Source organism: Panulirus ornatus, chromosome 24 (genome assembly GCF_036320965.1).
Source record: "Panulirus ornatus isolate Po-2019 chromosome 24, ASM3632096v1, whole genome shotgun sequence".
NCBI lineage: Eukaryota > Metazoa > Arthropoda > Malacostraca > Decapoda > Palinuridae > Panulirus > Panulirus ornatus.
Window position 1 is genome coordinate 6,036,619 of NC_092247.1, and position 288,358 is coordinate 6,324,976.

The 288,358-nt window shown below is 38.7% G+C and overlaps 8 protein-coding genes and 1 long non-coding RNA gene across 23 annotated transcripts in view; 4 read left to right on the top strand and 5 right to left on the bottom strand.

The window, feature by feature from the left end:
• LOC139757037 (synaptic vesicle glycoprotein 2C-like) overlaps positions 1 to 42,253 on the top strand; it is a 73,371-nt gene extending 31,118 nt beyond the window's left edge. For 4 of the 5 annotated variants that reach the window (XM_071677040.1, XM_071677043.1, XM_071677042.1 and 1 more), the window contains 12 exons: positions 4,743 to 4,998; positions 7,499 to 7,646; positions 8,020 to 8,200; positions 11,697 to 11,848; positions 13,203 to 13,372; positions 13,891 to 14,046; positions 15,055 to 15,143; positions 17,125 to 17,210; positions 24,159 to 24,336; positions 26,609 to 26,850; positions 29,612 to 29,771; positions 31,372 to 42,253. In XM_071677040.1, the coding sequence (XP_071533141.1) occupies positions 4,743 to 4,998; positions 7,499 to 7,646; positions 8,020 to 8,200; positions 11,697 to 11,848; positions 13,203 to 13,372; positions 13,891 to 14,046; positions 15,055 to 15,143; positions 17,125 to 17,210; positions 24,159 to 24,336; positions 26,609 to 26,850; positions 29,612 to 29,771; positions 31,372 to 31,552 (1,999 nt within the window). In that variant the 3' untranslated portion in view covers positions 31,553 to 42,253. Of the gene's footprint in view, positions 1 to 2,382; positions 3,816 to 4,742; positions 4,999 to 7,498; positions 7,647 to 8,019; positions 8,201 to 11,696; positions 11,849 to 13,202; positions 13,373 to 13,890; positions 14,047 to 15,054; positions 15,144 to 17,124; positions 17,211 to 24,158; positions 24,337 to 26,608; positions 26,851 to 29,611; positions 29,772 to 31,371 lie in introns of those variants that run through there. The other variant, XM_071677039.1, reaches the window with a different exon arrangement.
• On the bottom strand, positions 4,983 to 24,269 carry LOC139757039 (uncharacterized). Its single transcript, XR_011714490.1, has 3 exons — positions 23,878 to 24,269; positions 7,423 to 7,628; positions 4,983 to 5,332 (listed from the first exon to the last, which is right to left on the bottom strand). It is a non-coding gene; the product is annotated as an uncharacterized lncRNA (long non-coding RNA).
• A 2,790-nt stretch (positions 42,254 to 45,043) lies between the features above and the next one.
• Positions 45,044 to 89,590, bottom strand: TP53INP (Tumor protein p53 inducible nuclear protein). Of its 3 annotated transcripts, XM_071677051.1 has the most exons (5): positions 89,432 to 89,590; positions 88,983 to 89,126; positions 49,792 to 49,986; positions 47,216 to 47,742; positions 45,044 to 47,080 (listed from the first exon to the last, which is right to left on the bottom strand). In XM_071677051.1, the coding sequence occupies exons 2-5, from the start codon at positions 89,008 to 89,010 to the stop codon at positions 46,922 to 46,924; spliced, it is 909 nt and encodes a 302-aa protein (XP_071533152.1). In that variant the 5' UTR covers positions 89,011 to 89,126; positions 89,432 to 89,590; the 3' UTR covers positions 45,044 to 46,921. The 3 variants fall into 3 exon arrangements, with proteins under 3 accessions (XP_071533152.1, XP_071533154.1, XP_071533153.1); XM_071677053.1 differs by lacking the exons at positions 88,983 to 89,126; positions 89,432 to 89,590 and adding an exon at positions 79,360 to 79,603; XM_071677052.1 differs by lacking the exons at positions 88,983 to 89,126; positions 89,432 to 89,590 and adding an exon at positions 76,029 to 76,178.
• Positions 89,591 to 101,925: 12,335 nt separating this feature from the next.
• Positions 101,926 to 174,340, top strand: ssp3 (short spindle 3). 3 transcript variants are annotated; one of them, XM_071677055.1, is made up of 28 exons: positions 101,926 to 102,052; positions 105,211 to 105,275; positions 108,441 to 108,549; positions 109,024 to 109,131; positions 109,488 to 109,591; positions 111,758 to 111,904; positions 112,092 to 113,036; positions 114,958 to 115,089; positions 116,599 to 116,766; positions 118,014 to 118,094; positions 119,307 to 119,442; positions 121,562 to 121,702; positions 123,041 to 123,782; positions 124,413 to 124,542; positions 138,234 to 138,356; positions 138,644 to 138,844; positions 139,947 to 140,159; positions 140,336 to 140,452; positions 143,141 to 143,284; positions 144,746 to 144,909; positions 146,531 to 146,729; positions 147,774 to 148,370; positions 148,831 to 148,941; positions 150,943 to 151,100; positions 154,886 to 155,102; positions 157,365 to 157,514; positions 160,427 to 160,597; positions 161,895 to 174,340. In XM_071677055.1, exons 2-28 carry the CDS (start codon positions 105,234 to 105,236, stop codon positions 161,976 to 161,978), a joined length of 5,634 nt encoding a protein of 1,877 aa, XP_071533156.1. In that variant the 5' UTR covers positions 101,926 to 102,052; positions 105,211 to 105,233; the 3' UTR covers positions 161,979 to 174,340. The 3 variants fall into 3 exon arrangements, with proteins under 3 accessions (XP_071533156.1, XP_071533158.1, XP_071533157.1); XM_071677056.1 differs by having other exon boundaries at positions 101,966 to 102,257; XM_071677057.1 differs by lacking the exon at positions 118,014 to 118,094 and having other exon boundaries at positions 101,938 to 102,052.
• Positions 128,702 to 132,317, bottom strand: LOC139757042 (uncharacterized). The gene is made up of 2 exons (XM_071677058.1): positions 132,119 to 132,317; positions 128,702 to 130,273 (listed from the first exon to the last, which is right to left on the bottom strand). The coding sequence occupies exon 2, from the start codon at positions 129,901 to 129,903 to the stop codon at positions 128,962 to 128,964; it is 942 nt and encodes a 313-aa protein (XP_071533159.1). The 5' UTR covers positions 129,904 to 130,273; positions 132,119 to 132,317; the 3' UTR covers positions 128,702 to 128,961.
• A 7,573-nt stretch (positions 174,341 to 181,913) lies between the features above and the next one.
• On the top strand, positions 181,914 to 192,365 carry eIF2Bbeta (eukaryotic translation initiation factor 2B subunit beta). The gene is made up of 8 exons (XM_071677059.1): positions 181,914 to 182,185; positions 183,827 to 183,913; positions 184,989 to 185,085; positions 185,312 to 185,496; positions 187,153 to 187,309; positions 188,204 to 188,398; positions 188,754 to 188,932; positions 191,774 to 192,365. Exons 1-8 carry the CDS (start codon positions 182,046 to 182,048, stop codon positions 191,844 to 191,846), a joined length of 1,113 nt encoding a protein of 370 aa, XP_071533160.1. The 5' UTR covers positions 181,914 to 182,045; the 3' UTR covers positions 191,847 to 192,365.
• A 3,273-nt stretch (positions 192,366 to 195,638) lies between these two features.
• On the bottom strand, positions 195,639 to 203,568 carry LOC139757044 (GEL complex subunit OPTI). The gene is made up of 4 exons (XM_071677060.1): positions 203,342 to 203,568; positions 200,354 to 200,457; positions 198,450 to 198,579; positions 195,639 to 197,175 (listed from the first exon to the last, which is right to left on the bottom strand). Exons 1-4 carry the CDS (start codon positions 203,450 to 203,452, stop codon positions 197,134 to 197,136), a joined length of 387 nt encoding a protein of 128 aa, XP_071533161.1. The 5' UTR covers positions 203,453 to 203,568; the 3' UTR covers positions 195,639 to 197,133.
• A 2,415-nt stretch (positions 203,569 to 205,983) lies between these two features.
• Positions 205,984 to 236,635, top strand: LOC139757045 (WD and tetratricopeptide repeats protein 1-like). Of its 7 annotated transcripts, XM_071677068.1 has the most exons (15): positions 208,340 to 208,677; positions 210,514 to 210,690; positions 213,851 to 214,035; positions 216,056 to 216,186; positions 216,443 to 216,554; positions 217,980 to 218,167; positions 220,179 to 220,380; positions 221,234 to 221,348; positions 223,194 to 223,394; positions 225,577 to 225,859; positions 227,611 to 227,691; positions 229,841 to 229,995; positions 230,154 to 230,319; positions 230,938 to 231,130; positions 232,184 to 235,289. In XM_071677068.1, the coding sequence occupies exons 4-15, from the start codon at positions 216,092 to 216,094 to the stop codon at positions 232,448 to 232,450; spliced, it is 2,058 nt and encodes a 685-aa protein (XP_071533169.1). In that variant the 5' UTR covers positions 208,340 to 208,677; positions 210,514 to 210,690; positions 213,851 to 214,035; positions 216,056 to 216,091; the 3' UTR covers positions 232,451 to 235,289. The 7 variants fall into 7 exon arrangements, with proteins under 7 accessions (XP_071533167.1, XP_071533165.1, XP_071533169.1 ...); XM_071677066.1 differs by lacking the exons at positions 208,340 to 208,677; positions 213,851 to 214,035 and adding an exon at positions 205,984 to 206,024 and having other exon boundaries at positions 232,184 to 236,635; XM_071677064.1 differs by lacking the exons at positions 208,340 to 208,677; positions 213,851 to 214,035 and adding an exon at positions 206,004 to 206,024 and having other exon boundaries at positions 229,841 to 230,016.
• Positions 236,636 to 252,923: 16,288 nt separating this feature from the next.
• On the bottom strand, positions 252,924 to 275,803 carry LOC139757046 (SID1 transmembrane family member 1-like). Its single transcript, XM_071677069.1, is given in 16 exon segments — positions 252,924 to 253,138; positions 255,467 to 255,625; positions 255,627 to 255,692; positions 256,952 to 257,187; positions 258,670 to 258,909; positions 259,964 to 260,081; positions 262,120 to 262,317; positions 264,533 to 264,680; positions 267,370 to 267,484; positions 267,680 to 267,798; positions 268,613 to 268,842; positions 270,422 to 270,505; positions 270,774 to 270,918; positions 271,221 to 271,391; positions 272,770 to 272,903; positions 275,117 to 275,803. Coding segments are annotated over 16 exon segments (2,622 nt in total). The 5' UTR covers positions 275,513 to 275,803; the 3' UTR covers positions 252,924 to 253,075.
• Between the last annotated feature and the right edge of the window lie 12,555 nt (positions 275,804 to 288,358).

The window sequence follows — 288,358 nt, forward strand, 5'->3', positions numbered from 1 at the left end:
TGAAGTCGGATGCACCACGAGAGGCTATCACACACCTTTACCATTATCGTACCCAGGCAGGAGCCGCCTCGTGTCCAGGATGACGTGCGCGGGAAACACGGCCTTCTGCCTAACCCATTACCGACACGCAACGCTCACTCTTAAAGATGCCCTGCCATACTACCTCTGACGCCCTCGTCTATTTGACCTTATATCAATAAACATTTCGCAGACAAATCACACTGATTATTCAGGAAAAAAAATCGTGAGGTCACAACAACGAAAATGCCTTTACTACAGATTTGCTAACTATTCCTCCAAACACGTTGCAGCTGTAAATATTCATATTTTTCAACCTCGAAGAAAGAATTGCGGTTCTCACAGAGAATGTTGCAGGAAACACAACACTAATATATGTATATATATATATATATATATATATATATATTTATATATATATATATATATATATATATATGATCGCCGTTTCCCGCGTCAGAGAAGTTGCGCCAGGAAACAGACGAAGGACGACCTATCCACTCATACAAACACACATTATATATATATATATATATATATATATATATATATATATATATATATATATATATATATATATATATATATATAATCGCCGTTTATCGCGTTAGCGCCAGGAACAATCGAAGAAAGGCCCCACAAACATGTCCATGGTTTACCCCAGACGTGCCCTGGTTCACTCCAGAGAGAGAGAGAGGGAGAGAGAGTTGGTGAGGAAATGCCTCAGGACATATAGTACGTTGGAGGGGGGGTAATCATGTAAAGAAACAGAGTAAAAGACGTGTCGTAGTGAGTTCAGCTTGAGAAAGCTGACCAAAGTGCTAGTTTGGATTGCACAAGTACAGAGGATGAGCGATGAGAGACAGTGTAAGAGGACCTATACTTCAGAGTGCTGATATGGATTACACATGTAGAGAGGATGAGCGATGAGAGATAGACTAAGAGGACCTATACCTCAGAATTGGAGGGAAGGAGGAGGGGAAGATGAAAAACGAGATGGAAGTATAAAGTGACAGAGGACTTGGGTACTGGTTGAACTGTCTAGAGGGTGAAACGCAAGCAACTCCATGCATACAACTCCACAAGCTGTTCACGATTTCCATTCATGACAATGGATACCCCATGCGTCCCATTTATACCCTCAACTTCCACATCATTCATCCTCGCATCTTGATTTAAATCAACCATCACTAATGCCTAGTCTCTTACATCAAAACTACTGACACTCGCTCAGCTGCTCCCAAAACACTTGCCTCTCAAGCTCTTTCTTCTTGTGGTCAAGTGCATAAGCACTAATAATGACCCATCTCTCGCCTCACCAATCTAAAATTTACTTCCTTAGTTCATCACACACACTCCCACAACTCCTGCTTCAGGAGTAGTGCTATCCTTCCTTAGCTCTTGTCCTCTCACCAACCCCTGATTTTACTCATACGACAATTCCAAACCATTCTTCCCCTTTACCCTTAAGCTTGATTTTGCTCAGTGCCGGAGCATCCAGGTTTCTTTCCTCATACATACTACCTATCTCTTCTGTCTTCTCATCTTGGTTACATCCACACACATTCAGCCACCACAGCTTAGCCTTCGAGGAGGATGAGCACTCCCTGTTTGGCTCCTTCTTTCCCCTCTTTTAAAAAAAATGAAATATGAGAAGGGGTTGTTTCTAGCCCCTAACTCCTGCCTGCTTTAGTCACCTTCTACTACACAGAAACTATAGAAGTAGAATTCCTTCACCTCATATATATATGTGTGTGTGTGTGTGTGTGTGTGGACGTGTATGTATATACAGGTGTATGTGGGTGGGTTGGGCCATTCTTTCGTCTGTATCCTTGCGCTACCTCACTAACGCGGGAGACAGCCACAAAGTATAATAAAAAATGAATAAAAAAACAATACATATATATATATATATATATATATATATATATATATATATATATATATATATATATATATATATATATATATATATATTTTTTTTTTTTTTTTTCTTTTCTTTCAAACTATTTGCCATTTCCCGCATTAGCGAGGTAGCGTTAAGAACAGAGGACTGGGCCTTTGAGGGAATACCCTCACCTGGCCCAATTCTCTGTTCCTTCTTTTGGAAAATTAAAAAAAAACGAGAGGGGAGGATTTCCAGCCCCCCGCTCCCTCCCCTTTTAGTCGCCTTCTACGACACGCAGGGAATACGTGGGAAGTATTCTTTCTCCCCTATATATGCATATATATATATATATATATATATATATATATATATATATATATATATATATATATATATATATATATAAGATAATTGATGGCTCCTTTGGAGTGAGGTCTCTGACTAAACTGCGTTTTTCCATCCGCTCTTGATGAAACAGCCTTGCTAAAGTTAACTTCTTGCTTGTAACCAATTGTAGGTAGACATGTAATACCTGTATATACTAACACTACTTTGAGGATATCTGTGGAACCTCTGCTCACTGCAGTTGTTCCTATCCTTTCTCATGAAGCCCTTGAGCATGATAGTAAAATCCAAGTGTTTGATGGTTTGACCCTTGACTTGATCCTTCAGGGTGAGACCAAAGGCCATGCCATCATATCCAAGTGTCATATAATCATGCTGAAGGGATTCATGGTACTCGTTCATTTTCACTCATATAAAACATCACTTCCAACATTTGATAACTCTAACTTGACCTATAAGTGGAGTGTAGTTAATGGTGATACAATCATCTGAATGATTTGTTGAGGAACAGCTTACAAAACATCAGTTCTACTGTAATATTCTCAACACATGCATTTGCACTTATTATACGTATTCTAATCACAATATTGTACTAGACAAGAGAAATAATTGTATGTAATGTAACATAGAGTGCAGGTATAGGATCTGACACATTGGTGACCTTAGACCTCAAGCCAGTGAATTTAGTAATGGCTCAAGACAACCGGAGTTGTAAGCCTGACCTGGTGGCATGTACCTCGCTGGACCTTTCTGGCTGGGGCAATGGAGCCCACAGCCTGGAAGGACACAACCATGCTCACCAGCCACCCACACATCTCATCAGGTCTTCACCTCTTGTAAGACTGGAGCACTGTATGGAAGGCTGTGGGGTGTCTACTAGTGGTGGAACAGTGAGGAGCATGGCTGTGGGGACTTATGATGCAAGATCTGTGGACCGGGCAGTCATGGAGCAGCTCCACAGGAACCATCCCATGTGTGGTGACAATCGAGCAAGAAGGTATTCTCGTGCACAACCTTGTGAACTGTCCACAGTCAGTCAAATGTTTCTTCCATATAGCATGGAGACCTGTGACAATATCCATACCATGAATACTGCATCTCCAAGACAATCCCAGACAAACAGAAACCAAAGCATGACTAGCAGTCAGGCTGCAGGGGATGAAGAGATACTTGCACCACAAGTTGGAGGCTCCAGGTATTCTCTTGCCTTACATCATCTTACAGAGGCTCAGTACTTGAACCTGCTCCACACACTTTCGGAGGAAGACATATTGGCACACAGACTTCCTCCTTGGTACAGCCTACCACCCAGTGCCAGCAACCATGAGAACAGATGCTCATGTGGGGCAGGTTCAAGACTGGCAGGTGTGCCTGCCCTACCTGCCCCCACCACCAGGCCTGATCTGGTCTTGAACACCCCCTTGACAACAGCTCTGGTGCACAGTGACTTGCCAGAGGTGCTCCAGTGCTGCCATGGATACAGGCAAAGGGAAACGCATCAGCTCTTTTCAAGAAATACTCCAAGGTACTTGGTACAAAACTCACCAGACTCCATCAGTGTATGGTGAGCATCTACACAGGCAATGTTTAAACTAAACTTAAATCAGCACAAGAATCGTAGTTAATACATGTGCATCATTCTTTTCTAATACTGTAGTCAAAACCATTCTGAGAGGCTTCAGCTAATTTGTGGTCATAGTAACAACCAGAGGACAGTAGTCCACATGAATTTGAGTCTAGTAGTAAATATATTCACTTGCTCTCACTTGACACTGTCTACTTGGGCAGAGTGGAAAGATGAGAGGCACTTAAACTGGTGTGGAAACCTGTGTTCATTTTAGCTCATTGGATATGGTACGAGAATGTTAATGGCAAATGGAGTTAAAAACAATATGGACATGAAGTATGTAGTGGATATTAGTTTTCTATAAATCAAATTTATTCACATTTGCCAGGAATGGAGTCAAATGAAAATATATCAGAACTGTATTAGGCTCCAATAAGGCAATTTTATCAGCAAACCATTATCTTTTTACATTTCATACAAATAAAAGGCTAAATTTATATGTATATCTGACTGGTAATGAGAGGCATTCTAAACAGTCTCATGCATTTAAAATCACAGACAAGTCCTTGGACAAGTCTGGTTGAAGCTGTACCTAGCCTTATGTCTCAACAGATACACACATAGGTTCTTGGAACACCTTTGACTAGGAGTCAAAGCACACTTAGGGACTTTGGGCTTCATTACTGCCCCAAGACTTTTGTTCATGACTTTACACATACAAAATAAGCTTTCACACTCCTCATGTCCTCATCTACTGATGATGATATCACAAACCATGACACATCAGTTATGTTTGGACCATAGCAGCTTACATCATCATACTCTTAAGCAACTGTTTTGTAAACATTTAAATAACAATACTTTTCCTCTCTGTGAATCTTTCATAAAAAGATGATAGTTTTGACAGAGGGATTTGCTTGCCAGGGTTATCATGAGCGGAGGACGGGACGGGCTGGAGTCGGCGTCCCTGATGCGACACAGCGGCAGCGGTGGTCGGAGCTACACTTCTGAAGGAGGCATGCTCAAGGAGGGGGAAGCAGGCCATAACACTGCTGGAGGAGGAGTGGGAGGCGGCAGCCGCCCAGGGCAGACCAACCTGGATGGACCAGCTGATGAGCTGGACTATGTGGAGAGCGATGCACCACTCCTCTCACAGTTCCATGAGGATGCCATCCAGCAGGTGTGCCATCAGCTTCCCAACCTGTGTGAGAGTTGTCTCCAGAGTGCCTGTGTTTCAAATGTTGTCATCATTGTAAAAGGTGTCTCCTGAGTGCCTGAGTTCCAGATGCTATCATCATTGTAAGAGTTATTTCCTGAGAGCCTGTGTTCCAGATGCTGTCATCACTGAAAGAGTTGTCTCCATATTGCCTGTGTTTTAGATGATGTCATCATTGTAAGAGATATCTCCTGACTGCCTGTATTCCAGATGCTGTCATCAGTGTAAGAGTTGTCTCCTGAGTGTCTGTGTTCCAGATGCTGTCATCACTGCAAGAGTTGTGTCTTGAATCACTGTGCTGCAGAAGACACTTATTATAGTTTTCACAAATCATATCAACAGCAGGTGTTTCTAACCCCAGCAGACAGCTGCCTGGAGACTCAGGTTTTGAGATAACAAAAGTACATTATCAGTTCCTCAGTATCTAAGAGGTCATCTTTTAGCCTTCTACTCCTTTAGAGGCAACTGTACTCTCTATCAGATAAAAAGAACCAGCCAGTGATCAGTGAAATAACAAAAGCTCTCTTTTCAAGGAACTTCTCAACTCAAACTTCATGTTTTTCCTACTCCTAATTGGAGTACAGGTTTGAAGCTGGAGGAGCACCATAAAGGGGCCCTACTGTCGGATAACTTACCAAATCATATATGCTTTTCCTTTACCTTCAATAATCTGATGGTTATCCATACTGTATTCAAAAGAAAGTTCAAAGTTCCTTAAGATTTTAGATCAAGAATGTACAGGTCCCCATGAGTCATGTGACCCAGTAAGAATCTTACAAATAACTGAGAAGTGAACTAAAAAGTGTTACTGATATCCAAAGGTTTACCTTCCCAAAGAAACCACCAAAAGGCTTATTCATTACAGTGTTGAGAGAATCTGGGTTCAGAGGGAAAGGGTTATAATTTCAAAATCCTCTGGAATTCCATGTAAGAGTTAACATTGGCCAAAACAAAAGAAATGTGGGGTTGGATTATGGAAAGTTTTCAACACTGTCCCTCACATGAGGCTGATTAAAAAGTTAAAGCTGCTAGCAGCAATATGAGGGGGATTTCTTTAGTGGATACAAAATTATGCAAGCTGAAGACAATAAATGAAAAATTTCAGAGGTCCTTATTCATATTGGGAAGGAGTAACTAATGGGGTCAAGGTCTCATTCCAAGACCAATGCTATTCCTGGTCTATGTAAATGACTTGCCATGACTGGAGTCACATCCGCACATTTTGAGAATGAGGCTAATATCATGGGAGAAATCAGATTCATATGAATTGCAAAAGATACTTAACCAGGCTCCAGCTGCGGTCAGCCATGTGACATGAAACTGCAAGAGTTTAATACATGAACGAGACAAGTTCCCCTGCTGATCCCCAGAACATAAAATCAGAAGTGTTAAGGACATAAATCATTTACCAGTACACATCAAACATCCCTGCAAATTAATGGCAACGGAGATGTTCAGTAAAGAATTTACAACACATAATTGACCCAACTAGAGTATGCAGCACCAGTTTGGTTACCCCGGTCAAGGAGGATACAGTGATCTGCTAAGGAAAATCAGAGGTAAGAGAAGCAAGCTACCGACATAGGAAAGCAGCCAAATAATTACCTATTCTGGAGGAGTGCAGAAAATATGGAAGACACAATAGTGCACAAAACTTTTAACAGATTTGATGAGGTAAATACTGAATAGCTCCTCAAATCTAAAAATACCAGGTCAATGAAAGGACAAAACAGGAAATCAAATAAGAAGTAACCTATGTATTATTTGAAGAATTGTGGGAACAGTTGTGGATACATTAAGAAAACTTATAGAGGAAACTTTAAATTCAAACACTATGAATAAGCTGAAAAGATCCTATGATTCAGTAGACAGCATAAAGATGGGGCCTCATGAATGCAAAACTCCCTACCTGTGTTGCAGATACAGGTGATGAAATCAGGTGGGTCCAGTAACTTTTGCAAGAGCATCTAACTCAAATTTTTATCCTCTCTATATCACGAAATTCCCATCTGGTTCTGTTAGACACCAGCCTTATCTCATTTAACAATAGTGTATAGATAATGATCCAATAGTCAATCCAACTGGTCAGATGATACACTGTTGTACTTGGTGACATCCCCTTATCATAAGTTAACCCTTTAGTCATGACCTTTGAGTATGATGGCATAACCTTCAACCTGAACCCACAACAAAGATAAATATATGGATGAATATCATTTTAACAGAGTGACAGAGTAATGAAGGAAGTGGCTGATGGATGATACAGTAATGGGTGAGTGACATGACACAGTTGACCTCCTAATACGCTCAGGTCAAAGGGTCATGCAGTCATGCTCAAGAAGTTAGACTAATCCTACAGTAAAAAGTCAAACCAATTGTATACAGTACCTGGGTTACTTCTTTTCCACCCTGTGACTGTTTAGTACTAAACAGAACAGTTTTGTAATGCAAGCCCCTTCTCCAGGCTGGCACAGGACCATTCCAGCGCCTGCTATTGCTGGTTGTGGGTCTGGGCCTGGCAGCTGACACCATTGAGTTATTCGTTGTGGCCTATGTTATCCCATCAGCAGAGGTGGAACTCTGCATGTCTGGCCCTGAAAAAGGCTGGCTTGGTAAGTTTTGTACCTTACTTTACACTGAATGTTTAATAAATGATATTTTGAATTATTCTGTTATGAAACAAGTGCAGCATAACCAACACTTAATGAATAGTTTAGAATAATGATGGTAAGGCAGTTTTTGCAAAGAACATATATACTATGCTGTGCAACTCTTGTTATGAATGTATCCTCCTAAGAGTGATTGCACTACTCTTTTAAGCATGTCATTACAACTCTTTGGTACTGTATGATGAACTGACCTTTGAGCTGATCAATGAGAGCCAGGTCATAGGCCAGGACATCATTCCTATGGACCATACTTGTCATGCTGAAGGGTCAAACCATAAATGTCAAAGGGTTAAAAAACAAATGTTTTTCTCTTCAGCTGCGATCACTTTCATCGGTATGATGATTGGGGCAATGATCTGGGGCAGCCTTAGTGATAACGTGGGCCGGCGTCGGGCGCTCCTCTCAGCACTGTTTGTCAATGCTATCTTTGGCATTATGACAGCCTTTATGCCCACTTATGGCACATTCATGACAACTAGGCTTTGTTCCGGAATAGGGTAAGATTTACTTTACATATTAAATTTTGTAATACATTATAGATGAGAATGGGATCATAAACCCTGAAAGAAGTTTGAGCATGAAAATGATGGGCAGCCACTTCTTGTTGATGAGCTGGTGAAGAACAGCATCAGTGGCAGTGAAAGGGGTATCCATCCACAGCTAGAAGAGCATCAGAAGTAGGTCAAGTAAGTAAGGTAAGTTTTGCAATAGCCTGCCTGACAGCAGTGGGGTATAACCTGCAGCTAGGGTCCATTTGGGAGAGATACAGGCATTCCTCACTCAAGGAGGTCATGGAAAGGGTGGAGGATAACCACTCTGTGAGACATGAAGTGGTGATAAAAGCTGATGACCCAAAAGTATTTTCTTAGCTTCAGCGGTCATGAGGGACAAGGACATTTTATAATGGCTTTAACCTCCTACAACAGTTGTATGCCACCTTCCAAAATCCAATGATGGAGGGGAGTAAGAGCAGGGACACCAAAAACCTTGCTGAGGTTTCTATAGATGCTGTAGTCCCAGACACCTGTGAAGAGTCTGCTGCAGCTGTTCATCTTGTGAGTGACTAGCTGCCAGGATATATTCCATGTAAGCATTAAAGGAGAGAAGGCCTCTGAAACCTTGGTCAGTGAACCACTGGAATGGCCCAACTGCATTATCCACGTCTAAGGAGGATGCAGACAAACATGAACAAGGCATAGGATGCAGTGACTGAGGTCTTGTGAATATCAGCATGCTCCAAAAGAATCTGGCTGAATATACAAAGAGTGGGACCACTGTGATGTTTTTTCCCTACCTACACCACTAAATAAATGGTTAATGGTTACAGTCTCATATCTTTCCTAACAGTTAAAACCTGTCTCTTTCAAAAGGCAAGTTTTCCTCTTCCTCAAAACCTTTCATTCTTCTGTTCTTCTGTGTTTAAGAGAGTGTGAGAAAGGAGGAAGTTGAGAGGGAATGTGGATGGAAACAGGGTTATTGGGTTTAGTATGGAAGAGGAACAAGTTAGTAGGGGTGTGGAAGTGAACGGAAAAAAATTTGTAAGAAGTGAAATGTTCTAGATGCCTGGGAGTGGACATGGCAGTTAGTGAAACCATGGAAGCAGAAGTAAGTCATACGGTGGACAAGAGGCAAAGGTTCTGGAAGCATTGAGGAATGTGTTGAAAGAGGTCATTATCTGTGCGGGCAAAAATGTGTATGTTTGAAGGTATAGTAATCCTAACAATATATGGATGCAAGGCATGGTCTATAAATGAAGATGTGTGAAGGTATGGTGAATACATGAAAAAAAATTTATATGTATTTGCATTTTCCACATTAGCGAGGTAGCATTCATTTCATCTCCCCCAGCAGTTTCCTTTCAAGCTTTACAAATTTAACATCACTGTCCTCAAGAGTTTTCCTTCACTTCCTCATATAACACATATATCTACTCCTCTTTTGGATTCAACAGTCTTTCCACATCTAAAAATTCTGTGTTCTTATCTAATGTATTCTTCTGTTCATCTGCACTTTGGACTCCTTAAAAAAAATCCTTTGACATCTTGCTTCAAATGTTCTTAAGTATCTGTGGCTTGAAATTTATGATTCCCAAAATCAAAATAATTTCCAGTGTCTATGACAATATTTCCACTAACACAGTCTTCCTGACGATTTCTGTTGTAAACTGTTTTTTCTTTTTATCTTCACTAACACAGTCTTCCTCACAATTTCTGTTGTACGCCACTTTTTCTTTTTTATCTTCAATTTATGTGAAGACTATAGATTTTCCCTAACATATTACTGATCTCCCACTTTAATACATCCCAACACAAGTAACTTACACCTTCACAATGCTTTCTTTGTAATCATAATCATATTTAGGCATTGCGTAATCTCATAAAAGGGGAAGAATCATTCCTGAATGGAATCAAAGAAACCACTGCACAAGGCATTGCAGTTACTTAATCACACAAAATAGAAATGTCTTTTCTACTTCCTAAATCTCTCAACAGCATCATATTCATATCTTGATATTTGAAACTTCTATGATTATTCTGTGAAAAGACTTGTTTTCTCAGGTGGCCATTTGGGCATATGTATATACCTCAATCTTCATGATAAATAACTGCATAGGATCTATTTGCCTGAAAAAATTTTCATTCCTTTTGCCTTCATTATATGTTCCATTGATCAAACCCCTAAATGCTGTGGCAAAAAATACAAGGCTTCACTGATGTCACTAATGCTGTACCATCTCAAACATTAGACATGAGTTGAGTATATGTGTATGGGAATGAACTGAAAAGCTGTATGCACTTGATCCACCTCATGTAGGGGAACATAGAAAGAGTGAATAAGCATAAGCAGTCAACAGAACTGTTTTAAATGAAGTCTGTAAAAAGTATACAACTGTATTTTTTCTAATCTCTCACAACTAGTACAAGGGGACACAGAACATCATACAAATTTTGTTCCTTATCCTAATCTGTTGCAAATGTGAAATTTCACTTTGTGAGTTGTCACTATACAGGGGATGGCTGTATGAATATTGATATGTAAATTCCAGTTGTTGCTGGACTCTGTCTGTTTGTGGTTACACCTGGAGCAAAAAGTCACCTTCAGCGATGTTGCATCATCATCAGTGGACAAAAAGAGAACAATCTTGTTGAAGAACTTCTTGTTCCAAAGGAGTCCATCCTTTACCTGCTACTGATTGTAGCACAGCCTTGAAGCTGCAGGAACTCAATAAAAAGGGTCCTGGGGTTATGTAATAAAATCTTGTAAATTCCTTGTATATATTGAAAGAAATTTCTTTACTTGACTTGTGAGGGCTATTGATGGGATAACATATTGGTGTGTTTTATTGTATTCAAAAGGAAACCATTCTAGATATTGTAAAACAAGCTGAATCTGAGTCATACTGGTGAAAAAAAACAGACATGAAAGTCAAGAGATCATAATGCTTAACTTGCTAAAACAATGGCATTTGTTTGACATTTCATCAACTAATATGCCATTCTCTACACTAGAGAAAAATGAAAGCTTTTCATTGTTACTAGTTAGTGTTCACTTCCTGAGAAACTTAACTGTTTCTGATAATACTAATCAAATTTGTAAATCTGCAAAGAAAACAATAGGTATCAGATGATAATTATGCATTTTGCACACTCTTCTGTGATACTTTTCTGCACATGTCAAGTCTTTGTCAATTATATTGCATACTGTACATACTTGAAGTTCTTCAAACAATATACTCGAGAAAACACTCAATCTGACAATATTCCTCATGAATAATGGCTTGTTTTCTTGTAATATACCTTAGGCTTTTTACTTACCAGTGTGAGGACTGTTTCCCTAAAATTAGCCACGTAACTTTTTGTTCTGCAATATGATCTAAAACTCACACAACTAGATATTCACTACTCATTTTCTACCATATATTCAAACAGCATAAATATCCCTGTTCTTAGTTATAAGTATTTTATCTAATTCAGCCTCCTTCTTAAATCCTAGAATTGGTGGTGGGATCCCAATCGTGTTTGCCTATTACTGTGAGTTTGTAACTCAGGCTGAGCGGGGACGCCATCTTTCTTGGTTGTTAGTGTTCTGGGCAGTGGGTGGAGTGTTCACAGCTCTTATGGCCTGGATCATTATACCAAGAACAGGTGAGTTTTCTTAATACTCTATGTACATACACTGTTCTAAGATGGAACATGAAACAGAATTATGTTGTTTACTCTTACTGCGATAAAAACTTATCCTACTCTCAACTTTCTCTTTTTCTTTATAGTTCACAATTTATTTGGCATTATAGATCAGTAAAACATGCAGAATATCTTGAGACTGAAACCTTTTAGTCATTTTACATCACCTTACATTTGATGATTCTTCATATGGGATGGGAGGCTCAAGTCACAGGCAAAAGCCCACATGAAACAGTAGAGTACTTATGCTTCAAGGTGTACTGAAAGAAAAAGTTAACAAAACGGCCTACCCTTCTGTTGAGAAACACCACACAATAATCTTGTGATGCAGCGGCTTGCCAAGTTGGAACAGTCCACTGTTAGGCCAAGGTACTTTTAATAGCAAGAGACCAATCTTCATTCTCTGAAGTGTCAGACACCCATGCATTGGATAGGTATATATTGCTAGAAGCACTGGTAAGGAATTTTCTCAATTCATCCACTCAAGATTGTTTTGGGCAATGATCATGATGCATTTATTCTGTCTGGTATCCTAAGGGAAACGAAAGCACCATAGTTGAATCTCCATTATGGAATGAGGATTTTACCATATCCTAAGAGTTAGTGTCTTGCTATACCCTTTACTATCCTGATAGTTACTTCACTGTTATCACAGCACGATTGTTCTGGGTTACTGCAGTTTCTTGGAAGGCTGTAAAATGTTACCACCACAATGTACTTCTTTCCTACAGTAATCATATCCATTATATACAGCTTGAATGACTTCCTCCTTTTAAGCGCTCTGGCTTACCTAGAGCCTCCTTCATTCCTGTTAACTTCTTTTCTGTGTTCCATGTATGACTGACTATGGCAAATTTATTTAAGGCTCTAGCCTTTTCCTATAGCTGAGCTTTCTAAATTCTGGTACTATCTTTGTAGCTCTTCTCTGGGCTTTAACTATTTATCAGCCCTTTGTGCTTTGGGTGTGGAGACCAAAACTGAGAAGGATATTTTAGTTCTGACCTTAAATATGATGTGAACAGAGTGCTGAATATTTCCTTATCATTGAGTGGGAATGCAATTCTACTATTTTCAAGCAGACAGTTAGTCTCCTAAACTAGTCACCTAAGGTGGGACTCTGGCCATTATTTAGGGACTGTTGACTCATAAGTCTTTTTCACACAAATTTCTGCTACTTACTGCCTGCTACATGATAATCTTATCTTGCATTTCTTCGTTGTCATTCTGATTTTTTTTTAGAATTCAAGATACAATATTGTAACAAAATGCAACTGACTTCGTATCATGGGCCTAATCTCTTAATTCTGTCCATCAGGTATCACAGTAGTGCTAGATGAGGAGCACCACTTCAGCTCATGGCGAGTGTTCCTTGTAATATGTTCCTTGCCATCTTTTGGAGCAGTTATTGGTCTGTATTTCATGCCTGAGTCGCCTCGATTTCTTTTAGAAAAAGGCCGAGAAGTAGAGGCCATCATGGTGTACAAGGTATGTTCACAATTTAATATTGTACTCAATGACTCATCTGTTTCAAAACTTTTCAAAACACTTTGATCTTCTTCAACCACCATGGTTATATGACAAGTTCTTCCATACAAACTCCCTTCCTGTCTTTACACTTTTAGTGTATGGCTGTGTCATAACTTATCAAGGTACATGAATGTGTAAAATGACTGTAGAAATTTATCAGGGGTTATGAATAAGTAATATGATAAACCTGACGACCAGATGAACAAACTATTGTGATTATGAATGAATGGATGTGAAAGGATGATACACTATCTAAGGAAAAGTTTCATTTATGGATAAATGCAGATTAGTATATGACAATGACAGATAAACTTTAAGTAATTCTGCAGAGATAAACCAGCTTTAAGTATAATAATGGCATTAACTAAATGCATATAGGCTAAATGATATGATGATCAACAAAATATTCAGTACAAAGTTTTTGAATTAAGTTTATGGTATCTTACAAAATAAGAAAATTCTAAACTTTTTTTCAGAAAATTTTCAAATGGAACAATGCCCATAACCCAGGTGCAGAATATCAGTTAACAGAGTTAGAGTTGCCATCTGGGACCCAAAGACCTCTCCGACATAGCCCACCACAAGGAGTTGGCAAGAACTTTGTCACTGATATATCATATGGTTTGGAACAAGTATGTATCCTTCTGCCTGGCTCATAGAAATATCTCTAATATTCTTTTTGATTTGAAACTTCTGTCCATCAATTTAGCACACTAAAGTCACTGAATGCATAAATATCACAATTCTTTATTAATACTGCATTTTCTGCTTAACACTAACTTCATAGATATTTCTCTGAAATACCTTTACTTCTCTAGACATTCCACTTCATATGGATACTTCTGCATCTTATCTTTCACTACATATGTACTGTAATCAGATGCTTGGTGTTTTAAGAGTCTACAACACTCTAAAGAATCTAATCCATTCAAGTGCAAGAAGTAGGTATTGAAATAGAATCTGCATTTTGCTTTAGAAAATGACACTCTTTTTTGAGCTAAAATAATTAAATCATCCTATTTTACCTGCATAAATTCTTTATAAATCAAGCGCCTAAAAGAATTCCAATTAATTTCCTGTATATCACTTTGTTCGAAATATCTCTGTTAAGAGATATTTGAAAGCATTGATGTGTACATCACTGCACCCTTGCAGACATTTTATATCCAAGTTCACTTCTCTTGATCTTAACCAACAAACACACTATAACTGGCTGTTTATACTTTCTTATCATTCTATCCTTATGTAGTGGCTTTTCTTTGAACTCATCATCATACACACTGGTAAAGTAAACGTACTGCACCTGTAAATAGATCTTATAGAGCACTTTATGACTGCAGAACATAAATTTTTCAGTATGCTTTGGCTAACTTTCACTCTTAAAAAAAAAAGTGTCACACACTTAACTATAAACATTACAAAATTGTACCTTACACTTGTAAAAACTGATTCCTCTGTAAACTCATTGTGAAAACTACCTTTACTTGAAAAGCTTGATGCATATAATGCACCAGGCAGTTACATTCTGATGTCCATTGTAAAAAAAAAATGTACATTCTTACTGTGAATAAATCTTTTCACTTAAATGAGAACCAACTGGAACTGGTTGAATAACTTCAATTATGTCATGGTCTTTTCAGTTTCGGGGTCTCTTCCTGCAGTTGTTTCTACCACCTTACCTCAAGCCCACTGTGTTACTACTAATTGTATGGCTGACATGCTCATTTGGGTGAGTTTTATCTTCTATTTGAAACACCTCTTTACTGTCTGATTCGTTCTTTTAATATAGTTATCAAAATTAGTGTGATACTCCCATACATATGATCAATGTCATGTTCCCAATATAAGACAAAAACTGCAGCAAATTTAAACCAGCTTCTGTAAACACAACAAAAATACTGAAAAGCTATTATATACCACAACCATATCAATCTGTCCAGCATAATCAACAGCCACTGTGTTATGTAACTACTTCACATAACCTTTCTCACTTTCCACACATTCTACGTAAGTGTTAAGGAGAAACAAGAAAATGAGTAACTCGAAGGATGTCAGCTTTCATTAGTGCCATCTTGCACAGTGGAGAAATAAGTATGATAAAGCTAACTGCTGAGGAAGAACCACCTCACTGAAAGGGAAAATAGGCTAAAAGAAAAGAAGATCCTGTGTAACAAATCTATTAGAGTTGTGAATAAGAGATGGATGGCCAAACTGTTTCTGGACTGCACAAAGCATCTGACAATGTACTACAGAGGACTTTCCTAAGAATTTCGATTTCTAAACATACATAAAGGGAGGACTACTAGACATAAGATTACCTGATTGGAAGGGAACAAAAGAAACAAGTCAGAGAAGCATTCCTAAAATGGGAGGTGGTCATGAAATGGAGTGTCACAGAGACCAGGGTCTTAAACACCACCACTCTTGTTGGTCAATATAAATGACATGCCAGAGGGACTGAATTCATACCTAAATAAGTTTGTGGATGAATCATTTCACAACAAAAGTAAAGAATTATGATTTCATCAGATTATAAGGGGACCAAGACAGATTCCTAGGTTGGTCTAATAAATGCCTGATGAAAGTCAACTGGCATAAGTGCAAAGTAATGAAGATAGGACACACTGAAAGAAGGCCTCAGTATATATATTATCAAGCAGGAAACAAGCTACGGGAGTCTGTACAAGAGGAAGGCTTGTGAATTAGACCTTATGCCGATCCTGTTACCAGAGCAGCACATAAGGAAAACTATAGGAGTCAAGCTGTCTTCTGGCAAATACCTGAATGGCATTCAAGTACTTTACTTAAACAGGAATTAGATGAGGAAATGTTTGGCAAATTATGCACAATTTACATCAGACCAAAACTAGTAAATGTTTATATGTTTGGTCACTCAATGAAGCACAAAGGTCTAACCAAGGAGGTCAAGAGAAGAGCAACAAAGAAGGTACATGGGCACCCTGATTAACATCAGGGTTGTGTTTCTGTAGAGTGCAACTCTAAGTGCATCCACTTTTCTCATAGAAATTCAGTAATATAGGCTAGCCGTATTCCTTGAAACCTAATTTGAGAAAAATCTCTATAAAGAATTTTCAAAATGATAAACAAAATAAAGTTATGTACAGTACAGTACCAATTAATGACAACCACAGGACCCTTTTCCAAGAAAGGGTCATGGTGTTACCCAGGACCTCCCTTTAAGAGGCTCCTGCAGCCCAAGGCTGTGCTACTTCCTCTAGCAGGGAAAAGACAGACTCACCGGGAGTGAAAAATTCTTATATGAGACTGTACTCCCAGTGATACAGCCTCATTTCAGGTGACTTTTCAAATGTGAAGTCCAGTAATACCTATGCACATAAATATATATTCATCTATAATTACTCCAAGACTGATATCTACGAAAGAGTACTGGTGTTGCCCTCACCCTTTCTAAAGGCTTCTGAAGCCCATGGCTCCACAATAATTTACTGGGAATTGTAGACTTCTTTGGAGTGAAGAGTTCTTTGACAACACTTTATTTTCAGTATCCAGCCCCTTGAAAGTTGACTTTTCACTTGCAATGTACTTTCAAGCTAGTGAAGTCAGGTAACACTTCAGTAACCCCTATTCACAGATCGCCCAAGCCCAAACAAACATAACACTGACAAAATGCATGCACACTGAGATGACCCCAACAAGCACTATATATTTACATTTTCTCTTTCTGACAGATTCTATGGTCTCTCAGTATGGTTTCCAGAGTACATCAAACTGCTGAAGAGTGAAGAGTACAATCGACATGCAAATATTAGTATAGGTAAGTATCAAATCTGTAATAACAAACATTTAATATTAAATTGTTTCTTAAAATTTGCATTTCATTTTTTTACCAACCAATGTACATCATTGTTTTTATATGTATCCCTGCAGTTGTTTGTTGAACAAATTATACCATAAGCCCCAAATGAAAATTTGAGTTCTACTGGGATAGGAGGTTCACAATTGCTGCTAGAAAGCTCAATGAATTTTGGATGCCCCCTAACCCAGGAACACCCTCTATAATAACGGATTTAAAATCTCATCACAAATGATAGTTTCCATGTTTTGCAACTATGGATGTCAGGCTGATTAGGCAGCAATGAATGGGTAGGGACCTACTGACCTTTTGTATAACAGTGTTACACTGGCAAACTTCCTGTCCTGTGAAACTTTCCTTGTGGTAAATAACTTACTAAAGAGTAGTCAAAGGCTTAACTATCTCATGTTTGGTTTCTCCCAATTTTCTCAGATATATCTTATCAGGAGCTGCCATTTTACTTTCACTGCCATTTACTTTTATTCAGTTTAATGCTGACTTTATATTTTGATCTTGTATGTCAATATGTTGCAAAATATTCTCTTCTGCTGTCAGCGGAACTGGATGGAACACAAGATATGTCTTCAATGGTAAATACATATAAAAAAAAAAACTAATTTAAGATCTTTGCCATGGCTTCATTGCCTTGATCTAAGTTACTGTTTTCTGAGAGTAACAGACCAACTGACTGGGTAATGACTCTCCTGCTTCTAACATGACTATTGTATTTCTTAGGGTTTCTTTTTTCAGTAAATTACACTTCATACTGTACTATTGTTAGCTAAGACTTATTTTTCTCTATGCTTATTTTCACCAGCTTCTCCATCATGTTGCATATTTTCTCGAGCTTCTTGTGTGCCATTTTCTTGGATAGTAGGCAATCCTTTATTATAGTGTCTACCCTTTTGGCCAATTCTTGAAAATGGCCATCTGCTACAAATTGGCTCCTATGTTTCCCCTATTATTCTGAATGTCAAACTGAAAGTTTTCCAAGCTGCATCTCTATCATTTTCATTTACTCCCTCATCCCAGCTTATCCTGTTAAAAGCAATGCAGAGATCATTATAATTTGTAAGTATGATAATTTGAATTTTTTAATGATGGTTTTGACAAAGATTTAATGATTATTATTCGGATGGCACCAATACCTGTTTCCTTGAATAATTTCTTTGACATACACAGTAGTTGCTAAGACAACCAATGAATTCCAGGTCAAATTTTCTAACCAATCACTCTACAGAAACGTAACACTTGCACATTCGAAAATTCATATAGGTCTCCAATGAATGTCCTAGGCCTGTTTGTACATGCCACACAGCAGTGTGTCCAGGATGCATCTGAGAGAAATATCTAAACAAGCTTCAGAAAGATCTAGTTTGAAATCTCTTGTAAAAATACAAATCAAAGTACTTTCTGTGCATCAAAATGTCTAGACCTTATTTATCTTGATCTTTTCCAATTTCTTTAATCATGTGTTCCAGACAGGTTTCTTTATCAGCAAAACACCAAACACCTTGCAGGATAAGCATATATTGTATCATATGTATTTATCTTAAGAGTTCTCTCAGAGGATCAGGTATCACAGTTTAATACCTGACGCCACTTGACCAATCATTAGCAAAATGGGATAATAGTGATGTACCATTAGTATGGTTTAGTTTGCCTGTAACAAGTATTTTCATAAAGCATCCAAATTTCCATCACTGAATGATAGAATGTAAGCCATAATTACGAACACTTTATATGTATTGAGGGAGTGCACTAGCATGACAGATTTCACTTGGTGACAAATACCTCTAAAGAAGAATTTCCCCAAAATACAAATGCCAAATGAACATAACTTAATAAGACACTTGCAAATTTATAAAGCATTCTGAAAAACATTTTAAACAATTTACATGATCAAATACCATTGCATTCAAAAACTAACATTGACTTGGAAAACTTTTGTTGTAAAATCTAGTTATCTTCTCCAAAACTAAAGAGGGATTATGATCACATCCATCAAATTGCTTGGTATAAACTGATGAATTTCATGTAACCCTACAGGTGGCTTTAACATAACTGTATGCCTCTTCAGGTACTCTAAACTACAGCTTTACTTTTCTACAGGCTTTTTGATATATCCTTCAATTTCACGGAAAACTTGCAACTCTAATCTCTAAGATCCAAATTTCTTGATATCAGTCTTTAGACATAATGACCCATGACTTGGGTTCCAGGAAATTATATCCTTCCACAGTTGATACAAGTTACCGTTGGCTACTTGAAAAACCAATGAATGTGCCCTTAGTTGCTGATTATGGGCTTTACACCTTCAAAGAGTTTATCAAATCATTACCTTTGTCTACTGCATGTAATCATGCTAAAGTCCTGTATGTGGGGCAACCATTTTAGTAGCACATAAACAGAACTCTACATGGTACCTTGTAAGTCTCACGAGTGTTTATTCCTTCTTACCTGGAATTGGCAGCTGCTCCTATTCACTGTCAATGCTTCACATTCCCTGTCATAATCATTCTGCTCATAACATCTTAGTACAGTTGCATGATAAAACTCTCATTTCAAAGGGGATTATTGTCTCAAAGAATGCTGAAATTTGTTAAGAGCAACCTACAGTGCACTCCTCTCTTTTCAGAATTACAAAAGTTCTATCTAACTCTACCATAGTTTGGTACCCATTTACCTCTTATTTTAGTACTCATAATTTGATGTAATCAAAAAGAGAAAATGGTCTGTCAATATATCTTCATATGTAATGTGATAGTGTGAAATTCCTCGATGAAATTAGATTAACAGTGACATGAAGGCATGTTCTAAGCACAATCTTGGTAAAGCACCCTAGCTGATGTGCATGTAGCTAGATTACTTTACCAGAAAACCCCTTGCACAATATTAGCACTCTGCATTTATTTCCAGTAGGATATTACAACTTCAGCAGGATTAAATCAATTTAAGGAAGAAATACCGAGATCAAAGTTATCATCACCTAAGGCAGTATTCCCAAAGTACAATTACATACTTTTTTCCTGAGCTTACCTAACAAAAAGTACATAATTATATACATAATACCAATTCACTCTCTTCAAAAAGACAACCATAGTAAACAATATTTCTGATTCTTAAGACACAAAAAAGTGAGATCTCCATGATCCTTAATTCTAGTAGAAGTCAGATTCACAGTACAGAGTATTTATACCATGGGTTTTATCTTTTATCTGTCTTCAGCCTGGTTTTCTATAGTTTAGCATAATCTTCATAAAAAAAGATGTTTATGTAAGGCTTGGCTGAAATCAAAGTCTATTACAACCATGAGGAACACAAAACCATCAGCCATAGTAGTCACCAGATTTCTAGAAGACTGATGTCTACATAGGCAGTGGAATGATGAGTGGAAGGACTGTGAGGTGCAGGGATAAAAATGTGATGCTGCTGGTGAGGAGTTGTACTTTCGAACACATACATGATTTTCTGACTCTAATAACAAATATTCATGATTTTCAGGATCAAAGTGAAGTTGTATTCAAACTGTACTTGCAGCCACATTTACCCCTGCAACATGGCTGCTTTAAATCATATACTGTATTCAGTTGCTTGCATCAAACAATACTCTTTTTCCAGAGTTACTGAAAATATAACATGACAGTACCTGGTTTACATCTTGTTCTAACCTCTTAGCATCATTCTCCTGGTAGGAGTTTAAAAAAATTTGAATTCTTTCCTATGCATGTTCCTTGCATGAGTTTCACTGATAAGACACTTACTATGAAAGTCCCATTTCTTGTCCTTATTACAACGGAAGGTAACTATTTTGCAAGTCAACTAGTTGCTATATCCAACAGTTACTACTACTGTTTTAGCCAGTTATTTTTTCAGTAACCAAAATAGCACAGGCAAAAACAAGCCCCAGTCAAGGCCATCTCAGATGAAAGGAAAGATAATAGATATAAGAAAAATAAAAGCAGGAAGGATGAATTTCATCTTGTCAGGTATTTGTAGACTCAACTCTTAAAGCTAGTAAGGTTACAGGAAAAATCCAACAGCTTTGCTACATGAGTAAAGGTGTTTTCGTAACATTCAATCCTCTTGTTGCTCTTCTCCATTCCAAAGTTATGTAAAGCAGCAGCCAGATGCATGCCATGGGTCCAGTTCATGGGAAAGAGGACACACGCTGACAGCTCACACAGGCAGTGGTCTAAATATTATCAACAGAACAGAGAAAAGGAAGTAGCATCATGGTGGATTGAAGATGGCTGAAGAAAAGCAATAACAAAAGAGTTGATAGGACAGAGGGCTTTTGATTCAATGCAGCTTCAAAGAAAGAAACAGGAAGAGCCATCACAGATATGTGAGAAGTACCCAAACTAAGGCAAGAATGGGATTTTGAAGACTATAAATCATCTCAAGAATTCATTTTCTGTAACCTTATTTCCAGCTAGATACTATTCATTTTTTGCAAGACGTTTGCCTCAATGTCTTCAAATCTTGTGGACCCACAATATTTGTGAGCATTTATGGGTGAAGTATTAGCATCAAAAGCCATATATATATATATATATATATATATATATATATATATATATATATATATATATATATATATATATATATGCGCTAACTCGCAAACGCGGGAGACAGCGACAAAAAAGAAAGAAAAAAAAATATATATATATATATATATATATATACCTTTAAGAAACACATGCATCTATGGAAATGTCTTGATACATCAATCTACAGAACTGCTCTCATTCTCAGGTACAAGTCAGACACTTGCCAGTTCAACAAGAATTCAGTCTACTGTCTGCTCAATCCCCCAACAAATCCTTGTGAAAAATCAATCAAAAAAACTATTTAGGATACTGTATGGGCAAATATTCTTTGTGAACTCTAAGGCACAAGTTCAACCCACGTTCATGGAATTTCAGAAAAATGAAAGCTTTCTAATTCTGGTCTGTTGCAGCAAGTTTTTGGCATGAACTTTATATTCTACTCTCCTTTAAGGAGATGGAAGATAATGTACCTTAGCAGATCACAAGGATTTTATGTTGACATGTCCTGCTGCTTTTTCAACATTCTCTTAGTTGGAATGCAGGTCTTAATATCAGGGTCTCTCACAATATAAGAATGCTTAGACTCAGACCAGAGCTGGAAAACACATTTCAAAACATCACATAGGTAAATTTCTGTTACTTCAAATGAACTGCATTTAAGGAAAAGTACTAGCAACTTTCTTAACTATCAGCCTCTACAATAAAATATGAATCAACATGCATCAAAATTATGGCAAATAGCAGCACGTAATATGTTCAGAAAAAAGTAACAAAGTAAGCATACATTTTTTCTGAAAATGTAATTAGAGTGAAAGCAAAAGTGATAAAGTCTCAAAACCTAATCGTACATCTCAACACAATCTTCAGTAAAACCTCAGTCAATTTGTAATTCGAGACATCAAAACGTTTAAAACTATTTTCCTTTTATTTCTGTTGGCAACCCCTGATTATCTGAAAAAAAAAAATCAAAGGTATGTAAAAATATTTCAAATCAAACACACACCAGTGGTGTTTTGAGATGCTGATGATTGTTTATAGTCTCTCATAAGCTTTCTGGAATGCTGGTCTTGCACATTTGAGTATTTTGTGCACCCTGGATTACTGCTCATACAATAGCCCCTTTCAAGCATCACCAGAGATCGCTTAATGGCTCCTTAAAACTGTCTATGTCACACAAAGCAAAAGAGGAATGTTATATTGCTCAAAAAGATGGAATTTTGGAAGAGGCTGGCTAGGGGAAAGTTCAAGGTAGCACTTATGAAGGACTTTAACAACCTTTGCTTATATTCCCTTTTAATATTCCCTCTGTGTAAAATATTTTGAAAAATTAGTTTCTGAATCATTCAATTTATCAAAGGAACTCGAATACCAGGAATTTTGTTATCCTAAACAGTTTATTCCCCAGTCCATTTCAGATAAAGATTTTATAATAAATAACATAATATTACTGTTTTGTCACTTTTCACCATTGACTCCAATAAGATACTTTTACAATTTATAAGGAAATCTATATATTGTTCAGCCTTGTTATGAAAATAGTGTTTTTTTTCCCCCAGTTTCAGATATTTTGCTTTCCTTCCCTCTGTCTCTCTGCATGTGATACATGTCTGTTAAGGTGGATATTTCTTATATTCTTTCTGACTGATTACTAGTCATGTATCATTTTCATTTACTTCTAAATCACAGACTGCTGCTTCACATTCCATCATCAGGAAACCCAACAAGAGTGTGACTAATGTTAAGACAACTGGTTCCTTTTCCAAGGCAATATTCTTTCAAACTAGGTTTTTCTTGTTTCATCTTTGTTTGTTACTTCCATTCTTGTCCCTTTTAGGATGTCTTTCCATAGTCCCCAAAAGACTAATCATAGGTACTGTTATGAAAGAGTAGCTGACCAGTGCAACATACATTTTCATGTATCCTATTACCTACTTTTAATGGGATACTGCCTTGTACGTGAGTGTATTTATCCTGTTTTTTCCCCTCTTTCCATTTCAGTTTTCACAAATCAAAGCAATGACACTAATGGCAAACTGAAACATAATAAACTCCAAAGAAAGAAAGCAGCTACTCACAATTTTAAAGTGGGTTCTCTTGCCTAAATTCAGTGAGGTTCTTGAAGATGCTTCCACACTATCAATATGTTGGTGAACTGAAAATAATGAGAGGGTAAAAAATAGGACATACATAAACATAAGAATGATATGGGATAGTGATTTAACATTTAAATATGGAAGAATGATATAGGATAGTGATTTAACTTTAAAACACCGGTGTATGCTGTGTTAGTATATACTTTGTCAGGATTGTTTAGATTCACCATTCCTCACATTACTGACTCTAATGATGTTCACAGATGCGGTGTTTGAGAATTATGCATTCAACAACACTCATCTGGACAACATCCATTATGAGAAAGCCATCTTCAACAATGTGACTTTCAGCAATACCCTCATCAATCACGTCCTCTTCATCAACTGTTCATTTTTGGACTGCCTCTTCTCTGATGTTAGGACCAGCAAGACATTTTTTAAGTAAGTATAATAAATGTAGTATCTCCCTGTGGGGTGGGACACAGACATTTGTCCATGTCTGAAGCAGACAGTAATTAATGGTGAACATTTTTGTTACAAAGCTTTCAGATTATAGATCATATATTACTTGGACTTTATCATCCATGATACTTGTAATGTGAGAAACACAGGTTTTTCAAAACATTTTCTTTCCTGTGGCCTCATACAATCCAATAGTGGTATACTGGCAAAAACTTTAACTACCTTCTAGCATTCCATCACATAATCCAAATTAAATTCATAATACCACTGCCACTGTCTATGATGGGGCTTCTGAAAAATTTTTGTGCAGATACTCCTGTCTCTCTGTCTAACTCAACCCTCAGTGTCTTTTTATTTTGTACAACTGACTTAAGCAATACCTCCATAAACAGTGGTCCCTAAAGGTTGCTATGGATTTTCCAATTAACACAACTTTTTGACACAGCTATTCCCTTTGTTTGTCCTTTCACTTTGGAAACACTTTTCCTTCATATTTGTTCCAGTTCACATGACTAAAGGAACTCATTCATCCATCCTTTTTACATTCACTCTAATGATGCATTCATCTAACCTCAAAATTTCCATTATTCCATATTAATCATTCCTTTATAACAGCACCTCTTTTCCTCATTCTACTTAATATTTTAGTATATGTCCACTTCATTAAGAATTTGGCTGTTATTCAATGTACTCTACAAGCCATTTGGCTAGCCAGTTACAGACCCATATTTCACTATCATACAGTGGTGAAGGTTGCACAGCCTCTTATAAAGTTTATTACTCTTCATATCTATTTTTTGTTTTCTTTCACAGATTCAAAATTTCTGCTAACAGTAACATCCCAACACATAAATGTATTTACATCAGCTTTATATCATCCTTATTGAAAGTACTATCCAATTGTCTGAATCTTTTTTCTAAAGCAGCCAACATTGCAGTCAATAAAAATCTCATATTATCACTGAAAATTCCAAGTATAAATTTCCTGAAAAAGATGAGTGAAAATGTGGAGTAGAAAATGAAATTTCTTTGCACTTTTACAGCTGAGGACTGAAAACTCATCAATGATAGGTGGAATGGCAGAGATAATGGAAAGTGCTGACATAAAATAACAGGACATAAGAAAGCTAACAAAGGAGCTCAACCTGAGGGATACTGTCCAGGATCTGGCTCAAAGAGGATCGTCCACCTAGAGAATTAAGGAAAGTGAATGTAGTACCCACTATCATTTAAGATGATAAGGAAGTAACACGAGTCTGTATCTCTTCCAAGTTTGCTTCACAAGCCCTTGTAATCAGGAAGCAGACAGACTTTTGGTTTGTATGAACAGCTCACATGAAAAACATCATGCACATAAAACTTTGAACTATTAAAAGACAGTAAGCAACATCTTGGAAAAAAAATTGGTTTGCAAACTGAGAACTGTTGGGTTGCCAGAGGGCCATTGAATGTCAAACAGACCTTTATAAAAGGAGTAAAGGTCTCTTCCTTGACTATTAGAAGGCTTCTAATATTATCCCTACCGTGAAATAGTAAAAGAAATTGGAATTCAAGGTTGGAGCTGGGGGGGGGGAAGACTTCCTAAATGGAAAAGTGCATTCTCGGACAGCATGAAAACTTCTAAAATTGTTCCTCTGAAGAAAATGGGAATACAGTTGGAATGTGGTATCAGGAACTTTATAAATGGACAGAAAGTTACCTTACTGGGAGGTAATGGAGAATACATTTATGGGTAGATTTTCATACAAGATAAAAGTAAAGCTCAGTTTACTGTATACAAATTATGAAATCTTTAAAAAACAATCTATGATCAGATTCTTTGACTATATGCTTTTACCTATCAGCTCATTCTGTATGGTTTCCATTTCTATTTTTTTTCTGCTTTCTTACATGGAAGATTGATGACTATCTGTCTTATAACAACATTTAGATTACTATAATTTCAGACAGATCTGAGCACTACAAATTTCCATGCATTTATACAAAAGAGTATGGAAAGTTATCATGAATGTTAAACAAAAGAATTACAGAACTGTTATGCTTAAATGAAAAAAAAAAATCAGTTACTGCAAATGACAACTTAAATGGTACTGGTCAAAGATAGTAAGTATATAATTCTTATCCACATCTGCCAACTGCACCTGCTTAGTTGCAATTTTGCCATAACTTTTTATTCTGTTCTTTATATCATCTTTTTACTGTATCCTCTTCTGCAAGACTGCATTTTTACGCAGCTCACTCTTCCCTACAGGTATTGCTACATCGCACGCAACACCTTCATTGATACTGACATGTATGACTACCGCTTCCAGCAGTGTGAGAGTATAAACAATGATTTCCGTGCCCTTGCACCTGGCTGTACCCTAGATTTTGACTACAACATTCACTACAAGGAGGTGTTTCAAGAGAATTTGATTGGTCAGCTGACAATGATTCCTGGCACATTGATAACATCCTTACTCATGGATAAACTTGGCAGAGTGAGGATTATGAGTGAGTACACATAGTTATTTTTGTTTTTCTATCGTACTAATTCTAAGTATACTATGCAAGTTATCAATCTCGACAGTTTTATTTCATGACTATCCGTAAGAAATCTTAACAAATCTTTCAAATCTCTTACACTCTTCCCACATTTTCAATTTTCAGTTTATCTAAACTACTAATTCCAACTATGATATACATGCTATCTACGCAAGGATATTCCTCACCAAAGATTATTCATCTGTTTTTGATGCTCCCTGCTCCCACAAGAAATAAACACATGAAAAATGGAGTATATGGAAAGGGGAGAAATAATACTGCCTACACATTTCCTGTGTATCGTAGAAGGCGACTAAAATGGGTGGGATTTTGGGGCTGGAAAACCTCCCCTTCTGTTTTACTTTTCCTAAAGAAAGATAAAGATGAGGGCGAAGTGAGAAATTTTCCCTCTTAAGGCACAGTCATCTGGGGATTGGGGAGAACGAACACTTCCCACATATTCCCTGCATGACATAGAAGGTGATTAAAAGGGGAGGGAGCAGGAGGCTGGAAATCCTCCCCTCCCACTTTTAATTTTCCAAAAGAAGGAACAGAGAAGGGGGCCAAGCAAGGATATTCTCTCTAAGGTTCAGTCCTCTGTTCTTAATGCTACCTCACTAATGTGGGAAATGGCAAATATGTATGAAAAGAAAATTTCATACATATTTGCTATTTCTTCTCTTGGACACTTTCTTAAAAACTGGAGGGGAGGATTTCCAGCCCCACACTCCCTACCCTTTTAGTTGCCATTTACGAGAAGCAGGGAATACGTAGGAAGTATTCTTTCTCCACCATCCCCAGGGATATATATATATATATATATATATATATATATATATATATATATATATATATATATATATATATATATATATATATATATCTGTATGTAGCATTTATGGATCTGGAGAAGGCATATGATGGAGTTGATAGAGATGCTCTGTGGAAGGTATTAAGAATATATGGTGTGGGAGGCAAGTTGTTAGAAGCAGTGAAAAGTTTTTATCGAGGATGTAAGGTATGTGTACGAGTAGGAAGAGAGGAAAGTGATTGGTTCTCACTGAATGTTGGTTTGCATCAGAGGTGTGTATGTCTCCATGGTTGTTTAATTTATTTATGGATGGGGTTGTTAGGGAGGTGAATGCAAGAGTTTTGGAAAGAGGGGCAAATATGCAGTCTGTTGTGGATGAGAGAGCTTGGGAAGTGAATCAGTTGTTGTTCGCTGATGATACAGTGCTGGTGGCTGATTCATGTGAGAAACTGCAGAAGCTGGTGACTGAGTTTGGTAAAGTGTGTGAAAGAAGAAAGCTGAGAGTAAATGTGAATAAGAGCAAGGTTATTAGGTACAGCAGGGTTGAGGGACAAGTCAATTGGGAGGTAAGTTTGAATGGAGAAAAACTGAAGGAAGTTAAGTGTTTTAGATATCTGGGAAAGGATTTGGCAGCGGATGGAACCATGAAAGCAGAAGTGAATCATAGGGTGGGGGAGGGGGCGAAAGTTCTGGGAGCATTGAAAAATGTGTGGAAGTCGAGATCATTATCTTGGAAAGCAAAAATGGTTATGTCTGAAAGAATAGTGGTTCCAGCAATGTTATATGGTTGCGGGGCGTGGGCTATAGATAGAGTTGTGCGGAGAAGGGTGGACCAGGGCATGTGAAGTGTCTGGAAAGTTTTGTGGGGCCTGGATGTGGAAAGGGAGCTTTGGTTTTGTGCATTGTATATGACAGCTAGAGACTGAGTGTGAACGGATGGGGCCTTTGTTGTCTTTTCCTACCGCTACCTCGCACACATGAGGGGGGAGGGGGATGGTATTCCATGTGTGGCGAGGTGGCGATGGGAATGAATAAAGGCAGACAGTGTGAATTGTGTGCATGGGTATATATGTATGTGTCTGTGTGTGTATATATATGTGTACATTGAGATGTATAGGTATGTACATTTGCGTGTGTGGACGTGTATGTATATACATGTGTATGGGGGTGGGTTGGGCCATTTCTTTTGTCTGTGTCCTTGCGCTACCTCGCAAACGCGGGAGACAGCGACAAAGCAAAATAATAATAATAATAATTAAAAAAATATATATATATATATATATATATATATATATATATATATATATATATATATATATATATATGCTTTCCTGGCACTACCTCGCTGAAGCAGAGGGTAGCAATACTATTTCCTGTGGGATAGGGTAGCATCAGGAATGGATGAAGGCAAGCAAGCCAGGAAAACACAAAAAAAAAGGCCACATTCATTCATACTCAGTCTCTACCTGTCATGTGTACTGCACCAAAACCACAGCTTCCTATCCACATCCAGGCCCCACAGACCTTTCCATGGTGTTCCTGTACCTAATTTGCAAGTGGTAACACAGCACACTAGAAGTCAGTTTCAATTAAGTTATATTACTGCCAATGGAAGGAAAGTAGTACACCATCACCAAGACTTTCATTCCCCATGGGAGCCCATTTTACCTTGTTTTCACAAGGAGTGTTTCCTCAAAGCTGCAGGAGCCCAATAAAAGAAGCCCTGATAATACGTAACTGACTATAGAAGAGCATAATTTGGGTGTGGATGTAAATTTGACTTTCATTCAAGCAAAAATATTAATAGTGTTGATTAAAGTACATGTAAGTGTGGTTGTGCTGCTGGCTTCACATATAATAACATAAGTGATGGGAAAAATAGTGATGAAGGGATTAATTTATGATGTGCACTTTTTCCAGGTGTATCTATGGCAATGTCAGCACTATCAGCGTTCTTCATCTGGTTTCTGAGTAGCAAAATTGGTGTCATTGTATTTGAAGCTGTGTTCAACTTCATCTTTATATCTGGTTGGAATGCACTGGATATAGCATCAACTGAGACCTTTCCCACTCATATCAGGTAATAAGCTATTATTATTATCTTTTGCTTATGGAATGGGTTATCTATTTCATTAACATATTCCTCTGTATCTATAAATTACTGGAAATCCACCAGCACAAGGTTACATAGTGAGTGAAGACATCCTCTGTAAGGATGTATCATCAGGAAAACTTCAAAAATCTTTTCACTCCAAATGAGTCCATAATTACCCTCCTACCCGTAGCAGCACAGCTTTGGAGATATAGAAGCTACTGGAAAGGGGGTCCTGGAGTAACTTTAGGACCATTTCAAGAATGGATTCCTGGTGCAATTATGAATAATATATGTATGTATATTTACATATTCATTCATTTATTTATTATACATAATCGACGATTCCTGTGTCTGCGAGGCAGTGCCAGGAAACAGGCGAAGAATGGCCCATCCACTCATGTACACATATATATACATAAACGCTTATATACGCACATATATATACATATACATATCAACATATATTGACATACATACACATACACAGACATATACATATATACACATTGGAAAGGATCACAATTTTGCGCATGATCAAGATATTCCTATAAGTCCACAGGGAAAATGAAACACAATAAGTTCCCAAGTGCACTTTCATGTAATAATCACATCATCAGGGGAGACACAAGAGAGAAGTATAGGTCAGTTGACATACATCGAAGAGATGAATCTAGGACGCCATTTGGTAAACACAATCGCATGTTTACATCCTACTCTTAAAATATACAAGTTGCCAGAGATAAGAAGAAAGAACTGAATGAAGGTAATAAGAAAAAATGTGCGTAGATGTAATGAGTATGTTGTAAGAAAGCATAAGAAGACTGAAGTGCTCTGGGGGATGATTCTGTATTAAGAGTTTAATTTGCTGCATGCAGAGAATAGTGTATCCCAGCCAGAAAAAAATATCCAATACTCATTGTCCTTTTAATTGTGAAAGACATGGCATGGCCAGATAACATACCCCAAACAGGCCACCTTGGGTGAAAGGAAAAAGCTGAAGGGAAAGAAAGTAGAAGTTAAGCAAGGCCCCAGTTTGAATACCTGACTCTTTAGGGAACAAAGATTATGAAGACGGAAAGATGAAAGAAGGAAGAAAATTCTATAGCTTAGATGATCAAGGGAAGGAGGAGGTATCATAACAGCCATTCCTAAAGTGGTTGGTCTCCAAGCAGTTGTTGGAAGCAGCAGCCAAAATTGTACCATGGGCTGGGGACACATGCGGACAGTTCAAGTGAACAGTGACCAAAATAATATCTATATGTTAACATACAGAGAGAGCAGCAACATTATGGCATACAGATGGGGGAGGTTGGAAAGAAATGACGCTAGGAGAATTGAAGAGACGAAAGACTTTTCATTCCACTTTACTTACTACAGAACCCATAATAAGTATGATCAAATAATTGAATAGTTAGGTGTTACATCTTCATGCATTAAGTGTTACATCTTTATGCTCAAGGTTATCATCTACAGTTTTCTCTTCATTCCAGGGATAACCCATGATTTTCTTTTCACTAAAATGACCTCTCTCTTAAATGTTTTAATCCTAGATTCTATTTCTAATATAATAATCTCTCTCTTACAGGACAACTGCGTATGGATTCCTCAGTGCTTCATCTCGCATTGCTGGAGTTTTGGGATCACTATGTTTTGGTCAGTTTATTTACTCAAGTCGAGCAATCCCTATGCTTACTACTTCTGCTGTTCTCCTTCTTGGGTCTCTAGTCTCATTGAAGCTCCAAGAGACCAAAGATAACCTCTTATAGATTATAACATTCATATGATAAACAAGCTTGCAAAAAGATATGAAGGAAAAAAAAGTCATATTTCTGAACTGTATAGTGAGAAAATATGGAATGACGACAATTATGGAAATGGTAGAGAGGAGTCTAACTGAATGAAAATAAAACAATCCAATGTTTTTCAGCAAAAAATTGTGGTTTTGCTCATCAAGTTGTCTGAATTTTGTCATATGTAATATTTACATCGATTACATATTTAGTTATTCTATTTTTATCAATTTATCATTATACTATTGATTTCCTTGCCATATTTAGTTCAAAAAGAAAAATCACATTATACTAATTACAAATAAATACACAAATCAATGTTGGAAAAACATATGTTAAGAAATAGTACAAAAGACTTCTTATTAATACATTTGTGATAATGCTTTAATTCAAACAAAAAAATATCAAATATAAATGACGATACTTTTCCAAGCCAATCTTATTAAAATGACTACTTAATTTACTTGGTATACATACTGGGATCCAGATTCATAACAGACATCACTTCTGATTGGAAGTCAAGCAAACAAAATCTAGACCAAGTTGCAAATTCTGGAATTACGTTTTGGTCATGTCAGGCCTTCACATGTTACGCAGAAAGTTGTTACATAATAACAATTTTCAGTTCAAATCTGTGGTTTTCATTCTGCATTGGAAAAAATCTTATTGATTTACTTCAGGCAGTGTTGTGCAGATCATTATGGCTGTGGTAAAGTTGTGTGTATTTAGAACTAAATGAAGTGATATTTAATTATGGAATGAATCAGTATGCAGATAAAGATGCATTTTAGTGGAACACACCGAGTTAATCACAATACAAACATAACAATATGCCAGTAAATATGTTATTCTGCTCATTTTTTGTTAAACTGGCCAAATGTTCTGGGGTTATAAATAAAAAGGAATTTCTCATACTAAATGGACTCACAAAACTGTTGATACTTTGAACGATGGGAAGCATACTGAACTCATTAGCAATAAGAGTAAACTCACAAGAGGAAAATTACCACATTAACCTGACATTCTTATACAGATATGAAATATTTACATCCCTTTTATCGGTTCTTAGTTCTGTTTCATTTCATGACTTTCAAGAAATGTTTATAAATATGCAATTTTATGAGTGCCTGAGGTGTGGCAGTTACATTGCAGTTTAGCTGGAATTTAGATTTTTTTAATATACTGTATACTGTACAATCACCACTATTTAAATCGTCCTGGGTTTCTAGTAATAGATCATCGATGTAGTATTTGATTAGCAGCCTCTATTTATATCTTACTTTTATTTTTCCCATCAAAGCCTCAAGTGTTAGTAAGTTACCATCAACTTTTACTTACATATGAATATTTTGATATAATATTATCACATATTAGACATATGAATATACAGTTTTATGCAATATGAAGGTCTTCAGTCCAGCCACTTCTTTCATTTCGAAATGAGCAGAGAGGGGAAAAAGTCTGTTATAATTATGGTACTTGGAAGGATATTGTTATACAGCAGACTAACTAATGTTCATGATTCAAAAGTTGCAATGACTCTCACTTCTAAATGTGCAATATCTGTTTTATGCATATCTTCTTTATCAGATTATCTGATTATTACCCTTACTGCTCGGTAGTTTACCTCTTCATTATCATACCACAGTAGTGAAGGGTGGTACTTAATTACCAAATTACTTATGTTGTCCATGATACATTCCATTATAAAAGCTGCTGCTGCTACAAGAAAAGCCCTTGAAAAATTACCCTTCATGCACAATTTCATAATAAACCTACATTAGAGTTTATCCTGCTACAAGGTACATGTGAAGCATTTCTAAGACTAAAGAGATTCAATGGGCACCTGTGTATGGAGGGAAACAATATTAATGCAAAAGTAAGCATATCTGTTTCCTTCTGACCAAGTGGGGCTTAACCAAAGTAAAACCTAAGATGGATTATTCATCCCTGACTTTAGCATGATGAGTAACATTATGCAAGAATCAAATCAAGACACTAAGTTTGTGGAATGACTATTGTGTTAGGCTGCACTATAATCACTGGACACTAGTATGGACTATCCATCCAATCTGAAACAGCAATAACATCTTCATCCTGACTCTAAGTAGTCAGAATTTTGCATATCAAAGCTCACTTGACATTAATATTACCTACTTTGTTTGTTCATTATGAACATCATCATACTCCATTAAAAAATGGAAACACTAAATGAACAAAAAAAATTTTCCTACTTTCCTATATTTCCAATCTTTGTGACTTCCTCATGCACAATGACACCAATCAGTGTTTATTTAGGCACCAATGCATATTCAACAACGCACATGTTCTTTTGGTCAAACAAGAAAGTAACTTCAATTCAAGGGAGACAAAATAATGGGTTTTCTTAGCTTAATGCATGGGACATATTACAAACTTTAACATCAAAAGTACTTTTTTCTTATTTAGATCTGTCAGTTCTAGAACTATGGAGAAGGTAAAACAATGAAATAACAGCAATAACAATATACCTGTGCAGAGAGTGTCTAGCAATGCATATAACCTAACCAATGAGATTCTTTCAGAACTACACTCCCCGCATGCTATATATATCCCAGTTACTTACTTTATGTGTCTAATTGGCAACTAAGTAGTGTTAATCTCAGTGCAGTATCAATCACAGATGTGATGTCAAAAGTTTTGCTTAACAAGTCATAATGACAATAGGTTTACTGTACTTATATTGTTCACCCATAAAACCACAAAAATACTTAACACACACCGTAATTAATACTTATACAGCTTAGTTGTCAGACACAAGTAGTAAGTAACTAGGATATACAAAAGTTACTGGACTCCACCCACTTCAGGTGACACTGCAAACTAAATACCTCAGAACCTTACCTAGTGCCACATTTGGAGAAGAAAGAAAAATCCTCAACATCATCTACAAACAATTCATCCACTTCACTTAAAATTGTGCCCTTGCCTGCCTGGTCTTCCATTATAACAAAGTTGCAAACTGCACAAAATTGTGCACTTAGAACATTCATTGGCTGTCTAGCAACCAGAAACAATCAACACCAACACAATGATACAAAATTCTCCCAACACAGTCCCACTTCAACATGTTTGGCACTCTGTCCTATGTAACAACATTGGACCCCTCCTATCCAAACCACGTCACAGCTAACTATCAAACTCCAAGCAGAATTTAAAAGCTTACCCCTGCCTTGCACTTCAGTAACAAAGCTTTACTCACAAGTTCCCCCCCCCCCCCCCACACACACACACACACACATCCAACAAATATAACAATGATACACACACACACACATATGCACACACTGAAACAACCCAACAATCACTAAAACTTACCTTTCCAACTCAGTCTTAAACTCCAATCCACCAATATACACCTATCATTGGCTAAACTTTCCAGACAAACAAGCCACCTTTCCATCTATGCTCTAGATATTAACCATCCCTACAATACTACAAATGCCCATCTCAACATATATCAAGACCCTTCATGCCCAAAATGCAACTACCATAATAAAGACACACAGCACTAACTACTTAATTACCTCACAGTCTCTGCACATAGATGCACACACACCATTGCATTTTAAGCCCAACAATTCCAACCAGTAAATGTGGCCAGCCTCATAGGGATAAAAAGGACTCCCGGGGCAGGGAGTACATATGTATGTATGTAGGTATATATATAAATGTATAAATATATATATATATATATATATATATATATATATATATATATATAGAGAGAGAGAGAGAGAGAGAGAGAGAGAGAGAGAGAGAGAGAGAGAGAGAGAGAGAGAGAGAGAGAGAGAGAGAGAGATAGATAGATAGATATCAGTACTACCAGTCTAAATGTAGAACCTATTCATCAACCAGCCCTGAGGGAAGGATGAAGCTGGGTTGGCTGAGCCAAATGCTCAGCCAAGGACTCAAACCCAAGTGGGCCCATATATGATTCACAGACAGCAACACTAACCACTGCATCACAAAAGCCTTTAAACTCTTTTGACAGGGTGTTCTTCACCCATTCAAAGAAGCAACACTACACTACATTTTCCTGCTTCTCATTTTACTCTTTTCTTTAACCAAGGGTTTCCCTGGCGGTGGAAAAAGATAGTCCCATATATAGAAAAAGGGCCAAGAGACACCGTCTTAAGAAAAAACTTGGTCACCCCACCCCTCCCTAAAAAAAAGACTGTCCCTCCAAACAAGGTCTCAAGGAGGGACATTTTTTAATTAGTCTGGGATTAGGATTTTACATATCTCTACTGTCTGTGTAGACAAATTTCAGTAAATTGTGATTCATATACAAAATCCATGAATTAAGTGATCACTTGCTGAACTCACAGTACATACAGGATGATAAAGCATTCATACGTTGAGAAAGGAAATCTGTAATACATTAATTAAAGCTGATTTAACAAGGCTATTTTGACCTTGTGTAAAAATCAGCTTAGTTTTGAATCATTAAATCTCAGTGATTTTAAGTACCTGTATGAAGTTACTGTACATATTTGGAAGTAACACTCCTTGTTATATATTGTTTAAAAGAATCAACTACATAACGTATTCTTTTGTTTTAGTTACAAATCATAATTAGACTGAGAAATGACATCAAGGAGCATCTCTGTCTCACCTCAGTTGCCACACAAATTCCCTACCTTAAAATTCCTTGGAAGAAACCTAGCTTATGTTGATTTAACCCATAAGCTGGCTGATTCTCTGAACTAATATTGATCCATCTCTATATTTCTATATTTTTCTGATAATATATTTAACTTAAAATTTCTGCAGAGAACTAATAGTTTTCCCATAGATTTCGCTATATTTTATTTTCTTCTACCTCAAAAACATTGCTCAAGCAATAACTCCAGTATTTCCACTAGGTCTCTGTCTCTTAGGCCAGCAGTTACTTATGTTTTATGATGTGAAAATACAGAAAGAACTTCTTCACGCATAGGGCCTATCCCTTAATCTTTCTTTAATATCATACAAGTTATCAGTCAGCCCATCTGCAGGAAATATCCTGCCTTCTTGTAACATAATTTATACAGTAAAATCTATACAACAAATTCAATCTTTATTTAGATTCTGTTAATTTCTATTAGGAGTCTAGGTTCTGTTAATGTCTATGAAGAGTCTGTAATGCTAGAAAAAGACAGTTAAGCCCTTAAAAGTTACAAATAGCTTTATGTGATGGTTAAAATTTTTGATGGAAGGCAGTGATCCAGTAATCAAGATAATACCTCTTCTGTAACAACTATTAAAATAGAGACAAAAGTAAGAAAGGTTCCTTCATGTTGCAGCTTCAGTGAATGTATTACATAACATTCATGTTTGGTGTAGATTTTTAAGATAGAGGGCTATTGATATTTGTAGGAAAGATCATACATATATCATTCCAGTTGTACATGCATAAAGAGAGTAAACATTCATAATTCTAACTGCAAACTGAATATTTTGTCTCCTATTATCCTTGGTCCCCTTTATGCATGTCAGCAGAAGGGTTAATGTACAAGCATTCTACATATGTTTATCATGTATAAAATGTCCATTGTTTTCTGTCACTGATGTAAGATAACCAGTGCAGGGATGTTATATGTTGTGTAACTTAAAGAGGGTATGAAAGACTGGAAGCTTCATTTATCAAATGGTTACTAAGGAATTTAGAGCTAATTGTGTACTGCTAACAAGTACGATGGTAGTAAAGAGTATCAAATTCTAGTGGTAGTGTCTGTTTGAGGTGATAGGATTAATGATATCTAAGTCTTAACAGATTTTCCTTGAGCGCTAGCAAATAATTTCCTCAAAACATGTACACTGCTTCGTAAGAAATCCTGTTAACTTAAAGCCTTGATGCTGTGCATCAACTCCCTTCTCTGTGTTTGCAAACTATTGCCATCCTTCTAATGTTAACAAATGTGTCACTGGTGGACCATTATCATATGCACTGTGTTAAACTTATCATTCATATCAGCTGTCTATGTGCTTCATAACTACATACTTTGTTGCTTATGTTATTTGTTCCTCCAAACATTACTGAATAAAGTCAGTCTTCTGTTGTACATATTCATATATATGGTCAATTAGAAAACTATTTTGCCATGGGCTATATGACTGGGTGCTGTCACATGGTTTTGTTGTACAAGACTCATTGGTGGTTGCATGCTGCCATCTTGCATAACTATCAGTCTAGTGAGGTTGTTTAAAATTTGTGGATATCAAAATAACACAAGATAAATATGCTTCAAATTCTAATACAAAACTGTGGCAATGAAACCAACAAATGGTCAACTTACTTCAAATCTCAATTAAATGGCAATAATCACATAGAACTTGCATTAAATTTCAACTAAAAGGCAATAATTACATAGAAACTAAAATCAAATTTGCATTTGCTACTTAGACTGATACCTGAACTTTGTACAGTATAAGTAGAGCACTGTGACACAATGAGATTGCAACTTAGAACCCTCAGAAAACAAGGCTCTACCAAAGAGTGAATGAGACACTTCATATCAAAACAATGAAGTCCTAAACAACATGGAGAACAATCAAAAACAATAGGAAGGGAGTGTTAACTAATTGAGAATGTTATCAGTGATAGTATACTAAACAGTCTGTCTCATTTACAAACTCATTCTGATTCACTTTTGCATCTTGTGTATCAAGTCTCTTTGGTTCTAAGCATTAATTTAACCTGTTACTATGCAACTCTACATACTATATTCACCATTTTGTGTATTGTTTTTTCTTCAAGCCAACATTTACCCCAGCTCTAGGCTCAATACCTGTACACATTTAGGATATAAGATCCACTAGCCACTCTTCTGTATGTCACAGCCCTATTTACTCTACCTCAGTCTCAAGAGTAACTACACCTCCAACTGCTGCTATATTCATCCACCCAGTTACCACATGCTGATCATAAAAATCTTAAATGATGTCCAAGTTATTGCATATCTTCCCTAGCAAGGACTGCCCACTGAGCATAGAATGTAAGATCAAACCTCATCGTATGAGGACAGAGAACCCCATCTGTCATCCCCAAACTGCTAAACCTTTATGTGTAATGACAGGCTTCTATTCTAAGCCCATCATACAGTGATACCATAATGTTTTATCTGGCTATAACCCTAACAAAGACTCAACCCCACCAGAACAACAGAGACCCAGTCCTAGCTCAAGTGTACGACAAATGTCGTGCATATATTCAAGTGGTTTTCCATTTTTTCCAACAATATGGAATCTATCCCTGTACTTACAAAGGCGATTATGTCATCATGGTTATAAATTTAAAGCTTATGATGTGAAAAATGTAGCATCCATTTTGGCCTATCAAAATTACCATTCCTAAGACAGTCTTGAACTCAACCTACTCCTTTATCTCATAAGGGTTGAAGCTAAAATTTCTCAAACACCCAGGAGGTGCAAGATCTATGATCTTATGCATAACATCCTCAGATAAGTTACATATAAAATAATGTACAGGAATAATCATCCTTCTTTTGTGAGACCCTACTCCCATTATCTAAGCTTACCGTGCAATTACAGCTAGGTAAGAAACTGGGATCTGAAAATTTAAAAACCTCTTCCTGTGAGCAATTATTTCATTTCATTACCCACCTTCACCTTTACTTTTCTCATGACACACTCCTATTTCAGTTTTCAGTGATGGAGTGAAATTAGGTGTCCATGATATGGTAGGGTTGATCATGTGAAGGGGGGAGGATGCCATGGGATAGCCCTTGGTGTTACCTTATGACACAAGTATACAAGTCTATCTATGGGTATAAAGAGGGCTCAACCCTACGGGAAGGACGGATGGGTTCGCCTTGTGTCATGCTGTGTGTATCAGTCTTTCATATTCTATGCTCACAATCTTTTTTTTATATTTTCAAAGCCCAATTTCTTGTTCTTACTCTTAACCATCACAACTCTGCACTTGTCCCATGTGGCTTTCAATTCCTCCAACACCTGACTTGATGAGCATTATTGCTGTTATACATATATAATTGGAGGAAGTGAAGTGTTTTAGCAACTTAGGAGTGAACATGGTAGCAAAAGTGAGTCAATGGGCAGGTACGGGGTGAAGGTTCAGGGAACACTGAACATGTGTGGAAAGAGAGATCATTATCTGGGAGGGCAAAATGAGTATGCTTGAAGGTACAGTAGTCCTTGTTGCCTCCACATATATCCTCTCTGTCAACTTCTCACTCATTCTCTCCATATGTCCAAACCATTTCAGGACATCCTCTTCAGCTCTCTCAACCACACTTTTTATTACCAAACCTCTTTCTTATTAACTTGATTAAACTACCTCACACCACATATTGTTCTCAAACATTTCATTTCCAACGCATCCACCCTCCTCATTCCATACCTTGCATCCATATAATATTGCTGAGACTTCTATACCTTCAAATACACCCATTTTTGCTCTCCCATATAATGATCTCTCCTTCCACATATTATTCAGTGGCCCCTGAACCTTTGCCTAGTAAGTGAGTCAGTCATTGTTTGCCGATGATATAGCTATAGTGGCTGCTTTAAGTGAGAAACTGCAGAAGTTGGTGACCAAGTTTGGAAAAGTATGCGAAAGGAGAAAGTTGAGAGTAAATGTGAATAAGAGCTGCTTCCAACGCTTGGTGAATTCTAAGGTTATTAGGTTCAGTTGGGTTGAGGGTCAAGTAAATTGGGATGTAAATTTGAATGGAGAAAAATTGGAGGAAGTGAAGTGTTTTAGATATCTGGAAGTGGACTTAGCAGTGGATGGAACCATGGAAGTGGAAGCAAGTCACAGTGTGTGGGAGGGGGTGAAGGTTCTGGGAGCAATGAAGCATGTGTGGGAAGAGAGACCATTATCTTGGAAAGCAAAAATGGGTATGTTTGAAGGAAAAGTAGTTCCAACAATGTCATATGGTTGCAAGGCATGGGCTATAAATAGGGCTGTATGGAGGAGGGTGGATATGTTGGAAATGAAATATTTCAGGACAATATGCGGTGTGAAGTGGTTTGATTGAATAAGTAATGAAAGGGTAGGAGAGATATGTGGAAATAAAAAGAGTGTGGTTGTGAGAACACATGAGGGTGTGTTGAAATGGTATGGACATATGAAGAGAATGAGTGAGGAAAGACTGACAAAGAGGATATATGTGTCAGAGGTGGAGGGAACAAGGAGAAGCAGATCAAATTGGAGGTGGAAGGATGGAGTGAAAAAACTTTTCAGTGATTGGGGCCTGAACATACAGGAGGGTAAGAGGTGTGCAAGGAATACAGTAAATTGGAACGATGTGGTATACCGGGGTTGACATGCTGTCAATGGACTGGACCAGGGCATGTGAAGTGTTTGGGGTAAACCCTGGAAAGGTCTATGGGGCCTGGATGTGGATAGGGAGCTGTGGTTTCGGTGCATTACACATGACAGCTAAAGACTGAGTGTGAACAAATGAGGCCTTTATTGTCTGTTTTCCTAGCACTATCTCGCTGAAGCGGGGGGTAGCAATGCTGTTTCCTGTGGGGCGGGGTAGGGCCGGAAATGGATGAAGGGAAGCAAGTATGAATATGTACATGTGTGTATATGAATATGTCTGTGTATGTATATGTATGTATATGTTGATATGTATATGTATGTACATGTACACGTATGGGTGTTTATGTATATATGTGTACATGAGTGGATGGGCCATTCTTTGTCAGTTTCCTGGCACTACCTTGCTGATGTAGGAAACCAATTAAGTATGTATAAAAACAAATAAATATATGTATAAAGTATGAATGAAAACATATATATATATATATATATATATATATATATATATATATATATATATATATATATATATATATATATATATATACTGATAGGAAATTACTGTAAACCAAATTTAACAACTGACAAAAGCCACTTTCCTAATCGACATTACAAATATGAACCAATAAACTGCATGGTTATGATGTTCCCCAAAGCACATCATCTTGTACCATTTCTTCAGATATTTCACTGAATCTTCTTCTTTGGTTTAAACAGCAACTCTGTTGATCAGTAGTTTTTGCCATCTACTTAATTCAAACTTTTGCATTTATATAAGTGTGCTCATGATGATGCTGGCTGGTGATGAGATATGCTAACTGAGTGTTTAAATTTTATGTTCATGCATATGCTGATTCTGTAAACTTTTGTTTGAAATTGACTGATTCCCCATGGTATCAGAAGACTAAGTACAGTATCCAATACACCTGTGGCTCAGTCATTTCCACAAGACAAATACTGTTTCTTGCATATACTGTTATGATCCGAGTGTTTCATCTAAGCAATATCATGTACTCCACCCTGCCAAAGTTTACCTAGTGTCAGCTTCATGTACCAAAGAGGATGTTAAATGTATTTGGATGATGTTGTCTTTCATGGTGTGTGTGTATGAAGTGTCAGGTCTTAAGCAGACTTGACTGTGTTTTACTTACTGTCTGTCTGAGAAACATGTTGTCACCATTTTCATTTCTAGATATCCTTAGCATAAGCATGTGCTAATGGAAATGCTGTGTGAGTATTTCATTAGATATGAGTCAGTGTATTATTTTTTAATCAAATAAATTATCATAAGTATAATACCCATAACTGATAAACTTTATTTTGACATTAAATTCTGTGATACTTGCATTAGTGTTCTGTATCCTTTCCTAACAAAAGGTCAAAATTTCAATGCATATGACTTTTTGTGCTCAAATGATTCACTTCGCACATTTCAGATTTAAATGAGGTTTCTCATTATGTGTTTTGTCAAGACGAGAAAGAGTCCAATGTCAGGCTACCACGATGGCTCCCAGGCTGAGAAACAAATCCGATGTGAACCAACTAAAAAAAAAAATGGATCTAGCTTAGAAAAGAGGTTAAGTAAACTGATTCAAGTATTCAAACTTATCAAAGGCTTCAATCATTTTGATTTATCAAACTATTCAATACTTGTTTCATTTGATTTCACTCAAAGTAATAGATACAGACTTGCGAACAAGCATATACCTCGAATCAGGCAAATTACATATTTCGCTTTCAGCCCAGGTCATTTATTATTTCTGCCTCCTTTGTCACAGTAACGGTTTGTATATCATTCTCTATGAATGTGTGTATGTCTTCTAACTTCTACCACATTAATCTGGGTTTCTGGTATCTTCCACTTTAACAAACTCAAAAGAACCCAGAAATCTGTTTGTTTGAATTCCTAAGTATTCCTTGGTATACACCGGCCTTTTGGGAGATGCTATGAATATTCGAGGTAACAAATTAAACAACTCTCGATGCTATGAATATACGGGGGGAAACAAAGTCAACAACTCTAGATGCTATGAATATACGGGGGTAAACAGAAAGTCACCAAAATACCAAAGATATACATTAAGAAAGGAAAATAAATGGAGAAAAATCAGTTCAGAGAATGCAATGTCCATCCCGCTTAAATTTCTTGTCTTAACCTGTATTCACTAAAGACCTTGAGGTCACATGATCAACTAGAGCCATGTTATACTAGACCGGTTTCAATACATTTCTCAATTATATATTTGATATACGAAAGGGGAAAGGAGAACTATATAGTTTCAATACCCCATGTCGTATGCTTTCCCAAAACTACAAAATCCGAGTATTGTTGTAAGGTCAGTGAAATATACTTATATTGCTGTTGGAGACACAGTCGACTACTGAATTCTATATTTGTTTATGAGTTAATTTTTGTTTGGAGATCTGCATTTCAGTAACGCTGATATAATTTCTGGTTTCTGTTGTTCAATGAAACAATTTCTTAGATAACATGAGAGAATATCATAGAACTTTACAACAATAAATAAACATATGATACAGGCCTAAACTTATCCAGAGGGGATAAAATCATACTTTCAGTGCGACCTTACCTGCTGACTTCCAAGTACTTTGAAGGTCTCGTAACGAAGCACTTGGTTCTTTTCACATATGCACAAACCATATCTCCTACTTATGATTCATATATATATATATATATATATATATATATATATATATATATATATATATATATATATATATATATAAAATATATAGTTCCACAACTCAACTGCTCCTGAGGATATACGTATGTAGTTTCGTTATGACATTCATTGTAGTATTACTATAAGTGTATGTTAATCAATTTGTTGGATTTTGCTGTTCTAGAAGACACATTTCAGATACTATAAGAAAAAAAAAATATCCAATATTTACTCAGCTTTTATGGATCGTAACGACGCACTGTACAAATACTCATCAGTAGCTGGAGTTGCCAAAGGCCACATGGTGATATGATGGAGCAGGTATTCGAGCAAAAAACCAATGTAATTCAAGCAAAAGAATTTTAGTGATCCTATATCGCGGCGCGGGGAAAGCAGTTCAAGTTTTAAGGTCAATCTAGAAGAATTTTTAAGTAGAACTATTTGTAAGATGCAAAGCGAGAACCACCAAAGATGTGAGCAGTGCTTCACAGAAAGACGGATAATTTTTTTTATATAGTTGACAGATGTGTTACTGATTAAGCACATACAAATCAAAATATCCCTAGGACAATTTGAAACCAATAAGTTTATTGTAAATCGATGGCGGCGCTTTACCAAAACCATGATGATTTGCTGCAGCAGTACCAATTTTACATTGGCAGACGTTCCAGCAGAGCTGATAATTGAATAATGATGATAGAACCGAGAAAACTCCCTGGAAAAGTTAACACAAAAGCTCCAAGCTTTCGACTGAATTTCAAGCCATTGCCAATGGTGAAGAGTCAAGATGAACAAGAAATATAAGTGTAATATATAAATACAAAACATGGAATTATTTACCTGAGGAACATACGGATGACCAAAATGCTTTACGTTACACGGTGTATGCCAACTATTCTACCTGCCTAAGGACGTCAAGTCTATCATTGCACGGTTGACAAGTGACATCCTTAGCCAGGTAGAGGAATATGTTATATGCATCTTAATCAGTTTTATTCAGCCATATTATGTTCTTCAATTGAGTAAAATTAATTTTTCTTAAGATTCTCCTATTCATCATTCTGTAACCTTAATATTGAGTTATTTAAATATTAGAACCTGTGCGTGCAAGTGAATTCCAGATAAAAGTGTTTTCCGTATTACTCTGGGAATAGCAAATGAAGTCACCCAAAAGAAATTTGGTTTTCCTTTCCCTTCCCCAACCGTGCTACTGGGGACAGAACACTGCTACAGTCCCTCAAAAGGTACATCAATGTGTGCTCCTCATGCATCGCCTGTATATAAAACAAAATTAGAAGTACTTGAAAAATCTAATATCAGTGCATTCTAATATCTAATGCACTGTCCCGTAAGACCTGTAAAGAAGCTATAATCAGAATAAGGGGGGTCCCTCCTTGCTGTGTGATATAGTATAATTTGCTTATGATATGAAGGTAAATTAAAACAACCTTCAAAAAATCCACATTTTATATGAATCAAACTGCATACTCTTAACCTTTGATGACAAAGGATGTAGAAGATGGAACTGTGTTTTGGCCTTAAACACAAAAATAAATAAAAGAATTTACAATGATGGGAAAATACTATACAGTATTTACACTATCTAAGCTTATCCATACATGCAAAGTACAGATTAAATTACAATGTTACATACAAGTGAAAAAAATTATAAACTTTGTGCCTTCATGAAAAAAGTTTGTCTTATTTTTTTAGGGAGCCATGTGGTTAACTTATCACAACACAGCAACGCAAGACAATTCAAATTCTTCAATGGGAGACAAATTTGCAATCTAAATATCTGCTTTCTTAATCTGATGCCTTCATGTCAAAAGATGTAGGTGTCTCAACACCTTGCCAGGTCACATACTTCTTGAATAACATTGGAATGATGGAGACATGAGTGGCACCATATTCTCTGAACATAAGAGAGCTGCAATGTGACACAAGATAACACTACAGATTCCCTGAGCTGTGTGTGTCTTTCTGAGTACAGCTAGTCGACCTCTTCCTGTGAGTACAGCTAGTCAGACCCTAAAATACAGCTTCAAACAAGATTACTTTGTACAGATTTTCCTCTCAAAAGGTCAGTAATTAATATACACCAAGATTATACAAACATTAATATATAATGCATTACAGTATATGGCCTTTGTAAAATATATTGGAAGGTGTGGCCGCTGAGAATAAATATGAATCCTCAAGTATCCTCTATTTGACATTTCACATACATCAGAGCACCTACAGACTAGGTCAATATATTATCATACTCATGAGATCTTTAACTTCATAAACCAGCAGGCTCATTTTATGTACATCAAATATTGCCATAACTAAAGCTAAAAAGAAGTAATGCCATTCTCATTAACTAAATATACAGTAATCCTACTTTTTGGGTACCCTTACACATCCAGTAGTGGCAGTGCGAGTGGTTCTCAGGACTTAATAGACTGGCAACAGCGCTCTCGTGCACACAAGTAACAACTAGACTGTATGGGCCTTAGTTTTCTACCAAAAACATTTATCATTTATACAGACATGCATACTAAAGCAATTGTGCTACATTCACACAATTATGAAAGACTTTTTATATATACATTTTTCATTTTATCATTTTTAATATATTTTTCCTTAATCCTAAGCTTCTCACTTCAGTATCTGGTAAAGCAAATTTTCTACACATGAAAACAAAGACCTGAAATAACTGTTTAACTTAACATGATTACAATCAATAACTATTAGCCAATACAAATAGGTTAATGTAAGCATTCAAAGCATATCAAAGTTAACCAAAATAACATCAAGTTTTAAAAGAAAGTTTTTCAAAAGAAACTTTATAAGGGCAAAACCCTCTTCTTCAAATTACTTTGCAAAAGGAAAATTTATCCATTTAAACCAAGTACACCTATACTTCATTTTCAAAAACTAATGCAATGAGATTCTTGACTGAAATGGAAAGGGATGCTTGAAGACATTTGAGAAGGTTGCTTGAAGAAAGATGAATTTTTCAAAAATAAATCAGAGAAATGAAATTTCTTCCATAAAATCAAGGAAGGGTTTACTTGAGAAGGGGTAACAGTTGTTCAGTTTTGGCAATTTATGCCATTCATTATTTCAATCAATGATGACTATATTTTCTGAAAAGTTAATGGCTTCATTACTAAAATAAATATCCTATCCAGTCAAAATTTCTGAATTTTAATGCACCAGAAATCTAGATGCAATACTCATTTCTTTTTCTGGTATCCACTATGATGTTCATCATGGTAAACTCACTCTTAAGTGTGCTACAGTGAACATCTTTTTACCCCTTTTCACAGCCTCTTGGATTTAGCACTTGCGGTTGTTTACTGCACGTGAGAATTTTGCTGGCAGCATCATGTCACATCGCTTAGCAGGTTTCCTGCTTGCTGATGCTACTTCTCGTGCTTTGTTTCCATGTTCCAGGGCTTTACGCTTCAAGCGTCGCTCCTCCCGGCGACGCTGGGCCTGAAAGAGAGAAATGAATATACTAAGTGAAGCATGTGAATTTAACAATAAAAATACTCCCAAGTTTTAGCAGTGAGGGTGTTATTTCAACAAAACATAAAGCATCATAATAAATAATTCACATACAATCCTCACCTTCTGTGCTGGCCTGAGCACATCAATGGCCTTGAGGAGGCTGGGTGCTCGCTGGGTTACACCTGTGCGGGCAGTATGGGCCTCCACTACCTGATCGCCACCCTCACCACCAACATCTTCTCTCATGGTAGAATCCTCAGTCTCACCAGTGGTGGGTTGGGAGGAGGGAGAAGCTGAAGGAGAATGGGAAGATGGGGAGGAGTGAGACATGATGCGTTGAGGAAATATTCTTGCGATGGAGGCGCTGGTGTAGGTGGGGCGTGGCAGGTAGACAGACATGCTGGGGTGTTCTATAAGCAGATTTTCTAAAGGAGAGGTGGCTAGGGGGGCCGCCTGAGATCGTGTGAAACATGGTGGAGGGGTCACAAGCCACTCTTGTGTTCCCACCTCACTAATCTCTCCTCCAATGCTTATGGGTGATGCTGAAACTGATGCTGCTGATGCTGATGTTGATGCTGATGCTGTTGTTGTTTCTGCTGGTATCAACTGCAAAGCCTGGCCTTCATCATAGCTCACATCACCAACCTCTGCCGAACACCACCACCACCATTAGTGCCTCGCCACACCTCACCTACACTGTACCAACACCATCTTCTTAAAACTACTACTTTCATAATGTTTTACTAGTCAATTGTACACCTACAGCATTAAACCAACTACAAGCAATAACTATTGTCTTCAACTGTGGAAAAATTCATGTAAGCATGCAACAGTATGTACCAATTCTGAAGAAAGTATTTTGACATACTTTATCTTGAAAATTTAAATGATATTACGTAAGTCCGGTAACAAGATAATCCTGTGACATAATCTTGGATCTAAATACAATGAAAATATTGCTGAATTAACTTAAAAGTGATGATCTGAAAAAGTGCATAAAATACAAAAAGCATTTGAAGCCCATGCTAAAAAATTTTGGAGAAAAATAATTTTACCATGACAGGAAAAATTTACAAACAATCTTTAAGAAACATCTAATGAAAGGTTTCACTTAGCTTTTATGATTAAAGGACCAAGGATTATAGAGTAATATGCACCTACTACAAAAACACTACATTTCATCCCCATTAATGAGTCGGCAATCATTTAAGAACAATAATAATGGTTATGTAATTACATACAGCATGTTAGAGTATGTAGTTACTGTGCAGGGTTTCCCCACAGGCACTGTAATAAAACCTGTCTCTGTACCTAAAAACTTTGCTTTCATTCATATTTACTCTCAAATTCTTTTTTTTTTGACACTCCCAGTCACCAACTTCTGCAGATTATCACATGACTCTGCCACCAGAGCTGAGTCATCAGTAAACATTAACTTATTCACTTCCCAGGCCCCCTGATCCCCTACACACAGCACATTCCCCCCTTTCTCCAAGACTCCTGCATTTACCTGTTCATATTCTCATTTCATAAAAATTATCTTTTTTTCACACATTTTAAGTACTATTAGTGCTCTCTGTCCATTATTTAGTACTAATTATATAAAATCTGTTCCTCCATTTTCAGTGCTCTATCAATATATTCTAACAGACATTTACCCAACACCATGCGATGTGAAGCATGGGCTATGGATAAGGATGTGCAGAGGAGGGTAGATGTGTTGAAAATGAAATGAATGAGAACAATATGTGGTGTGATCCAGTAAGTAATAAAAGAGAAAGAGAGAGGTATGGCTATAAGAACAGTGTGCTTGAGAGATCGGAGAAGGGGGTGCAGAAATGGTTTGGACACGTGGACAGCATAAGAGAGGAAATATGTCAAGTGTGGAGGGAAAACAGTAAGAGGAGACCAATCAGGAAATGGAATGATAGAGTGAAAAATATTTTGAGTGGTTAAAACCTGAACATGGAGGAGGCTGAGAGGTTTGCATGGGATAGAGTACATTGGAATAATGAGGTATACATGGGGTGACATGCTGTCAATGAACTGAATAAGCATAACCAAGACAAGAAACTGTCATTGTAAACTATGGAATGATCTGCTGGGCTTGGCTGTGGATAGAAAGCTCTGGTTTCAAAACACTGAACAAAATAAGAGGAGAGTGGACATGTTAAAATTATGCAATTGTTATTTGCTCCCAAAATCAACTTATAAAAACTACAAAAGTAATTATGTAAGTGACAAAATCACTTATGTGCCTGAAACAAGAATAACTAGAAGAAATAAGGAAGTAAAGAACTAAGACAATTCCAAAAATGAGATAAGGGGGCAAGATAACAAGATAAAAGGGACACAGAAAAAGCAATACACAGAAAAAAAAAGGGGGGGGGGGGGCACTAGGAGATGAAAAAAAGCATACAAAAATCATTGCAAGAATTCTATTACATTAAATCCACTGAAAACAGTAAGATCTATAGAAACCTAGGCTCATAACTATATACATTCATAATCAAGGGAAATATTGTAAATGGAATTCCTAGAACCTACAATAAACAGATAAAGATATGTAAGAAAAATATCTATGCATGTGTATTCCTTATTTTCTTATCACTCCTCAGAAGGATAAAACATTAAAAAAAAGCACACAAAAATCAGAGGGTAAGATATACAAGAGTTAATGAATACTAGGAACTTACCAGCTCTATCAACCAAGACCCAGTCAGACTCCTCTTCATCTGAAGGTGTTGTGGCTCTGATGCTGGCTAATGACTGGGTTTCCGACACATCTTCCCAGGCTGGGTCAGAGGTCTTCGTAACAGCCGTGGTAGGGGTGGTTGTTGGTTCATTCTGGCTGCCCCAGATCAGTGATGTCAGATTAGCCAGCATCTTCTCTGCAAAATTAAGGTTTATATATCAATTAGGTGTACAAAATTTCAAGTAAAATATATCAAGCTTATGAGAGTAAAATAACCCTAAAGTATTCAAATAAATTTTACAACATGGGGTAATTGACGTACAAATGAAAATTTTCGTCAAACGTTTTTAAAGTTATCTTGCTATGTAAAAAAAAGTTGATGCAAACACCAAAAATTATCATAATACTGACAATCTAAGAGAAGAAGCCACGAGAGTGATCTTCCATGAAATGCCCAAAAAGGTAATCACAAAAGGCATTTGATTACATTTCCAACAAGATGTTGTTGAAAAAATTCTAACACCAAGAATATGAATGGAACTCCTTCACAGGAATTTTTTTTTACATAAGTGGAAGAGAACAAAGGAAACGCAACAGAAGTTCCACTTCAAACTTTGGAGGGGGCAACCTCTGACATAACACAGGCCTTAGTTTCAGGCCGCTGATCTATAAAAATTATTTGCCAGGAGGACTTTAATCATACATGAATATGCCTACTCATGACAATAACTTATAAATAACGAGTCTATAGAATCACGACAGCCTACAAATATACAAGGCTCTACCACTGATCAGATGCAAGGCTGATAAAATTCAACCTCATCAATTGCAAGGCAATGAGGAATGGACACTGAAATGAAACATATCCAATGATATGTTACTGTAATATTCTGCAGGCAAATAATTACAGAATCCTTCCTATTTCTCATCCGAATATCATAGGAAAATTATACATACCAATCCATGTTATTTCTATCTCCCTATTTATCTGTCTATTACTCTATATTTTAGTATATCATTACTCCATTCCCAATTCAGAGCGCTCGGACAGGTACAGAAAACCTACACAACTTCACTTCCATACATCGTCAACCAATGTCGTGTTTAACATGACTATGAAATGTTGACTTCAACACTTATATAGGTGCTTATTACTTTTTTCTTCTCACATAACGTAGATTTCTTATCTTAAGTCAAATGTCACCAATCACACCACCAAAGTACATAAAATACTTCCAATCCTCAATCATTCCTTAACATCATCTAAAAATTCCATTTCCTAACAGCATGGGTCTCTTCTGCAGTCTATTTTCCCTCCTTGTACTTATTGTAATGCTATATATCTTCCGTCATCACACCATCTTAAAAGACTTTCATCCATGCCCATTTGTAATGACCTTACACCACATAAGCCTCTTATTACTCTTCTTTCTCAATTCACTAAATTCCTTCTCTATTCACATAATAATTCCAACTATGTTATGCATATCCTTTTCTACTGCTCTTATTTCTGAACTGCTGATTCATGTACACTTGGGTTGTACAGCCATCCATCAGCCTGAGAAAAGTACTTAATAGCTCCTAAGTCATATCTACTAAAACAAACGGCTTTACCATCAATACAAGGGACATTACCTTTCCTTTTCTATTTTTCACATTTTCATCCCATTTTATCTTCCCGCAGAAGTACAGAACTTTTTTATGCTCTCATATGTCCTCCTTGTCATCATATCATAGGACTGGTAGGGGTTTCATTATAAGAATGGATTTTGTGAGGTCAAAAAAATCCAACTAATGTCAATAATTGAGCACAATCCTGTTTCGATTTTTCCTTTATGATTTTTATGTGCGTACTGTAAAAGTTACTGAAGAACTGGTAGATTAAGAAGGAACCTGGGAGCTTAATATATATATATATATATATATATATATATATATATATATATATATATATATATATATATATATATATATATAAAGACAACCCACGCTCTCTACCCCGACCCCGAGTCCAGTTAGGTAGAACTGGTGGGGAGCGACTGACCTTGGGGAGTCTTCACGGTGGTAACAATTACTGTGCTGGCGATCTTTGATATCCTAAAATGATATCACGAGCACATATTGTTTATTGATATTGTTCCTGTGTTCCTTAGGAATGTCATTATGTATGGTGAGGAGTTTGAATCCATGCTGTTTGGGGATTACAAGAAAAGGCATATATATATATATATATATATATATATATATATATATATATATATATATATATATATATATATATATATATATATATATATTATCCCTGGGGGATAGGGGATTAAGAATACTTCCCACGTATTCCCTGCGTGTCGTAGAAGGCGACTAAAAGGGGAGGGAGCGGGCGGCTGGAAATCCTCCCCTCTCGTTTTTTTTTAATTTTCCAAAAGAAGGAACAGAGAATTGGGCCAGGTGAGGGTATTCCCTCAAAGGCCCAGTCCTCTGTTCTTAATGCTACCTCGCTAACGCGGGAAATGGCGAATAGTTTAAAAGAAAGAAAAGAAAGAAATATATATATATATATATATATATATATATATATATATATATATATATATATATATATATATATATATATATATTATATATATATACACACACACATACATACATACATATATATACTATTACAAATCTCCCACGTTACCGAGGTAGCGTTAAGAATAGAGGACTGAGCCTATGAGGGAAATCCTCTCTTAGACCCCTTCTCTATTCCTTCTTTTGGAAGATTAAAAGCGAGAGGGGAGAATTTTTAGCATATATAGCGCTCGGGACTTACCGTGTTCATTTCTCTTCGTGTTATCAGGTAACATTAGCCACATGTAAATTAAGCACGATAATGTGAACGCTTTCGTTACTAATTACCTCATCAGGGATACAAAAATTATGAACAAAGGTAGGCTTTACAGCCATAAATGACAGATAAAGCGCATGACTCGTCAGGCGAGTGTCAAGCTAAGGATAAGTAAGAAATATGACCGACTATGGCAGGGGTGAGGTAATAGTTAAGCTCTTAAACTTGTACATGCTCACAATTCTTTTGATTACGAAAGTGTTTTCCGTATAAAGTGATGTTGAGATTATTATGAAAGGTGTGCAATGATAATAATATTTATGGGGCACCGCCTACAAGTTGTTACATGGCGAAAGAGAAGTCAACTTTGGCGAGGTTGTATAATTGGGAGTAAATTCTTCTTGAACTTACTTTCCAAAGTAGTCTACATTTCCCTGCTTTTGGAAGTAGTACAACTCTGGGCTGCAAGGAGCCTTTAAAAAGATCCTCAGTAACACAGGACTTTCATGGAAACTGGTCCTGGTAATTACACACACACACACACACACACACATATATATATATATATATATATATATATATATATATATATATATATATATATATATATATATATAAAAGGGAAAAAGCATATTGGAGAGATGTGGTATACAGGGGACGACGTGCTGTCAAGGTGGTGAAGCTGTCGGGGGAAACAACGGAAAGTTCTATGAGGCGTGTTTTTCGACAAGGGGTTCTGGTTTCAGTGCATTATTCATACATGACAGACAAAGTGTGGATGTGGACGAGTGATATTTCTTCGTCTGCTCCTGGCGCTACATCGTCGCCGCGGGAAATGGCGAACACGTATAATGAAAACAGAAAGATAGTTAAAACACGATTTTGAGTGATCTGGACCTGAATTTCGGTGCATTACACATGGTGAGCTGATGTGAGCGAATGGAGCCTTTCTTCGTCTGTTCCTGGCGCTACCTTGCATATGCGAAAACGGCGATCATATACATACTAAGTGTGGAGACTTACGCAGCTCAAGGTTATACCTACCAATGAATACTTACGACTATATTTCGCCAATAAAGGCCTAGCCCGCACGCTCACCGCGTTTTGCGTCTTTGAAATGAAAAACACTTCCTTTGCCTAATTCTAACGCAATAAAATCCAAGCAATGTAAAATCCAAAAATTACAGAATCTTGGTGTACCAGGCAAACACAACCCTACCCCCACCCCTCTCTCTCCATCCTCTTCCTAAAAAAGCGCAAGAGGTCTCCTATTGTGCGCACTATCGTCACCTGCCTGACGCCACACACACACACACACACACACACACACAAGGTTAGGCCGCTCGAGCCATATTGCTTTTCTTTGTTTCCCACTTTCCTCGCTGAGCCTCAGTTGTTATAGGAAAAAAAAAGTTATATAGTTGCAGAACCTTGGGCGTTAAGGGGAAAAAAGTCGTTATTATATAATAACTAAGACCAAATTATCATTATTCCTCCTATACAACGGACACACTCTGACCGTCTGAGTGTCCTGGGAATCAAATATAAACCTCCGTACTACATGACACAGCGCTTCCTCTCACGGCCAATATCACGGCCCTCGAGAATATAAAAATATTTTTCTAAATGAAAATGAAATACAATAATAAAAGTCCGAACAATAACAAATAAGTTTACTCGCAACAACTACTCGCTGTTTGGCCTTACCGAAAGTAAAGATATAAATTTCAACTCAATCTTGCATTCATGAAACTGCATGTGGACGTGCCATGCATGCATCTACAAGCATTTCTGTCCATCGACTAATAAAACACGTGACACAATACAATCCCAAGCATCACTTTCACATGGGGTTTCAAGGCTGCCCCAGCACGAGTGACCAGGCCAACAAACAGGGCGGCTCAGCGGTTAAAACACAAAAACAGTAAACAAACATTATATTGTATGTACTCTCTCTCTCTCTCTCTCTCTCTCTCTCTCTCTCTCTCTCTCTCTCTCTCTCTCTCTCTCTCTCTCTGTGTGATTACCTTTTTCATTACATTTTAAGTGATAAACTCCCAGGCCCTATCTTCTTAACCTACACATCTGTCATACAGTCACCAGCACCGCCATCTACCTTCATCTACGACATGACCACAGCTCTTAATAACGAAGCGCTCTCACATCCGGTATGACCCTCCTCTGGCAGTACTCAAAATTATCAAATGCTTCGATTTACCCAATTAGAGTAGCTGAAAGCAGTAATATAGATACGTCCAGGAAGAGACTTAACAAACATTTCTTTATAATATAAATCTAGAACTACCTTTATTAGCGCCTTCGAAACATCTGAAAGTCCTTCTACTCTTACCACACTTATCCACGAATTTCTGCTCGCTTCCACTTTCAAACACATCACAGCCTCGTTTGGGCCAATTGGTCTGCTGTTTGAATTAAAACTAATATATACATTAACAATCAATTCAATCTTTCATTAATTCAAGATAGTCCATTCAACATACATGAAGCGTCACGATCGAGGTATGCAGGAGGTAGTAAGAGAAGGTGCAGCGAGACCAAAAGAAATGCTGAAGGGCAAGTTATCCAACTACTGCGCAAAGGATTAAATGTAAATGGAAAAAAAAAAATGTTGGGAGTGTGCTCGTGACGGTCTGGACCATGGGAAGAATGGCTGGCAAATTGATTGTTTAATAATGGAATGTGTGTGTGTCGGCTTTAACCATCCCCACCTTGCCGTGTACGTTAAGTTTCGTATACAAAGGACCCGAGATTGAGGACAGCATGTCAAGGCTTCTTAGCACGAATTAAAAAAAATAAACGATGAATGCCATACAAGTCTTTGGGATACAGAGAGCAGTGGATGAAGCACTGTAATAATGGGAGGTGACGCAAATGCGAAGCCAGGTAACAACGTTCGAATAATCTGGTTTCACGAAGCGTAAACAGGGCGTGTTGGTGCCGAAATAAGTACCAGTTTCCTGGATTTAGATCACAGATATAGATGATTCAGCACATCAAGCAGGTATACATATATATATATATATATATATATATATATATATATATATATATATATATATATATATATATATATATATATATATATATGTTTTACCAACCTGACGGTTGGTAAAACTAGTTACGTCATTAAGTTTTAAATCCGTTACAAGTGAAGGGATGAACTACAGTTTCATAAGTTTAAGTGGGACTCGTTTCCTCCAAAGGAGAGTGGGTTTCAAGACCAATATATATATATATATATATATATATATATATATATATATATATATATATATATATATATATATATATATATATATACACGGGCGAATCTTAAATAACATCCGACAAAATTCAGCCCGATCGAGCGACACTCTTGTGACCGAACGACGGTATATAATGACTTCTAAAATCATATAATGACTTCTAAAATCAACAGAGATGGGTCAATATAAAGATGCCAGTAAACTTCACGTCAGATGAAAAACCAAACCACAGCTAATGAAGTTCGGGAGAGGCTTTGAACACAGGTGAGAATGATGATACCCTGTGCTGCATTTATCGCTGACCTGGGTAAAACACGTCTGCTCTAACCACCACCTTCAACGACCTACGAATAATTTGCTCCTGTATCTTCTCCCACAGGACACAAATCCGAAGCCTACACATACCAAGTGTTTACACAAACTAACGCAGTAGTACGCTACCTACCTCCGAGAGAGAGAGAGAGAGAGAGAGAGAGAGAGAGAGTTGCGTGTCACAACCTAAACCCCCAAGGACAAACGCGCAGGGGAATAAAAAAAAAAGAAAAAGAATTGAGATAAACTAAACTGAACGGCAGAGATATGAGTATGGGGGGGAGGGGGAATACATTCAAAATACGTTCTACAGAGAATGAAACCCCTTAAAATAATCATGAGTATTCAAAGGACATTGACAGAGCTTAAATGAAAGGATGGTGTTTAGCCTACCACGAGACTGCAAGACAAGCCACACCAGCAGAATATATTTGTAGTACATTCAGACAGTGACAATCGCCGGTGACGCAATTAGTGACGGCGAGAACCGTCACAAAAAAAAGGCCTAAGAATACTTAACCTCCTTAAAACAAGGCAGCTGGTACGAACTTGGCGGCAAGTCAACAAACAAAATGCCAGGTGTGGGGGGGGGGGGGGGAGAGTTGCGCGCGCGCGTGACTAGTGCCACTCAAGGCCGGATAACACGGAAGGCTTTCATTTCCTTTACCTGGCATGGGGATTACCACCCTACACTACTCCCTCCTTGCCTCACGCAAGTACCTAGATCACACATTCTCCCTCATCATCTTGCCCCCATGGCGATCCTCGTGTCTCATTTTGTTCCCTTGGCACTTTCTCTGAACTTCATATCCTTCCTTTCTTTGTCGTTCAACTTTATCTCTCCTCTCCTCTTACTTGCCTGCCAACTTCGCGTCTCCCCTGCACCTGCTTACCAGATGTTCGAATTCTTCTCGGGACTCTTTGAAACCCAAACAATCGATCGAGGGAATCGGCCTAATCTTACGCTGTCTTCGTTACCGTTCACCACCAACCATTTTCATTATCCTTCTGACCTCTCAATCACCGCTGTACAACACCTGATTATGGTGGCCACGTCAAGAGGCCCGGACATCACATCCTACTATCGTACAGTTGGGCTCAAGAATCATAACAGTTGGGCTCAAAAGACGTTCAAGTCATGACAAAAATCTAACTTAAAATATACGTATCATCTGGGTTACCTGTGGAAAAACACAAGGCCATGACATGATAAGCACGTCAGGCCAACACAATACATCCACCAACCTCAACCAGGCTGGGGCTAACCTGGTAATTCCTCCTTGTCCCCACAACACACTGCTCTCTGTGGGTTTGTCCTATAAGGTTACCTTGTCTGTGACACCTCTGTCACACGGGGAAGGCTAGGGTGTGTCTTAATACCTACCGTGCTGCAGTACGGGGGAGGGAAATCTACACTTTTAAGTCCCCCATCTCTCGTTTTCTTTGTTATGCAATACTTCCGGTTCTTTACCTTACCTACTCACTGTATTTCCAATGCATCCACAACTCTATTACCTTAGAAGAACTTACATTACTATCATTCTATTCCTATTAAGCCATTTGATATCTTGTCGTATTAATGTTTCACTGTTAATTCTAAAATCAGCAGGCGCTTCATCAATCCATCCATTTACTCGAATCATAAATCGCTTGTGTTTGTTTGCCCTTCTCTTCGCTTCCTGGGCGGCCATGTCCATGGCATTAGGCTGAGTACTGTCAACCCAGTCTCTTCCATATATTTGCCTGCGATTTGTATCCTACAAGCTGACAATCAAATCTAAGTCTCTTTTTTATTGTCCCGTCTTCATAACTTTTCCTGTGGCTGCGTTGAACTTCAACCATGTTTCTGACCAAAGCTGTAGCATTTGAGTCTATTTAATACGAAGCAATCCTAGTTATTCTTTACTTCTCATGACTTTTCAGGAAGATCTGCAAACATTATCAGTTCTTCTTGGAAGTCATTTCCATTTATACGGAATACCAGCGGCCCAAAGATCACGCCGTGTGGGACGCCACTGGTAATTCGCACCTGGTTGGAGATGGCAACTGTGACGTGTTCAATGTTACCTTCCACTATGATGATTTTCTAGTCATGTAGTCTCCTCCTCCTATGCACTTGCCTGAAAATCTTTTTTTTTCCCTTCTCTCTCAACCAGCCTCTTTGTGGGACGGCGTGAAATTCCTTCAACTAGCCGAAGCACACACACCCCAAGCTCCTAACTCTTACCTCGACCAAAGCTCCCACTACAAAAGTCTCCAAGATTCGTTACGCATGACCTTTTCCAAAAGCCGTTTCGACATTTGCTCTTTTCTACGATGCACTATTTTCAGAGCACCTCAAGTGGTCTGTCAAGTGTTTCTGTACATTCCCGAAGTGCACACGGCGAAGAGAGAACAAAACTTGGCACAGGGCATGTGAAAGTTTTACACCAGCAGGGTAAACACAGCTGTGAAAGTCGCACGGCAACAGTAACCGCAGCTACTAATGGGTATCTTAAGTCACCTATGATGTCAATAATGAGATGCCAATATTTGACGACCTCGATGAAAGCCCACACCTACACTTCGTCCTATCACAATAATACAAACTGGGAGCCAAAATATCCGGGATCCGTGTACAACTACAGACAGCCACAAAAGCATTCTTAACGGGATGAATGTTGCGGGCAACAGTCATTAACGAGTGCTTGCTGGAAGGACTTTCTTCAACCCAATAAGCACGATTCTACGACCCTTTTGGTGTAATGGCGTGAAGCACTTGACCTGACCTTTACTGTTTGGGTCAGATGTCCAGCCATCATAACCATGGGTCGTACCGTAGTCCTCATACGGTTAAGGAGATTTACGACTACGCTAGTAATTCTTTTTTGTTTTTAAAGTGAGAGATTATGGCTGTGGAGACAGATATAATATTCTCTTAAATAAGAAGCAGAACTTTGATGGGAAAATATGTACACTGTCTTTTAAACATGAAATATGTAATGAAAGATATTAAATGCCTCAATTAAGAGGAGTAATGGGGCCTGAACGTACTACAGCACTGTCTTTATGATAAAACCAGGCCAAGTCTATAACAGAGTCGTATTAATGGAATCTCTTAAGAGGGTACACTCAACAGTCTTAATGACGTAAAAAGCAACTGGATATCAGTATTACCACCTTAACAGATAGCCTTCAACCCTAACCTGTAATAGGTTACAGAAGACCCGTATATATGGTAGAACCAGTACTACTATAGTGATTATAACATCTGCCATGAACTATTGTGATCAGGACTTGTACCGTCATGTTTACCAGAAAAAAAGTCTGTCTTTAAGAGAGCAATAACAGAGTGGAAGTTCTCATGAAGGGGGCGCTCGGCAAACAGACCTGGGAAAACGTTTGGTTGGCCCAGTTCACTTGAAGAGTGCGTTTGGCAAGCAGACTCGAAGAAATTTGGTTGCCCAAGTTCTCTTGACGAGCGCTCTCGGCAAGCAGTCTGGGAGATGTTTAGCTGGCCCAAGTTCTCTTAGAAGAGGGCGCTCGACAAGCAGACTTAAGGACAAGCATGGTTGTGCTGACCGCGCTGGGTTGGCTGTTTCCAACGAGAGGGAAGGAGCTCTCTCTTTAGAGTTTTGAAATATGCTAATGAAAACGGCCGTAGCCTGAAGCATAGTGCACGCGTGAGGTAAGGTGTGCTCTTATGAGTTCTCCGTTCAGCTTATTCACAGAAGCCTAGTCGAAGAGGAAATAATATATCACTTATGATATGTGTGTGTGTGTGTGTGTGTGTGTGTGTGTGTGTGTGTGTGTGTGTGTGTGTGTGTGTTAACCCGGTGTTGGCAGGAGCCCAGCCACTGCCAAGGACATGTACGCCCACCTCGTTCGTCCCCGTTCCTTACTGTTCCCACCAAAATACAAATCATAAGTGAAAAACGCTGGTCAACGACCATGTTACTCTACATTCACACGAACGATCACCTTACCATCTGACACTCCCTTAAACCATCGAAGTTAAACAGTTGAAAGTCCGCATTTTCTTCTCTTTATCGAACTGGTGCTCACGGGATAAAAACACGCTACTCTGCCAAGATCCACACCTGTGGAAACAATCCCAAAAGAACCACACAACGATAAAAGTCTTTGTTCTCGGTCACCTCCTCTCCTCCGCGTTTACCACTTTCACATCGCTGCAAGGAAACGCGCCTGTCCAACAAACTAACCCTAGAAATTCAGCTAACCTGGTCTTATTTCTACCTCTATTGTCAAACCCTTCCTGAAAGTGCAATTTCCAACTCATTGCATCCACTGCCCTTCCCTACACGGTAATCTTCCAAACTATGAACGAAGATACAACAGTAAACTCCCCCGGCGCCAACTTGGCTCCCATCTCCCTCTCCCAAGTCCGTCCGACCTACACTCCGTCTCTTGGGGCATTGCCAAAAGTTACAAATGGTCGCTGGTCCATAGGTTATATGACAAGAAGGCTTGCCAGGCCCCAGAAACAAAGGTCATGGTTATCAGTGCCAAGTAAGTGCAAATATAGATGCTATAAATGAGAAGAGAGAGAGAGAGAGAGAGAGAGAGAGAGAGAGAGAGAGAGAGAGAGAGAGAGAGAGAGAGAGAGAGAGAGAGAGAGAGAGAGAGAGTGTTACCTCCCCACTATTTAGTGGAACCCTTGGGTACAATATCCTGGTTGTTAAATAAACAAGAGTTGTAGTTTCGTGCTTTAAGAGGAAGAGCCAATAATAAGTGAACTAATAGGTATATCCAGACTCATCAATTTCTGGAGTGCTATGCATGAAAATGAGACAGGGTGAGGGAAAAAGTAGACGCGCATGGCAAAACCCAATCATCTTTTTCCTCCCCTCTCCCTCAAGAACATCCATAAAAAGAGAAGCGTTACCTATCGATCCGTCCAGCAACCAACAGACTAGCGAAGCACAACGCTCATCGCGTGAGGCATACACAAACTGAATTAACTGTCGAGTGTTAGCTATGGCAGGCTTCACTGTTGGCTGCCGTCTATCCCTACCACCCTAGCAACTCTGGCCGAACGAGTGGTACTTTTACCATACTATTCCAAGCACAGAAGCTATTTAAGATTTACCCTTGAGACGTACTGCTTGCCCGCCTTGGCCTCAAGCCGTCCGACACAGATGCAGATTTCCAAAATTGTTCTACCCTCCACCTTTCCCATTCTTACAGCCTGAGCAACCTATAAAAAAAAGAAAAATAATTTGCGAAACACTAAAACAAAATGTTTGCCTAAAATAATTTACATAGGATGACAAAGTTTACCCAAAACATACTAGCCTAAACCTAAACCGGCATGAAGGTTCGGGTCGGCCCATATCGATCGGCGGTTAGTTTACACTGGTCCCCAGCCACTCAGGTGGTCCCACACTCGCCAGATACCACACATCTGCGAGATTTCTACTTTACTCGAATTCTGACGATGGTGTGATCATTCCGCATACAGACGCTTCGGATTAAGAGACAAGACTTAAGCAACAAACCCCCTTGAAGGGATCAATCCAATGTCGCCTCCGTCTCGGTAAGATCAGCTGTTCTGTGGAGGTAAACAAGCCACAGCACCCTGAACAGAGACCACACACCACAAATGACCAAGGAAAGTCTAAGTCCTGACCAGTGTCAGGGTTACTGATGTTCTGGCTTTGTCTGCGTAAAATTACGGATTCCCTTGGGAAGACACTTGCTCGTCACTCATGTATAGCCTGACCTTCCTCCGCATTTCAGCAATCCATGAAATGAAAACGTTATTATTGTCGTGGTTATTCTGACCTTCACCATCAGCTTTCTAAGACGTGTCCACAATTAACTTTTCAGAGTAAAAGAACAGTATTTCAGCTCCATAATACTCTACTACTGTCATTTACTGACCAGAGAGTGAAACGTCTTTCAACCCGCTGACAACACAGCCAACGTATTTCCCCGATGACTATATATTTTCATCATTGTGACCGAAATGCATCGGGAAAATCATAGCTCAATCATGCCTATCTTAGATCCTGAGAAAACAAGAGTATGAGGAAACTCATAAATCAGAGCTGCTCAAGTGACTTTAGACCTGACTCTTATGGATAGTGTTAAGTGAAATGGTATTTGATTTGACGAAAGACAAAACCTGAACCTATAGTCGCACACGCACCAGCTTGACCACAAGTACGTAAACATCCGCCACAGTCCTCGCACGGACCATCATCGCATATCTTCACCAAAAACCACCATGTGGTCTCACCAAGTAACCTGGTGTAATTTGGAGGAATATTGGACAGAGAAATACAACAATATTCCCCGAGTTGTTTATACATGTCTCAGAACAGTCCCTGAAGAGGCTCACTTCTCTCTATACTTTTGCCTCATCTCTCCACATCATTTGCGAACAGCGTGTCTCATTGTGTTGAATACACGGGAACGTCAGCTCATCTCAAACCCCAACTCTTCATCATCTTTCCCATAAAACAAAGTGAAGGTTGGTAAATTATCATACAAAAATCTCCGGCTCCCTCCCTGCTCAGGATGTGCCGAGATGGAGCACAGAAATTCTTGTTAAGTTTCACGGCAAACATGAGGTCGCTCCAGAGGAACACAAGACCTGACACACCTCGGCTGACAAGCCCGTCAGGTCATGAGGACACGGCCGCAGTGAGGTCATATACAATCCCCTGGGGTCACTTCCCACGGGTCAGATTCGCCGCTAACTGCGACATTCTGGGATATTTACAGACTAGGCTTTCGTATCAAATCACTGTCTACAGATTAGGCTTTCTTATCAAATCAGTTTTGAGAGAATGGCCATGCACACACGAACACTTAAACTCTGTTAGAACTAGCATTTTTCTTCAACCTCCTATGTTAAAACTAGCATTTTTCTTCAACCTCCTATGTTAAAACCAGCATCTTTCTAAACTCTGTTAGAACTAGCATTTTTCTTCTTCCTCCTATGTTAAAACCAGCATTTTTCTAAACTCTGTTAGAACTAGCATTTTTCCTCAACCTCCTATGTTAAAACCAGCATTTTTCTAAACTCTTAGAACTAGCATTTTTCTTCAACCTCCTATGTTAAAACTAGCATTTTTCTTCGACTTCCTATGTTAAATCCAAGCACTTGAGCGAGAGTACGATAACCATCCTATGTTGAGAATCATTCCTACGACTCTTGAATCAACTACATAACTCTGAAGATGGTACTAGGCAACACGAATTTATCAATAGTTAAACGACGACACTTTGTGATTTCTTTCACGTCAGGAGGCACATGATACGAACCGCTACTTATAAGACTTTTTGGATTGTCACCATGACTTGGGGAACAGGTAAGGATGTGACACACTCCAACCTGACAATGGGAAAACAAGGTGGCAACATTATCCTGACCATTTGCTGGCAACATTTCCACCATTTGGATTATTCTGTTTCGATATTGTTGGCCAGATGACAGCGTCACAGCTGCACAAAAACATCCCACAGTATATGACATATATACATATAATCCGATACATCAGTTGCGTGTTCTGTAACGACTGCGTTCTTTCGGAAAATATATACCCGCGCGAAATATCTCAAAATAATTCAGCTAAGCTATTCAAAATAGATGCTATGTGAAGCACTATGTTATCATTATACATACATAACTTCCCTGCAGCACGGACGGCAGAATAGGAGAAAAAATATATAAGCTATACGTGAAGTGGAACAGTTTTCATATCTGAGATTAGACTACAAAGACATTACTGGTAACCAGGCGATAAAAACAGGAGTTTAACCATGAAACACGACGGTCTGATCCTTGGGTACGTTACGGGATTGACCTCTTTAGACCTGACCCTTCAGGGTGAGGTCAACAACACTTGAGACAAGAGGGGGTGTAGCGCTGCGGTGGTCCCAGAGAGTTGACCCTTTTCCTTCCCTTGTCCCAAACTGAACCATTTGCCTGCGTCTTAATCTAACGTTATCTTTACATCACCTGAGTGTGTGTGTGTGTGTGTGTGTGTGTGTGTGTGTGTGTGTGGTGGCGGTTGACACAGATACAGTTTGGGGTCAAGCTTGGCCATCATACCCAAGGGTCGTAGTGGTCGTGATCTCGTGCGGTTTGGGGATCACAGCTCGCCACGATGACGTCACCGGCTGGCCTGAACAGCGTGTATTGATCAGGGTTGATGACCTTATCGTCATCACCACCGCCGCCAACACCCAGCTGATGCCAGCGGCCGGCCGCTGGTGTGTACTGATCAGGGTTGAATGACCTTATAAATACCACAGACACCAACACCCACCTGACGTCACTGGCCGGACACTACTTTGTCCTGAAAATCAGGAATGAGGTCAATATCATCACCCCAGCTGACGTCTAGGTCAATATCGTGGGCTGATTAGGGCTAATTGACCTGATCAACACCCACCTGATGTCACCAGCTGGCCACTACATTGTCCGGATCAGGGCTGATGACCTGACCACCAACGACCACCCTCCCTAAGTTGATGACCTGACCATCAACGACCACCCTCCCTAAGTTGATGACCTGACCGCCAACGACCATCCTCCCTAAGTTGATGACCTGACCGCCGACGGCCACCCTCCCTAAGTTGATGACCTGACCATCAACGACCACCCTCCCTAAGTTGATGACCTGACCATCAACGACCACCCTCCCTAGTTGATGACCTGACCATCAACGACCACCCTCCCTAAGTTGATGACCTAATCACCAACGACTACCCTTCCCAAGTTTATGTTTTGAGCAAGTTTATGTTGTGTGTGTGTGTGTGTGTGTGTGTGTGTGTGTGTGTGTGTGTGTGTGCACCTCAATGTCTCTGTACTTTCATTTTACGTTGGAGGCTCCAGTCAAGGACAAAAGTCCACACCAAGGCCAGGCCGTGACTAAAATACGAAGAGGGTCCGGTTCATGAGAGGAATAGGAGGAACAATACCATGTGCATTTACGACGAAAGGTGAGGGAAGGGGGAAGTCCAAAAAGCGGGGTGGGAGGCAGGCCGATAGGAAAGGCATGGGCGGGTAGTGTGTTCCACAGGTTAGAAGTGTAGTGGAAAATTAACATATGAAAACGGCCCGCCGCTGAGTTGCCAACGAGCACAGAGTAATTATGTGACGCGCTAATACCAGGTCTCGCTCATGGCGGGGGCGCACAGCCAGCCAGGCCCAGGGAGCAAAAACCAGGTATTACCAATAGGGGAGGAAAGAGTAATCCAATACTGGAGCTTTGGACAAATATGTTCACGTACGTGTGTGTGTGTGTGTGTGTGTGTGTGTGTGTGTGCGTGATACCATAGTGTTGGGACGTGAGGGGAGGCGGCGGGCGATTATCTACACTACAGTAGGGGGGGAGCCACAGATACGCCTCACCGCCGCCGTACTTACAACTTACTGTTAACTCTCACCCCTCGTCCATCCTTCCACACCGTGCACATGCAGGCTTCTCACCCCCAGCTCACCACACGGCCTGCCACAGTCTCCACACTCCACCCTCTTCCCAACACACAGCGCCACCCACCCGTGCGCGATGGCAGCTCTACCAGACAGGCACTCCGTGGCGGCAACAATGTGTATGTAGTCGTTCACATGGACTAACTGGTTACCACTGATGTAACGTGTGACCATGGCTAAATAACAGAAAACATCGCGACAGCGGGTCAAGTTACGGAAAGAGGAGACCAAATTATGTAAAGTCTGTTGAGTGTACCTGGTAAGCTGTGTGTGGGAGGGGAATGACTGAGAGGGTGAAGGTATGTACAGAGGATCAGACTGAGGAGGAGCAGTGTGGTTTCAAGAAGTGGTTGAGGATGCGTGGATCAGGTGTTTGCTTTGAAGAATGTGTGGGTGAACTCATCTGAGATACGGATGGATTCGTAAGTGGCTTTTATGGATCTGGAGAAAACATATGATGAGGGTTGACAAAATGACTTGTGGAAGGTGTTCAGAGAATACGATGAGAGGAAAGCTGCTAAGAGCAGTGAGTTTATATCGACTGTAAGGCGTGCACGAGTAGGAAGAGGAGCGTGAATGGTTCCAAGTGAAGATTTGTCTGTGGCAAGTGTGCGTGATGTCATCATGTTTGCTCAATCTGTTTATGGATGGGGTCGCGAGGAAGGTAAATGTGAGAGCCTTAGACACGGGCGAGTATGATGCAGTCTGTTGGGGGATGGGGATGAGAGGGCCTGGGAAGTGAGTCAGTTGTTGTTTGCCGATGACACAGCACTGGTGGCACACTCAAGTGAGAAACTCCAGAAGTTGGTGACTGAGCTTGGACTGGTGTGTGAAATGAGGGAGTTGATAACCACCCCTAGGGATATAACAAAAAAAAAAAAAAAAACCATAGTGCCCACGTATTCCCTGCGTGTCTTGGCGATTTAATAGGGGCAGGAGCGGAGGGCTGAAAATCCTCCCCTCCAGCTTTAAATTTCCAAGAAAGGAACAGAGAAAGGGGCCAAGTGATTATTTCCCCCCCTCTAAGGTTCAGTCATCCATTCTTAACGTTTCCTCGCTAACGCGAGAAATGGTGATATATATAATATATATATATATATATATATATATATATATATATATATATATATATATATATATATATATATATATATATATATATATATGGCTCTCAGGCACTTTAACACATAACCAATTACATCCTTCCCTCCGGCTCTCTTACATCACAAAAAAAAAAGCTTACTAACAAAAGGTTAATCACCAGAGGTGTCCCACGGCCTTTCACTAAGTGTTGCCACAGCGAGACCCGACTATCATCTCTGGCTGGCTTGACCTTATTTCAGCTAAAGGGGTGGGTTCCCCCCGAGATGGTGTGACCTTCTTGCATTTAACTTCGTGCTTTACTAGAGCACGACGGCGGTACGACTCTTGGATATGATGGCCCCGACCTTTGACTTAATTCTTAAATTCAGGTCAAAAGGCCACTTCGTCACACCCAGGAGTCGTTACGTGACGTCGTACTCAAGGGTCGTTCAGGCGTGTTCATGCGGTTCACCACAAGACGACACCCAGGGATCGTATCCAGCTCCCAGTACTTCGACCTCTGGTGGCTGGAAAGAGGGTGCGGAGGACCCGAGACTCCTCACCCACCAACAGCCCAACACACTGTCTCACGTCGTCCGTCTTTCCAGGTACCCAGGACATCAACCCTCCTCACCCTGACTCAGGTCCATTGTTAACAGCATCAAGGATATATATATATATATATATATATATATATATATATATATATATATATATATATATATATATATATATATATCTTTCATACTATTCGCCATTTCCGGACGGTGGGAATAATTGTCGACGCATACGATGGTCCTGTGCCAATCCCTCAATAGTACCAAGACGATGTTAGCTTTTGAGACGTCCCTCCTCTCCCCACACTCCTTCCAGCAGCTACGTACATGATGTTGGAAGTCGCCCTTCCAGCAGGTCCCGCTCTTCAAACAGAGGCTACTACCAGAGGAGGCAAGCAATGCTCCATCTACCCGTTAAGAAGGTTTCTGTATCTTGGGGTTCCTCCTTCATCGCATCACCTGCTGCTGTCCTCAGCACCAGCTCCTCCCAGCAAACCTCACATGGCTCGAGATTCTCAAGATTATCGTACCATCCCATGATCTAGGTCCCGGTATACTGTTGCGGCCCCGGCCCCACACATCATGGCCCCAAGGGACCGTGGACACACGCAAATTGGGACAGCCAGGCCACAGACCCCACGTTTGTCATGCTTCAGTGAGCTGTACTCCCTACGGAGAAGGAGGCTATCTGAGGACGCCTTTCATTCCATGGCTTCCTCGTGCTAGTTGTGAGCACGACTGTAAGGCTCCTGTCTGCGATAAATAAGGCGTCTGACCTCAACAGGTAAGAGGCCATGATATCATACCCAAGGTTCGCAACCCTTATGGCGAGGACTGAACCCAGCGGCCTGCGCTCAACCCGGGCTGTGGGGAAGACCCCTGAAGACTACTCAACTCCCAGGCTCGCTCAGTCCTGCTTATTCAGAGTTGCAAATATCGTCTAGTCAGTGAGGCCAGAGGAGCCTTTATTCCTCCCACCCTATGATTTTTCAGCAGAATCATCAAGTCCTCATCCAAGACAGCTTTAAACAAAGCTGGTCCTCGACACTTGTACAACCACGGCCATAATCAAGAGAAGCCTAGCAACAGAAAAAACACCTCGAGCAACAGAACCCACTTTTCCTGAGACCTGATAAACCTGCAACACGGCGTCGCCTGCGGACCCAAGAGGACCGACCCGCACACGGCTGACTGGTGCGGGTCACACACACACACACAGGTGTGTCCACTTTGGCCACCCAAGCCTACCTTGCCAAGAAGGCTGCCAGCGGCGACGAACACCCTCTGGTGCAGCTGTCACTATCAACCGTGGGACATCTCTTGTCTGGATGATGCCCACTGGATAAACACGACACTAAACCCTTCAGCTGACAGTACAACCACCTGGGCAGAAACATTCAGGTTGGGTGCATCATACATGCAGCCCACCTGGGGATGGCACCAACGTACCTGCGTTCCCCCATAAAGAGAAGGAACAGGTGGAGATTCCGCGTATTCAACGTTCATTCAAAACAAAGAGAACACGATTTTTTTTCTCGGGTGTCAGACAACAAATAACGACAAGTATTCAAGATATAATTCGCGGTTTTCTTTTTTGTTTTTGTTTGTTTAATTTCGCTTCAAGGCCGCGATTCTCTCGGGAACGAGGTGGTGGTGGTGATTACAGTGGGCGGTGGTACGCACAGAGCGTCAGGTTTTGGAGGAACTGTGTGGCTTCTGGAGAGGTGGACGATGCGAGGACGTAGCGTCTGCTTTAACGAACTAGTGTGGGAAATATTTGGAGACCGGGAGGATGACATGTTCTGCATCTGGAGAAAACTTATGATAAGGTTTGAAAAAAGAGGTCTTCTGGAAGGCGCTACGGTTATATGGGGAAAGTTAAAGTGAAGAGTTTTTGCCCAGTAGAAAACAAAAACCGTATGCGAGACTATGAAGAGAACACGGGTGAGTGGTTCTGTGGGTTTCGAGTCGGAGACGTGATGCCACAATGACTTGAATGTGTTCGTGGACACCGTGATGAGGAAGGTGAATACAACTGTCTCAAGACTAAGGCGGCAAGTCCACACTTGGGGAGAGCGAATTGTGGATGGCTCAGCCAGTTCGGCAAACGACTGGACTTTGGTGGCAAACTCCCGAGACAAACTGCAGTTGTTGACAGTTTGGGAGCGTGCGAGAGGAGAAAGTTGTGTATGTGGTCAAAAGTGTGGTAATGTGGGGAAGCAGTGGGATGAGAAAGGATGGTCAGACTGAGTTGGAACGGGGAGGACGTGGAAACCTTTGGTGCCATGCACGAACGATGACACTTTATTTTGTGCTTTACGAGAAAGAAGGGAGTTATACATTTGAGGAGCCCCATCTCTTGAAATTTCCTCTTGTGTAATACATCTTCTTGTATACATACATCATCTTGTATACATACATCTTGTATACATACAAAGTGCTTAACGTTCTTTTTAACAAGCTTCTACTAACATTTCACGTCATGGGGCCTCTGCTTGCTAAATCCTTACCTCTTTCGAAGAACCATTCATGGATGACTTCATCAGTCTGGTTTTCAATCTGAGAACGCCTCTTTCTCGTCTCTCCTTCGTGGCGGGCAAACATATGGTCTCTAACCTCTCCTATTTTAACTTCAGTTCCCTTAATTCTGTTTAAATCGGTTTTATAGCCTATGTACGACTCGATATGAATATTAGGACAGAATGAAAACTGCGGCCACTTTGATTTCAGAAGCTGGCTGCGACCAGGTAAACATCATACAGTTTCAGCGCATATTAGTAATAAGGTGGGGAAGAAGACGTTTTGTTACGTTACCGAACAAAGAAAAAAATTGGCAATGCTACCTTTAGCAACAGCGGTAATCCAAATGTTGCCAAATCTGTCCCAGACCCACACTGTTGGCCCGCCTTCCCATGACCCCTCGCAGCCCCACACACTCCCAAATAGGATTTATTTCTAGACTGGACTTATTTCTAGACCTCCTTGTACCTCCGACGTTATTATTACTGCTAACATGTGCACGGCGATCTGAAGAAAATAGCCTGTGATGTACACACGACAAACAACCATCCTTCTATGAATGCGCGTCCTCCTGACGTCAGATGGAACAAAAGAATTACGAAATCGTTCTGCGCTGTTGCCATATACGGTGCACACAAATGGCCACACGAACCCTATATATATGTAAGCTGCGGAGTTAAGAAACCTCTGAGGTTTTTAATACCGACTAAATCTTAGAAAATACTTCGACGTATGGAACAAACGTAAGTTCAGAATAAATCTGACGTCAGCTTTATTAAATAAACCCAAGACAGCGTTATGGTATCGGAGGACATTCAATGAAAAGGCAGAGTTGTTCTCTCACGTTAACCACGGTAGACGGTAGAGAGGCAGAGACCTCCAGCACATATACACGATTCCACTTAAAGACTGCCCAAGTATTTCCTGATTTGATCTGAAAGTATCTCACGTCCAAAGCCCTCACTCCTTCTTCAACCCACGCGCTACGTTAGACTTGTATGTTAAAAAGCCACCCGGCGCGCAAATCAATTGCCTATATTTCGTTTTATGTAATATAAAAAACTACAAGTTTATCAACCGTAATGAAATAACCTATTACACTTGTTGAACAAGTACAGTACCCCTAGAAAACGACGTTGAATTCTTGAAGACATTTCGCAAAACCAGTCCTCCCCACAACTTAAAAACCTCTCAAAACACGACGGTTCGACCCTTGAGCACGACTATTACAACTGCCAACAGCAACGGTACGACTCTTCGAAAGGCACGGCGGTCGGGTTAACAACCAAATCCAACCTAGAAGCAGGTGCTCAACAACTGATTTACTGATGAAGTTATAACTTCCAGTGTTGGAGATTTTCAAGTCGCTGACGTCTTCTCGTTAGTATAGTTCCCCGCTGCCTTGTGACGTCTTTGGACCAGCTCCTTTCCCGAGTAATAGTTTGTTTGTTATACACCAAACCTGCTCCTTCGCCACAGTGCCACTCCTTATTCTGGGTGTACACACACACATAACCATATACACCATAAAGGTCTCCGTGGTTTTGTGATCAGCGTTGCTGACCATAATTCATGCACGGTCCCGCCAGGATTCGGATCCTGGTCGCGGCAGTCGGCCAACAGGTAATATAACTGTATATTCTCCCCATGGGCATGAATAATCAAGGGATACCTTGCTATGACTGGTGTGTGTGTGTGTGTGTGTGTGTGTGTGTGTGTGTGTGTGTGTGTGTGTGTGTGTGTGAGTGTAGATAAATGGAGTAAAAAACATTGTGCAAATTCCTTCAAAAACACATTAATTACACAATGTGTATCTTATTGCCTATTGTAATAACCCACTTGAACCTGAACGGGAAGTTTTAAACATGAGTGGTTATTTCCGTTTGGTTTATTTCCCCCATATAATTCACCAGCCAAAACGCCATGACGTGGGCAAGATATTCCAGGCATTAGACAAACCCGAGGACATATTTCTACAAATATGGATGAATATGAGGCAAAGAACAGAAGGATGTATGTAAGAAGTTATTACATTCGCGGGGCCTCATCTTTTAAACGGGGTGACCAAACATATGTCGCATATTCTAGTGTGTAATTCAGAATTAATGCATACTACATCTTCCTGAACCAAGTCGATCCATTCTGACACCCCAAGTGTATGGTTTACACATTCTTCAATTCCGATGTGGTGACGTACAACTGAGTATTTTGTCTACAACCAAGTTCCTCTCACAAGTAAGCTTTACAACTGGCTCCCTGCAGGGCGATAACCATACCCTGGTCTCCTAGGTCCTTGTGTCGTCTGTTCACTTTACCCATATGGTTTGGTTCTCCTTCATCCCTTATGCATTTAAGCAAGGCTCGGGCCCTTCAGGTGAGTAGTTTGTTACAATCATTTCTCTCAAATGTTCAACCTTACCTGCATTAATAACCAGAAATGATCAATCTTTCAGGAAAGACATCTACAAATAAAAAGGAAAATAAACTCGCTTATCTTCCATATATCAATATTAACCTATCTTGCATTCTAAGTGCATCAGTAATAACCACATATAGACTATCTCACCTTCTACATTTAAATAACATTAATTGCATTCTACATACCAATAATATTCTTTCTTACCTTCTACACACCAACAATAATGTCACTTACCTGCGACTCACTTATAATAGTCTAGCATACCTTCTAATCCCTCAATAAAAGCCTTCCTTACTTTCTACACACCAAAAATTGTCTTGTTTACCTTCTACACACATTGCTAATAGCCTGGTTTACCTTCGACACACAGATAATAGCCTGGCTTATCTTCTACATACTGATAATAGCCGGCTTACCTTCTACACACCATTAATAGCGTTGCTTAACTTCTACACAACAATTATGGCCTATCTTGCCTCCAACACACCAATTATAGCCTGGCTTGCCTTCAACACATTATTTTTAACACACCAATTATAGCCTGGCTTGCCTTCAACACACTTTTAACAGCCTTATTTACCTTCAATACACTATTAATAGCTTTACTTTCTATACACTTACCAAGCCTCACCTACCCTTAACACACACAAAATATCTTCACTTACCTAACATACTAATAACAGCCCTACTTTCTTGCTCCACTCCACTTATAACTTCGCTCGCCTTACTAACACCAACAGCAGCCTCGCTTACCTTAGCAATACCAAAAACAGCCTCGCTTGCTTTCTGAACACCAACTATAGTCATGCCTGCCTTCCAATTACAATTAATTGCCTCGCTTCCCATAAAAAATATATCAAGGGCAATCTCGCTTGCCTTCTGCCCACCAATAATAGCAATACCCATCGTCCAAATCAAACCCACCGAACTCTTACGCCATAAATAACCTGCTTCCCTTTCAAACACCACCATCAGCCCACTTACCTACCAACTACCCCTATCACCATCTCCCCATCACCTACTTAACACCATCAGCCCCCTCATCGACCAAACACCTCAGCCCTTCACCTACTTAACCCCACGATCAGCCCGCTCACCTACCTCTATCGCCTCTACCATCAACCCTCACCATCCAAACACCACCACAACCACCATCAGCCCCTCGCCTGCTGAAAAAAAAAAAAACACCACGACAAACCACCACACCTTCCGACCACCAAACTCTAACAACTTAGTTACACGGTGAAAAAAGTAACCAGCCTATAAAATCAGTCAGCGTAATAATGCTCAAGGTATAAAGTCAAAATTCACTTTCCCTACCTATATACAGACGAGAAAACATTTACAGAAAATATCTGATCCTAATAAGCTGTGTTCAACAGACTGGCGGCGATAAACGCGAAATATGCAGGCCCACCGATGGACAATGTGAATCTTCACATCCTACACTGAGGCACGTATATGGGAGGTAAGCTCCAAGGGAAAGGATAGTAAACGTGGACTCGCCCACGCTTCCTGCAAGAGAAAGGCAGACGTAGTTACTACCACTCAAAATTCTCTACCGATTCTGCTAATATCGACTCGAGTACTTCTTTGAAACGTGGTGGTAGCGATCGACAACCAGGCACAGGGAACTAAGCAAGAGAGAAGAGAAAAAACGGTGAGAAATGTTCTAATAGCAAATCATTTAGTAGTGAACGAATGCATTAAGCAAAATAAAGGTCAGAGTACAAAAAAAATAACCTTATGGCCTCGGGGTGGCGAAGCAAGGGTAATAACTGAAGCTAGTGACAATAAGCATAGCGATGGAAAAAGTTAGTGATGGAACGACAGTAGTGAAGAAATGTGGGCGGCGATGGAGGGAGTCTTAAATTTCAAGACAATCAATAGAAACTAAGAAGCATGAAAACCAATTGTTCACAGGGGGTGCACAACAATGACATGCAAAACTAAAGAATATACATCATTCCAAACATGAGAGCTCATGAGAAAAGGTTCCCAGGAGTGTCCAACTCCCTCGTTGTACGAAATGTGTTTACAAACACATACACACGCACTCATCCACAATAATGCAAGCACACAACAGCAGCATAATCTTTTTCATCCAAAAACTTTCTCATTTCTCCTTTCACTTTTTGTTTACAGCCACTCCCTAGAGGTTAGCTACGCCTTTGGGGCGATAGGCTTGCCAATCACGTAGCCTTGTCCAAACAACCACCAGCCCTGCTGCAAATCTCCCAAAGTACTTTTAGCTAAGCTACCAGAGAACGGCCAGAGTAAATCGCATTTTATTCAGCCAGACTACCAGTCAAATATCTGACGCCAGCTCCCCCACTCGACTTACTCTAAATATTTCACAAATCGGCCCCAATATCTCTTCATCCTCTCTCTCTCTCTCTCTCTCTCTCTCTCTCTCTCTCTCTCTCTCTCTCTCTATATATATATATATATATATATATATATATATATATATATATATATATATATATATATATATATATATATGAGACAGAAAAATGATTAAGAAAAAATCTGCACACGAATATCCACAGGGAGATCCAAGACAGCTACTTCTAATCAATACCACTGGTACATAACATAACTCAACCCGCCACGGACCAGGCTAGCGTGCTTTATTTCTGCTCAGCTAAGCCCCAGCCGTACATACAACCAAAAACAGACAGACACCTCTTGGCTAGAACCTCATGCAGAACAACTATGAATGAACTCAGTGTAATCTATTCTCAATTTAACTTTTCTTAAATCCCACATCAGGTTTTGTATTTCTTCACGAAAGGAAAAATCTTCGAATGAAATTTATGCTTTTCTGTTACTGTAAACGTCTTGCTTTACTCATCCTTTGTCCAGTCCAGTACTTAATTTACGCTTAGAGGAAATCTGAACTCAAGGACAAATGAAAATTTCATGTAAAAACAGATCCGAGTTCATTGTTCATGAAGTCACTTAGGCTTGTCTGTCTACTTTTCAAGTTCCTAATGTCTATCTATCAACAAGTTCATATGATATTCCTGTTCTACGAAAGTCAACAACTGCATTATCTACATTTGTAAGAAAAAAAAAAAACATACATGGAATAAGTAAAAATTACATAAAAATCATCAGTATCAAATTATAAAACTCCACTCAACAGAAGTTCGTACAGTAATTTCCTATATAAATAAAAAATTAACTTCCTGACGAAGCGGCATCAGGAATCGTCACCCCGCGCTACTCACCATTAACGAGAGGAAAGCAAGTCCAAGATGTGCGCAATGACGACGAAGCAACCCCCTGACGACAACATAAAACCCTCTTTTGAAGGCCAGCATCTCATCATTCTCGCTAACTGTGACCTACAACTCACAACACCGCCGAGGGGCTTTCAGATACATGTAGTGACGTGGATGTATCACTAAAGGATGGAAGGGGAAGGGGGAGAAGGGGGAAAGGCTTTTAAAATTCTTGCTTAGCTACAGCAGCAACTTATCTGGGGAGGTTAATAGCACCGAGAAGTAGATTACCCATCGTTGTCACCCAACTTTCATGTAGATGCTCAAGTTTATAATCTAGTAACCAGCAAAGCTGACACGTTCATTCCAAATAATCAAAATATCTTTTTTCTCATTTATCCAACTGGATAATCACTCTGGACAAAAATGAAGCCTATTCAGCATAGCCCAAGTTTTTCTTACTTGAGAGGAGATGGCAGGGCATCTTGTAACTTACCAGCAGTTTATGTAAGATTTATATATACATATTCAGGGTATCATCTAGTCTTTCTACAATGATTTTAATATACTTACATGTTAAAAATGTTATAACTTGGAACCCCCGCAGAGTACTTCTCTGTACAAAGGACAGATCAATACTGGATGGCTGCCGCTCCTGGACTCCCAAACCCCGCCAGGCGCTCGCTCAGCTGTTTTAGTTGCTACACGTCGCTAGACTTATACCAAAATCTTTCGTTATTCACTACGTACTTCGTTCTCCAAGTTATACTGAAGATAACTTTCCTTTGATATAATGATATTCGAAATGAGCTCCATCTTGATCTGTACACGTTTATTAAGAATAAAATAACGTAACATAATTTTTCCCCCTAAATGATTGCAAACTTAAATTCAAAGAGTAGAAAGAAAGGGTGAAAATCATACATCTCGTTATCAAGAGAAATAGATGCGAGGGCATCTACTCCGTCGACCGTTGACAGTTCCCAGCTGATCGCTAGCCGCTGATCACGTGACCAAACACTGACGATGCCATATTCTCTTACAGTTTTGTTTCGCTTAAACGTTCTTAGCGATCACCGATTGCAAACAGAGTAATTAAATCAGAGAAAAATACTTAAGGTCCTGTTAAATACAACTACATCCCTCCCCACACTATCCCAGATTAAAGTTCCATATTGAATAGCTGGCAATGGGTACCACCGCGTGCGCGCGTCACCGATCAAAACATTAGGATGCAGATGTGTCAAATCGCTTCTTAAAGTACATTCACCTCCTAATAATTTACACGAAAAAAAGCTACTAGTATGAAAGCAAACCGTATACTAATAACTGTACACAAAAATACGTGAAGACCAACAGTAAGTTACATGTTCATAACAGAACATGTGGCAACGCAGGGTTCTTGGTAAACAAAGAACGAGGCGAGAGGTTTTAAAATAGATTTTTCTCTTGACGGTTTCTACGATACTTGAATTCTACCCATCGGAGAGGTCTTTAAGGATGTAATTCATCGAAATAATGAAAAAATGTCTCTAATTATATTGAGAAATGAGAAGACTAAGGTACTCTATAACTCCAAAGTTAACTCTGGGATAATAAGTCCAAGGGAAGCGTTCATCAAGGAGAAGAGGGAGATGACTGGTGGTGAGGAGCTTGGAAGGGAGGGATAAGGTGCGAGAACTGTGTGACCTGAGTATGGAAGAGGTCGTAGGGCATAGGGTCAGTGAACTAGCTTATCGATTTCATTGTGCTACCTTCAACACTTACAGCGAGGGGTTTACCGTCTATACCGGCTGTAAATTAGGTACCTCTCTCCTACTAGAGAGCATTAAAAATGTCGTCGAGTGACCCCCCAGCTACTTGCTCACCTCACCTTCAGTGAATTTCAGCCGTGACTCACACTCTCGCCCACCTACCCTGACTCACTTGACTGGTGGCGGTGAACACAAATCAATTACATACTAACTACGAAGTCTATGCGAGTGCGTGTGTGTAATTACCTAACTATACTGTACGGCGACGGAGCCGTACACCTGCGGGATCCCCATTTCTTGAACAGTCTCTACAAATCACACGACTTAGTAAACTTGACTATGTTGTCCGCACTGGTAGTTTCATATTTCATTGTATTTCTTCCACCCAATATACTAGACTTAACAAATAATTATTTACATTTCTCTAACACCTTTCATGCCTGATTTCAAATTACAACCTAGGGTTGCTCTATTGAAGCATCCTTCAAACAACTGCCCTTTGTTTATTTAACATCAGACTTAAAAAACACTCAAAAAGGCCGGGATCAAGTCACCAATGACTCTTCTCTCTTCCATGAATGACAAATTAAAGGCATCTATCCTTTCCCTGTAACTACAACTCACTCAATTCAGGGACCATCTTTGCTGTCTCCCTTTATATTACTCCATTCTGCTTCCTTAAGTCCAGTGACAAACCATGAGAAGCATAACCTACATCTAGCCTTATGTAAGTTATGAAAAACTTGCTCAATATCTCCTTATCCATACACTTGAACGCAATTGCAAATATCTGCAAGCAGACAGACAGTCCGTCTCCTGTACTATTGTCCTAATGTGGGACTCTGGCGTCAGGTCAGAGTCGATGTCCACTCCCAGACCTTTCTCCCTAGAGATTCCTGCTTATTGTTTCCTACCACAAAATATTCATAGGCAAGCCCTCTCTCACTCTGTGTTATTTCCTTTTTGTACTGTACGGAGAAAAAGTTTTAAACACGTGTGTGTGTGTGTGTGTGTGTGTGTGTGTGTGTGTGTGTGTGTGTTTTGGCGGAGGTCTGAAAAGCTTTGCATTACAACGAATTCGCTACAAGCCATTGTGGGACGGTTTTCGTCATTATCACACGGGTGAGAGGAGAGGAAACCTTGCAGGGAACACGGGTCGGGTCACAATTAACCTCCTCAGCACGACAGTACTATCCTCGCACACGGCGGCACGACTCCTTCAACACGACGATGAGAACCTTAAATATAAGAGTCGAACTCTACAGTATGATGGCCTGGTATTTCACAAGAGTCTTGAGGGCCAGGTTAATGACCAGCCCATCACACCCATGGGTCGTTCCGTCGTGCTCAAGGGTCGTGAAGTCGCACTCGCGGGGCTGACTCAAAAGTAAACATGAACTTTAACGACACAGAGTGCCATTAACGTCACAACAAGCAGTTGCAAGCTTAACACTTAAGTCACAGACGCTCACGTCCCACTCTCTTCCCCCAAACGCTTCAATCCAATCTTTCAATTTCAGACATTTCATTCTCAGGGGAAGACAGGACCCTGTCCACACTATGGGGAGGTGACTGGATTCAGGCAACAATCTGATGTCTACACAGCTTCTACAGCTCGCCAACCTTATTAATCCTCTAATAATAAAACAGCATTATTCATCATGGTTCATTCCTCCGGCCCCTACTATCCCCGTATTATCTAACTGACAAACGAATTACAATCATTATCTCTTTAACCTCTCATTAAAATACCACTAGTTCATGTCACCTCATCTTCGTCACAGAAAGTTCTCTATATAAAGAAGTTACGAATCTCCACAGTACGATCATCAAGAAAAGACCTAATCCCATTTATGATATAACCTCCGAGCCGTTGCTTCATATCTCCAATGACTTGGTTTCTACCATCCAACTTGTGTAAGTACCTCACTCCCTTTTAATGTCTCCTAATTTTTTAAACGATAGCTGAGACGGCACGGGCAACTTAACTCCTTAACCAAGGCCATCTCATTAACGCAGTGTGTGTGTGTGTGTGTGTGTATATATATATATATATATATATATATATATATATATATATATATATATATATATATATATATATATTGAATGAATTGTGTATCCATGGGGTTTGCAGGTTGGGGACACACCTGGCGGTTAGCTGGTTGAGAGAGCATGGCTGAGGTGATGCACCAAAGGTCCTGACAGGCGGCCTTAGCGCCTTCCCCCGGACGATCTCCCCCCAAGATGGTTAGTGAGTCAAGGTGCGGCAGAACCCCCTCCTCGAACGGAAGCAACAGCCCCTCGTGGTTGGCCAACGTCCGGGTGAAAGAAGAAGAAGGGGGTCCGCTTGAGCTGTTAGCGACCCTTGCTACTCCAGCAGGTATCAGGACTCTTCTGAACGGAAATCTTAGCTCTTTGTAAACAGGTATTCCAATGGATGAGGCCGGCTTGTATCTTACACGAGAGGCCAGTGATAAGCACGTGCTGAAGACTAATGATTACTGCGTTGTAAGATGGTATATACACACACCTTACGTGTAGAGGGCGGACACACCCAGCCTGTTTGCCCTTGGGGCTTTGCCCAAACGTGTCCACGGCAGTGCAGGCCTGCCAACCCCCCCACAGGGTATCTGTTGTGGGGACTTACGATGCCATACGTCCAACTCTGGTCCAGAACCTGGTCCCTCCGAGAGAGGTAGAGCCTTGAACCGAGACAGACCAGCCCAGCAGTGATGTGGGAGATTCCTGAACCGGATGGACGATGAGATGAAAGGGTCTGTGTGGAAAACCAGCGTCACTCCTCCAACATCAGTCAAAACTGGTGCATTAATGATGCCGTTGATGACGGAGGTACCACATCACAGTCTCATTAGTACGAGCTACGATTACTAGAAAGCCACGGTAATAGTTGAAACACGGGGTGCAGCTCGGATGGCTGAACCTGTGCGTTGTACAGAAACCTACCGCTTCCACATAGGGTCACTGGGGAGATGGTTATCACGAGGAAGCCAGATACGATATCACTTGCCACGGAGGTAAGAGAATTCGTACAAGTGGGAGTTGATCTAACTCAATCACTTGAAGATATGATGAAGACGTGGGTGATCATATCACAAAATTTCTCCCCCAACGCTTATCTACTGACTATTACGCCGGAGGGGCTTCCGTCACCTGGGCCGGAAGAGACGAAGCTAGCGGGAGAGAGAGAATATGTCAACGCTCTCTGTGAGGGACAGTTTCCTGTGCGATCTACATCCTCGCTGTTTTCCTCGCATGGTGGTAAGCTTTATCAAGGGGGCCAACTTTCTGTGCGACTGAAATCGTCGTTAGGGGAGAGGGCACCAGGCTTGGCCGTGTGGCTCTCAACGCCATCGAAGACTGAGGACAGTGTAGACATAAGACCGAGAGGGTAAGGGGGGTTTCCTTCCAACTGACTCAGTTACGGAGGGACTCCGATCGGTTGGTCTTGACCATGCTCTTAAGAGAAGGAGGAGTACCGTAGGTCTGTTTATGCCTGTGCCTCCAGCTCATACCAAAGGAAGAACACAAATGTTTGGTATACGATACACAACAGGTTTCAGTATCGGTAAATCGGGAGGCTTCAACATCCGATGCGGCAAAAGTCTGCTCAAAGGGGGTAGTACCGTCGTGCCCAAGGGTCGTAAAGTCGTGCTCAAGGGTCGTACTGTCGCGTTGAAACAGTTCATCAGATACCTCAGTGTGTCCAGCTTGCGCGTGCGAGGCTTCGGCCAGTGCTGCCAAGACCCAGAGCCAGGAGACCTTCGTGAGCAAAGGTCACTATTGTTTTGTTACTGTGTGTGTGTGTGTGTGTGTGTGTGTGTGTGTGTGTGTAAATACTATTTCTGTGCCACTGCGAGAGAGCTTAACACTGGTGTTACCCCGTCTCTTATTCATGTATGTACATATCGTATCTTTACTCATACTACTACACACACACACAGCCTAAGCCAAGTATCAATTTATCGACCAGGCCAGAGGGGAAGGGGAAGACGAACACCTGGGTTGGTAGTAGGCTGACTGCCACGCCCAGGTTGCAAACTCATACGAGTCCGACAACGGGACGGCCCGTGCTGACTCATGGTCAGTAACGCTAGCCACTACACAACAGGCCTGTGTGTATGGGTGTGTGTGTGTGTGTCCAATGGAGAGTGTGAAAATGTGAAAAATTACACACCTAAAACACAAATGCTGATAATACCATTTTCTAAGCATTACTAGTCTGACCTGACCCTTAACAATCAGATCAAAGTTCACGCCATCGTACCGAAGGGTCGAACTGTTGTGTTCAAGGGCACGAAGACTCTATATTTTTTCTTGTGGTATCCTTAACATTCCCACAAGGACCTTCATATCCTTCATGCACTAGATATCTTCGTAGTACACAGGTCGAGCAAATGATTCCCTTCCTTCGTATCCATGCGAGGAAGCAAGAGGCACTCCTGTACTGACCACTCGCTCAATAGTGTATAATAACGTATACACATTATACACGTATACACTGGTTACGTTATACACGTATACACGTATACATTGGTTACGTAATCTGACCTCTATGGGGACCAGGACGACCACACTCATGGGTCGTATCGCAACGCACGAGAGTCGCGCCTTGTGGTATCGTACCAAGGATAGAACGTCGTAGCGCTCAAGGACTACACCGTCATGCTCGCGGAGTTAAACAATGTTCCGAACACCTGGGCACCAAGCAGGATATCATTATTACCTTGGACAACGAACGCTCAGCGAACTCAACCCCGAACGAAAACCACCGCGCCTTCCACTGGCGGGGGGGACTGGTTTCTGCCCTGGTCACTCTGTACCCACAACAGATGGACGGTCGATGAGCGGGGCCGGACAGGAAGGCTTCACAAAGTCCAGTGTCGTCACCTTCTACACTCAAGGTCCGCTTTTTTTTTCTCTTTTTTTTTTTTCTTTTACAGTTACTTATCAGCACTCCTCGACCGACTGGCCTCTTGCAACGGGTGAGAGGAACGCTTGGAACTGCAAAGGCACGACGGTACGATCCATAAGTACGTCGGTACGAGACAGTACCCATCCCTGAACACGAGATATTCCTTGGATATCATGACCCAGGCCTTGACCTATCCCTTTCTGCGTCAGGCCAAAGGCCAATCCATGGTACACCACTAGTCGTACCGACGTGTTGGAACAAGTCAAAGCTCGGAACCCTGAGCTTCTTATCTACGTGAGACACATTCTCACTGTGTCATTGATGTCTCACCTACGATACAAGTACTTATAACCAGCCCAGCGAGTTAGACGTAAACAGGATAGACGTAAACAGGAACCCAACATGACTCCAGCCTTAAGCACAAAGTGGATAATTCTTCTATTGTGCGCAACGAAAATCAAGCCAACATGATGGATTTGATTACCCAGCTGCGTCACCTCTGTCCACGTTATCATCAGCAGAAATAATAACATTTGTCAAACCTTCGGTATGTCAAGGTGAATGAGAAAACTACCTTCGCCACTATCAGCACCCACTCGTTACGTTCAGTTCTGTACCAATGGCCAGGGCAAACAGCGGTGTGGGTGTGTGTGTGTGTGTCTGTGTGACACGGTGTGTGTGTGTGTGTGTGTGTCCTGATGGGCTAGTTGGTGTGAAGTTGCAACGAGGTTAAAACGTAAGGTTTCCTGGCCAGGCACAAACCTAATATGATTACACAATGATCCTAATTCAAGTTATAAATAGTGACCTGATGCGCACCTTCAGCCATTGCCAACTCCTACACATAAAATATTTTCCAAAATACAAACTTTACAACTATAATACTGATGTTGATCGTCTAACAACTTATATACTAATATAACTCAAAAGCAAAATCACTAAGTTACTAATATAATGCTGATGTGCTGTACATAGTCAAACATATCTTTCCCGCTCTACACATTTATGCCTATCACCTGTTATCAGAACCCTTTTTCAACTCAGGCCAATTCGCCATAGCAGTACTGCACTCTCCTTCCATGTCATAACTAATGTTTACACGAATGTCGCTTCACACTTCAAAACACGTATGACGTTTCCAACACAACTATCTTCAAGTACATAATCACTTGTTATCAACTTATCTTACAAGTAATATCAGAGAACTTCCCTGCACGACAGATGACGTAAACATAATTAATCAACCTCCGTCATTTACCTGAATAGGTTTGGTTGGTTGTTTACGCATATTCTAAGCTAATCATCTGTCAGGGTCATTAAGACCATCAACCTCGAGCAACACCCACCCACCAACCGAAAAAAAAAAAATCTTTTAAACACCTTCATCATTAAAGATAATTCTGAAAACTAACTACTCTCACTATGGTTGAGGCTCTTCCGACTCGGCGGCTTGTGCCAATGACGTAGCCAAGAGAGAGAGAGAGAGAGAGAGAGAGAGAGAGAGAGAGAGAGAGAGAGAGAGGGAGAGGGGGGGGGTGGGGAGGGGGTTTACGAAGGAAACCGATGATTCCCAAACACAACTAAACTATTATCTACCCTACCTTAATTTCACGCTGCTCCCTGAAAACAAGGTGCGTATGTTGTGAAATCTACCCTGAATAATCATATGGACTGCTTACTTTTAAGGTTGAATTTATATGATAGTCATGCCACATTTTCATTTATCATTGCTAATCCCCTCACCTAAAAAAATATATGAACAAAAGTTGGTTACTCTCATTGTTATCATCTTGTATCTGAGATCACTGGGATATATGTCAATAAATAGCAACGAATCATACCCTCACATGGATATCAAATACTTTGTACATAACGCATAGACAAGAGCGATAGCTAGGATATGGTGCAGAGCAAAGCGTACTTAAACATATCAACACAAATTCGTCCACTTTTACTGACGAAGTCTGTCTCCTGTCGTGGCTGGTGTGGTGGCAGCAGCAGTGAAGGCAAGCCAGGGCCCATGGTTTATGCAGCTGAGGTACACGCAGCCATTCCGATGGTCGACGCCTGACCTACTACTGAAGGCGCTCTCAATAAAAACCGGCCTCTTAACCCAACCTTAATACGCCCAGCTATCAATACGGGAGAGGAACGCTACACTCTGCTGTCAGAGGTAATTCGTCACCTCGCAGTCGAGCTAAGTAGGTACCCCTTGACCTTGAACTTTAAGGATTGGGTCACCAAGCAGGCCAACTCACCCATACCGCAGTGCTCGAGGATAGGAAAGTTGCACTGAAGAAAAAAAAAAAATCTTCAAAGAACAACATAAAAACTATATCCGACTAACATCTTGAGGATGGACCCGTGCTACAGGATCAGTGACGACAGAACGAACACGAAGGCTGGAGGTTAAAACCACATTCGCAACTGTGGAAAGTTTAAGACAACGCCGGCCACCACCATCTTAAACCTTGAACAAACGCATTTTCAAACGCTAGACTTACGTAAAGTGTAATTTTTTTTTCTTTTTAAAGTCAGAGGAGCAGTTTGTTTGAGAAAATCCTTGAACTGGTTGAGCAGCAACACTACAGCATTAATATCATCGGTAGACTTCTCCCAGTACCTTAGTATAATATTAACCAAGTCCTTACGAACGGCTCGTAATGACCCTGTAGGTTTCTGAACAATCCATTTTTGGAGACACAAAGAAAAAAAAAAGTCGGGGGCAGTGTGACAATTCTACAGAGAATATACTCTGGGCCGGGTTCTACCTCACCTGTATGTCCTTTGTTAAACCACGTTGCTTTGTTGGACGGGAAATGGGTATCTGGACATTAGTTGGCAAGTTTGGGTTGTGTACAAGATTTGAAAAAAAAAAAATAAAATCGGCATGAATTATCGTCCTTCTCGATATATGGATAGGAAATGACAGATAACCTTAGTGACAAAGCCTTCTCGTAAGAAATAACAACGACTCTATGATGTGGATGTTTCACACTGAAGGACAAAGTCCAGTTGCATGATGACCTTCAAGGACTTATTGAGTCCGACTTACACATAAATATACAAGAATGTAACACGAAAATCATTAAATAAACACCATAAAAACAAAATACTCTCAGACTAAAATATCTAACTCGAGGGAAAATACAAAAACATAACATGACAAGAATGATAGTCTCCCCGCCTATTACTGGAGTTGGCTGAGGTACGATGCTGTAACTATGTCTTACTGCCGAAGGAAAGTTCCACTGACGGCCTTTGTTAGTTTATCCTCTGATATCGACGAGAATGTTGACACAACATACTAATGTTCTGGTTGAACTGCAAGCAAGTCATAAAAGCATCCTAACTCAAGCAATCAAACCTAGAATTTAGTTAAACGAAAATCTAGTCAAATTTTTTTATAATGGTACAGTTCCTGACCAGGTGCTGTGATTACTCGGGTTGGTTAACTATATTCGTACATATTTACAAAAGTAACTAATGCACAGTGAAGCCTATCGACATGTGTCCTTCACATGTTCCTCGCCAAGGTTAATAATAACCTTACAAGCAGGAGAGGTCCATACCCTGGCCTTGAGGGATGGCTACATAGTACCATTTCATACCGAGTGTCGGGCATTGTGGCCATGCCTACAAACATCAACAATAATGTTACTCAGATTCATCATGCTGAGTGATGTGAATACTATACGAAACAAAACACCCAGCAATATCTTTATGAATCTTATATTCCTTGCACACACCATCGTAGCTCCCGCCTCCCGCAGCGGCCAAGCCTTGGCTCAACTTGGCTGAACGATTGCTCATCCACATTTCAAGATGACTGTACGTTCGTTTGCTGATGGGGATGAAGGTAAATTTAGGTGGACGTCTGAGATGTAAGGATATTGGATAGACCGTGATCATCCTGTCTGCTCACCCAACACAGGATGGGACATGTCTCCAAGCCCACACTAACCTTGACTCGGTACAACACGATCCTACCCAGAAATTCACCTAACCTGACCAAGTCGTCTATAATACTAATAGTCACCTTCATCCAATGGTAACATATGAATAACGGCATTCTTTTTCCTTCATCACAAGAATGGTCTGTTCTGGCAAACGCAAATGTCATTCGCTCTGATCAAGTAAGTTTACACATTTACCCAATTCAGCCGTGGCATTAGTGTGGCGTCCCACCAGCTCTCTGTCCGATCGCCTCCTCGCGTACTCGGTAAGGTGGCTGGCAGCGACAGAGAAGGGACGATAATATTCCACCATTATTAGTGCTTCCACCATGCCAAAGAGTCTAACACAAATATTCAGCAAAGCACTATCGAGACTTTCTTCATAAAACCGTTGAAGTTCGGGTTTCGTTACATTGGGTTTACTTAGGTTACGTTGTCATATCCTAATTGCACCAACTGGCATCTTAACCGACTAGTGCCGTTTATATGTAAGGAATAATTCCCCCTGATAGGTCTAGAAACTGACACAAAGGAATATCTTCTTACATACACCCTTGTTTAGATCGTGCTAAATTATCAACAATCTGGGATCACGTGGATATGATCCCTCCAACAACTTTTTTGTCTGATTTGGTTACAAACTTACCTGATTAACCTGACCTAAAATAACGTTGAGAGGAAAGCCAATCTTCTGAAGATCCTTAAGAAATAAAGAGCATACATTCATTTGTCAGGTTTATATAACAATTGCCATAAAAAATCATTCATATGACTGTTGAACATAAAATAAAGAGCATACACATATTCATCTTGGATCATTGATACTGGTATATTCAACAATTGCTTAAAATAAAAAAGAAAATTCATATAAAATGTCTTAAACCGTTGATTAAATTGTTGAACATGAAATAAAGGGCAAACATTCATTTGTCTTGAATATTCGATACTGTTCTAACATATGCTATAAATCAATAATCTAATGAAATGTCTATAACTACTATCAAATTGTTGAATATGAACTAATTCTAAACATAAACACACACACACACACACACACATACACACAGCTGTATATGAAATCATGGAGACTATATTATGTTCACGTGCTATTTAGATGATTCGTTTTCAGAATTTAACCAGATCATTTCTACCTTCACTAAGATCACAAATTAAAGTACTATATGTCAAAGAGAAACAGTTTTCATTACGTGAATTTCTAATACACATTTATGGTCAATAGCTTACTTTAAATATGGAAAAAAAATATGTTCGGAGTAACCATGACATTCGACTTTTCAAAGGGTGAGTTCCTGCTGAAGTACACCAGCATACGGATGTAAAAGGCCCCGCCACCCCGGGCGCTGCTGACATATACATAACATCCGCGGCCATTGTTCTAACCACTCCCGTCTGGCCTACTTCCTCCCCTTAGAGCTCACACTATAGCATACGAACACATAAACTACTCACCTGATTGGCGCTATCCTGGGGAATTACTTTATTTCAACGTTTGACAAAAAAAAGTTTAGCTGATAGTTCTTGTACCAATGGAACAAAATAGTCAATAAGCTTATGTAAACATTCTCAAAACTTTGTTTTTCTTAAGAATGTTCCCCATACTCCAACTACGGTATCGTTCATACACTAGTAAAGCTGCGTGGCGACGTTACAAAAAAAAAAAAAAAAAAGGTTGAGGAGGGTAACACGTGAGTTGAGGTAACGTTAGGACTAGCCGATTAGCCCACACGTGTGGTGAGGACCGACGCTACCCACCTTTGTACCTCTTACGAGTCTGCGTATTTTTCGTGGGAAGAGAAGCAGGCTCCATTATCAGTTAATTGCTTCATAAACAGCTTACCAAAGATGATTTTACGTAGCCTGAATTCAGGCTGAAGTACATTTAGAATATATTACATCATATTTTCTGTAAATTGTGTTCATATTTTTTACATAGGAAATATATTCATCCTCCATAAAAAAAAGTCAAGGCCAAACCTTAATATAACACGAAATGTGAATTCATCCCAGTTAAGCATCCTGGGAAAAACATAATTCCCAAATGTCACTATCTAATCTTAATGCAGGGTTCACCACCTGTTATATCCTGTAATATACAATCATGAATTTCACTATATTCTACTTTCACGGCAAAACAAGAATATATGTGGTGCTATCACAGGACATCACCAGACATCTTTTATGGCATGGCGAGAATATCATCATTATCGACGTAAATCATAGGAATGGATTTACCATACCAGAACTCATCTCCACTTACTTCTTAGGAGATGTTGGAGTCTTTCTTTTTATACTTGCTTCAGGCAAGAATCAATACCAACCCAAGACACTAACCTATCCTCTCCCACCGTAACCCAACACGCTCTACTAGTCACTGCAGTAGAACAGAGTCCTACTAACTACAGTGAAGCCCAACACACTTTACTAGTTACTGCAGATAGAACCGAGTCCTACTAATTTCAGTGAAGCTCAACACACTTTACTGGTCACTGCAGATGTCATACTTACTTCAGTGAAGCCATGGAAATGGTTTTCGCAGCTCTATCAGTGTAAATCACATTTTGTCTAAAACTTCAGAAATGCCCAAGACATGGATACTACAAGCATTATATTTTCACTTAAAACGACTATTATGACCTACATAACTCGATGACCACACAATCGCGGAGAAAACAGTATCATGACGTCATAGCTGTCCGACGTCATTAAATTGCGTTTGCTAAGTGCTTTCCACTGGGACACTCCCCACTTCTATCAGTTTCTGCGAGCGTCTTTCACATCACCTTTCACTCTAGTCTTAAGAAAAAAAAAATGCCACTAGGAACAAGTATGCATTACGCTACATGTACAGATAAAAACTTACCATGAACAGAGCGAGCGTAGCTACCCATGGTGCAGCGATCAATAGTTTTGTTTCCACACGACTCGTTAATACTTGGTGTCCTCGCGACTCGTTGAAACTTGTGCCCGCACGACTCGTTCAAGCTTGCGTCCACTCGCTGACAATCTGTAAATGGGAATGATTTTATGTAAATGAAAGTAGTGTCGATTTATAACCTACTATTAAGTCAGCCACTTATCTTTACGTTTTGCATTATACTCTGAAGTGTACGAGATGCTTAATATTAAATCATTCTTTCAGCGAGAGGAGACACGAACACACTTGCAGCAGGTAAAACCCCGGCATCCATGCCACTAACGCACTTGCCCATGTCATGCATAACCAAGAGCAGCATTCCATTATTATTGGTTCTATATCAAACCACAATTAACAGTACACTGGAACAGCTTATCTAAACGTAAATGAACTACCTTCTTTTTTTAGTCAAACGATGTAATTCAACAGAGGAATAGTTGTGAGTAGAGCGTCTTTGATATGTTTCTCTTGTCAGGATGAAGTTAGAAGTGCGCGTCCGGGACCAAGCCTCTCTTCGTCAACGGGCCCTCGCTTACCACACTGCGCAGCTGATTTTGGCAGACGTCAAAGCAAGCTATCATCCCTCTGCCTATTCACGTATATGTAACTGTAATAAAGTTTGTGCTACAGGTTTAAGTTTGAATATGAGATGAATATAATGTATTTGAGTTCATGCATTAAAAGGTGAACGAGATGGATTACCCTGACGGGATTAAATACAAAAGAGTCGTTCGTCTGCAACACTGATTTCAGTTGCCAGTGTATACGTATTCCTTCCATCATTAAAGACTCATATCTGAGTCTTCCTGAATGTTTATATTTAATAGATCAAATCAGTTCTTCAGTTTAACATGCATATGAATAATTCACTCATACAAGGTCTAAATTACGTTCGTTAAAACACTGCGTAATCGACTTCGCTACTAGCCCAAACGCTTGTTTTCCACCGCAGTTGCCAACTGAGGATTTAAGATTAAAGGCGTACGGCTTGGGTGCCTAGTCTGTGGGATGAATGTAGCAATGGCGGCAAATGTTTTTCTCTAATCTTGGTGCTTATTCACTCGTTTCCACGAAAACCTAATAAAAAATGTACAAAAAAAAATCATTTCCACTTTTTCCATTAATGGTTTCAACAGATTTTTCTCAATGAATACAACTGATACAAGGTAAAGCTGGGTATATCATGCATTCTGTAATGTGCCTTTTATTACCTAAACCTAGAATCTTCAGGTCTATTTGTGATAACTTAAATATTCACGCTGGCACTTGCGCCAAAGGAAGGTTGGCAGGTCTTCAGCATGTTTATAAACGAACGAGATATTTGTAGTACACGTTTGTAAGCCAAGACTTCCGACATTCCACTGATTCAGTTAGGGATAATTACGTTTATGTGCATATGAAGTAACAAGTCGCGTAAAGACATTAACAGAGGTTGTAGAAGTTTAAACCTAAGGACAAAAGTAAAAAAAAAAAAAAAAAACATGTCATGGAGTACATGTTTACACTTACACTTGGCTTCGTCATCTTTGGTTGAATACCCTCACGTTAAGTGACGTGTTAGCAAGGTGCATCAAATGTATTGCGTTGTTCCCATTAACGTATCTAGGTCACCTGTCAGACGCCGATCAATGTACACCAATGTATGCGTAGTTGAGAAAACGCACGTGAACATATGTTTTGCAAGATGCATCTAAAAGGTAGTACAGCTATTGGTTTACTGAGAATCAACATTGATATTCATCTTTGAATACATTTCAAATATTTTTCCGTTTTTTGTTCAATCTTTACTCCTGAAGTCCACCAAACGCCAGGGCCTGTCCTCACCGTGTGACCTGCTTCGTCCCTACATCGTCTCCTCCCTTCTACTGCTACCTGCAGTCTCCTTCCCTCTACTCCTATGATTATTTCTTGGGTTGTATCTCCATGATATGTGACCGATGCCATGTTGGCAAACTTTGTTCATGGACGTAACCAGGATTGGGTAGAATGAACAAAAGGGGAGTTCCGCCAACGTTTCAACGTGAGTGTATGTAAACTGTTCTCTTGTAGTCTGCAATCCCGCGGAACAGGAGTTACGATTCCTCAACACTACGGCACGAACCTAAGCACAACGGTACGACGCTCGAGCAGGACGGTGCGGTCGACCGTCACGTGCAGTAAACTGACCTGACCAGACCGAGGGTACTCCACCTAACTCAACTACACTAGTGACTCACCACCCTTGACCCTGATTCACCTGGGCTCCCTGTTATGATGCATGACCTCATCAGATTTAAATTAAGGCCGCTGACTGTGTTATACTTCCGGCGACGACTGGTGGCGTGGGGAGGTCAAGGCTGGCGGGACTTTGGTCAAGTTAGTGTAAACTCCCCCCCAACCTACAATCGCCAGGCTTAAATGGGGACCACGGTGAGCGCAGGAAGCGTCACAATTGGCGATGGCCTGGAAACTGAAGTGTAACGTGTACGGTAGGTCACTGTCGATGTCCTGGGATAATCTTCACCCTGCTTGGGGTGGGTCTCCCCCTCCCCCCTATTTCGGCGTAGGTCTATCCCCCCTCCCCCCCTATTTCGGCGTGGGTCTCCCCCCCTCCCCCTATTTCGGCTTCAGGGTAGTTGTGGATGGAAGGGCAGTGACTTTTAGTGACTACAATTGGAGAAACAAAACTCCCGGATTTATAGCTGATGCTGCTTCATACCCGTACGCTACAGGACTGTCTTCTCCCTCGATAATCTAACAGAAGCAGAAACAGTTCTGTACCATGGATATATATGTAGCCACTCTTTAACTTACTGAGGCGAAGAAATGTCTCAGCGGCAACCTTGATATCTTTTATTTGTACATCCAAGCACCAGTCAGCCTTCCTCTGGGCCGGACCCAGCGTGTGTTCCAACATATGTACAAGTGCATCAGTAAAGGGGACGAGGTGGGTGGCAGGTTTTGATATCGGGTGAGGACGTGTGTAAGGCGCATGGGAAAACTCCGTTGGTTTCCCGTAACGTTAGAAGTCCCGAGTCTTCTATAGCGAAAATCGTCTCAAACATTATATGCAAATCTTGACTCGTGCGTGATGGGTGTCATTAAGGTTGCACCATCACAAAGCTAAGGGACTGGACGTCATCACTGTTAGTATTCCAGTAGTGTGCAGAGGACCGAGACGAGGCAATGCAGATGCTGGGATCCTGCTTTAGGATTGATGCAGCGCAACAGTGGCTAGATAATGTGGTACAGCTATTTCAGAAGGCCGAGAGTACGGCCTCCACGAAAACCACGATTATAATACGAGTAATGAAAATCAATTTACGATACGTGAAAAATTAATGCAAGATTCTTTTAAGGGGAGGGGAGTAGATAGCAACTTACTTGTGAAATTCAAAAATTTTCAGAAGGTTTAATTAAGAAAATACAAGGCAACAGGGTCCCACAGGTTGAGCTCTCTGCTCTCTGAACAAATCACATTAAGACCATTTCCTTCACAGAACAATACAAAATCTCAATCCTCACTTACAAAACCCTATTTTAGACAACAATCACCCTCACCAAACACGTCACAACGATGCGTTACCTACAGTATCAGTTCTCACAAAGAAGCGAGTTGGAGGGGATCTTCAAGAGCTGCCCGCTGAGCGGTTCCCGGTGATGTGCGAGCCTGTAGATTAGCGTGCGTCATGGCGATGTTATTTCCTCTGTTCAAGCCAGGGTGAAGACCAGCAGCAGGCGAGAGGAACTTGGTAACGGTCCCAGTCGACCGACCGTGTAAACCGCACAGGGACAGGCGATGTACACGGGAGGCATGGGCAAAACAAGACACGACGGTCCATGACGAAGTTACCTACTGGAAAAGAGGCATGGTGTTCTGAGTTCCTAATCCAATTAGTGGGAGGGGTCAGCTACCAAGCAGAAGGTACCTAACCAACCACAACTCCCGCAGAAACAAAGGCGACAGGAAAACAGTTAAAGAACAACATGTAGAGAGTAGGAAGCCTTTAACAATTTATAGAGAAAAAATTACCCTAACAAAAAAGGTTGCAGTGGAATATTCCGGTCGTAGAGGGAAAAAATGCAGCTGAATGATCGAGAAAAAGAAAATATATAAATAGTATAATTATCAATATTTGACACCTTGAACACGCTTATCTATTCATAAATGATTTTTAGTGCATCATTGTGCATGTCTAATTTTCCTTTTGGGGTGTTAATTGTTTTCGCACTAATAACATCTGGTGGTAATTTACTGGATTTACAACTCAAACCTCGTCACTTTGCAACACCGCAACCCGAACATATATATTTCTTTATCTTCGAATACTTACTAACTCTACTCGGCTATGCTTCTCTGTGCTAACTTACACCAGGGAATGTTTTGGGAATGAAGACACACTTTTTTCAGTCCGTGGTTCAACCTACCCACTCCTGAAGCCTTTCAAGAAGATAGAAGAAGAACAAAAAAGGAACCTAGCATACTCAACCAGGTTAAACTCTCCCTCCTTAGACTAGTTTCAACTTTCATCGCCTAAAAACATTGCAAGTGTCATCAGCGCAGCATAGCTCTCCTTTAATTTGCCAAGGGAGTCACGATAACCCCTCTCCCATCTTTGGGTTTTTCTGATACTTTGCCGAGTGTTTTTTGTCCATCACACTCCGAACGAACTAAACTATTGCTGTTTCATCTACTAATGCAGCCAACTTGACTTTCCTAAAACTCCATCGTGGATGAACTTCACTCCTCCCTAAAACTTCTCTCTTATTTAAGCTACGAATCTGCTTTATGATCTATCCTTAAAGCACTTTCTCTCCGGACACAACCAAAGCACATGGTCCTGATAGCATCCCTCTCCATTTCTGATAACATATGCCACAGCACACGGGCTCCTGCCTGCTTGTCCCTTAATACATGTATTGCTAAAGCCCATCCCTTAAGGTGACGGTTCTTAACCTTATGACTATAATCTAGGAATACTGTTTCGTAAGTCCTTGATTCTTCCATCAAATCCCATTTCCTTGAGCGTCCTGTATCTCAATGTTCTCTTAGATCAATAATACCGTTTTGGCAAGGCTGGATCCACCGGTGACATCATTTCCTTTGTTACTAATGCTTTGCTAACCTCCCTGAGAAACTTTGGAATCCTATGTTGTGGCTTTTGATATCTCATACATCGCAGTCTAAATTAGCCCCTGTCTTTGTCACCTTACCCCACACTCTATTCTCTCATATCCAGCTTTTTCGTTTGCGGCAACTCTTCATAGACTCAACCTCTCCCATCCCTGTCAAAGTTCCTCAAGGTCCGTCCGTCTCCTAACTTTTTTTCTTTTTTTTGATGAAGACTATTTATCCGTTGATTTTACATAGTTACACTACAGCGTGGATTCATCATGACCCTGAACATTGATAGATATTACGTATATTTAAAACGTAGATATTACGTGTGATATTTATAACGTAGATATTACGAATGATATTTACAACATAGATATTACGTATGATATCTAATAGATATTACGTATGATATTTATACCGTAGTAGAGTGTATTCAGGCCATGTTATAGCATATGATATCATCCCTTCCACAACACAGGAGCAGGGTGTGACGGAAGAGTGGCGTGCGGCGGGCCGTAAACAACGTAGACGGACTCGGCAGCGTTGCTATATGACGTCTGGCAGCGGTGATCAGAATCGAGCGCTGCAGCGGCTGGGCCCTCTCAACGCTTGCAGCAAAGTCTATGATGTAACTAAGCTCTCCTGGATGATGAGGGGAGGAGCGGTGCGTGAGGTTCGCCTTGTAACTTGTTCCTACAAGGTTTCTCTTTGTCTTGTACCAGCCATTATAGTGACTGGTGACTGGGTTAATGTGGAGTCTTGAGTTCCTCCCCTTCGCAGTGATGTGACAACAGGGAACTGTAAATCCATTCCTCAGAATACGAGTTTTAAAAAGACACTTGTTAACCATCACATTAAAAGTCACTTGTCAAATAATGATCGGTTACGACTACAGGTCAATTATGTCAGGTAGGCCAAGTTTTGCTGCAGGTTTTCGAGAACGTGGTACCGAGTACAACTTTCATCCATGAAATTATGCGTTTCCTCCCCACCTGACAACAATGCTAAGGCAGGAACTATGCAAACCTACTCTTGTCAAGAAACAAGCAAAGCGTCTGACACCATGTTCAACAGCTCCGTTTCTTTATTTGTACGTTTCACCAATAGCATGCAGTTAAGCGTTGCAACTGGTGTAATTCAGGAAGAATCATCCACACGATCAAATGTTCAACACACGACACCGCAGACTGTGCGGTAAGGGACTCATATTCAGATGACATGGGCGAGTAGTCTCGTCAAAGAACTTGCGGTCCAGGAGCACCTCCCCCCCCCCAACCCAAGCGATCCAGAACTTTCGCAACCTAACTGTATTGAAAGATGGAAATTCGCAATTCAAGTCACTTGCTGAGATCAGCTATTTCATTTACAGGTTTCGTATGATAAGAAACAAAAATAGAGGCTTTAGGTTAATTTTGTCTGGGAACAGAAATTCCCCCTAACCCTAGCCATACGAAAAACATCACCGCTTGAACGCCGGGCGATTATACCCACGAGTTGCACCGTCGTACTCTATCAAAAGTATTAATCACACTAGTCAAACGTTCAAATAGTCCTACATTCCCTACCATGAAAATGTGTTTACATACTGTTTTACTTTCGAGTAGAACCCCTGCTTCAGGATGGTACGTGTGCCTGTAACTTAATTACTCCATATGTATAAGACTCTCTAGGTCTTCTCTTGTAATACTTCATTTTAATAACAATAAGCACACAGTGCAACACATTACATGCATATACGATTGGAAGCCAAAGCCATTTGATTTCTTTCAATGCGACGTAGTTAATCTTCAAATTACTATGACTAACCCTTCAGTTTGTCGTAAGAGGTCAAGTCATCGTACTCAAGGGTTAAGATGATGTACTTAAGGTGTCAAATCATCATACTCAAGCAGATAAATAAGGCACCAGTCACCTACCACTTTCCATATCTCACTTTGGCCCTGAATGTGTAGGTGAGCACGCCGGCCTTGGTGGCAGGAACGTCCGTGATGTCTCGTGAGGCAACATGACTGACCCTTGCCTTCAATATTACCTTCACCATGGCCTTTCAGTGTCCATCAAATTAATATTGTTCTTCTCCAATTTAAAAATTACTTCGCTTGTAATGCTTTAAAAAATTTCCGTTCCCAACTTGAACACTATCCTACTTATCAAGAGAGTACTTTCCTCCTGAATATGCTCTCACTCACTGGTTAAAAAATTTCCTCAAATATTCATTAATGAAAAACACTAAAACCAGCAGATGGAAGTTTAATAAAACTAAGCCCCTTGAAAAAGGCGTTCCACGAAAGAACTGCGTTACTACCTGCAAGTATGATGGCCTGGCTGATGGAGGTTTGTATGTTCTATGGTGCGCGTTCATGTGCAATTGAGTGGGAGAAGTATAAAAGAAAGAGACAGGAGGTCAAGAGAAAGGTGCAAGAGGTGAAAAAAAGGGCAAATGAGAGTTGGGGTGAGAGACTATCAGTAAATTTTAGGGAGAATAAAAAGATGTTCTGGAAGGAGGTAAATAGGGTGCGTAAGACAAGGGAGCAAATGGGAACTTCAGTGAAGGGCGTAAATGGGGAGGTGATAACAAGTAGCGGTGATGTGAGAAGGAGATGGAATGAGTATTTTGAAGGTTTGTTGAATGTGTCTGATGACAGAGTGGCAGATATAGGGTGTTTTGGTCGAGGTGGTGTGCAAAGTGAGAGGGTTAGGGAAAATGATTTGGTAAACAGAGAAGAGGTAGTAAAAGCTTTGCGGAAGATGAAAGCCGGCAAGGCAGCAGGTTTGGATGGTATTGCAGTGGAATTTATTAAAAAAGGGGGTGACTGTATTGTTGACTGGTTGGTAAGGTTATTTAATGTATGTATGACTCATGGTGAGGTGCCTGAGGATTGGCGGAATGCGTGCATAGTGCCATTGTACAAAGGCAAAGGGGATAAGAGTGAGTGCTCAAATTTCAGAGGTATAAGTTTGTTGAGTATTCCTGGTAAATTATATGGGAGGGTATTGATTGAGAGGGTGAAGGCATGTACAGAGCATCAGATTGGGGAAGAGCAGTGCGGTTTCAGAAGTGGTAGAGGATGTGTGGATCAGGTGTTTGCTTTGAAGAATGTATGTGAGAAATACTTAGAAAAGCAAATGGATTTGTATGTAGCATTTATGGATCTGGAGAAGGCATATGATAGAGTTGATAGAGATGCTCTGTGGAAGGTATTAAGAATATATGGTGTGGGAGGCAAGTTGTTAGAAGCAGTGAAAAGTTTTTATCGAGGATGTAAGGCATGTGTACGTGTAGGAAGAGAGGAAAGTGATTGGTTCTCAGTGAATGTAGGTTTGCGGCAGGGGTGTGTGATGTCTCCATGGTTGTTTAATTTGTTTATGGATGGGGTTGTAAGGGAGGTAAATGCAAGAGTCCTGGAAAGAGGGGCAAGTATGAAGTCTGTTGGGGATGAGAGAGCTTGGGAAGTGAGTCAGTTGTTGTTCGCTGATGATACAGCGCTGGTGGCTGATTCATGTGAGAAACTGCAGAAGCTGGTGACTGAGTTTGGTAAAGTGTGTGGAAGAAGAAAGTTGAGAGTAAATGTGAATAAGAGCAAGGTTATTAGGTACAGTAGGGGTGAGGGTCAAGTCAATTGGGAGGTGAGTTTGAATGGAGAAAAACTGGAGGAAGTGAAGTGTTTTAGATATCTGGGAGTGGATCTGTCAGCGGATGGAACCATGGAAGCGGAAGTGGATCATAGGGTGGGGGAGGGGGCGAAAATTTTGGGAGCCTTGAAAAATGTGTGGAAGTCGAGAACATTATCTCGGAAAGCAAAAATGGGTATGTTTGAGGGAATAGTGGTTCCAACAATGTTGTATGGTTGCGAGGCGTGGGCTATGGATAGAGATGTGCGCAGGAGGATGGATGTGCTGGAAATGAGATGTTTGAGGACAATGTGTGGTGTGAGGTGGTTTGATCGAGTAAGTAACGTAAGGGTAAGAGAGATGTGTGGAAATAAAAAGAGCGTGGTTGAGAGAGCAGAAGAGGGTGTTTTGAAATGGTTTGGGCACATGGAGAGAATGAGTGAGGAGAGATTGACCAAGAGGATATATGTGTCGGAGGTGGAGGGAACGAGGAGAAGAGGGAGACCAAATTGGAGGTGGAAAGATGGAGTGAAAAAGATTTTGTGTGATCGGGGCCTGAACATGCAGGAGGGTGAAAGGAGGGCAAGAAATAGAGTGAATTGGAGTCATGTGGTATACAGGGGTTGACGTGCTGTCAGTGGATTGAAGCAAGGCATGTGAAGCGTCTGGGGTAAACCATGGAAAGCTGTGTAGGTATGTATATTTGCGTGTGTGGACGTGTGTATGTACATGTGTATGGGGGGGGGGGGGGGTTGGGCCATTTCTTTTCGTCTGTTTCCTTGCGCTACCTCGCAAACGCGGGAGACAGCGACAAAGTATAAAAAAAAAAAAAAAAAAAAAAAAAATATATATATATATATATATATATATATATATATATATATATATATATATATATATTCTTTCTTCCTTTCTTTCAAACTATTTGCCATTTCCCGCATTAGCAAAGTAGCGTTAAGAACAGAGGACTGAGCCTCTGAGGGAATATCCTCACCTGGCCCCCTTCTCTGTTCCTTCTTTTGGAAAATTAAAAAAAAAAACAAGAGGGGAGTCTTTCCAGCCCCCCCCCCCCCGCTCCCTCCCCTTTTAATCGCCTTCTACGACACGCAGGGAATACGTGGGAAGTATTCTTTCTCCCCTATCCCCAGGGATAGGGGAGAAAGAATACTTCCCACGTACTCCTTGCGTGTCGTAGGCGATTTTAATTTCCCAAAAGAAGGAACAAGAGAAGGGAGCTAAGTGAGGACATTCACTCAAAGGTTCGGTCCTCTGTTCTTAACGCTACCTCGCTGACGCGAGAAATTGTGAATAGTATATACCTCGCAAACGCGGGAGACAGCGACAAAGTATAATAAAAAATATAATATATATATATATATATATATATATATATATATATATATATATATATATATATATATATATATATATATATATATTCCTTTGAGTCCACGGGGAAAATGAAATACGACAAGTTCCCAAGTGCACTTTCGTGTAATAATCACATCAGGGGAGACACATGAGAAATATAAGTCAGTTGATATACAACGAAGAGACGTAGCTAGGACGCATAACGCGTCAGCGCGAGGAAACTGACGAAAGAATGGCCCAATCCACCCACATTCATATGCATATACATAAACGTCCACACACACACACACACACACACACACATATATATATATATATATATATATATATATATATATATATATATATATATATATATATATATGTATATATATATATATATATATATATATATATATATATATATATATATATATATGGAGTGAAAAAGATTTTGAGTGATCGGGGCCTGAGCATGCAGGAGGGTGAAAGGCGGGCAAGGAATAGAGTGAACTGGATCGATGTGGTATACCGGGGTTGACGTGCTGTCAGTGGATTGAATCAGGGCATGTGAAGCGTCTGGGGTAAACCATGGAAAGTTGTGTGGGGCCTGGATGTGGAAAGGGAGCTGTGGTTTCGGGCATTATTGCATGACAGCTAGAGACTGAGTGTGAGCGAATGGGGCCTTTGTTGTCTTTTTCTAGCGCTACCTCGCACACATGATGGGGGAGGGGGATGGTATTCCATGTGTGGCGGGGTGGCGATGGTAATGAATAAAGGCAGAGTGTGAATTGTGTGCATAGGTATATATATGTATGTGTCTGTGTTTGTATATATATATATGTGTACATTGAGATGTATAGGTATGTATATTTGCGTGTGTGGACGTGTATGTATATACATGTGTATGGGGGTGGGTTGGGCCATTTCTTTCGTCTGTTTCCTTACGCTACCTCGCAAACGCGGGAGACAGCGACAAAGCAAACTAAATATAAATAAATAAATATATATATATATATATATATATATATATATATATATATATATATATATATATATATATATACATACATTCCTACATCGGAACAATGTATATTCAGTGCCATGTAAAATGACTGACTTAAATACTTCCACAGCAAAAGCTAGTCAAGAGAAAAGATATGAAGAAAATAACGGGTTTCCTAAACACATTAAAATTAACTAGACTATGTTCCCCAGAAGGGAAGCTGTCGAAGTCCTAAAGAAACAAATAAATAAGTCTGGTACTTAAAGAAATAAGGAAACAGTTATCAGCACAGCAATGGATTTGATTACTCGGATAATCGCTGACAGGTAAAAGGGTCAGAGCAAGGAACTCCAACAGTGATAAGAAAGCAGAGGTGACTGGCTTGCTTCTAACCTCTCCCCCCCCCCCCCTTCCCCCAACCACGAGCTAGACATTCGGCAAGCTGTTGCGTCACGTGATTACTGTGTGGCCTTTGGCAACTCAAGGGTGGGTTTATTTTGTCAAGTGTTTCTATTCCTATACCTCCAAACTTTAGAGCTCTCTACCTTCTCATGTCTTTCCCAGTGACTATGACCTGGCATATTTTAAAAGACGTTTTTCACTTCCAAAATTCGTACATATTTTCCCTTGTCTCCTCTTATTCCCTTTCATAATCCTCTCATATCTCAATTAAAGCCATCTTCATGTGTAGTTTTGTCCTTGACTGGAGCCTCCAACATATAAAAAAAAAAAAAAGGTCGTGTTGACATACAAATAGGAAGGGAAGCGTTATCCTGAGCCAGAGGCGAATTAGAGGAAGAGGGACAAGTAAAACCTTAGGTGCACTCCTTTAGAACACAAAAAGGGGTGCTGTTCTCTGTTAGTGTGAGGAATGATTAGAAATGTGCCATAACTGACAGACATGGGAATCTTAAAGAGGAATGATCAGAAATTCAAAAATGAAAAATGACATAAGGAAAGGTGGTGGTATCGGAAGGAAAAGGGGAAGCTGGTTTTGCAAAACCTGAGAAAAATTATCTGTGGGGCTATCAACACATTTCCTTCGTAAAGAGCATATGATTTCATAAATGGGAGATTTGTAATTATCCCTGGCGGAAACATAGTCAGACTCATGAGAGGAAGTATCATCTGGCCCCGTATACCCAGGTACTGGTACATGTGGATTCTGAAAAACTGTTGAACTAACTATAGAAAGGGATGGGTGCAAGAGGGGTCAAGATTTTCAATCTTTAATTCCACACGGCCATGGCCCGTTTTGAATCATGCACAGAGAATCGTGCATGGGCAAGCAGTTATCCCAAGCGAGTTATAAATAGCACAGATATAACCATTTATGGTAATGAAAGAGACGTGTAGATACTTACCATCAGAATTATCACAAAGTTTTCAAAAGTTATTAACGTTGAGCTTCTCGGTATTGTGTCCAAATATGTGCGCTAGAAAGCCCGTCATTTAGGCGCCAACAATGAAATGAATACCTTATTTCCCAATCGCATTCTGTAGATTTTTATGTGAAATTTTTGATAACTACTGCTAAGAGATATTTCCTTCAACCTTTAATTAAAAGTAAGTTATATATTTGTGTTTATTTGAAGTACATTTACTTATCTACATGAATTTTGAAAATATGCTGTTAATATTATATGATAGTATCTACTGTATCAGGGTGATGATAAAATAAAAAATTATTTACCACATCAAATTTGATTAAATACAGTAGTAAATGATTGCAGATTAAGTACTGAATATAATAAGAGTAGTTACACAGTAGATATTGTAATAAATATTACATCAAGGCACAAAATATGTAACTAAAACATTGTGTTCGCTCATGACTCAGGGCTAGCCAGTGTCAGGCGCCTGAGTGTATAGGCATAATTCCCATGGCGCTTATTTTCCGTCCTCAAATTAATACTTAAGATAAAACAAGACATTTTCGTCATCTCAAACGTAAGTGCGACGTAACATAATCGGCAGTAGTGTCAGTGAAATGCGATTAGTGAGTGGTAGGCCATGCTGTAGGAGGGTAATGTTGATGTGAGTGGCTGAAGGTCGCGGCTGTGCTGGAATTGTTTTTGCGCCTTTAATATGTTGCATCAGTACAAACATTGGAAGACATGATATTGGGCCGAACATGGCTAATCCCTCTGATTGAGTAAGTAATTTTGATATAACAGTTGTTACTGCCTTTGTAAGGCCCTATTGGAGACAGGTTTAAGTTTGCAAACGTTCAATACTGGCCTTATATGCATTTTGAGACAATATTTCCTTACGTATTTCTTGGAAGTGTTGGGAAGTGTATTATACATGATATAGTAGGTGGGTAGTTGTAATGTATGCATCCCAGAAGGTAAATGGGAGGGCTTGGAAGAAAATGAAATTGTAGGATTCAGACGAGTAAAATTACTGAATTATGGACATGTTCCTTGACCGTATGGAGGGTAGAGCTGAGTTTTGTCATATTAGAATTACTACATTAAACTAATCCTTTACTTTATTTAGGTAGATAAGTGTTGAAGCATTATGAGGAAATGTTTGCTTTCAGTTTGGTCCATAAGACTTGATTTACTATTTTACTAACCCCATGTAATAAGAAAAGTCTTGAAGAACAATATTGATTACTGTCATTTTGATTATTTTGGAAGATTATATATTGATGCCAATGCAAAATAACCTTTTCAGTGTTTCTTGTTACTTGCCATGGTTAGATTGAAGTTTAATGGTGCGCCAACTCTGGAATGAAACACATTGTCTTTGCAATTGTTGTGTAATGTATGTAGAATACAAAAATATATTGGGATAGTCATTGTGATAATTTTTTTGGTAAGGTTCCAACTCATCCCTGCCATTCTCTTACCTCTTGGATCACATTGATGCTATTTTTCAGTTGTATTGATAAGTGTGAACAGCATGAAAGCAGCAGAGTGTGATTTAGAACATCATTTGCCGATCATCACTAAGTATAAGTTGATAGGTGGGAGGACTTTGAAGTTCGGGGAAAAGGAGGAGTTTAAAGATAATGTATGTGAGTAAAGCATTTAGGAATGAACAGAATGAGGGAAAACTTCACCACATATCTTTCCCTATCATGTAGTAGTTATTTGACAATGTCATTTGAAGGATATGAGTATTATTGTATATGTTACCTACAGCCGCTTGTTATTGTTTATTGATTTGCAGTAACACAAAAATTTATTACACTGCCAGATGTGCTGACGTTGCACATACAAAGTTGACTTGTGAAACAGACAAAAATCGTATTGGTATATTTTGATCATGACTGAATTTAAGGTTGATCCAGGTTTCCAGGAGAAGGTAAATGGCTTTCATGTGTATTTGATTCATAGAATTGTTTCAGCTAATTCCAAATGAATAACCCCTTATTTTTTCTGATCCTCGTATCCTTGTTTTTGTTTCTATACAAGTGGATTCCATAAATGAATGTGTTTGACCCTGAGGCAGGCCTCTTGGGGGATACAAGAATATCCTTTGTATAAGCCGATTAAGACCAAAAGATAAAGTAGTTTTAACTACCAAGGAAAGTTAAGAGAATTTTTATAATGTTTTTGCTGATTGCTCGATGTTTTACTGATTTTTACCTTTTTTGCTTCACATTTTACCAAAACTTCACATTTTACCAAAACTTTATAATTCTCCCCACTTTCTACATACCATTTGTATTATTTTAGGATAAAAAGAATAATGCCCTAAAACATGCTCTTCCTCTTGCAATCTATTCTGTGAATACTGTTGGAGAATAAAGGAATTGATGCTCCATTACATGCTCTGCTACTTGTATTCTCTTCACCAAATACTAAAGTACCACTGGAAGACAATATCAAATCAGATTCCAGAGATTACATTGCTGCAAGGCTAAAGTGATATATAGCCTTTTTTTTTTTATCTTTTTAACTTTTACTGTGGCAGTCCTTATATCCTCTGTACATTTTGTGTGCTGGAGATTCTAAAGTAATCTATAAGAAATGTCTTGATATGCAGTTTTTCAAACAAAATTTTATTAAACTTACTCTGGTAAAGAAAATGCATATGTTTGTCATTTACCTCGTAATGTATGCTGCTCCACTGCATATTAGATTTGCCAGAGGTACTGTCAGGTATACAAAGTGAGATTTGTTGTATTTTTGGAAGTTATTTTCCAAACGTATATGATTGTAAGGGTTTTCATCACAAATATCTATTAATCTGTAGGAGTTTTGCAGCTTGAGTTTTGCAGCTTTACCTATTACTGTGCTGTATTATGTGAGGGTGTGTGGTAATTTTGGGAAGTGTTATTGTCACAAACATATGATCATAAGTGTTTTCATCACTAATATCTATTAATCTATGAGAGTTTTGCAGCTTCACTGATTACAGTATTGTGAGAGAGGGGACAAATATTATACAGGCCTCCTTAACATGTTTGCATAGACTGACTTCTGCATGGAAAACTTAAGGCTGAAGTGTCAGGTAATGAAGAGTGGAATGTTACCACAAGCTTTAATGGCAGTTTATTTTGCCTTGAGGTTTAAGTGGCTATGAAAGAATTTTGATTGTTTATGCACTAACTATGAGTAAAAAATAAAGTACTGTGATGTATATAATCCATCTGCAGTGAATATGTTATATAAGTCAGGAGTGGCAGGGAGGACTATGATCAGATAAAGTGTAATGTGAAACTTTGTAAAGCACTTTTGATTACTACATAATTTTAGTTGTCATAGAACTGAAGTAATTTGAAATGGTTTGGTAAACAATTTATGATCCCGAAGAGGTCAGTTGGTCATGGTGAGTGTTGAGGTTTTGAATTTTAGTGGCTAATAAGTGGGAATGTAGATTTGGTGTGGTGCAGAAAGTTAGCCGGTTGTCGGAAAAGGAGGCAGTAGGGAAATAATCATTTTGAAAACTCCATGTATACTCAGGGTTAGGGATTTCATAACTTGGCCCCATGGATTTGATTGAGTCAGTTTTCTAGGCCCCATGGATTTGATTGAGTCAGTTTTCTAACATTTATTGACAAAAGTAACTTTAATTTCAATCCCCTGTGCAAACATCTAAGTGCAATTTGCAGTATTTTATTGAACTAATGTATTTTTTACATCATTTTCCAGATGGTCATTTAACACTGGGCATCATGAAGGGAGGAAACAGTGACAGCCACATTTCGGATTCTCAGGCAAGTTTATCTCCATATTCTGGTTCCTTTGATAGGTAAAAAAAATCATAACATTGTGTCCATGAACAGTTGATGCATCATGCATGGACTTTGGTGCACTATATGTAATCAGATTTTATGTATGGAGAATTGGGTAAGTTTCCTCAGTTTATGTATTTGGATATGGTTCCCATGAAAAGAGAAAGTTAATAATGTAAATGTTACAAGTCATGGAGTGATCATGGATTTGAAGGTAAATAATTATCAAGACTGTTCTTACAGATATCTATAGGACTACATGCAACCACTCTGATTTGTATGTCATTCCATGTCCTGTTAGAGAAAGAGTACTTTGTCTTATATAGGAAAAATATTTGCCCACAGGTTTATATCCATTACTTTGTGTGAAATCAAATAAATCAAGTCTTTAGTAGCATGTAAGATGAAAATTATTATAGCCTCTGATGATTTTCATTTATTGAGTTAGATCCCCTTTTAACCTTCTCTTTTCCAAGCTAAAGAGGCTCACCTTGATTAGTTAACTCTCATAGGATTTGATTATCAGCCCAGGAATCATCTTGGTAGCTTGATGCTGCACTTTCTCCATCGTCTGCCCTTTTTCAGGTAGGATGACCAAAACTGAATATATTATTCAAGATGAGGATGAACCAATGAATTGTAAAGAGTCAGGATGATTATCCTTGACTTAGATTTAAAGTTTTTTGCCTGTGAATTAAAAAATGTTGTTTGCTATTTTCTCCACTTCTGTCTCTGCTTGCTTGGCTTTAGGTCACTAGATATTATTACACCCAAGCCTATTTTCTCATACACCTTTTGCAGTTCAACAGAATTTGTACTGTAATTTGCCTTTTAATTTTTGCTACCAATATGTAAAACTCTGCTCTTATTGATATCAGAATTCATATGCCACTTATGAGCCCAGTCCATCAGTTTGTGGTAGAGTCCATGCCCAGAGCTACTGGAAAGGGTTTCCCTTCACTTAGATACCTATATGCTAAAATCTCCTATTTTGATAGAATCATGTTTAATATAGATTTCTGTTGACTTATAAAATCATACATCTACCTCTGATGTCTGTGTGGGGGGCCATTAAACATTTTCAGTGGGTACAGCATTTTTCATTGAGATTGAAATGAGTTTTTAACAGAGACCAAGACACTAATGTCTACTTTGTTTCACCTATCACTGTTAATCAGAGTGTACTCTGTAATTGTACAATGATTGGTCATTGTCTCTGAGATTTTGAAGAATGTTTTGTCTTAGTTCTTTGTTTTGTTTTAGTTCTTGTATATCCAAAGCTTTTGATGAGGTATGGCATTCTTTGTATATCCAAAGCTTTTGATGAGGTATGGCATAAGGGTATCTTAAATCTAAGCACCCCTTAAGCCCATAGTTTGGCTTTAGGCCAAGATGCTGTGTTAATTCAGTGGTAGACCGTACTATTGGAACTGTGGCCTGCAGGTCTCTGCAACCACTACAGCCTGGCTGGTTTGGTCTTCATGTAGATTCAGTGTTTATCCAGGGCCTTCTTAAATTTCTCCATTGTACTGTTCATAGTATTTCTAATGGTTTGTGGTTGTGTGTTAAACAGTCTTGTGCCCTAGATGTTTAAGAATCTTTATGTATTTGGTTTGTTACACCTTTTGACTAGTGATAATACTTTGCTGAGACTTCTTGCTGAGACTTCCAAGCCTGTTATGCTTATAGAACCATGCCTTCACGGATTTTCAAGTGGAAATAATGATATACTTATTTTCACTCCAGAAAGTATAGTATTAGTGTTTTGTATGTTTACAGTAGTTCAGGTCCTTCATGGTCCTAATGCAGATTTTGAAATATCTCTGCACTCCATTGTTTGCCCTAAAAGGTAACAGTGTTTTTATTCTGGAAAGTATTATTGTCTTAGAAAGGTTGATCCTTCCATTTCATAAATGTCCTTATATTCAGCTTGCCATATTTTTGGAAGAGGTAAATATTGCTCTCTTGTGTTCACTGAGTGTGAGGTCTTCAGACATTTTTACTCCAAGGTCTTTCACAGTGTTCTTTTAAAGTATGATGAGGTCTCTTTTTGTCCTTTTTCTGATTTTGTATATTACATGTGATTGCTAAAGATTGGGTGTATGCAGTTAAGGCTAATGCTTTTTTTTTAGTTTCTGGTGGTACAGGCTTGAGTATCCCTAATCCGAAATCCTGGGACCAAAAGTATTTCAGATTTTTATTATTATTTTTTTTGGATTTTGGAGTATTTGAATATATGTACATAATAGCTAGAGGCAGTGTGAACAAATGTGGCATTTTTTTTGTCTTTTTCTTGTGCTACATCTCTGGAGGGGGGAGGGGGGATGCTGTTTTCGTGTTTGGTGGGTTGGCGATGGAAATGGATGAAGGCAGCACGTGTTAATATGTGCTTGTGTATATATGTATATGTTTGTGTATGTGTATGTAGGTATACGTTGAAATGTATGTATATTTATGTATATGTGTGTGTATGGGCGTTTATGTGTGTACATGTGTATGTGTTGGGCCATTTCTCGTCTGTTTCCTTGCACTACCTCATTGACATGGGAGACAGCGATTAAATATAATGATAAAGAACGTACATAGTGATTCATGGAAAACAGTATGGTATGGAAACAAACAAGTTAGAGTTGAGACATACCTCAATGTTTCGACCTTTCAACAATCTTTCTCAGGAGATACCGATTCTAACATTCAGCAGGACCATATTCCCTAGCAAGTGATGGTCACCTGGTCGTTTGCCTTGGTGTGTTGCAGTCTGATGTCGCAGCTCAAAAAGTTGTGGATTTTGGAGCATTTTGGATTTAGGGTATTCGGAGTAGGGATGCTCAACCTGTACCTTGTTAATGTGGTAATAGTATTTGTTTATGAAAATTAAATATTTTTTGATGATTTTATTCTTATGATAAAACAGGATGTCTCATATTGTTGTAAGATTTTGTTAGACATGTTTCTTGTGAACCACAAAATTATATGGTAGTTAAATTTAATGTTCATTTTGTACCTCGCAAATGCGGGAGACCAACAAAGCAAAATAAATAAATAAATATTTGTAGTGATTCTTTGTTTTGAATTCCTGTACAAAATGTAATTAAGATGTTTAATTATAATTCTAATACAAAATGCCTTAATGGGTTTTGGTTTCAGGATGAGGTTGTGGAGCGTGTCAAGGCACGCCTTCAAGAAGAAGGAAGGGAGGCTCGTAATCTTGTGGCATATTCCTTACCTCTTCAGGACCCACCACAGGCTGAATCTGGTATGTGATATTGTTTAGTGAGTACCTGACATCCACTTATAAAGCTGGGAAATGTCTACTAATCATCATTGCTCTTTTTCCAGTTCCATGGGGGGGATTAGGCATATATTGTATGATCTGTGTACTAATGCTTCCACACACTGAACCCATACATCATTGCAGTTGCAGAAAGTGGGAGAGTTTATGTATGTAGATTATTTTCATATTTAAACTCTGCTGAACCTTATTATATTAGACCTAAATTTTCTCATGATCAGTTGAGTGATTCCATGGATGTCATTCTTGTGGGTTTGTTTGTATCAGAAAAGCAGTTTCAAAGTTAGCCAGGCAATGATCATTGAATTCAGTGATTGATCCTAAGTAATAAGTATACCTTAATGTGATGTATTGCCCATTGAAGGTAGGATGATAAAGATCAGTATAGTATAGCTCATGTTGAAATAAAAGTGTGTAACTGTAATGAAATATGAACAGTTATTCGTCATCGAGAGGTGAAGCGGGTGGCAGAAACAGCTCCACGTCGTGGCCCCAAGCAAGACAAACGGCCAAGATCAGCATCAGCTGGCCGTGACCCTCAAGCTAGTAAGCGATGAATGGTTTTTTGTGAAGTATTCTTAGTATATTTTGTCTGGATGTCTATGTTCATTGTGTTTCTTACCACACTGTGACAGTATCTTGAAGTTCCAGTCACTACATGTTATACATCATAGTTATTCATGTTAACACACACAGTCACACACATACTTCTTACCTGGTCTTTGTACATTTGTTTTAGTTATTTTTAACACTCTTGATCTCAGTCAGTCTTTTATTTGATTGTATAGTCATGCTCATATGTTGTTTTCAGGCAGTTTATTTGATACTCACATTGTTTAGCATTAATTTATTCATAGGTGAAGGGAGCCTGGTGCCTTGTTAATTAATCTTTGTTCTTGAAGGTTTACGTGCCCGTCACTGGGGGTTCCTCTTTCGAAATTTGCAACAAGCAGTAGATGAGATCTATCAGACATGTGAAGATGATGAAAGCATTGTGGAATGCAAGGTGAGTTATTGATATTAGTGTCATTGCAAAATATTATTAATGGTATTAATAATATTATGTTTTTTTTTTTTTTTTTTTTTTTTTTTTTTTTTGTCGCTGTCTCCCGCGTTTTATATAGCTGGGGCTGGAAATCCTATACACTTGTATTTTTGCTGCTCAAAAGGAAAAATAGCTGTGAATGAGCCATGAGAGGATATTTCCTTTAAAGCCTAATTGTCTGTGCCTTACAATTGTGGGATACTGCAAACAAACACAAAAGAAATAGATTGTTTTACAACACCTTTGATATGGACTGAGAAATAATGAGTTGCATTTATACCAGTGACTTGGGGTTTGTGATGCCATCATTATGTGAAGGATATTGATTGATTTACCAGAGGGTATCCCTGGCTTAGCCATGCCATTAATAACCTTCAGGTGGTCAACTAAGTGTGAGAGGCATTTACCTCACCAGCGAGATAAGGGGTTAAAAAACTTGTAATCCCTAGAGTTATGAGGTATCTTATAGCTTGTTGGGCAAACCAACCCTAGAAAGATGCAGGAAACTTAAATTTGTAAGAAATCAGTAGACTGCACGAATAAGGCAGCCAGCAAAAATATTCAAGATTGTGGTAGGGAAGAGAAGGTAGTAGTTGGTAGGTACTACCTGCCTGGGTATTGGGAGGGTTATTGATTTCTGTGTAGTGAGCCAGCACATCAGTTGACAAACTGCACTCCCCTGTCCCAGGTAGTTGTCTTTTCTCTCTGCCTCACTCACATATGGACTGCTGGCATTCTGTCCACACGCATGCAATCTCTCCTTGTCCCACATAACACTAACAACACATAATTCACACATCTCTTAGATTTTCCTTTGGTGTGCAAAGTGCTCTACTCCAGCATTTTGGCAAAATGGTATGAGAAATAAGCAGAAGTAATAGGTAGGAACATTAGGCAGGAACATAAGGTAGAAGTAGTGGGTAGGAACATCTAGGTATGAGCATTAGGTTGGAGCATTAAGTAGTAGTCTGTAGGAACTTAGAGAGGAGCCTCTGAAAACAGTGCACTTAAGTTGCCCTTCGCCAGTGGCCTGTTAAGGTTGAGACAGTAAAAGGGTAAGGAGTGGCTGTTGTGTTCACCAGTTATGAAGTCTTTTGCTGTGGCCACCCCTTAAGGGAGTTCCTGAAGGGAATGGGTAACATTGATATAGGTAGATAGATAGTGGGTTGGAACATTAGGTAGGAGCATTAGGTAGAAGTTATAGGTTAGAACATTAGGTAGAAATAATTGATAGGAACATTAGGTAGGAGCTTCTAGCAGCGCTGCGCTAGAGCTGCCCTCTGCCAGTGGCCTGTTAAGGTTTAGGCACTAAATGCTACGAAGTGGCCCTAGAGTTCACCAGTTATGGAGACTGTTTTGTCATGGGCACCCTCTTTAGGGAGCTCCTAGAGGGAATAGGTGTCGAGAGATATAGATATATAGAAAGATGAGATACTTTTAAGTGTTTTGTCCAAATATATTAGAATTTTAGATGGTATGATGACTTTGCCAAAAAAGATGGGAATTTTAAATGAACTAAGAGCTGACAGCTTCCAGAGATTAGACAATTGAGTGACAGTAGGTCTGGTGAATCCAGGATCTACTTTTGTTTAATTTGTGTGGTTGCAAAAACTAACATTATTATGAATTAGCAAGTTTGTGGTGAGCACATAGTTGTAAGCTTTGCCTTAGGAAACTGTAAGATTGCATATGTAGTTAGAATGAATGGATAAAGAGGATATTGCTATGTTATTCTGCCTTTTCATCGTCAACAGAATTTGCATGAGTCCTTGAGGTTTTTAGCACTTCACTGCATTGACTGTTAGGAACTAGATCCTCATGATATTCCATTTTATGCTGTTTAATCAGAAATTTGCTTTTTTCTGCAGTTTTTTAAAAGGATAGAAAGTTTGATTAACAGAAATACCAGTGTGAATATAGCTTCTGGAGTAATCCTGGTAAATTGAAGGAGAAAATTGGAAGAGCTGTTAGCTGTCAACAATCTGTTTTTGGATTATGGTTAATGATAAGACTGAATAATGCTCAATAATGTTTGAATGCCCACAAAATGAAGTTTACTTAGATGTCTTCTATCAGCTGGAGTGAAAATGGTTTGATTTATTTATGCATACTGCTTTCTGTTTTTAGGAAGCTATTTTGATGTTAGAACGTTATAGCAGTGACTTCCAGAAACTTATAGAATGGTTGAAATTGAAGTGGGAATATGAACACACACCTCCTCCTCAGCGACCAAATTCGTTAACTTGGGAAATTCGTACATCTTCTCCTGGTAAGGTATGTCAGTTGCTGGATTTCATTTTTTCTTTTTTTATGGTATGTGTTACTTCTTTTCTATATCTGACAGTATTAGTAAAAATTATAAGCTTATAATAAGTGAAATGTACAAATGTCACATGGCTTCATTGCCAGACAAAGTATAAAGTGAAGTATATGATTACGTTATGATTTTTCATAATTTCAGGCATTGCACCACGATCGTAAGATTTTAACACTGAGTGATGCAAGACGAGCCCTTACATTTGAAACAAAGCAAGAACGTTCTGGCCTTGTAAATGGATGTTCACAAGAAAAGAAATATGTTGATAAGTTTCATTTATCTAAACAGGATTTAGTGATCAGTAATGGTAGAACATTATCAGGGGTAATCACACCACCTACACCAGTTATTATTGTGCATCCAGCAAGTATAGATGAACATCAAGAGGAGAATGCTCAGTTAACTGTTAAAAGGGAATGTCGTGAACGAAGACATGAAGATGTTCTAGAGGAAGTTAAGGAGTGTGAGAGCAATGATGTGAGGGATATGAGTGAAGTTATGAATTGTGAAGAAAATGACAAAAAGCAGCAGGAAAATATGGGAACTGATAATGAAGTAAGCAAAAGAAATGGAGTTCAAAATGAGAAGTTTACAAAGGAAGGGGAAGATGATATGGCATCTGATAAAGAAAAAGTAAAAACGCTTGTTGATCATGTTAACGAAAATGCTGAACCTGTAAAACAAATAAGTGATGTTACGGCTTGTGAAAACACAGCAGAAAAAGGGAAGTGTGAAGATTCTTTGATTGCCAGTAGTGGAAAGGAGGTCAGTACTGTTGTTAGATGTGCAGAGAGTCCAAAGTCCTCCATTCGAAGCAGTGTTACATCAGTAGCAACAAAACTGAAAGATTTTAATTTGAATACCAAAGTGATGGATTCTACAAAAGTGAGTGACTGTTCTATAAAAGTGAACGATGTTACAAAATTGAGTGATTCCACAAAAGTGAGTGATTCTTCATGTAAAATGACAGAAGTGAAGGGGCATGATGTTAAGGCCAGTGATGGTGGAGAAACAAGACGTTCATGTGCTGAAGTTGTACAGAGTAGAAGTGCATTACAAAAACCAGGGCCAACTGTAAACATGAACAAAGTAAGTGCAGGTAAAGATGAGGAAGGTGTATATATGGTTGTAGTAGATGATACATTGTTTCTTCATTTTTGTTTGAAAAATTTATTTATTATGGTAGTTGCACATTGGTGAAAATTTTGATAATGCAGATCATTAGATAGAATGGTATTAGACATAGAAAAAAGGAGTGATACATAATGGGTTGGTTAACTTTATATCTCGGTTGATTGCTGTATTTTTTGAGTGGATGGGAAATGCCGATGAATGTTGTTAAGCACCAGGAAATACAAAATGGACAACTTGGTCTGTGTAGATGTATTTCATACACATTTAGGATACATCGCACTCATAACTTTACATGGTATATTAACCCTAGCACCTGATTTTCTGGGTAGGTTATTCAATGATATTTAAATGGAATAATCTTTGTGATTCAATGTACATGTACCAGAGCATTTAAGGCTGCAGTCAAGTAAAGAACTGAACATAATAAGTATTTACATGCAATAGAATTCTTGTACCGGTACGAACATAGCATAATAATTTCTCAAACATGTCTCATTTTTCTTCTTTGTGGCCTGTCAGGTAATCATTGAGACTGTTTTTGGTAATAACTAAATTGGGCTACTTTAGTCCCACATTCACTACTTTAGTCCCACATACACTCTCTGAGACTCAGTGGTGTCCACAGCAAAATATTCATATGAATGGGCCTGCTATCAGCCAATTGGCAGCTGCTAGCAGGCTCACATCTCTGGACCCACCTTATGCCACCTGATTAAAGCACACACATTTCTGCATTCTCAGTGCCCAGAGCTGCGATCTGTCATGCTATTTTTGTTTTTATGTTAGATTATCATTACATTCTTTTTATTTATTTTTTTTTGTCTTTTTAATGTACTTTAGTTTTGCTTGCTGTCACATGAATGATTCCTTATCTAAAGGATCTTTACACCCCTACTTTTAGCTAAAGCTAGACCAGTTGTGTGGTTTTGTCAGCTGTGTGGTAACATTGAAGATGATGACTCCAAATACTTTTTCCCCTGGTGCTCATGGTGTCTGTTTTTTGAACACTTTTTATGGCTACTTCCCAAGTTTACCATTTGAAGCAAGTACAAAATTTGTGAAAGCCATCTAGTAGCACAAGCAGTAAGGGTAGACCTTTTTCTCTTGGATTGACTGACATCGTTATAATAGGCTGGCCTGAATTTCCTGGTGAGAACAGAATATTAGAAATATGGTAGAGTTTCACTTCTTTTGCCCTTGCAAGTTATTTTAACACATCTTGAAATATGTCACAAAAAGGATAGAACATAAATGTATATCTTTATTTGAGGATAAAAGTTAAGAATTAAGACTTAGATTCTCCAGGTCAGCTTGGGCTGAGGATGTCACCTTCAGGCTTGGATGGGATCTGTGATCATGTCACTCTGCCTCAGACTGGCTGTGAGCTGTCTTTGCCCCTCCATTGATGCCCATATGACCAGGAAAGGAGGCCCTGTCATAGTTCCCTTTGCTGCAGTCCACCAGTGGGACCATAATTAGAGCAGATTGGTTGGTGATGGTGATGGGGAACAGCATGGGCAAAATAGTAAAAAATGAGTGTATTCATAAATTCATATCAACTCGGGAGGGTTTTGGTTAGTGAACCCCAAGAGAGAATTATGTATCAGGGTATCCTACAGCATTGTTTTACATATGAAAATTTTCAGAGTAATACTTTATGCCAATAGGTTATAACCAAAATTGTTGGAAAGGTAAGGATGAAGTAACTTATCATTAGAGCTGATTCACAGCCATTTAGGTTAAGGAATGATATTGTAGGTAATCACAAGTGCACAAGATAAATCCAGAGCAAATTAATGTTTTTGTAAGCGTAGGCGGGGTCAATCTTGTATTTGTGCATTATTATGATCTTTAATTTGCACTGTACCCATCACAGGCATCACAGGTACGTCAGGCATACAACCAAAACAAAACTCCACAGAAACAACCACGTTCCATCAGTATAAACAGTCGACAGTCTTCTGTTCCTAGATCTCTCGATATCAAGACAGGTGTCTCCAAACAGCAGGTAAAGTTCACTGTAATCAGTAGTCATAGTTTTTCCTCTAAAGCTATTTTATGATAAATTATTTCCCCAAATTTGATATATTCATGTACATTGTTATAGATAGGCTGTTCTGAATTTCCTGGTGAGAACAGAATTTTAGAAATATGATACAATAGAGTTTCACTGCTTTGCAAGTCATTTTAACACACTTTGGGATATATCACAAAAATGATAGCACAAAATATGTATCTTGCTTTAAGGAGAAAAAGTAAAGAATTAAGACTTAAGTCTCTGGATCAGTTCGGGCTGAACATATAACCTTTACCCTTGGATGGGAAGCCTTTATCTTTTCTCTGTTGTGGTTGGTTGCATTTGCTTTTGTTATGAATTTTGTAATACTACCTAAGTGTTTAACCTCAAAGGAAACTACCAGAGGAGTTAGTGATGGAGTATGGTATGTCTAAAAGTCACCTAACAATCTACATATTTTTTGTGGGTTTACTTTACAGTATGCTTGATCTGAGAGATCAGTGGATTTGCATGTAAAATAGTAATTCTAGGATACCTGAGGAGATTAAGAATTTTTTCTTGCACATACCACATGATGGAGGAGACTTCTGTAGGCTACTAATGTTACCTTAAATCTGCTGGATATTTAGTTAGAGATGGGAAGAATTGAAACCGCATTTTGTCATCTGTCTTTTAAGAAAATTTTATATGAATTTTCATTACTTTTAAAGGTTAACTTTAAGAGAACTCATTAATACAAAGGAACCAAAATAACGAAAAGATGGCATTTGCATGTGTATGAATATGTTCATATAGTTTTTGAATTATTTTTTTCTGGCTAGGTAGTAGATGGTAGGCAGCCACCGACCAGAGAGGTATATTACTGGTACTACTCACTGGGTTATTGGGAGGGTTAGTGATATCTGTGGAGTGAACCAGCACTTAAGTGGTTGTCAAGTTGCACTGCTGGTAGTTGCTTTTTCTTTTTGCCTGTCCTGCATGTGGACACTGGAATTCTGTTCACAAGACATACTATCTCTTCTTGTCACACATAACACTTGACATCACTTAACTCACAATCTCTTCTTGTCACACATAACACTTGACATCACTTAACTCACTTAGCTCATTCTTTGCAACTCTGGATTTTCCTGCAGTGGTTGCTTTGTGCTAGCCCTGCCTTTTGGTGATATGGTAGGAGCAGTTGATAAAAGCGATAGGTAGGAACATTATGTAGAAGTAGTAGGTAGGAGTATTAGCTGGGAGCATTAGCTAGAAGCCGTAGTTTGGAACATTAGTCAAGAACATAAGGTGGAAGTACTTGGTAGGAACATTAGGGTAGGAATCTCTGAAGAAACTACTGTAGGGTGTCGTGTATTTTGAATTGGTCTTTATACCTTCTCATTACAGCATTTGGAAAGGTAACCTTGCTGTCTTCCCTTTACAATGATTTAAGTACTTTATGAATTTATTCCATATCAGAAAGTTTTATAGGTGATGTAATATTTTTCTTGTCTCCAGGGAGCTGGTGGAAAGTTAACTTATCGAAGAGTGGGAGAGGGTAAAGCAACTCCAAGTCCTCCACTGACAAGAAGGCAGACAATAGACGCATCTCGATGTAGTGGTGGTGGAACGAAACAGTCATTACCATTTGCCATCACGAGATCACATTCTTCACTAGGCACGTCGGTATGAATCATGACAGAACTTTCTTTGATGAATGTTTTTCATTCTTACTTTTAACAATGTAAAGTGACTAATTAGAGTGTCACAGGAGACCATACATTAATTTTACAAATCTAACACAGAAAGTTATACTGTTACTTTTGTGTTAGCCTATTTCAGTGGGAAATGGCTACTCAGCAGGATGATATTACTGTTATGCTCCAGGTAAGGCTTCAAATTTTAGAGCTAGAACATGAAATCCTAACAATGAATCAGAAGGATTCCTGTTTGGATATTTATGCCAGTTTTGTTCATTGTAATAGTGTAGATAGTCATATGTGATTGTTCCCTTTACCACTTCCTAGAGGTTTAGGCAAGGCTGATGGAAAAGAGATATGATGCTAGACTAAGGAAAATAGATCCTTTCCGAATCAGTTTTGGTTTGTCATCCTTTTTAATCTCAAAACACCAAAATTTCATTAGTCTCATGAAAAATTACTAAGGAAAATTTTTGAAGTTTATCTTGGCTTTTTTTAACCACATTATCAAGGAATTTTCATGGTGGCTCTAGAACTTGCTACTCTTTTCACAAACAGTGGCTGACTGCTGTAGCCTATGCTGTAAAGAAAGCGGATACATCCATAACTCTTATAAGGAATCTCCAGTAGGACAAGATTTGCATGAGAGATCTATAGCATTTGACAAACGATTCATTAGACAATATTTCTTCATAGATCTGGGTTAGCTTATCTTTTGCAGCTGTGGACATTCCAGATCAGAGGCCAGGTAGTCATTAAGGGTATGGGTTTTTCTACTGTGCTACCTAATTCACATGAGTATGCTCGAAACATTGTTAAGTTTGGAGTTCAGAATTTAAGGTTTTGAAGGATAAAAACATTTCTCTCACAGACAGAGCTTTGTGAATATCCAATTATTTCCCTTCCCTTCATCTTCCTTGTCCTATTTCAAAAATCCCCTCCTTCATCCCTTACCTAAGACACAAATTCCAGTGGTTAGTAGATGTGAGTAATTTCATAGGCCTAGATGAATAGCTGTAAGGTTACTAGGTCTCCATAAATGAATATTATGATGGTGGAAAGGGGTGAAATCTTGGTGGATACACTCTATTTAGGGGTTCAGCATTGTTTTGACTTTTTGTGAGCAAGCGCTTTTTCTGGTGCTCATTGCACTTTCTTCCAGTATAGAATTCTCATATGTTTTTTGTGATTATCAACATCTTTTGGCTGATGTTACCTTTATCCCTTTCACAGGTTAGAGGATTAGCTCGTGGCAATAGCACTCAAACAGATACACGCATCAGCAAAGTCTCTGGGAGCTGTTCAGTAACAAATGTAAGGCATTTAGTTTGGTTGGCTTAGATGTTCTCACTCTCGTGTGTGCAGTTGCGATGAAAACCCTCATTCTTGTTGTAACCTTTGTTTTCGTAGTACAGGCAGTATCATCCATATCATATGACCAAACCAGTTGTGGAATTCTTTAGTAAATGTTTTAAGCACTGGTATGGCGTTTGCTACTTTGCTTTGATTGTGGGAATATTTGCACAATATATGGATTTCTTTGTTTTTATACCTTTTTGCCCCATTTTGACTTACTGAGGTAGCGATAATAACAGGTAGTAACCATATAGAAATAATCCTTGCTTTAATTTTTCTAGTTCCTATTTTTAGAAAGTGAGCATGGCTTTTGCATTGTCCTCTCATTTTGTAGTCCCATAAAACTTGACTCTCTCACTTTGGTTTCTGCCTTTACTCAGTCATACCACATTTGTCTCCCCGTTACATAACACGTTTAGCAGTTTCATATGCTCTCTTCATCTTTCATGCCTGTCACTGTCAATTACTGTCACTCATTAATTGCTGTTCTCATATTATTGACTGCCTTACAAACTATTTTTTATTTTCTCTGAAGTTCATCATTCCTCTCTCCCATATCTCTTTTGCCCTCTGTCAGCTCATGTACTGAACTCTTGACCTACATCTTGTTCTTGTATTTCTCATCACTCTCACCCCATCCCTGCAGCTGCTGTTTTTCTAACAGTTTAAGCTCTGCCTCTGTAAATGCATTCCATTCCCACTCTTTCATTTCCTCTTACCTTATACCATTCTTCACTCTGTCTCTTGTGATACCTCCTTACATAGTTAATCATACATCCCTGAAACCCCTTTAAAGGACTGCATTTTAGGCTTTGCCCTGTTTAGGAGAAGGATTATTACCTCAAAAGACTTTCAGATGTTATTCATGGAAGCCAAAAAATAAGTTTGTAGTTGAACACCAAGAAATTAGTGATTGACACTAACTTATTAAATGTATAACCAGTTATGTAGATTATACTTCAGTCTGCTCTAATATTGAAGCATTTACAGATAATTATATAATATATTGCTTTGAAGCATTTACAGATAATTATATAATATATTGCTGTTCTGTAACCAGTATCCAAAACTTTATTGTAATGTTGTTGACTTTATGATAAATTATGAATTCAAGAGGAAAATAGGTGTATGTAATAATAGTGATTTAATACCAAATTACTTTTTTATCAGAATGGTTATGGAAATCAAGAAAAAACGGCTTCCAGCTCTTCACTTTCTAGCAGCACATCATCTAGTGGGCAGTCATGGGCAGATAAAGTGCGAGGTGCCCCACTGTCCCTCCAGTCATCTCATCTTTCCCTCCAAGGTTTGGATCTTATATTTATCACTAAATAGTATTACTTTTATTCAGGTACATACCTGTATGTCCATGTTCAGAATATGACCTTGTATTTTAGTGAATTAACAGCTGAATGGATATGCTGTAAGATTACTGCTGTAGCACATGTTTGTGTACTGACTTTGCTTCAGCATACATTTTTCATTGTTTTTCCTCATTACTTTTTTTTTCCATGCATCTTTGCAGCCTATTTAAACCTAACTTTCTGATAGCTAAATTAAATTGCACTTGATAAAACTCTCCCCTGTGGTTAATCTAATGCATACAGAGTTTGATAATGCCATGATACTGAAGTGACCAAAATAAGCAGTGCTTCAATATGGGAAAATTCCTAGAAATTTTTGTATGCATGAAAATGATAATTCATACTATTCGCCATTTCCTGTGTAAACAAGGTAGCGTTAAAAACAGAGGACTGAGCCTTTGAGGGAATATCTTCACTTGGCCCCCTTTTCTGTTCCTTCTTTTGGAAAATTAAAACCGAGAGGGGATACACTCTTCCTGATGTATTTATTGTTATATGTAAAGTTACTTTCCTCTCTTCCTACTCGTACACATGCCTTACATCCTTGAAAAAAACTATTCACTGCTTCTAGCAACTTACCTCCTACACCATATATTCTTAATAACTTCCACAGAGCACCTCTATCAACTCTATCATATCAGTGAATGTCAATTTGCGGCAGGGGTGCGTGATGTCTCCATGGTTGTTTTATTTGTTTTTGGACGGGGTTGTTAGGGAAATGAATGCGAGAGTTCTGGAGAGAGGGGCAAGTACGCAGTCTGTTGTAGGTATGCAGTCTATTGTGGATGAGAGGGCTTGGGAAGTGAGTCAGTTGTTGTTCGCTGATGATACAATGCTGGTGGCTGATTTGGGTGAGAAACTACAGAAGTTGGTGACTGAGTTTGGTAAAGTGTGTGAAAGAAGAAGGCTAAGAGTTAACGTGAATAAGAGCAAGATTATTAGGTTCAGTAGGGTTGAGGGACAAGTTAATTGGCAGATAAGTTTGAATGGAGAAAAACTTGCGGAAGTGAAGTGTTTTAGAAATCTGGGAGTGGATTTAGCAGTAGATGGATCCATGGAAGCGGAAGTGAGTCACAGGGTGGGGGAGGGGGTGAAGGTTCTGGGACCGTTGAAGAATGCGTGGAAGGCGAGAGTGTTATCTCAGAGAGCAAAAATGGGTATGTTTGAAGGAATAGTGGTTCCAACAATGTTATATGGTTGCAAGGCATGGGCTATAGATAGGGTTGTGTGGAGAAGGGTGGATGTGTTGGAAATTAAATGTTGGAGGACAATATGTGGTGTGAGGTGGTTTGATTAAGTAATGAAAGTGTGTGAGATATGTGTGGTAATCAAAAGAATGTGGTTGAGAGAGCAGAAGAGGGTGTATTGAAATGGTTTGGTCACATGGAGAAAATGAATGAGGAAAATTTGAGGAAAAATTGACAAGAGGATATATGTGTCAGAAGTGGAGGGAACGAGGAGCAGTGGGCAACCAAACTGGAGGTGGAAGGATGGAATGAAAAGATTTTGAGCGATCGGGGCCTGAACATACAGGAGGGTGAAAGGCATGCAAGGCATAGAGTGAATTGGAACGATGTGGTATACTGGGGTTGATGTGCTGTCAATGGATTGAACCAGGGCATGTGAAGCACCTGGGGTAAACCATGGAAAGTTCTGTGGGGCCTGGATGTGGAAAGGGAGCTGTGGTTTTGGTGCATTACACATGACAGTTCAAGACTGAGTGTGAACGAATGTGGCCTTTGTTGTCTTTTCTTAGCGCTACCTCGCGTGCGCGTGGGGGAGGGGTTGCCATTTCATGTGTGGCGAGGTGGCAATAGGGAAGGATGAAGGCAGCAAGTATGAAGATGTACAAGTGTATATATGTATGTATACGTTGAAATGTATAGGTATTTATAAGTGCGTGTGTGGGCATTTATGTATATACATGTGTATGTGAGTGGGTTGGGCCATTCTTTTGTCTGTTTCCTTGCACTAAGTCGCTAACGCGGGAGACAGCGATTAAGTATAATGAATATAGATATGTGAAGTATTTACATTTATATTAACATTTTCTCCTTACAGATGATGGTGAGGGATGGGAAGTTGTTAGACGAGGAAGACGAAGTCATGGAGGTAGTACAGCATCACTTAATAACAGCAATCACCACATTCATAATAACCACTCAGTCAAAGATATTCGCAGTGGCAGCCTGAAGATGGATGGTTAGTATTACTGTAATAATTAATGATTTATTGGTTACCTTATTCTTTTGATTCTGTTCTTTGTGTATACAAATTTTTCGATGATTGTCTTTTAATCCCCTCTCCCCAAAGAAAAAGAAGCACAGGCAAAGACTTGCCTCAGTCATGGCTTTCTTATGTGAAGGTTGAAATAGAAAGGATAAGATAAAAGTGCAGGAAAGATTGGTTGGAGCTTGTCAGATGAAAGGTTACAGGACAAGGGATAGCTGAAAGTGATAGCTGAGAAGAGTTTCAAAGCATTCTTCATATAGCTATTTATGGAGCAATGGGATGATAGTTAAATGAGTTAAGAGGACTTACTCCTAAGGAAAAGGGAAAGTTAGGGTTTTTAGACAAAGACTAAATAGGAGAGCAAAAATTGGTATCGCATTAGAGGCACACTCCATTTAGACGAGGAAGCTTTCTATCTGGTTTTGGTCTGAAGAACCTGTTTACCTGCAGCTTTGAGGGGACTTGAGAGACCTTATATGAGGAAAATATGGGATAGGGTATATGTTTGGCAGGTTGAGGTTGAGGGGAAGGACTAGATATAGAATCATGGAAAGTAGTTAGAGGAAAATATGATGCATTGTTAGTTTGAGAATTTGCTATATTTTAACCAGGTCAGAGAAGTGGACAGGTTGAATTACAGAAGTTTTTGGAGATACATTTGGTTAAGGAATAGGAAGATGTCATAGTTGTTATATGGTTGTTTTGAGAAACTGCAATTTCTTTATACCTAATTGCCTTTTTTGCTTTAGTGAGGTATCATCAAGACTAAACAAATGGTGACTACATTTTGCACATCCAAACTATAATTGCTTTTTTTTGTTTTAGAATGACATCAAGCTGATAAACCATATGCCCCAAAGCATTTGGCTTGTTTAGACATAGAGCAAAATATATTCGTTATGAACACATTATACTACATTACAATGACATCTAAAATGACTATTACTCACTTGCATTTAGTTGCTACAACATAATGCAAACAGAAGTCAACCATATTGAAGATGACTGCCAATAAATGACATGTAGTGACTCCCTTCTTTCACTGTCAGGATATCATTGAAGCCATCAGGCCTTTTTTGCAACTTAATCCTGAATGCAGATATCATGAACTGCTAATGTTATAGTTAATGATTAAATCCTTATATAAGTACTTTTTTATCATTGAGATTTCTATACCAGTTGTGTGTTATCATCTGATGGTGCCATAGTGTGGTGATATATTTTAGCAAATACTACAATAATATGATAACTAAATCAGTGATAGATGTCTAGATTCTGATATATTTATACCATTTCTTTTTTGAATAGGTCATTGTGGTAGGGAAATGAAAAAACGATTTCATGTTCCAAGCTGTGCTACATCTATGCCTTCCCTGGCCGTAAGTGATGATATGGCAAAGGTAAAAGAAGAGACTAAGGATTCACAGTTAAGTAAAGATATTCATAAAGATAATCAGGTCACCAGAGGTCAAAACTCCACAGCTAGTAAAAGATTTAATAGTAGTGGCAATTTGCTGCTCACAGCAAACAGTGAGGGAAGGGAAGAAAGAAAAGCTTTTGCATCAGAATTAAAAAAACTAAGTGTTTCTTCCTCTAAAAGGACTGAAGGTAGAAAAAGTCGAAGAAACCCAAAAACTGTGGATGAACTTCACAAAAAATGTGATGTAAAAAATGAGAATCAGAACACTACGAATTTGATAATTGAAACTGAAAAGGACAAAAAGCATGATGTGAATGTAACCAAAGAAACTGGAGATCATGCTGATGCCAAAGTTGTAGAAGTTACTGCACCTGTAAAAACTGATACTGTAAGAAAAGAAAATTTCATTGAGAAAAAATCTGTGAATGAAGTGTCGGAGAATTTACTAGAAAGTGATGGAAAAGTTAGCCATTTGTGTGATCCATCCATACCAGAAGCTTCTGAAACAAGTGATGTGGATGATGATGAAAGAAAGGAAACACGTGTATTAGAAGAGCAAATATGTATAACTTCTGAAAAATTGGAAATGGAAATAACTGAACCTGACCAACAAGGAGAGCGGGAATCCAGGTAGGATATTAGTTAGCAATTTCATGTCATCCCATATATGGTTCAGTTTTAATGGTTAGGTTGTACTTCTAGAATCATTCCCATGGTTTCCCCCAGCTACTTCACATGCCCTGGTTCAGACTGTTGAGAGCACATTGCTCTCTGTATACCACATCTTTAAGTTCACTTTATCCCATACATGCCTTTCACCTCCCTGAACAATCACAATCTTTTTCACTCTATCCATTCATCTCCAGTTTGGTTTCCATTCTCATCTTTCCTCCTTCACTCGTGACATATATATCATCTGTGTTAACCTCTCCTCACTCATCATCTGTGTCAACCTCTCCACACACATTCTTTCTTCTCATCACCTTTTGTATTACTGCATTATATAATTATCAAAATTTTATAATCCACTTAGAACCTTTCCATCTGCAAACAAGTGTCTCATTTGTTAGGCCCTTCCACCCCCAGAATACTGTAGAATGTTAATATTTATTAGATGCTGAAAATTTCTGTTTTAGATTTGGCAAGGGTTTTTGCTATTTAGACCAAGACAAAATAGTCCTTTAGTCATGGATGGAGGGAAAGAGGAATTACTTTGTAGATAGAGAGTTTTCTGAACAGCAGTTTCTTTTCTTTTTGCAGAAGCTATGATAGTGACAGTCAGATGGATGAGGAAGAAATGCGAAATAATGCTGCTGCATTAGAGTCTGCTGTTCAGGAGGAGCAGCGTCTAAAGCAGCAAATAGAAGAGACAGAGAAAGCGGAAATTCAGGTATAGTGAAATATGATTACGGAATTTTGCGTGAGTAGCATGCAGGGAAGGTGTAATAATTGAAGAGTGGGAATATAAAACGAGTAGTTGCATCTCATAAACTGAATTACTTTATGTTACATCCAAAAGTCTCGAAGTTTGTAATAGAATAGTTGCATTAGTTGCAAGTATTTATTTTGGCTTTGCCAGGATGGATGTGGGTGGCCATCATCATGATATAGTGCGAGACATGTTAGTCACATTGTGTATTACATTTATACACTTATTCAAGAACCATATTATGTACTATTTGCAACTCAGGTATTTATGCCTTTTTCTCAAGTGCTCTTGTGTGTTTGTGTTTATTTCCTTTTATTCATACTGGGGGTTCTTATGTGCACTTCTGTGACTTTAACTAGAATTAAAACTAAAGTCAGAAGTTTGTGGTTTAGCATTCAACTGCTCACTATTACAGCCATAAAACATACCTCATTGTTGGGCATCAGAAAGTGATTTTAGATACAACCATTCTCATCAATATTATAACACTCAAATGGAACGATTCTTGTTTATAGATTTTGAATCTGAAGGGAGAAAAAAAATTGGGTGTAAATAATTCTGATACAGTTTTGAGAAGAAAGAAAGACTGTTGTTGCACTTTAAGCAATCTTCACATTTTGAAAATTGAACTATAACTGATAAAGGCTATAGTAATTATATTATTAAGCCTGTCTTTTCACAAATATGTCACCTTATTCTAAGCATTGTATCATTAGGAATATTATTTACTATTGTGGAAACAGTTGGTTATTCTTTTGACAAAAGTTTTGTTTCTGCTCTATGAAAGAAATGTCTCTCTAATTCACATATAGTTTTTCTTGTTTATTTTTTGATATAAAAGACTTTCTAAAAGGGGAAACAGAAGAAGGAGTCACGCGGGGAGTGCTCATCCTCCTCGAAGGCTCAGATTGGGGTGTCTGAATGTGGATATATGTGTCAGAGGTGGAGGGAACGAGGAGAAGTGGGAGACCAAATTGGAAGTGGAAAGATGGAGTGAAAAAGATTTTGAGTGATCGGGGCCTGAACATGCAGGAGGGTGAAAGGCGTGCAAAGAATAGAATGAATTGGAACGATGTTGTATACCGGGGTCGACGTGCTGTCAATGGATTTAACCAGGGCATGTGAAGCGTCTGGGGTAAACCATGGAAAGTTCTGTGGGGCCTGGATGTGGAAAGGGAGATGTGGTTTCGATGCATTATTACATGACAGCTAGAGACTGAGTATGAACGAATGGGGCCTTTGTTGTTTTTTCCTAATGCTACCTCGCGCACATGAGGAGGGAAGGGGTTGTTATTTCATGTGTGGCAGGGTGGCGATGGGAATAAATAAAGGCAGACAGTATGAATTATGCACATGTGTATATATGTAAATGTCTGTGTGTGTATATATATGTATACGTTGAGATGTATAGGTATATATATTAGCGGGTGTGGACGTGTATGTATATACATGTGTATGTGGGTAGGTTGAGCCATTCTTTCATCTGTTTCCTTGCACTACCTCGCTAACGCGGGAGACAGCGACAGAGCAAAATAAATAAATAAATAAAATAAAAATTGCACTAAGAATGTTTGTTTATCATATGAAGAGTCAGACTTTTCGAATCATCTGCTTAAATGCTTAACCCTTAACTCTTAAACTGGTTACTTCGTCTTGTGACTAAGTGATTAACTTTTAACCATACTCTTGTCTTAGCATGAATTAAAGCTTTCCACATAAATAGAATGGAGTCATGCTTGGAGAAAACCCATATTTACCTTCACAGTTGTTCCTGAGTCTTAGGCTTAAGCCCATGGACCCTGATGGGAAATTCTCCTGTGTACTATAATTACTGTATGCTTACTAGCACAGACCGTTTCCTGTCCATTCAGTGCCTTCCCATAACCATCTTAAAGGAAGGTATACATCTTCTCTTTATATTCTCCTTACACAAATTTGATTTAGACATATTGTTTATTTTATATGGGGTTGGATCATGGAGGCAGTACTACTGTTTAAGGGTTAAGCGTCTTGTGTTGAATTGGTGTTTGTAATTTAGGGTTAGGAGGTCTCTAGGGTGCAGTTGGAAGCATAACACCTATAATTCTGGGGACTGGGGCTTCATGTGTATGTATGTCTTCTGTCACCCTTTTAAACCAAAACAAACACAATTGAACCTGCACTCTCCTGAAACCTTTATAAGCCCCACTCAAATACACACAGCTACTTTGGGTATTACATACAACATACATGACATTCACTCATAACAGTACAAACAACATATACAAACTAAATGCCCCTTTAAGAGTAACTGGTACCAGATTTGGACAAAATAAATTTATATACCCGATGAACAGTTCATCTGTTCCACCCGAAACTACACCTCCCTGCCATGGTGCTCAACCTTGTCAAAAGCAAAGGTAGCAAAGCTGCAAACCACACAACTCAGAGCACCCAGAACAATTATGGGCAGCTCAGAGCTTTCAGAACAATCACAAGCTACCTTGAAGCCAGCACTCAACATTTACACAATGAATCAAAAAATCTTATCAATAGAATCTCACCTCAAATATGCTTAGTACTCAGTTCTTTGAAACAAAGCAAGATTCCCCCCATCCAAACTACTCCATAACTTAACATCAACTTGGCAGTATATTAATTGCATCAGGCAAAAGATATGAATGCCTGTTGAGGAATCTGGGATGCTTAATTACTGCAGGAGAACCAATAAATTTACTTAAGAGTGACTGACTACAGACACATTCAACAGAGTAGATTAGGTTCTTGGTTGAAGACAGTATCATATAGACAGTATCAGATGAATGTTGAGTGGACATTTATGCTAGAGGATTAATTGCCAAGAAAAATAACATTATACAACATGCAAGATGAATGATGAGAAGGGGAGTGTTGGTTGAAACAAAAGAGTATTATCCAGTAAGCAAGTAGTATGGTTGGCACCACATGATAGTTCTGCCATCTTGGGAAAATCTCATTGTATGTACTTGTATGTTGGTACATCACAGCCTCATACACCACACTACCCTCAAGCATCACACTTCCTTTATGCATCATACTCCCCTATTTACTCCACAAACCCACATGCCTCACACCTACCTCATGCTTTGCACTGCTCACATGAATCATACTTTTTCATGTACATCACTACTGTCATGCATCATGCCTGCATCATGCATCACACCTTTCTGATATGCCATAATGCCCTCATGTATAGTAACTCCCTCATACATTACACTGTCATTGTGCATCACACCTCCCTAATTCAACATACCTCTCGTATATCACACTGTCGTTGTGCATCACACCTCCCTAATGCGATTTGCCTCTCGCACATCACACTGTTGTTGTGCATCACACCTCCCTAATGCATCGTACCTCTCATATACCACACTGCTCACAGACGTCACACTTCCCTTATGCATTATTCTTCGCTCATTCATCACACCTTCCTCATACATTGCACTGTCCTCGTGCATTACTTGTTCCTCACACAGTACTGCCCTCATATACCACTACCCTTATTTATCACACCTTAAATAAACCTTTTTTCACTTATACATCACTCTACCTTCAAGAATCACATCTCCCTCATACACTAAACTAACCTCATGCATCAAATCTCTCATGCAACTTGCTCCCCTCGTACACAATGTCTTCATTATAAACCACACCTACCCCCATGCATGTTACTTCCCTCAAGGGTCACACCTCTATGTACAACTTACTTAATGATGCATGACACTGCTGTTGTGTGCCACACACAGCCTTCATGTATCACAGCTGCCTCATAACCAGCACACTCTCATGCATCACACCACCCACATAATCCAAGCTGCTTTCAAGGATTACACTGCCTTTGTCCACCACACGGCTCTCAAGCATCACATTTCCCTCGTGCATCACTCCTTACACATTGCACTGCCCTCTTGCATCACACTTCCCTCATGCATCACATCTCCTTCATGTATCACACTGCCATCGTCCCTGGCACATCACACTGCTCTTGTACACCACACTATCCACCATGCATACTCTGATATGATAAAAAGTCATAATTAAAATATGCAGGAATAATTTCCTGTATTTGTTTTTGTGGCTGAGATGGAATGAAACCAGAGTGTAGTATTAAATTATAATTTTATTCCAAATACATTTTCAAGCTTGTGTATCACACAATTGTCGTCATTTTAAATAGGATTTTGATAAATGTCTAAGTGAATATTCTTTGTATCTATGTATGTATCGATGATAAATGCACATATAGAATGTATCAAGTCCACATATTTTGTGACCATGGGCAAGCAGTGACCAGAGAGAGAAGAATGATGTGATTGATATGTTAGAAGGAGAGAGAGAGAGAGAGAGAGAGAGAGAGATGGATCACTGGCGTGGCACTGCTGCAGTGAAGCGGTAGATACCAATGACTACGAGCAGGAGACAGACAACAGCTGCGGTTATGATGATTCCCACGACGGACTTGGACAGCCTCATCCTTGGGCTGGGCTCCTGGTCCTCCTCACGGCTCACGAGATCGTATGACACATGGTATTCCTGCTTGGCCATGGCGTGGCTGCCGGCGATCTGATACCGCGTCCTGTACACCTTGCTGGGCTCGCCGATGGCGTAAACGGAACAGGTGATGTGCCTGTTGTTCTTTGGCCGATGGAGCGACAGGGTCGACGTCATCTCCGGGATCGGGGAGCCCAATTCGTCCGCGTCGCCCTCTTCGTGCCACACGTGGACGAAGGGGTTGCTCCATGATGGGACGTGCTCGGGCGTCGGGCACCGTAGCGTCACCTTCTCGTCGTCTTTGCGTATCTCCAGCTCCTCCGATGGCTCTTCGATGGGCACGTCGGCCACGCCGAAGGAGATGGACTCCGTCTTCGTCTGCGTGCCGCGGTTCAGAGTGCACGTCACCGTCCCATCCGTCTTGATGGGCGCCGTGATCATGTACGTCATGAGGCACTCCGAGCTCCCCACGCGGTAGTTGGCCTTCCTTTTGCTGTATCTCTTAGGGATGCTGTGATAGGCGTGACCGGTGACGCTCACCGTCAGGTTGGTGGCGACTCGCGACCGCTGGAAGCACGCGCCGCACACGACGGCGAATGGGACGCCCATGGGCAGCTGCAGGTACCTGAGGGACTCGGCCTCCTTTGTGATGGGGTGGCGCGTCCGCCACGATGGGTGGTAGAACTGATTGAGGAACGTCAGGTACGGAGACTTGAGGTGCAGGGGTGCCCATCTCAGTAGATGGGTCGAGTCACCTGTGCTCAGCGTCAGACCACAAATCACAAAGATGACAGTTAGGCAAAAGTTCCTCATTGTCTTATATAACTATACGCTAGAGATATATATATGGATACGTAGATTTACCTAAGTATATCTTTGCACTTGGTTTCCACTCTCAGCTGATATCTTTTTTGTACTGTTCCTCTTGATAGACTACCAGTGTGTTGAGCTGCCGTTGGTAGGATCACGTGGTAGGTGTGTCTCGTGGTCGACTGTCCTGTAGACTTGGCGCCGTACGCATTTCATCAGTTCATCATGACGCTTTTCCTGTTTTCCACTTGGGGATTCCAGTGACGGTGTTACGTCACCAATGTACTACGTGGTGATACCTTGCGTTTTGTGTCGCCTGATTTGGCCAATGATTCATGTATAACGAACGTGTCGTGCTTTTGGTGTCGTTTGCCTGAAATTCAAGAAAATATCATGTTAGTCTCTTTGTGAACTCTTATGTCACCAGTAAACACCACGAATCTCACGGATAGTTTGTGAGATACGATTCTAATGCCAACTTATAAACTACGGAGCAGAGATAATGACCATATTGCTAATGATGACCTTTTGAAAGTTATTCTGGATAACATCCCAGTGGAATAGAAAATGATCTTGATCATGCCGATCTAGGTGTCACGAAGGAGGCGTAAGTGTTTACAGATTCCTCGTTAAAGAGGCATTATGTGGTATTAGATTCATTATGCAAGAGGCTTGAATGTTATTAGTCATCATAAAAGGCTGAAGTCTTAGTAAATTCATGACGAAAGAGACTTACATGTTGTGAGGCATTATGAAAGATGCTGATGTCTTATTCATTACGAAAGAGACCTAAGTGTTATTAGTCATTATGGGAAGAGAGGTAAATGTTATTGCGTAGCTTGTAGTGGGAGAAGCGTGGCCTCCCCTCCAACCCTGTACTGAACCCTGGCACTCGTGTGTGTGTGTGTGATATGATGCCCTCATTAAGCCCTGGCCAGGGGGCTGGTGTCACCCCAACACCCTCATACTGTAACCACACTCGCACCCTCACAGCACAACACTCACCCAGCTTCCGTCACACACTCATGCTTTCACACACACACACACACACACACACACACACACACACACACACACAACACTCACCCAGCTTCTGCCAGACACTCATGCTTTTCACACACACACACACACACACACACAACATAACACTCACCCACCTTCTGCCACACACTCATGCTTCCTCCCCTCCCCCACACACACAACACAACGTTCTGCCCATCTCTTGCCTTTGTAGAGATTACCTCTAAACCCCCGTTAACATTCCGGTCACATCCTTGAACGCCCCACCCCCTAGTTATGATGACGCATGACTTTTCACTCAACAGCCTTTAAGGGTCAGGTCAAAAGGCCGGGGGGGGGGGGGTTATCATACCTCCAAGGACCTAACCCTCGTACAGTGGTATAGACGTCATCATCTGCCACCAGTACAGTGGTATAGACGTCATCATCTGCCACCAGTACAGTGGTATAGACGTCATCATCTGCCACCAGTACAGTGGTATAGACGTCATCATCTGCCACCAGTACAGTGGTATAGACGTCATCATCTGCCACCAGTACAGTGGTATAGACGTCATCATCTGCCACCAGTACAGTGGTATAGACCTCATCATCTGCCACCAGTACAGTGGTATAGACGTCATCATCTGCCACCAGTTAGGTCTGGAGGACAAAACCTTCAGTTTTCATATTATGGGTTGCCATAACTACACACGTACTACTGTGAGGAAATGTACTTCTGTAATTTATCCCAAGAAAACTAGATCTTTCATGTTAGATAAATGAGTCGTCGTCTGGTGCATTGAAATATCACACTCGTCTAGAATTAAGTAAATTCGGATGTCATAATGAAAGCGTTCCCGACCGTGATGCATTCACGGGCCGTCCAGGGTTGAGAGCATAGGTTCGAATCCTGGTTGCGGCAGTCGGTCCACGGTCATCCCAGCTGTTCATCCACCCTAAAGATTGGTCGATAGAATGGGTACCTGGCTCAGGCTAGGATATATATATATATATATATATATATATATATATATATATATATATATATATATATATGGGATGGCTTTGATTAGGACCTCAGCTGCCCCCTGCCGTCTCATCTAAAATAGAAAAAAAATTACATTCACAGGTACCAGGCTTCGCCGTCTCATCTAGCATAGAAAAAAAATTACATTCACAGGTACCAGGCTTCTACTGGTAATGTTATGTAGCTTACCAGTTACAGTGGCATTATGAATGACGTACACTCCTTCCTACGATATATGCACTAGAAGCCAGCCTTACATGTTCTCCATGGCACTGCTGGTTTAGGACTGACGACTCGTGTGAGTGTGTGTGTGTGTGGGTGTTGATCAGCTGTTTTCAGAGCAGACCAATTGAGAAGCATGATCGGGTTACGTGTTATATGCCAGGGAGGAATTCTCAGCGTGGCCGGCATGAAACTGGCTACTGTTGTGATAACGCCATCCCACGAGAGTTGTACGTTTTTATTTTGGGTAGAAAGGCCCTCGAGAGGTTTTCCAAGAGAGATGGGGGCCAGTCGAGTAGGAAGGAAATGCCTTTTTGAATATATTAACACACTGACCACGACCTTTTGGTCGTCATGGTATGACACCTGATCTGATTCTTGGGGCCAGGTAAAAGAGGCTATGGGCACCGTGCCTCAGGGTCGTGCCCCTTTTCTTCAAGGGTCGTGCCGTCGTGCTTAAGGGAGGGAGGGGGGGGGGGAGGTTAAATGGTCGGGAGGTATCTAATGGCTGACAAATAGGAGCTCTGTCTGAGGCAGGGAGGTTGTAAGCGAGAGCCTGGGTGTCGGGTTGGGTTACGTGCCGAAAAACAGAACTCCTCTCCAAAGACTGGAGATTGGTGGGTCACCGTGGGTTGAGCTGGTGGAGACCGTGGGATTACGTGAGATTAGATAACTCGCAAGACTTAAACCATCTCCACCGCAACTATAAAAGAGTTGTGAACGTACGAAAAGTGTCGTAATATTGACATAGAGTCACACCATTAACGGAAAGAGTCACCACGATTTCCTCAGTCATCTTTCCGGTAGGAGGTGACACCACGTAACATTTAATGGCTTTTGGATGGTGATTCAGGAGCCTGATTCTCCCCCCTCCCTCACACTTCATGGATGTGCTGGTGTGAGTGTGGCTCACTGGCCACGGCTGGAGGTAGTGTCCCTCCTCCCCCACGACACATCACGGGTCGTTCATGGCCAGGTAAAGTCCTCTGCCAGTGCCACAATACAAGAGCAACTGGTACTGTGCATATGTATGCAGTGGGTCGTCCCCTCATCCCCACCCAACCCTACCCCGTCCCGTTCCAAGTGATGAACACACACACACACATACACACACCACTTTGTAAACCACATGTGAATGGTGCCGGCTTCTGGGGCTGACACCAGACACACACACACACACACACACACACACACACACACACACACACGAGGCAAAAACAAAAAGTAGAATGTAACCTGAGCCACGAGACGGATCCTGGGGATTAAGGACCTAAACCCAGTTACGGCACCACGCAGATCTCTCTCTCTCTCTCTCTCTCTCTCTCTCTCTCTCTCTCTCTCTCTCTCTCTCTCTCTCTCTCTCTCTCTCTCTCTCTCTCTCTTGGAACGTTAGAGAGAGAGAGAGGCTATGTTGCCATGTGTTATGTGCTGTTATGTATGTAGTTGGTGCCGAGACGCTCGTATCGCGAGTGTTGACTCGTGTTATGTACGTAGAAAGTGGACGGTATACATGTTATGTGTCCACGTATTGTACACAAGTGACAGCTGGGAGGTCAAGCAACGTACGAGTTATCAGTGAGTCACGTGAGTAACTGGTGACTCGTTAACCAGAAATGATTTGGGATCGAAAATTATTTGTATAGACTTGAATGTGCAGATGTGTTAAAAGGTTCTTGTATGTAGTGGTGCATAGACGTACATTTTGTTTTAGATTAAGTCGTTAATTCAGTGTGTATATATATATATATATATATATATATATATATATATATATATATATATATATATATATGACTTATTTATCTTGAGTTAGATACGTTAGGTATATCACATGACAGGTGTTCAAGGTTCGTCTGTCACAGGACGTAGAGAATTATGATAAGAATGACATAAAGTCGAGAATTAGTCTTTTTTTATTTGTGAAGGGAATGTTTCCACTCATTATATGATCTTGAGAGGCTGGTGGATGAGAATACACTGGTGGAACATCATGAGCACGACCTTACGATGTCATGGTATGATGACCCAGCTTCTGACCCGTCGTATGGGGTCGTGCACTTTTGAAGGGTCGTGCCTACGTTGTGAGCGGTCGTGCTCTTGTGTTCAAGGGTCGTACCCGCCCCCTCGGTTTTTACTCGGGAGGTGGGTCGTACTTTCCTGTGCCCCAATGGAAGGGAAGCGGTTCAGGATAGGAAGTGTATGTTGACCTCGGGAACATTTCCTGACTCCGTTACAATATTCAAGTTTACTCTGAACTTCTTCGTTTGTTTTTCCGCATTTGCTGTCTTTGTTTGGCTGCACGTGAGGTGTGTTTGTCGTTGAACAACGCGTCCTCGGCACCAGTTGTTGTTCTTACCTCATGTTAATGCAAATGGTGGACACAGTCCCGCAGCGTTCCCGTAATACTTCCTGCTCATCTTAAGTTGGTTGTGTTTTTAGATGTAAAATGACCCCATCCACCCTCACCCCCTCTCTCTCTCTCTCTCTCTCTCTCTCTCTCTCTCTCTCTCTCTCTCTCTCTCTCTCTCTCTCTCTCTCTCTCTCTCCACCATGACGACTGACCTCCCTCACAGTAACCCAACCATCTGCCGTGCCAGTACTGGCTGTCCTCTCTACCACCACCACTTGTCCCTGCCACTGTTTCTACAACCCCCTGCCCGCCGCTGCCGCCACCACCACCGGCACAACCATCGCTACAACCACCTTGGTAGCAACCCTCTCTCCCGCCAACTTCCACCTGAAGAACCTTCCATCTCTACCACCTACCACCACCATTTGTCATCACCACCACCCACTAACAACAACAACCACCACCTACTACTGCAACCAACTTTTGTTGACACTCTCCCCCGGCCACACTAGGGTCACAACTACCACCTACCACCACTTACGGCCTCCACCACCTAGCATGTTCTTCACTCCACTACCCACTACCACACCCGTTGACCGTTCCTGCCACCACCTGTTGTCCACTGCCACCACTACCGCCACCCACTGGTCACAGCCACCATCAGCTGACCATTACGAGCACCAGTGTCCACTGCTACCACCCACGTACAACTTCCAATACCCACAAACCTCTACCGTCACCCCCCCCCCCTTGCCACCACCCATTGACAACTGCAACTACTCTGCCCACTGCCATCACCCACTGACCTTTGCTACCACCCACTAACTATTACCAATGGCTGTTGCCCACTACTACCACCACCCTTTGCCCATTACCGCCACCCACCACATCACGGCCATCCACTGCCCACTGATCTCCATCCATATACCCAAACTCACCCATTCATCCGTTCACCCACTTACCCCTAACACCAACAACTACAGCAACAGCTACGAACATCCACCTACCCACGTACACTCACTGCCACACCATACGTCATCAACCACGTAAAATACGAAAAGCAAGCAGCTGCATGAACAAAGACAACAGGATGCCAGGTTGCAAAGCTATATCAAAAATGATATATGACAAAGAATACAGTATTCTCTCTCTTTAAGACCCTGGTCAGGCTTCATGGGGGATAATGCTGCTTAGCTCTGGCCACCAATCTCAATTAAGGGTGAAACAAATCGAGATCACGTTCAAAGAACAATGAAACTAATTCCGTCTGTTGAGAAATTAACTTTCTGGAGAAATTTCCAGAGACGCAGAATCATTATCTCCAGAAGGGTACAGTCATACATGGTTTTCAGATTATTCAGCAAGTTAACACATGAAAATTTCCAGAGACGCAGAATCATTATCTCCAGAAGGGTACAGTCATACATGGTTTTCAGATTATTCAGCAAGTTAACACATGAAAATTCCTCTACATTAGATAAAGAATCTGGAGTCACATGTTATGATGTGAAACCAAAGATATGTATTAGGAACGTGGGCAATTTTTTCTTCTACATTTGTAGAATATTGTAATAGATTACCTCCTTGGGTATAATAGCTTGGTTATCATACCCCAGGGTAGTGCCGCTGACATTAAGGGGTTAACATTGTGGTTAACTTAGGCAGGTGTATGATGGTGGCTGGGTCAGGGGTTAGGTCAGGTCCAGGCCGCTAATGCTGCTGGTGCAGTAGTGGCCAGGTCAGGGGTTAGGAGGCTCAGGCCACTACTGGTGCTGGTGCAGGATGTGGGTAAGCACATTCCTGAGAACCATAGAGGCTGCAAGATATCGCTGGGTACTCTGTTGTCCTTTCCCTTACTTATGAGTTGACACGTGGTTGACAGCCATTAAAGCTGACTGATGCTGACGGTTGCTGCTGACACCGTCTAACCCATTGCTTCCGCTCACAGTTTTCTATCACCACCATCTAGAGCAAGTCAGTATCACCCACCACCACCACCAGAAGCAGCAACTGCATCACCATCATCCATCACCAACAAAATTGTCACCATGGACGAATGATTCCACCATTAAAAACCTTGCCATCAGCCACTACCATATATCCACCAGCAACAATGTCACCATAACCCACTACCTACAACAGCTACATTGTTACAATCAGTCATTTCCACAACCAGCAACAGTGTCACAATCATCCACCACCATTATCAGCAACACAGTCACTGTCAGTACGAGAATAGGCAACAACATCACTATCAGCCACCACATCCAAAAATGGCATTCACCATCAGCTGCCACCAACAACAATGACAGTCACCATTAACCACCACAACCAACAGTAACAGTCACTAGTTACCACCCCAGACAAAAATTAAAACAACAGCAACATGCATAGTAATCACCATCTGCCACCACCGACAACAAGAGCATCAACAGCAGTCACCATTAAGTGCCAGCAGTGATAATGAATCACTGCCAGCCACTACCACCAACAGCAATAGTCTTTATCAACCACCAAAACTGCCATCACCACTCATGATTCTAGTTCAAAAGGTGGTGTCTGTGCATATTCCAACATCACCACACCTGTTACATTCCTTGAGGACCTTGAGTCCCCAAACTTTGATGTTTTGTCACACAAGGTTGTCTCCAAACAACACTTTTTCTCAGTTTTGCCTGTTGCTCTTCTAATTTCTGCAAATTTTGTATCTTTCTTTGACTCCAGCCATGAAATTGTGGTATCCTCTCACTCACAAGCCAAGGTCCTTTAATTAGGGGATTTTAACATTCACCATATGAAATGCTTGATAAAGCCCATACATTCTCCATTTTAGGTAGGTGCATTTGGTAGAAACATCAGGAAGAAGTAGTTGGGAGGAACATTAGATAGGAGCATTAGGTAGAAGTAGTCAGTAGGAACATAAGGTAGGAGTCTTTGCAGACACTGCATTAGAGATGCCCTCTGCCAATGGCCTGTTAAGAGTGAGGCACTAAAGGCTAAGAAGTGACACTAGAGTTCATTAGTTATGAAGATTTTATTGCTGCCACCCCCTTGAGGGAGTTCCAGGAGGGAACAGTTGTCAGAGATATAGATAGATAAATTTTCCATTCTCAGTGATCTAAAGCGAATAGTCTCCCACCCTGCCTATACCCCTGACTGCTATAGCCTCTCCTTATATTCTGGATCTGTTTTTCACCTCTAATCCCCCCTGCTTTGAATACACAATCTTTCTCTCAGCTGGTTCATCTGATCACACTCTTCATAAATGTACCTATTTTAATGGCTCCTCCCTCTCCAGCAACCCCTTCTAAGTGTAGATATTGGCACCTCAACATGACTAACTAGAAGAACTTAGAAAATTTCTTTTATAACATTCCTTGGGTGAATTACTGTCTCATATGTAATGATGCTTCTGTCTCTTCCAGATGCATAGCAGAAGTCATAGTTGCAGGAATAGAAGCATTTATCCCCTCTTCATTCAAGATAAGCTCTTCTTCTAGTCCATGATTTGACCATTCCTCTCCTAAGGCCATTCAAGCAAAGGATCAGACATATTGGGCTTGACAAAAATCTTTCCACCAATTCCCATTCGGCATTTATCGTTGCCAGTAATTCTTAACATTCCCCTTCAGTACCCTGTGGGCATTCACTTAGTTCATAACAGACGTAATAACTATCCTTTGTTTTCTGTTATTTTTAATGCTAGATTGAAAATATATTCTATTGTTATAGGTAGACGATGTAGATGATTGTGAGGAAGATGGAAGTGATGTGTTGGAGGCAGCAGGCAGAGCAACATCACCTGTTACACCACCTTATGATGGTGTTTTGTCAGCATTGAGCTGGGCGGATCAGGTGAATTGCAAGGCTAACATTTCTTTTAGTACTTTCAAATGTTTTGAGTAATACACATATCTGATGAAGTTCTACCACTACATTAACAAAGTTGATTGTAAAGCAGTCTGACTTATCATTTTCCCTGTCTGACCTGAAAAAGTAACAGCTCTATCTCACCAAATGGAGTGTGTACTCTTTCCGTTTAGTTGTACCTTACATGTTCTGCCATTCATCTTGTATCATCTTAGATCAAAGTTTTTTATAATCTGTTTGGATTGCTGTCTCATATTTATTACTTTTATTAGGTAGATGCAATGGAATCACTAGAAGAACTACGTCACCCTGGCCGTGTATTGCACATCCATGAAAAGTTGTCATCACCGTCTAGAAAGCGTTCATTATCAGAGAAGATGCGCCGCCATGAAGAAAGGTTAGCCAAGGCTCAGGAATTGCGTGAGAATCTTATACAAGCAAAAACTGAGAAACTGAAAGATTTGTTTAAGAAGGTATGTTGTTAGATTTCGATCATTATGTAGTAATAGCAAAGGTGAGGATTAGGACAAGATGAATACATAAGTCTAGTGGGGTAGAAGGTAATGAGATTATGATAACAGTGGAGACATTAGATGAACAGGAAACAAGGCTGGAATGGCAGTAAGAGTCAAAGCAAAGATGGCTGAAACTTATGAAAGATGAGAATGATGTCCAAGGTATGATGAAGGTAGGGGAAGATGTATGTGGGAAGAAAGTGAAAACGAGAGATGTATCTCCTTATGTATTAATACCTTCTAAGGTTCATGAAAGCAGGGCAAGTTGGTTGTTATTGGGATATTGTTACATAAGTCCCAAAGAAGTAAGGATTTCTCTCATATCCCTTACAGGATGACGTTGAATAGGAAGAAATAAGATAAATCAATTGCCAGATTGGGTCTCCTTGCTCATAGTTCACTTAGTTATCTTATATGCTTATTTTATGTTTTCTTAAATGCTTTACAGTACTTCAAAAAAAGTGTATGCAGTCAAGAATTTTGAAACATCAGACAGTATGAGAATTGATTATATTCATTAATTGGACAGAGAAAAAAACATGAAATGAGATAAAATGATGCAGCACAACTGGCTCATCAGCTCTCTCCACCATCCTTAAGGATTTTATCGCCTTTCTCCATCCACATGCATCTCATGCTGCATATTAAAAGCCTTTATGACGATACGGATTTTATTTTACTCATTGTATGATTTTTCTCTTTAGTGATATCTTTTTCCAAAGAATGGGTCTGGTATAGGGATGATCCTGGAACATAAACCCCCTTTTACTATGTAAAACAGTATTAACTTTGTATGGTATTTTCTCTGCATGCACCCTGAAAACTATTTGGCAAGGGTTTACTTATTGAACCTTGAAGTGGGACTTCTTTTGTGTGGATGTAGCTTAAAATGTAAACTATCTCATGGTTTTCTCATTTCCGTTGGTATATACTTTTTGTGTAGTGTTGACTGAATGGTTGGTCAAGGAATTTCACCTCTTTTGGATAATAGATGATATTTGTCAAGTACCAAAATCTTTGACAACTGTCTCCAAATATTAAGAAAATTGTTGTTTATCAGATTGAAGAGGTACGGCAAGACAAGGAATGTCTCCTTGACAAGAAGAGAGATTTATTTCAGCGGAAGATGCAGCGAGCAGAAGAGAAGCGAAGGCAGTTTCTTCAGGAGATTGTGAATAAGGCACATGATGAAGAAAACAAAGCTAAAGAAATTGCATTTATTAATGGCTTAGAGGCTCAAAACAAGTTACATGATATTATGCAGCAACACCAAGTAAGTATTGCCAATTCATGTTCTCTTAAAGGTTAGTTGGTCTTGCAAATTTTGATTGCTAAGGGTTAGAAACCTCTGTCCATCAGCCTTTTAGTGATGTTTATGCCTTTCACCCATACATCACCCTTTTTGTATATATGTATGTATATTTGATTTTAATTTTTTTCTTTGCTCAGAGCCACGAATCACGTTTAGCAGACATGGCTGAAGAGCGGACACGGAGACAGGAAGAGAAAGCTGCAAAAGAGGTTGCTGCTCAAGAGAGACGCAGAGCTCTTGAGGCAGAAAGACAGGTATGAATGTAACCATTATAGAATTATATGCATTGTACTTGTTACATCCGTGTAAAGATGGAAATGATGTGAAAATGATAGGGTACCTTTTTCAGATTGTGATATAGGTTTCTCTAAGGTCTGGACACACAGAACTCACCATTTACCTGTAGTTCAGTATATGTTAAGATAGCCTTGTCATGAATTTATTGAATTCGAGTAAACATATGGAGTACTCATGTGCAGGTATTGAATCTTTGAATTGTTGCTTTACTTTGGATCTGTTTGTTTAGCTCTGTTGACCAAACAGAGCAGTTTCATATAAGTGGTTGAACAACTTAGGTTTAAGATTTGCATTTGCATTTGAACCAGTCTCACTTTTTGTGTATGTGTTAATGTCTCCATGGATCTCCTGAAAGATTCAGAACATGATGGTGCCAAGGGTTCTCTTTATGTTATTGTGAGATCTGTGGCTCATAGAATTAAAGTGGCACCACTGCACTGAAGCTAAATGATTGTATAGAACCTAGTGCTTTTCTTCCTGCTAATAAAGCATAATCCGGACACACTTTAAACATTGCATTGAGATGCAACTTGATTGCACTGGAATGTGGCAAAACGCTCTTTGTTTATTTAGGAGACCTGTGATCACTAATGAGATTGTTGACTGGTATTTTTATAATTTTGTATAGAGTTGTACATGGTTTTGGTGAACGATTAGTCATTTTGCTGTTTATTAGGAGTTTGGAGTTTTAAGGCATGTTAATTTTTCTCTCCTATGCAGTTTTCCCATGAGCATAAGTTCTCTTGGATATTCTCATGTTTTTCCAACCAGCTGTGACCTGCCCCTTTCTAAAAGGCATATATTCCATTGCCTCAAAATCTCATGGACTCTATCCTCTTTTGTTACTTCTACTTGCTAAATCTTTTTTTTTTTTTTTTTTTTTTTTTTTTATACTTTGTCGCTGTCTCCCGCGTTTGCGAGGTAGCGCAAGGAAACAGACGAAAGAAATGGCCCAACCCCCCCCCCACACACATGTACATACACACGTCCACACACGGAAATATACATACCTACACAGCTTTCCATGGTTTACCCCGGACGCTTCACATGCCTTGATTCAATCCACTGACAGCATGTCAACCCCTGTATACCACATCGCTCCAATTCACTCTATTCCTTGCCCTCCTTTCACCCTCCTGCATGTTCAGGCCCCGATCACACAAAATCCTTTTCACTCCATCTTTCCACCTCCAATTTGGTCTCCCTCTTCTCCTCGTTCCCTCCACCTCCGACACATATATCCTCTTGGTCAATCTTTCCTCACTCATTCTCTCCATGTGCCCAAACCATTTCAAAACACCCTCTTCTGCTCTCTCAACCACGCTCTTTTTATTTCCACACATCTCTCTTACCCTTACGTTACTTACTCGATCAAACCACCTCACACCACACATTGTCCTCAAACATCTCATTTCCAGCACATCCATCCTCCTGCGCACAACTCTATCCATAGCCCACGCCTCGCAACCATACAACATTGTTGGAACTACTATTCCTTCAAACATACCCATTTTTGCTTTCCGGGATAATGTTCTCGACTTCCACACATTTTTCAAGGCTCCCAAAGTTTTCGCCCCCTCCCCCACCCTATGATCCACTTCCGCTTCCATGGTTCCATCCGCTGACAGATCCACTCCCAGATATCTAAAACACTTCACTTCCTCCAGTTTTTCACCATTCAAACTCACCTCCCAATTGACTTGACCCTCAACCCTACTGTACCTAATAACCTTGCTCTTATTCACATTTACTCTTAACTTTCTTCTTCCACACACTTTACCAAACTCCGTCACCAGCTTCTGCAGTTTCTCACATGAATCCGCCACCAGCGCTGTATCATCAGCGAACAACAACTGACTCACTTCCCAAGCTCTCTCATCCCCAACAGACTTCATACTTGCCCCTCTTTCCAAGACTCTTGCATTTACCTCCCTAACAACCCCATCCATAAACAAATTAAACAACCATGGAGACATCACACACCCCTGCCGCAAACCTACATTCACTGAGAACCAATCACTTTCCTCTCTTCCTACACGTACACATGCCTTACATCCTCGATAAAAACTTTTCACTGCTTCTAACAACTTGCCTCCCACACCATATATTCTTAATACCTTCCACAGAGCATCTCTATCAACTCTATCATATGCCTTCTCCAGATCCATAAATGCTACATACAAATCCATTTGCTTTTCTAAGTATTTCTCACATACATTCTTCAAAGCAAACACCTGATCCACACATCCTCTACCACTTCTGAAACCACACTGCTCTTCCCCAATCTGATGCTCTGTACATGCCTTCACCCTCTCAATCAATACCCTCCCATATAATTTACCAGGAATTCTCAACAAACTTATACCTCTGTAATTTGAGCACTCACTCTTATCCCCTATGCCTTTGTACAATGGCACTATGCACGCATTCCGCCAATCCTCAGGCATTACCATTTTAGTTCAGTCTTTGCTTCATAAAAATTATGTTAAAGAGAAGAAAAGGATTTTATACATGTGCAATGTGGGAAGGAACTCCATAAGGAACTCCATCATATGTTTAGATAATACCTTATATGCTGGACTGATTGTCACTTATAGTTTAGTTAACTTTCAGTCGTTTCATCCTGCCTTTTTATTTAATTCCAGGCTCGAATGGCAGAACTATGTGAGAAACGACGTCGTCGTTGTGAGCGTATTGATCGACAGCAAGCTGAAAGACGTGAAGAACTATTAGAGCAAGCCAGAGAAAAAGCTCGGGACCGTGAAGAGAGACTGTCAGCTCTGCAGCAAGTTAGTTTGTATTTGTAATTTTATTCCAGCTGAATAAAGCAAAAGCTTTTTTTTCATTCTGCTAATGATGGGATTAGTTAACATGATGCTTAATGTTAGTGTATTATTGATAGTTAGTGGAAGTACTCCATTTCTTTTCCTTACTTTTACCTGGAAAAGGCAGCTTCTGTCATGCAATTTTTTGTGACATTAGTTTCAAGAAGTGCTCATTGAGTTTTACACTTGTAAGGTAAGTGCTGGCAGAGTTGAGTGGGTTAACAAGACATTAATTGGCTGAATGGGCTCAGGTCAGGACAGAGAAATGGTCTCGATTGAGGACGTAGATGATATAGTATGGTCATATTTGGATAAGAAAAGATATTCTTATTGAATGATTAAAGCTAATGCCGTACAATGACTTGTAGAGAATTTTAAAAAGTTATATTTCATGAAAATTTTTCAGTTCATTTACAATGGAGTTCACAAAATCTGATTTGTGATGTTGAAGTTAAAGCATGGTGATATGTAAAGAAAATATACAGCATATTATTTTATGATGGAGGCTCTAGTCATAGATTATTAGCATTATGAAACAAGTGGTATGAGTGATTAGTGCTCAGTGGTAACCTTGCCATTAGGCAGAAACCCTATTTTGTTACTTATGTGTAGTTACATATGTTGGAAGGTACTCTGTCCTTTAGGTTGTATGTTATCCATTCTTACCTCTTTTTTATGATGGAGGCTCCAGTCATAGATTATTAGTATTATGAAACAAGTGGTATGAGTGATTAGTGCTATGTGCTAACTGTGCCATTAGGCAGAATCCATTTTTGTTACTTCTTTGTAGTTACACATGTAGGAAGGTACTCTGTCTTTTAGGTTGTATGTTATCCTCTCTTACCCACAGTTATTACTGGGCCAGTTAATCTGGATATGGGTAAGGAGGTTGCTGGAGGGGCTAGGGGAAAATGTTTCATCACAAACACCCTCCCTCTCGTAGGGTGAAGGTATATTAATGTCAGAGAGGGGCTGTTCCAGCTATAGTGTGCTCTCTTCTGTGTTTGTAAGTCTCTCTTCAGCAGAGAAATTCATAGAAAGCAAGCTTAATGAGGATGATGATGTAGCTCAAGCCAGTTATTGATGGGCAAAAAGGGAACAGTGATTTAACTGGCTCACTGGCATTAGTGTTTGGTAGTTGCTGAAGGGTGGTGAAGGCTTGTGTTATAATGTGGAAATGAAGGTGAGTAACCAACAGTGATCTTTGCAGTCTCCCACTGCTCACAGGGTCTCATCAAGCAGAGAAAGGGTTTTTTTTTTAATTGTCAAAAGCCTTCCTTAAGAAAGAAAAAAATAGTGCCAACAGCAGTCGTTTTCAGTCAGCATTTGAAATTTATAAGGACTAGGAAGACAGGTTTATGACAAATATGCCACTTTTATTCCAGTTTGAAAAATTTTGACTTGCAACATAATCACTCTTTTTAGGCTCAACAAGCAAAGGAAACAGAACTAGTAAAGAAGATTCAACAGAAGCAAGAAGAATCTGCGCGCCGTCATGAAGAGAACATTGAACAAATTAGGCAGCGAGCCTTGGAATCATCAATTATGAAATATTCAAGAGGATGTGATGATGCACCAAGACTTATCAGGTATGAGAACTTCAGTCTGATTATATCTGGTCCAAGTTTAAATTTTGACTGGATGTTTTTTATACAGTTATCACCATACATTCATGATGTATTCCTTTTCATGCATGCAGAGCTGAGTGGTGTATGTGAAGTGTCATACTACCACATTGAAGTGCTTAAGACCCAATAAGGCCTAGCAGCTTCAGTAGAGCTTTGTTAAAGGACTTTACACTTTTAGGTGGTTATCATAGTAAAGCAATTGCTACTTTCATTAAGAAAAAAATAACTGGTCATAAAGATAAGGTATGCCTCAGTTGATATAATTGTGTGAAAAATACAAACAAGAAACCAGGAGAATGTATAAAAAAAAATGAGTGATTAAAAAGCAAAAAAAAAAGGGGGGTTATGTTGAGTTATAAGAAAGCTTAGTAGACCACCAAATAATACTATAGTATGATTGTGAAGGACAAAAAAGTCATAGTTGTAGAGAACACATCTACAGTTTTCATTATATTGCATTTGAGGATGACCAAAGATATTATATGTTACTGTCTTTATGGTAACTATGTTAGAATAGGCAAGTGCATTCCCTAATCAGATATGGGACAGTGATTTAATTTCTTTAAATGTCTGACTTAAAGCATTATAAGTATACTATTATAACAATAAGAAGGCTTTAGGCTTGACTTTGGATGTCTAGTAACGACAACCAATTTTAGCTGAGATATCGTACCCTAAGCATCTCTGACAATAAAATGATTATCTAAGCAGCTTTACTTATATGGTGTAAACAGGCTCTCTAGTTCTCCCTCATATCTTATGTTGCCTGTTTTCATCTATGTATATTTACCTTTATTATTCTCGCTTAAATGAAGTCTCCCTTTTTTTTATGTTGCCTGTATTTACTTTTACTTTTCCTACTTAAAGGTAGTCTCAGTTTCTTTCAATACATTTTTTTTCCAAATGCCCTAACTATAGTGTGCTCCATTGTTCTGAGTGCATTTTCCCCTCAAATATTTGTTTTACCAGATGCCTTTGACATGTTTCAGAAAATTTAGTCTGTTTTGCTGTTATACACCCATACAGTTTCAAAAATTAGTGTTTATAGAGTCTGCCTGCAAGTGATAACACCACAGGTGAGCAGTCATAGGAACTCAAGTTACCCCTTGGCATAGAGTGCAGGAGCCCTAAGGGTTGCATAATGTTCATAATAATGCTGATAATACTGCTACTGATGATGATAAGTTTGAAAAAGAAAAAAATTATGTGTCAAATTTCTTCAATTTTTTTTTTTAGTCAAAGGTTCTGTGAAAAAAAAATTAAAAATCTTGAAATGCTAAGATGTATGTTTATATGATTGTTTTTGGATCTTGTGATGTTTAAGTGACAAGTTAGACCATTGGTAAAGCTGGCAAAGATAATTATAATGCCAGGAAATCAAGAGTTTTTATATTTGATTCTTACCCAGAGCTGGTCCATTCACTTACATTTCTTATGGTTTCCTTTATGTATAGAGTTGTAAGTTGCTTAAGATTATCAGAGAATTTTTTGGGGGTAACTGTAAACTTATGGTTAGAAGGAAATAAATTTGATCCAAGCTTACATTCCACTGGTCAAGTATATTAAATTTCATATGTTACAGATATGAGACCAAGAAGCTGTGTACGCTATGTAACTCCCTCATTACCAGTGAAGTATATTTACTGAGTCATCTTCGTGGCCGCCGCCACCAGGAAGCTCTAAAGGCACTTCATCAAGCTGATATTGTGTCTACTGAAGATAGTGAAACGTACAATCTCAAGCATATTATTGATGCTCCTTCTAATATTGATGATCCTCAGGTAAATGATGCTGCTGATATATCTCTTTGGAGTGGAAAATACTTCTTGCATAACTTTTATCAATAAATACTTATTTATATACATTGCTGTCTTAGGATCCCCTTGTGTAGAGCTCCCACAGCACTCAGGAAGTTGGCAGCATTCACTAATCAGGACCACAGGTCAAGAAGTGAGGTGCTATTGTGTGTATGTTCATGTGAAATGGGTGTTGTATGTTTGACAAGCAGATTTTTGGTAAGGGCTTCATCTTAGGCTTGAGAAGCCTTGTAACTTATTAAACCATTTTATTTAAAGTTAGAGAAATGGATGGTGTCAAGAATGCAGACAGAAAGTTTACTCATATATGAGGAGGGGGTGTAGTTTCAGTTAGGTGTATGTCTGGTGGAGTGGAGTGTAAGATTGGGTCTTTTTGAAATCTTGGGTTGGGAAAATGGTTCTTTAACACATGTTGAGTCGTTGTTGTATATATATGTTTTCTCAGTGTTATGTTTGTTGGGTAGGGGGTTTCTGTAAATGCTCATGTATTTCCTTTTCTGATGTATTTGATCTGAAATAGAGTATTAATTCTGACTCTGTTATCATATATGCTCGGATTGTTAAGTTATTACCGTATGTATATGTTTTGTTGATGTCATGTTTGTTGGAGGAGATGCTGTGCAAGTATAGATAACTTATTCCTTTTCTGATGTATTTTTAATGAAAGATAATATTAATTCCTACATTATTATATGGATTGCTCAAAATGATGTACAATTGATGATGTCTCCTTTACGGTCAGGCACCCTGACTGGCTACCTTGGTTTCTTATCTTCTGTTTTAAATGCAGATTATATGATCCATATGTCATACATATGAGGGCCACATGGATGATTTTATCACTTGTAACACCATCCTTGTAATGAATACTGCACCTTTTTCACACAAAAATGGATGAAATTGTTCTGTATTGTTGACCCCTTGTTCTCTGAAACAGACCTAAAATACTTTTTTGTGGTGTCAGTGTTGACTTTTCCAGCTGATTTGTCTTTTTTCTTTTTTTTGCAGGTAACAAGAGATAAAGAGAGACATAAAGCTTTAAAGAGAAGATGCCGGAAGATTCGAACTCGCATGATCACACGTGGAAAGGAATATAACAGTGCCTTCAAACCAGTTTCTCTTAGAGAGTCTCCCAACAAAGTCCGCATCATCAAGGCTGTACAACAGATAGCAAAACTTGTTGCTAACCAGGGTTCTGGCCCTTGGCCTACTGCTGATTTGACAGCTTTAGATAGGCCATTACTAGAATTGATAAGATTGTTAGAAAAAAGAGAGGCAGCAGATCAGATGATGTTTAGTGCACATGATGGTTTCACAAAAATTAATTCTGTTCTGAAGGTTATTTTAGATTCTACTGAACAGAGGCCTTGTGTCTTACCAGCAAAGTCTTTGGGTTATAGTGGTCGTGTCCTTCTTGGAGCATGTCGAAATAATACAGATAGCTGTCGACATGTGCTTTACTCCAATTTGGCTGGTACCTTGACAGACTATCTTATGCAACGTATGAATGAGCTTGTGATTGAAACAACAAGAGTTGGTAGTAATAACAGCATTAACACAATTGTTAATCTTCCATCTGATGCTGCTTTAGCTGCAATATTTGAGGTGAGTTGAGATTTGTCTTGTATTTGTGTACCTCATGAAGTAACACATGGAACAAATGAAGAAATGGCCTTATTTGCTCACATCCACCCTCCTGTTGTCATGTAGAATGCATTCACAGCTAAGCCCCACACACTTTTGTGGTTTCTCCTGACTGCTTTACATACTCTGGTTTAGCTCATTGACAGGACATCACTCCCCGTGTAATACATTGCTCCATTTCACTTTGTCTCATTCTTCCCTTACACCCTCCTGCGTGTTCTGGCCCTGGTCCCACAAAGCATATCTCACCCCATCCTTCCATCTCCAATTCAGTCTCTTCCATCTTGTCCCATCCAATTCTGACATGGATATTCTATTCATGAACCTCTCTTCATTCATTCTATCCTAATGTCCAGACCAAACCCCTCTTCAGCTCACTCAACCATAATCTTACTACCACACTATATGTTTTTATTTGCAGGTTTTAGCTGAAGTACTTCAGGTGTTGTGTGATAGAGACATGCAACCTGCTGTTTCCTCGCCAGATCAGGTTGTCAAAGACCAAGCAGATTCTTCATGGCTAAGACTACAGGTTGGTATGAGGACTGATTTCTTTATTATATCACTTAAACATGACATAGTTGAACAGAGAAATCCTTGCTGTAACTACTTTGCAATTCTCAGGGATAGGTGAGTGTTTTGTGGAAATCATACTTCCTGAGTATAGTTATGTTCCCATACATTGATGACTAGAATCTTAATTTAGCATGTAAAAATTAAGCAACGTAGACCAATACGTTCTTCAATTAAAGAATCAAGCTAATCTAACTCAGCCTTTTACAAACTGAAGAAATCACACTTAAGTTTCAAACTATGGGTCTTCCCCACATCACCTCACCAACACATCCTTGCTCATTTTGTTATTTGAAATATCCATAAGCAAGGTGGTGCTACTTTTGCAGTCCTTGAGTCATGTATTGTATTAAAATCCTCCAAACCAGAATAAATATTGTGGGATTAGAAATTTTTTATTTGATGATTTTTAGAACTCTGAACATAACTCTGTATGATAATTGATATATTTTGCAAAGCCCATTTTGTTTGTTTCCTTGGGAATAAAGACAACACCTACCTGCCCTTTGGATATCAAATGAGATGACCAAAGTTCACCAGGTTGAGCACTATCTCAAGACAAAGAAATTGGCCTTTACTTTTCATAAATGTCCCTGGACATCCTATTTTCCTGGATATTGGACATCTAATTATGGAAATCATGTCCCTGCTGCCCAATGCCATGTGTCTCTTGAGCCAGTGGTCCAAAGGTTGGTTATCACCATTAAGTAATAATACTTTACAGGTAGTTTCAGCCACCTCTTAGTATTTGTTACCATGATTCCAGTAGTGTCAATGACTAGGTTTCATCTGCACTGCCATCAGCCTCAGAAAGGAAGCTTGGGAAAAAGTCAACCTATCGATGCTGAAAATCGTCTAGACAAGACTGGCCACAAGAGGTGAATGACATTTTTAGTTTCCCCTCCTTTCACATGGAAGTCAGGATCATTAAGTTGGCAATCAGGGTCTAGAGGAAGAGAAGGCAGAGCAGCCACTGGAGTCCCACCAATAGGAGCTCTCTGCTGAAGAACTCATGGAGCTGTTGCAGTCCAGTGGGAGTGATAAAGAAAGTGATGAAGAGCCAGGGAAACCTCACCTGACAGCAAAATCAGTAGCAGAGGTCTTAAAGATGGTGGAGGCAGCTTGGTACAAGATCAGACATATATCCATGGATGGCGTAAAGCCTCAAGTTCAGAAGAGTTTCCCAGAGGGGTTGTGTAGACCTGAAAAAGAAAAGCAAGCAGCCGCAGATCACTGCATTCCATTTGCTAGGTTGAATTCAAACAAAAAAGAATGGGGTCAGGTTTAACTCCCATCCCAAAATCCTTATGTTGCACTGAATTAAAATCTTGCTTTGTGCAAGGTTTCAGAGTGATGTAAACCTAGCAGATAGCAAGGGAAACTTGTGCCAAAGTAAGGAAGTTCCATCCCATGATTTACACTGTAAAGTGGCAGGGGTCTTCACATTTTAGATTACTTTATGTATTTTTTTTCTTTGTTTTAAGCTTTTACCTAGATTGACTGATTTTGGTCTGCAGATATATCCCCATCTTGGAGACAGTTCCCAAGATATTTTTTGAAGAAATGTTTGGTAGTTTAGCTAATACACAGTTGAAATAGTCAACTTCAGCTTATTTTAAAGAAAATGAAAGTTCTTTAGTGTCTTTAAATGTGAAACATAAGGATGTAATTATATATAAGTTAGAATTTGATAAGAGGATACCTTACTTTGAAAATACTGGAAAATGATGTTGGGAGATTAAGCAAGATGGGTGAAGAACGGAATGACTATGTTCTTATTCCCTGTTTGTGTAATTATTAGAAGGAAACCATTTAAGTGCATTGCTTCTTCACCACATTATATTCCTGAAAGGTAGACAAACTGTTAATGTTTTCATGCCAAGTGCATTCATGTTATTGTTGAGTTTGTAAAGTTAAAAGAATAGGTTCTCTTGATAAAATTTTATGATATCCTTTCCAGGATGTGGCAAGCTACTGTGTAAGTGTTGGTCTAGCAGACAAAGTATCATGGTACTTTAGCCATGTTCAGGGGCCCTTAGACAATGATGCTGGTGTTGTAGAGGTCATTCTGGCAGCAATGAGGTTCATCTCTGCCCTTGGCAAGACTTTAGGCATGAGGTTAGTACCATGTGAGTCCATCATTTCCTTGCTACTTACTGTATTGCTGCTTTGAAGCTGCTGGAGCCCCATAAATGGCATCCTGGGTTATATGATAAAGAAAAGATATTGTCTGTTTCTCTACCAATGGCAAAGAACTGCACACATAACTGTTCATTTCCCCATTGGCAGTATAAGCTTGTATAGTTCAGACCAACTCAAAAACCTAACATTAATTGACACGATATGATATGTGGGAGGCAAGTTGTTGGAAGCAGTGAAAAGTTTTTATCGAGGATGTAAGGCATGTGTACGTGTAGGAAGAGAGGAAAGTGATTGGTTCTCAGTGAATGTAGGTTTGCGGCAGGGGTGTGTGATGTCTCCATGGTTGTTTAATTTGTTTATGGATGGGGTTGTAAGGGAGGTAAATGCAAGAGTCCTGGAAAGAGGGGCAAGTATGAAGTCTGTTGGGGATGAGAGAGCTTGGGAAGTGAGTCAGTTGTTGTTCGCTGATGATACAGCGCTGGTGGCTGATTCATGTGAGAAACTGCAGAAGCTGGTGACTGAGTTTGGTAAAGTGTGTGGAAGAAGAAAGTTGAGAGTAAATGTGAATAAGAGCAAGGTTATTAGGTACAGTAGGGGTGAGGGTCAAGTCAATTGGGAGGTGAGTTTGAATGGAGAAAAACTGGAGGAAGTGAAGTGTTTTAGATATCTGGGAGTGGATCTGTCAGCGGATGGAACCATGGAAGCGGAAGTGGATCATAGGATGGGGGAGGGGGCGAAAATTTTGGGAGCCTTGAAAAATGTGTGGAAGTCGAGAACATTATCTCGGAAAGCAAAAATGGGTATGTTTGAGGGAATAGTGGTTCCAACAATGTTGTATGGTTGCGAGGCGTGGGCTATGGATAGAGATGTGCGCAGGAGGATGGATGTGCTGGAAATGAGATGTTTGAGGACAATGTGTGGTGTGAGGTGGTTTGATCGAGTAAGTAACGTAAGGGTAAGAGAGATGTGTGGAAATAAAAAGAGCGTGGTTGAGAGAGCAGAAGAGGGTGTTTTGAAATGGTTTGGGCACATGGAGAGAATGAGTGAGGAGAGATTGACCAAGAGGATATATGTGTCGGAGGTGGAGGGAACGAGGAGAAGAGGGAGACCAAATTGGAGGTGGAAAGATGGAGTGAAAAAGATTTTGTGTGATCGGGGCCTGAACATGCAGGAGGGTGAAAGGAGGGCAAGAAATAGAGTGAATTGGAGTCATGTGGTATACAGGGGTTGACGTGCTGTCAGTGGATTGAAGCAAGGCATGTGAAGCGTCTGGGGTAAACCATGGAAAGCTGTGTAGGTATGTATATTTGCGTGTGTGGACGTGTGTATGTACATGTGTATGGGGGGGGGGGGGTTGGGCCATTTCTTTCGTCTGTTTCCTTGCGCTACCTCGCAAACGCGGGAGACAGCGACAAAGTATAAAAAAAAAAAAAAAAAAAAAAAAAAATGATATGCATTACATATTTCACAACTAGGAGGAAATTTTTTACACATATCCACTCCCTATCTATTGTATGTAATACACTAAGACCAGAGCTTACATCCACAGCCAAGCACTGCAGACTATTCTATGGTTTATATTGACCCCTTTATATGCCCTAGCTCAAATAACTGTGAGCATGTTGTCCCATCCCATATTCATTCTATCCAGGGCATGCCTTTCACCCTCCTTAGTGTTCAGGCCTTAATTATTCTTTTCTGCATTTCTGCATTTGGTCATTACCACAAGGTTACTTAGATCCTTGAAGTATTTTACTAATAAAGAAGAATATTTTAACATAAGAAATAGGAAGATATTTTTTCTCCCTGGGGACGGGAGAAAGAATACTTCCCACATATTTCCTGCGTGTCGTAGAAGGCGACTAAAAGGGGAGGGGGGCAGAGGACTGGAAATCCTCCCCTCTCATATTTTAATTTTCCAAAAGAGGAACAGAGAAGGGGGCCAGCTAAGGATATTCCTCAAAGGCTCAGTTCTCTCTTCTTAACACTACCTCGCTAACGCGGGAAATGTCGAATAGTATGAAAAAAAAATTCTCAAATCTGTTTCAGGTGTGCGGGATAATTTGTCTCTGATTTTCACAGTGATTTTCAACCATGTTTAATACAAAATTTTATTAAACAAGCAAATCATTTGCTCTACAGGGAGTTGTAGTTTTTTAAGCATAAGCTTTTGTATGCATCCATAATGTGGGCTATCAGCTGTCAAGCTCCTCTTTTCCCTAGTGGTTCCTTTCCTTAAAACCAATTTGACTCTCGCACAGGTAATTTCTCCTTGGTTAGAAAGTCATCCTTTGCTGTCTGATCTTTTCCAGTTCCTTAGAGACCATGTTTGCTAGGGAAACTGAATTGTCGTAAAGTACCTCTTCCCAGTCTCCTTTCTTGTAGATTGGTCTCATAGATGGTTATGAAGTTTGTCCCCTTTCCACTTCTTTGGCTTTACCTTTCTCCAGTCATCTTAACAGTATTTCAGGAGGTCTGTCTAAAGTACCTGCACACAACTTTATCTCTTATGATGAAATTTCATCAGGAAAACGAGCTTTGTAAGGGTCAGGACCCAATAGTATTCTGTTAATGTCTTTTCTGGTGGTAGTATTTCAACTATAGTGTCTTCCAGTATGAAAACACTTTTGAATTTGTTATTTATTTCCTCACGTATCCTTACATCACATCCTTTGTACAGTTCTTTACTATGAATCACTTACCCTGAGTAATTGCTCTTAACTTTAATTTACTTCTGTTGAATATATGGAAAGTTTTGTATTTTCTCTTGCCCTAACCACAATATTCTTTTCAGTTTCTTTGTTCCCCCTTTCTTATCCTCATATTCCTTGCATATGCTGGCTGGCTAGAGTGCCACCTATAACTTTGCCACGGCACATCTCAAGCTCTCTTGCTTTTCTAAATCTTTGATGAAATAAATCTTTTCCCTCATTCTTATCTTTCGCTGTGTGCTTGAGGCTTGATATACCTAGTTCCTACTCCGTTTTCATTTTCATGGAGACTATCACCTTGTACAATGCCCTGGTTCCTGACCACTGAACTCCATTTCCCAATATGTTTTACCCATAAACATTTTTGAGGTATGTTTAGTTTCCATACTCATATCTTCTCTTCAATTCCTATCCTAATTTTGCAATTTTAACTTCCTCATTTACCACATATTCAGACTTAAGCATTATATAACACTTTTTTCCATTTGATGCATCATGTATGATATTTCTAACATCCTAACTGAAATGTATGAAGATAAGATCTAGTAATGATGGTATGTCAGTCCCTCTCATCCTAGCATGTTTACAGACATGCTGGTATAAGGATTTTCTTGTATGTACATACTCTGTGAACATGTGTCTCCGTGATTTCCTGTCGGCATGAGAATCCAAATTCTGCCAGTCAGTTTCTATGTAATTAAAATCATCCATTATCAGTACCTTATCTTCTCTTAAGATGTTCATGATTTACTGCTTCATGTACATTCTGATTTTTCCTTTAATTTGGTCACAGTATATTAGTTCTGGATTGGTAGAATTGTTTGTGTGCGTGTGTAGTTGTGCAACTGTTTGTTTTTTTGTTTGTTTTTGGGCCTCAAATATTCTAGTGGTTGAAGAATGTGAAATTTTATTGGTTGTTCTTCAATTTTTGAGGGGTAAAATGATGCTCTAATTCCTCTTGAGCAAGTACTTCTCTCTTGCTCATATGGATCTGCCTTCATTAAAGAAATGGTTTTAATACTTCTGAGTTAACACTTGTATATTTTTCAGGTCGTTACCAGGAGATCCTACACAGCTGATTGGTACTTTACATGTTACTGACGCTTGTGGTGTAGTTAGCCTTCTATATGGTCTCCTTTTGCACCAAGGGGGCAGATCATCTATGCCTCAGGCACCGCCAAAACTCTCACAAACCACACAAGCCCTCACTGTTACTGCCACTACATTGCTGCATAACCTTGCTTTCCTGGACCTCTCCATGTTTCAGGTAAAAAAACATGTTTTTCTGTTGTATTAATGAATATTTTTTTTATTTTAAGTGCTTTGATTAAAACGTTTTTCTGTTATAGTATTAATGAATATTTTTTTTTTTTTTTTTTTTTTTTCATTTTAAGTGCTTTGATTATAATGTTGCTGCACACCAAGTTTTATGGTTCATTGTATTAAGTTGTGCTTAAAGCTACCTACTGTATCCCTCAGACTCTTTCATTTAAAATGTAAGGGTTTACTTTTATGATTAGACATGTTTTGTTGCCTGAATGTTAAGAGTGTGGATTTATTGTTCTTTTGTATAAAGAGGGAATAGTGTGAGTAGGGCTGCACCTTCATGTAAGATAAATAGACTTATTGCTGTACGTGCTTCATAGTGCTCTCTACGATCCATACAGATAGACTTATTGCTGTATGTGCTTCATGGTGTTCTCTGTTATCCACTCACATCTTTAATGTGCAGAACCTTCACTTCACTAGGAAGAAATATATGCAACAATCACCACTGAAAAGAGAAAAGAAAAACTGTGGGTACTCTCGTTTATCACATCTGTCTGAGAATGTAATGAACAAAGTACTCCATTTTTATTTTCTCTTTCCATTGGTGATTGTTGCATCATTAATGTGTAAGGCAGGAGACAGGAGCAATATCAGTATTTTTTCATCAGGCTTTCAAATTCGAATTTAATCTCAGATTCCTTATTTTCCTTTTTCAAGGTAAATTGATTTCACTGAAGACTACTCAGGAAAGATTCAACTCTTAGCAAGCAGATTGATAAAAAACAAGCATAAACAATTTCTGTGATATATGTATCAAAATTACATGCTGTATTTTTTTCAGAGGAATAGGCACAATCTGTAACAGACTTCAGTGTGTTGTCTTTACTCTGTAAAATATTTTAGCATGTTAAGCAAGGAAATTGTTTCGTAGATTGAATAAGTGAAGAGAAGCTCAATATACATGAAGGCTTTTCTACCCCCCCTCATCACTTACATCTCAGTGTTTAAGGTATTTGTATGCCTGGGAACCCTTGAGAAGGTTTCATGGACATGAGTAGCATACCATTGTGTCTTCCCTTTGGCTCTCCTTGGCACAATATGCTTGACGGATGTGGCATAGAGGCTTTAGGAATATCTGTGATGCCTTTGTTTTTAAAATGATAGAACCCCCTCCCTCAGATACTCTCAGATAAGAGCAATACATATTATTGTGTATTGATTTGAAGTACATAATTCACACATCAGCATAGAAACAATAGATGCCTATTTCCTTCAGTTGGTAAGGTGAGTGTGCATTTTAGTAGACTGTATTACAGTAGTATGAAGTTAGAGTGTGGTTAGTGATATGAAAAGTTACATGTGTGACACTACTTTTACCGTACAGAAATGGGTGCTTGTCACATTCTTGTGTAATCTTGTTGATCATTCCTGATTAGCTCACATGTGCAGACTTCAAATGGCAATACTTTAGGATTTGTTTAAGTCTAAGTAGCAACCAATAATTTAAGAATTAAACAGCACACCCCTCTGTTTAAGAGCATCATATTTGTTATCTTCGTATGTAAAATATCTAGTAGTATTTTTCCTTTTTAAGATTAATTAATACAATCAAGCTTCTCTCTTGTGATATACCATCTCCTTCTGGTGGCTAGAGGGTGTATAACCTTTAAGCTTAAGCTAGGGCTGGAAGCCAGTGATCTGTCTCCAGCCGGTGTATTGGTGGTGTACATGGTCTTTATCACTTTTGGTAAGAGCACTGATCGTGGTTAACCCCATCTCAGCTGGAGAATTCAGTAAAGTTGAGCCTTTGCCTTAGCCAGGTGGTTCACTCAAAGACTTCTTCACAGATATCATATACTTCTCTATTACATGGATACATTGAGCAATATGATGTGTAGGTATAGTGAGTAGGGAATGAAAATTTTGTAACTGTAAAAAAGAAAGTTAGAATACACTTCAAGTGAGGTGTTGAGCTGTCCAAGCCCATCTAATCTGTGGTGCATGTTTCGAAGGAAGAGCCTTAAGTACAGTGACAGTGTCTCTTTGTGGGCTGTGATAGGATAGCAGAGTATTCTTCACATACTCTGCCAGTTACTGATTATTGGTATTCATTTGTTTGAAGGAAAGTTGGGCTAATGTGGTTTAGGGAACTTTTCTATGTCATTTTTTGTTTAAAAACCTTAGCCACAGATTCAGATATATTTGTGTCTTCACTTTGTAATTGATAAGCCTATTTAGGAAAATCATCTTTTCATTGCAGGGCGTATTAGGTAGTGAAGGTATTTCCTTGGAATTTCGTCATATTGCCAGTTATCTCCTTTGGTACTGTTCACACTGGCCGTGTGAGGACATCTTGCATAACATTATACCACTTGTTGGCTTCTTTGCTGTCAACAACAAGGAAAATCAGGTAAGTGTTGATAAGTTGCTTTCTAGTATTAAGTTTTCTGCACTTGTTACACAGCTGCATAGATTTTTGATGTAGCAGATCCTTTTGATCAGATTTGGACAACAATCATATGAAAAGTAAACTGTCTGAATAGCTTCAAACAATAAAACTTGAGTAGCTAAGCTAAACCAGTTTCAAGGTGTTATGAAGAAAATAAGCAATCTGCAGTAAAAGTGAAATGGCAGAATTAAAGGTTAACCCCCATAATAGCTTTAGACTTATTCCCACCATGAAAACCTGTCACTTCATTTTTTCAATTTGAAAGACATTCCTCTATCCTCTACTGAAGGTTTTTAGTACTTTCAAAAATTTTTTTTACAAGAATAGTAAGCTTGGGAAATGTAATGTTACATTTTGCAATTTTTTTTAAGAAGTTGATTTTGTTGATTATCTTCATTGCAGGATATATGATTTTAGTTAATAACTGGTGAATACAGAAGGGAGAAATTTGAATATTATGTGTAAAAGATTGATTATCACCTGGGGAGTACCCATTTTTGATAATTTTCAGATTCCTTAGTTATTATTAGGGATTAAATCCGATTTGAGAAATGTTATTAAGGAATATTATGTTATTGATCTAGATTACAATTTTTATTTCATACTTGATTGCCATTTCCCTTGTTAGTGAGAAACAGGCAAAGAAGGGCTGCATCCACTTGCATCAATTCTCTGTCATATGTAATGCACCAAAACCACATCTCTCAGTCCACAAGCAGACCTCATAGACCTTTCCATGGTTTATCCCAAATGCCTCTCTTGCCCTGGTTCAGCCTATTAACAACACACTGACCCCAGTATACCACATCTTTCCAATTCACTCTACCCATACACACCTTTCTCCCTCCTGCATGTTCAGGCCCCGATAACTCAAAATCTTTTTCACTCCATCTTTCCATCTTCAGTTTGGTCTTTCCATTCTCCTGCTCCCTCCTCTTCTGACACATAAATCATCTTTGTCAACCTTTCCGCAGTCATTCTTTCCATCACTGTCAACTTTTCCTCACTCATTCTCTCCTTATGTCCAAGCCATTTCAGGACAACTTCTGGAGCTCTCTCAACCATACTCTTTTTTTATTACCACACCTCTCTTGTACCTTTTCATTACATACTCGATCTAACCACCTTACAACACATATTGCCCCCAATCATTTCATTTCCAACACATCCACCCTCTTTTGCTCTGTCTTAGCTATGGCCCATGCCTCACATTCATGTAATATTTTCGGGACTATTATTCCTTCAAACTTATAATTTTTGCCCTCCCAGATAACGTTCTCTCTTTCAACACATTCCTCAGTGCTCCCAGAACCTTCACCCTCTCACCAACTTATGACCCACTTCCAGGGTTCCATTCACTGCCATGTTCACTCCAAGGTATCCAATACACTTCACTTCCCCTCTATATGTCTCTCCTACTTACATACATATACTTGTATATGTCCCTCTTTTTAAATCATGCATTCCCAATTAGTGGTCCTTTTTCAGCATGCAACTCCACAAGCTTTTCGCCGTTTCCTTTCATAACACTGTATACTCCATACCCCTCAATTGAGCCCTCAACTGCCACATTACTCATCTTTGCATTTAAATCACCCACCACTAATACCCAGTCTCGTACATCAAAACTGCTGACACTCACTCATCTGCTTCCAAACACTTGCCTCACATGATCTTTCTTCTCATGGCAAGGTGCATAGGCTCTAATAATCACCATAGCTCACTCATAGCTCACCATCCACTTTTATTTTTACCCACATCAATCGAGAATGTACTACTTTACACTCTTTTACTCACACCCTCAACTGCTTCAGTAGTGCTATTCTTTTCATAGTTCTTGTCGTCCCACCAACCCCCGACTCTACTCCTAAGACATTGCCAAACCTTTCTTTCCCTTTACCCTTGAGCTTTGTTTCACTCAGAGCCAGAACATCTGGGTTTCTTACCTGAAACATACTATCTATCTCTCCTCTCCTCTCTTCATGATTACATCCATATTCATTTAGGCACACCAGGCTGAGCCTTCAAGAAGGATTAACCCTCCCTGCTTGGCTCCTTCTGTTCCTTTATTTAGAAATTGAGATACAAGGAGGGGGTTTCCATCCCCCTGCTCCTGCCCTTTTCAGTCGCCCTCTACAACATGCAGGGAATATGGAGGTAGAATTCTTTCTCCTCTACCCAAGGGATTGTAATGGTTTTGCTAATACTTGAGTAATATATTTAACCAGTTTGAGTAGAATGCCACTATAAATGTTGAAGTTACAGCAAACAGCAAGTAAAGACAGTGATAGCAGTAGCAGAACTCATGATGGCACTGTTAAAGCCAAATTTAAAATAGCTTAGTGGAAATTCATGAAATGGCCTATGTCATTTCCCACAATAGTGAGGTAGTTCAAGGAACATCAAGGGCAGCCTCATTTGCTCTCATCCACTTTCTAGTTATCATGTGTAATGCACCAAAACCAAAGCCGTCAATCCACAACTAAGCCTCACAGACCTTTCCATGGTTTCCCCTGACTGCTTCATGTTCCCTGGTCCCACCCACTGACAGCACATTGCTACTTGTATACAGGGGGTCCCTCAGTTATAGGTTATGTTCTTTACATGCAGTCTGAAAGTAATTTGTTGTTGTTATCGTTCTCCACATTAGGTAACAAAGGAAATTTATAGAATGTAACATATGTAATCAAGATACGAGTTGAATCATATAATCTTGTTCTAAGTATTTTGTGTATTTGAGTATATCATATTTCAAAGTTTGAATATTTATGGTTTGTTTTATGCATATGGCATAAAACATGTCAAATACAAAATCTTGCATTTATCTTCTGCTTTATATTTTCTTTATTCCAAGCTTGAGTATTTCTCTACAGATGGTTATACAAAGTGGCGAAGTGCCGAGTGTATTGCAGCAGCTTTGCAACCTACCCTGGCAGTACTTCAGTGAACCAAGCCTTACAGCTGTTCTTTTCCCAACTCTCCTAGCTTGCTGCCTTCATAATCAGGACAATATGATTATTCTTCAACAAGAGATGAGCTTCCAGGTGATTTACATACAGTAACTCATTTTTGTAATTCATTACAGTGAACCTTGTTATTTATGTATTTATTTTACTTGATCGCCATTTCCCACACCCACTCCCAGATATCTAAAACACTTCACTTCCAATATTGCTCCATTCAAACTCGTATCCCAACTAACTTGTCCCTCAGCTCTGCTGAACCTCATAACCTTGCTCTTATCCACATTTACTCTCAACATTCTCCATTCATGCTATATTGTACTTAGCAAATAAGTTATTGGTGGTACACTCATACCCGTGGTGATTGTGGGGCTAGATTTGCTGTTAGAGGTCACCATTCTGGTGGTAGTGAGATTGGAGGCAACCATGCCCTTAGTCATCTTATTCTATTCATCCACTGCTCATATACCTCATTAAAGTACTTCTTTATGTCTTTTTTAACAAGTTTTTTGTTTAATATCGTGCTATCTCGTCTGATTGCTGTATCCCTACATTTTTCGAAGAACTGTTCACTGTCTTTAAGTCATCAGTGTGTTTTAAAATCTTTAAGGTTGTGATCAGGTTGCTTATCATTCTTCTCTCTTTTGAGATGTGATTACCTGTTTGCAAATACCCATTTCGGGGAGACCGTTCTGCATTCATGGGAGGTCTCATTCCTTGAACCTTCTTTGCCATCAGGCAGTTTTGTAAACATTTATACATTACTTCACTATTCACATGTTACATTCCTCGAAAATGCTTCAGATGCCAAAGCCTCAAATAATAAGATAAGCTGTTAAGAAAAAAGGTCAAGGGTTCAGAACCACCTGGGACCATTTTTGATTAATTCACTTAATATGAACTTTTTTCCTTGATTAATATCCTTATGAACTCCCTACTTATTTATCTGCCCCAGACGAGATTTTGTTATAATGGTAAAGCTAGCATAAGTATGCAAGAAAAATGTATTTTAGTTATTCATTTCACATCCTCCTGTTTGCATTATTATGAATAATTTTTCAATAAGACATCCATACTATGTAATGTTTATGCCTTAAATCTTTTCTGAGAATTTTCAGGGCAACCTTATGTTCCACACACCTCTACCCTTCTCAATAATTCCCTTCTCAACTGTGAAGACTTTTTTTTTCCCACTTCATCGACAGTACACTTTCTGCATTGTCCTCTTGCAAAATCCAAAATTGAATGGATGTGAGCATGTTATAGAGGAAAATATGTAAAAGAAATTCACAAAACGTTTTTCTAGGTAACTTAGCAAAATGTAGGACATGGAATTAGGACTGAATTTGTATTGATTATACTTTTTTCCTTCTTTCAGGTTCTTGAGGACTTTTTGCACAGTAGCCAAGCTTCAGATAAGCCTCTTGTCCGTATTCTTCAGAGAACTCACGTTCAGGGATGAAATATTTTATTATTGTTAAAGTTTTTTTTTCATATCATCTGACTGCTGTTGTGATCTTTCCTGATGCTTTAATTTTTGTCATCACTTGCTAAAATGTGTTGTGTGTTCATTTATCTTTGTATGATTGCATGTGCTTGAAAGAATGAAACTTTCAGCTTGCCCAGGTTGAGCTGTGGTAGATGATGAGTATTTTCTTTATTCACAAATATTGAGCTAATTGGACCATCAGCTACCTTGCAAGAGGCCTTAAGGGTCCATTCAGTCAAATTCTGCCATGGGTGTCCTATCACATTAATACCAGAAGCTAACCTTCTTTGTTGCTAGATAACCCATTGTTGTAAAACAAATCCAAATCCAGGCAGAGAAAAGGTGTGCACCATCACTAGTTCTGATACAGGTGTTGTCACAGTTTGAATGGCAATTGTATCCTTGCTCTTTGTAGTAAGATACTATCAGAAGACTGTTTATAGTGATAATGAGAACTCTTGAGTCAAAATCTGTTCTTTCTGTTTATATGCAAGTCAGAACAGACTTGCATATATTATTAATAAGCTATGTCTGAAACTCTTGAAGTCCTGGAATCAGGTTGGCATAAGGACCTTGAGCCCTTATTCATAAATGGCTCGAGTTGATACCCACTCACTGTGGCTAATGGATGATTGTTGTTTCAGTAGTAGAGTGTTGTTTAGCTCTGTTCACAATATCCGTAACTTATCTGCTGAGTTGATTGTAAAATGCTAGCTTAGATCAGCTCATGCAGGATAGTTTACCTTGCTTTTTATTTGTGACTTGTAGGCTTAATATCTTGATTTTAGTATGGCATTGAGTTCCAGGCTGCATTACATAGTTGCTGTTATAATTGTGGTTCCATTGGATTTCACAGATGGACAGGTAGCTCCATGTAATTTTTATATACTGTATAACCCCAGAACTCCTTTTAAGGGGCCTTTGCAGCTTCAAGGCTGTGCTACATTCTTTAGCAAGGAATTGATGGATTCCTTTGGAGTGAGAAGTTTCTTGGTGAGCCTGTTCTCCCTTTCATCCACTGACAATGATACAACCTCACCAAAGGTGATTTCATTGGTAGTGTAATCACTTGTTGGGCCTTTATTATTTCTTATTAGTGTTCTCCAAATCCATATTCATTTTCCACCATATACCCAGGATCACCTTGTAGGAACTGATCGCCATTATCTCCGCTGCTGCTGAACAGTCATGCTGTGAATTCTAAGCCTTAATGTTTGCTCTTGAATGCCAAAGGCATATTCTCTGCTTTATGCTTTTAACCCATCAACTTGGATTGGCCTGATGCTTGTTGTTTCTGTGCTCCCTCCGATTTATTTATTTATTTATTTATTTTTTTTTTGTGAAATACTCATACCACCTAGGTTTCGTTACTTTGACCTCTTACTGTTTTCTGCTTTTTTCTTGGTGTCTTAAAACACTTTTCAATGGTGAATTGTTCTGAAGAGCGTTGTGAGTATGGAAATTGAATTTAAGATATATTTTGTTTATTTTTAATGTTTTAATGTTATTCATTTGTTGGGCCATGAGTGAGTTCAATCATGGTGCCATCTATTGGCTGGTACATTCATTTACTGCCGCAGAAATGGTGGTTTCCTCATCCAAGCACTTTTTCTTTTCTGTCTTATGTCCTGTCATGGTTCATAACTTTGAAACTGTGGTAGCTCAGAAACAAAAGAACTACGTATCCTGAAACAAAAGAGAAAGTTTATTAGAATTGTTGTATATTTTTGTTTTTGCAGAAAGGAAAAACTGTTATTAAACCAACCTTCTCTTAGGATGTTTTCAGAGCTCTTACTAGTCAGATCTGCTTTAATATTTTCTCTCATAAAGAAGAAACTTATTTTGTATATGGAATTTCCATTCACTCGTTAGTAATAGAATTATGAACGTATACCTGAAAACACAAAATGGCTTCTTGCTTCTTCTCCAGGTTACAAAGTACTGATGTTTTTAAGTGGGAGAAAATCTTGGAAGTTTGCATCCATGATTTTTTGGCTTAAACTATGTATCTGCTGATATGCTCCGGCTCAGTAAAACCCTATTTTTTATCTATTTAGTGAAGTGAACTTCTTGTTCTGGAAGGCTTCTTTGTTGTGGCTTCATTAGAGGATGAGGGCAAGCCCTTAGAAACATAATCTTCTCGTCCCTATAGACTTGGAATTTTCAGGTGAGACAGATGCATCTTTTCTTGCTTACATGGAGTTTCTTGTTGATAGCCTCTATACCTTTAAATGATAGGATAGTATCAGAAACTCTATGACTATGAGGTAATATAACTACCTTTGTGTTGGCCTGGTGGAGTGCAGATTAAGTAGGAGCAGGGGTTGTGACATACGTGTTTGATAGTTTAAGGTAAGAAGGGAAGACATAGAAGTGTTGTTTCTCCACCATTGATTTTTCTGTTTTTTGATAGGGCATGAGTGTCATGTCCCTGCCCCAAAAATTCAAGGATTTTCATATTCAGTCAAAAGTATTTTTACTTGCACAAAAGATATATATATTTTTTCCATACTCAATTCCCATTTCTTGCATTAGCAAGTTAGCATGAGTAACAGACCAAAAAAGGTCATGTCCACGCACACAGTCACATGGGAGCTGAGGTTTGGTGCATTACACATGACAACCAGAGAATGAGTGTGAGCATATGTGGCTTTTCTTCGTGTGTTTCCTTGCGCTACCTTCCTCACGCAGGGGGCGGTAATCAGGTGTGTGGGGAGGAAAAGAGAATTTATATGATATCTTTTTCCTTTATCTTCATGCAGTTGTGCAGTTTCCTTTGGGGTGGGGTGGTATGGGGAATGGATGAAGGTTAGTAAGTATGAATATGTACATGTATATACATGTACGTGTATGTGCATATATTTGTATGTGAGTGGATGAGTCTTTCATCGTCTGTTTCCTGGTGCTGCCCCGTTAATGTGAGAAACGGTGATCAAGTATTAAAACAATATACATGCACACACTCACACACACATACTCCATCCCCAGGGATAAGTATGAGAAAGAATATCTATGCATTCCCTGTGTGTTGTAGAAGGCAAATAAGAGGAGCAGGAGTGAGAGGATGGAAGTCTTCCCTTCCTGTATTACTTTTCCAAAGAAGAAACAGAGCAAGGAGCCAATTGAGGAATTTTCCTTCTAAGGCTTAGTTCTTGATGCTACTTCACTCATGGGAAATGGCAGCGTGTATGAAAATAAAAGAAGATACATGAATATTATTAATTTTTATTTTATTATATGTAATCACTGTTTCCTGCATCAGTGAGGTAGCACCAGGAAACAGACAAAGAATGGCCCATCCATTCATATATACAGAAACACCTATACATGCACATTTACATACACATACATATCAACATACACACATATTCATACACATGCATTCACATAAACAGACATATACATATTTACACTTGTACATATTCATACTTACTTGCCTTCATCCATTTCTAGCACTACAGGAAACAGCATCGCTACCCCCTGCACAGCTTTTAGGTGTAATGCACCGAAATCACAGCTCCCTATCCACATCTAGGCCCCACAGACCTTTCCATGGTTTGCCCCAGACGTTTCATGTGCCCTGGGGATAGGGAGAAAGAATACTTTCTTGCCTTCGTCCATTCCCATTCAGAAATACAGATAGGGAAATATGTCAAGTTTTCTCTCGGCGTAATCCTAAGGGTTTTTCCCCTTGAAAATGGGATTCTGATAATTTACTGCTCTGCTGTTGATAACAGTTTTAATGTTATGGGTAACAAATTTATAAACATCATGAGCTGTGGATGGGCTTCATGATTATTTGTTGTCTGTCCCAATTGATGATACATGTAATGTTCTCTGTCATGGTTGATTAGATTAGTTTCTCCAAATCCAAATGTAATGGGTACTTTAAATCAGTGTTGTGACTTAGTAGCATATCATTCAGTTCAACATAGTAAATTGTCAGCCTGAAATATCTTATATTTAGGTTGTAGCAGTCTTTTGATGTTCTTTGCAAGAGTTATTTCATACTGCTAGAGTATTGTTGTCTTATGTATGACATGGTGTCCCTTCTCTCAGAGTGATTTTATTTTGGTAGAATTGTAATATGCTGTATTTATTATTACTGTGAATACAATATTTAATTCCCTAGGAGGTGTAAATGAACTGCAACCCTTTCATTTTAATCCACAGTTGCATCATTTGTGGGTCTGTCCTAGCTCTCTCCAATAAAAAAATCTTTTGATGAAGAGAGTGGATTAAATAAAAATGCTTTTTTGATGAAGAGTGGCATCTTCTGTATTTTGATTAAATAACCTATATTGTCTTATCTGTTCTTCCTACCCCTCTTTATTTTAACCATATTAGCAAGGTTGGCGATAGCATCAATGTGGTAGGAAACCAGTGATGGGTACTGATTGGCTGGCCCTTATGGAACCTGTTGTTGGTCTGTTGGTGATTGTCAGTGCTTGTTACTCTACAGAGCCTTGTCTAGGCAGATTGAGACTATCAGTCTTTTCATTTCTGTGACATTACAGGAAAGATCTGCCATCTAAAAGGTTTTATAAACAATATCTTTAAATTTTTTTGACAGAATCTCAGAAAAGTTATTTATGAAAATGATGTGATGCTTTTATAATTATTTTTTGTTGGATTGTGTTGTTGTGCAAATTAAGGAATGAGGATTGCTATTTATGGACAGGGTTTTGAAATTTACTCTGAAAAGTTTGCTTAAAATGTTCTTGATTACAGTATGGTTGTTTTCTTTGGAATTTAGCATTGTACCATCAATGGCAACACTACTTCTGCTGCATTTATTTTGTTTTTGTATTAAATTTGATGTTGAAAGCTGTTGTGGATAAGATATTTAGCATTTGTGCATACGTTTTCTAATTTCTTACGGGCATTTTGATTTCTTGTAACTGAGAATGCATGATATTTCCTTTTCATATATAATTTGGGTATATGTAATATGCCAGTTCATGTCAGTATTTATTGTTTCTGTATTTTCACTTTTATGTTTTCTTGTAGATTGTCTCTGTTAGCTTCAAGATAATTCTGTAATTGTGTAGAGTTCCTTTTGGAGTAATTGATTACTAATCTTTGCAGCTGTGAACACAGGGAACAAGTACTGATTGCTCTCATTGACTTGAGTCTCACGTAGTAGCATATTTGCAATGAAATCAAACTATGACCTTAGACTGAGATGGACATAACTATTAGCATACCTCAAAGCATATTCTTGTGAAATACTCCAAGCACAGTGATCACTATATTAAGTATTTTTAATTGATATGAACCCACAAAACTTTAGATTTTGTCTCAATAAGGTTTTAGACAGCTTTAGTATCAGTATTCAGAGTCTTCGGGAAAGGTTCTTGGCATTAGATAACCAGAAAGAATTCCTTCATAGTAACAAACGTTTTGCAAGACTAATTTTTCTTTTTCATATAGAGAGACATTGAGTTGTAAATACACTTGTTTGTGAAAGCTAAGTAAGTTAGTGGGCGTGCATGTGTGATTGTTTGTGCTTTATGTAAGTCAGTGTGTGCATGGATTTGTATGTATGCATTAATAATTGTTTGTTTGTGTATAACAACAAATAAATTATTTTATTTTACATATGAATGTTATCATTTTTAGTTTTGTTGATTTCACCATTTTGGCTTTTGTGTCAGGGTTTTGTAAGGAAGTGGTACTTTGTATTAATGAGTTGTAGAAATACTACCCTGCTGAATAATGGTTGCATTAAATGTTAGAGCTTTTTCATATGTAATCAGAATGAGTCCTTCAGTTTTGTACATAGACTTGTAAATTGGATAGTTTAGGATGATCTCTGTAGTTTTAACTCACAAAATGCACATAGTTTGTCAACAGTTTAAGTGCCTTGAGGAGATTGCAAGTTATGCCATCATATAGGATCATTAATTAGGTTGATTAGAATATGAATTTCTAAACCCTTAATGTTTGATTGATATACTTTTTTCTGTACTTGACCTTTAGCTTTAGAGACAAACATTTCTGATCTGTAAGCAAAGGGAGCTTGTATTGTCATGGAGATGGAAGCCAAACCAACATTACCAAATGAAAACCTAACTGGATACCTAACTGTCAGTGAATTTTTAGGAAAGATATGGAGGTACTCTGCCTACTATAGTAATCCCAGAGTAAGGTTAGGTTGCCTTGCTCGCTTATCAAATCTTGTATTTTACTAGTCTTCATGAATTTTAGGCCATTTAAGGAGATAAATGTATTGCTGCTTTTTTAAAACAGAATGCAGGATGGAGATTCATATTGTTTCTGTGCAGTACTTAAAAGTTTTTCTGTCTTATGTGTGTAGACTTTTTTTTCTTATTCAGAAAGGGGATGACAGTGCTGTTAATTGGTCTGTATATAAGGCAAAGGTGACAAAAGTGAATGGTAAAATTATAGAGGCCCAAGTCTTTTGAGTTTACCTGGTAAGGTTTTTTGGAGATTATTGATAGAGAGTGACGGCATGCACAGAGCATCTGATTGAGGAGAGGCATTGTGGCTATGGGAGTGGTAAAGGATGTATGTACCAGGCATTTGCTTTAAAATAATTTTTGTTAAATACTCAAAAAGGGATTTGTTTGAGATACCTGGGAGTAGACATGGCAGTGAATGGAACCATGGAAATGTGTTGGAAATTAAATTCGTTTTAGGACTGTGTGATGTGAGGTGATTTGATTGAGTAAGTAATAAGAGGATAAGTGAGAGGTATGGGAATAAAAATATAGTTCAAGAGAGAGTGCAAAATAATTATTTGGGCATATGGAGAATGAGTGAGGACAGGTTGACAAGGGGGAGACCAAACTGGAGGTAGAAGGATGGAATGAAAAGAATTATCAGTGCTTGGGGCCTGAGCATGAAGCGGGGTGAGGCATGCATAGGGGGAACCATGGAATTGTCTGTGGGGCCTTTTTGTGGATGGAGGCTGTGGTTTCAATGCATTACACAAGACGGCTAGAGAATGGATGTGAGTGAACAAGACCTTTCTTTGTTAGTTCTAGCACTATCTTACTAATGTAGGAAACTGAGTAAGTATACATATACATATCAACATATACACATATACATACACAGATATACATATATACACGTACATATTCATACTTGCTCGCCTTCATCCGTTCCCGGTGCCACCCCGCCCCACAGGAAACAGCTTCGCCACCCCGTGTCAGCAAGTAAGCACCAGGAAAACAGACCAAAAAAAAAAAAAAAGAGCTACATTTGTTCACACTCATTCTCTAGTTGTCATGTGTAATGCACTGAAAGCCCAGCTCCTTATCCACACCCAGGCCACACAGACCTTTCCATGGTTTACTCCAGACATTTCTCATGAATAAAAAGATATCCATTAAGTGCATTTAAGTATGCTTTAAATGTCACACCAGGTAAACTTTCAATTAACACAGACTCATTGTTCAAAATAAGAAACCTTTAAGTAAGAGCATGATTGTTACGAATGTAAGAAAAAAAAAAATTCAAATTGTTATGAATGCAAGGGCAATAAAGATATTTCAGATTCATATACATTAGGAGGAATTCTTTTCTTTCTTTCAAACTATTCGCCATTTCCCGCATTAGCGAGGTAGCGTTAAGAACAGAGGCCTGGGCCTTTGAGGGATATAATAATACTTCACTCTCAAAGGATATTAACCATGAAAAGGTGATTCTCTTATACCTGAGTAATAATCATATAAATGACCTATTGATGGCATCCATTCTCTCACTTAGATGCCCTATAGACCATCTTTATTGACTAATGTATGTAGACAATAGATTATGAAAGTATTATACACAGTTCGAAAAAAGAAAACAGAAATTTTAATTACTTTGCCATATTTATGTATGTCCACAAGAAATGAGTTAACTGTAATTCTGGGCATTCTCCATGGGCTGGGTTTGAAAGGGACACAGAAATAATTTTGTAAAGTGGCTGACATAGGTCATGCAAGGTTTTGCTTGTCCAATGCATGTTGATAAACAAAGAAGAAATCTTTTATGGTAGTTCCACAATATGTATGTAATAATGTTGGGGTAATATCAAATGTAATGTTTAACCATTATTCATTTGGACCTATACCCCGCCTCAGTATTCATATTGGATGGACTATACAGCAATTGAGGGTCATTATATTTTACAGACAATGACTAAAACATTAATGTTCCGTGTTATGTTAATGTCATTGAGGAAGCCAGTGTCATTGATGAGCCAACTGGGTCATTGTGCGTTGACGTGCTATAAATGCGAATTAGCGAACCATCTCCAAAGACCTGTAGCACAAAACACCTGTATTCTTGAAATGCATGTATTTTTGGTATAAAGAAATTTCTGCTTGAATCAGCCACCAGTGTGTATTGTTTTGTTCCATAAAACTAGGCAGGATTAGTAATAATCCTCATTAGACACTGTGGGCTTTGCAGTGACAGTACTTCATACATTCCAAGTCATAGTTTATATTTTGAAGAGTCAATTACTGTTTTTAGTGATATGTTGTGGATTTACAGAATTATTGTCTTTATTCATTAAAAGAGTAGATAATGATATGAAGAGGTTTTGTGCAATTTACCTCATCCAGGCAGGCAATGACCCATAATGAAAATTTAATGGTTTTTGCACAGAAAAGGTGAAACATTACTTAGACCATGGTCTACAGTGCCTAAATAATTTTAAGTATTAACGATACCTGTAATGAGCATTTTTCTAAAATGCTGTATGTTTTTCATTCTTTGCTGAGCAAAGTTTACTCTTTCCTATCTTGTTTTGTAGTTTTATACAGCACTGTCAAACTTCTTTGGTTGATTACAGTTTGATTTAGTTTTAATTGCCAATTCTGGATTAGAAGCAGCTGAAGTTAGTGTAAAGGTTGAGAGAATATTAGCTTTATGAAAATGAAAAGTGGGTTTACATAATTCATAAAAATAGACTACATGTAAGTTATTACAGAAGGGTAGTAATAAATTGAGGATCAACCTAGGTGTGATTACTTAAAATTATACTGATTATTATTGTTAGAGACTATATTTCAATTTTAGATTTATAAAGTGTTGTATTTTACCATGGTACATTTCTTTATCTAAAATAAAAATTTTAATGGAAGTCTCTAAAATAGGGATTCTTGACTGACTTTACAGATACAGAACAGACTGAATCCAGGGTTTAAAAAGGTGCAGATTTTATCCTTATTAATATCTGTACCACATAAAGCTTAGAATATAACTGGGTTCATGATGATTTGAATTTTTCACTTTTTAAATATCATGGAGGTTTATGTTGTGCTGTATTTTACAAATATGCTTTCAGAAACTTATTCAAGGATAACTTAGAGCTTTACCCAACCAGTCAGTAGTCATAAGTGTTTTGTTGCTTTAGACTGTGTCCTTATGTCTAATATATTCATGCTCTGTATCCATATAGAGATTTATAGGTTTTATATGTTTTACTTACTAGTTTATTGAATGTTTGCAGAGTATAAATTTTTGTCTAGGAAACTTTCTAAACATTGAATATTTTGTTTAAGTAGATGTAGTAATTGTCTTGCAGTTAATGATTGCAGCTGTTAGTCATTGTATCTTGCAATATTTCCTTTTTCTAATCTGACTTTACTGTAATTTACTTAGTATTTAATCTGCACTTGTCTTTGGAAACCTTGATTATCGAGATCATATTTCATTGTAATTTTGTGCATCCCAACTTTTATAGTGCTTTCTGAGTTAGAGGCTGATCTACTATTTTTTGTTGGACCTTGAAGCTGTAAGACACTGATTGTAAATGTCTGGTCATGACTTTGTTTCAGCTAACAGTGGACAATGACTGATATTGTAACAAGAAGAGATAATAGGATGTTATTATCAAGAGTATATGGTATTTCATTTTCAAGTTAACTGATTACTTTTGAAGATGTTACTGAAGGTTTTTGATGGTTTGTTATATTATAATTGCCTGACTATTTTGTAATGATGAAGTAGAAGAAGGTATGACCCTCCAGTTTCCAGAGCTTGTATATGAATTAATAGATTTTATCTCGTGGAGACCTAGAATAGCAATCTAAAATTATGAAATAAAAATTCTTACTCCAGATATTTTAAATTAGTTTATATGTAAAAATTCATAGCTTGTTCAAATTAGAGGGCCAGTTCCAGGTTATGTTTTCACATTTTTTTTTCTTTTGTTTTACTTACTTTTCATTATGGAATTTTGATTAAACAATCCCAGGATCCCTTTTATGGGGCTCCTGCAGCTTTGTTTGAATTCCAGTCACAAGCAGTGAAAAAATGATAGACTGCTTTGGAATAAAATGTTCCTGGATGAATTATATTCCTGTCTGTCCATTGATATAATTCATCCTTGCCTGAATGACTTGTAACCACATGGAGATAAGTCCAGTAACACCGTTCATTACTAAAAGTACATGTTTGCTGGTTACATATTTGAGTGAGAAAGTTTAGAAGCTAGTTTCATAGTTTGGGAGAGTGTGTAAAGAAGAAAGCTGAAAGTAAATGTGAATTACAGCAAGGTTATTAGGTTTAGCAGAGGGGAGAGAAGGTTAATTGGAGTGTAAGTATGAATGGAGAGAACTTGGAGGAAGTGAAGTGCTTTAGATGGGATTGGACATGTGGCAAGTGAAACCATGGGAGCTATAGTGAGCTATCGGGTATGTAGATTGGCAAAAGTCCTGATGCAATGAGAAATGTATTGAAAGAGAAGTTACTGTCTGTGAGGGCAAAGATTGATATGTTTGATGGTATAGTAGTTCCAGCAATGTTGCATGGCCTTAGATGAAATGTTTGAGAACTTGTGCGGTGCGAGGGGGGTTGATCAAAAAAGGAAAAAATAATAAGGTAAGAGAGAGGTGTGGTAATAAGAGGTATGTGTATGAGAGAGCTGAAGAGGCTGTGCTGAAATGGCTTGGACACAATGGGGAGGATGACGATGAGGTTAAACATATTGGAAGTAGGGGGAACGGGAACAAGGAAAAGGAAAAAATTGAGATGGAAGAATGGAATGAAAGATGCTGTACGATATTGGAACATGCAGGGGTATGTGAGGCACGCATGGGATGTAGTAAATAGGAGTGTTATGGTATTCAGGGGATGAGTTGCTGTCAGTAGGCTTCAACCAGGGTATAACAAGCAGTCAAGGGAACCACAGAAAGGTCTGTAGGGGATGGTTGTGAATGGGAACTGTGATGTTGGTGCATTAAACAATTACAGCTAATAAGTGGGTGTGAGAAAATGAGGCCATTCTTTGTCTGTTCCTGGTTTTACCTTGCTAATGCGGGAAAGGGTGAACAAGTATGAAAAAGTATCAGATGAGGCCAGAAATAAAACAGATGAAGATTGGCCAATCCACCCACATGCACACACACACACGTATTTTTTTTTTTTTTTTTTTTTTTTTGCCGCTGTCTCCCGCGTTTGTGAGGTAGCGCAAGGAAACAGACGAAAGAAATGGCCCAACCCACCCCCATACACATGTATATACATACGTATATATATATATATATATATATATATATATATATATAGTAACTTCAACCATTAAACACCTTTACAATGAAACAAAAATCCTTCCAATGTAGTCACACCTCATAATGCTTGGCATTCAATTCTGTGCAACAGCAATAGACCCCTCCCACCCTAACCATTGTATATAATTAATCTCCAACATCCAAGTAGAAATAAAAACCATACCCCTGCCTCACACTTCAATAACCTTTACTTGCAGATCTCTCCCACTCCAATATTTTTAACAGTTGTAAAACACATACACTGAAATAACCTAACAAGCATTAAACAACTAACCTCCCAGTTGTCTTAAACTCCAACACACTAGACATCACCCATCAGTAACCACACTCCCCAGACAAACAGGAGTCACTTTCTTGTGTGTATGGTCTGTACAACACTACAAATACCATTTCAACACATCCCAAGACCCTTCGTGCCCCTCAGTGTACCTACCATAAAAAAGACAATGAGCACTTACCACTCATTTGCCTTTATGCACAAAGATGCACATCCAACATCACGACGCTGTATGACCTGACCAGCAGACGTTGCCAATTTCCTGAGTGCTGCAGGAGCCTCGTAAGGATAGACGGGATTCTTGGGGCAGGAGGTTAAGGTAAGGTACACAAATAATATCATTAATAAGGTTGTTATTGACTTGAATCATTCCAAAAACTACTGTAGCCTTGTATATATGGTTATTACTTTATGCATTCTTTGTTTTCAGACTAGTTTTATTTTTCCATTTCTGTAATATTTTCTTGGAATAATGTGATACTAACCATGTGATAGGTAGTTGAGACTTAAATGATTTGATTTAATCAGCCTGTTTCTTTCATCCACATTTTAGCAACAACTTTAAGAGTGATGAAGCAAATTGAAGTAGCTCATAAGTCAGAATTATTGTGCTTCTGTAATATGATAAGAAGTAAATGAAATGTAAAAAATGCTGACCTTGTAGATGTTGTTATACCAATGAAGCAGTGAGTACATATAGTTACTTGTAGGAAAGTTAAAAGAGGTCCAGTGATTGAAGTATCTGACTGTAATTAATGCACAGCTCTATAATGATTCAAGGATTGGAGAGTTTCATATATAATGCTCAGTCAAGTGAGATTACCAAGTTAAAAGAGAAATATAGAGCCGAGTTAAGCAGCTTACTGATAGCAGCATTTACATCACAGTATTCTTATTTATGGTTCACTGAGGTTAGGTTAGGCTTCTGCCTCTAGGTAAAGTATACAGCCTTTAATGCCTGTGATGGCATCACATGTACTGGTACCATATGTTACAGCCTTCCTTTTTTCCATGCAATAGTCAGTTTATGTAAGAATGTCAAGTAGACCTGTGCAAGATCTGCAGTGTTTTGTGTATTTGTGAAATTGTGAAACTCTTATGAAACAACTGACTTTAGTACTTGACTTGCTGTCAGTGGACTAAACCTGGGCATGTGAAGCAGCCAGTGTAAAACCATGGAAAGATCTGTGGGGCCAGGTTGTGGAAAGGGAGCTGTGATATCGATGCATTACACACCATGACAGTTAGAGAATAGATATGAATGAATGTGGCTGTTCCTTGCACTATGTCACTAAAACAGGAAACAGCAATCAAGTATGAAAAAAAAATATTTGTTTGTGATCTGAACACTTCAAAACTTATCACACATCTCACTACACATGCCTGACATTACTCCTGGCATACCTCATATGCCCAAGAGTAGAGCAGCTTAAAATCTGGAAATCATCATGTAAGTGCTGGTGTCACTGACATTGTTTAATTCCTCTCTAGTATTATAACTTGCATGGATGATAAGTAATGCCTTCTTCACTGTAGATGCTTTCTTCTGAGACTACTGCTTTCTAAAAGGAATTCTAAAGTGTAATTACATTTATATATAAATGTAAAAGTGTAACTATGTATAATAATTAATTGTAAACGTAAACAGCAAACACAAGTAGTAATGTGTCGTTTGGCAAGTTAGTATCACAAAGCTTAAGTCTCTGCTTTTCCATATTATCCACTCTCTTCTCTTTGTTCACCACCCCTCCACCACTTCCATTAGGAGTATTTACACTTAGAATTCAGTGCCATATCATAACCATATTGGGAATGTTAGTCCACTCTCTTATACATGTGCTTTATTTTTTTTCTTACGGTGTGAAAAGTGTCATTACTGAATTTGCTTTTATCCACTTTTAAGCTGTCATGTATAATGCACGGAAACCAGAGTTCACCAAGCCCCACAGAGGTTTTCATGGTTTTCTACAATCCTAAATATTAGTAGCTTGGGCACCACAAATGCAGAAGGCCCCTGAAGAAGGTACATAATTGCCCATTGTGATCACTAGTGGATTATTGGCACCTTTAAACAGCTCTAGTGCTTGTCCCTGAGTTGCTATCTATGGACAGCTAACAGAACCTAAGGTGTGCATGAAATTTAACCTGTGAGGGGAAACTACATTTGTAGACTGATGTTCATAGCACCCTGCAATAGGACAGTACAATAAAACTCATAGCACCGAATGAGGTAGGGTGAACTTTCTAACTAGTACTCAAAATCTTCCTTGGTATTTGGTAACTTAAAAAACAACAGGTCACTATCTCCCAAAATAGTAGCCACAAATAGTAATGTGTCATTTGGCAAATTTGTATCACAGGCAAACTTAATGGGTTTCAGAAGCTTTTCTAACATAAGGGATTGAAATATACCAGTTAATATGAGTTACTACAGTCCACCTACAACTTTCAAAATTACATTGTCTTCATGAGCTTGATGGGTCACCTAATACCTTAAAACTGATCTTTCTACTGCTAGGTTAGGTAATGAAATCATATGAATTTACCACAACAGATGTCATGGGTCAATAGTATCTGTATTCTCTTTAAGTCTTTAGAGATCCTCCCAAATGACAGAAATGTTAAACAGATCCCAAAAGCCATCAATATCACCAGTTCCTCTTCACTATCCTCAGAAGTAAAAATGCACAGCAATTCTGATGATGAACAAGATGACACTAACTCTCCCCTTGAATCACCGACATTATCCATCTTCCATCCGGCAAGTAATACACTCCACCCCTATGAATAATGCATAAAAACCATAAGAGGTACTACTGCATATTTTTGAATACTGTACACTGCTAAAATATTAAGCTGTTTTCATTTAGTAAAAATTTTGGTAGTTTTTTCATAACACAAATGTATTGTCTAGAGTCCATATACCATCTGAAGTCTTCTGTTACCTGACCATATACAATTTTGTCTTATTTTTATTACATGGCATGCCCCAATAATGGCCACCTCAGATGAAAAGACTGTGAGAAAAGGAAGAAAGAAATTTACCTTTTTTCATGTGTTTCCAGACATGACTCTGAAAGGTGGAAAGTTTATATGAAGATGAAAAGATAATTCAATTTTTCCTTTCAAGGAAAGGGGGTGGTATCATAATGGTGAATCCATGTGAGGCTTAACTCCACACAAGCTATGGCAAGCAGCAGCCAAGTGTGTGACACAAATCCAACCCTTGGTGGCAGGAACACCTGCTAGCAGCTTGTTACTACAAGGTATTGACAAGTTATGCCACTAGGTCCGTGATCAAACATGTATTTCAACACATTAAAAAGAATGGCCTTTTTTTCTTTCAAGATCTTACTTGAAGAGCCACATTTCATACTAGTAACATGTCTAGTTGGTACACCATAATCAAACATTTACTCTTAAACATAGATGCTTACTTTTCTTTGGCACATCTTTCTTTAATTCAAGTCCTCTGACTTCACATCAGAAGCTTGGATACAATACATCTCTGCCAAATTCCAGCAGTAAGTACTTGCCAAGTTAAGCACACCTAAGAATATTGAAAAGGGAGTTTAGATTTGTCAGAAGAGTAATTATGTGTATATAAAGGAAAATGCACAATGAATTTACATGAAAACAGAACACCTTAAAAAATCAGCCATCTACAAAAACTTCATCCAATCTCCCATGGTTGCCAGTCTGTACTATTTAAACATTCTTTCATCTTTCACACTTGTTTGGAGAAATGCAATGACAGTAAAGCAAGGGAAAATAAAACTATTGGCAAAAAAGGTAGCATAGCATTATGATTGTCAAATTTGTTGGTAAAATAGCCACGACGATTGAAGTGTCTGATAGTCGCGAGTTCCAAGCCTGGGGGAAAGAGGGAACAGGTTTCCAGGACCTGAAGACACTAACAAAGGGAACCGGTTTCCAGGACCTACCTGAAGACACTAACAAAGAGAACCGATTTCCAGGACCTAAAGACACTAACAAAGAGAACCGGTTTCCAGGACCTACCTGAAGACACTAACGAAGAGAACCGGTTTCCAGGACATGAAGACACTAACGAGGGGAACCGGTTTCCAGGAACTACCTGAAGACACTAACAAAGAGAATCGGTTTCCAGGACCTGAAGACACTAACAAAGGGAACCGGTTTCCAGGACCTGAAGACACTAACAAAGGGAACCGGTTTCCAGGACCTGAAGACACTAACAAAGGGGACCGGTTTCCAGGACCTGAAGACATTAACTAAAAGTTAAACTGGTCTGTCTTCCTGTGTTGTGTTACCAGCTCTGCACTTTCTTCATAGTCCTTTTCATTTGCGTCTCATACTATGACAGCACATAAGGATATAACAGTGAGCTTTCGAATTCCTAAAAGCATCGTCGAGATCGAAGACAAACTCGCCAAACCTTTGGATCTCTTTATATTAACAAAACTAATGGTTTTAAATGTAACCTTAACAACCATCGTCTGCTGGAAAAGGAATACAGAGCTAAAATATTTCGTGTTATAATTTTCATATGTCAAATTCAATTGAATGATACAATGCTTGGAAAAATACGATATTTCTCACGTCAATTCACATGAAAAAGTTGATTTTTTTTTTTTATACTATTCGCCATTTCCCGCGATAGCGAGGTAGCGTTAAGAACAGAGGACTGGGCCTTTGAGGGAATATCCTCACCTGGCCCCCTTCTCTGTTCCTTCTTTTGGAAAATTAAAAAAAAAAACGAGAGGGGAGGATTTCCAGCCCCCCGCTCCCTTCCCTTTTAGTCGCCTTCTACGACACGCAGGGAATACGTGGGAAGTATTCTTTCTCCCCTATCCCCAGGGATAAAAGTTGATATATGTTGATATATGAAAAAGTTGATATATCTTTGTAAACCTATCTGGAAGTAAACCACGAACTTTCTTGGTATATCGATATCTATGATTTATGTGGTTCACTCAGTGGTGTATTTATGTATCCTAAGTATATATACTTTGTGGAGCAGCTGTAAGATAATAAACATGCATGAGTTACAAGTACCAAAATATTGTCTCTTCTGTCTGTAGGCCTCCTCTGGGTCTCTGTCAGCTCCTTGTCTTCACTAATTATTATTGGTCTTGTCCAGTCAGACTTATAAATTCCCTGTATAAATACCCATATTTTCTTGGCTGTCTGTTGGAAAGATTATCTAAATTTGTACATGATTTCATCGCTGGTGTAGCATGAAGTGGGATAGCAAGTTATCGCATATATCATCTGTGTTTGCTAAGACTTTATTTCCTGTGTGTATATCGTTGCATTCAAACCAATTAAATTGAAATGATGCATTTTTTCTTTACACTTTATTGCATAAGTTATAAAGGTTTTCCCTTCTTTGCAAGCCATTCAGTTTGCAGAGTCGAAATTTGTGACGCGAGAGGCAAATGCGGCCAGGGGAAAGGGGCATTTACCCCATCCCTTTTCAATGGAGAAAATGTCAAGCTGCCTCCTTTGGTCAAGCTACGTATTTCCTGATTTAGGGAAAATAGGCCTACAGATTTTTCATTTGAACCATTGACGGTGTAAGATTCTTTCATAAATATGAATTGCCCGACTTATGGATCAAAATTCCCAGGGTGAAATCCACCCCAATCGTTCCCGGAGAAGCGAATAATCGTAGCTTAATAATTAAAAATCGAAAACTTCTATATCAATATTCTCAAAAGAATATTATGCAATTTCATCATATCCCATATCCCCCTTTGATCTACAGAATAATGTTGGGGGGAATATGTGTTGGCATACATAGGAATAAAGACATGAAACATCTGCCCAAGCTTAAGAGACGGAGTAACACAGGTGTGAAACTCGCTCCATGCGACACACATAGTAATTTCACACACTACCTACGCATATCCTGCTTGTCGTAGGTGATCAATCTGGAATGGGAGCGGGATGCTGGAAATCTTCCCCTTCTGTATCATTACTCTGAAAGAGAATAAATAAAAGAAGGAGCCAAATGAGAATAGTTCCTCTGTTTCTGACGCAACCTCGCTGATGCAGAAGACAGCGACAATTCTTAAAAAAGTATATATATATATATATATATATATATATATATATATATATATATATATTTTTTTTTTTTTTTTTTTTTTTTTTTTTATTTGTCGCTGTCTCCCGCGTTTGCGAGGTAGCGCAAGGAAACAGACGAAAGAAATGGCCCAACCCCCCCCCCCATACACATGTACATACACACGTCCACACACGCAAATATACATACCTACACAGCTTTCCATGGTTTACCCCAGACGCTTCACATGCCTTGCTTCAATCCACTGACAGCACGTCAACCCCTGTATACCACATGACTCCAATTCACTCTATTTCTTGCCCTCCTTTCACCCTCCTGCATGTTCAGGCCCCGATCACACAAAATCTTTTTCACTCCATCTTTCCACCTCCAATTTGGTCTCCCTCTTCTCCTCGTTCCCACCACCTCCGACACATATATCCTCTTGGTCAATCTCTCCTCACTCATTCTCTCCATGTGCCCAAACCATTTCAAAACACCCTCTTCTGCTCTCTCAACCACGCTCTTTTTATTTCCACACATCTCTCTTACCCTTACGTTACTTACTCGATCAAACCACCTCACACCACACATTGTCCTCAAACATCTCATTTCCAGCACATCCATCCTCCTGCGCACATCTCTATCCATAGCCCACGCCTCGCAACCATACAACATTGTTGGAACCACTATTCCCTCAAACATACCCATTTTTGCTTTCCGAGATAGTGTTCTCGACTTCCACACATTTTTCAAGGCTCCCAAAATTTTCGCCCCCTCCCCCACCCTATGATCCACTTCCGCTTCCATGGTTCCATCCGCTGACAGATCCACTCCCAGATATCTAAAACACTTCACTTCCTCCAGTTTTTCTCCATTCAAACTCACCTCCCAATTGACTTGACCCTCACCCCTACTGTACCTAATAACCTTGCTCTTATTCACATTTACTCTCAACTTTCTTCTTCCACACACTTTACCAAACTCAGTCACCAGCTTCTGCAGTTTCTCACATGAATCAGCCACCAGCGCTGTATCATCAGCGAACAACAACTGACTCACTTCCCAAGCTCTCTCATCCCCAACAGACTTCATACTTGCCCCTCTTTCCAGGACTCTTGCATTTACCTCCCTTACAACCCCATCCATAAACAAATTAAACAACCATGGAGACATCACACACCCCTGCCGCAAACCTACATTCACTGAGAACCAATCACTTTCCTCTCTTCCTACACGTACACATGCCTTACATCCTCGATAAAAACTTTTCACTGCTTCTAACAACTTGCCTCCCACACCATATATTCTTAATACCTTCCACAGAGCATCTCTATCAACTCTATCATATGCCTTCTCCAGATCCATAAATGCTACATACAAATCCATTTGCTTTTCTAAGTATTTCTCACATACATTCTTCAAAGCAAACACCTGATCCACACATCCTCTACCACTTCTAAAACCGCACTGCTCTTCCCCAATCTGATGCTCTGTACATGCCTTCACCCTCTCAATCAATACCCTCCCATATAATTTACCAGGAATACTCAACAAACTTATACCTCTGTAATTTGAGCACTCACTCTTATCCCCTTTGCCTTTGTACAATGGCACTATGCACGCATTCCGCCAATCCTCAGGCACCTCACCATGAGTCATACATACATTAAATAACCTTACCAACCAGTCAACAATACAGTCACCCCCTTTCTTAATAAATTCCACTGCAATACCATCCAAACCTGCTGCCTTGCCGGCTTTCATCTTCCGCAAAGCTTTTACTACCTCTTCTCTGTTTACCAAATCATTTTCCCTAACCCTCTCACTTTGCACACCACCTCGACCAAAACACCCTATATCTGCCACTCTGTCATCAGACACATTCAACAAACCTTCAAAATACTCATTCCATCTCCTTCTCACATATATATATATATATATATATATATATATATAGTAGGCGTAGGTAATGATCACTTTTGCAATTGACTGGTGTGGACATTAATTGATTGATGTGGACGAAAATGAAAACTACGGAGGTAAAGTTTTTTTTTCTGCTGTTTATAGTTTCATCAAACTGATGTTTTACCTTGTTTCCAGCTTGTACACAGTATTTGTAATCTGATTGCATTATGATGTAAAACTATGAACCAATTAGAGGTGGAGACTGAAAATGGATGGTGTTGATAGTTCATGTTCTAGTGAAATGTTTGGTTGTTCAGTGGGTTACGTCTACTGTGTCAGCGAGTCGGATAATAACAAACACCACCATGACTCCCGTCTCTGAAGATGCCTTTATTGACATGCTTCGATTTGAGTGAGTAATGTGAGATTAGCGAGGATAAAATACCTTGAAGGTAACAGTAATATAGACAGTGTTAAAATACTGAGACCAGCTGGTTAATCATGACAAGAGTTGTACAACGTGCATGAAAAAGTGTTGAGGGTCGCCTAGTTATATGTCTCGAGAGAATAATGAGATGAGGTGGATGGTTTAAGGATGTCTTTTTGTGTGTGTATATGTTAATGACAGTTGTTTAGATCAGGAGATGAATGATGAGGTGGCGAACACAATCTTGATTAGGAAGTCCTGGTCAGGTCAAATACTTGTCTAAAACTTATTTCACGGGTCACCTGTGAAGTCACGTGGAACTAGAAGAAAAGCACATTAAGGATCGATTTATGAAGTAATAGATATGACATGAAGGGGGATTTTGATTTAGAGTTTTGCTATGTGGTGAAAATGAATAAGATTACAGTAGGGAGGGCTGTGAAGATTAGGGAAATCGTTGGGTTAGTTACAGTTCATCGAAGTTTTTCTTGTTACCAGAATGAAAGTTGTCCCTATTGTTGTGTGTAAATGATGCTGTGCTGCTAGCTGAGATGGAGGAAGAGCTGGAATGATTTATAAGCTACTTTGATGATGTATATAGGAAGGGGATGCCTAAGGTGATTTCAAATAAATGTATAATGTAAGTTTTGGCTGGGATGGAAGATCACAGTATATCATTCTCCATGGTGAAAAATTGGAAGCTGAGAATGAATTTGGATATTTAAGAGTATAGTATAGTAAGGATGGTGGTGGGAAAGCTGACAATATAATAGAATCATGCAGATGAGAGAAAACTTAGTGTAGAATGTGTAAGAAGATTGTATGGAGAAATTTTTATTCCATCTCTTTTGTATGGGGGTGATTAATAGCATCAGAGATTGATAGACTGTGTAGTGACTGTAGATTGCATTTTGAGGATAGATGAATGAATAAAGATTCAAACCTATGTGGGTCTAATCCCAGGTGCCTATGCCACTACACCATAGAGATGTGTGTGCGTGTAATTACCAATTTTACTGTATGGGGTGGGAGTTTTATAATTTTGTGGCCTCATCTCACACATTTTCATCTGTCATAAAACATTTTAACTTTTGTACACTCTCCAAAGATATTATATTCTGAATCGAGTTTATTCCAGCCATCCACCACTCATACTATAATGTACCCATTTGTGTCCATACTCCAAGATTTCTTCATTTGTATGTTTAATCCTCTAGTTCTGTTCCTGCATATTTCAAAGAACTGTTTACTCTACATCATCAAGCTGATTGTCAAGTCATCCCCTCACTCTTCTGTCTTCCATATTGGGCAGATTTAAGGCCACTACCCTTTCTCTGTTGCTCAGCTCTATCACTTTCAGTATAATCTTTTGTTGCCCTCTTCTGGACCTTATGTCTTACAGGAATGTAGTAATTTTATTTCATGTAGTTTGTTTGGAGATATTAATTCAAATTTTTTTTTCAAGGTTTATTTTACTGTAGCCAGCTAAGTTCTAAGCATCCCGCAACACCTTTGAAAAAGGGGCCAACAGGCTAATATGCAAATACATTCTGTGTAGATAAAATTATGTAAGTATTAGAACTTTTATTTTTTGTAATCTTAGCTCATGTGTATTTTTTTTTCTAGAAAATTCGAATCTGAACAAGCCAAGGCAGAAGAAAGTCTAGTTTTCCTTGAAAAGGTTGTGGCTAGTTTATGTTGGAAGACTGGTAGGTAAGTGTTGACAGCTGCTAGATCCAGCTTTGTTCATAGAATAGAGTTTGAATATAGTTTCATCTTGACTTTTAACATGAAATGAAAAGGTGTAGTAAAGTTCAAATGCAAATTTTATTTTCATGTTGCTATATTGGATATTGGAATGACAGAACCAAAATAAGGAAATCAACATTGTGCATTGTATGTGGCAGGTTTACTTAACATGAAATAACTTTTGATGTGATTACCTTATGAAGCTGCTATTGCTGACAACTCTTAAGTTTTTAATCAGATGATAGTTTATTCATATGAATAATTGGCTAACAATCTGATGGTTTTTGTATGTATACTCACCAAAAACTTCTCGCACTCTGTGAGCACCATGCATTCTGAGATATACAGATGAAGAATTTAGAAACACCTCTTTCTGTGTTGAGTAGGTGGTAACTCATTATACCCATGCTATGGGTGAGGTGCCAGTGGATCATTATTACACAGGCTCGAAACGTATCATATACAGTGTTTGCTTCACTGAACCCACAGTCTACCTCTTTACTATATCCACGTTTGGCACTTGCCTCTCCATCATTGCTCATTTATGTATAACACCATTTGTTTGCAGTATACTGTGAATTTCACACGTCAATACTGATGATATACCCAGGTAATATACATTCAGGTTTCAGGGCTATATTTCAACCATTTATTCAAGCATAAGTGATTGATATAATGAAATGCACCATATACCAGTGTCATGGCTTTAAAATGATTCATCACAATCAGGCATACCAATCATTCCAAGGTAACTAACCACAATCAACTCATTTTCACATCCATTGTGGCCAGAGGTTCAAGAAGTTTTTGGTGAGAGTGTACAGTACCATTAGAAATTCATAATTGCATTATATTTAATTTCAACCTCCCATTGAATGAATTTGTTACTTAGTTTATAAAATGTGAGTGAACTTTTGGTGAATGAGATGCTGTTATGTATGTATATCTTTAGTTTTTGTTTTGAGAGTTAGAATTACTTTAGAATTTATATTTGCATGGTCAAGAGTATCATGTATAAATGTCAATATGGTTGTTCTAGTGAGCTACTAGACTCGCTACGTAATGTAGGGGCTGCTGTGAGAGCCAAAATGCCTTGGGAAACCACACCTTGCAATATGGTGCAGCGTGTCATCAAGGTAAGTGAAAAAATGACATTCTTTAAATAGTAAAGCTTATAGTGCCTGATGGCATGGGCATAAACATCTAGTGTCTATAGATCCATTTGTTCCTGGACATCCATGTACTTGTGATAATGTTTATAGTAATAAGTAATGTGATACTTGAAGAATTTAACTGGTAATAGAATATATATATTTATTCATCAGATATTTATTGGTTTGCTGAACTTGTTCCATCCCATAGATAGTGATCGACGAATACAACACTTGTCAAGGGGCTAGTGATGGAGGAACTTACCAGAGCAATTCACAGATGATGTTTGTTGATCCAGCTAGTGGAGACCTTCCCGAGTGCAAAGATGTTATCCCAGAGCTCAGAGACAGAATACTTGAGGCCATTTCTGAGCACAAATTTGAGGTAGAACAAAGGTACAGTATGATCATATTTAATGTTATGAATAGTAATGTGTTTTTTATTTCTCTGTATGTTTAAACTTTCATTCTTGGAAGGGCAGCTCATGGAAAACCTTTTCCAGCAAAAGTGATAGTACATTTCTTTGGATTTTTCCTTCAGCACAGCCCTTTCACACATGCACTCTTTCTCTATGTACTTTCAAATTATCCTAATTCTACTTCAGTTTTGTATGAGATTATAATAGCCCCACCAGTTTTATAAGGGTGCGAGTTTTAGACTCTGAAAACAAAAAATAGGAAGAGGGAGGATGAATCTAGGGACACTAAAATGGAATACGGTGACCTGATTGTGCAGAAAATGACCTGATAAAAGAGAATTTTGGTATTAAGCATAGTTTCATTGAGAGGGCTGATCAGGGTGTGCTGAGATGGTTTAGACGTATCTAGAGGAACTATGAAGAAAGACTTATGAAAGGGATGTGAGCTAGAAGTAGAGGGAGCAAGAGGAAGCTCCCAGCTACCTACAAGTTCTCATGACAGTCATTTTGCCATTAGGCAAGGCTAGTGCTGACTTTCTTAATCACTGTATTGCTCTGCTGCTTTGGAAATTGTATGATTAGTGCTCAATTCAGAATGTTATGATAGTTCTTTATTTTTTTATATTTTGTGCATAATGGCCTCCTGTATTTGAAGGGTTTAGTTTATGTAAATTTATGGAAAAACTTCATTTCTCACCACAGAATGGTAAAGCACAAATATTATGGACACCACACATTTCATATTTTGGTTATTGCAATGAATCCTAAAGAAGCAACACTCTTCCCTTCCTTTAAACTTCATTTCAAGTTTGGATCCATATCAGTTTCTTCCAGGATTAACTGGTAAATGAGCACAAAGTAATGAGCTAGTCTCTGTGTTGTCAGCTGGTGCTTCTTTGGGGTAATTTCTATGGACTGTAGGGTTACTTTGAAAAGGTGGTGTTAGGCTGCATAAACATCATACAGACATGAGGTTACAGGTCATTTATATGTTTACAGTTTTTGCTGACATTGGGTTGCAGAAAATTTTAGTATTTACAGGTTTTGCTAACATTAGGTTACAGGTCATTTAAGTGTTTATTGTGTTCTGGGGCATTTTTATTGTTTTACGGTTTCATTAATGTCTTAGCCCAAGTTTTCACGTTCTTGTTACAAGTTTGCTTTCAATAATTTTGATAGTCTGCGGTCAACTTTTTGTGACCAAGATTTGTTGTTTGTATTGTGGATCCTTGACTTCATTAATCACTATCCACTTTGAAATATTTATAAGGATGAGACACTAGAAGTAGGCATATACTTTAATCTCATCTAAAAGAGATAAAAGACAGTAAAAGATCTCTTTTTCATACTAAAATGTATTGCATAATTATTAGATTCTGTCATGGGAATTAAATATTTGATGCAGATGTAAAAGATGTACATTATTCAAGGATTAGCGTGTTCACTCCAAATTTTCTCTCTCCGTCAGCAGTTTTTGTAAGGGAGTAGTTGATATGCCTGTTATCTAGGAAGACTAGTAAGAGATGAATTACTTCAGAAAGTCAGTGTAGCTTTTTAAGGTGATCTGTTAAACCTGTTTTGTTCAAAATAAGAACATGGTAAGATGAAAGTCACACTTAGTTTTCATTTTCAGTCAAGAGTTGATAGCACTGCAAGGTGAGAGTAAGATCCACAGTGATGAAGTGATTATGACATGTGGAATGTGTCCAATGGTTCTGGCGTTCCTTACTAAAGCTGCAAGACGGCGAAAGTTTCATGTTATTGTTGCAGAGTGTGCTCCAAAGTATGATGTAAGTTTATATAAACTTACAGTTGAGGTTATTTTATGTGCAAAAATACTAAATACGAAGAGAATGGTACTCTCATTTTACCCCATAAGTAGGGAATCTCTCCAGAATTTTTCTTTTTAGGCCACATTAATATGAAAGAAGTTAGTTAATACTTCTTCATAGAGACCAAATACCATAAAGTAACCCTTGCAGACCTATAGTGTCATTTGCATGGAGGTGCAGATATATTCAAGAAAACAATAATAAGCATAGGTGAATGATGATTGTAAGGAAAAGATATAATTATATAAATGAATGAAGTAAGAAAAGACTAGTAAGTATAGTGTTAACAAGACAAAAAGTAGAACCATTAATCCTGGCATGGAGTGTAGGGGATGGTTCTTGTAGCTTTTCAGTGCTCCAGTCAAGATTTTTGTAGTACTGACTGAAAGGTATAGACAGAAAGGTAGAACTAGTCAACAGATGCATTATTCATTTTCAGCAGGTTTTTATTACCTGAGTGTGTTGAAGTGATCACTTAGGGGAAAACATATAACTACAGCAACTTTGGATAAATTTTCAGTTCCTCTCTTATGCCATATCAAGAAATCTGCCAGTAGTATAATTCCCATGCATAAATCCTCTCTTATGCCATATCAAGAAATCTGCCAGTAGTATAATTCCCATGCATACAATTGTACTTACATTAAACTTCTGTTTCAGTAACCTTTTACTGGCTTTCATTTGCCATCTCTAAGATTAATATGCCTCTGTTTCATATGATCACATTATGGTTGAGTTCTCATTTGAACCCTTTTCACTTCTTCTCAAGTCACACTTACATGGTTATTTCACTTTGAAGCATTCCTTGCATTCTGAGGGCTTTTCCTCAATTCATTTGGAATAATTTTTCAGGGTCATGCAATGGCAAAATGCCTATGTTCTGCTGGTATTCAGACAACACTTATACAGGACTGTGCCATATTTCCCATGATGTCTCGTGTTAACAAGGTCATCATTGGCACTCAAACAGTCCTAAGCAATGGAGGTATTAAAACCTTCGTGGGTGCAGCTCCCCTGGCCTCAGCAGCAAAGTTTTATTCAGTTCCAGTGAGTAATGTAATAATTTTTTCCTTATGCTAGTATGATGTAGATTATTACCTTAGGCTTGACAGATCATCATCAAGGAATGGACTAGCAATGGGAACAAAGACTACTCCAGGGTATGTGCTCAATACTACCTATTCAAACAGTGCCATATCCATTCCAACTATATAAGACACACTCCTTCCTCCAAATGGGTATTAGATAGATAGAGAGATAGATAAACCTTTAATCAGATATGGAGAAAAATTTGATTATTTATTTTTTGTGTTTATTAGAGTGTATGTTGTTTTGGTTGTGAATTGTTTTCTCATTAACGATTCTTGAGTGTAACAGTTTGTGTTGTTTCTTTTCATGTTAGTTGTACGTCTGCTCTCCAACATATAAATTCAGTCTGATGGGCTGTGAGGAAGTGAACCACTATAACAGTGGGAATGTAATTGTTCCCCCAGACTCAAACTTACCGTCTACCATCAATGTTGTGGTTGCAAAATTCGACTATGTTCCTCCAGAAAATGTCACCAGCTTCATTACAAACAAGTAAGTATTCTTAAATATGTTGTGTAACATTAGATGCAATCTAGATCATTAGCGTAATTATTCCTCAGCATAGATGTACTAAGGCTTCTCTTGCAAGTTTACATTGTGAGTGAAAGACACCTTCGGTGTCTTTCATCAAAGAACTTATTCCAAAGGAGTCTCTATTACCCCTTTGCTGAAAGTCATGCAGCCTTGGGCTGCAGGTGTCTGTTTCCTAAGAATTGGTCCTGGCATGATTATAAGTAAGGGAATTATATTTCTGTTTATATCCCGTTTGCTGTTACCTGTCAGACAGTCGGAGGGTGTGGGTAAGATTTCATCCAAATGCCAAACGTTTTATTTTGCCATATCCCTATTCCTTGTCACTGAATCTATACTCATTCACTTTTTTTAATAGTAGCCAACGTGGCATGAACAAAAACATGCCATCTTGAATGACAAGTGAAGAACTTGACAAAAAGAATTATTTTTCATGCTTAACGTTTGGCTCATTAGAAAGGTAGTGCAAAGAACAGATGTAGAACAGTCTCAAATCCAATCTCCTCCAGCTGTCATGCATAATGCACTAAAACCAGAGGCCCCATCCACAACTAAGTTTCACATGCTTTTCTTTGGTTTCCCTTGACACCTCATATTCCCTGGTTCAGCCCATCAGCAGCATGCCACCTCCTCTATATCACATCACTCCTATTTACTCAGTCCCAGGCATACTTCATGAATATTCAGGCTCTGATAATTCAAGGTATTTTCCACTTTATCCTCTTAGTTTGCTTCTCCCTCATGTTCCCTCTACTCCTGTCTGACATGTGTACTCTGTTAGTCTCAGTTTGCTCATCTTGTCCATGTATTCGTATCATTTCAGCTCACCCTGATCAGCTCTCTCAGTCATACCCTACTTACTAGCACGCATTTTTATACTTTATAATTCCTTACACATTCAGACCTGCTCACACATATTACTGTCCTCAAGCATTTCATTTCCAGTATGTCCATCTCCATCCTTCTCTGTTCTTTTGCATTCAGGCCCAAGCTCTTCATCCATACAATGCTGCATTACTCAACATACCCATTTATGACCTCTCAGATAGTGACCTCTTTTTCCACATACTCTTAACAAGACCTAGGACCTTTGTCTCCTTTCACATCCTCTGACTACACTCAACTCCCATAATTCTATTTTCAGTCATGTCCAATCCCATATATCAAAACCCTTCCTCCAGATTTACCCCATTCAGAGTCATGCTTGAACCAACCTGTCTATCTTCCCTGCTAAACCTAATTATGTTACCTTTAATCACATTTAACTTGACTTCCTCCTCTCATACACTCTCCCAAACTTGACTATAGCTTCAGCAGTTTCTGTCTAGAATCCATTGCCAAGGCCCTGTCATTTTCAAACAGTAACTGACCCCTTCCCCTCATATTACAAAACTGCCAAATTATTCCACACCCTTGCATTTACTTCCATCAGGACCTCATTCATAAGCAGACTAAACAGCGATGGTGCTTCATCTGCGGATTCATTTTCACTTGGAACCACTTGCCCTTCTTTCTTCTTACTCACAACTTGCTTTCATGATAAAAAAAATATTGCATTTAGAAGCTTTCTTTCCACATGGCATATTCATACCACTTTCCACTTCGCCTCTTTATTAACCCTGTGTTATGCTTTCTCCTGGTCCACAAATGCCACTTGCAGTTCCCTCTCTTTGTCCAAGTATTTCTCACCATTCTATTCAAACCTAGGTCCACGTATCATCAAACACACCACAGTCTGATTCCATGTTCATCCCACAACTGTTTCGATCACCACTCCATATCATTTTATATAAATGGTTTTAAAGTTATTAGCTATTTTTAGAAAAAAAACATGATATATAATTTCATGTAAATAGCTTAATCTTTTAGATGAAAAGTTTTAAGTGATTAGATTTCTTTTCCATGCTAAAAAGTGCAGAATAACCATTAGGTTCTCTGAGCCTATTTTTTCAAGTTCATTTTAGACAATGCAAAGATTATGATATAGCATCATTGAGAGGTAACTCATAAAGTGAATTGCTCAGATCTTTTAAAGTGGAACTGGAGGGAGAGAGTTCAGCTGGAACGTCTAACTTTAGTATTGTCAGTATTCATAACAGAAGGTTAGTTAACTAGACCAAGAGAAGTTGTTTGTGATATTTCTGGCTAGAGAGAGCTCCCACATAAAAAATTGATTTGCAGATTTTTCAAATGAAGATGTGAACTGAGTGAGAGGTGAAGTGAAGAGGATTTTTCAAAGACTTGTGTGGAATTAAAAACAGCTTTTTTGTGTTAATGCATAATAATTTCTTTATGGTGAATGTAGATTGCTAAAACAGGGACGGCATTTATTGATTGAAGAAATGCCTGCTTAGGTTGTAGAAAGCAGCTTTAACATTGATGAGGTGAGAAGGTTGGAATTTTCTTAATTATTGCAAATTGCCATTAATAAAACATGAAAGCACGTGTAATTTGAAAAAAGTGCCAGTTTAAGTTGTAGACTGTAACTGCCTGGGGAGTTACCATCCTCACTAAAGAGCATTAATGTGATATCTGGGTTTACCTTATACCCTTTGTGTCTAGATTTGTTAGCCTCGCCCTCTTTCTATTATTCATTAAATTCGTTTCTTCTTGCCTTTACACTTTCTTTGGACCACTTTTCCTTTTTTTTTTATGGCCTGGTTTGATTGGGACTTCTGTTACTGGAGCCTTGAAAAAGGAAAATAGTTATTTCATGAAAAAGATTGAAGTTTGAGCTAATGCTTTTGCTTATATGGTATATAAATATAGCCACTGCTGTACTTATCTGCATTTTATTTTCAGCCGTGGCATTGCACCATCGTATGTCTATCGACAGCTGAGTGCACTCTACCATCCAACATCTTATGATATTTAATATTAAGGGAAACTGTTGAGAGTTGATAGATTAGTCTTATTTTGTTGCAGAATATTAGGGTTTTCCTTAGTAGAAGTAAAGATTGAAGTAGAATTGCTGATCTTTCTCTCATTATTTGCACCTTAGTATTGTTTTTAAAATTTCATCACTTAGGTTGCCAGACTAGGGCGAGAGTGCACAATTGTAGTCTCATCTAGTATGTTCCAAGAAGAGGAAATGGCAGACATTGATATTTTCAGCACAAATTCACTCTAGGATTTACTGTTTTTCATGCATTAACATTGCATGAACTTTCCTTTTGGTAATAAGTTGAGCCAGTGTTAATCATAAAAGCACTGTTTGAAATGAATTCTGCTCTATTTTTTGCTCCAGTTTATTGAATTACATTTAAAAGTTATCACTATGGAAGTGCCTAAGTCAAGTCTTTCTGTCTGCTGTGTTGTGATTGCAACTAATGTTGCTGTTTTTGTAGCATTCTGTTTTTTTGTATTCTTAAGACTAATAAAATTTACTAATACAGTCTTTGTTTTAAGATTCTAGGTGAAAAGCTTCAGGAAGTTTGATTTACTTACTTTAGACAGCAGATTAATTGGGATGAATCTTTTATGTACTCTCGATGGTTTGTACTACAGCAGAAGTTCTTGTTCTGTTAATGGTTCTTTTTCTGAGGTCTGCCTTTGGGTCAGTGTCATATGTCCTAGTCCAGTTGGACTGGATTAAATAATGAACTCATTGGTAAATTTTAACACCATAACTGAATACACCTAACCCCAATCATACAGGAATGCACTACATAGAAATATGCTATAACTTATCAACATAATGCAGTGAAGCTCTTGAGATATATGGAAAGTAAAAGGTAATTTCTTTGGAGTTTTGAATTTAATTCAAGTATTTTAAAGCCAAAACCAGATGTGTGGTGAACCATTCTGTGCAGTTTGTTGCTTGTCCTTTTGTGATTTCATACCATTATTTTTTGGTTTGGTCCAATATCCATCCAAAGTTTTCTTGCAAGAGCCTACATGTTGTGTGGATCTTGCTCGTGACTGCATTGTATTGTTTTTCAACATTATTATTAAAGTTATAGGGCATCATGATAACAGGATAAAGAGAAGCAAGTACTTAGAGATGCAAAAAGTGACAAGTTGCTAAGCCACTTTGTCATTTTGATGAATAACAGTCTTATCTTTGACACTGCCCAATCCCTAAGGTGGCAAGTACTAGAGTCATTAGAGGTGCAAAAAGAGTCAAGTTGCCTAGCCACTGTCATTTTGACTGATGGTAGTCTTATCTTTGACAGCACCCACTCCTTTGTTGATGATTATTGCCACTAGTACTCTACAGGAGGGTGGTTGTAGTTAGTTGAATGGATCAAAAAAGTGTTGTGTGGAGCTTGCAAATACTCACACAAGGTTGTCGAGTGATTGGGTCTACAGATGTGCTCTGTAAATGCGAGGCATGTCATGGCAGAAGGAAGGGGAGTTGGAGGATTTCAGGATGGGCTGATTATTAAATTTTGTGGAATTCGTAGGACACTAGAACTTAATTGTTTTACCATGCTTGCTTGCCATTTTTAATGTTACAAAGGTAGCACCATGAACAGACAAAGAATCAGATATCATTTGTTTCAAGTTCATATCTTCAATAATAACATGTTATGGCTCAGATATGATTGCATTATTATTATTTTTTCATACATTTGCCATTTCCAAAGTCTGTGGGGTAGTGCCAGGAACAAAGAAATGCCTTCAGTTGCTAACATCTGCTCTCTAGCTGTCATATATACTGCACCAAAACCAGAACCCTCTATCTATATCAGTTCCCTCAAACCCTTCTGTGCTTTCTCTTGACCACTTTGTATACCCTGGTTCAGCCTGTTGATATCATGTCATCCCCTTTAAATTACATTGCATTAATTTATTCTATCCCTTGGACCTCTCACACTTTCTTGCATGTATAGTCAGAGCATCTTTCAGTCTATCCTTTCACCTCCTATTCCTTGGTGCCTAAGTGGAGGGCAGAATGCCTGTATAGTGCCATTGTATAAAGAAAAGGGTTACAAAAGTGAATGTTCATATTACAGAGGTTTATGTTTGTTAATGTAACTGGTAAGTTGTATGGGAGAGGTGATTGAGAGGATTGTGGCATGCACAAAGCATGTGATTAGGGAGGAACTAAGGGCTTCAGGAGTGGTAGAGGAAGTGTACATCAGGTGTTTGCTTTGCTCTGAAAAATCTAGGTGTGTTATACTTATGAGACAGAGAAGAATTTGCATGTAGCATCTATGGATCAAATTGTACGGCTTTGAGGAAGGTATTACAAATGTATAGAATGAAACAAAAGCTACCAGAAACAGTTTTTATGAAGAGAGTAAGGTATGTTTGTGAGTAGGAAGAGAGGAGGGGTGTATGATGTTACCATGGCTGTTTAATGTATATGGATGGGATTATGAGGTGAATGTGAGGGTCCTGGAGAGATGGGCAGGTCTGCATCCTGTTGGGTTGGGCGGGCTGCTGTTTGCTGATAATGCAGTTCTGGTGGCAGATTCAGGTGATAAATCACAGAAGCTAGTTTCTGAGTGTGGGAGTATGTGTGAATGTTGAAAGGTGAGAGTTATGACTAATTAGGTTTATTAAACTTAGTGCTAAAGAGAGAAAGGTTGGCTGGAGTGTGAGCCTGACAAGAGAAAACCAGGAGGATGTGGAGATGTTTTAAAGACCTGGGAGTGGATATGGCAGCAGATGGAACCATGGGAACCGAATGAAGCCATAAATTGGGTTAGTTGCTAATGTCATGGGTGCATCGAGGTTTGTGTGGAAAGAGGTCACTGCCCTTAAGGACCAGGATGGCTATGTTTGATGGTACACGAGTCCTGCTGGTGCTGTAATAAGGCATTGTGTGGGCCTTAGACAAAAATGTAAGGAGGGTGAATGTCTTGGAAATGTTTGATAACACTTGTGGTGTCAGATGGGTTGCCTTAAATAAGAAATGATGGGATAATGGTCAGGTGTGTCAGTAAAAGGAGTGTGTGTGAGAGAGCTGAAGGGGTGTTGAAATGATTTGGACATATGGAGATAATGAGTGAGGTAAGATTATCAGATGTGGAAGGTACAAAAAAAGGGATAACCAAGGAGGTGGAAACAGGGATGAAAGATGCTTTCAAGACCCAGGGACTAAACATTGCAGGAGGGTACGAGGCATGTAAGGGATAGAGCAAATATGACCAATGTGGTGTAAAGGGGACAACATGCTGTCAATGGGCTGAACAAGGGCATATGACAAAGAAGGGGAAACCATGGAAAGGTCTGTGGGGCCTAACTATGGATAAGGAGTTCTGGTTGTAATAAATTACACATGACAGTGGATGTGAGTGAATGAAGCCATATCTTTGATTCCTGGCATTATCACGGTAATGCAGGATATGGCAAACATGTATGAAAAACTGTTAACATGAAACAATATGTGGCAGTAATTATGACATTTCCCGTTACTGTAATTCTCTATTTATACTGTAAGAGGAGGAAGTTTTATGCTTGTGGGGCCCCTTTTCTTAAACTCTCTATCATACAACCTCTTGAATTCATTTATGCTGTCTGCATTAGCTGGGTCCTCAGTCAGTCTGTTCCATTCATGCATCATTTAAGCTAAAAAAGTATTTCTTTATGTCTTTATTTAAAAGTTTCTTAACTAACTTCATATTATGTCCTCTGGTTGCTTTACCCCTACCTCTAAAGTCATAGGTCTCTGGCTATTTAAGCAAAATTGTAGTAGTGCAGTTGAAAAAATATGAAAATCATCTCTAAATGATTTATTCCATTAGAATAGTATAGGAAGAACTTCACACTTCAATTGAACCACGTAAAGAACTTATACTGTTCTGGTATACCATAAAAAGGAACTGAAAAATTACAGGATTGCAAAATGCCACGTTTATCAAAGACGCATTATATGCAAACATCTAACAGTGTCTTAATACATCAATATTTCATGATATGCTCGATATCTAGTATATATTTATAATGCACAAGCAACAACTAAGCCAGTCATGGCACATAAGTTGTTAGGTACATCATACTCAAACACTTTCACAAAATAAGAGATATTTTTATGTAATCATACAATTGATGATGCTATTGTGGGGTATACATTTATCACTGTATCACCTTAACTGGAACAGATAGCTTTGATTCAAATGGAATATGGCAAATATTTGCATGTAAATGCATTGTTCAAGTGAAATCACCTTCTGACCACAGTAAAATTATGTACACCTATTTGTTAAGACATTACTGTTAACGTATGAAATATATTCATAAAATTCTGTGGGAATATGGCCAATGTTTGAGTATCAAAGTACATTGTAACTTGGGATGCTTTTTTAGTCAGTAGTGTTGGATCATAAGTACATCTATGGAGTACTAACTTTATATCAAGCAAGATGATGGAAGAAATACTGGATTGGGTAAACATCAGGTACCACTGCATATCTTCATGTTTGAAAAAAAAAGAAAAAGTATACCAAGGCAATATTTTTTACTTGGTAAAGAAATAATCATTTAAAATTTGCAACCCAAATTTAATGGATTTTATCAAAAACTGATTCTTTATGATATATTTAGATACCTTTCTCAGTAGACAATAAGTTGATATAATACAACCTAACCACTTGATATTACACACAAGACTATGTTAATACAAACTGCTGAATTTATCATCTCAATGTTCATGCAGTCTATAACAACCTAAATTAAAATTTCAGCATATCATGGATATTTAAAAACAATATTACTCTTATAAGCACAACAGCACCATATTCAAGATCAAGTTATTCAGTTTGCTGAAACTAAAGGTTGTATGTATTGTCATTGGAGAACCAGTAGAAACTTATTAATGAACTGGTAATGAACTGCTTCACTTACACAACCACCAACTGAATGACATTATACTCATACTCTACAGGAGAACAACATAATCTCATGCCAGAAACTACAGACAGCAATAAACAAAAGTAGATAGCATACTGTATTATGCATTAACCACTTTTTTACAATTAAAAAATCATACACGAAGTATGCATTAATACTTTTAACAATGGGACTAATCTAATGTATCAACAGCCTCCAATATGGATTCCATTATTAATGATCACCTTTTACCAAATCAGTGATGTAGATGGATTTGTAACTGTTACTGAGCAGCTTCATAATAAACTGAGTTCGGCCCAAATAATTTCATCACTCTGTAAAGATGATGTGTGGTCCATAAATTATTTTCATCACTATCTCCGTCAGTCATAATGTAGCCCTGAATACAAGATTATCCACATAACCTGAAACAGAAAGAAATGCAGTTATTAAGACCAACAAACAAGTAATTACACTTTTGCTAAGTTGAAACATCATATGATGTTGGCCACTGTCCTATGACAATACACACGATGGATGCCATTCCATAAGAGAACATCATTTGATGGTGACTGCCATTTAAGGGTTAGCATGTCAAAACTTGGCACAGCCCAGACTATCCATTAAGGTCTGTGTCGAAAAATCTTTATGAAATGACATTAGTATTAAGCAGTCTTAAAACACAGAAATACAGTTGCATAAATACTTGTGTTGGCCTGGCCTACATTAAGAGGCATAGAGGAGTGTGAATGCCCACTCAACAGCTCCCAATGAAATGGTTTTCACATTATACTCATATTTCATCCATAGGCACAGTGTTGTTATTGAATAGCATGAATTTATTTGGAAATAGTACACTTCTCATACTAAAAGTCAATATGAAGAAAGAGTGGCTGGTATGTGTAGAGAATACTGAGTTCCCTTTCTCTCTTTACCTTGACCATAGTTCACTTTACTCTTTATCATACACAGGTGCTGCAATGGTTGGGAATGATATGAATATTTACTTTGATATGAATTATACTTAATTGCTGTTTCCCTCGTCAGTGAGGTAGTGCCAGGAAACAGACAAAGAAAGACCCATCCACTCATATACACACATATGTATACATACATACACAGACATATACATATCAACATATACACATATATATACATACACATACATATATACACATGTATAGTCAGTCAGGAAAGTATCATCATTACAGCTAGGTACGATGGAAATCAGAAAACGTACTATGGGTCTGGTCATATTTGAAGGGTTGGTAAACTTGTTTCTGATGTGCACTTCACCATCCTTGCAACTTTGTCAGCCTTTCCCTGTTTCCCTGTTGCTATATACCCTTAAATTACATCCTCACTTTGTAAAGTGCGAGCTTTTAGTGACTGCTTCTCTTCAGTAAGAACCAAAACTGTCTTACATTTTTAGGCAAATAACAAGAGTGCTGTAGCACCTTCAACATTTAATAATGTAGATAAAGTTTGCAAATGTTTATATGAGAAAGATTTTATATGCGTAACCACTCCCTTAGGATTAACAATCTTTTTTGTATGTCCTACTTTCTGAAATCAAGTATTTTGAGTTTATTATTTGTAAATCATGTTTCAAGTTAATTCTAATGAATTATTCAAAGTGAAACACAATTGATTATTTGTCATAAGAAATTCATATCATCAATGAGAAAATACACCTTACCAAAAACCCTGCAAAAGATGTCACGAAACCTTCTTTAGTTAACTCCCACATTCCTCCAAACTCTTCTTCATCAATGCCTTGAAAACTTGATGCATAAAAGTATATCAGGGCAGCATTAATCACACAAAATCTGCAAATAATTCAATAATGGAATTACAGATATGGCAGCAACAAAATTCAATTAAACAATACAAATCAGATTATCACAACAAATTATCACAGTGCAAAATTTAATAGTATATCTCATAAATACATCATATTCCCTCAGACGCCCAGTCCTCTGTTCTTAACGCTACCTCGCTGAGGCGGGAAATGGCGAATAGTATGAAAGAAAAAAAGAAAATACATCAAGTTTTTGTCTGGGTTTAAAGCTATTCAGATGTTCCCATTTTCATATATTTTGATTTCTGTACCCAAGAGAAAAATCAGTAAGGATCTAGGCATAACTCCCCTTTGTGAGCGAGCCTTCATGATTTTTGGAAAGGAAACCCTACATCCCCAGAATTATTTACAAGATGCATATGGTCTCAAACAAAGATATTTTATGCTTCTGGTCTATCCTATATAAACAGGAATGCAGTAAGATATGGAACCACAGAATTGAAAAAAAAATCATGGAAAAGACACCTTCCCTAGCTAGGCTGAGGGAATGCATTCCTGGAAAAGTACATGTAGAGTACATTCCCAACACTTCAGCTACAGAAAATACATTTACTAATTTTGTACAGACACTTGGAGAGCCTTTATAGAGATCATACTTGAGCTTAAAGGTATCCTTTTAAGATTTTGATCAGTCCAGATTGTCAAAAATGTTTCTGAATTCCCTCAGTCATAGCAAGTCTAACTTTTATAGTACTTAAAGCATGTTAGTAATCATGACTGAACACCAGCATTATCTATTTTCTATGCATTCTTTAATGTACCCTGTACTGAATATGTTGGAGTTAAGAAGGTAGAAGGCTTGCAATTGGGCTGTTTGGTAATTTCAAATTTGTTCAGAATGTTAAAATTACCTCTAGGTTCTTCGCGGGTGCTGTAATGCAATACAATCTTGAAAGTGCATATATCAAATATAAAAAAAATGTACTTGTATCAAATCAATAAACATAGAAAATAAAGAATCTTATGTGAATAGATCTCATAATATCAAAAAATAATTATGTGAATCGATCTCATAACATCAAAAAAGTAAAGAATCTATGTGAATGGATTTAATGGATTTCATAATTTCATGAATAGTTGTGTTTTTTCACTACAGCAAGCAACTTGGCTTAACTTATAATTTTCTTCTTCGTTACTAACCAGACGATGTAAGGCATATATAATGAGTATTACTTGGTACTTTATATATCCTGAATAATATAATTTCAGCGTTACTAGGAAATACATATCATATCGGTAATTCCAGTATCTACCTCTAAACATTTGAGTCCCATTTCTACATGTACAATTATTTCAAAGTTAAATGTTAATTATGAGGGTATGATAGTTATGATAATTCAATACTTTTTGTCCGGATGAAATTTTACCGTACAGTAAAGACAATGATGATCTGAGAAACAAAATTATATGCATAATGACAACAGGTTTCTCTCAAAAACTTGAATGAAGAAGTAACAATGAAATTCAAAATATCCTCCAGTTCTGAAGTATTTCCCCCAGGGTATTTTCAGTGCATTTGAATACATTTTGAGCATAACAAGAGAACAATTTAAGTTTACCTTGAAAAAAAGTCCCTCAAACATGAATATACATAATTCTGATTGGGAAAAGTAGCAAGTCACTTTGGTCTGCAAACAGTTCTCATATAAAATTCTTGAAAAAGATTGAGATTTCATTTACTAATGTAAAGTGTACTTGTAAATTATATACAAAAATGAGAAAAGCCTGCATTGCTAACTTACAGGAAGAGACCAATGAAGCCCCTAAGGGGGATGAAGCCCCACACAAGCCCCAGCACAATGCCTAGGACTTGTCGACCCCAGTATATTACATCCAAGAACTCATCCTGTGGAAAAATAGTTAAACAGTCCTTTTAATTATTCTGACTGTGGCGTAAGAGATAAATATTTAATAGAGAAAAGGCATAAAGTTCATAAAACCAGTAAAATCTTGTAAAAATGTATGGGCATAAATAAATAAATAAAGGTTTACTGTATTAAGACAGCCATTTGGCTGAAAATACACAGATGAGTTATTACTGGTATTACAGAATTGGGTGGTCATAACAGTCATAGGTTAACCAATCATCAAAGAGCTTAAGATCAAGGTAGGCTAAACATTTCCTTGCTTTGTTTAAGTACATGAGTAACATACATCTACATTTGTAAGTCAGTTTGGCATATATATAGAAATGTATAAAGAGTACATACAGGTGCAAACAATGTGAATATGTGTGAAAGCAAAAGAGAGAGAGAAATATAGTAATGTACTCACCTATGAGTACTTACACTGAGATTTTGCCAAAAACACGGAGCTAGCATGCAACACTCACTGTATTTCATACTCGGTTAATAACAGTGCTTCTCTCCACCACCATACATATTCTAAAACTCAAATCTCGGTTCACAGGGGCTGACCCCAAACAAATATCAAGTTTTCTTTTTAATGTTTCTGTACTAGTTCTCTAAATGTTTCATATTTTTCTGGCATTATTGCAACTAATTTTTCCTACTTTTCCTGTGAACTCTCAAATACAGCACGTCCTATATTTTTATGTCTTTTTGGTATAGTCCCAGGTATTACTTCAAACTTAATACTTCTGCATAATCCTTGTTGAGATGTGCTCAGAACCATTATGTTATTCTTGATGCCCTCCATTTGTTGCCACACAAAAATTATCATGTATCTTGAGTCCTTTCAACCTCTAATTATAGTTCAAAATTCCCAAATCCTCAATATTGCTTCTGAAGTGCTTCTGAATACTAATGTTTACTTCCAGAGAAAGAAAGTACTTAAATATCAATGATTAGATTTTGCTTGAAGAAAGAAAATTTTAGAATCACATTCATATACAGCAACAGAGATATACCAAAACAGACATGGTGTGCTGCTGAGGACCATGTGGAATAGCTGCTTGTGGGGTGGTATGGCAGTAGGAGTAATGGATACTTTGTCCTCTGCTTATTAACATTCACTAGCATATGTTAAGATAATCTGTCATGGTTGTATTTGGTATATTTCAATGAGAATACTGAAAATTACAGTAAGTCACAGCTGCTAGGGAGGTTGGGTAACGTTTCATAGGATCTATTGATTTTTTTGAGTGCCACTGGAGTGGTAGAGTGGGTGAAATGTAATACTTCAAGGTGGATTGTATAAGTGGAAAAAAAAGCAAAACGAGGAGTTTACAAGGATGATAGTATGATTAAAGGGGCTGGTGTGAGAGGAAGACCACCTGTGACACAGGGAAATAAAGTGGAAGAGTGCTGGAAGGAGAGATATGGGGGAAAATGCATGGAATGGTGTATATGAGGGAGGCATGTAAGGACAGGAGTAAGTGAAGACTCTTTTGCTGTGGTCACACCCTTGATGGAAGCTCCTGGAAGGATCGGGTATCAGAGATATAGATGGATATATATACAAATAACTCTTCTCCTTATAATGCTGTATTCTTGTTTAGTTCCACATTACTCATAGCTTTGGATACTGAGTGATTGTGTTCTCTGCAAATGTAGGAAATACAACAATTGCAGAGCACGATTTAGTGTTACACCTTTTTGAACAAAACCAAACAAGGCAATCGTTATGAGGGTTATATGCATGCTGTATAATATGGAAAATGTAGAGTTGATAAATGTAAAAGTAGGTATTACACTTGTAAAATATCATATATGTTTGCTATTTCCTGCATTAGGCTGGGGTGTTCATGTATGTATGTAAAGAAAGTACATAAACAAGGTTAAGAGATGAGGAAACACTTTCTTCCAGTAACACAAATTGTAAACGGTAATCACACCAAATCTAAATTCTTCAGCTGCTCTGGATCAGCCATTCAATATGTCGAGATCCAGCACCATTCACATGGTTCTCAATCGTGGGTGTCACTGGTGTATTTTGACTACAATATTGTACATTCAGATGAAATCTTTGCTCCTAGGGAGGTTAGGTAAGATTTTCACCATTATGTTGATCTTTAACAAGTTCATTGCCTACCATTACTTTAAATAACCCCATACTGACTCTGATACATTATTATCACCCTGTTTAATATCCTTCGATAAAATAAGCACGATGATTATCATGTTCTGCACCTGTTACTGTATTTGCAAACACTACACCGACAGTGCTAAACAAAATCTACAATATCTAAAGCTACTAATTATGCAGATCTGATCTACATTTTCACCATTAACCCCACACTTTCCCTGATATTCAAAACCCTTAACACTAACTTAATTGAATATTGCATAATAAAAGACTGTCCCAGACCATACTCCATTACCATCACTGATCAATATTATTCCACATCCAAAATTAGTTTGAGTGCATAGATATGCTAATAAACTATCCTGGGTAAAGGTAACTAAAAGTTACTCTGAGGTCATTACCTGATTAAAACTCACCTAACCTATTTTAGATTACCTTAAATCAAGCTTAGTTATGTTACTATAATCCATAATTTTATAAGAATATGTGGTATCTGGCTCCTCCGACATAAACCACATTAACAAGTCAATCCTTTGAACCAAGAAAAGAAAGTAAAAACGACGTCTACTATCCATCTTTGGGACGTCTTGCATCACATGTACAGTACACACTGCAGAGTACCACAACTCCACCATATAATGTTAGAAAAGGATCCACATCAACTCTTAACTCATCTCTGCCAAGTTAAGAACTATTTAAGAACTATTCTAATTATTAAATGAATGACAGTTATGCCCTCTCACCTTGTCAGGCCACTGAGAATTGCTAGTAAGAGCTCTACTTAACACTGAGGCGAGACACTGGCTTTTTCCTACACCATTTTTTTCATGAACGGCCTTTGTTTTAGTTGTCATAATTAATAAATTATCGAGAAAGTAGACGGGTTACGTTCTTCTCCAAGAAACCATTGAATGAAACCTGCCGCAGGTCGGAAGGAAAAGGGCTTGTGTGCAAGTGTCGAACACATGTGACGTAACCTCAAGCGCCGACCCTCCTGTCAGCGAACATTGTGGCCAGCGTCCAGCTCCAGCCCATGGTTACTGGCACTGGAAATGTCAGAAGATATGTTTGAAAGAGAGATAAAACACTAGACAATGTCTACCACAAGGAATTGGATGTACCTACCCCCCCTACATATTCGATCATATATGTTTTCCACACGATGAGGCTTATGTCTCCAGTGTGGATGACATACAGTTTGTAAGATAGAGCATTTTCATTCGAGATGGACTCTCTCTTGTCTCTACATAGTGATGTTTATCTTCAATCTCGAACCATATTCATTCATGTCGATGATTCTACTCTACATACTTCCACTCATTTTCCAACTCTCCCCACTTTAATACTCGTTCCGTCACTCATACTACAAGTTCCTCTCTTAATTCAGGCTTATGCAGCAAATCACAATGACGAAGCAGTAACTGGGTCGTAATCAACACGTGTCATTTAATGTTTGCTGATGACAACACTGGTGGCAGATTTGAGTAACATATTGCAAAAGTTGGAGAATAAGTGTGGGTAAGTGTGTGAGAGGAGGAAGCTGAGAGTAAACGTGAATATAAGCAAGGTTGTTAGGTTTAGTAGGGTAGAGAGGGACGACTTCGTTGGGGTGTCGGTATGAATGAAGAAATTTTTGGAGGAAGTGTTTTCGATATCTGTGAGGGGGACATGGTGGCAAATGGAACAGATGGAAGAGGAAGTGAAGAGAGGATGAAGGTTCTGGGAGCACTGAAGATTGTGTGAGAGGTCGTTGTCTGGAAGGGTAAAATTTGATCTATTTAAAGGTATAGTATTGTCAGCAATGTTTCATCGAAGCTAGGTTAGGGCTACACATGGGGATGTCAGGAGGGTTGATGTGTTGGAAATTATATGTTTGAGGAAAGTATGCGGTGTGAAGTGGCTTGATGGAGTAGTAATAAAGGGGTAAGAGAGATGTGTGGTAATAAAAAGAGTGTGGTTAAGAGAACAGAAAAGGGTGTGTTGAAATGGTTTGACCATATTGAGAGAATGAGTGAGGGAAGGTTGACGAAGAAGAAAATGTGTCAGAAAAGGAAAAGGGTGAGACCAAACTGGAGATGGAAGGATGTAGTGAAAAAAAATTTGTGATCAGGGACTGAACGGTTTTGAGTGATGTCGTATGCAGGGGTCGACGTGCTGACAGTGGACTGAACAAGGTTTGTGAAACGCCCGAGGGAAACCTCGTAAAGGTTTATAGGGCCTAGTTGTGGATAGAGAGCTTTCGGTGCATTGCACATGACAGAGAATGGATGTGGCGCTACCTCTAAGTCATGAAACGGCGATCAGATATGGAATATATATATGTATATATATATATATATATATATATATATATATATATATGTATATATATATATATATATATATATATATATATATATATATATATATATATATATATATATGTGTGTGTGTGTGTGTGCGTGTGTGTGTATGGTAAAACGTAGGTTATTCACCCTCCTCTACATTGCATTTTTGTAAGACATGTCCCCATTCTTGGCCACCATCTGTTTAAAGTGCTCATTTCAGGCCTGCATCCCAGGCCTCACCCATAACCTTAAGACTTCAGCACTACACTCTGGGCTAAACCACTCGTAGACCACTAAATAGTTCAGTAAACTTAGATGAGTGAAAGACATTCCTGTCATTTTTCTGGGACACTCATCCCCTCCCCCACCACCGCAGAGAAAATGACGGGAAGCATACTTATGTAATTCTTCTTTCTGCTTTTTAATATCCGAAATAGTACAGTGTTTGTACCCTGCCTGTCTGTACTCCTGTGCTAATTTCACTCCACTACAACGTTGCCAAATTTCTCTGGCATTTCAAGTTTTTGCGCAATATCACGCTTCGTTCTCTTACATGTAACACACTTAGACTTGCTTGGGAAGTCATTTGATACAGGTTTGGCCTAAAAATAACATAAATACTGAGAAAAATATCCCAATTAAACTACAAAATGCTGAAACGCAGTTACAAGGGATAGAATCAGTCGCTTGCTCCCAGGAGACGTGTCGTCATGACCTAGCGTTTTCTTTAATGTTCACCTTTTATTCGCTAACCTCGATAGCTAGATATTCTTTTGAAATGATGGTCCGGAAAAATATTGATGGAAAATTCACTAACATTCCCTAGTTTTTTTTTTTTTCAATCATTCTTATGCTAGCCACTCTTAAGAGCGTCGTAGGCTTCTTTACGTGTATGAAATGAAGTGGCGTTACTATTATTCTTCCAGTTTTCGCCTCTATTCACAGTTTTCTTTTTCTGATAAAGTAAACTCTTAAATTGTAAACATTAATATTAATATGAAAAAATTACTCGACAATGCTTTATCTATAGATATCTGGGAAGTCGACTAACACTGTTCAGTTGACTGTAGCGCAGGCGTGCGGGTGCATTTACTGAAAGGTACTATTGAAGTGACCTTGTTTGTCTTGAACACACCCTTACAATCTTTTCTACCTACAGTTACGTTATTAATCATCCAATATCTTTTAGTGTTTAATACAATGTGTAAGGGCTCTGCAAATGATACCTTCTCCTTGACCTTCAACAAATAGAGGAGCCACGTACCCCTCGGCCGGGTCGGTCGACCCTGAAGGGGACTTGCACCCATGTGTTAACACGCAATGCAGGTTCTTGTAAATATGCATATCCTTCTTTTGATGTGGACGCCATTCAATACTTGCATATTTTAAACGTTTTATTGAAATAACGGCACGGAGGTCTTTTGATTTAGGTACACGAATGATTTTATCAGTGCTGTTAATTTGTTGACCTGACGTAAGCTACTGCGTCACTGGGTCATTGTGTGGCCTTTGGTTATTCATAAATGAACCTTTATGGTGTCTGTTTTCTCAAACAACCAAAGTTTTGTATCATTATCCTCCTCATGTCTTTCCTAGCAACAACAACTTGCCGCTCTTAAATATGTACATTATTCAATCTACAAAATTTGAAATATTTTTCCTGTTGCGAGTACTTCCCTTCTCATATCCTTTAGATATTCTATTAAATGTATTAGATTGTTATTTTCGAGTACGTAATTACCTATTTCTACAGTATGAAGAGAGAGTTCTATTGTAGGGTCCCATCTCTAGAGCTCCCCTCACCTAGAACTTCCTCTCGACCAGTGGTGTGTGTAAGATGGAGAGAGTGTGTTTGTGGACTGAATAACAGTAATGTATGTGCATCTGAAGAAGAATAAAAGGCCGAAACCAAAACCAAGAGAGGGAATTTGATAGCCATTATACTGCTGGCTAAAGTGCCTAGGATCCTAAGTCAGTGGTTTCCTGCCACTGACAGCTTGTGTGTGGAAGCATTCACAATTTGCAACTCTAGTTTTAGTGAATTATGAAAATACACCTAAAACATCTAAGCTCAGTACGGTCAAGCGGCTGCTTTGTGTTTAAATTTGACAACAAATATGCTTATATTTTATGCAACAGCGAGAACATGCATTTAAAATTCTCGAAAAAAAAAATGCCGTGCTTTCATCGGACATTACAGTGTTAGTATTTCAGTCATTATTTAGAACTGGAAGTACCAAACACTGAATTGAAAAATAAGATAACTTCTCCATTCCAATAACTGGGAAGTAAATTCCTTAGCTCCTAGTGATCGTTGTAGATATGCTTTTATCCAGTGATCTCGCTAAGATTGCTGTATTCACCCATGTCTGTTTCTTGCATGTCTTGTTTCACATATGATATCACTCCATAGGCACTGTAATGGTATCCGGTTATTCATCATTGAATATAAATCTTGTCTTGAAGTCATCTTTGCTTTGCTACCAGCATTAATACACAGTCATGAAATATGATCAAACGTTGAATACCGTCATACCGCCTTTCTTTATATACTCTTTGAACCCTAGGATAGTGTGTCATACTATAATAATACCATATGTTCTAGAATAGTGTGTCATACTATGATAATACCTTAAGTCCTGTATCCCAATTTCTACATGCAACAGGGTTACCCCATGGGTATCCATGTCCGGGGATATGGCCCTCACTGATAGACCTGTGAGCCAACCAAAGGATGAAGCTTTAACAATGGGAACTGGTTTGTCTAAACCAATCGACCACAGATTTCAATTCACAGTAGGCCTTGGCAAATACTTGTGTTGACCTCTGCTAAAACAATGTGATAAAATTTGCAAAACATGGATATGTACATTTCTTGGGTAATATTGTGGCGAACTATGGACTGAGAGAACCATAGTTAAACCATTTAAATGGTTATTCCAAGGTTTCATATCGAAATGAACTCTTGAAATCTAAAAGTACTCACGGCTGCTGGGAAGTCAGTGGGTGTCTGGTGTTTTCCTGTTGTCCTTTTCAGGTTTCCTCTCAGACCTCCACCACCTGATCATGACAAAACCATTAAAATATGTGGCATGCTAGAAGCATCTCATAAGTACAGAACCACTACTTCAACGCTCTTGTTTAATGGAAAACTGGAGTGAGAATACCTTTATTGTATGTGTGTACTTGTTCGTGTGTGTGTGTGTGTGGGTCTATCCATTTACTTCGAATCTGGGAAATGATGATGCAAAACGGGACTTATATAGTAACTTCATGAGACAAATAAAAAAATAAGTATGACACCCCTGATAATAAATTCGACTCTAGGACTCAAAATGATAATGAAAGTGTCCCATCTGTACGTTTTCATTTTCTACGACAGGGCAAACCATTTTTTTTTTTTTGCATTACGTCGGTGTCCAAGCGACCGACTCCACTAGTAACTTCTGCTACCAGTAGTGGCAGGTTACAGAGTGTAAATACACGTCCCTCGACATAACTAAAGACTTAACAGTTGCCAGGAGGACTCATGATCAAGTATAGTTTGATGGTGTAATTGGGTGTGGCGACTACACTGGTGCTGGCTGAAGCAGGAGGCCAACATGAGGCCCCAGAGACTGACACTTTACACCTGTCTACACTCCTGTACTACCACAAGCCAAGCTTGATTGCCTTCAACCACTCTGGGTATTATCGTACAGCGGATCAGTTGGATAATTATGAATCTTTTGGGTTAATTAGATCGAAAAAAGGTGAGAATATGGAAATCTACCGTGTGCCAAGTAAGCCTGGGCAGCGAGAGTATGTTAGGGGTATCTCTTATATGCATACGTAGTACATTTATAAGTTTCTCAAAAAAAAAAATCGAATGTGTAGCTTTCTGCAGTCACATAAGTAGTTTGTAAGTGCAATAAGTGGATTAATAGCATGACACTTTTGTGGAGTCATACCTGCATACAATTTACCATACCGTTGACTCATGTGAAGTTGAGAAATATTTGCATGTGTAACTGTAATTACACATTTGTATATGAATAAGTTTACTCATGATTTTCTAAGTTCTCATATGTGTAATTGAGTGCACTTATGTATAACCAAGTGCTCATATGTAATTGTAAGCTTAATATAACTGTAGGCCTTGTGAGTAAATGTATCTTGAGATCATCAGGACAGTATGGTCGTTAAATATCAAGTATATTGAGGGTAAAGATTAATTTGTCAGCTTGCACTTTCGTAGAAAAAGGCTTTGGGTATTCAGTGATATTGTCCTGCAATATTATTGTAGTGTTTTGAGAATACATTAACAGTTGCAGACCAGGTATAGAGCAGTACAATGTATTTTATGATATAAGCTAAGGCACAAGTAGTGAAGGTTCTATTATATGTAATATATATATATATATATATATATATATATATATATATATATATATATATGATTATTTGATGTTGAATAATGTAACATTGGAGAGTGATGAAGATCTTGGAAAATGTAGGGTTAATTAGATTGTAAGTAAGTGAGGCTCTTGGAGGAAATCAGCAGAATGTCTGAAACCCGTACGTAATCACCTAAGCAGCCAGAAATATCTTGATTTTCAATATTCTGTAGAAGTACACCAGACACACCCATGACTGAACATCACACAGTTGCCAAATAGTTAAAAGAAGAGGGACAGGTCAGGTGATCATCACTCCTGTTGCCCAACCTTGCCACAAGCAGCCAGTCCATGATGTCCTTAGCAGCATATAACATTTTTATAGGTTTATTTCACCCATAAATCTCAACAGCTGAGGAATTTTAGTGAGGTTTTCGTAGGCTCTGTATTTTTTCCAAATTTTTCTCCCACCTTTACATTACTAAACCCCAGTTTCCTTGATGCTAATAACCATCACCAAGTCATAACCCACAACTCTTATTGCATTCTCACAACACTGTACTGACATTGCTGAAACTTAAATCTTCATTTATGAAGTGGTTATACATAGACCTTTTTGTGAATATCTGCTTTGACATTTCCATTTAGAATTTATCTCCATTAGCATCAGTGGTTTTATCATTGTCATCTTTGTCTTTTTAAGGGAAAAAGCTGCTACTATATATTATTTATGTCTGCATTTGTTAGCTCAATATATGTGATGGTATTCTCATCACATTGATATAACATTATTTATTTAATTTCTTTGCTGATTACTGACTTATATTGATTCGCATTTTGCATATCATCATGGAATTGTAGTGATACTTTGTGGAATTGAACTTTTACAGAACCTCAATGGGGCTATGATTGTCGTTGGTACACTGCTTAACTTTTAAATCACCTTGTAATCTTGTGAATGGGAGGAAAGACAAACCCTGCAGCTTAAAGTCTCAACCCTTGACCATTGTGTTGATGCCACTGTGCTTTTTGACTTCAGTTTGCTATGTTTACTCAGAAATAAGTCTAATGGGAAGCTCAATCCCTCTTTTTATCCTTAGATAGTGTCTACTATTTTGTAATTAGGAGGCGGTGTATTTCTCATAATGCAGCAAGTTTCAGAATTTCATTTATGTTTTAACCCATTTTATAACTGGAGATGTCTTATTGCAGAAAGGTTCTTCCACTCAGATGATGGAGGGCCTGACAGTAGGACAGTCAAACTCAGAGGACTCTGAGGCCAAGGACTCTTCCAATCATTCTTTCTTCCCGTCACGTCAGCCCATGCTGTTTAGAAGACCTTCAAAAAAGCCAAGTCTTCTTCAGCTGCAAAGAAATCGTGAAATAGAGGTAAAAACTTGAGATACTGTTATGGTGATATGAATGATTATTGATCACAGTTAAAGAAAACAGAGGCCTTGGGAAGAAAATCAGGAAATACCATATGTAAAGAAGTGATAAGATTAGAAAGGATTGATTTCATTAGAAAGAAGATTGATTTTATTGTGACTGCAGCATGGCTTGTTGAAATCTACCTTTTAATCTCTCTTTTTATCATGGAATTTTGATTCCTCCATCATTGTACAGATTTACTTCATCATTGTTTAGTTTGCGTCACACATTTGCTATTCTATCCTCAAACAAATGTTTCCCCTGTACCCATGTACCATTCTTATTGTCTCACTCCATAGGTAGGAGACATTTTGCTCAACTTCTTATTTTTTGTTCTCTTTCCTTCATACAATAAACAACCTTACTGAGGCCTGTGACCTCACTTATAAGGGTAAGGTCAGAAGCTGATGATGTTGAGGATGTAGTGCAGTGGAGATGTATTTTTGGGGGTGAGATGGAGATGTAAATGTGAAGGTGAAGATGCACTTGTTAGGCATGAAGTGGATTTAAGGTTGTGTAGTATATAGTAAAGATGTGTTTGTTGAGTATTAAGTGAATTCAGAATCATCTGAGATGTCATCAAAGCATGTTTGTGAAGAATGAAATGGATATGCATTTTTTGCAGAGAAAGTGAATGTAGATGTCGCAAAGATGCATTTGTAGGTGTCTTCCTTGTACATAGGGAGATGCTACTCATATTTGTGACCCAAAATATTCTAGATGTGAAAATTTAATGAAGCTGTGTTGTGTTCCTTATGATTAACTGTCATGTCTTACCCTCTGGCCATTGTATTGTTTATTTATGTTTAAAGAATATTTTGGTTAGGTGAGATTTTTGTTAGTAGGAATTTCAGGAAAGTTGCTTCCATTACATCATTATGGCTTTCTTAGAATTTGAAGTTGGTTATGTCTTTTGCTGCTAATGTAGGAAGTAGCTTAAGCTTTACCCATGTGGAGTCCCATCTCTTAACATCATCCACTATTCAGACTTGACTTCTTCCTGGCTTTTCACATTTATTTCTTTATAGCTTAGATTGTTCTACATATTCTCTTCTCTTTTGCTGTAGAAATATTTCTTGACACCTCAGTGACACTCTAATGCCTAGTTACCCATATCATCAGGGTTAGGATCTCATGGATAGAATTAATCTGTTACTAATATCGTGAACTTTAAGGAATATACAGGAGGTTATTTTGTTTCTTTTTATGTTCTCCATTGTGGACAAATCAACGATATCTCTCTTGTTTTCACAGCATAATACAGGGTCCATCCTTACTGCATTAGTATGAACTGTCAGTACTACCATCTTTTTCCTCAAGGAATTAGACTTAGGTACTAAAGCATAATTCAGCCTGAGTTGGGTATCAGGTTTGTGTATTTTCCTAAATATCTTGCTGTTTTTGTATTTGAAGGTAATCCTGACATTGATTAATATACAGTTTACTTCTCTCAGTATCTTTCTTATGATTTTTCTGTGGGATATTTTTTTTTTTTTGCATGATATCAGCTCTTTGGTCCCCTTCACAGTTTTTTTTTACTGTTATGGGACTGTAGTTAGTCTTTTCTGTTCTTATCCTTAATCATCATATTTACTTCATATCTGTTTATTGAACCATTTGTCAGATCATTGCTACGTTTGGTACAGTTCTCTTTGCCACATGTGTCACTTTATTTTACCATAAAATTTTAGGATTGTCAGTACTGTAATCATATCTCAGTTCTTTTACATTGCTTAGACACAGCTATTTCAACACTGCTTTATCTTGCCTCCTTGTCTTACCCCTCCCCAGTTCAAAAGAAGGTTCATCTGACAAGTTATTTGCTCTCTCAGTCTCTGTCTTCTGGTAGTCAGCTTATGATCTTTTGAGTAATCTTCCCTAACACATACTTAGAAGTTTCACTCTTTAAGGGATGGTATCAGAGGTTTTTTGGCCACCCAAGACCACAGAGTTCCACCACCTATCCTTCTTTTCTGAGATTAATTTTGCCTGCCTACTCATAGAAGTCTCAAAGATTCATAATACATGATCCTTTTTCTTTGATCTGTATTAGTCTTTCATTTTAGTAGCTTTTCTAGATATCTTCTCCAGTATCATGCAGACCAAACTTAGGAGTGACATTCCCCTCTTTTGACCAATATCTCTAACATAACGTTTAGTTGACTGTTTAGAATTTCTCCTCTTTCTTTGAGTATGAATGATGGGATATCAATTTAAAGCTTTATTATGTTTCAGATTTTATAGATTTGAATTGAATTTTATGTTACTTCTCGAGATGCTCCAGTTTCCCAGGTGGTATTTCTAAATTATATGTTAATGACTTGATATGCATATATTGTCCATGAATGCTATGATCAGAGTAATCTCCAAACCTGGTGCTGCCTCTGTTCCTTATCCATAATTTGGCTGCACTTATGATTAGTTATATGACCGTTAGAATGAAGATGGGAGAAATTGCACCTCCTGTTGGTATCCCTGCATGTTGAGCCTGGAATGATGTTTAGTTTATGCGGTGGATTTGATTTGGAAGCTGGTATAGTATATGATAATGTATCTTTTTAGTTTCTCTGGCACTGTGTATGGAAAAGGTCCAGTGCAAATTTTATGAACTTGTGTGGTACAACTTCAAGTGTGTTAGTAAAGTCCAGCCAAAATGAATGATGAATCTTGGTGTTTAGATCTTGCTTCTTGAATGATAGAGGACATTATAGTTAAGTGTTCCACATAGGCAGGGAATTCCAGAACACATGATTTTCTAACTGCTGTATCAGTATGTCAGGGTTCAAAGGCAGTGCTGAGATGGAAGCTGATTTCATTGACGATCATAGGGATTAGAAGAGTTCCCTAGAACCTCACCTCAGAACGAATCATATCAAAGGACACCTATTTCAACTTAGATATCTAAAACTCTACTAGAAAGTGAAGGAAAGAAAATTCCTCACCTAAAACTGGGTTGAATAACAATAGAAAAATTATATTGCTGAATTAAGGGAACACCATATCTAGGTTTAAGGTTCAGGGGAAAAGAGGAAGGATTGATACACAATTATAGATCACAGCTTTTATGTGACAGAAGTTAGAGGTCAGCCGTAATTCCAGTTGACTTAGGATCTCTCAGCAGGTGATGTTGGCAGGGGGCATCGATGGGTGGCCCAGCGGTGATTAGGAACTCATGTTGCACCGTTAGCAGTTCAGGAACTCATCTCTATGGTAACTGGACACTGCAGCTGGTGATAGTGGCTTCCAGGATCTCATACAGCCCCAGACAGGGACCACTATCGAGGCTGCCACCATCAGGAACAGGTGAAAAGCAGGGTGTGATGGGTGAACTGGGCTGGATGACTCCTGGTGAATGCAGGATGGGCACTGAGGCTAAGAAAACTGTTCTTAAGGGAATGTGCATGCACTGGTGAGCCTAAAATGAAATGAAGCAGGGTGATGGGATAAGCCCAGCTAGATGACTCCAGCAAATGCAGAAATTGCATGAATACCTAGGTAACTGTCTTTAAGGCTATGCAATCATATGGATGAGTCCAAACTGAAACTTGAAGGAGCAGGTTGACAATGATGAGCCTAGCTGTATGAAATTGGTAAACACAGGACTGATGCTAGTGTCAAGGTAACTGTCCATAGGGGAACTGGGTGATGGATGAACCTGGTTAGATGACCCCTGGTGAGCACTGGACACATACTAGCACTGGGGTAATTGTCCTTAACCCTTTGTATATAGTGGCTGACAAATAGCCCCCCCCTCTCCCAGTGTAACTTCAGCAAGAAGAAAGATATTTGTTTTGGCTGGCAGTAAATAGAGTGCTTTCCCTGATAATAGAAATATAGAACTTGTATGGATACTGCTGGTTATACTGCTGATGTAAGGAATCATAGATGGTATGACTTCAGCCAGCCAGTGCTGGAAGACCTATGCTGTTGCATTTTTCATGCTAATATTACATCAGTGCTTTAATGTTTGTTTTAGCGCATATCAGTTTTATAGGTATCTGTTTGTCCAAAACATCCATGAAAATCCCTTGGATATCCCTTACTGACTTGGCAGCATTACTTTGTACTCCCCCTTCATCATGATGAAGATAACTAAGTCCCTTTCATATTTTCATGTTTTCTTTCTTTTAGTTGAAAGCATTGCAACTACAGGTAACTTTCTTTCACCAGTGGCAATGAGATTGGCTCATGCTAAATAGTGCCAAATTTAAAACAATAAAAGTTGATAAAACTAGGGCCTTGTAGTGATATATGTTGTAGACATAAGTTGGGCCTGGCTTGGAGGGTCTTAGGGGAATGCTGTCTTAGTGGATTGTCCCATTTGATATTAAGGAGCAGAGCATCAGGCAAAAGCCCAGCTAGATGGCTCCTAGCAAACCCTTGATTGTTGTGAGCACCAGGACTAAAATGTCTGTTGATATTTTATCGCAACCACAAATCCCGGCTGAAATGAAGAAGCTGCGTTACATGGATGAACCCATCTAGATGACTCGGTGAATGCTGGATGGTCAAGGTGACTATCCTGATGGAAATGCCATCAGACCTACAGGACTAAGTTGAAAGTTAACACTTGCTGTTTCTTCCTTATCTTTTATCTTTCTGATATAAACACTTTGGTGTTTGGCTTAATATGGATCAGGTCAAAGGCCAGAGTTTAGTGATGTAATTATTGAGGGTGAAATAGAGTTGTATTTTTTGAGGAAGAACGTTAAGAAGCACAACTGCTGGAGGAGGTCAAGATTTGTGCAACAGAGTTTGTAGTAGTAGTAAGGGAACTGAGCTACTGGGAAAAGCTATCAGCTGTGGAACATGTTGGAAGGGTGAAGGAAAAGAAGAGATAGTGACAGTATAAAAGTTTCTGAATGAGTATAATGAAGTTAGAAAATGAACATTCCCTCAAATTCAAAAATTACAGGCTGACAAGAAGTGCTAGAAACAAAGTAAGAGTAAAGATATGAAAAGTCAAGAAATGATACGTATGTAACAAAGTTTTGGAAACATGGAACGGCTTAAGTGAGAATGTTGTTAGTGCTGACATTAAGAATAATTTTGAAGTATTGTATGGTACTAAAGAAAGTTTAAAAGATTGGACCCCATGAGTATTGGATGGATAGAAAATCACAGTAGGTAATGACTGTAATGCCAGATAGTGATGAAAGAGCAAGCTTTAGATAGTTATTCCCAGTTGTGTCTAGTCTGGTTTCGTTCTGAATAAGATTTTTGCTGCAGTTGTCTTGTAAGTGTTCACCTTCTATTATAAGCATATTTCATTGTAACATGATTTTCATGTGATTCACCTACATACATGAATTGTGTCTTCTAGGGTGTAGGTTGGCAGAGTTTTTCACGGCAGAATCAGATGACTCGCTCTCTAGTGAGTCGTCTAGGGGTTATAAAGGAACTAGAAGGCCACAGAGGTTGTGTGAACTGCATCGAATTTAATGCAGAGGGCAGGTGAGGTTTGAGGAGCATTAGCTGGCTTCTACTGACTCCTATCTTTTTGTACCTACCTTATGGTTTCAACTCATGAAAATTTGAGATAATGTAAAAGCATCAGTTACTGTTCTTGAAACCTTTAAAAGAAAAGAAAATAATGTTTTTGCTCATATCTATTGGATCAGTGCTTTTAAATCTTGATGCTATGATTTCCATATTATTTATGATATTAACCTATTACATGCTGTTAATTGGCATTGCTTTATATTTTCAGCTTGCTGCTTTCTGGATCAGATGACTATGATGTTGTGCTTTGGGATGTTTATCGACAAAAACGAATCAAGACATTGCCTACTGGTCATAGGGGTAATATTTTCTCAGTAAAGGTAAAGTTTTCTTTTGACAAATATTTAATGATGTTAGAGCTTTGACTTTGCTAGATCAGACTTTCCCCACATACTTGTTTTTCATGCCATCTCCTCCCCACAACACACACAAAGCAGCAGCAGCAGCAGCAGCAGCAGACAGGATCAGAGGAGTGCCTTCCACCTCACTCTGAGAATTGGATGGTCTGCTGGCGGGAGGAAAGAGAATGTAGAGAGTACCCTGAAAGTATTGATTCGTACATATAACTCAGTGTCGGAGAGTGAGAAGTGAAAGAGTGGTGGATGTGGGAATACCAGATATGTAGAATTGAATTTTAAGGAGTGAATCCATGTTTAATGTCTTTAGATGATCATTTAAGTAATGAACAGTTAACTGGGAGATAATGTGAATACCTGGCATGGACATGCAATGAAGAAGCTTATAAGAGATTTGTATGGTGTAACACTGAATAGAAAAGAAATAGTAGTGGAGAACTTTCAGCTATTTGCAGACTGTTATGGTTTATCACAGATGAAAGAAGATAGAGTGTAACAGTGAATAAAAAAAGGTACAGGAAAATTGGAGAACTGAGTAAGCCACTAGCAGACTGGTATGTTATGGTTTAATAGGGATGAAAGATGGTAGAGTGTAATAATAAAAAAAGAAAAGATACAGGAAAGATGGAGACCTGAGTCAGTTATTTGCTGACTGATATGACATGGTTAAGCACAGATGAGAGATGATGTGTTTCTCAAACTGTTCCTGCTTTTTCTTCACTATGATATATACAGTATTAAACTCACAGAAAATTTATATTCTTTAGTTGCCTACATAGCATACCATACATTTAAGGGTTGCATCCACTGTCATTTTTCTGTCATCGGAAGCCACTATAATTTGCAGTGCATCCTTGGTCTTAACTTGAAATATGTAACTCTGACCAAGCATTTAAAAAACTGAGTAGCATAGAACACATCAATCAAGTTTGGGCTTTGCTTGAGTTATGCCCCTTAGAAAAAGGTTTAATGTGCAACTTAACCTTGGTCATGGCTTCGTAAGTTTAAGTCATATACTAAAAGACTTTATACATTGTTTCCTTCTAAAGAATTGAATGGCGTAACACTCACAAATATCTTGAAGTTTGCTTATGTCACATTTAAAGGATTTTTAACCTGCTACCTAACCTAGCTTATAACTTCAAGAAAAGTCTGCCTTAGGCATGGGAAATTTGTACAAATGTTTTTGAATTTTTTTTTAGATACTATTCCCACTCATTCTTCTTTCACTTCCAATAACTTTGCTACTGTGTAGACAACACAGAATTTTCATGGAACACCCCTCTTGTTAAGGGTAACTAATTTTGTTATGCATGGGATACTTCTGTACATTATTCTTCAAGTTTTTATATGTAATAACCTTCATTGTAGTATTCATTGTATTTTCAGTTCCTACCTCAAAGTGGAGACAGAGTCTTTATATCAGGGGCAGGTGATGGCCAGATAGAAGTACGTGAATTAGACACTGAAGAAGTGACTCACCTATGCACTTGCCACTGTGAACGAGTCAAGAGAATTGCCACAGTGCCAACATTACCACATGTATTTTTTTCTGCATCAGAAGATGGTACTGTTATGTAAGTTTCATTTTGTTTTGTAGGTTCTTGAAATATCTTCTAGGTGTTTTATTGCATTTTTGCCTGTTAGAGGTATTGTAGAGTCATTAAGTTCATTACATTAACATGACACAGGAATAATTGTATTTATTTTGATGTAGACCTGTTTATGGCTTGTACTTATTGTACAAAATGTGAAAATGAAATATTGGTATCATATAATCTAAAGGTAAATGTAGATTTGCTTGGCATTGATGATTTCAGTAATATACATTACTTGAATTTACATTTTTTTTCATTCAAATTCGCCTTATCCTGCATTAGCAAGGTAGTGTTAGAACAGAGTGAGCCTTAGAGGATATATCCTCACTTGGCCCACCTCTCCGTTCCTTCTTTTGGAGAATTATAAATGAGAGGGGAGACAGCGACAAAGTATGATAAAATGATATAAATATATTTGTCAAAGGCAAAGGGGATAAGAGTGAGTGCTCAAATTACAGAGGTATAAGTTTGTTGAGTATTCCTGGTAAATTATATGGGAGGGTATTGATTGAGAGGGTGAAGGCATGTACAGAGCATCAGATTGGGGAAGAGCAGTGTGGTTTCAGAAGTGGTAGAGGATGTGTGGATCAGGTGTTTGCTTTGAAGAATGTATGTGAGAAATACTTAGAAAAGCAAATGGATTTGTATGTAGCATTTATGGATCTGGAGAAGGCATATGATAGAGTTGATAGAGATGCTCTGTGGAAGGTATTAAGAATATATGGTGTGAGAGGAAAGTTGTTAGAAGCAGTGAAAAGTTTTTATCGAGGATGTAAGGCATGTGTACGTGTAGGAAGGGAGGAAAGTGATTGGTTCTCAGTGAATGTAGGTTTGCGGCAGGGGTGTGTGATGTCTCCATGGTTGTTTAATTTGTTTATGGATGGGGTTGTTAGGGAGGTAAATGCAAGAGTTTTGGAAAGAGGGGCAAGTATGAAGTCTGTTGGGGATGAGAGAGCTTGGGAAGTGAGTCAGTTGTTGTTCGCTGATGACACAGCGCTGGTGGCTGATTCATGTGAGAAACTGCAGAAGCTGGTGACTGAGTTTGGTAAAGTGTGTGGAAGAAGAAAGTTAAGAGTAAATGTGAATAAGAGCAAGGTTATTAGGTACAGTAGGGTTGAGGGTCAAGTCAATTGGGAGGTGAGTTTGAATGGAGAAAAACGAGGAAGTGAAGTGTTTTAGATATCTGGGAGTGGATCTGGCAGCGGATGGAACCATGGAAGCGGAAGTGGATCATAGGGTGGGGGAGGGGGCGAAAATTCTGGGGGCCTTGAAGAATGTGTGGAAGTTGAGAACATTATCTCGGAAAGCAAAAATGGGTATGTTTGAAGGAATAGTGGTTCCAACAATGTTGTATGGTTGCGAGGCGTGGGCTATGGATAGAGTTGTGCGCAGGAGGATGGATGTGCTGGAAATGAGATGTTTGAGGACAATGTGTGGTGTGAGGTGGTTTGATCGAGTGAGTAACGTAAGGGTAAGAGAGATGTGTGGAAATAAAAAGAGTGTGGTTGAGAGAGCAGAAGAGGGTGTTTTGAAGTGGTTTGGGCACATGGAGAGGATGAGTGAGGAAAGATTGACCAAGAGGATATATGTGTCGGAGGTGGAGGGAACAAGGAGAAGAGGGAGACCAAATTGGAGGTGGAAAGATGGAGTGAAAAAGATTTTGTGTGATCGGGGCCTGAACATGCAGGAGGGTGAAAGGAGGGCAAGGAATAGAGTGAATTGGAGCGATGTGGTATACCGGGGCTGACGTGCTGTCAGTGGATTGAATCAAGGCATGTGAAGCGTCTGGGGTAAACCATGGAAAGCTGTGTAGGTATGTATATTTGCATGTGTGGACGTATGCATATACATGTGTATGGGGGTGGGTTGGGCCATTTCTTTCGTCTGTTTCCTTGCGCTACCTCGCAAACGCGGGAGACAGCGACAAAGTATAAAAAAAAAAAAAATATTTGTCATTATATCTTAACACATAGTAAATTATTCTTAACAGGTTGTATGACATGCGAGCTCCACACACCTGCAATTCGCAGGCAAATAATGTTTTAATCAATCTCCGATGCCATGCTGGTCGAACTGCGGAATGCAAGTGTATAACCATCAATCCAACTCGTCCTGAATTAATAGCTGTAGGAGCTAGTGACCCATACATTAGAATATATGACAGAAGAATGATTAAATTGACTAGTTTACAGGTAAGATTTATTTTTTTACTGAATTTTGATACTGTACATAATTTGAAGCCTTTTGAATATAAAGGATATAATTTGTCATGTAAAATGTTTTAGTTAATACTTTTTATTTGTGTACTTGGCAGCAGTAATTCTTTTTCATGTCATGCATGCCAAATATTGTTGATTGCTAGGGTTCCCAGTTTTCTAGACCAGATTTTGTATGGGTTGATAGATATACTAGTTGTAGATGATACTTGGGTAGCTAATGAATTTGTATGTTTGTCTTTTTTAAGGTTTTGTGATTGAGGCGGTTGTGTGATTTATGGTAACTCTCTAGCATGGAGAAGTTCATTTGAATAGAATTTTGGGTGAAGTAGATAGAGAAAGAGAAAAGATGATCTCAGTTAATGTAAAAAAGAAGAAAAGTAGTTTTAGTAATAAAGAGGACATTCCCGCAAAGGTCCAGTCCTCTGTTCTAAACGCTACCTCGCTAACGCGGGAAATGGCGAATAGTTTGAAAAAAAAAAAAAGATCTTGAGAAATACTATAATTGTCTTTTTTCTCTGCTTTTTATTAGCAAAGGAGGCTATTACTTCATGTCTTCCTGGCCTTACCTCACTAATAAGGGAAATGATGAATAGGAGGAAGAAAAATAATGAAAGAATTATTTCCATTTACATATTTTTCATTTATAATTTTCATTTATTTGCTTTCTGTGTTTACATCCAGTGTGACTACTGAATAGTCTCCCAGAATTATTTTTAAGTAAGAGAGGCTAAGTATCTTGTGGAAAATAAGACTTATTTCAGGGATCTTCGATTTCTTAGACTTATGCATTTCCATGACATTAATCAGCTTTTATCAATATTTTTAGTACCCTCCAGGGGGAACTCTGCGGAGTCAGTGGGAAAGGAGTAACTATGCTACCAGCCAACTTGATGCCTCATCCGATAACCTTCCACCAGGCTGTGTTCAGTATTTAGTTCCAGGCAAGTATCTCCACATTGCTGTTTTGGAAAAGTCACAGTATGTGACTTTTTTTTAATCATAAGTGCTGTTTCTTTAAATTCAGGACAGCAGGGTGTTTTATGCAAACTTTTAAACTTTGCAGCAACATTGCACATTTTCTCTCAGTCATGCAGACAACCCTGCCACTTTTTCTATTAACCTTTTGGACTAAATACCTTGCACCACTAGAATGCACTGTTCTTTAAGTCTTCCATATATATGCTTTCATATCCAGACTATCTGAGCAATGCAGTTGTTTTAATTTTTGCTAGATGGCACTGCAGGAAATATGGATAGCATGCTAGCCACACCTCAGAATTTATTTTTAGGGAAATATGCATCCTTCTGCCCTCTGGAGTGTAAGACAGCATCTGTTGCGAGTCCTTTACTTTTATTGAGATTTACCTCAACCAACCACCTACCAGCTTGCTACATAAGCACCAGAACAGCTTACTTCACAGTAGGAAGACAGTTCTCCATTGGCTATTAGTTTTTCATTTCTTTTTCATTGTTTTACTCCACCTAGAAAATGGATTTACATATATTTATTCTGTTCCAGTGTCTATGAGTACTCTGATTAATAGCTTTCATTGTAATGTTCTTTTCCCCAGTCATTGTTCAGGTCCTCTTGTTATTTCTTTCCCCATGTTTTGTTGTTTGATTGGTGATTTTATTTATAATAAGTTTTCTTTTATTATAACTGATAGTACCTTGGTTATTTTGATAGTGTGCTCTTTCATTTTGGAGTGTAGTAAATTATACAGTAGACTAGTAACAGAACCAACTATGTCTCCCTTTCTGACACGCGTGGATAATTTACCATTAGGGTTTGGCAGGGCATTTGTGTTTTTCTTTACTCCTACCATTAGCATTGAGTATTTGAAGGACTTGTGGAGAAGAAATATTTTGTTCCTGCCCAGTTCTTCTCTTTGCTACACATTCCCCTTTATTTAGGCCTTGTTAGGTAGGCACTCCTCTTGTCCATGAAGTGTTCATGTGACTGGCAAATGAGTGAGTGACTGAGGCAACCCTCAAATTTCGTGTGGCCTTTCATAATGTGGAAAAATAGTTTTTCATCCTTAAAACTTCATTTCTGTCCGGGAAGTTATTTGTTCGTGTATCATATATTCCTTTTTGTACACTTATAGCATTGGACGCAGGGAGAATTCTCTGTTGTTTCACCCCAACCCATCTTTCATTGAAAATCAGACAACAGTACTTTGTTACGTAACAGAAAGTCTGGTCTACTTAATTGCATCAAGAAATTACATATTGTAGTTGTGATCTGTTCAGATGTTATAATCTTTATTTGAGGTTTCTGTATTGTTTTACCTTTGGGTATTTTTGGTTAGCTTTAGTATACTCTTCATTACATGATCAGACATTCCCATTTGTATCTCTGTTGAAATCTGTATCCCTTAACTAAGTTCTTCATTTAGATGGTATTGAATATTCGCAATCCTTTTAGTTTCATACATGAAAGTGTTCATACTGTGTGCTGGTATGTTTTTTGCAACTATTTAATCAGTTTCTTCTGAAATGAAGGTTTTGTTATGGGAAGAAGGATCCCTTGTTGCACTGGGCTCAAGGACTTGGGGGAAGGAAATGGGAAAATGAGAATTTGGTCATCTTTAGCACTTTTTCTCGATATTCAGAATTATTTTGCTCTTTATCAAGTATAGTTAATTTTCATTGGTAATGCATATGGTAAAAAATAAAGTTATTCTCTGAGAGTTGATAACCATTTCTTTGAATACAGTAATTGGCATGTAAAATGCAGACACTATTCAAGATCTATTTGAAAAATTTTCATTTGTCTGTACCAGGTCACTTACCTGACAAGCTGAAGGAGTATTATCGGCGGTACCGGTCATTAGCAACCACCTACCTGACTTACAATACAGATGGCACGCAGCTTCTGGCAAACCTTGGTGGGGAGCATATCTACCTCTTCAATACTGCTAATCCACATTATCCTAGGCACTATTCAGCCAGCAGTTTTGCAAAACATCAGGTTCATTCTAAAGGTAAGCAAATTTGTGTATGTAATAGGTAGGTGATAAGTGTAGTGAGTGGGTTTCACTTTGAGAGTCAGGCATGTATGCAGGTAGATAGGGAAGAGGATGAGAGGTTCCTGATGAAGTTGGTTATGTGTCAAGGATGTTTGATGTCACTGTGGCGGTTTATCTTTTCATGGTTAGGGTGGTGAGGGAGGAAAATATGAGGGTCTTGAACTAGGGGTCAAGTTTGCAGTGTGCTACGGGTATGGTAGGGATAGGGGCATGAGAGGTGAATGATTTGCTGTTTGCTGAAGACATAGTGTGGTGACAGACACCAGAGAGACTGTAGGGGCTGGTGATAGAGATAGGGAGTGTGTAGTTGTGGCAAGTCACAAAACTGAGGGGATCAGTGAGGAAGAGGAATGAAGTGTCCATTGGATGCATATGACTTTATCATCTTTCAATACAAAGTTGCCTAAGATGGCAAAAAATGTCAGTGAACCTTTTTATTTTGTAGGGTTAATGTAATGCTGTGTAGCATGGATGAAGGGGTGGGTCAGACAGGAAGGTTTGAGTGTCAGGTTAAATGGGGAAGAGGATCTGGAGAAAGTTCATTGTGTTAGGTATGTGGTAGTGGATGGGGCATCCAGTGGAACCATAGGGAATGATGTGAACTACAGTGTAGAAAGAGAGGCGAAGGTCATAGGTGCATTAAGGAGCGTGCATGATTAGTGATCACCATCTGTGTGCTTGTTTCCCATTTCCCATGTTAGTGAGGTAGTGCTAGGAACAAGTGAATAATGAACTTATTTGTTTGCCTGCAATCTTTAACTTAAAAGATCCAAAACCAGGGCCCCTTATCCATAGCCAAGCCCCACAGATCTCTTCATGGTATTCTCTGACTGCTTCATATATCCTGGTTCCACCCAGTAGTAGCACACCAGCTGTACACCACATCCATCTAATTTGTTTTATCCTATACATGACATCCTACCCTCCTGCATGGTCAGGCTCCAGACACCCAAAGCATCTTTCACTTCATCTTACCATCTCTTCCTCAGTCTTCCCTTCTTGTCCCCTTTATGCCATCTTTTCTTATTTTCAATCTTCCCCTCTCCCTTTCTCCTTCAACCTTTTACACATAGATCCCCACAGTCACTCATTCTTCACTCATTCCTTTCTGTTCCTGATCCTCTTTAATTCCCTCAGATGCATCTCATTACCTTACTTTTGTATGCACTTGCATGCTCATTACCTTACACTTGTATGCATTTATGTACTCATTACCTTACAAGGTTTTGTATGCATATACTCACATATGTTTACTGCTTTTGTTCCAACTTTTGGAGTTTTTCTTAGAAATTTGCCACCAGAGCTACATCATCTGCAAACAGCAACTGATTCATCTTCAGTCCCCCCCCAAATCTCCACCATATTGTAGACCTGCCATTCATTCCAAAACTCACATTTACCCATTCTTACCGATCCATCTATTAAGAGATTAAACAGCTATGGTAAAATCACACATCCATGGTGTAGAATCACCTTAACTGGGAACACTTGCCCTCCTCATTACTCTAAGCACATGTGTGGAACAACCATAAAAGAAGCATTACTTGCTCCCTGGCCATTCCACTGCAGTGCAGTTGCCCTCCCACATCACCCACATTTCCTTGAGATTCCTTATTGTGAGGATTTTATCTTGCATAAGAACTGCTGAAGCATTCACTCAGGTCCTCCAAAGAAGCTTTCCCTTCTTCTTGACTTCTCTTACTACTGGTGCATAACTGCTAACAATAACTCGCCTTAAGTAGTCAAATTTCATTCTAATCCACATTAGTCTTCAACTCGGTTTCTTGAACTCTTTTACAGTGTTCAACATCTTAATCATAAATGACTCCACCTCCTTAGCTGATCTTGCCTTCCCACTAACCCCAAACATTACCTTATCATTCTGTTTTTAGGCATGATTGGCTCTTTCCTAGGTATAGGTTGTTTAGGGATCATGAGTACTTTTTTTGGTTAGTTTGGTAATCGCATTATTTTGGCTCATCCACCTTAGCTTAGTAGGATGCAATGTTATGTCTTTTAGGTATCTTTTGTTCAGATACGAATATTACTCCCATGATTCAAAAGGGGACCTTGAGATATTTATTGAATTGAATTTTCATGATATTACTACAGATTACACATTTTTCAATAATTTCAGAGACAGGTGGACCTTCAAACGGTGTATGTAAGTCAGTTACTTCCAGCACCAACGGTATATCCAGTCACCTTACAGGAGGTGGGGACCGACTGTCCCCGTATTCTCACACACCAGTGCCTCTCCTTCCCCCTCGAGCAGAAACTCTAAAGGCCAGGGCTAACCAGGCATTTGCAGCTGAGAAATACATTATTGCCCTCCAGCTGTATAATCAGGCAGCTCAAATATGTCCAAATTCTGCAGTTCTTTACAGCAATCGAGCTGCAGCCCTTATGAAGAGGAAATGGTAAGTTTCATTGAAACATATTTTTTAGTTAAAGACCAATTTCTTCGTACTAATAATAGGGGTTTTGTTATCCTGAAAATAATGAAAACCAAATATCTTCTCTCATTTTCTTAGAGTATTGTGGGACACCTGGAAACACATCTTCATCACATGTGGTTCCATTTGCAACCATGATGAGCTTTTTGTTGGTTAGAAGCAAGTTATTCATTTTCCTGTTTTTCTGTTAATGTTTTGTTTCACCAATACTTTTAGTAATACTTTGTGATTTACTTTTTGAATGGTAAAGACATGTGTTGGTTGGAGTGGCTATGTCAACTAGGGCCCACACCTCACATCCATACCAGCAGGACTACTTTACCACCAAAGTTACCCATTTTTGTCCATACAGACTGTGACCTCTCTTTATGCTCACTTCTCAATGTACTGAGGGCCTTTTTCCTCCCCCTCTCTTACTGTATGGTTCACTTCAGTTTCCATAGTTTTGTCTGCTGCCATGACCACTTCTAGGAACCTAAAACACTTCACTTCCTCACAACTCATGCTCCATTCAACCTGTCTCTGACTCCAGCTAGATTTAATTGTGATTTTTTTCACATTAACTCAACCTTTTCCTTTCACACACTCTCCCAGACTTTACACCAGCTTCTGCAGTTTTTCACTTTAATTTGCCACCAGAGTTGTGTCACCAGCAAAAGCAGCTGACTCACCTCCCAGGATTCTTCATCCCTAACAAACTGCAAACCCCCCTTTTCTCTAAGACCCTTGCTTTCACATTTTCTCACCACTCTATCCATAAATAGATAAAAGAGCTTTGTTGAGAGGACAGACCTTTGCTTTAGACCCATTATTCCCAGTAACCACTTGCCCTCTTCCTTTCTAATGCTTAACATCTCTTTCAACCCTATCATACACTTTTCCAGCTCCATAAGTGCCTCATAGAAATCATTCTATTTCTCGTGAGTATTTCTCATACAGATTCTTCAAAGCAAACACCTAATCCTAGCATGCTGTCCTGCAGCCACATTGCTACTCCCTGAACTGATGCTTTGTTCATGACATCATCCTCTCTGTAATGATTTTTCCATATGACTTGCCATGTATGCTTAATGAACTTACACCTGTTGGTTAGCTATGCATACATTGAAAATCCTAACTAAGCAGTCAGTAGCACTGACATCCCTTCCTTAAGAAATTCAGCTGCAGTCTCATTCACTGCAGCTGCTATGCTACACTTCTTATCATGCAAGGGTTTCATCACCACTTCTCTTTTTGCTATATTACTTGTCATGACTTTTTGCCTCACAAACCTCATGAAAAATAGCATTTTGTAACAAGCAAGTAGTGTGGTTGACAGCCACATGCTAGGCCTGCTATTGTGGCAAAATCATGTAGTTAATCAAAGTTATGTCTCACACACCCCACATTTTTCACCTTTTTATTTGGCACCTTTAACAATCCTTGAAATACTCACTTCATTGCCTCTTTATCTCTTGTTTGTCTGTTACCACTTCCCATCTGCTCCCTTCATTGTTGCTCCCATTTGTTATCTTGTACTCGCTTTACTTCACAAATAATTCACATATGTATTTATATATGTACACATGATGAGGCTTTTGATGACCCATGGAATGCAGATTTTTTCTTCTAGAATTGTGCATTCATTGAAAAATATAGTGTTATGTAGGTGAATATTCATTTTTAAACATATGTATTAAACCTAATTAATAAGTCTAATGAAGGTATAATTTTAGGGAAGGTGATAATTATGCTGCCCTAAGGGATTGCTTCACAGCATTAGAGATTGATCCACATCATGTTAAGGCACACTTTAGGTAAGTGGCTAAAAGTAATGTGAATATAGTTAGGGATACACCATTTTATTCATACATAATCTGCCTGAAGGCAAGGAGACTAAGCCTTGCTAATATTTAACTAATGTCTTTTATGTGTAGGTCTTGTCCTTAGGAATATGAATTGCTGATTTGAGAGTATATGTCTGTATGTATTCCTTAGCCAGAGCCAGGTACCTATTTTAGTGACTAACCCTTAGGGTTGGATGCTTAGCTGGTTTGATTGTGAACCAACTGCTACAACCAGGGTTCAACCTATGCACTTGACTTTGGGTGGCCTATGAATGCATCATGGCCAGGAATGCTAACTACTACATCAAATCCTTTACATTTGTATCTTCCATCTCTCTCTTGAAAACTCACAATGCTTCTCTCCCCTTTGATAGTTCTGTCAATGAACATACTTGGTATCACTGTAACATCCACTCTTTCTTGGAAACCCCACATTAAGTTTGCATCTAAGAAACTGGGTGTCCTGTTTAGATGTCAAAACTTCTCTTCTGAACAGTTGCTCCATTTATACAGGGGATTGATTCATCCTTGTATGGAGTACTACTCTCACATTTGGGGTGGTTCTATCTCTGCTTCCTTACTTAAGAGAGAGGAGTCAAAAGCGGTCTGCCTTATAAACTATTCCAGGATAATTTCCAAACTTGACCCCCTTGCCCTTTGCTGCAATGTTGGTTCATTTTCCCCTCTTCTATAGGTATTATTTTTGGTTTTGCTCCTGAGAGCTGGCTGCATGTTTGTCCTATCCACTGGCTAGACCATGCAATACTCGGCAAGCTGCTGTCTCATCATTATTGTGTGGCCATCAGCAACTCAAGGATGGGCCGTTTTGACACCTGCTTCTTTCTGTAAACATTGAAGTTTTGAAACTCTTTACCTTTTCATGTCATTCCCAATATGTGAAATGGTGCATTTCAAAATACAGGTTTTCCCTTGTCTTTTCTCTTTCTGTTCCATAATTCTCTCTATATTTCAATGAAAGCCTGGCCTTGATGTGGACTTTTGTCTGCGACGAGCAATAAAGAATAAATGAAATGGTCACTTTCTCCATTAAGCCTTGGTATGGTGTCATATAGTAGTCTTACGTGTTCCATGACATATCTGCTTAAATTTCTCTTTGCTAAATTCCATCAGGTACAATTCTGTCCTTTTGTAGATCATGTATAAGTCACTGGACATCCTTTTGATCAGCTTTTGATCCAATTGTTTTGCTTACTCTGCTCTCCTTAGCATATAAGGATATTGAGCTTGGCACTATACCTTGTGGTATCCCAGATAGGACATCTTTCTCAGACATGGTTTCATATACTATTCCATTGAACTATCTTCCTACTGGCACCCACGCCTTACTCTCTTATGAAAACCCTTGCTTCCAACAGCTCTACCCCTACACTATATACTAATAACACCTTCCTCAAAGCATCTTTACCAGACTTATCTTAGATTTTCTTCAGATCCATAAATGCCACCTACAGAATTTGTTTCCTTCCAAATTTTTCATATGGATGGGATCAATCAGATGTATACATCCACACAGTTCTTTTATATATATCTTCAACTGATCAAGCAGTTAAGAGAATATTGTAAACCATTTCCCATTACCAGATTATCATGAATTTTTGTTTCTGCTGTGGCACTTGTAGCCAGTTAGTTAGAACACTGGCTTTCTTACCCTGTGATCCTGGTTTTTCCACTTTCTGGTGTGAGCCTTGGAGATACCTCTGTTCAACTGAATTGTGAATTGAGGAAAAATGAAAATGAGCTGTTTGGCTGATCTACTCTATGTAAGTGGGAATGAATAAGGTGATAGACAGCAAAAGTGTATAATATGTTTTTTCATTCATATTTGCTTTTCCCATCTAAGTGAGGTAGCATCAGGAACAGATGAACTGTGGCCTGATTTGCACTGAAATACTCTTTGCATTTGTTCAATATATATTAGATATGAGCTGGTGATGCAAAGATGGTCATTTAATTGTTTCAACTAATGAAACTTGTTTCCAATGTTCTGACATGCAAACTATCTCTTGAGTACACCCTCTGCATCATTTCCCTAACGTCCTTATCTTAAATGCTCCTGAGCATTTAAGAGTTTACTTACTTTTTACCATTACTTTTTCAGATTAGCTCGATGTTTGCATCAACTAGGGCGAGAGCAGGAGGCTCAGCTGTGCCTTGAAGAGTTCAGAAGACAACATCCTGATCACAGTGCTTCTCCAGCTTGCACTACACTAGCTCATGACATTGCAACTTCTGTCATCCATCAGCAAGGGGGAGGTAATTTATATGCATTTAGAGGTAAAGGTATGGATAAGTTCTGTTTGAATACTAAAAGAATTTTAAGACATCTTTTATAGTGATTAGTTTGGATTTCTCATCCACATTTTGAAAACTGAAGATGATTATATTTTGTTGTCAATGAATTTTTTCTTTAGGAAATAATAGTGAAGGAGACAGTGATGAGGAGGGACTTCTTGGTACTCTTCCAACCCCAAGTGCCCAGGAGCAAGATTGGCGAGCACGAGCTGCTGATTACCTCAAGTCGTACTGTGGTCATTGCAACACAACCACAGACATAAAGGAAGCAGTTTTTCTTGGAAAGTAATTGTCTCTATAGTTTTTAAGATTTTTATTTCAAATTATTTGTAGATATCAGCTGTGAAAAGTGCTGTAAATTGAAAGCAGGTTATTATGTTGGTGTGTGAATTTGGATGGAGAAAATTTAGAGGAAGTGAAGTGATTTAGATACTTGGAAATGGACATAGTTGTGAATGGAACCATGGAAGAAGATTTGAGTCATGGTGTGAGTGAGAGTGTAATGGTTCTGTGAGCATTGAGGAATGTGTGGAAAGAGCACTTGTTGTCTGGGGGGGCAAAAATGGGTGTATGTTAAGGTATAGTAGTCCTAATGATGATGTATAGATGCAAGGCATGGGTTGTAGATGAGGATGTGCAGAGGAAGGTGGATGCATTAACTTCAGCATCATACCATAGTCATGTAAGAAATTTTTTTTTCCATTTAATTCAGTATGTCTAGAAATGTATCCTATGTAAGTTTAATCTAGATAGGTATTCCTTACAAATCTGCACGATTTCTTATATGCATTTTTTTTTTTACATATTTTTTTGTATCTGTAATGTTGACTTACTTCATCACTTGATATGCACCCTTCTATTTTGAGAGGCTGTTGCGTATCTTCGTCCATTTTTGTGTTTCAGAGATGGACAGTTTATTGCTGCAGGCTCTGATGATGGAAATTTATTCATCTGGGATCGGCATACAACCAATCTTGTACGTGTTATACCTGGAGATGAGTCTATTGTTAACTGTGTTCAGTCCCATCCTCACACCTGTCTTCTAGCAACAAGTGGAATAGAATCTGTTGTGAAACTTTGGGCTCCTCTACCACAGGTGAGTGCAGCTTCAGTATCAGTAATGAAGGAAATGAGAGAACTCCTGTGTGCTTAACTTTACCATTTGCTATCTTATGTACTGTATTTTGCATTAACAGCAGTTGATGGATGCATGGGAGCTTTCCATGAAAGATGATATGTGTTAGATTGGTAAAATCTTGGAGTTGTCCATATAAAGCCCTTGTTAGATGCTATTATCATCAGGAAAAAAGAATTAGAAGAGAATATTGTTCAAGTATGCATGAACCTTCAGCTACTTAGATTTATATGCAACCATAGTGACAGCAGTACTACCCTTACCCTGCCTTGAGTGCAGACATTAGTAGTAAGAAGATGCTCTTTTATAATCTTAAAAGGCTGTGCCCAAGGTTATTTTGAAAGTACATGCCATACGCATCCTCTTGTGATGTTCAGCTACTCCTAAGGGTGTATGCTGGCCATCATTGTTTGTTGCTGCCATTCTGTCACTTACTACCTCATGAACATTCTTCAATATCAGGCAAGCAGAATTACTATCCATGTCGCGGTGTTTATGAATATATATAGATGGGTTGATAGTAAATGATAATGAAATGGAGGTGGCTTATGGAAAATCAGTGAGGGTACAGAAGTGGAGTGCAGACAAAATTTACTAAAGAGATAAACCTGCATATTGTATTTCACCAGAGGATGCAGGTGACAGGGAAGGAAGGAGAGGACAGGGAAAGTAAGGGTTAGGCTGTCATAATTAAAGACGACTGGGAGTTTCAGTAGCGATTAGTAGGTATTGGTCTGGGAAATCTTATAGATTGCATTGGTGCTATGGAAGTCAGTCAATGCGAATGTAGTGGGATGCTGTCAGAAACAGTCTGCATATTTTTTTCTTGCCACAAGTTGAATTTCACATGCATTGTAGGCTCTCTGTTGGATGGCTACATATGGCAAGAATATTGTTTTTTCCTTTTATTTCCAAGTGATGTCTGAATAGGGCTTTTGTATGGAAATATCCTTTGCTAATTCTGTTAGGTCTTGGAAAGAGTCCGTATTTGTATTGTATTGTTTTTTTTTGCAGGTGGATGGTGAAAGTGAAATGGTCACAGATGTAGAAGAGGTTGCTCGGGCTAACCAGCAGCGCATGAGTGCTGACCCTTTAGAAATGATGCTCATGCATATGGGTAACATGGCACATGTATTTGGAGGTGGTGGTGGAGGTAGTGGTGAAGGAAGAGGGAGTGGAGGAGGCAGACCAGGTCAAGGTAGTGATAATCCACCCAGGGATCCCTCCCCTGGGGGACCCAACGACCGTAACATGGCAGATGTGCAGTGTCGTACTAGCTGAAACTAGACAGGCCTCTAAACCTAGTTGGCCCTATCCTCCAGAAACAAGACTGTGATGGACTTCACCGACTTTGGTGTGAATTCTGAAGAGCCTTTTAATAACTGAAGTTTAGTTTACTGTAGTCCTCACCATTAACAGTCATTATAGATAGTATGACTGATTAAGTACCAAAGAATATTTTCTGAAATAGGTATTTCAGATTCTGGACCTTGAGTGCAGGAGACTGCTTAGGCTTAAATATTTTACCAAGTGACTTGTGGCAGTGGAAATTAAAATGCAGTGAAAGTTTCATTTATCCTGTCCTGTAACCTGACTGGAGCCTTGCAAAATAGTGTACATCTGTATGCCTTCTATTATTTGTATTTGGTTGTGTAATTTAGTTTGAAACAGTTAGCCTTAAAATTATATCCATAAGGTCAGAAAATTATTTTTTTTTCTACTTTTGGTTGTAATGGAATGTTTTCAACACAGAATCTCCAGTTGGTTGATTCTCGGTATATCTGTATTACGCTCACATATACACTCACATATCTTACATAAAGCTAGAACTAGAATATTCTTATGTTTGGTCTCCACACAAAAATAAGCACAAAGAGCTAAGAGAGAAGGTCCAGTGTAGATGGTACAAAGATGGTACCAGAATTAAGAGAGCTGAGTTGCAGGGCTAGAGACCTTAAATTTGCCCACCATGGAAGAAAGAAGAGTGAGGGATGATTTCATCACAATCTTTTAAGTTTTTATGTTGATTGATGATGTGGACAGTGCACAGTTTCTCAAGAGATGTAGAGCTAGAGCAACCAGAGGACATAACATGAAACTAAGCAAGAAACTTATTAAGAATTATGTAAAGAAGTACTTTTATGCTATAAGAGAGGTGAATGAATGGAATAGAGTGAATGAGAACATGGTTAATGCAGACAGTATCCAAAAATATAAGGAGATGTATAATAGTAGAGAGTGTTCAAGATAGGGTTCCTATGAGTGTAAAACTCCCTCCCTGTACAGTACAAATAGGCAATTCCACATACATAAGGGATGCTAACTGAGGCAAGAGGATATAATACCCCTGCCAGTAGCACAGACAGATGAGGAAAGTTTAGAGATGGAAATGTAAGAGCAAAAGTTAGGTATACAAAAGCCCATGGATTAGTAGTATGTAGTAAAGAGTTGGCATTCAGGGTTCATATCAGGGAAAATGCACCTGATATTGTTGGATATGTGGAAACAAAGCTTACTTAGAGATCATATCTCACCAGTTCTTCCCAGAGGGGTACATGATAGTGAATAGGGAAGAAGGCAAGAGGAGAGGTTTGTCCCTCTTAATTACAGCTAAGCAAAAGTTCCAGGAAACTGAAACTTAGACCATTTAGACAATACACTGTGGGAAGAGTAACTTTAGGAAAGAAATGCATTGTTAAGATTATTTACTCCAAAGAATTGCAATGATCCAGGACAAATATACAATGATAATGAAGGAATAATTAGAATGGTACAGGAAGCATTAAGGTACACACTTCTCAAAGATAGTAAGGTACTGATGATAGAACATTTCAGTTGTAAAGTGAAAGACTGTATATTACCTGCTGTATACAATGTTTATAAATCTTTTTATTTTGTACATGTTCGCCATTTCCCATGTTAATGAGGTAGTGCTAGGAACAGATGAAGAAATGGCTTCATTTGCACACATCCACACTCTAGCTGTCATATGTAATGCACTGAAACCAAAGCCGCCTATCCACTGCCAAGCCTCACAGAGCATTTTGTGGTTTTCCCTAAGCACTTTTCATGTTCTAGTTCAGCCAATTGAAAGCATGTTGTCTTCTGTATACCACATCACTCCAATTTGCTCTATCCCTTATATACAACATACCTTCCTGCATGTTCCAGCCCTGAATCTTCAAAGTGTCTTTCACTCCACTCTTCCCTCCCTTTCTTTAATTCTCCCTTTTCCCTGTTCCCTCTGCTTCTAACATGTATACCCTTTTAATCATTGCTCCCTCAATCATTTACTCCATAAGTCCAGACCATTTCAGCACACCCTCCCTAGCTCTTTCATACTATTATGCTTCTCTCTCACCCTATCATTTTTATTTGATAAGCCTTCATCACACCACATTCTGTCCTCAAACATTTAATCATAACTCATCCACTTTCTTTAAATTTTTGTGTGAAGCTCATCCCTTGTATCCATTCAACACCAGTGGAACTCCTATACCATCAAACGTACCCATCTTGGCCCTTAAAGACACTGGGACACACTTAAGAGAAGTCCTCAGTGTGATTAGTAATTATCTAGAAATAAATTACAGAAATATGTGTGTGGTAAAAGATCAAGGGATCAGTATTGTACCTAATCTGTTACCATAGCCTCCTATTAGGAAATATGTGAAAGGGGCGAAGTGTCTGCTTTAGATTCATATTCATATTTCAGCCTAAAGATTGACTATGCCTCTCTAAGTCAGGTCACCACAGCTAAAAAAGCATGAAGATCTGATTGTGAAGGTCCAAAGATCAAGCTAAATGGCACTTGAATTCATATGACTGAGTTGTAGTGAGAGGCTGAAGTATTCAAAGTTGCCTACCTTGGAGAAGAGAAATGAAGGGGGAACAACAACCTGCAAGTTTTAAATCAGATGGACAGCGTTGACAGCAAATAGTTACGTTAGAGATGCAGTACTATAGTAACCAGAGGCCACAACACAAAAATGGACAAGAAAATGATTAGAAAAGAAGTGTTGGTTTAGTGCATGGTTGGAATAAACTTAGCCAAGGAGATGTTGAATGCTTGCAGTTTACAAAGGTTAAAAGGCTATTTCATAGCATAGGAGAGGGAGCTCTGCAGATGTATAACTCTCTACCTGTGTAGCATAAATAGATAAACACATGAATACGCTCACATGTGTTACTAGATTCCACCTGTCGGTGGTAACAACACAAAGTGCAAGTCACACTCAGTGGAGTTGTATCATCTTCAGTGGAAGGAAAGAAGTGCAGCATTATTGAAGATTTTCTCACTTTAAAGAAGCCTACTGTGCCATGCCTCCAGGTAAAATGCAACCTTTAAGCAGAAGTAGCTCCACAGAAGGGGTTTTGGGGGCTACATAACTAACTTCACACCCACACACACACACACACACACACTCCAATATATATTTGTGTATCATCTTTCACCCTGTTTATTTCTGCTTTTTATTTACTTTATTGATATATTTTTTGGCTTCTGAAAATTATGATATTCTTTTAAGTGCTCCAGTTTTGTTCTTAAAATCTTGATATAAGTTAGCTGAGTGATGTGATGCCATACTTTCCCCAAGAAGATTACAGTTTTAGTATACATTAATTTCATTTGCAGAGGTTGCAGTATCAAAGTCAAGTTTAATCTTTATTGTCCATATGTGGATTCTGTTGTAAATGATTAGCAGGGAGAATATATTACAAGTACACAAAACAGGTGATATAGACACTTTATTTCACCAGTACCATGATTATCTACTAATCTGAATGATGCAGGATATTAGGCTGTGTTTTTTACCTGTTGCTTCTAGATGCATATTTGAAATAAGAAATCATGCAATATTGTTGACATTTGAATACATTTTGATCTCTAATGAGTATTGTGTCATGATGGTGATGATGCTCTTTCTTCATGATGTATTTCACGTATAGTGATGGTGATGCCTCTCTCTTCATGATGTAGTTCACGTCAAGTTTAAATATTTAACAAGTTGTTAATGCAACTTACTCTGCCACGTCAGGATAGCACAAAAGATAAATGTGTTCTGACAGCAGTAATAAATTTTTTGATTCTCCAGATTTTAGATAATCATTGTACTGTTAAACATTATCAAATATTTGAGCTCCTGCCATATCTTTCTCTCCTTGCCAGGCTTTGATGCAGCTGTATATATAGGGCTGCTGAATATAGATATTTATACTGGTGCTGTATTGTGCAGTTTAATGCATGTACATAATCATTTGTGTGGAGGTTATATTTTATAAAATGAATTTGATATAATGAACTTGTGGTGAAGAAAAGTACATAACCAGTAACGAGTGGAGTATTGGTGTATGTGCTGATATACTTGTACATACATGTACATGTTAAAAAAAAAAGAATGTGGGCTCCAAAGAAAGTGGGTGAATCATATGACATTATTGTTTTAATAAAATGTTGATATTGAAGTTTGGTTTTTCTATTGTTTTGTTTGCTTGTGCCTCACATTTCGTTGCTAGCCCTTTTCATTTTGTTCACCTCCTGGTCCATTTCTTGTCATGGTCTCATTTATATGACATGATATTCAGTGATAAAGGTGATTTTTCCATATTACAGTTATGTATATTTACTTATTTCTTTGTTACTTTTCTCACATAAGGTTAAAGCAAAGTTTAATGTTGTTGTAGACTAGTTTATTGAATGATTTATTCTTTAGGTATTTTTTTTGTGAAATTACATAGGACTTTTCCACCAAATCATAACAGTGGAGTCATTTGCTTCTGTTTTGAATAATATATACTTGAAAATTTTTCATAAAGAAATAAGTAAAAGTGGAAATTTGTTTTGTATATTGGAGGCTGAGTTATGTTGGAAAAGAATCTCAAGAAAAAGTAGAAATTATCATGATAGGATGAGGCATCTCATTTGTTATAGTTTTGCTGACTAATCCACTGGCCCAAGTTTGATCGCTAATGCAATCAGACAGCCCACTACTCACTCATCTGCTCATCTTTCCTTGGATGGGTAGATAAATGAGCACCAACTTTGGTTGGGGAAAAGTATCTTGGCTGTGAGAGATGTAGCCAGCCAACATCTTGTAAGTCAGTTCAGGTTTAACATGTGTCCCCATCTGGAGATGTGGCGATCACTGACAGGTAAGCCTATCAAGGGATGGTTCATTTCTTTTTTTACTTGACAGAATGCAAAGTTTAAAAGGAACAGTTGTAAATGTATCTTTCATGTCAGTTGGTAAAGAAAAAAGTATAGGTGTAGGTGTCATAATTACCATCTGAAATTGGTAAAAGCTTAGGTTGGCATGATCAACAGGTGTCATAATTACCATCTGAAATTGGTAAAAGCGTAGGTTGGCATGATCAACAATATAAAGATAAAACAAGTAGGAATGAGATATGTAAAAGGAATTTGAACTGAATAAGACTGCATATTTTGATGGAGATGGTGATGAAGAGTGTTTTCTTATCTTCTAACAGATATATGCCTTTTTACTTAGCATAACTCTCCTTATCTCACTGATGGTTGTTTCTCTGAATATTAAGTATACCCCTAGTTTAACACATTACAACAGAAAGAAAAGTATTAAAGAACGGCCCATCCACATATAAAACATTTATATACATAAACGCCCAAGGTAAATAAAGTGTGTAAGACAAGGGAGCAAATGGGAACTTCAGTGAAGGGCGCAAATGGGGAGGTGATAACAAGTAGTGGTGATGTGAGAAGGAGATGGAGTGAGTATTTTGAAGGTTTGTTGAATGTGTTTGATGATAGAGTGGCAGATATAGGGTGTTTTGGTCGAGGTGGTGTGCAAAGTGAGAGGGTTAGGGAAAATGATTTGGTAAACAGAGAAGAGGTAGTAAAAGCTTTGCGGAAGATGAAAGCCGGCAAGGCAGCAGGTTTGGATGGAATTGCAGTGGAATTTATTAAAAAAGGGGGTGACTGTATTGTTGACTGGTTGGTAAGGTTATTTAATGTATGTATGACTCATGGTGAGGTGCCTGAGGATGGGCGGAATGCGTGCATAGTGCCATTGTACAAAGGCAAAGGGGATAAGAGTGAGTGCTCAAATTACAGAAGTGTAAGTTTGTTGAGTATTCCTGGTAAATTATATGGGAGGGTATTGATTGAGAGGGTGAAGGCATGTACAGAGCATCAGATTGGGGAAGAGCAGTGTGGTTTCAGAAGTGGTAGAGGATGTGTGGATCAGGTGTTTGCTTTGAAGAATGTATGTGAGAAATACTTAGAAAAGCAAATGGATTTGTATGTAGCAATTATGGATCTGGAGAAGGCATATGATAGAGTTGATAGAGATGCTCTGTGGAAGGTATTAAGAATATATGGTGTGGGAGGCAAGTTGTTAGAAGCAGTGAAAAGTTTTTATCGAGGATGTAAGGCATGTGTACGTGTAGGAAGAGAGGAAAGTGATTGGTTCTCAGTGAATGTAGGTTTGCGGCAGGGGTGTGTGATGTCTCCATGGTTGTTTAATTTGTTTATGGATGGGGTTGTTAGGGAGGTGAATGCAAGAGTTTTGGAAAGAGGGGCAAGTATGAAGTCTGTTGGGGATGAGAGAGCTTGGGAAGTGAGTCAGTTGTTGTTTGCTGATGATACAGCGCTGGTGGCTGATTCATGTGAGAAACTGCAGAAGCTGGTGACTGAGTTTGGTAAAGTGTGTGGAAGAAGAAAGTTAAGAGTAAATGTGAATAAGAGCAAGGTTATTAGGTACAGTAGGGTTGAGGGTCAAGTCAATTGGGAGGTGAGTTTGAATGGAGAAAAACTGGAGGAAGTGAAGTGTTTTAGATATCTGGGAGTGGATCTGGCAGCGGATGGAACCATGGAAGCGGAAGTGGATCATAGGGTGAGGGAGGGGGCGAAAATTCTGGGAGCCTTGAAGAATGTGTGGAAGTTGAGAACATTATCTCGGAAAGCAAAAATGGGTATGTTTGAAGGAATAGTGGTTCCAACAATGTTGTATGGTTGCGAGGCGTGGACTATATAGAGTTGTGCGCAGGAGGATGGATGTGCTGGAAATGAGATGTTTGAGGACAATGTGTGGTGTGAGGTGGTTTGATCGAGTAAGTAACGTAAGGGTAAGAGAGATGTGTGGAAATAAAAAGAGCGTGGTTGAGAGAGCAGAAGAGGGTGTTTTGAAATGGTTTGGGCACATGGAGAGAATGAGTGAGGGTGCATATGTACTTCACTTCTCCATTAACCAAAGTGGAAGCACAAGTCTTTTGTCTCATTAAGTTTCCTGGCATTACATCTCTACAACTACTCCTTTCTGTATATTGCTCCCTGTTTGTTCTACAGGTACTACCTTTGCCACTGTTCTCATGAGCTCTTTGAAGGTGTCCATTCTCTTTAGGCTTGCACCCGAGGAGGAACACGTGATTGCTGCTTCCCACAGTTTCTGTGTGGGAACTAGCTGCTTGAGGATTGAACATTAAGATAACTTCTCCCCTTGAATAGCTAAGCTGTGAAATTCTCTTCCTCTCAGCTTATCCTCTTTCTATAACCTGTATACCTTTTAAGAGTCAGGTCTGCTAGCACTTGTAGAGTCTTATTAATTTCTCCATTTTTTTCTTGCTATATTCCTCCCTGTTTGTTCTACAGGTACTACCTTTGCCACCGTTCTCATGAGCTCTTTGAAGGTGTCCATTCTCTTTAGGCTTGCACCCGAGGAGGAACACGTGATTGCTGCTTCCCACAGTTTCTGTGTGGGAACTAGCTGCTTGAGGATTGAACATTAATATAACTTCTCCCCTTGAATAGCTAAGCTGTGAAATTCTCTTCCTCTCAGCTTATCCTCTTTCTATAACCTGTATACCTTTTAAGAGTCAGGTCTGCTAGCACTTGTAGAGTCTGATTAATTTCTCCATTTTTTTTCTTGCTATAATGCTTTCACCTGATATGGCTTTTGATTGGGGCATGTTTTGTTATCATGTCAGTCATAATCAAATGATTACGTATGATTTTCCATTTTCCAATATTTATACATATATACATATATTCCTATGTATGAGTCCAGGTGGACTCATAGGAATGTCTTGATCACGCGCAAAATTGTGATCCTTTCCAATATTTATGTATTTATTTTTTTTTTTTTTTTTTATACTTTGTCGCTGTCTCCCGCGTTTGCGAGGTAGCGATTGGTTCTCAGTGAATGTAGGTTTGCGGCAGGGGTGTGTGATGTCTCCATGGTTGTTTTTAATATATATATATATATATATATATATATATATATGGAGAAAAACTGGAGGAAGTGAAGTGTTTTAGATATCTGGGAGTGGATCTGTCAGCGGATGGAACCATGGAAGCGGAAGTGGATCATAGGGTGGGGGAGGGGGCGAAAATTTTGGGAGCCTTGAAAAATGTGTGGAAGTCGAGAACACTATCTCGGAAAGCAAAAATGGGTATGTTTGAGGGAATAGTGGTTCCAACAATGTTGTATGGTTGCGAGGCGTGGGCTATGGATAGAGATGTGCGCAGGAGGATGGATGTGCTGGAAATGAGATGTTTGAGGACAATGTGTGGTGTGAGGTGGTTTGATCGAGTAAGTAACGTAAGGGTAAGAGAGATGTGTGGAAATAAAAAGAGCGTGGTTGAGAGAGCAGAAGAGGGTGTTTTGAAATGGTTTGGGCACATGGAGAGAATGAGTGAGGAGAGATTGACCAAGAGGATATATGTGTCGGAGGTGGAGGGAACAAGGAGAAGAGGGAGACCAAATTGGAGGTGGAAAGATGGAGTGAAAAAGATTTTGTGTGATCGGGGCCTGAACATGCAGGAGGGTGAAAGGAGGGCAAGAAATAGAGTGAATTGGAGTCATGTGGTATACAGGGGTTGACGTGCTGTCAGTGGATTGAAGCAAGGAATGTGAAGCGTCTGGGGTAAACCATGGAAAGCTGTGTAGGTATGTATATTTGCGTGTGTGGACGTGTGTATGTACATGTGTATGGGGGGGGGGTTGGGCCATTTCTTTCGTCTGTTTCCTTGCGCTACCTCGCAAACGCGGGAGACGGCGACAAAGTATAAAAAAAAAAAAAATATATATATATATATATATATATATATATATATATATATATATGGGAGCGGGGGCTGGAAATCCTCCCCTCTCGCTTTTTTTTAATTTTCCAAAAGAAGGAACAGAGGAGGGGGCCAGGTGAGTATATTCCCTCAAAGGCCCAGTCCTCTGTTCTTAATGTTACCTTTCCAATATATATATATATATATATATATTTGTATACTCATATTGTATACATTTATATATTTATATACATTATATACATTTGCCCCTGCTGCTATTATAGGATACACTCCATGTAATACCCTCCATCACCTTTTGATGAATAAGGACCAGCCAAGTGGAAAAACTGTGAAACATTGAAACATTATCTGTGTTGCCAATAATTTTTTCAACTCACTACTTTCTCTACTTAACACGCCCATGAGTTTTGGAAACCCCAGACCGTTTTTGGTACACCTGTTAAACTGCTGGAGGTATAATGTATCCTGTATGACACACCAGTAGGCTTTGGATTCATTTACCTGATGCATGTTGATTTTTCTTTTTTTACTTTGGTTCTTAATCTAATAGTATTTCTTTTATATAGTACTACATTTATGTATTGTTGAACAATATCCTCACATTTCTTGTAGATTATTTCTCATTCTGAGCCAGCCTCTTTTTATCTTTAAATCATGTAGTTCTGACACAAGCAATTTAATTGAGCCAGCAAAGTGGGCCAATGCTTGACTAGCATAGAGTGACCAGACATTCTAATTTTGATGGACAGCTGTGCTGTCACCCTTTATCAAAATTATAACCAATAAGCTATATAACTAAATGGAATATTTGCTGATATAATGCATGGATATGTGTATAGGAAAAGTATGTTATGATTCTGACTTTAGATAATATCTTTGTTGATTATAAGCTGTATGAGGAGCAAAATGTAGCCAACCCCAGCATCAGATAATGCTCTTCATTTTCATATATTAAAGTACAGATACATTGCTTTCTCACCGTATTCTTGTTAAGGGTTGTTATGAAATAGAAGTTTGTTTAGTATTGACTATAAAAAGTTAGCCACTGACCACTATACTATGAATTGTCATATACACTGGCATTCAATATTTTACAGTTGGGTACTGTTATGCAATGGAGAGTTATAAAGAACGAAACTGAAATTGAAATGATCAATTTTAAGCGATGCTGAGAATTGATTAAGACACTTTATTCTTTGCCACTTACTATATTTGTAGTTTATAATAATAGACATGCATTAGATTATTATCATGGACTTCTTTCAAGAAATTTTTTGATAAATGATTTCTTGACAGAGATTGTTACTCTAGAAAATCCTATTCATAATTTTTATTAGTCCTTCCCAATTGCTCGCACCTCTAGGTGCAGTCTTATTCACTGGTTCTGTCTGATTCGAGTATTTAGTTTTGGTGGTTGAACCTCAACATTGAAATAACATGGTTTTTTTTCTCTCTCAAATAACTTGACATTTTGCACATAAAATGCCCAAAATGATGAAAAAAAAGCAGTAACAAAGTGATGTACGGTGTAATGTGTGGTATGTCAAACACAATTTGACACTACACTTTTTTTTCCTTTCTCTGCTGTTTCATCTCTTGGTAATGACCTTTTTCTTTGTTCATCATTAGAGAGATGAGAGATGGCTAGCTTTTATATCCAGAAAAAGTGAAGGTATTATATTTTATCATGTCACCTGACAGACTGACACAGCGTTAACAGCACAACTTCATAAGACCCATTGACTCGGGGTCACACACTATTATGTCGCTGAATGGGAAACAAAGCCCCACCCACTCCATGGACTGGTTTGATGGTCAAAATGCAAATTATGACCCTTCAGTACCTGGCCTGCCCATACCCCAGGACCAGGAGTTTGAAAATACGTTTTATCCAGTTCTGCAATTTATATCTAAAGTGGCCCTTAACTTGTACTTACCAGTAAGACTCGGAGAATTTTCCTTTCATGCAAAATCAATACAAATTTGAAATACCTCCTAAACTATTCATTTTACCCACAGTGCAAGTTAAAGATTCCATATCAATCACAAAGGATTATAAAATGTCTAACATAAGGCTCTAAATTCTATATCCACCTACATGATATTCCTCCCTGAGAGAAATATATACCGTTATATCCTAATTCTATATTTATCAACTCTTTCCCTTTTGAATTCTTTTGGGAATCAGCGGAGCCTTTGATGTTTGTGCGTAATTATATTATTACTGCAAACTGCAGTTCTTCCATCAACAAGGACCTAAGCTTTTCTGCCAAATTCGCCGAAACAAAATTTCAATATAGCAGACGCCAAGTCTAGAACTGCCATCTAGTATTAATATGGGGAACTAAGATTGATACCAAATATCACTTTTACGCTCAATTGTATCATAAAAGCTAGGAGAGTTAGACATCCTAAATAAAAAAACCTAAATCGTTTAATGAGCAGTCAGACTTCCCCTGACCTCTGAGGTGAGAGTACGCAAAACGAAAATTGTGCTTTATAACTGGTGTGTGTGTGATATATTTCTAGAATAAGTGAAGATATGGTCGAATGAAGTTCAATCAGAACATAACGATGCTGTTAATTTGGTCTTGAAGTGCTACAGAAGTGTCCCGCAGCTCTAATAAACAGTTTACAAATAACTGAAGATCAGTATTGCAAGTGGTTGATTTTTAGTAAAAAACAAAAGCAATCAAACAGTGTAACAGTTAACAGAAATATCTACCTACAATTCTGCTTTTGAGTTCAGTGTTCCCTTGTACCAAAGAAATTGTATGGGACATGAAGATTGTTGGGCATTAGGTAGTAAAGTTAAATGTCCCGCTGTATTGTGACTACCATCCACAAACTATGTGACAGCAAGAAAGTTTTGCCGCTGTAGTGCAAGTACTCGTGAATATCAAACGTAAGTATGATTTTAAATCGTAAGAATCATTGTTGATTATGGTAAGGAGTAACATGATGGATAATATATTACTCTTCGTATTCGTAAATCAGCTATTAAATACGAAAGTTCATAACCACACTCCTAATTGATGATATTAGTTTACCGTAAGCCAAACAGTCATTAATTACCGTAAGCTTAACAGTCATTAACTGGTCAGTTTGCCATAATCAACAATATGAAATGTTTTGTTTACTTTAAAAATGCTTTTAATGATATGACTATTGTTTCTATTGATAATATCCCGCATCTCCGTGCTTTCTTCCAAGAATTCGTTTATGGCGACTCATTATCGGTTTAACAGCACTTATATTTGAGCATAACTGCTTCTTAGCTGTCACTTTACACCTTCGTAGAATTCAGGACACACTCCATTCATTTCCAACTTGGATATGAAGTGCGATTCTCGGATGCAAGAAATCTTGTTTAGATTATTGCTGGGTATCTTGATGTGCAAAAGTGCCGATGGAGCAGCACTTGTGGCCTGTGGTAATCAGAATATATATATATATATATATATATATATATATATATATATATATATATATATATGTGTGTGTGTGTGTGTGTGTGCGTATGTGTGTTTGCTACGTGTCATTACTATTGAAGTTCGTCGCAGTAATACTATTATTTGTCAAATATAATTGCTTTCAGTTTAATGCTCTCTTGGCTGTGATTTTTGCCGATTTTGCAAATTCCACGAAAAGCACCTTATCTTCCTGCCTTTGACGTATATTTCTGTATGGTACATTCTACCGGTAAGGTTAGGTAAACTGATTTTTACCTCCATGGGTTATTTTTATTATAAGCTGTTCTTTTGCGTTGTTGCTGCTGCTAACCTAAGCAGATCCTGGACCTGTGTGATACTGTTCATCCTGGTGGAGATGACAGTTAGATTTGTCATGTTTCTTTAAGGATTAAACTTATGCTTTAATGGCCTACAAGGAAATATGTTTTGTTAATCATGTATTGTTATAGTTCCACCTCCGGACTTTGTACTTAAGGGAACTTTGGTGAATCTCTTGTTGACAGGGTGTCGCACACCTCAGCTTGCTAAACCTCCTTACTTTGGTTTTTCTGCTTATGTCGGTTCTCTCATGGCTAGTTTCCTTTCTGTTCTTTTTGTTACAGTAATTGTTGATGGAACAGATTTCTCCCTCTTATCCTGCAAGCAGAGGTGTACTTCAAAGTTCCATTCCATGGTATGACTCTTCTTATTTTACAAGAAACTCCATAGAGTTTCTTTTGCTGTTTTCAGCATTATGCACTTCATGTAGCTTTTCTGTGCAGATTTACATAATTTACAGTGTCAAGTTGGTTTTTGTTCTCTTCAAGTTTTGGCGTGTGCATTTTTTGTTACAATTATTGCCTTATAGCAGTCATATTACAAGGATACATTGTTTGGAACCACAATGCAGCCGTCAAAAGTCACTTTGTGAGGAACACCAAATGTTCACATGTAGCTTGATGAAATATTAATACCTTGGTAAATGCTAATATCACACATGAAGCAAGGGAACCTTACCACTGAGGAGAAATGGAATATGTACTTGTGTTTAAAAGTTGTGGTATGCTCCTGTTACGTGGATATGAATCATAAATTTCTCTGCCTTCATTATTAAATGAATTATGATTAAGTAAAACCTTAAAATACCCTCTTTGATTAAGTCATTGTTAAAGGAAAAGACTACTTGATATTTTAAAGCAAGATGAGATTATGAACCTGGTTGTGTTCATTATGGTGTAATGGCATTCATTTCATTTGATAATGAAATACTGGTAAAGGCATTTTAATGATTTTCGGTCATGTAATTATAATCATGGCAAAGCAAGATGATTTATGATTTGTCTCCCACAGCCACTGCAGTAAAATTACATTTGTATCCCAGTAAAATCTCATTAAGTGTTTCCTGTCACAATCACAGTATGTACCTCAGTTTGCCGATGGTTTGTAGTTGGGTAGGTAGCCAAAGTAAATTTGTCCATTTCAGTAGAAAATTTTTTGTAGACATATTTTAGCTTGGTATTGTATGTATTCTTACATTTTGAAATCAGATAACTCTCACTTGCTGTTACTTCAAGAATGCTGAAGGTAAAGTTGGTGCTCCATACAAGGTGACCACAAGTAGTTTGAATATGATTGTGAATGATTTTTGCTAATGCCTGTGGGGCAGTTATAGTGTACATAAATTGTACTTGGAATTCCTTCTTATTAATTTGCAATAACATCGTCATAACTTTACTATGTATTGACAAATTTCTTTATCAGTGGAAAAGAATATTTGAAATTGAGGTAATATTTTTTTTCAAATCTTTTATTATCGTATGGCCTTTGTATCATTCTAAAAAATTCACCCCTGATGCTCAAATGTTACTATAGATTAATGTTGCTGTGTTAACTGTGGCTACAAAAGCCTTTAGTATTGTGGAACAGGTTCAAACTCATTCTCGTGACGTTTTAGATCTTTGGCTATAGTCATGGAAATTTATCACTTTTAATGAATTTGTTAAAAATATGAAAAGGGAGTCAGTCATCTTTAATTGCAGTATTATAATAAGATGAAATGTGATGCATATGAGGGTGTCTTATACTGGTTTTTAGTAAAAAGAGGGTAATGCAAACCAAGATGAAATGGTGTGACAAAGTATGACAAACCAAAATCTGAACTGGAAGAAATAGTGTAAAGCTTGAAGGTTTACCAAGAAATTGTGTAAAACTTGAAGGTTTACCAAGTTAGATTACGTAGCAGACCACAAAGTTGTTATAGTTTGTATTTGATCATGCTGTAATCGAAAATTTTTTTGAAGATTTTGAAGTATGGATGAATATCTTACTTTCTGAACATCTCAGAGTATTGCAGGAAATCAGGTCAACTTATGAGCTGTTTACAAGGTTATATTTAAAGTATTATGTTGTATCAAAGTCTTTATACAATAACTACAATTAATTATTAATCAACATATTATATAAAACCATACATACTGAGGACAATACTGCACCATTCAGTTTTCTCCTTTAAAGCCAAAACAGAGAAGTATTGCAAATTTGTGCATTAAAAATAATCATTTAACATGTTAAATGGCTACATTATTACTGTCAAAATAACCCTCAACAAAACTGCTTCTTATCTTTGACAATGTTTAAGTGGTTGATAGAAGAATGTATATTTCAGGTACAGAGGGTCTACAGCAAACTTACAACTACTAGGACATAACTTAGAAATCACTTCATTTCAGTTTTTCCAGATTGTTTCAGGTTTTGTAATGACAAAATTAACGTGCCTTAAAGTTATCACTAATCGGTAAGCAATGAACCCATACACATCAGCATACCTCAAATCAGGGACTTTGATGGTAATCTAAGATGATATATAAAAAATAGACATTTTTTATTATACTTTATCGCTGTTCTGCGTCAGTGAGGTAGCGCCAGGAAACAGACGAAGAATGACCCATCCATTCATACACATACACACACCTATATATACATACAGATATATATATATATAATAGTAAAAAAGTGAAAAAGTGAGTGAGAAAGATTTTGAGTGATTGGGGCCTGAACACACTGGAGGGTGAAAGGCATGCAAGGAATAGAGTGAATTAGAATGATGTGGTATACTGGGGTCGATGTGTTGTCAATGGATTGAACCAGAGCATGTGAAGCGTCTGGGGTAAACCATGGAAAGTTTTGTGGGGCCAGGATGTGGAAAGGGAGCTGTGGTTTCGGTGCATTACACATGACAGATAGAGACTGAGTGTGAATGAATGTGGCCACTGTCTTTTCATAGTGCTACCTCGTGCATGTGCGGGGGGAGGGGGGTGCTTTTCATGTGTGGCAGGGTGGCGACGGGAATAGATGAAGGCAGCAAGTATGAATATGTACAAGTGTATATATGTATATGTGTATGTATGTATATGTACGTATACGCTGAAATTTATAGTTATGTATATGTGCATGTGTGGGCGTTTATGTATATACATCTGTATGTGGGTGGGTTGGGCCATTCTTTCGTCTGTTTCCTTGCTACCAAAAGATACATCTCAACATTATACAGAACAGTCATTATAGTTAAGGAAATATGTATATCAACCATTTCCCTTCTTCATGATGCTTGAATTCAGAATGAGTTACCATTAGCAACATTGGTAACACCTGAAATTGTATCTTTTCATAAAGAATTGGTCCTTTAGCTCAAAATTTATATCATATAATGTCATATGTTGACATTTCATTCATCTTCAATAAATTTTTACACACAAAAAATATGTTATGAGAGAGATAGTAGAGATATATCAATATGTACATCTTTGTTAAGCATGAGTGCTGAAATTAATGACTGAATCAAGAATATATAATACTTTATACATGAAGTACTCAGGAGCTGAATTACTAACGATTACAAATGATTGAATATATAAAATAAAGGTCTAAAATTTTACTCTTCCCACATATAATGGTTAAAAAGAAAATAAGGACATGATGATGATAAAGGTCTAAAATTTTACTCCTCCCATATATAATAGTTAAAAAGAAGATGTGGACATGATTCTTAAAGAATAATAATATTGGAGAATACCAAAGAATGATATTTTCTGACATGTTATCAATAATACTTTTATCATGCCCACATATTGCACCTATTTGATTATAATAGAAAAATGATTAGCACATACATAACCATAAGAGATTTTTTTTTCATGGTTTAATCAAGAGACCACTGCATTTTGATGAAGCTGTGCTGAGATATTAACATAAATAAACTCTGGATATATACCACTTTCACATTGATTATCTGGATCTTAAATGATATCTTGTTTAATTTTAAAAATATATGCTACTTGTTTAATTATAAAAACACATACTACTACTTTTGTGTTGTGAGTGTGTGTGAACTTAAAAAAACTGAAATCTAAACTCTGAAAGTGTCCAGGCTGACAAAAAATTGTCAATAATCACACATAAAAGTAATAAAACTAATTAACAGTTCCGAACTTCCTGTCATCAGGCTTTAGTCAATCTTAGCCTGGAAATCAACACTCCTTTTTCAATCCTGAGTCAGTAGTGCCACCAACCATATAATGGCAATCCAAACTGTCAGCTGAAAACACAGTCAAGAACCAAATGGATCAGAGAGGAGTAAGGAGACACATTCCATCTTTCAACCTAAGAACAGAAGGAAATATCTTCATCAAAGCAATTTATTTATGTTGGACTTCTAAGTTAGAACAATGTACTTTGCAGGTAGATGGAAATATGATCAAAAGTAGGGAAGATGACACATTCATACTTTAGTTCAATAGTGTAATGACCAGAAGATAAAATCCATTAGGCATCCAAAGTACCATGATATTGCTTACACTGCATGTAGATTACTGAATAAGCGCAGTATCCATCATACTAAATGAAAGTGATTTCATAGTTACAGAAATAAAACTTGATAGCCAATTGGGAAGGAATTAAGACCATTGGAGACATCTCTACTTATGGTCTTGAAGCCTCTTTCGAAGTAGGTAATAGATGGTAGGCAGCCAATGACCAGGGAGATATATTACCAGTACTACATGCCTGGGTATCAGGAGGGTTAGTGACATCTGCTCAGTGAGCCAACACTTTAGTTGTTGTCATGTTGCACTCTTACCCAGGTAGCTGTCTTTTCTTTCTGCTTTACTATCATGTGGACTACTGGCATTCTGTCTACAAACATACAATCTCTCCTTGTCAAATGTAACATTTGACAACACTTTACTCTTGCAGTTCTCTCTTCATAACTCCAGATTTTCCTGTGGTGAGCACTATGCGCTAGCCCCTGCCTTTTGTCAAAATGGTTGGAGCAGTAGATAGAAGTAGTTGGTAGGCACATTTAGGCATGATTATTAGGTAAAAGCAGTAGGTAGGAGCATTAGATAGAAGTAGTCATTAGAAACATTAGATAGGAGACTCTGCACTAGACTTGCCCTCTGCCATTAGCCTGTTATGGGATAGGCACTAAAGGCTAAGAAGTAGCACTGGAGTTCTTTAGTTATGGAGACTATTGCCATGGCGACCCCTTTGAGGGAGTTCCAATTGGAGCAGGTGTCAGAGATATTGATAGATGGCCCCTTTCCGTTGTCAACATTCAAAAAGTTGAAATGTACTAGAGATTTTTGACTAGGAAATTCATTTCTTAGTCATAATAGAAACAGATTGCCTTTGGGAAAATGTGCAAGAAAAATGACACCAAACAACTTTACCTAAGTTGCAGGAAATATTAATATTCTTTGAAGAACATGAAGAAAGTTTAAATCCATGTTTTATCCTTGACCTGTTTGAACTTGAAAAAATTTTCAGGCCTACCATAAGGTAATTTCAGTCTCATTTATCAGTTTTCATTCAAGATAGTTATACCTGAATCACACAAAAATATTTATAAAGAATAAATTTACAGCCCATTTATTCTCTGTGTGTTGTAGTAGGTGACTGAGAGGGGCGAGAGTGAGTGGCTGGAAATCCTCGCTTTGTGTATTACTTTCCAAAAGAAGGAACAGAGCAAGGTACCAAGAGAGGATTTTTTCCTCTAAGGCTCTGTCATCTGTTCTTGATTCTACCTTGCTTGTGCAGAAAATGGTGAGTGTTTATGAAAAAAAGTAGATGCAGTATCTACTAAAACACTCAGTACTGGCACACATATCAAAATTGCTCTTACTGGACAAAATCATCTGTACCAACAAATTCGAGAACCAAGACTGAGATAAGAATTTGAAAAGTAAAGATATTTCCCAATTCATAATATTAAGCATGTGAAATGTTAATATTTTGTCCAAGTTAACACACCCCTTGATAAGGCACTGACATGGTAAATATCCCTCTTTGAGGCTAGCGTAGAGAAATAGATGATCTTTATGTTCACAAGCTGTTCTGATCACAATCTAAGAAGGCTAAAATGGTTGAATAATCTTAAAGGGAGCTTTTCTTATGACCTACCTCAAGACTGTCTTTAAGAGAATGTTGTTAAATAATTGATACTCTGCTTATGAGCTCATCCAAAGACAGAAGAAGCATTAGCAGCAAAGAATACCATCAGGTGTATTACATTATATATATCTGGTATTTCTTTTATAAGGTAAAGAATATGCACATTTCACATATGTCTTGTACATTAATATGTACATCATTATCTTTTGTTAACTTAAATGTAATGCAAAGGAAAATACTTAGAAACAGTAGAAATATAGCCTTTGGTGTGAAAAACTCAAATCAGTGAAATGTAGGTGCTTCATGCATGAAAACTTGGATTGCACAATTATCTCCCTTTCACCTGTGTAATTAGTACTCTTATTCAGAGGAAGTTAATTAGAAATCTTTTGGAGATATTAGAAAATGATTAAGAGTTGAGAGAGAGCATCTCTACATATATTCAGATTCTGCAAATTAACTCCACATAAACAAGATTCTAGCCCTAACTTGTGACCAAGAGCTAATATTTCCAGTAAATGCACAACTACTGACAGTTTCAAGGGAAACAACAAATGAAAAGGTATACATAAAAAAAAAATTCTTCAGGTCTATGAAAACATACTAGAATAAGATAATGTCTTGCACATATTGTTGAATAGCAGATATGAATATGACAAAAGAGTTGACAGCTGAAAGAGTATTTTATAACATGTGGAGGATTTGGGAAATGTTTCTGATATGGATGATATGTATGAAAATTATAGAGGGCTACTTGGTGTTTGGAATGGATGTTTACCTTGTAGCCCGTGGAAGGTCAGTATGACATTGTTTTACTAGATGAAGTGTGTAAATGGAACTGTAAGTTGGATGTAATGTTTGGAGTAGATAATGTTCAAGCCATTATAACACAGGGTAGTATTTAATATCAAACATGTGCTAAGTATAAATTCTGTAAACATCAGAAACTAGATTATGAGTAAATATGATCCTGGCTGGAAAGGGCCCAGATAATCAATGCATTGGTACTTATGTAAATAAAGCTACTTATCGTACTCTAACTACATGATGCCATTCTATGTTGCCTAGCCCATTCCAGCAGTACAAAAAGAAATTCATAATAAACCAAAATGGCAAAACATAAATTTCAACATTACTGTTACATTTCCATGATAACTGAAAAATTATATCTAAAATATTGTTTCCTAAACACAACCATGATAGATAACACAACCAGATGCTATATCAGGCAGTACTAAGCCAGTTTTTGAAGCAGTCAGTTACTATTTACATATAATACTAGTTAAATCTGAATATGAAAATGCACTGAAGCATTAATTATTCTTGTGTAGATGGATCTTAGGATGCTTTATTAATCCTTTCGGGTTAAGATTTTCTCAAGCAATTTCTCAATCACTTCTCCCTAGCTTTACAAAGCAGTCCTTTTGTAAATCATTGCAGTTGACTGTTTTTGACAGTCATTCCTTAATAACCACTGAATGTGCATCTCCCACTGGAACAGTATCTTGGCTAAAAAATGTGTAAGGCACACATATTTACCAAGTTTTATGGCTCTCCATTTATGTTAATATTAATATGGTACATGAGAATAAAAATTCTTATAAATGACATGCTATCACAGCCTTCATATCTATATAATACATGCTATTCCCCAAACTCTCTGCTGAGCCCTACATGAAGATGAGCTTACAATTATTCTGATGACAACTAAGATGACTCTGACTAGTCTCATTATTCAAATGAAAAGATCCTAGACCACCTATGATGACTGTCAAATAAAAAAAAAAATCAATGTAAATCCAGCTTGGATTTGGTTATGTGGCAATCTATGCTGAAACGTTTATAGCTTAATCATCTAATGTATGAAAAATGCAAAGCAGTTACTAAAATCTTTCTTGCAATGTTTCAAAAAGCAGAACTGAAGAAAGGAACTCACAGCTGGTTTTCTTAAAAAACTGGAATTTTTTCTCTTGGAGTGTGACCCAGATCATCATCCAGAGTCAGGAGAAGCTGTTAGAAAAGATATAATGTCAGATGACCACTTGAAAGAGAAACAATTTTAAACCTATCTAAATACAATAACACATTCATAACAGTAATTTTTTACCCTCTTCTCCAAACCATATTATTAGTGTCTTTGATTCTCATTTCTGCATTCAGCATGGCTTGAAGGATGCACATGCAAGACAGTCCATTTTAATCAATCAATCATGGCCCTCACAATCGATTATAAAACTGGCAGATTATTATCCTTGTTTATAATTACCCCAGGACCAATTTCTATGAAACAGTCCTGTTACATGGGACCTCTCTGAAAACTCATGTAGCTCATAGCTGCACTGCTTCCAGTAGCAGGGAAAAGTATACTCCATGGACTGAGAAGTTCTTTGAGACTATACTCCCAATGATACAGCCTTGCCAAACATAACTTTTTACTTGAGGGGTAATCTGGAGCAGGTGGGGGTCTGGTAACAACTGATTTGCCAGCTCAAAGTTTGTTAGTGAGTAAAAAGATAGATTCATTTGAGCATTGTCATGATTTAACTAGTAACTGGGCATTTCACTGGCAAGTTTATAGGTTTGGTGTTTCATGCTACATTTGCACACATGATGTGAAGGCAAGCAGGGAATTGGCTGAGTTGAAACGAGAAAAGGCTACAGGATTGGTTGATCAATGAAGTGTAGGTAATAAGTAGTCTACAAAGGTAAAGGAAGATGTAGGATGTTTGACTGTTGTGGAAGCAGGATGACTTTGGAGTCACACAGCAGGGTGCTTGTCTGTCCCTGATATTTGTGCTGAAAAGTGACATGAGAAAATCAGATGGCATGTTAATTTTAGCAAGTGTTGAGAGGTGTTTACAACAGCCTGAGTTCTTAAACAGTCAGTGCCCTCTGGACAACGTAATCTCCAATTTTCTTTCCTGTTTCTGATCTTGTTATTATCATGATTAGATCGTCTTTCCTTTCAATGTTCCAGTGATTGATTATGAATATTAGTAAGCTTTGATTCACTTTTTGGTTAATCATCATAAGTTTGAACAGTACAAGAAAATCTCACAAAATCCACCCTGAAATAACTGCTCACCCCTCCTCTCTCCCACTGACATTCATATTACAATTAAAACCATACCGAGCTCCTCTACAACTGGCCCTGACATCATATCAAATTCTGATAAAAAACACTTCAGCCTAATTGCAATCCAAGTACTTAGTTACCTTGAATCACTTGTGGTTGTACAAAAAATCCCAAGCATCTGGAAACTTGCTGACAAAGTATCCATCCTGACAGCCTTCAAGCCGCTTGACTTCCATTCTTTTTATCTCTCTATATCACGACTATCATCAGTATCCAAACTCCTTGAAAACTGATCCACAACAGGTTCAGCAAAAATATCCCATTCTAAGCTACACTGCATAGCTTTGGACTTAAACACATCACTATCACACTGCATACGACACATCCTAAACGGTTTCAACTACTTACAGCCTCCCATCCAGCACATTACTAGTGGCTATATATATCAGAAAAGCACGTGGCATTTCCCAAGACAACTACTCAAACAAATGATAATTGACACCACCCTTCACAGGACAAAAATTGTTAGCATACTTCATAGCTGGATGCCAAGTCGGAGTCTTTCACAAGGGATTCACATTGTTTTGTCTTTTTTTTTTTTTTTTGGTGGGGGGGGAATCTTTGAGTACAGGCTGTTGAAATGTGCGGCAGGATTAAGCATTTCATTTCTACTTGGGGTTGGTGGTTGGTTATAGAGTGGTTTGGATGGAAGGGCTCTAGTGCTGCTGCAAAGTACTGAGTATACTGAAATGAGATTGAATTGGAAATAGTTTTATTTCACATTGGAGCTTTTAAATGTTTGTGGTTCCCTGACTGCCAGTGATTGTTCTGATTGCCCTGCTATGTGTGTTTTACAGCTCTCTTGTTTACTTTTGTTAGGGTGGATGACCAAGCAGGTGAGGTAAAGTTCACGGTGGAACAGATGCATTGTTTTTAGAGGGTACTTGGATTCCATAAAATTCATATTTTGTGTATTTCTGAATTAAAACAATCTAACTGTAGAAGTATGTAAACTTCATGGTAAACATGATGGCACATGATGCTTAGGCTTTGTTGTAGCTGTCATTTTGAAATTCAAGGATATCTAGGTAGACAAATACGACCCAATGCACTTGCAAATTTTTCATGACTGTAAGTGCACAAATTCCAGATTCCACTGGTATCACCCCATCATTCATATTTAACATTATTCATCTACATACCATACTTAATCTTTGTAACCAAATCATCATTAAATACATTAAACAGATATTAATACTTGCCATAAAACCAAAAAACATGGCACTAGCAGATAAGAAATGCCAAATATCATGAGTATCATAGAAATGAAGCAGCGCACACTCCTGGTTGAACTGGCGGCTGTGTGCTGGTGTCAGTTCCCACGTGGTTGTGTGCTGCAAGTAGAAGAAAATGGCTGCTCCCCCACCCTAAGGCACACAGCAGCAGGTACACAAGTGGCTGTAATTGTAGTCGTTCTCCATGGCGTAACTGAAACAGTATCATGAAAAGACATGATAATTCAGAGGATGGTGTATTTAAGGATTTTTGGGTAGACAAAAAGACATTTTGAAGGATGGAGAACCATTTCTCTAACATGATCATCTGAGAAAGCACTGTTTAGTAGGGGGTTTAGATGATTTTATCCTAAGAGGGTTTTATCCATGAGGGTCCTCTGACCATTATAAAACAAATGATGCTGGCAATTCTCCTTAACTATCTACAACCATTCAATCACAGATCTCTGATGTCTGTACCTCAGGCACTCTTTCCGTTCCAGATGTATACATTAAGAATGCTACCTTCTTTTATTTGCAGTACCTATCAAAAAAAAAGTCATGAGCCTGAATTCATCTATCTTTAGTTTCAATGAACTCTAGACTGTAGTACATAACAGTCTGGTGCTCCCCCACATATGTGGGAAATGGCAATCAGGTATGAAAAATACACAAACACACACACACACACACACACACATGATTTGTACATGAATATGGGGCAATGAGCCATCAGTGGACCGAACCAGAGCATGTGAAGTGTTTAGGGGGAAACCTTGGAATGGGTGTGGGGCTTGTATGTTGGACAGAAGACTGGTTTTAGTGCATTGCAAATGACAGCTTTAGAAAAGATAAGAGTGAATGCTGCCTTTCTTTACCTGTTCCTGGTGCAACCTTGTTAATGTGGAAAATGGCAGAGGAGTATAAAAGAAAAAAGTATTTGTATGTAAGGTGTTGTAGGAGCTCACCATTCATTGGATGTGGAGACAAACAAGGCACACACAGAAATGACAATGTCTACAGGGTAGGCATCTCAGGAACCTTCAATTTTCAGTTTTGCAAAACTTGAACACAACAGCCACGGACATTGGTGAACTGTTTAATGAATCTTTAGAAACTCAAGTTAACAAACTGGTTTGTGATGAAGTAATGGGAGTGATATATTGATGGAATAATAAAAGTATGAGATGTTTTGTCACTTCTAGTTGTTTCTATCAATTCTTTGGTGGGCATGTGGGTCCAACCATCTCTTACATGAATATTTTGGGCATATTTGTCAGCGAATGCCTTTCATGAAAAAAAGGTATAACAGAATGAAAGTTATCATCTTAGCCTGTAAAGGTATACATAATGACGGAACCTGAAGCAGGGAAGACAAACAAACAAACAAGAAAAAAAAAGACAGGAAAGGGGAAGAAAAGCTTTGAGTAAATGCTTGATTCTGAGCAGCAAAATATTCAGCAGGGCACTCACCTTCATGATTATATAAAATGCCATATATAAAAGAAGGTTGGTGAGGAATATAATGAGTAGGTAAGAGGCAAAATCAGTGGGTGTTGAGACCATTCCATAGATGGCTAGACCCCAGTTTGCTGCATTTCCTAGCAACAGGAGTACCATACGATCACAATACATGGGACGACAAATTTGATGCCAGTCGCTAAGCTCACTTAAGAACCAAGCTTTCATACGTTTGAAGAGTCCGAGATCTGTTTGGGTAGAAAAAGTCTTTTAAGTAATAACAATCAAAATCTCACAGTGAGCATCACGTAAACACATCTTGTATTAGTGAACTGATTACATATTGTAAAAGCATATATTTACCATTTTGAATATACCCTACTGATTATCTGAAACAAAACAGTGAGACTCACTTCCCTCCACTGCTCAAAAAGATGTTCAAAATTAAAAAGTTTAGTTGTTTAGGCAAAAAATGATACAAAAAACTGAAGTCACAAACTCAGTACATTAGGTTTCTTCTTATATAAAGTTGCAATTATTCACAATATACCCTTGTTTGCATGTTCAACAACTGGGGTAAAGCAAAATCTACATGATGAAAACTTGGTACAAAGAACTTGGCCATAGGCAGGAGATGACAGTAAGAGGAAACATAAATATAGCCTTAAGCAGGTGATGACAATGAAAGAAAACATAATTATCATATAAGCTTTTTTCCCACAATCATGACTGGACACACAGTATAAATCCTTGACCAAAAACTTTAGTTACTATCCATTTCCACATGTTCAAGTGTCAGAAATCCAATAGCATTACTTGAAGTATTTGCTGACTATATTTGCATTTTGGTTTAGTTTCTACTTGTGATAAATCCAATGAGATGTCCATAACTTATCATGGGAGAATGCTTTGCAATATATTTTTTTTTCTCTTTCTACACTACTAAGCACAAGTCCATTACTTAAGACAGTAACTCTGGTGTCTTTTCAGTATTTCAAATCTTTTTCATTTAATGTACCATACTATGTGGATAAACACTTGTAAACACAATATGTTCTTTATATTTCTAGTAAGAATATTTAACAAAATATTGTAGAATGAGTCTAGAAGATGGATGATCACGAAGTATAAGGTTTGGTTGCTGATGTTATGTGGAGAAGTAATATGCAGGTGAATTGTCACTGTCATGATATGGAGTACTACAACAGGTATTACCTTTTGCCTCATCTACTCCAGGACTTTTGTCATTTTTGTTTTTCTGTTTAATTTTCCAAATTTTTCCAGTTATATCTTTACACTGTGCACACATCATCTAACATCATACATGCAGACATGTTCCCTTTTCCCACGTTAGTAATATATCCATTCTTGTTAACTGATGATATTTTCCTGTCATCCATACTCCTGACATTCACTAAATCTTTGTGAGAACCCCTCCAGCTCTCACTAAATTCTTTATTTTCCCAGAACCCTTAAATTTACATCTTTTCTCATTTTCTTCTTATCTCTTACTTCTTAACTTCTTCATAAAACCCCAAAGTATCCCCTATATTTTCACTGAATTGCATACTCAAACTCTCCAGCTTATTTATCCTATTTCATTAAGTTTTTCACTCTTCCTGATTCCTATTTTTAAATGAGCAAAATTCCACATGCATTATTGCAAATTTGTAACAATAACCCTCCAGAAAATTACAATACAGATAATGTTCATGTTCTCTTAAACTTACCACATTTCCATCTGCCCATGTAATAAATGTAACCTGACAGTAGCAGGCATGAGGTCACATGTATTAAACCAAATATAATCCAGAAGATAAGAGTCCCTGACAAAACACCAATGACACCAACGAGTACTACTAAAGCCAAGACTGCATATGCTGCACTAGCACTGGCATTGATATCTGGATGACGTGTCTGGTAGATCTTAAGCATGGAGAGCACTGAGATGACATACATGAATGAGGTATCTGTCAAAGAGCAGAATAATCAAAATTGTAAAAAAGTAACAGCAATCTTACTAATACAGTACACAATAAATTTTTTAATTCATCTGTCATCAGTGAATACATATATAAATATAATTACTGAAGGTAATGTACCAACTATGATAATACTTTATATTGTATAAACATTGAAAATTTGAATGTGCAATCTTGATTTTAAAGTGTACATTATAAATTTGTTATTCAAAGTTTCAAAATGACTTACAAGCACAAGTATCTAGATAGTTCAAAGTAATTATCAGGAATGAAAATATAATGGAGTCAAGGCTGTTACAAACCCATATGATGTCAGAAATTGATAATATCCTTAAGTAAATCATGCCACCTAACTAATGTATTCATCAAAATTTCTTGCACCTTTTCTAGATATAAACAGATTTAACAAGGATCATACAAACAGAAATGATTTCTGAAAAATACCCTCTTGTTAATTGCCTTGTAAAGGATAATACATGCAGGTCAACAATTCATGAGGTGGTGTGATGACTGCTGACTGGAAGTGAATGTTCCCAAAGCAATCTAGAGCCACTCTTACTGTATAGGAGGTTAGTAAGGGGTGAGAAGAATTAACCAAACAAGATGTTTGGGGATTAGAGGGTTCTCACTCCAAGAGATCATGGAAATTCTTTTATTGTTTACAGGACAAACTAACCCTGGAGTGAAAAAATAATATAAACGTACTTCAGAATCACTACAGAAATAATGGTTCAGCAGTCACAAGGTATGGCATAACCATGGTAGCAACTCAGTATAAGTACTGCAATGAAGGTTGCTAAGAGGATAAATAATACCTCCTTTTGTATACTTTACGTATATTGCCATTTTTAAAAATACCAAGCTAACTCAAATAATGCCAATGTATAAAACTAGGATGAATTGTGAGTCAAATAGATCCTTCATAAAATGTAATCCTAGAGAATTCCTTGATTATTTTATCATTGACACCTTTATAATGCATAGGTTCCCCATAACCTGAACTGCCATTAGGTGATAAGACACGGGACAGCATATAACTTACCAAACTGGTAATTTGAATTATTTGGGCAAATGTGGTAGCAGGCACTGAGCAGACCCTCCATGATAAGTGAGCCACCCATTGCATAGAACAAGCCAAAGTGCTGAGGTATGCCATAGTACTGAAAAAACAAGACAATGAGGGATGTTTTCCTCTACTACCAAATTAATTTCACACAAATTCCACCAAATGTTATCATAACTTTTTCACTTCCTTTTAATCATATAATCAGTTTCATACAGATATACCATACCATGATATACTTTGCTGTTTTGTAGACTGTCTCTCTTTATCTCTTTTTTCTGACTAACATAACACACCCTTATACGAGTGTACTCCTTACATGTCTTAAACTTTCAAGTCTGTGTTTATTTATATTGAAGTAACATTTTCAGCGATAACAGTGAAGCAGAAGCTAATGCTGAGTTCCAAAAGGTGGGCATCTTGCAAAAGTGTTAAAGAGAGTAAAGAAAAATATAAAGATCCATTGAAGTATGGTTTGATGGTAGAAGTGTTGCAACTCAATTTTATGTACCACTAAAACATGGATTTGCTTATTTGAAATGCAAAAACAGGACAAGTATGAAATGGTGTTATCCAGGACCTCTTTCTAAAGGTTCCTGTAGCCCATGGCTACGCTACTTCTGGTAGCATGGAAACATGGACTCCTTTGAATTAAGAAACTCTTTAATGAAACTGTATCCTCAGTGTATCAGTGATGCTTTGCCAAAAGAGACTTTTCATTGGAAGTGCAAACTCTTGCAGGCAGACCTCTTTGACCCCTTTCACTTCATTACTTGAAACAATTTTTGAAGACCTTGATTTTTTGTTCATCTCATGTGCAGCTTTTTGCATGTCACCCAGAGTTTCAGGGCCAAATTGAGGGCAAATGTGTGAAGCATTGTATGTCTGTTTACATTAAGGACATATAACAGAAAGGATATAACTGTTTCTATACATTTTCTGAATTACATTAATTCTTTTGCCATTAGAGATGGACAATGCCCCTTAAACAGTCATGATATCACTCCACCTTGAGGTGTGCCATCTTTATTTCAGTCCACTTGTTTATTCTCAGTGCATACTACTTTCACAATAAGAGCTCTTAAAACAATGGCTACAGTCAGAACTTCCCAGAAAGTTTTCTAATTCACTTTATCTCTCATCTTTCCTAAATCTTTAAATGATACTTATACTTTCTTTTCTGAATGAACTTTTGGAAATGCACCACTCATAAAACCTCTAGATTTATTATTCTGATGTGACTGAGGGGATATGAAATATCATATAGATATCCTAAATGTGTACCTAACTGGTTTATGCATGTAAACTGACATGCATAAACATGCATAAAATCAGACTAAATTAAGTAAACATTTGATATGACTTCAAACTCTTCATTAATCAATAAATGTTGTTTCTTCATCTGTAATTGTCTTCTCAGGCCAAATTCACACTGCACTCTTACAATAAAGTGGACCATGGATAGAAATGTAGTAAGAAAATCACTTACAGTCACAGATATCTCAGATGATGCCAGAATAATGATTTTAGACTGGATAGAATGGAAGCATTTAGCATTTGGAGATGTACATAAGGAGACTTTGGTCTTCCTTTGCAAATGAACTTAGTGTGGATACAAAAGTGAAAAGCAAAAACTACTTATATTTCCAAGTTTGTGCTTTACATTAAAATACTGGACACAGGTTGAGGTTGCAGGTTACACATTTCAGAGACTGTATATACCCCATCCATCCCATGGAAATGGGAAGAGTGAAAAAATTCTTTCATTTCTTCTACCATTCTTTATGCTTTTGTGTATAGCTATTTCTAACTTTCCCATTTTGTGCATTCTTGCAGAGATATCCACTCTTCTCTTCAAACATTTTCATATTTTCACTTATGCATGCACTAACTTGTCTGTAGTATGCTAGCCAAACATGCAAAATTCTCAATTATGTTGCTATTATTGTTGGGTTTCTAACACATGACTGGTAGATATATTTCTTAGTTTCTAACACTTGACTGGTAGATAAATTTCTTAAAGATTAAACATATCACCTTGCTTCAAGTACAGGATAATGCTAAAATCATGCAAAGAGAGATAGGAATCCATTTCATGAATCCCTCTACAAGAATACCACATAACATGATCACACCTTATCAATTTTATAGTCAGCTTGCACAGCGACCTTGTGATTATGATTCCGACGAACACACACACCAACAAACAGTATGCCAAAGAGGATATAGCTGATATTTGAGAAGACGTGGTTGAAGTCACTAAGTGGGCCAAGAGGATGGGCACATCGGAAGTTGTAAAAACATAAATCCTGATTTCCTGTATCATCCAGAACCTGAAAAGCCACATAATTTGATTAATTTTCTTAAATTCTTCAGTATAGAATATGTTTATAATACTCCCTAGTACTAATAATTAAAATCACAAGATGTTCTTTTCTCTGTTGTGAAAAGTGAATACCCTCAAAGATAGAACAAGGAGAAGAAGAAATTCGTCCTCGGGTAATTAGATGCACTTTAATGAATAATTAGACAGGTATATTTCTTTCTTTTCTTTACTTGTTTGCTGTTTTGTATGTTAGTCACGTAGCACCAGGAACAGATGAAGAAGAGGCTTCCTTTTATGACACCCATATTCTACCTGTTAAGTGTAAAGCACTGAAACCACTGCAACCTATCTACAAACAGGCCCCATAGACCTTTCATGATTTCCCCCAGCTGTTTCATATTCTCTGGTTCAGTCCACTGACAGCATGTTGCCTCCTGTATACATCACTCCAATTTACTCTATCCCAAGCATGCCTTTAACCCCCTGCATGCTCATGTCCTGAGCATTAAAAATCTTTTTCACTCCACCCTTCCATGTCCAATTTGGTCTCCACCTTCTCCTTTACCCCTCCCAACTTCTGCCATATGTATCCTCGTCATCAACCTTTCTTCACTCATTTTCTCCATGTGTCCAAGCAATTTCAGCACACCTCTTCATCTCTCTTCTCCATACTGTTCTTACTACCATACCTCTCTTATTCTTTTATTACTTACTCGATTGACCCTCCTCACAACAAATATTCCCAACTAACCTGTCCCTCTACACTGCTAAACCTGATAAACTTGATGTTATTCACATTTACTCTCAACTTTCTCCTTTCACATAGTCTCTCAAACTGTCTCCAACTTTTGCAGTATCTCGCATGAATCTGCTATCAGTGCAGTGTCATCAGCAAACAAATGACTCACTTCTGAGCCCCCTTCACCCTGTACAGACTGCATACCTGCATTTCTCCACAACCCTTACATCTACATCCCTTATCACTCCATTCTTAAACAAAGTTAAACACCCATGGTAACATCACACATCCCTGCTGCAGACCTACCTTCACCTGGAACCACTCATCCTCCTCCCTCCCTACTCGCACAAAAGCCTTACACTCTTGACAAAAACTCTTCACTGTTTTGAATAATTTTCCTCATTCACTTACATCACTTCTTTAGCTGTCAAGTATAATGCAAAGAAAATATGCTCTTATAGCACATCACTCAGAGTATTCCAAATTGCTCTAATTCATTCAATCTTTCCCATGCCTCTCATCTTCCTGAATGTTCTGGCCATGAAACCTCAAATCATGTTTCCCTCCATCTATTCATCTTCTCAGTCTACCCTTCTATTTACTTCCTTCACTTCTGATACAGTGATTGTCTTAAATGAAAAGAAGTTAAGCTACAACAAAAACTAAAAAACAGGGTTAGTTTACCTTGGAGTCAAAAAACTTCTATCATGGATTTGCAAGCAGATGAGCAGACTCAGCAATCTGAAACAGGGTTAACTACTTGCCCTACCGTATGAATGGGAAAGAATGATTATGTATGATTATTTTTAAGGTTTTTGGCAAGAAGTGTGATCCAACCTGTCTTCAGGTATTTCTGGGAGCAGAGAGAAAACATGGGATCTGAATTACTAATGCAGAATGAGTTATTGAATGGAAGCGACAAAAATGGATTGCCTGAGAAGAGGTTGTATAATTCGTTAAGTACACAACTAGAGGCATAAGAATATCAAGTAGATATGGTGTAAGAATGGAGTGGCTGAACCAAAAGATGGACTTGAGTGATGGTTGGACATGTAGATAGATGGGATATGTATGGATTAGCTAAAATAGTACTAGATGTAAATGCAGACAGATACAGAGGTAGGCCAACAGTAAAGCTGAAGGAGATTGCAGGACTTTTTGTTAGGTAGGAGCTTTGATGAAAGAATCTATGGAAATCAACAGATTTTATAGAGTATGAGGAGATTGTGCTTTAACCATCCTACTACATATCAGTAGAAATGATTTAAGGGATACTGAGTTGTGTTGCTGGACAAATGCAGGTTATATGATAGTACATTAACAAACCTGCTGTCCTAGAATATGACTCACAATCATCAATGTGCACTAAATCTACATATACTATAGTTAGTGAATAAAAGATTTAGATAGAAAAAGGGGAAATGTCAAATATCCATTTAATTTGAGTGGATTTTCAATAAAGATGATATAAACAAAAACTTACCCTCTGATATGTGATGACCAATTGGATCACTGGGACAGCATAAAATACTCCAATTGTCAGCAGACCCCAAATGTACAGCTGAGACTTCTTAGTCAAAATACGCATATCCTTTCGAGCCAGATCACTTACATACAAGAAAGTCTTTGTCCTGCAACACAGTGAGTTTATATAGTGATTGAATTATTTGGATACTCAAAGCACTGGAAAAAGGTTAACATTGCTATACTTGTCGAGAAAAGTAACACTAAAATGAGAGGAAAACATAATGATTTCCTTTTGGTTTTCAAAGCAAAGAAATAAAAGTAAAAAAATTATCTCATGGAAGCCAGTCAATAGTTTCGTTTTTTTTTTTCAAAAAATCATCCAAAACAATGCATCCTGGTATATATTGTAGTTAACACTTTACACTGTCTCCCAGTTCTACAAGGTAGCAACTTCCAGGTGAGAATGTTAGTCAATGAACTCTATATTGTAAAATGAATATCCATACGGCCCTACAGACCTTCCAATGGTTTCTCCCAGCCACTTCAAATGCCTTGGTCAAGTCTATTGATATCATGTCACCCCCTATACATACATCACATCACTCCAGTTTACTCTATTCCTCACATGCCTTACACCCTTCTGCATGTTCAAGCACTCAAAACCTTATTGACTCCATCTTTCCATCTCCAGTTGTCTCCCCCTTCACCTCGTTCCCTCCACTTCTGACACATATATCTTTTTTCTGTGTCATTCTCCTTAATTCTTCCCGTATATTCATATAATTTCACCACACCCTCTTTAGCTCTCTAAACCATGCCCTTCTTATTACCACATCTTTCTCTGATATGTATATGTATGGGCATTTATATATATATATATATATATATATATATATATATATATATATATATATATATATATATACTTTGTCGCTGTCTCCCGCGTTTGCGAGGTAGCGCAAGGAAACAGACGAAAGAAATGGCCCAACCCCCCCCCCCATACACATGTACATACACACGTCCACACACGCAAATATACATACCTACACAGCTTTCCACGGTTTACCCCAGAGGCTTCACATGCCTTGCTTCAATCCACTGACAGCACGTCAACCCCTGTATACCACATGACTCCAATTCACTCTATTTCTTGCCCTCCTTTCACCCTCCTGCATGTTCAGGCCCCGATCACACAAAATCTTTTTCACTCCATCTTTCCACCTCCAATTTGGTCTCCCTCTTCTCCTCGTTCCCTCCACCTCCTATATGTGTCGGAGGTGGAGGGAACGAGGAGAAGAGGGAGACCAAATTGGAGGTGGAAAGATGGAGTGAAAAAGATTTTGTGTGATCGGGGCCTGAACATGCAGGAGGGTGAAAGGAGGGCAAGAAATAGAGTGAATTGGAGTCATGTGGTATACAGGGGTTGACGTGCTGTCAGTGGATTGAAGCAAGGCATGTGAAGCCTCTGGGGTAAACCGTGGAAAGCTGTGTAGGTATGTATATTTGCGTGTGTGGACGTGTGTATGTACATGTGTATGGGGGGGGGGTTGGGCCATTTCTTTCGTCTGTTTCCTTGCGCTACCTCGCAAACGCGGGAGACAGCGACAAAGTATAAAAAAAAAAAAAAAAAAAAAAAATATATATATATATATATATATATATATATATATATATATATATATATATATATATATATATATATATGGAGGAAGTGAAGTGTTTTAGATATCTGGGAGTGGATCTGTCAGCGGATGGAACCATGGAAGCGGAAGTGGATCATAGGGTGGGGGAGGGGGCGAAAATTTTGGGAGCCTTGAAAAATGTGTGGAAGTCGAGAACATTATCTCGGAAAGCAAAAATGGGTATGTTTGAAGGAATAGTGGTTCCAACAATGTTGTATGGTTGCGAGGCGTGGGCTATGGATAGAGTTGTGCGCAGGAGGATGGATGTGCTGGAAATGAGATGTTTGAGGACAATGTGTGGTGTGAGGTGGTTTGATCGAGTAAGTAACGTAAGGGTAAGAGAGATGTGTGGAAATAAAAAGAGCGTGGTTGAGAGAGCAGAAGAGGGTGTTTTGAAATGGTTTGGGCACATGGAGAGAATGAGTGAGGAAAGATTGACCAAGAGGATATATGTGTCGGAGGTGGAGGGAACGAGGAGAAGAGGGAGACCAAATTGGAGGTGGAAAGATGGAGTGAAAAAGATTTTGTGTGATCGGGGCCTGAACATGCAGGAGGGTGAAAGGAGGGCAAGGAATAGAGTGAATTGGAGCGATGTGGTATACAGGGTTTGACGTGCTGTCAGTGGATTGAATCAAGGCATGTGAAGCGTCTGGGGTAAACCATGGAAAGCTGTGTAGGTATGTATATTTGCGTGTGTGGACGTGTGTATGTACATGTGTATGGGGGGGGGGGTTGGGCCATTTCTTTCGTCTGTTTCCTTGCGCTACCTCGCAAACGCGGGAGACAGCGACAAAGTATAAAGAAAAAAAAAAAAAAAAAAAAAAAATATATATATATATATATATATATATATATATATATATATATATATATATATATATATACATATATATATATATATATATATATATATATATATATACATATCATTACATGACAGCTAGAGACTGAGTTAGGCTTGCAAAAAATGCAGTCTGATGAATAAAAGAAGCTATTGACTGAATTGGGAACAGTATGGCATGAGGTATTATACAAGAATATACTGTGACTATTGAGTTTGGGAGAGGAACTCCTAGAGTAAGCCTGTGTTACACTGTGATAAAAGGATTATGGATTAATGATAAAGGAACATTTCTTTTCTAACAAATTTAAAACTTTTAGCAACACAAACCTGAAGATATCCTTGTCACTCTCAGCATCAGTGAGCATGTCTATGTCATCTTCATCAAGGGAGGAATCTGAGGCAGTGCTTGGTAGTGGTGGATGGTCTTCCTTGATATAAATTTCTGCAATATATATAATCCTAAATCACTCCTGTTGATAAGGACTATATATAAGGTCTTGGACTAATACAGACTTCAAAGAACTGGGGGTACAGATGACAACATGTGTGTTACAGCTTTCCAAGTGTTGTTTCATGTTGAAAACCTTATAAATATTCATATCCTACAGTAATTATCAACTTAAATTTATTTCCCAACCTGCATCAGCACTGATAGCTCCATATGATGGTGATGGGCCTGGGGAATTTAGGTCTTCTGGTGATCCAAGGATGGAGTCATCTAAAAGACTACGCTCACGTGGATGCTTTCGCTTTGCTCTGAAATATATTCATTAAAAGTACCTTCAACAGAAAGGGAGAAAAGTCTATTAAATACTATTCTTCTTGGCCTTTTGATGGTTACTAACCAGCTGACGTTAAAAGATATAGCCAAAAGATAAGGAAACATTGTCTGAGTTGCCAGTAATTGTTTCCTGACATACTACTCCCTTACTTACCATGCCCAGAATTTTTAAAAGCCCCAGACAATATATATATAGCATTCTCACAATCATCTGCCAAAGGTATGATGTAACATATACAGTATGTCAGCAGTCAATGAGTTCAAATGCTAATGTAAGAGCACACGTCAATTTCAGACAAAACCATTCTTTTCATGCACTGACATGACAGGGGAAAACGTTATCATGACCAGCGAGAATGAAAGGCAAAAAAAGTGTACAAAATAAAAAAAAAGTACCCGGGATTAATTTGAGCTGCTCAGGTGTTCGTCCACCCAACTGCTTGAGTTGGAAAGGCTAAGAAAGAAATGGGATAAACTGATCATGTGCTCTACTGAAAGGTTAGGCAGCTATCAGGAGCAACAAAGACTGCCTTCTGTTGGTAGTAATATTTACAAACTCTGGGAGTAGATAAATTCCAGTGTATGAACAAAAGGTTAATTAGTAACTGACACACAACCCATTAGAATTTTCAGCATTAAATTTTCAAGCCTGAAGACAAATCTGGTAACATGAATATGGAATGTAAAATTCTCTGATATAAAAAGTAACCTCATAGATGAAACTATAATTAGCTCTTATGTAAAAATAGCATGTGCATATCAAGACTAAAGTTTACAGTCACATCTTACCTAACATAAGAAATGCATGCTAAGATGAGTGTCACGATGTAAAAGAAAGCACAAAAACCGAGGCCAGCAATGATGGCAGCCAGGTATTCCAGCTTGGTAATCTTCTCTTCAACTGTGATGGTGACAGTCTTCTTCCGAGTATGATATACATGTCGGAATGAGGAAGAACAAACTTCATCAGTTGACAGCATCACCACCACTACGTAAAAGCCACTGGGATAATCCACTTTCTGGGTAGGAGAGAGTTTCTTGTTAATGAACAGAACTGAATGGTAATCTTCAATAATTACATTCTTACTTCAAGTAATGAAAAAGAAAAAAATTCCTGAGATACACTTTTGTGCCATACTAATCTGTGTAAAAACTGAACTTTAAGCCTTTTCCTGTTCCATGTGAAATCTAACCACTAAGATAATCAAACCAGGATTTCAATGAAAAAGATGTCCTTCAACAAATGACAAATCTGCAAAGCTTGTAAAACTGCTTTCATTTGTTATCCCCTTAGTTCAACTCTTTAAGTTTTACTGGCCAGCAGTGTTAATGTGTTCAGTGTAAGAATTACAGAAAAGGGTGGGTGAGCTAAGAGTTTTACCAGAAATGCAAAAAGGACATGAATGGTAATGTCAGAACATCTCTGGTAAGGTTTATGAACACCAGACTTTTCAACCTTGTAACTGCAACTAAGGACTGTGTACAACTAGAGACAACCTTTGTTTATGTTGAGAAGCACCAAATCATAACATGAGGAAGATCTGGGGTTCAAGCTGAATTGAGGACAGACCACAAAAACTGACCACTTTCAAGCAAAGTTGATGCTTAGCAGGAATCTTGATGTGGTATCAACTGTGCTTTGAAGGCTAACACAGTTATAAAGTGACAAAAAAAAAAAAAGTAAGAAAAATAAATTCTAGAATAAAGGATTACAGAATAGGCAAAAATAGTAGGTTTTGAAGAATGAAAAACCTCTGTCTAAGACAGTGTCCCATGAGCATTTTTCAGTATAGTAACACACACATGGCTCTGGCAAAACATGCCCCCATTGAGGCTATCTTAGGTGGAGGAACAAAGTATAGGGAAAATACAATTAAAATTAATCAGGGCTCTGCAGGTGTTTGTAGACCTGCCCCTTAAAGGAAGAAATGTTACATGAAGAGGAAAAGATAAAAGTATGAAGAGAATTGCACAGCATAAGATATTCCACATTCCATAACAAAGCTATGAGGAAAAGCTTTTATACATTATAAGGAGACTCTGAGATGCAAAAATGCCAGAAAACCCATCCAACTTTGGAAGGTCTACAACCTTTGAAAGGGGTCCTAGGAGGGCATTCTTAAAAGGTCATTAGTAGTATTATATATGTAGTACATCATAAAACAATGTAGAATCAGTATTAAACTTAAGGCATCATAATCTTATGGCCTCAAAATCTTCATGGAAAGCTTAAAGGTTTTCCAGATTGGTTGATACTATCATTGAGTGAAAGGGCAAATGCTAAGTAAAATGTCATCTGTTGAATATTTTTCCAAACCTTTAATGGTAGTAGTTACAAAGCCATATGTATAAATTCTAGACCAATGATAGTGGTCTAGAAAAACGAGGAATTAACTTTGGTGAAAAGTCACATCGTGACCATGTGTAGGCAAAGTCTGGTAATGCCCACCAATCACAAACAGGATATGAAAGGGATATGTAGTGTATGTAAAAGATTACACAAAGCATTTTTTGGAAGAATTGCTGTAAGTTGACTATTTAGAGCAATGGTATTATATTATCTCTATTCAAGCAATAACAAGTATACAATGTACTAACCCTAACTGTGATGCCAGCTTGGTAAGTCATCGTCTGGTAGGCGTTGCCATACTGAACATTTTCCTCGCTGTCAAATACTGGACACTATGGAAAACAAGCTTCATGAAAATAAGTTTAGATAAATGATATGGATAACAGACACATATAATCACAAGGAAATGTTTCATTTGTACCACAATGTTAGAATTTACAAGCAGGTCCATTTTATAAGAGCTATAAAAGAATACAGCCTCTGTATATTTAAGCAAGACTATGCATTTCATTTAAAAACTGCTTTAAAACTCAGCCATCATTATTGACTAAAATAAGGGGATACTGTGGTGAGTCTTCTCAAACACTGTAGATGGCTTACAGTAATATTCTGAATGGCCACCATGGCACAGAAGTCATCCTCGGCATTAACCTTCACCAATACCATGTCTACTTTTTCTGGGAACTTGAATTCATAAAAAACAGGTTGAGATGGCGTGACTTCAAAAACCCTGGGGTTATGGAGCCTGAAATTACACACAGTAGAGTCGTGTTATTTCCCCATTTCCAAAGTAAACGTATAACTTACACCTCTTATGCTATGCTATACTGGACAAAAATCTTGCACTAGACACCTAAAGCTATATAATTTTTCAAACTTTACACAAATATTATTGAACATGATATAGAGTAACTATAAGCAACTGCCTTTAATGTGAACCTTTGCAAACGTATTTTACAAACCTTGGCAGGAAAGGCAAGCAGGTTTGAAATGAAAAAATTAAAGCCTACTATTGCATATTCAAACAGTACTATTCAGCAGACTCACTCAATCAAAAACTGTCTCTCAAAATCAGCAGTAACTGTAAAGTTCAAATCTGTTGGTGATGATGTTGAAACATCAACAAAGAGCCGCTGGGTAGTATCCAGATTGCCTTGAGAGGACAATTTGTAGTTCTTCACAGGACACAGTGTATGAGAAGCAGTGTAGTATTCCTCTCTGTGAAGATAAACATGCAATTGTCTATAATCAGTGCTTACACTATGGAACACACTATGTATAAATCTGCAACTGAAAGATAAAATCAACTCAATATTTCATTTCTTAAGTTAAGTCTTCAACTAATATCTGTGACAGTCTGTATCTGATAGTGTTAGAAATTCTATTTGCATGACGATGCTTTTACTAAACTTGACACAGTATTTGACGTTGCTGAATAGCTACAATACAGAGCATGGTTTTTTTTTTTTTTTTTAGCAACAACCAACAGATTCTGGACCTCTGGGCACTTGTTTCCTCACTCCTGCAGAGGGCTACCATACCCTTCCTGGCTACCACATCCTTCATCACCACCACTATGCCCTTCCTCCCTGGCCACCACACCCTCCCTCATTACCCCCTCTGGCTCCTTCACCTTACCACTAACATTTCCTCCCTCCCTGGCTACCATAACTTCCCTTATCACCATCATTCCTTTCCACCCAAGCCACCACACCCTTGCTAACCATTATTCCTCCAACAATAAACATTCCTTTATAGCTGCTAAGTTAAGAATGTAATCTGCTAAGAGAGTAAATGAATGGCAGGAATGCCAACAACTTGAACCCTCAGTCCATGTCCCTGTTTCTATGCATCTTTCAAAGGTGGTCAACCTCACCTAAAGTAGGATGCATATGTCCAAATGCATCTAAGTCAAGCGTTTTGGCCAAATTTCCTTGATGGGCCACCAATCCAGACCTTTGCAAAACCCTTGTAAATAACTTTTCATACATTTTCTTCTTTTACCATAAATAGCTAGTTCACCCATAATGCAATACTTACAGCATTAAAACTTAACAGAATTGTTGCACACCCCTGCCAAATAAAAATTTACATGCAAATTCTTTAATTTGGGATGAGATGTCACTTTCCAATTCTTCTATGGTTATTTCATCAAACCCATTAGTTGGCTATCTCATGAAGCTTGTTTCCATAACAGCAACCTCAATATATTGGTTGTTTTTAATAAATTATCTATTCATGATTAATGCTATGTATGTTACTTATCCTGACAATATGATTCCCAAATATCTCACCTGCATCTCTTCCTTGATAGTATGATTAATTTCTTTCCAACATCATTAATTTTTTCTATATTACAGCACCAGCAACTTTTTTTGCACCTTTTTCTGTCACTCAGTCTAGTCTATCTTGACCCTTCACTCTTAGCATTTGTAAGTTCTGATGTGATAAAGAAGCTCTTTTCCATTTGTTTGTAACTAAAATAAAGAAATACATCTGTACACTAAATCACCAATGCAGTCGACAATTCTATTAATTTTACTGTTACCAAAGTCAAACACACCAAATAGGACATTGATTTTAAAGATATACTTACACAATCAGAGTATTTGGTGGAGGTTCAAGAGGCAACTGCCATGAAAGTACCCCTCGTTGTTGCCGAACTACCACCAACAGAGGATAAATGTATCCACTCATTGGGCTGCTCACAGTGACACGCACAGCACTAGTCTGCAAAATACATAAGTTCTCTTGAGTGACCAGTTATTAAAGAAAATTCACTGCCAAATGCTAGTTATTAAGTACTAATGAAAATCTGATCAGAAATTTCAGTAATTTGGTCATGAGAGACTGGTCAACTATCTAACTTTTGGATCTGGTTATGTTGGTGAAGATTAGATAAGTAAAGACATAAATTTCATTTGAGTTGCAGTTATCTTCATGCATGGAGAACATTGATGAATTCAACATAACCCTATATGAAAACTTGCTATATACCTTACATACCATTTACCCACCACATCACTGGAAAAAGAATCCTTCAGTATCCAAGACAAACAATATATCTCTGCTCCTCTTTAAATTACGCCTCACATGCCTAGTCACATATATTACCAGTACTACCTGCCTGGGTATCAAAAGTAACAGTGACGCCTGTGTAGTGAGCCAGCACTCCAGTGGTTGTCAAGTTGCACTCCTCTGACCCAGGTAGATTTCTTTTCTTTCTGCCTCACCCACATGCAGACTACTGGCATTCTGTTCAAAAGCAAACAATCTCCTGACAACACTGAACTCACACAGCTCATTCTTTGCAATTAGATTTTCCTATGGTGAGCACTATTCGCTAGCCCTGCCTTTTGGCAAAATGTTAGGAGCAATAGATAGAAGTAATAGGCAGGAACATTGGTAGAACCTTCGGTAGAAGTAGCAGGTAGGAACATTAGGCAGGAACATTAGATAGAAGTAGTCAGGAGGAATGTAAGGTAGTAGCCTCTGCAAACAGTGCTAGAGTTGCCCTCTCCCAGAGGCCTGTTAGGGTGAGGCATTGAAGTCTAAGAAGTAGCACGTAGACTTCACCAAGTATGGAGACGCTATTGCTGTAGTCACCCCCTTACAGGGGTTCCACTTGGGATCGGGCATCAGTGATACAGACAGTATTGCTGTAGTCACCCCCTTATAGGGGTTCCAGTTGGGATCAGGGCATCAGTGATACAGACAGATTGACTGCAATCTACAAAAGTCTGAAGAAAATACTGGAGTATGCTGCTTTGCTTTCCTGATATTATGCTTCTTGACCTTGTGCAATGTCTTTCAAAAAATGAATACACAGCTAAGCTTGGGCACTCCTACACTTTTTCTTCGATGCCACACGCAAAATTTCCATGAATAATTGCATGCAAGTTTCCTTTGTTGTTACAGAACCGTAATTACCAATTTAGCTCTGCAACTTTGATAGCTTTAGAATGAGTGATTTTGTTTTGAAAAGGTAATTCATTGGTGAGAGAACAGAATAAAAGTTGTAAATTATGATTCAGAGCATTTTTTCACTATTAAGTGAGGCAGTAGTGAATATCAAGGGAAAATGTCGGGTTAGTTAACAAAAACATAAGCGAAACACTAATAAGAAATCAACAAAGTCTATATAAACCTCATCTAACTGCCAACAGCCAATATTTACCTTACTGTATTAACTCGTACCAACTGGCCTAGTGACACAACAAGGCACTGCTAATGAGCATATGTATATCATTTGAAAATGAAGTGACCATTATGATCACTGCTGATCGTTCTTCAAGTTCCTGTACATATGAACAAAATCCATGATATATTTAACCATGTGTCATTACAAAGCAGACATTGGAAAATTTCAGCTATAGCTCTGAATTTCAACATAAATCTTGGCTGCTTGAGTAATTTAGATAAAGTTTTCATAGGTTCTATTCATACACCTTAAACTTCAGTATTGTGGTTAAAGTACAACAATGTCTGGTGCATGGTGCATGACATTTTATGGTAAAAAAGCAGTATAATGAGCAATATAATGGAGTCCATTTATGTTTATATGAATGTAAATAATGGCCAACAAAGGCTACAAATGATGACTCTTGACTCTCGTTTTAAGTACTGAGCTGTAATATATAACATAAGGCAGATTGGACTAATAGGAGAGTTCAGATGAGGCCTTATATAGGTTAAGTTATATTAAGTGTTTCATGTATGTTTAAATAAATCATAACAATTTCCCTAATGTTCATAATGTCCATCACCATCATCAATTTGCATATTTCCGTAAAATAAAATGCTCCAAATCCTGCTCCACAATTTTTACTTTATTGTCATCACTAGAAAACAAAGTCTTTCATTATCCAAAACTATCAGTCATGGAGTTAAACTAATGAACTAATAGTAATTCCTTTCATCTTTAAAAAAATGTTATCACGTACCTTTAATTCTGTTGCATTATAGATGAATTCAAACAAATACTCAGATGTTTTGTTGATCTTTTCAACTATGGGAACTCCAAATGTTCCTTCAATGACGACAGAGTGGATGACCTCCTCCCAACCACGGTTCGTGTATGCCACACTTCTAGTTGTCATAGATTTTTCATGGTGATAATTTGGTTCCAAACGCGAGTTGTCCATAATTTTTTCGCCTTGCTTTGGGTGCTGCTTCTCATATCGTCTGTGAGGACTGTACATGACATTATTCGTAATCCTGTCTGCTTCATGATGTAAAGGAATCTTAGAGCCCCATAGTTGAAGTGAATTTAATGGAGTTTTTAAGGGATGGTATTGATGTAGGCCCTGTTTACTGTGCTGGGGATGGTGCAATTCCATAGAGATTCTGTGAATAGCCTTGACGGTGTGGCCATGATATTGTGTTAGCCACCACAACGGTAAATAACATCCAGATGGATAACAAGCAACCCAAGAATATTTGTGATGTTCCACATCCAGACGAGGCTGGTCTTCTAATCTCCATTTTTATCTTCTTAGCTGCTTCATTCATATAGTACACAAGCCTACAACTACAACATAACCATACAACACACTGGCTAACTCATTTTCGATTATGGTCAAGATATCTGAGCCTTAACTAAACTGTGAACTGAAGAAGGAAGTACTGTCACGGATGGTTCATATGCAACTGTTTGTTGAGATGCACACGAGTATTTATCACTTTTTTAAACTAATAAGATTTTTCATATATTTTGAAGGTTCTTTACTCATTTTTATTTTATAATTAGGTCTTTACATTTCAAGAATAATTACGAATTCAGCAGACTAAAGTAAAGAAGGAAGATGATATCAGAAGTCTCCACAAACTGTGTTGCGGATATACTTCATTCAGTACGTCAGCTGTTGTTTGTTTACAGTTAGGGATTACTAACTTCTTTGTTGACAATTATTTCATGACAGCTCTGAAGACATATAGATTGCCATATGACCATATTTTCTACACAAAAATAATAATCATGAAGGTATAGCATAGCACATTGATCCCCCGAGCTGTATAAGATAGATAATAAGGACACTGAAAGATAAACCCCTTGCTTCTGATGTTGCATTGTTGCGTTCTTCATGTGTTGTTTATGTTGCCAGGCCTTAGTCTTGCAAGGGACCTTGTCTTTAGAAGGCCCATCCTCCCTTATCACTCTGACCGTCGATTAAGATGTGCAATTATTTCCACAATTAAAACTCCGTGTGGTAAAGATAATCTGAGTCTCAAATCAAACATGCTAATGAAATTATGGTAGCTCAGGGTAGTAATTAACAATATCAGTAAATTAGACGTTGCTAAACAAGTCAGTGCACGCGTGCCCTTGAAAATGATATCGGCACATACATACAGGAGGAATTCGAGGTTATGTATATGTGGCCTTTTTTGTCTGTTTTCTTGGCGCTACCTTGCTGAAGTAGGGGGTGGCGATGCTGTTTCCTTTTGGGTGGGGTAGCGACAGGACTGGATAAAAGACAAGTATGAATATGTACACGTTTGTATATGTATGTGTGTGTATGTTATGTATATGTACGTGTATGGGCATTTATGTATATATATGTGTATATGAGTGGAAACGGCGATTAAGTATGATTCTCTCTCTCTCTCTCTCTCTCTCTCTCTCTCTCTCTCTCTCTCTCTCTCTCTCTCTCTATATATATATATATATATATATATATATATATATATATATATATATATATATATATATCCTAGTCTTAGCCAGGTACCCTTTTATCGCCTAAGCCTTAGGGGTGGATGAACAGCTGGGTTGACTGTGGACCGACTGCCGCAACCAGTTTTCAAACCTATGCGCTCGACCCTGGGCGGCTTGTGAATTCGTCACTGCCTGGAACGCTAACCGACAACACTTAATCCCAGCGGTAAAGTAGAGATTTCGTGGAATCTCCGACGCACGGGGAATGGCAAGCCAAGCTGGCTAGTGCGAGTCATGTACCCCTGTGGCCGCTAACTGCTTGAGTGGGCGGCGCGACCAGCACCAGACCCGCTTACTGCAGCTGTTATTCGTTTGCATGTTTCTTGGTTTACGTAACTCAAGGGTCTTTAGGTTATTTTGAAGAGAATTTATTTTTTACTTTCTTATTATTATCATTTTTACCCTGCGTCGTATTCAGGGATCATGCGCCTAACGGCATGCAACTGAATACGGGGATGAAAGTTAATGGTAAAGGACGAAGTGTATCTGTTTCGTCAACTCTCTAGGCAATGATAAAGCTAAGGGCACCGACCTCGGCGACAGATTTAGACCAGCATTTGATATCACGTTGGATTCTCGTCCTAGATGAACCCTGTGTAGCCATGCACTTCCTGCCTCACTTTCAGTTCTTAAACGTCGTCGTTAACTCCCTACGTCGCTCCACAGGCCTTCTTGCCGGCAGTAAACTCCCACTCAGGTCTCCCTCACATAGCAGCAGCAATAAGGTTTATAACCACAATCTACTTGCGCCCACACCCTACATGACATGAGTAACCTTGGTGCTGAACGCACTGCCTCAAGGTTTTGTGTGCAGATCAACGCCTAGCGGCGAATAGCCACCCCGATGGTCGTCGCCTTTCGGGTTACAGACATTCGAGCGCTCAGCTCAGCCTAAAAACATCTTGGGGCCATCCTTTGACCTTGGCCGTGCCTCGTCTGTCCTGAAGAAGCGTCATGAGGCCTGCCTCCTCCCTCCTACAGTTGCAATACAGGACCTCGGCAGTGCCTTCTCCCTTGTGTAGTCATATCATGGGAACTAGACAGTGGCTCTTCCCTTCTGCAGCAGCAGCAGCACAATAGGACTTCGGTAACGCCCTCTTCTCCCTCCTACACCACCACCACCACGGGTCTGCTCCCTGTTGTAGCACAACAATGCGAATGCAGTGCTTCCTTCCTCCTTATGTACCACAAGAGGACCTTGGCAGCGTCTGCTCCCTCCTGAAGGAAAACCCGGTACCCTGGCAAACCCACCTCCTCCTACAGCAGTGCTACGAGATCAGGCAACTTTACTTTTCCCCCGAAAGGCAACACGATTGTCACAGTCTTCTTGCCTCAGCACTAGCAATGCCTACCGTGTTAGCTTCGCGCCCTTGTATAGATTTATCAATGTACCATGACTGTGTTTAGATGTGCATCTGTGTCCTTATATATATATATATATATATATATATATATATATATATATATATATATATATATATATATATATATATATATATATAAGATTAGTGTGATCGGGGCCTGAACATGCAGGAGGGTGAAAGGAGGGCAAGGAATAGAGTGAATTGGAGCGATGTGGTATACCGGGGTGACGTGCTAGCCGTCAGTGGATTGAATCAAGGCATGTGAAGCGTCTGGGGTAAACCATGGAAAGCTGTGTAGGTATGTATATTTGCGTGTGTGTGGACGTATGTATATACATGTGTATGGGGTGGGTTGGGCCATTTCTTTCGTCTTTTTCCTTGCGCTACTTCGCAAACGCGGGAGACAGCGACAAAATATATATATATATATATATATATATATATATATATATATATATATATATATATATATATATATATATATATATATATAGGGCAAAGTTGAATAACGCCTTTTCGTTTTAACAGTTTTCCTTTCAAGGTTTTTTTTTTTTTTCAGTTAGTACAGCCGTCTGTACAAATCATTTTTAGGTTAGCTGGGCTTGGAAATAAAAGCATCGTAAACAAAATTCCAGGCTCTCATTTTGAAGCGTATTGACGTTATGGTTTCTCGTCCTTCTGTCTCCCGCAAGACTATTGATGCCGGTGTAACGAAACTGCAGCTCTTTTGTACTTTACTTTGGAGGCATCAATCACGGACGAGAGTCCACATCAAGGCCGGGCCTAAGTTGAAAAGGAGAAAGGTTGATATAAGGGAAAAAGATGAAGCAAGAGAAAGGATTTACGAATTTTGGAGGAAGTGAAAAATCTGTCTTTTAAAATGTGCCAGGTCGTGGTTTACTGGGAGAGACATGACAGGGTAGTGATTTCCAAGGGTTCGAGGTGTGGGGAAAGAAAAAGCTATCAAAACGGCCCACCCTTGAGTTGCCGACGGCCACTTAGTAATCATGTGACGCAGCAGCTTGCCGATCTGGGTTTAACGACATTCATTTCATTTTCATCTAGGGACTTTCTTCGGTCCTGAGTGAATGACATAGCAGAATTCTAGAGATTTTACTCCAAATATGCGGACAAAGCTGTTGGCTCTTATCTATATTCACATGGACAACACTCATCGTGCGTTACAGATGTGCTACAGTCTCACCTGTTTTGAGTTTAACGAATCTAACTGACGCGTCCCAGTGTCAGGTATCAATTCACCTCATAAAGCAGATCATTCACGTTGACAAGAAAGTGTAATGTTCCCAGCACCGAGTCCTGTGGGACCCCACCTGTCACTCTCGTTCAGCTTGAGAAGGATCACCCGAGACGTGTCCTCTGTTCCCTCCCAGTTATTTAGCTGTTAATCTGGAGAAGTAATCCTTCTCTTACTCCAGCTTGGACGCTTAACTTTACCCCCAGTCTCTCTTTCTGGGGACAGTATCAGTGGCTTTCTGGCAGTCCAAGGGTATACACTTAATCCGCCCACCCCATTTTATTTCCAGGGTGTTACTGTTCTCGTTGCTTAACCACTCGCACTCGTTCTCATGGCTGAAGAAAATGTGCTCTGACATTAGCACACAGTGTGCCTTACTTGTGTGCCCATAAACAGTACTGCAAGTCTCATCGTTCCAGAGGAAAAAAGCAAAAGGACTGGAGAGCGACTTTTGTACCCTTACGTGTCCTTCCCAAATGACATCAGATTTGTATTTTTGACCACACTTACGGTATTTTATTCATTCCATCAACAACTCATCACATGACGTAGGTACAGTTGAATCTCAGACACTTAGTCGTAAATATGATTTCTTTTACACTTTATACATCATATATTTTCAAAAGCATTATCCCATCTTGATCCCATTTCTCTTTGCTTCTCATTCCCTTCTTTCACCTTTCATTTTGATTCTTTTAACTACTAAATTCTGCTCATCAACTTTTCAGCCCTGATAACTATATTTATAGATGATCAACTGCCATTCCAGAATTCTGTCATGTAGACTTAATCTATCACTTACATCGTCCGTCTATTTGTGGCTGCAATCTATTGTTTAGCTCAATCTCGGATTTTTCTTTAACTTATTGTGCACACTCCATTTGTGTCTAGTTTGTTTAGCCCCCTCGCATGGCTATCAGCAGCAATCTTATTCACATAAAAATGTCACAGTGTAGTCAGTAAAGATGTTAAACACTTAAAAAAAAAAATCTTATCAACAGTGGTGGCTATTGCGACGACCACACACAAACCAAACAAGTCTACCCCCACTCCATTCTCTCTCTCAATTTGTTTCTGATTCGTTTTCTTTTACAAGAAATTGATAACGAATAAATTCTCAACACAACATGCTGTTCAGACTCGACCATTATCTTCACACTTGACATCATCATCAAGAACGCTTAATGATACACCTCCCTTTGTTTCTTTTTATATCGGCTGAAATGATCTATGATTACCCAGGACTGTAAGAATGGTGACATCATATTACCAACATTCTCTTAAGAATCTGTGACGAAGCAGTTTTCTCCACGATGATGAAATAAGCTCGGAAGTGACGTTAAACCTGTTTCAAGACCAGATGATAGGTACCCCGAGGCCACAAGAGGAGATATAACAATCAAACAACTTGAAAATTTCTCCCAACAATGTGCATTGATTACGCATGCGTGATTATGGACATCCGATACGCAGGAGATAACACGATGTACTGTGATGGAGAATCAAGATGACCAGAAGTTACAGTGCATAAACACACGCGTGGGTGCAGGCTACAGACAATATATAAAGATGAAATAGATTTTTTTTTTTACTAGACTGTTTGCTGGAATATACGGAAATACAACTTAGCACCAAACTAAACAGAAAACGAAGTACAGTGTTTTAAAACGTTATACATAAGTGCATCAGGAGTTGAAAAGCTTTATTGACTTAGATATTACATCAAGGGTAGAGACAAGTATATTCCCACACTATTGAAAAATGTAAACCACGTATCTTGGCGTCAGAATTTTCGACAATGCAAGAATTGTATGAATAACTTCGATATTAATATCCTAGCCAACTTGTTCCTTAACGGTTCTTGGATTCACTGTTCCCGTAGGATTATATGTGTTCACATATTAGTACATAGTGTGAAGGAGAGGGTTCTTCTGCACTGTCTGTAAGCTTAACCCGTCCCGTTTGTCCTTCAGGATCAATATATACATTTTTTTTTTCTGTAATTTCCTTATTTATTTCAACGTCAACAGTTCCTAGACGGCGAAACCGGGCAGTTATCTTCTATCTTTTTTTTTTCGTAGGCATCTGATTGTATCTCTAGGGTTGAACTGATGACCATGTACAGGTCGTATTTTCGTCATTCATCCTACCACTCAGAGGCTCTCATATCACAGCAACAACGCACCAGTTCCTATGATCGACAGGCCGGTGTATTCCACTCTGTCCCTAAATTTTTTCTTTCCAGTTGCTGGGTGATGTATTATCCCCTGCAACACCTCTTGCCTTCTTCCTGTTTCCGCCTTTGCATTTTCCCCCATGTTGCGGGGCTGTGCAGCAAAGGTCTGTGGCTCCTTTCTGTGAATCCAGGAGCCTGTATTATTTGGGACACCTCAGTTACCGCGCTCGACGCAGTACAACGCACTACACAGGTCTCATTTGATATCTACATTCCAAGATGTGATTTGATTTTCCTCCCACAAAGCGACACCAGTGTCCGCCCTGGCGCTTCCAGGCCCTGTGGCCCCACATACTGCACTGTTAACACATCATCGGTTCTTTAGTAAACTTTGCAATCCTGCATCTTACTTAGAGACGAACATCATCTTTTTCGAGGGCACAGCTTTGTTCTTACCCTGGATCTGGAGCCTCTTCGCCCGTACGAATCTGTTATCTGCGATAAGAAAATCAAGATCCAGTATAACAGGCACACAAAAAACTTTTTTTTTTTTTTTTTTTTTTTTTTGGCTTTGTCCTGAGGCGTCGTCATCTCCAACTTGAATCGTTTCGCGTTCCTGCCTCATTCCTGTCCATAGGCAGACGAGACCCCCTTGCGACAAAGCCATCAATTCCTACTGTTTGTGCCACCCTTCCTATGTAGCCATCCAACTGATCGTAGAGAGACGTGTGCACCAGGCACAGAGAGCAGCTTCTACGTGAGCTGCTTTTTGCCAACATAATTTCTCTTGTCATCGATACAGTCTCAAGGATTCATTCGTACTGCCCCTTCCATTCAAGTTCCTGTTTTCTGAAACCTTCAGGGGAAATATTTCCCTGTCGGTTCTTTGTTCTTGGTTTCATTACTGTCATTCTGTCCGTTGTGTTCAGCCACCTCTCGCCTCTTATTCTTTCCCTTCATGTCCACCACCACTTGAAACCTTACTTACCTGCCATAGCTGTTGGGTTCGGATCACTTGCCTCGGAATCGTTGTGTCATAGCTGCAGGTCCCCACTCCTCATTGGTGTGTATCACTGCATGCTCTCACTCCCCAACCATCCTCACCCCTCGTAGATTTCTGTCACTCGGCGGCTGCCCAGGACACGGTGAAATGCCTGGTAACTACGGCGTCTTCAACGGGGTGTTTGTAAGCGCATCCACTCCACACGGGAGCCGACATTCATTCTCGAGGCAAGGGTGAAAAAAATCCAAGGCTCAGCTTACAACGACGAGACAGGAGAGGCGCAAGGCGCAAAACGAGTCAGTGGACATGTTTACCGTACCATCAGGGATGATGAGAATAATAGAAATAATAATGATAATAAGAATAGTAACTTGAGAACCTGAATTGGACGGGGGATGAATTCAGCCTTGTACAGAACCAGAGGTCATCAGGTATTGCTGTGAACGGCTACACCATCCCGTTATGGTGACGTTCACAGGAACGTACTGGTCGCTTGCTGGTCGGAGACGCGATAAGAACCGCCCGCTCCGTCTGAGCCTTTAACTTCTTGAACACGATGGTACGACCATTAGGTGTAATGATGTAACCTTTGACCTCATCCTTAAGAGTCAGATGAAAGACCAGCAAGCCTTCATACCCATGCCTAATGGCCGTTCTGTTGTGCACAAGGGGTTTAACTAGGTCGTATTAGTCGGTGATTTGCTGCTATGTTAATCCCAGTTTATCTCAGAAATCTTATTTGTGTCGACAGTTTATAGTGAATCTAATCCTCAAGGTTCTCATGTTTCTTTTCTTATCGTGTAGCATCCAAGGTTTTGAGTTAGCAGTTGATATCAGTTTTAGTTTGCGTAGTTCGTAGTCAGCATTACACTGCATTTTCATGTCCACATCTTTTTATTTAAATGATTTGCTTAAATGATTTGCATTTTCTTCTTTAAACTATCAACGCTGTGAGTCGCAGATAAGGTTACACACTTTGCATGACACTGAGGTAAACAGGGAGAGGAAAATTCTACGTTTTCTTCCAACTGAGAGTTTTACAAGTTTCTGTGATGGAAATTCTCGTGAAAGATTGTGCTACAGGGATTCCAGAGACTGGAGCGAGTAAACACGTTACTGCCAACACCTCAGGAGTATAATGACACATGTGAAGCTCAATGGAAGAGACCCGCTCACAAGCAAGAGCAAGCTACGCTTGGCCCATTTACATACATAGAACGCATGTGGTCTTCGCATTGTCTTTGCTTACGGAGGTGTTAAATATTTTTCGACGGGTGGATACAGCGTGACCTCGATGTCCCAAATGACCTTGGCATTTGATGATCCCAAAACCCACGTAACTAACCAGCCGACCTAAATATGACGCCAGCCTGTAGCCTAGCGTAGCTGAGATGGCGTCTAGCGAAGTACCCCCGCTCGCTGCTGACCACAGGAATGGGTGTGTCGTCAGCTCCCAAAATGAACACCTCGGAATTCGAACCGTTTTGATTGTGTGTGTGTGTGTGTGTGTGTGTGTGTGTGTGTGTGTGTGTGTGTGCGCTGTTTTGTTATCCCTTGCAAGTTTTTGCGGAACCTGTCATGTTTAGCTAAATAAACATTATGGAACTGTCCTCGCTGGTAACTGTAGGTTCAAGGCTTGAGTGACGGTCGGAGCAGAGGATGACAAGCCGGCCACACTTCATGATAAGATAATACGAGCAGCGGAGTCAAAAGCCTCATTCTAAAGATCAGCTGAACTCTTTAGAAGCAATTCGTACCTCGCAGGAGTCGGATCAAGTCGTAGGCGAGAGCCCAGGCTTAAGGACTTTGTTGTCGTGTTTTAAAGGGCGTATTAACGACATGGATTAGGAATGTGTCTGATTAGTCTGTTTCCCTCATGGTTACCTGCCACTGTATCCACGCTACACAAGGATTAATCAAGTCACCTACAATTATTATAACTTCCTTGTTGTTTACAAGGAAAATTCACTTTCATTGCACAAAAGTCAATTAAGCTTTTTTTTTTTTTTGCTTCGGTCTATGGAACCAGAACGTGATTTGTTAACATTGTTGCCGGCCATATGGATGCAGCATATTTTCTTTAATTGCACCAAAGCAGTTCCCAAAGTTCATCAAGACATTGCCTTGTGAGAACAGTTTGAAGTGAGCAGTGTGTGTCCAGGTACAGTGAATTCGGCAGGTGAATGTTTAGTTTCTGTATTTAAGTATGTTTCTTGGTTCTTCTGTGTGAGTTTATGAAATGATTTCATTTCGTTTTAAGACTATATGTGTCTGTCTAACTTTGCTTTGCAGTTTATGAGGACCTTGGGAATCAGTCATTTGGGCTCAGTTTACAAGTTTATATCATAAGTGTTATGTTTGAGTGTGTGTGTGTGTGTGTGTGTGTGTGTGCAGTGGGGTGGAAAATCCCGCCAACCTAGATCTGGCCAATGATATCTGGTTGACCTAATCCGCCCCTGCAAAGGTGGGTCATGTTACCTTACATCCCCACCACTTGAGTTGAATACAGTGGGATGGGAAAACTCGTCTACCCGGACCTGGCCAGTGACCTATGGGTGACCTGACCTGCCCCAGCTGGGCGAGGTCGCCTTACGCAATGGCTGCAAAGGAATATATCAAATTCATATAGATGAATTGTATGAAAATGTCAAAAAGGGGGAAAAAAAAAGAAGAATTCAAAGTTGATCGTTCACGATAACAGACAAAAGACAGATTTGGGGCTATTTACAAGACGAGGACCGATGGCAAGTAGAGACGCGATGATTTAGATAACCACAGAGGACATTCATCCACCAAATTAAGAGGCATGAAGTAATTATACTCAACATTAATCATAATTAAAACTTCAGTGCTGTGTCCACTCTCAGCAGAAAAGGATTAAATCGAGCTTATATAATACGTTACCTTTATATATATATATATATATATATATATATATATATATATATATATATATATATATATATATATATATATATATTTATTAAACCGCTACCCTCAGGATAGCTTCATAAAGTCTGGGGGGTCATTCATAATTCCTTAACATTATTAGTTTACAGAGCCTGAGCTACAAGCTACCTCTTGATCATGATGGAGAGACCGGGCCTCTTGCTGCTCGAACTCATGTGTGGTAGGTATGAACACGCCACACTCCCGTGCCGAGCGTGGCGTCACAACAGATAGGGGATCAGGCAGCGCTGTAAGGCTCGCCTTCATCAGGCCCGTACGGTTCCCAGCGGCTCAGGTTCCGCGGGTGATGTCTGCCTGGCGTTTCGGCCTCCCTCAGACGCCGCCGATGAGCGCAGTCGTCGCAACCTGCTGCAGTTCCCTCGACAGACGTCCACGTTGTTCACAACAGCAGGCCTTCGAACATTCCCACTGTTGGCAGACTTCGATCTCAGTTGTTAATGTCGTGGTTGGATCAGTGTCATGGATGGACCAGGGTCGTGTCTGGTCTAAAGGATCGTGGCTGTTCCAGGGTCGAGGCTGGTTCAGGGTCGTGGCTGTTCCGGGGTCGTGGCTGGTCCAGGGTCGTGGCTGTTCCAGGGTCGTGGCTGTTCCAGGGTCGTGGCTGGACCAGGGTCGTAGCTCTTCAGGGTCGTGGCTGGTCCAGCGTCGTGGCTGGACCAGGGTCGTGGCTGGTCCAGCGAGGGGCGTATACCAGCCAAGTTGTTTAATATTCAAGCGACGGGTGAGGAACATGGCGACACTGCTCCACATATCCACACAATCCATATTTTACCACTTAAAGATAACCTTCTACGCTGAGCTGCACTGCTCCCCACCCCCCGACGCGCCGCGCCCTCCTACCACATCACGCCCACCTGCCACGCCCCGTCCACATGAAGAGGTCGAGACGAGAATAGATTTACTAGATCAAAATCGATTCCTGATTTTATCTTGATGATAGCGACGTTTGATAACGTGTCACGACGAACAGGGACGCCGGCAATATCTTCTCGTCTCGTGGGCCACAAAGGCTGCAGATCGAAAAGAACAATAAATATTTGATTTTTATTCAGACTTCAGGGAAGTGGAATGTCGCTCAGCGTTTAAGAAGTCGTTTTTCTACATTGGTCGACGTCCTGCTTTGAAGTGAATGCCGCCAAAAATGTCCATAATTTGGGCATTTTTATGCAAATCGTTCAGATTTTTATCTCCACGTAAGGCGCTAATACGAATTCAGTCTCGAGAGATTCGTTGTGGAGCAGTTGTGCTGACGTCCACCACATATAACCAAACACTAGGTAGGAGTGGGGACAACACGTACCGTTATATTTGCGTATAGCGGGGTATGTAAATCACCTGAGTCTGGTACAAGTTGATGTAGGGAGCAGAGGTGTAAAAAGGAATCTATTCAAAAGGGTTGTGAGGTGAAGAGTCTTGCCAGCGTCGTGGGCAGGTGGCCTTTCTTAACGTCCAGATGGTGAAGGGCCTCACGAGTATACTAATGCCCAGCTGGCGATCCTAAGCGTCCAAACCCATATTTTTTTTCTTCTCTAATTTCCAGTTTTGCTGCCAAAAGAGGCGATTGATATGTTTTGTGTGTGTGTGTGTGCACTTCTGCCGATGGTGTGGGGAGCGGCGCGAAAGAGAGGGGACAGAGTGTACTTAAAACGTCCATGACTGGGCAACAGTGATTGAATTATATAACAAGTAAAAAGCGTTATTTACGACACACGTCAAGTATGTGGGACAAGCCATCATCATTTTAGATGAAGGGCTTCCACGCCATCATGTAATAATATGTGGTGGGAATTGCCTTTCAATCCAAGGATGATCCTCTTTTTTCATACCACAGTCCGATGCCTGGTGTTGCAGGAAGCGAACGTGATATATGAGATGGTGGCGTTTACATCTTGTCCATACAGCTTCATTAGGAGGATGGCCAACCGCCGTGAGGTATTTATAGCCTGCGCTTGAGTCGGGTCTGGCCACACCACCGCCAAGGTCGCCACTGATCCCGTTACGGGAGCCATATATATATATATATATATAGGGGGCTCATCCTACCTTGTCGGGTGTCAGGATGGGTCGGTTCATCTTATTCTTCCGTTTATCTCAAGTAAATTCTTTTTATCGCCCCGGATGATGATGGCTGAGATTATAAGCCACACATAGACATGCCATGTATGCAGGCGCACCTGAGTTTAGACAGCTTTTAAGAGGAGAAAACTCTTTCGAAAAAGAAAAGAGTAAGGCAAGCCATCATGAATAACAATCTCAAACCTGTGTCGTATACAAAGATATGATAATCATGGTCAAGGGCTGTGTTTTGCATCAGATACAAACATCTGATACAAGACGCTGGAAGGAGTTTAGTGCTTTTAGTGAGGAGAAAGAATCAGTAGCAATCGTATTATCTTTCTTGTGACTTGAATAGGTTTAAAGGGAATTGGAATACGAAGCAAATTGAGTTTGAAAGCCTAGTGGCTCATCCTGACGACTCGTCAGTCTAGCCAAACAACAGCCACACCTGTGGTTCGATGTAGAGACCCACCTTGAGCTTGTGGTTCGCCAGAGTCTGATTGGTGGTCTTATGACTTAAATGGTGCACGCGCGCGCGCGTGTGTGTATATATGTGTGTGTGTGTGTGTGTGTGTGTGTGTGTGTATGTGTGTGTGTGTCAAAAGTACGCATCCGTAGTACTTGTACGCACAATTCTGTAT

What these genes read in the sequence shown, in the direction of transcription:
- LOC139757044 (XM_071677060.1), bottom strand. Translation starts at nt 203,452, where the DNA reads ATGACAACTAAAACAAAGGCCGTTCATGAAAAAAATGGTGTAGGAAAA. An exon ending in ATTCTCAGTGGCCTGACAAG is followed by an intron (nt 200,458 to 203,341) that starts GTGAGAGGGCAT and finishes ATTTTTCCACAG; the next exon opens with GATGAGTTCTTGGATGTAAT. An exon ending in CATCTTTTGCAGGGTTTTTG is followed by an intron (nt 197,176 to 198,449) that starts GTAAGGTGTATT and finishes TTTCTGTTTCAG; the next exon opens with GTTATGTGGATAATCTTGTA.
- TP53INP (XM_071677051.1), bottom strand. Translation starts at nt 89,010, where the DNA reads ATGGGTAGCTACGCTCGCTCTGTTCATG. An exon ending in GGTCTTGGTTGATAGAGCTG is followed by an intron (nt 47,743 to 49,791) that starts GTAAGTTCCTAG and finishes GGTGTTCGGCAG; the next exon opens with AGGTTGGTGATGTGAGCTAT. An exon ending in TGCTCAGGCCAGCACAGAAG is followed by an intron (nt 47,081 to 47,215) that starts GTGAGGATTGTA and finishes TCTCTCTTTCAG; the next exon opens with GCCCAGCGTCGCCGGGAGGA.
- LOC139757042 (XM_071677058.1), bottom strand. Translation starts at nt 129,903, where the DNA reads ATGAGGAACTTTTGCCTAACTGTCATCTTTGTGATTTGTGGTCTGACG.
- ssp3 (XM_071677055.1), top strand. Translation starts at nt 105,234, where the DNA reads ATGAAGGGAGGAAACAGTGACAGCCACATTTCGGATTCTCAG. An exon ending in CAGAGAAAGCGGAAATTCAG is followed by an intron (nt 124,543 to 138,233) that starts GTATAGTGAAAT and finishes CTATTGTTATAG; the next exon opens with GTAGACGATGTAGATGATTG. An exon ending in CTAATATTGATGATCCTCAG is followed by an intron (nt 146,730 to 147,773) that starts GTAAATGATGCT and finishes TTTTTTTTGCAG; the next exon opens with GTAACAAGAGATAAAGAGAG.
- eIF2Bbeta (XM_071677059.1), top strand. Translation starts at nt 182,046, where the DNA reads ATGGTGTTGATAGTTCATGTTCTAGTGAAATGTTTGGTTGTTCAGTGG. An exon ending in ATTGACATGCTTCGATTTGA is followed by an intron (nt 182,186 to 183,826) that starts GTGAGTAATGTG and finishes TTTTTTTTCTAG; the next exon opens with AAAATTCGAATCTGAACAAG. An exon ending in TGGTGCAGCGTGTCATCAAG is followed by an intron (nt 185,086 to 185,311) that starts GTAAGTGAAAAA and finishes TCCATCCCATAG; the next exon opens with ATAGTGATCGACGAATACAA.
- LOC139757045 (XM_071677064.1), top strand. Translation starts at nt 210,532, where the DNA reads ATGATGGAGGGCCTGACAGTAGGACAGTCAAACTCAGAGGACTCTGAG. An exon ending in TTAAATTGACTAGTTTACAG is followed by an intron (nt 220,381 to 221,233) that starts GTAAGATTTATT and finishes CAATATTTTTAG; the next exon opens with TACCCTCCAGGGGGAACTCT. An exon ending in TTTGGGCTCCTCTACCACAG is followed by an intron (nt 231,131 to 232,183) that starts GTGAGTGCAGCT and finishes TTTTTTTTGCAG; the next exon opens with GTGGATGGTGAAAGTGAAAT.